Source organism: Mytilus californianus, unplaced genomic scaffold (genome assembly GCF_021869535.1).
Source record: "Mytilus californianus isolate M0D057914Y unplaced genomic scaffold, xbMytCali1.0.p SCAF_3, whole genome shotgun sequence".
Taxonomy (NCBI): Eukaryota; Metazoa; Mollusca; class Bivalvia; order Mytilida; family Mytilidae; genus Mytilus; species Mytilus californianus.
Window position 1 is genome coordinate 32555192 of NW_026262679.1, and position 217696 is coordinate 32772887.

Here is a 217696-nt window from a genome sequence, read left to right on the forward strand (position 1 = left end):
AGATGTCAATACATTCATGTATCCCTATATTACAATGTTAATGATGAGAGATATTACTTCTCGACCATGTATCTCTATATTACAATGATATTACTTCTCCGCCATGTATCTCTATATTACATTGTTCTCCACCATGTATTTCTATATTACAATGTTAATGATATGAGATATTACGTCTCCACCATGTACGTCTCCACCATATTACAATGTTAATGATAAGAGATATTACTTCTCCACCATGTATCTCTATATTACAATGTTAATGATGAGAGATATTACTTCTCCACCATGTATCTCTATATTACAATGTTAATGATGAGAGATATGACTTCTCCACCATGTATCTCTATATTACAATGTTAATGATAAGAGATAATACTTCTCCACCATGTATCTCTATATTACAATGTTAATGATATGAGATATTACTTCTCCACCATGTACCTCTATATTACAATGTTAATGATAAGAGATATTACTTCTCCACCATGTAAATCTATATTACAATGTTAATGGTAAGAAATATTACTTCTCCACCATGTATCTCTATATTACAATGTTAATGATATGAGATATTACTTCTCCACCATGTATCTCTATATTACAATGTTAATGGTAAGAGATATTACTTCTCCACCATGTATCTCTATATTACAATGTTAATGATATGAGATATTACGTCTCCACCATGTATCTCTATATTACAATGTTAATGATATGAGATATTACGTCTCCACCATATATCTCTATATTACAATGTTAATGATGGGAGATATTACTTCTCCACCATGTATCTCTATATTACAATGTTAATGGTAAGATATATTACTTCTCCACCATGTATCCCTATATTACAATGTTAATGGTAAGAGAGATTACTTCTCCGCCATGTATCCCTATATTACAATGTTAATGATATGAGATATAACTTCTCCACCATGTATCTCTATATTACAATGTTAATGATATGAGATATTACTTCTCCACCATGTATCTCTATATTACAATGTTAATGGTAAGAGATATTACTTCTCCACCATGTATCTCTATATTACAATGTTAATGATATGAGATATAACTTCTCCACCATGTATCTCTATATTACAATGTTAATGGTAAGATATATTACTTCTCCACCATGTATCTCTATATTACAATGTTAATGGTAAGGGATATGACTTCTCCACCATGTATCTCTATATTACAATGTTAATGGTAAGAGATATTAATTCTCCACCATGTATCTCTATATTACAATGTTAATGATATGAGATATAACTTCTCCACCATGTATCTCTATATTACAATGTTAATGGTAAGATATATTACTTCTCCACCATGTATCTCTATATTACAATGTTAATGGTAAGGGATATGACTTCTCCACCATGTATCTCTATATTACAATGTTAATGATGAGAGATATTACTTCTCCACCATGTATCCCTATATTACAATGTTAATGATAAGAGATATTACTTCTCCGCCATGTATCCCTATATTACAATGTTAATGATATGAGATATTACTTCTCCACCATGTATCTCTATATTACAATGTTAATGATATGAGATATTACTTCTCCACCATGTATCTCTATATTACAATGTTAATGATGAGAGATATTACTTCTCCCCATGTATCTCTATATTACAATGTTAATGGTAAGAGATATTACTTCTCCACCATGTATCTCTATATTACAATGTTAATGATAAGAGATAGTACTTCTCCACCATGTAAACATCTGATTTAAGATCTTTCTTTACTACAACAATCATGGTCTGGCATGATTACATTATCTGTTGGATTTATCGTACTTTTAATGGATGTGGTAAATGCAATTCATATATAACATTAACTATTTGTTTTATTGTCCAACAAAATTGATACTCTGCTGCTGCTCAGCTAAGGTCAAATACAATTTAATCTAAAGAAACTGAACACTGCATGGTTACCAATTACAGGGTTTAATAAAAAGACAGTGCTTAAGCTTTTTCCAACTAATTTTTCAAAGATAGTTTGTTCTTATTTTGTGCTGTAATACCACTGTTCCAGGTTAGGCGGAGGAGTGGGCGCGAGCAAGCATGTTTAACTGCACGACATTCTATATGTGCTTGTCCCAAGTCAGGAGCATGTAATTTAGTGGTTGTTTTTTGTTGCTGTATATCATATTTGTTTTTCGATTATTGTTTTGTACACAAACCAGGCCATTAGTTTTCTCGTCTGAATTGTTTTACATTTTTCATTTCGGGGCCTTTAATAGCTAGCTGTGCAGTATGGTTTTTGCTCACACGTACGGTGACCTATGGTTGCTAACTTCTACGTTATTTGATATCTGACGGAGAATTGTCTCATTGGCAATCATACCACATCTTCTTATTTCTTTATATATATATTACCAGTAAAACTTTAATAAAAGAAAACTGGACAATGGCCACCAGTAAAACTTAACTATTATATAATAAAACTAACAGGCTATGATGTAATAAGCTGCACAGGCATGAGTGGTTATCATTTTAATCATCAAAAAGTCCGATCTGGTTAGAATCAGATTGCCAAAAGTCTTTACCACAAGGACTTAGTTTAAGGGCATACGATACAGTTACAGTGGAGGTAATGACGTTGCCAACGTAAAATGTTATTTTTCGCGACGTCAAACTGCGACATATCGGGAAAAGATGCATTTTTCGACTTATTTTTATCAAGTTCAGACTGATCATATAACTTGAAAACGAGTTCATGGACCCCTCTTTCTTAAAATGACATTAGGATTGATTACGTATGAAGATTATTTGTACCAATTTTTATGAAAAAGTCACCGATAAGATTTTTTTAAATTAGATAAGTATACAGCAAAAAATTCCGTTTTTTTCCTAAAATCCTGAAACTTTGATAAAAATTAATTATTTCCAAAGAATTGTTATAAAAATTTAGAGCATATATACTTATGTAAAAGAGATTTTCCAAATATTTTTACAAAAATCCTATTGTGTTAATCTTTCAAGTGAAACAAAAAAGTTAGGTAATTGTATTATATGTCTCTGGTCTATCCAAAGGATAGAAATGTTCCAAAAAACGAAGTTTTGAGTAAATGTCTAAAATTTCGACCCATTTATCTCTTAAAGTAGCACATGAAGGTATATTTTTATTACATATTTGCATTGACTAGGTGAAAAATAGCTTGTTTTCAAATTTTCGTAAAAAAATCACCGTGGGATGAAAACTGTTACGTATGCCCTTAATGAATATAAAACACAAATCTCATTAAAATAACAAATGCCATGAATAAAAAAGAGATTAAAAAAACACACACACACTAAAAAAAAGCAGTCTATCTTGATATCTGATATCACATTTATGTCCCTCTTATTCTCATATTTAAAATGCGATGCTTTCAAACATTTTTATTTTCATCACAAACGAAGGAATTGTGAAACTGGAAGACATATAAAATTTTAAACAAGCACAACCTTTTTGACTGGTCCAGCTTATATGCAAGATCAATACAGATTGAAAGGAAAAATGATTTAACATCGATCAAGGGCACCAGTCTAAACTTTATAACTGGTGCCAAAAAGTAATATATTTTAAGAAACCAGATGATAAGAATAAAATTTCGGACGACCTTTGACTTTTAGCCTCCTCACCTACTTTCTTAACGGAAGTAAATGATTTTCATTCATAACGAAACATGTTGCTCATTGAAGTGAAAAGTTTTGATGTATTTACAGCTAGACAGAATAAGAATGGATAAAATTTACCTAACTTTCTCGTAATGATACGGTAATTGTAATTTTCTTCTTTCATTTTCAAAGTGAAAACTTTATAACTTCATTAATTTATTACAATTTCTCAAAGAACATGAATGTTTGTGAAAGTTTTGCTATGCATAGTAATGAATACACAGAAAGTTTGTTAAGCCGTCTGTGAACCTATCGACCTTTTAATCAGGCGATTAACGTACGATAACCACATCACAACAATGGGGTATTAACTTGCTATTTTTTATCTAATGATTTATAACTATTTTGTTGATAAAGTGATTATGTAAGGGTAAATAATAAAATAAAGATGATTAAAGAACTAAGTTAATTATTTTATCTTCTGAGAACATATGACATGATATAGGCCTATTTGGAATGTTTTTCTTGACAGAGTTGGTCTTGGGGAATGTGGACCATGGCTAAAAAGAATGGACTAAGAAGACAACATTTTGCCGGAATTGTGTTAGGATTATGCTTTGGAATAATTTTATCATCTTGGTGTAGACATAAGATATTACCTTGTGCGCCATTGGCAGGTAAATGTTGTCGCACAATCCATGTAAACTATCATGTCAACATTGCCGTTGATCACCTCGAATTTCACAATAACCATGCTTTACCAGAAGTTGTGGTAAAGAAATCAAATGAAGGCTTAGATTTAAACAGTTACATCAACAAAAATGACAAAAATTTCCTTCTTATTGGTGTGATTACAGCAAAAAAATATCTTGATACCAGAGCCGTTGCTGCATTTAATACTTGGACCAATTCTTGTAGCGGATCCTGCAAAGTAATCTTTTTCTCCAGTGAAGGATCAACAACTGAAAAAGAAATTCCACTGGTTAGTTTAGACGGTACTGATGATTCCTATCCACCTCAGAGAAAGTCTCTTTTGATGTTGAAATACATGCATGATAACTATATTAACAACTTTGAGTGGTTCATGCGTGCTGATGACGATGTTTTTGTTAAAGGGGACAAAATTGAAAAATTTCTACGCTCTGTAAACAGCTCGGTTCCCCATTTCATTGGTCAAGCTGGTTTAGGAAAAAAAGAAGAAATAGGGAAACTTTTTTTGAACAGACATGAAAACTTTTGCATGGGAGGTCCTGGAATTCTGTTCAGCCACACTACTTTAAGGCATGTTGGCCCACATGTACACAATTGTATTGACAACTTGCTGACGACTCATGAAGATGTTGAAGTTGGTAGATGTGTACGTAGATATACTGGTTCATCCTGCACCTGGGCATTTGAGGTTGGTATATATACATTGTAACCAAGGCCTTTAATTTCCCTTGACCTGGTGTGTTGTAAAACATGTATGTATATATATAAACAAGTCTAAATTGAAAACAATGTTCAAACCTATGATTGCGTTGGATAAAAACCGCAATTTTTATACGTGTGCATGCAAAACAAATTTCTTGGTAGAGGGGTCTAACATATTGTATCTTCATTGTATTCCCTACTTTAATATCATTCACTAAATATTATCTTATAAATGTCTGTTTAACTCAAGAGACCTTTTTAGCTGACTGGTTAATTTTCAGCATGTAATAAAGAGATGGACATGTACATGTATAATACACTACCATCAATGCTTTTAATCTTAGTTGTCAAGATGTCTGTTAAGTTGAAATTTTATTATATGATTTTTAAACGTTTGTACAAAAATTTGAATACACCTTATACATTTTGTACTTTTGAATGTATATTTTGTAAACAAGTCAATTTACACAGCGTTCAGAAAGAACGTTTTAATTGTGGCCCTTAACTAGGAATTGTATGTAAAAATAAAAATTGTCCATTTGATAAGGGGAAATAACCTTTTAATTTAATTTATCACTTAAGTCAAGAATGACTGTTACTTTAACAATTACATATATACATGAACAATGTACAAACATATGTTAGATAATTGACAGGTGCTTGTATGTATAAATGTATTTTTACATATTTTCTCATTAGGAATACCAAAAATAGATTTCCAATTCTACATGTGTCCCATACAAATTAATCACCTGTATGTGGTTACAAGTTGGACCCTCGTGTACTGTATCTAATCATGTCTATAATACATTGTAATGGGTTCATTGGACCCACTAGTACCGTATCTCTATTGTATCTACAATACATTGTAATGGGTTCCTTGTTCTGATTGATTCATGAGAAGATGCAGAATGTTAATTACATAATACATTGTAAAAATATTTTCTTTATTACTACAAACAATAAGTTGCTAATTGATCATCAAAACATCATCATTCATTAACTTCTCAAATAATGATTCAACTTCAATTAACTTTGAAATTTGCAGACAGACCCTATTTAGACAGACTTCTCAAAAGAACATATGTCTGACTAACAGAGAAATATATTGTTAGTTTTGTGGATAATATTTTTCAGACATTTGGTTAGACATGTATTTTCGTTGTAAAAATTGTGTGTGAATAAATTAAATTTTATGTCACTGAGTGAGAAAAACTTCAAGAAAACTGCTGGAGTATACCAATTATTACACTTAATTTTTTCATAGTGATGTGATGATTTTTTAGACCAAACTCAGAATATGTAAAATTTGAATTAGTCAAAACTGGGAAATATTTCCTTTTGGACCCCTCTTAATGAAGAAATAAGCATTGATATACAATGTACATGAAATGGGATTCAAAGGGAAGTCTTGCCTAAAACTAAACATGCGAGGGATTTCAACTAGTGAACTGCTAACTCATCATTTCAAAATGGTTTTAACTTCTAACTTAGAATAGCTCTTCTTACGGCATAAAAAATGCATTGGTTTAGGCTAACCCTTCCTACATTTTTTTGTACCTCAATTGTTAGTGCCTATCCTAAAGATTTTTTGTAGTTTCTGAACAAGCACTTTTAAAGTCAAACTGTTTTCCCCTGTTTAAACCAGTCACAAACTTTTTGAAAAATTAAAATTATTTTCCAACCTACCTACCCTTTTTCTTTCAACACAGGTATTATTTTATTAGACCTAAGGTATGTGAATCAGTTAATGGTATTAGTACATGTCCTCCATACATATACATGGTGGTTCAATTAATAATAATTCTATATGATTTTGAGTGTTTTCCTTGTTAAATACATGTAGGGTATTTGAAGGTGATAACATTGATCTATGACCCTAGCTGTCATATATATTGCTTAGCCTTATAGAATATGCAGAGATATTTCAAAGTGATTCACTGACAATCACAATCACAATCACCAACATTCACTGTAACAAATCGCTACAAAGAGTGATATTTAATTGAATGACCCCACAATCACCAACATTCACTGTAACAAATCGCTACAAAGAGTGATATTTAATTGAATGACCCCACAATCACTAAAAAATCACCACCAAGAGTGATATTTAATGGAAACACCCACAATCATTGTAACAAATCACCACTAAGAGAATTATTTAATTAAATGACCCAAAATCCCTGTAAAAAATCACCAAGAGCATGAATATTTAATTGAATGACCCACAATCACTGTAAAAAATCTCCACCAAGAGTGATATTTAATGGAAACGCCCACAATCACTGTAACAAATCACCACTAAGAGTAATACTTAATTGAGTGACCCACAATCAATGTAAAAAAATCACCACCAAGCTTAAGAGTGATATTTAATTGAAACACCCACAATCACTGTAAAAAATCACAGCCAAGAGTGATATTTAATTGAGTGACCCACAACCACTGGAAAAAATCACCACCAAGAGTGATATTTAATTGAGTGACCCACAATCAATGTAAAAAAATCACCACCAAGATTGATATTTAATTGAAACACCCACAATCACTGTAAAAAATCACAACCAAATGATATATGGCGTTGTGAATTTGTCTTCGACTTATGAGTTTGTCAATATCCTTTTGATATCTTTTGCCTCTCATTTAAGTTAACTGAATCACTGTCTGTCTGTTTGTACTGTACTTGCAAGAACTCTTTGTTTGGAACATCTTTTTTGAACGATTATGTGCCTCATTAGAGTGAATAAGCCCTTCAAAAGAGCTAAGGCATATTTGAACAATGGAAAACCTGTAAATCACTTTTCACATGCACATGATTCACAGTTATTGTTATTTTTTTAAAACTTTTTCTGCAAATTAAATGTCAATTTCTCATAGGATCGAAAAGCTAAATGCACTGATTTGAATTTGATCTTTTATAATTCATTTGTATTTTATAAAACATCACACTAGCATCAATAAAAAAAGTGTAATTTTATCAATTTGATACAGCTAGGTTAAAATTATTGTATAATTTGTAAATGATACGCGTATAAGCATATAAATACATTATACTGTTGCGTTACAATTAGGTCTGGTCTTGCAATGTGCAGTGAGGAGATGAAATGTCAGACATCTATTTGTCTATGTCTCTCTTTCTTTCACAGGCTTGAAAGTTCACGCTCTTAGTTTTGATTGGATTATTAAAGTTTAAAAATATGCTTCTTTTAGCATGTTGAGCATGTTTAGGGTTTAATCTATATATTTTGGGAAAGGTCCTCATTATTAGAATAAGGAGATGTGATATTTTTACGAATTACGAATATTTTATTCTCATAAACATGTTACAGAGAAATTAGTATACAATCAGCTATTTCATTTGAGTCACATACATTACAGGTTCTTTTGTCTCTATGAATTTAATGCAATCTGACCAATTCAATGGGCAAATGATGACAGCCACATATTTACATCTGAACTTATATAAAAAATACATTAGATATGAGGGTAGTACATGTACATGTATCAACAAATAACGCTCAAAACAAAACTCATTATTAAATATTCTATAACAAATTGTTTTACTTGAATTAAAAATGTCAGATGACCATTCTTGCTTAAGTTGGTCTTTAAGTCAAAGTTCTACACAGTTTTCTATCCAATCTGAGGGAAAATGAGATTGGGATCTCCATACTTTTGATAGACCACAATTATCAAAAACACTTTTAACAAATTTCAATGTGATGTGATGTCCAGTGAAACAACTATCCTAAAGAGTTCAAATGAAGTGGATGTAAACAATTAGGCCTTTTTGGGAAGATTTTGCTAAAAGTGTATTTACCTTACGACAAACCATCTAATACATTTAAAATACATACATGTCCTGTATTATGTGAAAATAACTTTGGACAATGATTTGTCCATCCCTAAGATTTGAATTGATAATGAAGTCTTGAAAATATCCCCAGGTTAAAGAAAATATTCATGAAGTATTTATTTATTTTAAACATTGTTAAAAGTGTCATTTTGTCAGGGGGCATTAAGAGGTCATTAGAAATTGAGTGGATTTATATTTGCTTGTACCATGTGTACCAATAGACAATTTCTGAAGAGCAATTAAATATAGTTTTTCATATTTCCATTACTATGAAAATCTGGACTTGAAGCTTAAAGAAGGGGTTAAATTATATTGCAAATTTAGTTTATTTGACACCTTTGTCTAGAAAAGTTCTGATTTCCAAACTTTTTCATATTTGAAAACTTAATACATTGTTAGAGTTATATTAACAGATCCCTTCTTGAGTAATTTCAGGTAAAAAGTTTATTATTTGATGTTAAAATGATTTTTTGATGGACACTGCATTAATATGGTGGGGCCTCGGTGGCCGAGTGGTCTAAGTAGTTACTACTGTAATCACTAGCCAGTCAACACTGAGGTTGTGAGTTCGAACCCCCCTCGTGCGGGTGCACTCGACTCCAATCTTAATTGACTAGGATTGTCAGTTCTCCTATGGAAGGTCAGTGGTTTTCTACGGGCACTCCGGCTTCCTCCACCAATAAAAACTGGCCGCCACGAAATAGCCCAAAAGCAGTGCTTAAAAGTGGCGTTAAAACAACAAAAATCAAATCAAATCATTAATATGGTGATGAAAGTTGAGAAACTATGGAATCAGAGTTCAAAAAGTGGATCACAAATGCAAGAAAGAATTAAAATAGTTTGAAACACATGTAAATTAATCATGTTAATTGAGATGTTAGGTAATCTTTGATGAGACAGCACTAGTACTCTAACAATACAATTGGAAATCAACTGATTATTGTTGGATGTGAATGAGAAAACAAGTATACTGAGAACTAACATCTAGGGCACACTGTTCATAAGTATGAAAACAGTGTCCAGGCAAGAACTTCTTTACAGAAGAGTGGGTCATTAAAAGACCTTTTTAAATAGATCTCTGATGTGTCCACGTTCTGTTAAGAAGCCATACACCTTATCGATATTTGTCCGCCATTACTGGACATCACAAATTTTCCCGTAAAATTTTGACGTCATAATAGAAAATATCTGACGCCACAATGGAAAAGTGATTGTTGTATGACGTCAATAGTTCAACCGGCGCAGATTTCCAAATAGCGATAAGGTGTATTATGTCAACCCTAGACCTTGAAATAGAAAAATAATAATTGAATCCTTGGCAAGTGATTTGGAATATTAAGCTGCTGAAACAGATCGCTTTTCTGGTTCTTTGTTTGTGTTTAAAGTGTGAAGACTGAGAAGAATGATATGACAAGCTTTCCTGTCATTTATGTTGCACTAAACTTTAATTTTGTTTTTACTTGTAATTATATATATAAGTATCCACAATTAATCATATGTTGATATTTACTGAAACATGTCACAGCTGCTCACACAAACCACCCCACGCCAAGGTTTGATTATTCTTTCCATTACTACATCATACATGTACACAGAGTCATTCTGGGTCATCTTGTGTTTGTTAAGTGGTTCCTGGATTCTTGAGAGTTCTCTGAGAAGGGCAGAGACTCTTTTCACAAAAAATCTTACGATTAAAATCGATTGTAATAAGTTATACTAAATTGTTCATGACTACGATTATTTTTACTCATAAGATTTTTTGTTAAAAGAGCCTGATTCCCTGCTAGGCACCCTATATGACCTAATAAACTGATATGCTGACTATCAGATAATCTAATAAAAGACAAGTAGAGACAAGTACAATGTATATTCTCTGTACAGGTATGAGAAAGAGCACAGTCCGTGCTAAGCACCCTATGACCTGATATACTGATATGCTGACTATTGGATGATCCAATAAAAGACAAGTAGAGACAGGTACAGTGTATATTCTCTGTACAGGTATGAGAAAGAGCACAGTCCCTGCTAAGCACCCTATGACCTGATATACTGATATGCTGACTATCGGATGATCCAATAAAAGACAAGAAGTGACTTGTCATGTACTATGTATATTCTCTGTAGAGGTATCTCAATGATGTGATAAACATCAAGAAAGATCATCATATAACATCCGAATGCTATAACTCTTTTGTAGATTAACATCTAAGATAGTCTGAGAATGCAGATTAACTAATCCTACACAGGCCATAAATCTTGTGTTTTAGTGGGCTTATTACTTTGCATTGTCTGGTAGGTTCATATAACCTGACAGCTGATCTACTGGAAGAAAAATTATCCAGGGTTCATTTTACTCCTATTGTGTATGCACATTTTAGCTTATCTGTTAAAATGAAAAAATATATTTGTGACAATTATTAATTGTCAATGTGTTATATAAAGCATCCTGTACACATACAAAATTCTTAATTATGTAGTCAATGTACCAAAAAAAGTAAATTTTAAATTTAAAAAGTATAAATAGATGGGAAAAAAAATTGCATTTTACTTTTAACATTTCAGTAATATTTATGCAATATATTTACAATGTAATATGAGCATACATATTCTTATTTTCTTTCGAAATGTGTTCCAAAAAACAAATACAAACAAACATACTAACTGTGATACATGTAAAACCCTGTTTTGTAAGTCAGACCATTAAGAAGTTGTACAAATTTCACCCTTCCCAGCACCCCATTTATACAAAAAAGTTGGATGAGAACAAGGAAAATTTTATTATTAAGTAATTAAAATTGTTTCTCTATTTTTTTCACTATTTTCACATTTCCCAACCGATTGTGAAAAAATTGTTCTCACTAGTGAAATATCTGTTCTCGGCAAACAATTGGCCGAAATTTAATTATGATGTCATATTTTCTTGGTTTCTTTTGAATTTTCTATTGTCACCGTGTATCATCGGTACGGCGGATATAGCTTTATATGTACTTCGAAGCGTGAAAAGTTATATACCGTACATTCATTTAACTATGCACCGTACAGAAGGATTTATGTGGTCAGCTATACACAGTACACAACGCTTCTTTTCGGAATAAAATATTGAAAAATAACATATGTATGAAAGATTTCAATGCCAGTTATTGAAACAGCTATACTTATTACGCACACACAGTGGCCTGCTATCAGAAAAAGAGTTGCAATGAATATAGAATCATATCGGATGAGACGAGCGCCAACTTCTTTGACAAGTATTTGCACATGTTTTTAGTAAGCGTTCTTGTTTTGGGAAAATAATGAGACTTCTCTAATCACTAACCTACAACCAAATCATTTCTTAAAACAACAATTATGTTTAGATTGAAGTACACATTGATATTATGTAAACAAAACAAAGATTTTCATACCGTGTCAGAAGAAAAATCGATCACGTCCGCTTGGTTAGTACCTATATCTGCTGTACCGATGATACAAGGTGATTGTGGCGTCATGAAAAAAGGCAACCATGCCTGATGACGTCACATATAAAGAACACAACTTTTTGCAAATCTTTGAAAAGGAAGGATAAAAATCATTAGAGAAACAGATTCCACCACTATAACTTGTGTATTACGATATTTCTCCACTTGCAACAGTTAAATTTTAATTATTTATTTAATTAAATATTAAAATTTAACTGTCTCGGATGGAGAAATATCGTAACACACTTGTTGCTGAGGTGGAATCTATATATCCATTTTATATAGTGGACAATTTAAATGTAAATTATACCAAAAACAGGAAAAATTTATAGTAATAATGAGGAGAATAAAAAGAGATGCAGGTTCTACTTCATTGAGACAGCAACCAAACAACACAGAAAACCATAAGACGTACAGAGGTTGCCTTCTTACTACAATGAGATTAATATATCTAGAACTGTTCAAAAGTAAACAAAGATCACAGATGAATGAGATCTGAGGAGTAAAATTGTTCATGTCAAAACTAGATATGTTTTTAATTTGCTAAAAACTGACAATTCATGCCGTTTTATCCATTCAAACATTTGGAAATTGATTTAGACTAGATTTTAAAAGTTGTGTCAGGTGTGCACATTTCAGTGGGGTATTGCAATAAGTAAAATCTATCATTTTTCTTTGGTTTGTTATGTCATAATGACATTGGATTACAGTGTAACTGAGCAACCTCTACACAATAGGCAAACTTCATATTACTGTTAAATACAACATAAATTTTATAGACATTGATCCACGTCTCACCTTTTCAATGTAAGATTAATGCACTGTAATTTGAATGTTTAATCAAGTTTTTTCAGAGGTTTACATTGCACTTTTTCCTGTTTACTTATCATAGTTACTCACCAAGTGAAAGTTTAATTTTATTTTCTAAATTACACTGACCTATCCTTAAAAGTCAGATTTGCCTCAAGAAGGAATATAGATTTACTGAAAGGTATTGTTTCAGCTGGGAATGAAAACTCTCCAAAGATACCAGGCTTATAATTCACAGTGTTCATCTAAAGTGAAAAGGAAATGAAAAACTTTCCTAAAGCCTATTGAGACATCTGTAAGTTTGTTAATTTGGTACATGCAAATTGTCTTCTGTCCCCTACTTGTCCTGAACATGCATGACATATTTGCTAATTGACGTTAAGAAAACAACAATCAATAAATCTTCTGTCCCTTCACAAACATGACATGATTTTAAGTTGAGTGAAAGCCTCTGTTCTAGGCACACCAAAAAAATAAAGTGTTTTCCGTTGAAAAAAGATGATAAGACAAAAAACATTCCAAAAAAAAAAACAAACTACAGAGTACCAAAGATTGAGCAACACAAACACCACATCTTAGATGTTCTAGACCTGTACCCTTGGTGACAAAATCTAAGATCCAATAACCATAGTTCAGAGGAATGGTGCTTTCATTTTTGTTGTCACATCTTGATTGTCTCTGGAGCTGTGGTATACATAGCTCATAAATAAAACTTCTCCATAGGTCAACATTGCATTAATTGTAAAGTATTTGATATTATTTCTTGATATTTATTGTGTTTTAGGGAAACATGCAAAAATGCATTATTGGCAAATAATTGCTGATGTCTTTAAATTTGTACAAATACAGGCTTTCTATTATTATTACATACATGAACAAACCAACATCAAAACAGTTTTTTGAAATTTTTATATGCAAAGTAAAGTCTAATAAATGTAATAAATCTAATGTTATTACAACTAGAATGGCTTTACAATAGCTTTGGTATAACCCTGAATAAGTAATGAATTAGTCTGTCAGGTAAGTCAACCTTTAAGAAAGTTATACATCACGAAAAGGGGGGGGAAGTGGAATGAGACACACATTACAATACTGATTTTCATTGCTAGTAGCAGACATACATTTACATTATGATTTGTGATGCATTGAAATCTTAGTTGATTGTGTACAATTTATGTAATCTAACTGTATTACTGTCTATTTGTACTCTCCTGCATGGATAATTGGTTTGAGGTAAATCTAAAAAAAAAATAAACTTGTTCCTGAACTGGGACAGTTTAATTTCAAGTGTTAAATTATTATATATCTGAATTGGTTACATGTATGTGTATTTGTTTGTCTATTTAACCTTTGATTGACAGTATAGTACATGTACATGTAGTTTATACAATATTTACAAAAGTGATGTTGAAAGTGGACAATTTTCTTGGATGTCGATTCAAGAAATCAAGGCAAATGCCAATGAATGATATTTTAATTGAACAACAATCATAATACTGTGATTCCTATTTCTACTAGATCAATTTACTTTTTTGGTCAAATCTGAGCCTGGTATGATTAACTGGCTTTGTGTCTTTGTGTATAGTGACCATTAAAAGAATGATTTTACACAAAATTTAAATATGATTGTCAGAGAAAATAATTGTTAGATCACTGTAGATCAGTCCATTATCAGAGAAAATAATTCTTAGATCATTGTGGATCAGTCCATTGTCAGAGAAAATAATTCTTAGATCATTGTAGATCAGGCCATTATCAGAGAAAGTAATTCTTAGATCATTGTAGATCAGGCCATTGTCAGAGAAAGTAATTCTTAGATCATTGTAGATCAGTCCATATTGTATTGGAAATATCAGCATGTTTTTTATGCCCCCACCGCTACTAAGTTTTACCCTTGTCCGTCTGTACGTACGTACGTCCCAAAATTGGTTTCCGTTCTCTAACTTAAGTTTGCCTCAACCAAATGTTTTGAAACTTTTACTCAATGCTTATTACCACAAAACACAGATCAAGTATGAATTTTGGTGGCGTCACTTTAACCGTTCTAGAGTTATGCCCCTTTATAAATGGAAAAATTGCAACATTTTTAGTTTCCGTTCTCTAACTTAAGTTTACCTCAACCAAATGTTATGAAACTTATACACAATGCTTATTACCACAAAACACAGATCAAGTTTGAATTTTGGTGGCGTCACTTTAACCGTTCTAGAGTTATGCCCCTTTATAAATCGAAAAATTGCAAAATTTTTATTTTCTTTTAAATATCAATATTTTTAAAATTGGAGTTATCTTCCTTTGTCCATGATTATAGTTGAATCAACTACAATCAGTGCTTTATACAATGAAATGTTTAATTTTGACTTCCACTGATAAAACAAAGATCAAGTTGAATTTGGGTAGTGTCACTTTAACCATTTTTGAGTTATGCCCCTTTATAAATCAAAAGATTGCAAAATTTCTAGTTTCCATTCTGTAACTTAAGTTTGCCTCAACCAAACATTATGAAACCTATACAAAATATTCATTACCACAAAACTAAGATCAAATACAAATTTTTTGTTTCCGTTTTCTAACTTTAGTTTGCCTCAACCAAACGTTATGAAACTTATACACAATGCTTATTACTACATAATACAGATTAAGTACGAAATTTGGTGGCGACACTTTTACCATTCTTGAGTTATGTCCCTTTATAAACATAAAAATTGCTGAATTTTTCGTTTCCCTTCTCTAACTTTAGTTTGTCTCAACCAAATGTAATAAAACTTATACACAACGGTTCTAGAGTTATGCGTGTTTACAAATAGAAAAATTGATGAATTTTTATACGACCGCAAAAAATTTTTTGTGGTCGTATATTGGTATGACGTTGGCGTCGTCGTCGTCGTCCGGCGTCGTCCGAAGACACATTGGTTTTCGCACTCTAACTTTAGTTTAAGTGAACGGATCTCTATGAAATTTTACCACAAGGTTCAATACCACAAAAGGAAGGTTGGGATTGATTTTGGGGGTTATGGTACCAACAGTAAAGGAATTAGGGGCCAAAAAGGGGCCAAAAATAAGCATTTTTGTAACTTCCAGACATAATTTGTGTGTAAGTGTATGGATCTCTCTGACATTGTACCACAAGGTTCCATATCACAAAAGGAATGCTGGGATTGATTTTGGGGGTAATTGCCTCAAAATTTTAGGAATTAGGGGCCAAAAAAGGGGCAAAAAACAAGCATTTTTCTAGTTTCATGACAATAACTTGTGTGTAAGTGTATGGATCTTTCTGAAATTGTACTACAAGGTTCCATATCACAAAGGGAAAGCTGGAATTGAGTTTGGGGGTAATTGCCGAAACGTTTAGGAATTGGGGGGCCAAAAAGGGGCCAAAAATAAGCATTTTTCTAGTTTCCAGACAATAACTTGTGTTCAAGTCTATGGATCTCTCTGAAATTGTACTGCAAGGTACCTTACCACAAAGGGAAGGCTGGGATTGATGATGGGGGTAATTGCCTCAATATTTTAGGAATTAGGGGCCAAAAAGGGGCAAAAAAAAAGCATTTTTCTAGTTTCAGGACAATAACTTGTGTGTAAGTGTATGGATCTTTCTGAAATTGTACTACAAGGTTCCATACCACAAAGGGAAAGCTGGGTTTGAGTTTGGGGGTAATTGCCCTAAATGTTAGGAATTTGGGGCCAAAAAGGGGCCAAAAAACACATTTTTCTAGTTTCCAGACAATAACTTGTGTTCAAGTGAATGGATCTCTCTGAAATTGTACTGCAAGGTACCATACCACAAAGGGAAGGCTGGGATTGAGTTTGGGGGTGATGAATCATAAGGGGGTTCAAAAAATTTGGGGGGGGGGGGATTTTTTTTTTCCTTTTTTTTTCTTTTAAAATTTTCCATTTTAAGTTGGTTATTTCTGATTTATATTTAAAAGCAAATAATAATGATATGGTAGGAGATACACACCAAACAGGATGTGTAAATTATTATATAATAAGTATTGTGCAATAGCAAGAAATTTTCAATTGTACAGTATTGCACAATAGCAAGAAATCTTCAATTGCACAGTATTGCGCAATAGCAAGAAATCTTAATTGCACAGTATTGCGCAATAGCAAGAAATATCCAATAGCACAATATTGCGCAATAGCAAGAAATTGTCAATTGTACAGTATTGCGCAATAGCAAGAAATATTTAATTGCACAGTATTGTGCAAAAGAAGATACTTCATATAAATTGCTTATTTCTTGACCAATTTCAATGGGGTTTTATTCTTGAATTCTTGGGGTTCTTTGATATGCTGAATCTAACCGTGTATTTAGTTTTTGGATTTTGGTCCCCGTTTTTAAATTGGTCCACATTGAGGTCCAAAGGGTCCAACATTAAACTTTGTTTGATTTCATCAAAAATTGAATTATTGGGGTTCTTTGATATGCCGAATCTAATCGTGTATTTAGATTCTTAATTTTTGGTTCCGTTTTCAAATTGGTCTACATTAAGGTCCAAAGGGTCCAAAATTAAACTAAGTTTGATTTTAACAAAAATTGAATTCTTAGGGTTCTTTGATATGCTGAATCTAAACATGTATTTAGATTTTTGATTATGGGCCCAGTTTTCAAGTTGGTCCAAATCGGGGTCCAAAATTAAACTTTGTTTGATTTCAACAAAAATTGAATATATGGGGTTCTTTGATATGCTGAATCTAACCATGTATTTAGATTTTTGATTTTTGGGCCCTGTTATCAACTTTGTCCACATTGAGGTCAAAAGGGTCCAAAATTAAACTTTGTTTGATTTCATCAAAAATTGAATTCTTGGGGTTCTTTGATATGCTGAATCTAACCATGTATTTAGATTTTGGATATTGGACCATAATAGGTGAATGTCCAATTTAAAATTTTTAAGTTCTTAGACCACATTCATTCTGTGTCAGAAACCTATGCTGTGTCAAATATTTAATCACAATCCAAATGCAAAGCTGTATCAAGCTTGAATGTTGTGTCCATACTTGCCCCAACTGTTCAGGGTTCAACCTCTGCGGTCGTATCAAGCTGCGCCCTGCGGAGCATTTTATTAGTTTCTGTTCTCGACTCAAGTTAGCCTCAAACAAATGCTATGAGACTTGCACACAAAGCTTATTACCACAAAACTCAGATCAAGTTCAAATTTGGGTAGCGTCACTTTTACCGTTCTTCAGTTATGTCCCTTTATAACTATATGGTATGCAAGCGGGGGCATCATCTGTGTCCACATGTGAACACTATCCACATTTATTTTATTATATGTGAATGTTTTTCATTATTAATATTTTTTATTTTCACAATTAGCAGTTCCAGTTTTTGCAGCACATTAGTTCTATTTTGCATTATAATAACAGGATTCAATCTCCAAAATAATGTCCTATGATTGAAAAATGGCTGGATTTATTTTCCTTCAATTAACCTTTATAAATATCAAATATTTTAAAATTGATTTATTTTTTAACTGAACCTTTTATAAAAATAGTTGACACACTTGAAATTTGTAGCATTTTTTAGGCTCTTAATGACAAAATAAAATATTCATGGAGTATCTCTTAAGCTCACAATTCTAATTTTAGTATGAGTCAGACAGGTATAATTTTTTCCTCAATTTTCTTAAAAAATTGGTCATTCAAAAACCTTATAAATTGCAAAATTTTTTAAATTGATTTATTTTTGAAATGGACCTTTTATCAAAACTACACACTTTTGTAGCATTTATTATGCTCTTAATGATAAAATAAATATATATATACATTAAGAATCTATTAAGCTCACAATGCTAATTTTTGTATTAGAATGTTTAATTTGAGTTTATTCTATTTTCTTAATAAAATTGTCATTTAATATCATGCAGGTATTAGTGGTTTTTGTTACTGTCAACATAGCATATTTCTTTTTTAAAGATTAATTCACAAACACATAAACTGTGGGAAAATATTCCCCTCAGGAATAGTTTGTACAAATCATTCAACAACATTGATGTAAAGAGAGTACTTTCATTGGTGAGCCAATTTTACCCCAGTGCAAAAAGTTTATGTACTGAAATAACAATTATCCCACAAAAAGAACCCTGTTTACAGTACTTTTTGGAAATGCTTCTCCTTTTATATCATACTGCATTTGCCTAAATATTTTTTTAAATGACATAGTTACACAGCTTTTCAAACACAACCACCTCAAATTTTTCCTGAATTTGACCATGTTGTGCTCCCTTGATTTATCACATCAGACATAGAGAGGTCAATGCCCTTCTGTCTTATCAAGCAGCTACTCTCAACCTATGTTGTAGTTCTCACATCCAACATGATTACTAGAAGAACAGCATAAAACCATAACATAATGTAGTGATTGAACATTTTTTCTAGTGGCAAATATTTCATAAAAAAAAGTTGAAAGAACCAAAACTTTTGCTACTTGACTTACATTACAAAATGTATTCTTTGATAATAGCACCATTCTGTCATGATATTTTGTACTATGATGCACTGTTAATTATTGTGTGACATATAAATAGTAACCTTATATGTCTGCTTCGTGATCTTCTTGAATGGTTGCAGCTTTAGATTTTTGTACCAGCTTCATGACTATTTGTTGTTGCATATTTTTTTAGAAAGTAATTAATTTATCATTAGATTGGGCTGAAAACTAAGTCAATTAGATGCTTTCAGATTAATATTCTTTTTGAAGTACATTTTAAACATTTGCTGTTTTTGATCTCAAGTATAATCATTTATTTTTAACAGATTTTCATTTTTTTATTAATGATTCTTATAAAAAGACGTAAGGAAAAGTCATAGAACTTATTTAACCCTTTGAAACTTGGTCGAGGAGTGCACGGAAAAAATGTTGTTTTACTATTTTACTACGTAATTCAATTTTTATACCATTCGGTTTAATTAAGATGTCTTGGTTTGATTTAGATGTCTTTGTCTGTTCTTATTGCATGTCCAATAGTCATAAAGTTATTTAATATCTTTGAAGTCTGTTATTGTGTAATTTATTAAGTATTGTTTACAGTTGAGTTGTACTTTAAGATGTCTACATTTAGTATACAAATTTTGGGCTCATTCACAAATTGTTTTATAAAGAATAGTTTGCTGTCTTGTTTAGTTTGTGTTTTGTTTGTAGCTCTTTTCGTGTTTTCTATGATGTCAAGATTTGATATACAAATATATATATATATATATATATATATAAGTAAGTTTAAATTGAAAACAATATATATAAGTCTAAATTGAAAACAACGTTCAAACCTATGATTTCATTGGATAAAAATCGCAATTTTTATACGTGTGCATGCAAAACAAATTTCTTGGTAGAGGGGTCTTAATACAGCACAAACAACATTTTCCAAAAGACCAAAAAAGTGAAAAAGTATATTTAAACATATATAAAGAAAAAAGAAAAAAAAGCACAAAAGTAACTCTCTTATAATGTTAAAACTGATTTGTAAACAAAATTTAAATACATTAAAGTATACAGATTGTTGTGGTTACAGATCATGTGTACTTTATGACGTCAAGATATAAGGCTCATTCACATAATATTTTAATGAATTGTGGTAATTAGTACATGTATCATCATGGTACGAGTATTAAAGTTCATTTCTCTTGAACCACTTGAATTCAAATGTCCAGTTCAGTGGGAACATGTATATGTTCCCAGTTGGGAACTTCATTGGTTGTTTATTTGTTTATATCTTAGTCAATACTAAGTGTTTGTTTTTGTCTGTTAAGGACTTCGTTCTTTTCAGATCTTTGCCAGTCTTTGTTGAATGTATAAACAACTTGTCTAAAGTTGTGGTGATTTAGAGCTTGACACACAACATGTATGCTTGTTTATTGGTGACAACTTATGTTGAGATATTTTTGTTACATTATGCTGTTGGGTTGCTGTTCTATAGACTTCCATTTTTATGACCCTGCTGTAGCGGAGGGGGCATTAAGTTTTACCCTTGTCCGTTTGTACGTTCGTCCGTACGTCCCAAAATTGGTTTCAGTTCTCTAACTTTACTTTGCCTCATCCAAATGTCATGAATCTTATACACAATGCTTATGACCACAAAACACAGATCATTTTAAATTTTGGTGGCATTACTTTTACAGTTCTAGAGTTATGCCCTTTAAAAATGTAAAAAAATTGGTGAATTTTTAGTTTCCGTTCTCTTACTTTAGTTTGCCTCAACCAAATGTTATGAAACTTATACAAAATGCTTATTACCACAAAACTCAGATCAAATTTGAATTTTGGTAGTGTCACTTTTACCATTCTAGAGTTATGCCCCTTTACAAATGGAAAAATTACTGAATTTTTCATTTCCCTTCTCTAACTTTAGTTTTCCTCAACCAAATGTTATGAAACTTATACACAATGCTTATTTCCACATAACACAGATCAAGTTTTAATTTTGGTGTTGTCACTTTTACCGTTCTAGAGTTATGCCCCTTTACAAATGGAAAAATTGCTTAATTTTTCGTTTCTGTTCCCTAACTTAAGTTTGCCTCAACCAAATTTAATGAAACTTATACACAATGCTTATTACCACAAAACTCAGATCAAGTACAAATTTGGGTAGCATAACTTTTACTGTTCTTGAGTTATGTCCCTTTATAATGCTATATGCAAGCAGGGGCATCATCTGTGTCCCATGGACACATTCCCCAATTATTTACTAATAAGAAGAAATTATGAGTCCTCACAATTGTCTCAGTTTGTCTAATTTTTGGTCCTTTTTGGTTTTATCAGCTCTTGAACACATGTAATTGGTTTGGATTTTACAAATATTGTGGCCTCAAGCATCACTGAAGAGACATTAATTATTAAAATGTGCATCTGGTGAAGTAAAAAAGTTACCATTAATGTTAAGTTAGATCTTTCCACTGCTTTTAGATTTTAGGGGAGATTTAGAAAATAGACAAACTCATTTGTAACTTGTTAGGCTCTGGTGATGTTGTTTGATTCAAATTCTACTTTGATTTGAATGTCAACGCTGACTGCTTAATTATTAAGCAACTTTAAAATATTCTGAAAAAGTAATATTTATAAGTCAAATTAGGCTTAGGCATAACTCATTAGAATAAGAAACAGGTATTAAAATTTGAGTCATAAGCCCCCTGTTCAGTCTCCATCAAATTTGGCATTTGTATTTCCTGTCTGTTAGCCCTGTTCTTTTGCAAAACATAGTTTTTTGACATTTTATTGTAACAGCTGAAAAACTGGTCAGTTTGGATTAGTGTACATTTTTGGCAGTTACAGATGGAATTCGCAAGCAGACATTGTTACTAAGAAATTGAAAGATTGAAATGTTTACATTCATTCAAAAAATAACAGGCTATACATTTAAAAACACCTGTTTTTAAATCTGTCTATTCTTAATTTTTTTATTTGATTTTTACTAGTATTCAGACCTATTGATAACTGAAGAAAAGGTAATAATTGTAAATTTATCAAGAAAGCTATTAACCCACATGATTAAATATTGGGTTAAATATTTGTGAAGACACTTTCATCTAGTTATTGGCAATATGGTTTATACTAAGGGATAATAATTCACATATATCTAATAATTATGTATCTTGGTACTTGAGGTCAGTTGACCTGTCATACTGACCTCATTTTATTGGCCAATTTGCAAAGTGGATAGAGTTATCTTTAGTGAACAGATTACGAAAATATATATGATAATTTTGTAGTACAATTATTTGTTAAGTAAAGAAAAATGCAACGCTGCAATGATCACATCTCAATGATAATGGGATTAAGTCAGAGAAATAAACATGATAAAGATTTGTCCTCCTTTTATATCAGAATAAATTGGACAAGGGAATCAAGTAATGTTAGAAAATACACCAATGTCAAAGTCTGGGAATTTATTCCAATTGACCTAAGACAAACTTGAATTTGGTGTAGGCATCCCTTACATAATGTAATACTCTGATGAATTTCAACCAGGCCATAGTCTGATACCTTCAGACTTATTTGATTTTTGTGTGTCTGCTTACTTGACATCAATAAAGTCAAAAACAATAAGATTTTTTTTCTTCACTATTAGCCTAAGACTGACCAGAAAGGTTTTACCAAAAAGTTATGAAATGTAGTTATTTTGAATTGTTTTTTATTACTTTAAGAAGATGTATAACTAACAATGAAGAGGGAAGATGCTCACCCATGTAGTGAGTGAAAAGTATAGTAATAATGATTTCATTCATATGTTCCCTACCTGCACCTACAACACCTGTTAAATCGCTCCATAAAGGTTGCTGTCCTGGGATGATTAATGTTTTCTCTGTCTGTACTGCTAACACAGGTCATTGGTTTTACTTAGAGGTCAACTAAGGTGGTGTCTATAATAATGCGGTCAGACGTCAAAGCATTCTGAACTGTTTGGTATTCTTGACCTTTCCCTTTCCACTCTAGACCTCTCAAAAAGTACTAATTAAGTAGAAATACTTACTCAATTATTTTACAATACGAGAACAGTGATTTAATTAAGTCTCCCAAACGAAGTTTGGGAAGACTTATTGTTTTTGCTCAGTTCTTATTATTATTATTATTCTTCCCACTTCCCTCTTCCCTCTTCCCTCTTCCCTCTTCCTCTTCTGCCACTTTTTAAAATGAACTTGTCTGCACCTGTTTTCCAAAACCGCTAGGCAGATTTACTTAAAGTTTCACAATATGTAAGACTAACATGTCTAGTGGTGCAATCAGGGTTTCGTTTGTACATTGGGGTCTTAAAAGGGATACTTTGAGGGGCCAAAAGAAGGGAGGGGTTTACTATAGAACCCTATGGGATTTTAATTTTTTATTATTATGCCCCCCCCCCATAGCGGAGGGGGCATTAAGTTTTACCCTTGTCCGTCTGTACGTACGTCCCAAAGTTGGTTTCCGTTCTCTAACTTAAGTTTGCCTCAACCAAATGTTATGAAACTTATACACAATACTGTTCTTCAGTTATGTCCCTTTATAATTTTATATGATATGCAAGTGGGGGCATCGGACACATTCCCCATTTATTTTCAAATGATTATAACTTGAAAACTGTTAGTGATAGACACAATCTTTATAATTGAAAATGTTCTGCATGATAAAGCTCATCAAATGAAATAAAGGGTGAGTCCCCAGGGGTCACCCTCCCCACCCCCTGCCATTAGGCAAAGTTCTAATACAAATGTATCTTGTAAGTGGTCAAGATCCCCAACCCTAAACCATATATATTCTGGTTAGTCATTATACAGCACATTAAATGAAGTAAAGTATTAGTCCCCAGGGGTCACCCCACCCCTTGCCATTTAAGAAAGTTCTTATATCTTGTAAGTTGTTGAGATCTCCACCCCTAAACCGTATATATTCTTGTTTGTCATGATACAGTCCTTCAAATGAAATAAAGGATTAGTCCCCAGGGGTCACCCCACCCCCTGCCATTTGAAAAAGTTCTAATATCTCGTAAATGGTTGAGATCCCAACCCCTAAACCGTATATATTCTTGTTTGTCATGATACAGTCCTTCAAATGAAATAAAGGATTAGTCCCCAGGGGTCACCCCACCCCCTGCCATTTGAAAAAGTTCTAATATCTCGTAAATGGTTGAGATCCCAACCCCTAAACCATATATATTCTGGTTAGTCATGATACAGCACATCAAATGAAATAAAGTATTAGTCCCCAGGGGTCACCCCCACCCCCTGCCATTTGAGAAAGTTATAATATCTTGTAAAAGGTCAAGATCCCCACCCCTAAACCATATATATTCTGGTTAGTCATGATACAGCACATAAAATGAAGTCAAGTATAAGTCCCCAGGGGTCATCCCACTCCCTGCCATTTGAGAAAGTTCTAATATCTTGTAAATGGTAGAGATCCTTCATATTCCCATTCGTCATGTCACAAAGATTCAACTGATATATAGGATCAGTCCCCAGGGGTCCCCCACCCCAATGATCTAATATCTTGTAAATGGTTGAGATCCCCACCCCTAAACCATATATATTCCTATTCGTCATGTCAAGAAGATTTGATCGATATATAGGGTCAGTCCCCAGGGATCACCCCCACCCAGTGCCATATGAGAATGTTCTAATATCTTGTAAATGGTTGAGATCCCCACCCCTAAACCATGTATATTCCTGTTCGTCATGTCACAAAGATTTGAAAGATATATAGGGTCAGTCCCCAGGGATCCCCCCACCCCAATATCTTGTAAATGGTCGAGATCCCCACCCCTAAACCATATATATTCCTATTCATCATGTCAAGAACATTTGAATGATATACAGGGTCAGTCCCCAGGCATCACTAATGCATATAACTTTACTGGGCCAAACCAATTTTCACTGGACTTTGTGATGTCAGGCGACCCTGGGAATGACAAATTATGGAAGCTTCGTTTGGGAGACTTTGTAACAGCATCCTGTTACAATCATTTCTTGTTAAATATAGCAATTGTTGAGATCTTATAAATACTTTGAAGTTTTTGAATGGGAGTAGCTGGAACTCCGACTGAATAAAAAGAGTGACTAGAATTTCTCAAGTGGTTGAATTGTTTAGTACTGTTGTCACCATTTGATTTTGGTATAAGGATGTACTCCAAACAGGAGTTTAAAAATATTGAGATGTGGTATTGTTGCCAATGAGACAACTATATACCATAGACAAGGCTGTACCAGAGACCAAAGGATGATGATGATAATGATGATGATGGATCACTGCTTACATACCATAATATTGTTTATTTCATTTGGCTGCTGAACATGTTGCTGCACCTGACAATTTTTTTAAGCCTAAGTGATTACATAATGTTTTGTTATGATGCGAATTTAAGTTGGAACATCTTGACATTAACATAATGAACCAAAAGGAACCACGAAATTAAAATTGTTTGATCCTGGGCACACAGCCAGTAGATTAAGATTAAATCATTTGTCTGTTATAATGGACTTTGTAATATATGTTTATTTTTCTCTGTTGATTGAAAATTTCCTGTTTAAGTTAACTTATAGCCATTGTTGCTTTCTTTTAGTTTGATGTTGTGTTCTTTTATGTGTCATCAAATATTTCCAATAGAATATCCTTTATCTAAATGAAACAATCAGGGAAGCAACCTTTTTCAGTTCACCTAGTCCAAATAACCAATTGAGATTCTCTTCATATTGCTGTTGTCATTCGTCGTCGTCCTCCGTAAATTTTTACAAAGTTCTTCTCCTCTGAAACTACTGGGCCATTGGAACTAAACCTTGCCACAATCATCCTTTAGTCATCTAGCTAATGGTTCTGCCAGTCAACCAGAATGGCATATTTGCCTTTTATTTTGAAAACTATAATATAGATGATATTGTCAGTTGTCTTTTTATAGGAGTTTTTGCCCTTGAATGACTATTTTTTTTTACCCTTGACGTGTTTTGGGCAAAATTTATAGAAGAGAAACAGCAAGAATGATCAGAAATACAAGATCAATTAAAAAAAGAGATTTTAGTCATGAATTATAGTCTAGTCTACGATTTTGGAGAGTGGCCATTGTTTTAGATGCACCTTGACCTATGTAACCGACACAGGCTCTGTAAAGTCTTTAATATATAGGTATGACTATTCACAAAATTTCATTCCTTTATCATATCTTATTGGGTTTTTAGAGTCAAAAGTTAATTTAGCTTATTTTACTGCCTATAAATGTTTTAGGAAGTCAATTATTGACTACTATATAGTGGGCAGTCAAATTAGAAAAACTGCTGTGGACTGAAGATCCTATAAGAAGTACCATTTTCCACATGGTGAATTGTCACAGGTTACCTACCATCTGTCCAAATTACCTGAACATAATGATCATTTTCCATACATGTGGTTGAACAGTCAGTAACTCATTCTCATGTTCTTTCTGTGTGATAATCTGAAGAAACTACAGATTGCTGTGCACACAGTTTTAGAAAAAGCCTGACATATGAGTTACAAAAGTCAGTTACCTACATGACGAACATCATCATTAGGATAAGTAAGATGAGATGTTTTGTCATGGTCTGGTTAAACCATAGTCAGAAGCTGTACCCTTCAGGTGAACCCTTTAGTATTAAAATTCACAGACATGTAACCTTATATAAATCTTAACAATAATAACTCATTTCCTTTAATCTACATAATTACATGTCCAGGTGTATAATGACCATATCAGACCACTCAGACCACTAGATGTCATGTGGTAATGCCATTATCCTAGATGGTTGACCCTGTAGCTCTACTATCAGGTAGCTATATTTAATGCTAGTTTAACATGTGTTGAGTTTGTCTGGGTGTTAATTGGTGCATTTACATCATAACAAATAACGCTTGCCGGAATGTAAACAGGGATTAAAAACAGAATTTGTTGTGATCTGTGTTGGTTTAGTTTCTGTGATGATAGGAAGACAGGTTCCCATGTTTCTTGATATACTTAGGATAGACAGCCATACATCTGATATTATTCTACTTAACTTCTTTTGATGTAGCCTTTGACATCTACCAAGAAAGCTTTCTGTAGCTTTCATCTTGACATAGTGTTAGGTAATTTAATTTCAAGATTAAATGACATTTAGTTTTGATTTAATTAGTTCAATATTTATTAGACAAAGGGAACATTTAACCTGAAAGACATATATGCTAAACATCTGTCACACTACTATGTGAAGAAATATGTAGAAAATACTTAAGATTCAGTCTCTCCAAATGTTATTTTCCTCAGCATTGGAAAAGAAGGGATATGGGATATTAATTCTTGACACAAAATCGCATCATTCACAGTGAGGTCTTCAACCACAGGCACTTGTCTCTGAAAAAAATTACTATCCTGTATACCTTAATATAATGATATATTAAGGTATATAGGAATTTTTTTCAGAAACAAGTGCCTGTGTCTTCAACACAGAACAAAAGGTCACCTCATTTAAAGTTGAAGATGACCTCTTGTCCTACCAATTTTGACAATTCTTTATGTCACATATGCTTTATCTTAATTCCTTGAAGAATCACATTTAATGATTACCCATAGATATTTTATTATTTAAATTAAAATTCATTGAAGAAACACATTTAATGATTACCCATAGATTTTTATGCCTCCGCCGTAGCGGTGGGGGCATTTAGTTTTACCCTTGTCCGTCTGTATGTACGTACGTCCCAAAATTGGTTTCCGTTCTCTAACTTGAGTTTGCCTCACCCAAATGTTATGAAACTTTTACACAATGCTTATTACCACAAAACACAGATCAAGTTTGAATTTTGGTGGCGTCAATTTAACCGTTCTAGAGTTATGCCCCTTTATAAATGGAAAAATTGCAAAATTTTTAGTTTCCGTTCTCTAACTTAAGTTTGCCTCAACCAAATGTTATGAAACTTATACACAATGCTTATTACCACAAAACACAGATCAATTTTGAATTTTTGGTGGCATCACTCTAACTGTTCTAGAGTTATGCCCCTTTATAAATGGAAAAATTGCAAAATTGTTAGTTTCCGTTCTGTAACTTAAGTTTTGCCTCAACCAAATGTTATGAAACTTATACACAATGCTTATTATCACAAAACACAGATCAAGTTTGAATTTTGGTGGCGTCACTTTAACCGTTCTAGAGTTATGCCCCTTTATAAATCGAAAAATTGCAAAATTTTTATTTTCTTCTAAATATCAAGTAATTTTTATTAAAATTGGAGTTATCTTCCTTTGTCCATGATTATAGTTGAATTAACTACAATCAATGCTTTATACAATGCAATGTTTAATTTTGACTTCCACTGATAAAACACAGATCAAGTTGAATTTGGGTAGTGTCACTTTAACCATTATTGAGTTATGCCCCTTTATAAATCAAAAGATTGCAAAATTTTTAGTTTCCATTCTGTAACTTAAGTTTGCCCCAACCAAACATTATGAAACACAATATTCATTACCACAAAACTCAGATCAAGTTCAAATTTAGGTAGCGTCACTTTTACCGTTCTTCAGTTATGTCCCTTTATAACTATATAATATGCAAGCGGGGGCATCATCTGTGTCCACATGTGGACACTATCCACATTTATTTATTATTTAAATAAAAATTTATTGATGAAAAACTGCCTGATCAAGATTATTCAAACTGCTGATATGACTTTTCTCGTGTCACTTGAAGAACCCCATGCATTGTTGTACACGAGTTGTCTTTCTTGGGACTCGCTAAACATTTATGAAATGATCAGCTTAGAAATTCAACACTCCATCCTTTTAAGTTATATTGCTCAATTCAGCAACCTTGTTAATCAGACATCTTGATTACTCAACTTCCAAAACAGTGCTATCCCATATTGAAAAATTATTTCTGAATTATTTCATTGTACATTTCTATTTTTGTGGAAGTAACAAGTTTCTAGAAAAAAAATGTGTTGAAACATATAGTATAACAGTGAATTTTGGGGTGTCATAGTCTTAGAAGTGCCAGACCAAAAGAGTCATACCAGTGGGTTGAATGCATTTGATTCTGGAGTTTATGGTAATTAACATATAAGAACTGAAACAGCAGTAATTGTTACTTGAAGGTTCTTGTGAAAATCTTCTTAAGAACTGTTACAGCAGTATAGTTACTTGAAGGTTCTTGTGAAAATCTTCTTAAGAACTGTTACAGCAGTATAGTTACTTGAAGGTTCTTGTGAAAATCTTCTTAAGAACTGTTACAACAGTATAGTTACTTGAAGGTTCTTGTGAAAATCTTCTGAAGAACTGTTACAACAGTATAGTTACTGGAAGGTTCTTGTGAAAATCTTCTTAAGAACTGTTACAACAGTATAGTTACTTGAAGGTTCTTCTGAAAATCTTCTGAAGAACTGTTACAACAGTATAGTTTCTGGAAGGTTCTTGTGAAAATCTTTGCAAGGACTGTTACAACAGTATAGTTACTTGAAGGTACTTGAGAAAATCTTCTGAAGAACAGTTACTGTTACAACAGTATAGTTACTTGAAGGTTCTTGTGACAATCTTCTTAAGAACTGTTACAACACCATAGTTACTGGAAGGTTCTTGTGAAAATCTTCTAAAGAACTGTTACAACAGTATAGTTACTTGAAGGTTCTTGTGAAAATCTTCTTAAAAACTGTTACAACAGTATAGTTACTTGAAGGTTCTTGTGAAAATCTTCTGAAGAACTGTTACAACAGTAAAGTTACTTGAAGGTTCTTGTGAAAATCTTCTTAAGAACTGTTACAGCAGTATAGTTACTTGAAGGTTCTTGTGAAAATCTTCTTAAGAAATGTTACAGCAGTATAGTTACTTGAAGGTTCTTGTGAAAATCTTCTTAAGAACTGTATTACTGTGTTACAGCAGTATAGTTACTGGAAGGTTCTTGTGAAAATCTTCTTAAGAACTGTTACAACAGTATAGTTACTTGAAGGATCTTGTGAAAATCTTCTGAAGAACTGTTACAACAGTATAGTTACTGGAAGGTTCTTGTGAAAATCTTCTCAAGGACTGTTACAACAGTATAGTTACTTGAAGGTTCTTGTGAAAATCTTCTGAAGAACAGTTACTGTTACAACAGTATAGTTACTGGAAGGTTCTTGTGAAAATCTTCTTAAGAACTGTTACAACAGTATAGTTACTTGAAGGTTCTTGTGAAAATCTTCTGAAGAACTGTTACAACAGTATAGTTACTTGAAGGTTCTTGTGAAAATCTTAAGAACTGTTACAACAGTATAATTACTTGAAGGTTTTTGTGAAAATCTTCTTAAGAACTGTTACAACAGAATAGTTACTGGAAGGTTCTTGTGAAAATCTTCTCAAGGACTGTTACAACAGTATAGTTACTTGAAGGTTCTTGTGAAAATCTTCTGAAGAACAGTTACTGTTACAACAGTATAATTACTTGAAGGTTCTTGTGAAAATCTTCTTAAGAACTGTTACAACACCATAGTTACTGGAAGGTTCTTGTGAAAATCTTCTTAAGAACTATTACAACAGTATAGTTACTTGAAGGTTCTTGTGAAAATCTTCTTAAAAACTGTTACAACAGTATAGTTACTTGAAGGTTCTTGTGAAAATCTTCTGAAGAACTGTTACAACAGTATAGTTACTTGAAGGTTCTTGTGAAAATCTTAAGAACTGTTACAACAGTATAATTACTTGAAGGTTTTTGTGAAAATCTTCTTAAGAACTGTTACAACAGAATAGTTACTTGAAAGGTCTTGTGAAAATCTTCTTAAGAACTGTTACAACAGTATCTCTGTGAAAATCTTCTTAAGAACTGTTAGGATAGTATAGTTACTTGAAGGTTCTTGTGAAAATCTTCTTAAGAACTGTTACAACAGTATAGTTACCATGGTTACTGAAGGGTTCTTGTAATGTATTGATTGACTGCAATGTTCTTGAAAATTGAGAGACTATGACTGCCAAGTGATCTATACATACTCCAGTGAGCCTCTAGTTTTTTATTCATACAAATGTTGTTGAATGAAATAAATTAGATATTAAATCAATGAAAATTTTTGTATTAAGTTGTTAGGAAAAAATTTTACTTATCTAAAAACATATCACAATAATTCTAAACTATATTTTTATTGGTATAATTTTTGTCTGATCTGGCTGCACATGTTCACAGTAGTATTAGATCTAGATCTTTTCATCTTAAAACATTGTCCTACTTTCTCACTTATTGGGTTAATGTGTATTCCGTCTGATTTATTTTATTAATATTTTGTGCTTGACAATTATAGGACAAATTATTTTTACTTCCATTATACTTACAGCATGTGTACAGCAGTCTGATAAATGGTTTTTAAACAACATTTTTGTCTCATATAATTTGTTAGGTATTTAGTAATGCTTTATTATTCCTTCCCTGCAAATATCTGAAGATAAGGTTAATTTATTTATTCAATATTATGTAAATATTTACTTTTACACAATTTATAGCAATTACCTGCATTCTTATAAAGAATAGACTGTAATAAAAGTGCAACTATTGTAATCTGTGTCACTCTAACCAACTTATTTCTCTGTCAGGATTTTTACCTTGCTACTGGGTCACTGTGTCTATCAACTCTGACAGCTTGGACATCTGAACAAAGACCAACTGATCTTTTTTGACCTCAGTTAACTTTGTACAAACAAAATGTTTTAGAATTTCTCACTTCTGCAATTTAAAATACAATTTGTAATTGAATGGGAAATACTGGTGTCCAGTGGAAAATCAAGAATGTAAAAAAGGGTGTGAGATTGTAAAACAGGTAGACTATGGGGCCTGGCAGTCTAAAATGCTTTAAAAACAAAAAATCCCTCCCTCTATTGTGTCTCATTTTTAATGAGGAAGATGCTCTCTATATGTTGGCAGGGTTATGAAATTTCTTCAAATGAAATAATTTGACTAGATTTTCAGCATAAATGTCATGCTGAGCTATTTAAATTGAAATTAGTTATCTTAGATTAAGAGTTCTTTTATCTTACAAGTAGTAGAAGAAGAATTTGCTTCTCATGATTTCTAGCTAAATAATTAATTTGTACTGTTATGAGTGGTAACACCTTACTAACTGCTAAATATGTATTAGGTAATGGTGTTCTACGGTCGTGCAGTAAAAGTCTATGCTATTTACAGCACAATGCCCTAGACAATGTATTCAATATGTTGGATAATAGCAGGTAGGGTGAGAATTTTCATACATGCACCCACTCATTTGGCAAATCATGCTTTTAAAAAAAAAAATTATTTAAAAAAATAATGTTCTTCACGACATTCATGACGCTACTATTCTCTAGACAAATTATATTTTTAACAAGACTTTTTAACATGAAATTCAAATTAACCAACATATCTATGTAGCAGACACTTTCAACTCTGTGGTCTTCACACTTTGATGACATGTGTTACTATGTGGTTAACAAGTAATAAAACATTGTTGTAACTTATCAGCAATTAAATAGTTAACAGTTCCATTCTTCTCATGGTTATTTATACATTTATGGGCATGTAGTGCAGAAAATGATTAATTTATGTGTCTGAAACTATATTTAGGTTTTGTCAGGACTTTGCTGTAAAGACAAGTGAACAAAATTTTTGAAATATATTTATAGACATGTTAGAACGCGAAAAAAATACCCCATGAATTGTAAAAACATTTTAAACCTTTGTTTTTCTCAATTGGCATTACAATTGTCTTAATTCACTGTCATAAATAATGTATCAAGAAAAAAACCAGTAGAGTTAATTTTACAGGATATTTTGTTTTATTGTTTTACCATCGATGAATACTATGACCCCTTCCTTAAACAACTGATTGAAAGTGATATTGAGGAAAATAGTTTACTATAATTAGGGCCCCGCCGAATGGCGGACGCCCTATAGTGATCAGTCTGTCTGTTCGTCTGTCTATCTGTCCGTCCGTCCGTAACAAATTGTGTCCCCTCTATATCTAGAGAATTGTTATGATTTCAAAGTTTATACTTGACATGTATATTAACCAACACCAGAGGGTGTGTCATAATGTATGTACAACTTCCTAGGTCAAAGGTCAAGGTCAAAAACTTTGGTTTTAGTTGACAACCCCATGTCCTATGGTAAAGATCGTGTCCGCTCTATATCTTGAGAACCGTTATGATTTCAAAGTTTATACTTGATATGTATATAAACCAACACCAGAGGGTGTGTCATAATTTATGTACAACCTCCTAGGTCAAAGGTCAAGGTCAAAAACTTTGGTTTCAGTTGACAACCCCATGTCCAATGATAAAGATACAAATTTTTTACCACACATTATTCACAGCGGGGCCCACAGAGATGGCTCCCATCTCAATGATATCTAGTTTTATCTCCTACTGAGCTGCATTATAATGCTAGTCAATACAGGTAGCTGTTACACCAGTAATGTATCAAAGTGATGTTGTAAAATACCTGTAACATACATTAGTAAATACAGCATATACTAGTAATAAACAATACACAATAAATCATCCATGTCATTTGGTCTCTGGTGGATAGTTGTCTCCTTGGCAATCATACCACATCTTCTTTATTTTATGTAACAGAAAAAAAATGATAATTATTTTGTTTATCTTTTTTAGATGCAGAGTTTGTTTTACCAGAATTATAAAGAAGAGAAAGGATCGTTTAAAACAACACTCAAAGACAAATCAGTGAGAAAGGCATTAACTCTTCACTCTATAAAGGATCCACAACAGCAGTACAGAATACAGAATTATCTTCATTCCTCTCATATACAAGATCTACACCAGAAAGAACTTTATTTACAAAGGGAGATAACTCAAATTGAACAAAATTTAGGCATTTTGAAACCAACAGATAGCATCACAAGACAAGGGATGATGCCTTCATTGACTAAATATAAACCAAAAGTAAGAGATGAAGTATTGACATGGGACTTCCTGTCTAAATCTATTATGTCTCATAGAAATTTAAATCCTAAACGTGGTATAAATAAACCTTTAAAACATGCTTTAGAAGACAATATCAATCAAGTTTTACAAATCATGAATAAAAATGCACGACAGAAAGGGAGGACAATAGATTATAAAGATTTGTGGTACGGATATCGTAGAGTTAGTCCCCTTTATGGTGCTGACTATATACTAGATCTGTTGCTTACGTACAGAAAGCATAAAGGGAGAAAAATGACAGTCCCTGTAAGAAGACATGCTTATCTTCATCAGACATTTGGGGAGGTAGAATTCATTGAGGATCCTGCCACTGCTTCCTCAAACATTGAATACAAAGCATCAAATTCGCCGTTTACATTTAGCAGTTTAGGTCAAGGTGGGAAATCATCGGAAATCATTCATTTCATTTTGCCGCTGGCTGGCAAAGTACCTGTATTTAAAAGATTTATGCAAAACTATGAGGAAGTATGTCTCAAAACCAAAGAAGCAACACAGCTTCACATTGTTGTGTTCAATAGTGAGTCCGATTCATCATCAATTAAATCACTGATCAGTATTGTTGGTCAATATCAAAAAAGGTACGGTGGTTCAGACATTGAAGTCATTTATGCAGATGGTCCATTTGCCAGGGCGAGGGCTTTGGATCTTGGAATGTCTCAGTTAAATGAGGATTCTCTACTTTTCTTTATAGATGTAGACATTCTATTTGATAGAGATGCATTGTTAAGAATACGTTATAATACAATTAAAGATATTCAAGTGTATTATCCTATAGTCTTTAGTCAGTATGATCCATCATTAATTTGTTCGAATTCAGACTCATGTGACATTAAATGGACCAATTTCACATCAGATCTTGGATATTGGAGAAGCTTCGGTTATGGCATTGTTAGTACCTACAAACGAGATCTTATATCTGTTGGTGGGTTAGACACTTCCATCAAGGGATGGGGGAAAGAAGATGTTGACCTTTATACAAAGTTTGTTGAAAGTAATTTAACGTTATATCGTAGCATAGATCCCCGGTTAGTCCATGCATTCCATCAAGTCATCTGCGATGCTAAACTGAATGATGTACAGTATCAGATGTGTATAGGATCGAAAGCATCTAGTTTTGGATCGCAATGGCAGCTTTCTAATATTGTATTTAGTATACCAGATATTTTAGACAAGAAAGATGGAAGGAGATAATATTGAGTTGTTTTATTTAGAAATTTATTATTATTTTTTTTGAAGATTTTTAGCAATTTATATATTTCATTGTCTTTTTTTCACACATACATTCATTTAATATATTTTGTTATGTAGAAAAAACATATTTGTGAAAATGTGGTGATGCATACAGGCTTATGTAATTTTGAATAAATAATTTCAGATGACTGCAATATTGTACTATCCAGCATTATCAGTATTTTATCCATCAAAATGTGTATGAAGATGTGTGAAGTCAGTATTTTTGTAAATACATTTTTTTTGTCATGGTTGATATTTTTATATCATAGCCAAATGTGTTGTATTATCGTTAATATGCACAAAGCTGCCAAATTATTTTTATTGTATTTATTTGATTGTAAAATTTTTTATAGTTGTACATGAAAGTATGTGAGGGCTTTAAAAATCATGCCTGGTGCTGACACTAAAATTTAAAGAAAATATGTACCTTTACAGTTACAATTTACCACATCTGGGCAAATTATTCATGACTTTGTAAATTGTAAGGAACTTGCTGTGGATTCTTTTATTTTTTTGTGGGTTTCCAATCTTCCTGGATTAAAGAAAAAGTGTATTTTCATGGATACTTGATTGTCTTGTTTTACATGTTTTAAGAATTTCTACATGCAAGTCTATGGAAAATTTGCATATAAGTTGTGGTTAACTTTTACGTACAATCTTGACAATCCATGAATAATGATGAACCAACAGCCTCTTGTAACATCCTCCTTATGGTACATCTGTCATGAGTAAAAATGTTTGTGTTTTGATCTTATCTGCAATCCATCTCAAGTGTTACTTTAGAAGGTAAAAATTTTAATCTTTCATCTATAAGGCAAAGGGACATTACCATTGAGATGATTGACCTGTTTTCCTTATGCTGGATGGAGTTCAGTCAATTTTTATCTAATATGAAAACTCTATCATGTCTATGTACAATATTGTTAATACACCAAGTATTTGATTTTGATCATATTTGATTCCTTTGTCATAATATTTTGGGTGTTAATCTCATTACTGTTTGATTGGCTGCATTATAGTTGTGTTTTTATTATGCCTCCGCCGTAGCGGAGGGGGCATTAAGTTTTACCCTTGTCGGTCTGTACATCTGTACGTACATACGTCCTGTAGTTGGTTTCCGTTCTCTAACTTTAATTTGCCTCAACCAAATGTTATGAAACTTATACACAATGCTTATTACCACATAACAAATCAAGTTTGAATTTTGGTGGTGTCACTTCAACGGTTCTAGAGTCATGCCCCTTTACAAATGGAAAAATTTTGCAATTTTTCATTTCCATTCTCTAACTTTAGTATGCCTCAACCAAATGTTATGAAACTTATACACAATGCTTATTACCACAAAATACAGATCAAGTTTGAATTTTGGTGGCGTCACTTTAATGGTTCTAGAGTTATGCCCCTTTACAAATGGAAAAATTGCTGAATTTTTCATTTCCGTTCTCTAACTTTAGTTTGCCTCAACCAAATGCTATGAAACTTATACACAATGTTTATTACCACAAAATACAGATCAAGATTGAATTTTGGTGGTGTCACTTTAACAGTTCTAGAGTTATTATAAATATATTTCACACCTTTGGTTTTTGTTTAGCATTGTTTGGCCCAAGGTACACCTAAATTTGTATGTATATGTCTGCAAGTGAAGTTCTGTAGGATCTATGTAGAATCTCTGTCTGTTGATGGTTTGGTAGATTTCACAGAACTGGGGTAGTTCACTATATGATATTGTGCATCATGGGAAATCAATCGTGTTAAATTTAGACTAAATTTTATTAAGTTTTCTATCTTTTGACTTGGAAGACATGTAGTATCAGTATAAATTTGAGATAATTGTTCATATTTGAAATGTACACTGCTTGGCTTTATGAAAATCAGAGATGAATAAAGATAGCTAGTACTGTTTTCAGATAAATTGAAAAATATTGAATAAGTTAAAAATGTACCTGCATGCTGGCATCAGTTTGATAGGTTGGAATACATACCACTTTAAACAGTATACATTAATTTGCAACCATATTCTCACTAAACTAAGACTGGCACAACTGGGTTTAAAACTAGTTTTATTTTACACCAAAAATGAGTTGTATAGCATCAGCCATGTCAGTGATATGTTTTGAATAAATTCCATAGTCATGTTATCCAACAAAATTTTGAATTGTATTTGAGAGATTTTCACAATGATCCAAACTAAAATTTACTTTATAATATTGTGTGTGTCTGTTGGAATACTTGTAAATTTGTAAATACGATTGTTTTCATGTGTATGTGAGTGTGTATTTTAGTCATTGTTGTACATTTGTGTAATAAATAGTATTGTATTGCATAAAGTTTTTAATTTGTAGACCAATTATGGTTGTATAAATTTGTAATATGGCCTTTACACAAAGTATATTTTTAATAGCATTTAATATGAGTATTAATTTTCCTAATTGTTACATGTACATGCTAGTGTTACTCTTCAAACTTATTTATAAAGTCGGAACTGTTGAAATCATACCGAATAAGCTTGAACTATTTGCCATTGAACATTAGGCAATCAATTTTAATCAAAGAAATCTTAGAATTAAAATAAAGTATGTAGTCTGAAAACATAGGTTGAAATTTTAGATACATTGACTGTACTTTGTTATGCAGTTTTTACTTTGTCAGTAAATATACATGTGCCTTTACTTCAGTCATATTTAAATGAAATACAGTCACATAGTTTTTATAGTCTTTTTTTTCATGAAATCTTTTAATTTCGTTGTTTGTAATCAAGAGATGTGTGATAGACTTTTTAATCAAAAGCTTCCAATTTAATCAAATGGATTTGTATGTATTGCTAGCTTGACTGACAAAAAATTGGTATCAGGTTTATAAAATGAATTTATATACATGTACCATGTATGAATTTGTATTTTACACTGCAGAATAAATTATCTGTTTCTCAATTTCTTTTTTTTTTATATAGATATTTGACTGATGTCTTCCTGGATATAACTTTACTCTAGTGATCAGATGTCTCAACTGTTTTAGTTTTTCTTCGAATTTATACTTTTAAACACCATATAAGGTATATTGGAACATGAAATTTTTTTTTTAAGAAGTTATTTTTCATCTCACAAACAGCTTTACTTTCAATTATAGCTTGGCATAGTGTAAAGATATTTGTCTATTGTTGCTGACTATGTTGGCCTAGATTTTTTTTTATTCTTTATGTTGTTAGGTTGCTGTCTCATTGACATTTCTACCATTTCGTTTTATTCGTTTCTTACACAACACTTTAATGATATAGTTAAAAAAAAAAATCTGTTTGTTAATTCTTAGTTTGGTTGATAGAAGGAGATTGCATAGATGTACACGATATAGAGACAGTTTTTGAAGTTGTGTGCAATGTTTATATTATTTTATAGATTTTATATTCAAATAACCCACCAAAGTTATTTTTTAGATGATAACCCTTTAGACCATCACTGTGATAGATGAACTGCATGAATCTTATTTAATAGTATACATGAACATACAAGTTTATAGATGTCTTTTGTCATCTTAATTTTTATGCCCCACCTACGATAGTTTGTCTGTTTGTTCGTCCGTCTGTCCCGCTTCAGGTTAAAGTTTTTGGTCAAGGTAATTTTTGATGAAGTTGAAGTCCAATCAACTTGAAACTTAGAACACGTGTTCCCTATGATATGATCTTTCTAATTTTAATGCCAAATTAGAGTTTTGACCCCAAATTCACGGTCCACTGAACATAGAAAATGATAGTGCGAGTGGGGCATCTGTGTACTATGGACACATTCTTGTTTTATCTAATGTAAAATTACACTTTCCATCATTCATCAATCTTCATGAACTTGTACATACAAAAACATGTACATGTATGATTACCAGAACCTTATAGACATTGCATTAGGAAGAGGGCACAAACCTTTTTTTTATGTTTTCCTCCTTTTTTTTGTCTTCTCATTCTCAATAAAGTAAAAATTCGAAATTGCAATATTGAAATCAATTTACTGCTATAATCGTTCAAATGCATTTCTGTTTTCTGAAAGAATTGCTTAGCATTTTTCATGCTCCCCAAAAAATTGTAAATTTCTATGACTTACAGGTCAGATTTAATTTTCACTATTCAATAAAGAGTTATGCCCCCAAAAGCAGTTCAAGTTACCTTCTGACATTTAAAAAAAAAAAATATAAAATGATGATGTTTTCAATGTTACCCCTAGTCCAAATTATATATGCAAGTACCATGTGATTATTTGATAATGCTATTATTCACGTTAAAATAAAAAAGATGTGATTGCTGTTGTCAGAAGTCTATTATTTTATAAGTGCCTTGAAGACATGGATTTCTGCTTTAAGGAATCAATACTATAACTAAAAGATCACTTTAAATATTGGATTAAACTTAGCCATTTGTTTGGAAATCTTTTGGATACAGCATAAATAATTAATTTTGGTACTGTATCAGGATATGTATCCATACATGTCAAATCTCAAGATATCAGTGGGAACCGTTTAACCCAATCTTCTGACAGGGTTGTGTCATCTTATAAAAATAAAAAAATATTGTAACAACATTGTTTCACCAATATAGAGTGCCTTAAGTAGCTGACATGTTGTTTTAGCAAAAAGCAATTAATTTGTAATTTGATCCATTTGAATGTGGATTGTAAAAAAAAAAAAAAACTACCTAAACCAATAAAAACTGGCTTGCGAAATAGCCAACAGTGCTGAAAGTGGCATTAAACACCAATCAAATTAATCAATCAATATTAAACCTTTAAATATGGAGGGACTCTCCTAATTTGGAAGTTAGAAAATTTGACACTGTGTGCATCTGATTTTAGTTTTATTTAAGTGATGTCCATAATATTTAATATTAATATTTAGTATTGCCATAATATTATTCAATATGGAACTGATGCATAAATAAATTATGCATATGTTTAACTAACAAAGATTGTTGATTAAACCATAAATTTATGCCAACGTTAAAAACGTTAATAATGTAATACAAATAGACAGGAAATACGAAAAAAAGATTTGAAAAACATTGATTAACAAAATTCTAATCTGCTAACCGAGTCCCTGTGGATTAAACCAGTGCAATGATGTTACATGTAACTTATAGTTTAGCTAGTGTGAATCTCACTAATTGTTGGCATTATAAGTAATGTGATGTCCTTGGAATAATATTTTATTTACAAAATTGTATTGTAAGTTTGACGGCAAACACATATTGCTGTATTTTTTTATACACCATATGCTATTTATTGCTTACAATCATACATATGATTCTTCATGTCAAATTGTCTTTATCACACCTCAGAATTATTCATCGTTAGTTACTATTTTTTATTAAATAATCCTTTTGCTTCAACAGTGATTAAAATTCATGGTCATCGTATATTGATTGTTTCATTACTAATAAAAATCCTGGTACATCTAGACATTAGGAGAAAATTTACCACAATTTGTTTTTATTTGAAAATTACTTTCAATATATGTGAAACAAGATCAATCAAACTTATAATTCATTTATTGTATACTTACAAAATGTCTTGTTAATTTACTGTGCATAATGTTAACAATGTTTCAGCAGTGTGAGATAAATGTTTGTGATATTCTGCTGAATAAAGGATTTATTTTAGAAATTCATGTTAGTTTTATTTTGTATATAAAAATAAGAAGATGTGGTATGATTTTAAATGACACAACTCTCAACTTGAGAAAAAATGACGTTGAAGGTTAGCAACTATAGGTCACATTTCTGCTTTCAACAATGAGCAAAACCCATACCGTATAGCAAGCTATAAAAGGCCCAAAATTGACAAATGTAAAACTATTCAAAAGAGAAAACTAAAAGCCTGATTTATGTAAAAAACAAATAACATATATGATAAAGAGCAACAAATGAAAACCACTGATTTACAGGCTCCTGACTTGGGACAAGCATATACAGAATGTGGCGGGCTTAAACATGTTAGCGTGCCAACCCTCCCCTGGCACATCATATTTCCATTGATATTATTGTTTTGCCTTGACGGAGTAAAAAAGCGAGACATAGGAATGCTGTTTCTGGTGGCAGCTGCATCAACAATGTATAAGTTTGTGATTAGGTTAGATTATGGGGAACCACTAGTGATAGGTCAATGATATTTGGTATGCAGTTGTATTAGCATTGGCACATCTCATTTCCATGGAGATTATTTGGCCCCGCCCCCTCAGTCATGGTCTATTGACTTTGAAACTTTTACTTAGTTAACATGTATAAGTTTGTGATTAGGTCAGTTTATGGGGAACCACTAGTGATAAGTCAATGATATTTGGTATGAAGTTGTACAACATTGGCACATCTCAATAACATGGCGATTGTTTGGCCCTGTACCTTCAATAACGGTTCAATGACTTTGAATATTTTGCATAACTTACATGTTAAAGTATTGCTATTTTAATTTCAACATTTGCATTTTACATTGAAAAAAAACCAAAAAGGTGAGACATATCTCTGTGTTAACAGTTTATTTGAAGTGAATTTAAAACTTCTGCCTTGTTTACATGTTAGTTTGTGATTAGGTCAGTTAGGATTACTAGTGGCCATAATCAATTAATAGCGATAGAAAATGTTTTATTTGAGATGGATGTGTTCATTGTAACTGTAAGTTCAAACTACAGACTGATAAATAATTATACTTCATTAGTCCAAATATATTGCCTTTACAATTTTTTATGCCCCCGCCGTAGCGGAGGGGGCATTAATTTTTACCCTTGTCCGTCTGTACGTCCGTCCGTCCGTACGTCCCAATGTTGGTTTCCGTTCTCTAACTTTAGATTGCCTCAACCAAATGTTACAATGCTTATTACAGATCAAGTTTGAATTTTGGTGGCGTCACTTTAATCGTTAGAGAGTTATGCCCCTTTACAAATGGAAAAAATGTGGATAGTGTCCACATTTGGACACAGATGATGCCCCCACTTGCATATCATATAGTTATAAAGGGACATTACTGAAGAACGGTAAAAGTGACGATACCCAAATTTGAACTTGATCTGAGTTTTGTGGTAATAAGCATTGTGTGTAAGTCTCATAACATTTAGTTGAGGCTAACTTAAGTAGAAAACAGAAACTAAAAATTCAGCAATTTTTATAAGACTGCATTTTTTGCGGTCGTATATTGGTATGACGTCGTCGTCGTCGTCCGAAGACACATTGGTTTTTGCACTAAAACTTTAGTTTAAGTGAATGGATCTCTATGAAATTTTACCATAAGGTTAAATACCACTAAAGGAAGGTTGGGATTGATTTTGGGGGTTATGGTACCAACAGTTAAGGAAAAAGGGGCCAAAAATAAGCATTTTCTAGTTTCCAGACAATAACTTGTGGAACGGTGTATGGATCTGTCTGAAATTATACCACAAGTTTCCATACCACAAAGGGATGGTTAGGATTTGCTTTGGGGAGTTATGGCTCAAACTGTTTAGGAATTAGGGGAAAAAAGGGGGAAAAACAAGGTTGTTCTGGTCAATGGACAAATACTTTAGTACAAAACATAATTTAAAGCAGTGTAAGGGAGATATATTAAATACATCATTTGAAATGCCTCCCTTACACTGCTTTTAAATTATGTATAAAGTAATGGTTAATGAACAATTAAGACAATTTAAAACAGTGTAAGGGAGGTAATCCAAATACAACGTTTTAATTACTTCCCTTACACTGCTTTTAAATTATGTTTAAAGACCAGTAAAAATATCTGCAAATGTTGCATCTTTTTTTTTTTACAAAAAAATCCATATGAAAGATTTGACACCATATTTTAAATTCTATTATTTCAGAAATTAAAAAGAATTATTCTTCAAATATTATTTTTTTTTTAAATTTCAAATATTGAAAAATTTCAAGAAGTAATCTTTAATTGCACAATATGGTGCATTAGATTTGTAAAATCTTTTACCACATTAATTTATTTGTTATGCCGAATCTGACCGTGTATTTAGATTTTTAATTTTGGGTCCAGTTTTCAAATTGGTCTACATTAAGGTCCAAAGGGTCCAAAATTAAACTTAGTTTGATTTTAACAAAAATTGAATATATGGGGTTCTTTGATATGCTGAATCTAAACATGTATTTAGATTTTTGATTTTGGGCCCAGTTTTCAAGTTGGTCCAAATTGGGGTCCAAAATTAAACTTTGTTTGATTTCAACAAAAATTGAATATATGGGGTTCTTTGATATGCTGAATCTAACCATGTATTTAGATTTTTTATTTGTGGGCCCCACTATCAAATTGGCTCATATTGAGGTCAAAAGGGTCCAAAATTAAACTTTGTTTCATCAAAAATTGAATTATTGGGGTTCTTTGATATGCCAAATCTAACTGTGTATTTAGATTTTTAATTTTGGGTCCCGTTTTTTAAATTGGTCTACATTAAGGTCCAAAGGGTCCAAAATTAAACTTAGTTTGATTTTAACAAAAATTGAATTTTTGGGGTTCTTTGATATGCTGAATCTAAACATGTGTTTAGATTTTTGATTATGGGACCAGTTTTCAAGTTGGTACAAGTTGGAGTCCAAAATTAAACTTTGTTTGATTTCAACAAAAATTGATATGCTGAATCTAACCATGTATTTTGATTTTTGGGCCCTGTTATCAAATTGGTCCACATTGAGGTCAAAAGGGTCCAAAATTAAACTTTGTTTGATTTCATCAAAAATTGAATTCTTTGGATTCTTTGATATGCTGAAGCTAACCATGTATTTAGATTTTGGATATTGTTCCATAATAGGTAAATAAAATTTTTTTAAGTTCTTAGACCATATTAATTCGGTGTCAGAAACCTATGCTGTGTCAAATATTTAATCACAATCCAAATTCAGAGCTGTATCAAGCTTGAAGGTTGTGTCCATACTTGCCCCAACTGTTCAGGGTTCGACCTCTGCAGTCGTATCAAGCTGCGCCCAGCGGAGCATTTTATTCAATTTGTAAACACGCATAACTCTAGAACGGTTGTGTCTAAGTTTTAAAACATTTGGTTGAGACAAACTAAAGTTAGAGAACGGAAACAAAAAATTCAGCAATTTTTATGTTTATAAAGGGACATAACTCAAGAATGGTAAAAGTGTCGCCACCAAATTTCGTACTTAATCTGTATTATGTAGTAATAAACATTGTGTATAAGTTTCATAACATTTGGTTGAGGCAAACTAAAGTTAGAAAACAAAAACAAAAAATTTGTACTTGATCTTAGTTTTGTGGTAATGAATATTGTGTATAGTTTCATAATGTTTGGTTGGGGCAAACTTAAGTTACAGAATGGAAACTAAAAATTTTGCAATCTTTCGATTTATAAAGGCGCATTACTCAATAATGGTTAAAGTGACACTACCCAAATTCAACTTGATCTGTGTTTTATCAGTGGAAGTCAAAATTAAACATTGCATTGTATAAAGCATTGATTGTAGTTGATTCAACTATAATCATGGACAAAGGAAGATAAATCTAATTTTAAAAATTACTTGATATTTAGAAGAATTTTTTTCATTTATAAAGGGGCATAACTCTAATATGGTTAAAGTGACGCCACCAAAATTCAAACTTGATCTGTGTTTTGTGGTTATAAGCATTGTGTATAAATTTCATAACATTTGGTTGAGGCAAACTTAAGTTAGAAAACGGAAACTAAAAATTTTGCAATTTTTCCATTTATAAAGGGGCATAACTCTAGAACGGTTAAAGTGACGTCACCAAAATTCAAACTTGATCTGTGTTTTGTGGTAATGAGCATGGTGTATAAGTTTCATAAAATTTGGTTGAGGCAAACTCAAGTTAGAGAACGGAAACCAATTTTGGGACGTACGTATGTACGTTCGTTCGTACGTACGTACGTACAGACGGACAAGGGTAAAACTTAATGCCCTAAATTGCTTAATTTTTCGTTTCTGTTCTCTTACTTAAGTTTGCCTCGACCAAATACCATGAAACTTATACAAAATGCTTATTACCACAAAATACAGATCAAGTTTGAATTTTGTGGGTGTCACTTTTATTGTTCTAGAGTTATGCCCCTTTACAAATAGAAAAAATTGCTGAATTTTTTGTTTCCGTTCTCTAACTTAAATTAGCCTCAACCAAATGCTATGAAACTTATACACAATGCTTATTACCACAAAATACAGATCAAGTTTGAATTTTGGTGGTGTCACTTTAACCGCTCTAGAGTTATGCCCCTGTACAATGGAAAAATTGCTGAATTTTTCGTTTCCGTTCTCTAACTTAAGTTTGCCTCAACCAAATGCTATGAAACTTTTACACAACGCTTATTACCACAAAATACAGATCAAGTCGGAATTTTGGTGATGTCGCTTTAACCGTTCTAGAGTTATGTCCCTTTACAACTGGAAAAATTGCTGAATTTTTTGTTTCCGTTCCCTTACTTAAGTTAGCCTCAACCAAATGTTATGAAACTTATACACAATGCTTATTACTACAAAATACAGATCAAGTTTGTTTTTTTGGGGTGTTACTCTTATTGTTCTAGAGTTATGCCCCTTTACAAATGGAAAAATTGCTGAATTTTTCGTTTCCGTTCTCTAACTTACGTTTGCCTCAACCAAATGTTATGAAACTTATACACAATTGTTATTATCACAAAACTCAGATCAAGTACAAATTTGGGTAGCGTCACTATTACCGTTTTTCAGTTATGTCCCTTTATAACTTTATATGATAGACAAGGACCCTATGGACAATACATACAAATGTCTTCTTTTAGAGAACCACTGAATGGAATGAAACCAAACATGGCATGAATTTTTACTTATGAGGTGCTGACCAAGTGTTGCTACTTTGAAGCCGATCCATCCCGCCAGAGGGGGACTTAGTTTAACATAGGACCCTATGGAAAATATATACAAATGTCTTCTTTTAGAGAACCACTGAATGGAATGAAATAAAACATGACATGAATGTTCCTTATGAGGTGCTGACCAAGTATTGTAACTTTGTAGGCGATCAATCATCCAAGATGGCCGCCAGAGAGGGACTTAGTTTAACATAGGACCCTATGGGAAATACATACAAATGTCTTCTTTTAGAGAACCACTGAATGGAATGAAATAAAACATGGCATGTATGTTCCTTATGAGGTGCTGACCAAGTGCTGTAACTTTGTAGGCGATCCATCATCCAAGATGGCTGCTAGTGGTGTACTTAGTTTAACATAAGACCCTATGGACAATACATACAAATGTCTTCATTTAGAGAACCACTATATGGAATGAAACCAAACATGGCATGAATGTTTCTTTAGAGGTGCTGAACAAGTGTTGTTACTTTGTAGCTGATTTGTCATCCAACATGGCTACCAGCAGGGGGAGTAAATTTAACATAGGACCCTATGGGAAATACATACAAATGTTTTCTTCTAGAGAACCACTGAATAGAATGAAACCAAACATGACATGAATGTTCCTAATGAGGTGCTGACTAAGTGTTGTTGCTTTGTAGCCGAACCATCATCCAATACGACCGCCAGCAGGGGACTTAGTTTAGCATAAGACCCTATGGGAAATACATACCCCAAGATTTTTTTATCAAATTACGGGGCAAATATTAAACCAAATTTGGCCTCAATCATTACTAGGGTATCTGTTATGATTTTAATCTATTTTTACATGATTTCCAAAATCCAAAGTAGAATCAGGTGAGCGACACAGGCTCTTGAGAGCCTCTAGTTAGATAAATAGCTGGGTACAGCTTTCAGATTATCATGTATGATTTCCAAAGATTCAAAATATCTGTAGATGACATTTTTTTCCCATCATATTTAATTTTGTTTCTTATTTTCCACAAGGACCATTTTGTCAAAATAAAAAAGATTTACAAGTAAGTTTTGGTTCGATTAACCACTGTTATTTCCCAAAAGCATAAAGTGTTCTAGATTTTCATAATTTAATTGAACATTCCATAATATGAAAATGTCTTTGATTTTACTAATGATTATTTTGGTTGTACTGCAATCGAAAAACAAATGTTGCAAATTGTCAATATTATTTACCGTTTGGCAAATATGACATTTTCCGTTTGACAATCTCATTTTTTAAGCTTACTTTCCGGATATATAATATTGTGAATGCATTTCCATTGGAATTCTTTTATTTTATTGCCATGGTAGTTTTTTTCAGATTGTCCCATACTATTTCCAATTAAAATTGTGCCCAAAAATTTCTTGCCATTTATTTGAACATTTTGGAACAATATCTTTATCAATTATGTCTCGAATTTATTTGAGTTTCAATTCTTTAGGTTTGATTTTTTTGTCGTTTCTATCTAATATGAACATTTCATCAGAAAGTTTCAATTCTATGTTTGTTTTTTCATTAATATTTCTACCAGTTTCTAAAATTTTGTATGAAATTGATTGGTATCGAACTTTTAACTTGTGAAAATTCGGATATACAGTTTCTTCTATCCGCAAGTTTTTCAAACTGTTTACAACTGTAAAATTTAATGGTTTCTTCACAATTTTGTAAAGTTGCCTTTGCAATTCAAAATATTGTATATAATCTTGTCTCTTCATTCATCTTGAAATAATTAATCTACAATCACCTTTAGCTTACTTGGTTTTAATTCATTTAAAAGTGTCTGTCATGTTGGTCACCACATTGATATTGATTTGAATTTTTTTTTGTTTCTCAAAGACTAATAAGAATGTATATAATAATTACAGAATAGTGAAACATATCACCAGGTATTTACTTGGCATTGACAACACAACAAGTGCAACTAGTGGTGCAAGAAATGCTACCTTTCTGTAGGCCTGTTGTTCAATCTTTTGTTTTCTATTGAGTGTTTTTTGACTGATTGGAATTATTGGTGCAATTCTTTCCTATCGCACAGGTATTTCCTAACAGAATGTAAGACAGGTTAGCTACTAAATCTATACACACTGAAATATTATTCCCAATACTTCTCATGTCTCGGTAAATATGCACAAATAAACAGTGAAAACTTTGGGTCATATCTTTAGAGCAGTTAATCTTATTATGTGTGTCATGATTAGTTTGGTAAATTTTCTGGCTAGTTTGGTCATTTTATTTTTAAAAAAGAGTAAAACAGAGGCAAGGATACCAAAGGGACATTCAAACTCATAAGTCGAAAATAAACTGACAACACCATGGCTTAATAAGAAAAAGACAAACAGACAATCAACATTACACAAAACAACATAGATAACCAAAGACTGAGCATCACAAACCCCACCAAAACTGTGGGTGATCTCAGGTGCTTCGGAAGGGTAAGCAGATCCTGCTCCACATGTGACAACAGTCGTGTTGCTCATGTAAGTACAAACCTGGTGATATGTCCAACTCTTGGTTTAATAGCTTCCGTGTGAGCAGCAACCCTCTTTCAAGGAAATCATGATAGGAAACACAAGCCCTGGAATATCGTATCAACTGGGAGATATATACTCTGTATGTAGGCGCTGCTGGAATGTTGCTACATAGAAATGGAAAGTTCACAATTGGGAAGCTGAAATCATCTCTTTTGTCGTAATGTTTTGTTTTCAACCGATCCTAATTGTCAATTTCTAGGTGTAAGTCAAGAAAATGAGGCAGATTTAACTATCTGTTGTATCCTTTATCTCAAGTTCGATGGGATAGATGCGTTCAACATAGTCACCAAATTTTGAATTATTTTACTGATACATTACCTGATGATTGACAACTGTTGTGATCAACAAACAAGAACACGCAAAGGATGAAGTTTCAATTGGAATGATGCTGTTGATCTCTCCTCTATCTTAATTTTATTAACTTTTACAAATTTTTGGCTTACATTATTGAACAGTCAATAAAACACAACTCAATTCACAATTATTGACCTCATGAGTACATGTATAGTGCATGTAGGCTAGATGTTTGAAAGATAAAGAAATTCTACATAAAATTATTTTTAGAAAAGACAAAAAAAAAAAATAATAGCTGCATAAAATTTAATAAATAATGTAATGCAAATGCCCTCTATTTAGTATTCAGATCATTGGCACAAAATGACACCCTCACCTTGACATTGTCCTTCTTTGGTAAGGAAAGCCCAAATAATAGTTAAGATCAAAAACAAAATAGGACTTGAACTTTGGCATTATATGGTGAAGATTCTGAGAAAATTTCATGAAACTCCAATTCGGGGTTTAAGAGGGGAAACTGGATATACATGTGTTCTGTAGTGTGCTTGTGATTTACTGAAGGAAACTGCATAAATGATTCTGATTTAAATAAATTGCTTCGCCGAACGCAGCTGGATACGACCAGCAGAGGTCTAACTGAACAGTTGGGGCTAAAATGGACACAATATTCGCGCTTGATACAGTTCTGAATTTGGATTGTAATTAAATATTTGACACATAATAGGTTTCTGACACAGAATAACTGTAGTCTAAGAACTTAGAATTGGTTATACGATTTGAATTTATATTCAATGTTTTGCTTTTGTGCAATACACTATGCTGTTGCGAATTGACCCCCCCCCCCCCTTTTTTTCGCCAAAAAAAAAAACATTTGAAGAAATTTTCTTTTTAATTTCTGAAATCAAATTGTCCCCCTCACAATTTCTTTTTAGCCCCCCCCCCCCCCCCCCCCCCCCCATCTTTTTTTCACCCCCCCCCCCCCCTTTTCCAAAGAAAAATATTCTTTCCCTCCAGATATGGTCATAATCTGAATTCAAATTTCCAATGGAGTTTGCAACCATAATTACCCATTTATATACTTCATAAAAGTCTTTAAATAGAAAATGACATACATAATCATGGCTAAAATTAATATTCCTTAATCAGCATTTTTAAATAGTAACTTCTAAAAATAAATTGACAGCTAATCACTTCAAGACAATACAACATTTCTTTATACATAATTTAAAAGCAGTGTAAGGGAGGTAATCCAAACATAACATTGTACTTTTTTTTAATTGTCCATTAACCAGGACACCCTTGTTTTTTTCTCACTTTTTTGTGCCTAATTCCTAAACGGTTTGAGCCATAACCCCCCAAAGCCAATCCTAACCATCCCTTTGTGGTATGGAAACTTGTGGTATAATTTCAGAAAGATCCATACACCGTTCCACAAGTTATTGTCTGGAAACTAGAAAATCAAAAATCAATCCCAACATTCCTTTTGTGGTTATAAACCTTGTGTTTAAATTTCATAGATTTCTATTTACATTTACTAAAGTTATTGTCCGGAAACCAAATGTCTTCGGACGACGACGACGACGACGACGACGTGATATCAATATACGACCGCAAATACTTTGTTTTATTAAGCACAGAGAAAAAAGTGTTGAAAACTGATTTCCGGACTGACGGATGGACAGACAGACAGACAGATGGACGGAGTGCAAACCTTAAGTCCCCTTTGACTTCGTCGGTAGGGGACTAAAAACAAAATAGGAGGCAAACAATATCATTATATGGTTCAGTTTAAAGGGAGGCTGCTGCCCCCAGATCCCTTAATTTATTTTCAAGTGGCTACGCCACTGAAGATTGTGAAAAAGTTTCAATAAATTGTAATAAAGGGTTAAAGAGGAGTTGCGGATAAAAAATGAGTACCCCCAAATGTGTACTTAGTGGTCAGTCATGTCAACCCAAAGTGAACACCAAAAATCAACAAGAGTCCACACGCTGAAATGTCTCACTTGTTTTACTTATGATTGAATTCATGTTGAAATCTTGTAATACGAAGGTTTTACTACATGTATCACATAACCTTAACATTATCAATGATCCATGAAAATGGAGTCACAGTCAGATGAACCAAGCGACATGTACACCTAACAATCATTCCATTCACCAAATATAGTGGTCCTCTCGTTTATAGTACCTGGGAAACAGATCAAACCACAAAATCTTAACACTGACCAATGAACCAAGAAAATGAGGTCAAGGTCATATGAACACTGCAAGACAAACATGCACACCTTACAATCATTCCATACACTAAATATAGTTGACCTATTTTTTAAAGTAACTGATAAACTGACATAACCACAAAACCTATCATTGACCGATGAACCATGAAAATGAGGTCAAGGTCATATAAAACCTGCCAGACAGACATGTACAGCTTACAGTTATTTCATATACCAAATATATTTGACCTATTGCTTATAGTATCCGAGAAATAGACCAAACCACATAAACTAAGCATTGTTCAACGAACCATGAAAATGAGATCAAGGTCAGAATAAACCTGCCAGTCAGACATGTACACCTAACAATCATTCCATACACCAAATATAGTTGACCTACTGCTTATAGTATCTGAGATATGGACTTGACCACGTAACTTTAACCTTGATTGCTGATCCATGAAATGAGGTCGAGTTCAGGTGACTCGAACCCTACCAGACAAGACATGTAGACCTTGCAAGGAACCCATATACCAAATATAGTTATCCTATTACTCGTAATAACAGAGTATTTCACTTTTCAAATAAAATGCTTCGCTGAGCGCAGCCTGATACGACCGCAGTGGTCGAACCCTGAACAGTTGGGGGCAAATTTGGACACAATATTCAAGCTTGATACTATCTGAATTCGGATTGTGATCAAATTTTTGCCATAATATAGGTCTCTGACACAAAATAAATGTGGTCAAAGATTTTACAAATCTAATGCGCAATACTGTGCAATTGAAGATTTCTTCTTGAAATTTTTCAAAAATTTGAAATTTAAAAATGTTGAAAAAAATTCCATACACCAAATGTACAAGAATTATTACTCAAAAGTATCTGATCCACAATATGTGGTCAAGACTAAGTGAAAATTGTGTGGCAATAATGAGGATCTTGCAAGGTTTGCATATAACAATGCTATAAAAACAAGCATTCTGGGAGCATACATAGTTCCCTACAGGTTACACTGAACCATGAAAATGAGGTCAAGGTCAGATGCCACCTGTGTGCCAAACATGTACATCTTACAATCATTCTATACACCAAATATAGTTATCCTATTGCATACAGTATAAAAAAACAGACCAAAACACAAAAACTAAACTATAACCACTGAACCATGAAAATGAGGTCAAGGTCAGATGACACCTGCCAGTTGGACATGTAAACCTTACAGTCCTTCCATACACTGAATATACTAGACCTATTGCTTATAGTATCTGAGATATGGTCATGACCACCAAAACTTATGCTTGTTTACTGCTCCTTGAATTGAGTTCGGGGTCAAATGAAAACTGTCTGACGGGCATGAGGACCTTGCAAGGTATGCACATTCCAAATATAGTTATCCTATTACACATAATAAGAGAGAAATTAACATTACAAAAAAATCTTAACTTTTTTTTTTCAAGTAGTCAGTGAACCATGAAAATGAGGTCAAGGACAATGGACATGTGACAGACTGAAACTTTGTAACATAGCTCATCTATATACAAAGTATGAAGCATCCAAGTCTTTTACCTTCTAAAATACAAAGATTTTAAGAAGTTACCTAACGGCGCTGCTGTAAGATCACTATCCCTATGTGGAGCTACAAACAGATAGACAGACAGATGAATGGACAGAGTGCAACCTAAAGTCCTCTTTGACAAAGTTGATTGGGGACTATTAAAGATTTTAACTATTCAATACTACACGAATGATGAAAATGAAGTCTTGGACAATGGTCATATGACAGATGGGAAGTTTGTAATATAAGACAATTTGGAAATATTAGGTCTTTTACCTCCTGAAATATTTAGTTTCAGCCAAGAGCTAATATTGTGCAGTTGCTGTCAGATTACTATCCGTAAGTTTTGCTTTCTGCATTAGGTGTTACAATAATGATGCTTTTTTTTAATTTCATAAGTTTTTAATGCATAATAATTGTGATGTCGAAATAAAATAAATTCAACTGTTAAATTTGGGCTTAATAAAAACAGAAGGAAACAGAATTTTTTTGGTTTACTGTCTTTGTATATGAAATTAACTTATAGCAATTAGATGTATTAGACTTATAAACTATTGTCACATGTTAATTTTATACCTTATGTGGACAGACAAACAGACAGGTTGACAGGGTGGTTGTTGTATAATCAGTCAAACCTGCATGTGTTGGGTTATAAAAATAGTTGCCAATTTTTCATATTGAAAACAAATAGATGATATGTGAGTAGCAATAGGCTCAAAAATTTTCAAGGTGACATTTAATTAATAAGTGTTTTGCATGTGTTTTGTGAACAGGATTTCGACTTGTTTGTGCTTAGAACCTCACAGTTTTATTTCTTCATTCTGACAGGTATAGATAACTGGTGGAGCCAGAATTTTTGAAATGGGGAAACTGCCACTTTAAGGGGTTTTGTAGTGGTGCGCGAACCAAATTTTGCCAAAAATCCCCCAGATAAGGTAGTCCATGTGGTTCCCTCTGTATCTTTTTGTAGATATGATGTAATAAAACAACACTTTTTGCCTTTTTTTTCTTTTTTTTTCAATTTATTTGCATGTGTTCAGAGTTCTTGAATGAGTTATACATATATAATTAATTTCACTAGCCCTAAGAGAAAATCAGAAACCTGTCGGATAGAAGAAAATAATGCTACTTTTTATCAGCAAAGTAAAGTAAAATTCATTAGTCAAAGGGAGTTGGGCTAATAAGACATATGGACAAACAGACAGATGAATGCATGTAATGAGCTGACGTTTGAACGGAAGTAAAAGTATGTTTGCTATGCGCACCCTCAAAAATGTGTTTGTGGAGATATAATAAGAGTAATAAAAATATTAAGATAAACATTTTAACAACTAATATATATTATATGTATGCTTGTTTTTAATCATTGTTGGGGTCACTATTAGAAGCCATTTAAAATATACTTTATGCTTTTCTAGTGTTTCACCATTAGGTTTAGCCATGGAATTATTATATTGTTTCAATGATACTTAAAAAAAATAGAAAATGTGGAATGATTACCAATGAGACATTTTTTCACAAAAGCCTAAAATGACACAGAAATTAACATCTATAGATCATTGACAGTCTTCAACAATGAGCAAAGCCCATAGTGATAGTCCGCAATAAAAGTCCCCATATGATAAATGCAAAACAATTCAAAGGAGATAATTAACCGTCTACTTAGTGTAAAGAAATGAATGAAAAACAAATAGGTAACACAGCAACAATCGACAGTCTTAAACAATGAGTAAAGCCCATACCACATAGTCTGCAATAAAGGTCCCCAAATGATAATGTTAAACAATTCAAATAAGAAAATTAACGGTCTAATTAATGAACAAAACATGAATGAAAAACAAATATGTAACACAACAACTAATGTCAACCACTGATTTACAGGCTGCTGTCTTGGGACAGGCACCGACATACACAATGTGGTTTGGTAGGACATGTTAGTAGTATCCCTTCAGTGTCCCCTTAACCTGGGACAGTGGGGTAACAGCACATTATAAGGATGAACTATAATAATAACTAATAAAAATAAATGAAAATCTGTCATTGAAAATAATTAATTGGTCTTAAAATTTTGTCTAATCATTGCATGTCATCTTATTAATATAATATTCTTTAATGGTGGTTTAGAAATTTTCACTTGGAGGGCCCACTGACTGTCTAAAAGGGGGTCCCCTCAAGTCATGCTTAGTTACAGATTCTTATATAATCAATCGAATTTTCAAGAAAGTTTGGCCCTTTGACTCCTTCAATTGTGCCCCTGTTTTCCACCAGAGTTTAATTAGGGATGTCTGGTGTTGATTAATTCATAACGCGAGAAATTTTTTCATTACGAAAACTTTCTCTCTGGAACATAGCATACCTGCCAACTGTCACTATTTCTGGGAGGGGGGTGGTAAGCCCCATGAAAGCTCCCAAATGGAAATTTTGAAAGAGCAATTTGTCTACAATTGTTAACAAAACAGTTTATTTTACAATGACTTAGTGTGAGGAAACCAAAAAACAACATTAAAATTCATTTGAAGACCCCCTTGAAGGTATTTTTAGGACTATAAGAGCCATCTTGCATGTAAAAAACCCCGTGGGCATTTTGAAAAGTTGGCAGGAATGACTTAGAGCAAGGATTTGAACAAAGACTTGCATAGAGTTACACAAATCGGACTCAAGTTTAAATGTTTGAGAAAGAAATTTATATATATATATATATATATATATATATATATATATATATATATATATATATATACGAAAGTTTATTTTAATAAGCTATAGTTAGAGGAGGGGATGGGGTGTCTGCTCAATGCTAGGCGGTGTTGACGTAGAAGTTAGAAATAAAATGTACAGGTTCCAGCCCCGCTCTGGGAAGGAAGTTACTCGGCGAATCAGATCTACTCTTACATCGCTAGGTTGATTTTCTAGGCATTTTATATATATAAATATATGTTTATTCGTACAGAAAAATGAATAAGGAAGCAATTGGCGTATGATTTATATACTTTGTGATAATTTTTTACGCATTTCGAGACACATGTGTGCCCCGTCCCTCGTTGAAAATCCATAGCAGAGAGGGAAGTATTATTGATTTTCAGGCGGCGTAACGATATAAAATTGTCACAAATGAAAGTATATAAATTATAGTTTTCTTTATTTATATTCATCCACGACTATTAATATGTAACATATATTTTGCAATTGTATGTTTGGAGAATGAAACAGAAACACACTTAAATGCATCGTGAAAACTCCTGTAGATGTGACCAAGGATATTTTATCTTACTATACAAATCCTTGATGTAACTTACGAAAATCTGACTTTTTTTCCGACGGTATGTTAGAAAGAAATATGTAAATCATATATATATATATTCGTAAAGAAAATAGAATAAAATGCGATTTGTGTATAATTCATATACTTTGTGGTAAACAATTACCTATTTCAAGAAAGAAAATGTGCCCCGGACGTGGATATTTCGTAACAAAATGGGAAAATCCTTTGGGGATTTTTTTTAGAGAACACTTGAGAATTGGCTACTTCAACTGTAAATATCAAATTTACAGACAGTTTGAGACAGAATACAATATGGGATCCCCTTTTAGAATTAAAATAGCATGGCAATCAAAAGTAAAGCTCTCATCCGTTACTTCCTCCCTTTTCTTGAAATTATAAAAAAATCACCGTAAGACCACCTGTATAGCCTCATTTTTATACAATCTGCATTAACTTGCTGTTGTATAAAGAGCAGTCTGATTAAAACCAGCTCCGTTATTGTCCACTTGCACCACTAACTAATTGTTTATATCCATGGGAAGACCCACTATCAACGTATATGTAAATGACGTTGATAGTGGGTCTTCCCATGGATAGAAACCAGTGCCTGTGAAGTGGATGGAGAGGGGGGGGCTAGTTTTAATCAGACTGCATAGAGAGAGAAAAGAAGTAAAAATGGGAATAGATCTACTCTTTTGATTGGCAACCGCTCGACTGAGCAGTTTGATTTCTATTTACAATTCTGTACAATAAACGTTTTTATAATTCACATGTGTACCAATGCATTTTTATCAATCATACATGCACGTTTGAAAGGAATTAGCTAACCTGTTTTTCTTATCAATCACTTTCAACACATAAAGCGATGAACCATCAGAAGAGTAACCAATTTTAGAATGTGCTATAGTCTCGTCTGATATTATAATTGTTAAAGTGAGATATAAATCAATTAGTAATATTTTATATAATGTGGTGGTTATATTCTGTTGGAGATGACTTATATATATATATAATATTTGTATTGAGAGTGTACATTTATTGAATATAAGATAATTCTATAATTTTCTTACTGATTTCATTGTCAAAATTGGTGATTATGGAGGTATGAATTATTTATTGCTATTTTCTTTGTAGACTACTGCTAAGGGGAGATAATAGTTGACAAGATAAGTGCTATAAAGAAAGAATAAAAGATGATTATGTGTTTATTTCATTAAGATAATGGAATAATATAATATATAATATTATAATATTTCTCGTTTTATTAAGCTTTGTATATGCATGATATAAACAAGTTTCAATATTAGATATACATTAGCACTATTTATATGTATGTATTATAAGACAGAAGTGAATTACACATGTATTATTTACAAAAGTTGTCGATTTCTTCAAAACTGTCTGTAAACCAAATCGGTGAGTACGGTTAACTTCATCTGGTCGATTGTCTTGGTCTCCATAGGTCCATGTATATGTAAGAGAATGATAATCCCTTTCTTCATGAATAAGTACGAGCGTTAGCGAGTACTTATCATGAAGTAAGGGATTATCATTCTCTTACAAACTTAGAATATTGTAATTAGTGCTCAAGGCTCAAATGATCTATTCACTGAGAATTAGTTTCGTTGTCAGTGCAATGTTTATAATTGATGCATGACTTCCTGTTTCGACATGTCATTTATGGATAAGTTTTAGTGATGTGAGGACTTTCTTATCATTTGGGAAATATTTTTAAAAAAAAAGCGTTATAGAACAGTAGAAAGAAAATGTATGAATTGTATGTTTCCTGATTGTGAGTATGAATGTAAATCATGTAATATTTTAGTGAGGAATTATCCTGTTTTATTTACAGTTTAAATCAATTAATATATTAGAGTTACAACTAAATTTTATTTCACAGCCAATAATTTGGTCCGGCTTTTCACATCAAATACTGTTTCATTATGTCAGGGAAATGCTAAAAAATAATGCCCTTAAAAGTTTTTAATATGTTTAAAATTTAATTCCTGTTTTTTATCGGAATAATTGTATTGGAAATAACTATTCTCCCCAACCACTGATCAAGTAATCAAAATTTTGGAAAGCTAAAGATTTAGGTTATTTTTTATCTGAAAGATTTTTTTTCCTTTTTTTTGCATTGCTTTGGTAATGTTTAATTTTATAGTAATTTGAAGTTATTAATATTTTCATAATAAAATTCACGGTACCAATTTTACTGCACCAATAAACTTCAACTTATTTTGAGATTTTTGTTTGTTTCACAATTCAACTTTTAGTCAGTTTCAATCACTCTGTGATAAATCCTTTCAATCTGATAAATGTGCTTCGGGGCAGTTGTAACTCATTTATAGAAACTCTTTGTTTTGAACTGTAAATAGACCCAAATAATAGGATAATCCCTTACTAAGAACATGATTTACATTCATTCTTCACAATTAAGAGGCATCCAATTCTACAATTTCATTGGTCGAGAGTACTTTGCTATATTCTAAGGTCTTTAAGGTGGCCAATTGTAGTTGAATGTTGTTGAACTTCCCTCTTTAATTCTTCCTTTGTCATCTTAAGTATCTTCTTTATTTCTGTCTAGGTATCAAATGTCTTCCTGATGGTGGTATTGCCTGTATTGTCTGGAAAAAGAAAATGTAAATATTAGTTACAATAGAAAACATCAGACAAATATTAAAAAAGTATTACAGTTAATAAAATATTTCATTTGTTTTTAATTTACCCATTCAATTATTTTATGCTTGCATGCATTTTGATTTTTTGCCAACAATAACTTTTTTTTCGACTTAAACAGTGAACAGTTTTCATCTGAGCATCCTGAAAAATAATCACTAAATAACAATTAGTTTTTATACGCCCGTCAAAAATTGACGGGACGTATTATGGTATACAAATGTCGTCTGTCCGTCTCACGGTCTGTCCGGCGTAAACATGTCGCACCGTAACTTGAGAACGACTTATCCAAATTTCATGAAACTTAACATAGTTGTTTCTTATGATGGTCAAACGATCTGTATACTTTTTGGTGAAAATAAGATTAAAACTTTTTGAGTTACGGGACTTAGTAACTAAAACAGGTGTGTGTTTTTTTTTCACATGTCGCGCCGTATCACAAAAACAATTTTTATGATTATTGCTTAAAACTTTACACACTTCTTAGTTATACTAATCTGAAGATCTATATAATTTTTGGTTTTGATTCAAAATTTTATTTTAGAGATATTGAGTGTTTGGTAAAAAAAAAAAGGGGGGGGGGGGGGTTTCGCATGTCACAAGACGACGGGCGTATCATGCGCTCATGGCGCCTCTGTTTATTATCAATTAATTCCGTAATTAGCACTTGTTATAATTCTTTATAAAAATAGATTACAATAAATTAGTGGTGTCATCCTGGTTTGCCCACTTTTAATTACATGCATATGTAAACATAGGGTGGATTGTTGTTTTAACAATTATAGTTTATTTCTGAATTATAGTAATATTTTTACCTTTTATTTTACCTGTAAAATTTTATCAAATACTATATTCTGCTATTAAATCAATGAAAATGTTCAAAAGTTTTAATATAGTTTTTATCAGGAAAATGTATTGAATTTGACAATAAATACTAACAAATAGAATAAAAATGCAACTGTTCAGTAGCCAAGCTTTACAAATGAAATAATTTTAAAAAAACCAACAGATTGTTATTTTACCATAGTGTTCTATTCATTTCCTTATGCAATGCATTTATAAACTTGATTCATATATTAGGTGACGACCATTGGATATTGTAGGGGGGGATTTTGAAAATAAATAACTCAGCCTTGATAATAAGAAAAAAATAATGGTTTGTCCTGTAGTAGTTTGAAAATAAATAAAGTTTAACTGACTTGAAATGTATTGAAAATAAATAACTTGGCAGGTCTATTAAGCCATTTTATAAATGCTATTCTAAAGTATGAGATGGCACCTGATTCTTCCAAAATTCGTCTTTTTTCATTTTTTTTAGGGAAAAACTTCCCAAATCTTTAAATAATATAATGTATAAATATTAATTTACTTGAATTAAATGTCTGAAAATGGGTTTCATTTAACTTAGGTATATTGTCTCAGGAACATTTACTTTATTCTCTTTTGCTTTCCATTTGTAATTTAGTAAAAAAAAATTAACTTGACTTTTATTTTTTTTAAGGATTTTTTATCTAAAAAAAAAATAGTAACCACATCCATAAAACTATATGTGAACTACATGTTTTTGCTTTATCCTACATATTGGTCTTTTGATGTCCCTAAAAACTAAAAGTCTTACACTGAAACTATATATTTTACCTTGAGACCAAAATATTGTCAAAAAATAATAAAAACAGAACTTGCATTTTTGATCAAGAAAGGTTCTGGGAAATGCGCAGAATGCATGATTTTGCATACATTTTTCAGCGGCCACAAAACCCTGCGCACGAAATTTGTTTAGTTTTTTTTTATATACTTTATATTACTTTTAAAACAGGCTAGTGCCATTGTTTTACATGTATGTTAAATTATTGAGAGAAAAAATATATAATTTATTTATAATTTATCTATACATTTATGAAAATGGAATTACAAAATAAAAAATACCTGAATATATATAGAAAACACTGATAAACTATATACCTAAGTTGGAACAGACTATATAATTGTGTGCTCATTAAACCTTTTGTCTTTTTTGTTTTCTTTACTAATAAATAATAGGTGTAATTAAAAGTGGGCAAACCAGGAGTAAACCTAAATTAGTATAGTTATTGTGAACAGTGATCACTCTTAATTAAAAATTATCAATTATATTGTTTTGAATTCTATTCACAATGTTAATCAGGTGATAACTTAAAATAACAGTTATTGTTTTTGGTAAAATACATTATCAACACAAGCTGATGTGCACTGCTCATAAAATCACAAACTTAAAAAATAATTTCAAAATCATTTCAGTTTGAACACCAGAATAGAATACTACAGTTCCTTAGCAACAGTAATATTGAACGATGATCCAACTACAGTACCAAAGTACCTAGTCCAACGCCAACTATTACCTGACTCATGCAACTGTACACACACAGACTATCGAGCACGAACAAAGCAGAAGTTTAAGATTATGAAAGGTGTTTCCTCAGATGCTCTCAACTCCTATATCGACGAAAGAATGTGGCGTGACCGATGGAGAAAGAATACGGAAGACGCTTTTAACAACATATGTACATGTGTCCACATATCAGAACAGTACCCAGTGTGATACAGTCAGCTGAGTTTAAAGTCCCGAGTGGCCAAGCAGTCGTTTTAAGGGCTACCGAAATTGTTAAAAGAGTCTAAATTGTTGAATATAACTACGTATTTTTATTCAAACAAAATATATCTCTCTCATAAAGAAAAAACTTTAATTTTTATTTTAAATGAAAACATTCTTTTGGTATTATACCATGTTTATTTTTGTAAATAAATTGTTATACAAGAATACTGGAACAATACTGGAATACAATACTGGAACAAAATTTTTATATCAGTATTGTCGACAATACTGGTATTCCAGTATTGTGGTCGCCAAGTTCAATTGATCCCAAACTGTTTTACGAATTTCAAAGAATTCGAACAAAATTTCGACTTCCATTGGAACCGATCATTCGGACATAGGACTGATTAGCCAGTCAAGGTCGTTAAAAACTCATATATATATATATATGTGTGCATGCATAACAAATTTTTTGATAGAGGAGTCTAAATACAGCACAAACAACATTTTCCAAAAGACTAAAAAAGTGAAAAAGTATATTTTAACAAAACGCATTTGACTAACAGGTCGAACAACAGATGTTCTTGAATCCTGCTGACTGCCATTGGCGATTGCCAAATAAACAGATCACAAGATGTTACACTATGGATCTTTTAAAATTATTGATTTAATACCAAACAGAAAACAATAAACTTGCGGAAAAGATGGTATAACGCAAACAAAAGGTGCAAAAATTAGTACACAATTAATGTCTCTTCAGTGATGTTAGGGATCGAAACGGTATTTGGAAGGCCATATAAATTAATTTACCTCAATTTAGGATAGACTCTTGAATTTTGAAGAGTCGAAATATTAGAAATAGGATGAACGGATCATATATATATATATAAATGCGTTTTGTTAAAATATACCTTTTCACTTTTTTGGTCTTTTGGAAAATGTTGTTTGTGCTGTATTTAGACCCCTCTACCAAGAAATTTGTTTTGCATGCACACGTATAAAAATTGCGGTTTTTATCCAACGCAATCATAGGTTTGAACGTCGTTTTTAATTTAGACTTGTTTATATATATTTATACTGCAATCAGCTATTTTACTATACAGATAAAGCTATACGTATAAACGTTAGCTTTCTACGTCAATGACCTCAACTAACCTATTAGCCACGCCTACTTACCGGAACTGTATTTCATCAACAATGTCACGTCACAACAATGACAACGTGTACTTGTTATGTCTTGAAATTCCTAATTTACATACCATGTTTAGAAAATATTATTAAATTAGTTTATTTCTTTCTAATTCCTAAAAATGTCAATGTCTTATCGCCTTGACTTTATGAGTTACTACGCTCATAGGGAAATACCCAACAATGGTACCCCAAGAGGGAAATTCCTAACACTTTTTTTTTAACAATAAATTTGTTACGTATTTTTATTTTTTTTTATGTTTTTTATCGATTTCAGTATAAAGACAATATACGTATAGTGTCTTGAAATATGAAATTTATTTGTATTCGGCACGAAACAGGGGGAAATGCTCGGTAAACCTCGCATTTCCCCCCGTTTCTTAGCCTCATACAAATAAATTTCATATTTCAAGACACTATACGTATATTGTCTAAATATATATATACAAGTAACAAGTATAACGTACCAATAGTGTTATGAACAGTTAAATTAACGGAACAATAAAAAGTTAGAATTATATATAAATATAACTAGAAAACTGTTAAATGATTATAAATATATCCAAAAATATATTTTTTATGTGTGTATATATGTCTCTTATGTATTTTAGAAAATGTCACAAATATATTTTGCAGGAAAAGGATAAATATTGTTAATTTATAAGATATATATTGAAAAATGAAAATTATGCAATATTTTGTAGGAAAAGTTTTACAGTTTAATTGCTGGCAATTTTACAATGGGTGTTTCCTATTACTGGGTATGATTTTTTTTGTAAAAGTTTATATAGTGACTTTTTTACTACTTTTATTAAAAAAATCATTTTAATATACATACATACACATAAACATTTGTATTATATATATACACATATTTTTTCAGTGATTTTTTATTTGTGTTTTTTTTCATTAGATTTCTTAACTGTCATATTTGTCCTATTTGATTTTAAAAGGAAAGAAGGGGGAAGGGGGTAGGGAGGCTAGGAATCTTTGAAGGTACCAGGTTTGTTTTTTTTACTATGCCAGAGGCGCCTTTTGTCTTTAAAAGACTAATCAATGATGCTATTTGGTGATTGTATATGTGTTTTATGTTTTTTTTTACTACTGTCCAATAAGAATTGCCTGGCAATATATACTCCCCTAAGCGTTAATACTTCATTGTTGTAGAACAAAATGTTAACTTCTTCTATAGCTTGTCATGGTGTAAACTATATAACAAATATCAAGATCAAATCTTCAAGCATGACGAAAAAAGGTGTCAACAAAATTTGAACTTGGTCAATAACTTGTCATGATAAAACATGGGTAATGCTACAGTCCATGGGACACACATGGTACAGTCCACCCCTTGCATATAAGGGACATAACTCAAAAACTGCAATAGTGTCACTTACCAAATTTGTAATTGATCTGAAATTTGTGGGAATAAGCATCGTGTATAGGCTTTTATAACATTTAGTTGAGACAAACTTAAGTTAGTGACCAGAAACAAATATTTCAGCAATTTTTCAATTTGTAAAGGGGCATAACTCTGGAATGGTAAGTGACACTACCCAAATTCAAACTTGATCTGTGTTTTGTGGTCATTAGCATTGTGTATAAGTTTCACAAAATTTTAAGGGGCATAACTTTAGAACGGTAAAGGTGACGCCACCAAAATTCAATCTTGATTTGTGTTTTGTGGTAAAAGCATTGTGTATAAGTTTCATTACATTTGGTGGAGGCATACTTAAGTTAGAGAACAGAAAGCAATTTTGTGTCATACGGACGGACGAACAGACGCACAAGGGAAAAACTTAATCCCGCCCTTGGCTACGACAGGGGCATAACAAGTTAATAAACTGATTTGACAGACTGACGGATGGACAGACAGACAGACAAACGGAGTGCAAACCTATAGTCCCCTTCGACTTCGTCAGAAGGGTACTTATTACCAATCCAGGGACAGCAACCCAATAACAGCTACCTGATGAACATTTTTACTCATGTCAGATTTGCTTTAAAACTGCATTTTACCCCAATGTTCTATTTTTAGCCATGGCAACCATCTTCGTAAAACAAAATGCATATTCAATTTGTAACTCACAATTGTAACTTTATACACCAATAACCATTTAAATATGTAATGTCATAATAGAAAGTCCAGACAAGGTCAAGATCATAAAATTTTTCTTAGTCCAAAGACCACAATTTCCACAAAAATCAGACCACAACAAAATTCAAACTTGATCTGTAACTTGTCATGATAAAACAATATACCAAATATCATAACAACTACTTCAAGCGAAGAAAAAAAAGTGTGGAAAACTGATTTGCTTGACTGATGGATGGACAGACAGATGGATGGAGTGATACTTAAAGTCCCCTTCAGCTTTTTGAACTTGATCTGTAACTTGTCATGATAAAACAATATACCAAATATAATACATCATATCAACTACTTCAAGCACGAAGAAGATTGCCGAACTGATAGACAGACAGACAGATAGACGGAGTGCAAACCTATAATCCCCTTCAACCTTTTCTTTAGAGGACTAATAAAACTCTAATAAAACTGAAGATTGTATAAGTAAATGAAAATTTATATAAATATATCCTGTGCTTTAAGCCTCCAGAATTAATGCATTAGATAAATTATATACAAGTAGAAGACAATAATAAATAAATACACAAATATATAATAATGGTAAGATTTTCCACAAGGTACATTTATACAATTGTATTATATATTAAGTCAGAAAAAATGTCCATTTCTTAAATTGCTATCTAAACTGGTTTATGGGATGAAAAGAAAACTTCTAGTGTTCCACTTTGAAATGACTTAGTATGTATGATTGTGAATATCAAGTCAATAAATGTATTGTCATCTGTTGTTGTAGTTGTAATCAATTGCCTAAATGAAATTGAAATAGAAATACTGCTGCAGTTGTTGTTTTTCAGCATTTTGCTCGGACCAGTTAACATTGAAGTCACCCATAATTATATGTTCTTTCCTTGTAAAGTATTTTATTTCAAGATTCTTCAAATGGGTTAACAAGGATTTAATTGGAGTCTTTGGTGGACGGTACAGGAAACAAACCAACAAATCATTAATTGGATGCTGTAGTTGAAGTAGAGATGATTCTATTGTTTTTGAATTAACATCTATAGGATATCCTTCTACGAAAGTACACTCTTTGTAGTAAATTGCTAACTCATATGAAAGTCTGATGTGACCTTGTGGAGCAATAGAGTCCTGTCTATAAGTGAAAGTTTTGTAATTTGTGAGATCATCATTGTCACTGAATAGAAATCTTGTTTCACAGAAGCAAATTAGGTCTGCAGATGTCAAACTGTTATCTGACCTAACATCTTCAATATGTTTATGTAATGAATTAGCATTCAGAAATACTATTCTGTATTTATCTGGTATTTCATTCAAAAAAGTCAGTGATGTTGCAGGTGGGTTTTTTCTCAAGCGCTCCATCTCCTTTTTTACAGCAGAAATAACGCTTATTTTATTCTCTTGGAGATGAAGAATTTGTAGTCCTTGTATTGTTGTTACTCTGCTCAATACAACATAATGAATGTGGTCTATCTTGCAGTGACTAGTTAAATCCACAACTAATGTATTTAATGTATCTCCTTGAGATCTGTGAATAGTTTTTGCTGCAGCTGGCCTTAGTGGAAACTGCATCCTTTGAATTTGAGATTCCCCTTTATAGCCAGCAGCGAATTGTCTTGTTGCAGGTTCAATAGGCGTCCAAGAGGAATGTATTTCCTTTGAATACAAGTGTTTTTTATTTTGTCGCAAAAAGTTCCCTGTGGTATCTGATAGAAATTTTACCCAGTTTATGCCTGATGCATATGGAATTTCAGTTAATTTAATTTTTTGAACAATATAAGCTGCTCCATTAATTAGCCCATCTCCACAATCAAGGTTCAATGTCATTTCATAAGTTAGACCTTCTGCTACTTCTAGAATTGTTGATAGTTGAGAAACATCTTTAGATTTATTTTGAAAAGACTCCAAAACTTTATTACTTACTTCTGCTTTGTAGTTACCAACTAGTCTATCCTTGGCTTTGACAGTTGTTCTTACAGATCTAGTTTTTTGAAATATTGTAGCGTTGTGTTCATTCACTTTGTTATTTGAAAAAAATACATGTGGAGTATCATGTGGATAGTTTTTCACTGCTTTCTTAAATACATTGACTTTTTAGTAGTTCGATATCTTTAGATGTATGATTTCCTTCCCTGCGTCTATTTAATAATAATTCTGCAAACTCTTTATTTTCTCTTTGGCGCATTATTATGTTGAGCTCTGTCATACAGACGTGGTCTTCCCATAAATTTACGGCTAAAGGCATATACCCAGATTTTGGAGGTTGGAAAATGTAAGAATCCATCACAGGTTTCAACTGAAACAGGTCACCGAAAGCGATAATGGAAATTCCACCAAACGGTTCTTTGGACTGTTTGATCTCCATCAGCCTTTGATGTGTGAAATTTAACATTTTAAATCCAACCATGGAAATGTCATCAATAAATAATAAGTATAAGTTCCACATTTCCTAATTTGGTCTGTAATGTGTTTAAAGAACTAGATTCTAATGATCTGAACTGATGACTTTGATTGCATGGAACACGCAGTGTAGAATGAATGGTGTTTCCGTGGATATGGTAAGCAGCTTTTCCAGTTTGTGCCATCAACAAAACTTTTGGAGTAGTGAAATCATCTCCTGGTCTTCTATTATAAAATTTTAAAATCATTTGATAGAGAGCCTTAGTGAAAAATGACTTTCCAACTCAGCTCCCCCACTGAGAAAATGATATACTGGTTTGTCACTCGTCTTGATTTGATGGAAAACATTATAAATAAACTGTATTTGCTGCTGATTAAGTGATCTCATATGAGCACAAAAGGCACTATTTGATAATTCATTGTAAGAGTTCATATCCTCAGTAGCTGAAACTCTTACTCCTAAGTCAGGGCCAATGTCATAGTCTGGTAAGTTGTCTATTATTTTTTTCTTTTTGTGCTGCATCTTGTTGTTCCCTGTACTGTGTATTAGGTGCAATACCATCCCACCCTTCTTCTAATTCTGGCTGGTTTGACAATAATTCTTCTGCACACTTTACTGCTGTACGGAAGGGTTCAAATTGTTGCCTTTTTATCTCAATTGTTGACTCCAATTCTTGAAATCTCTCAGTGAATGAAGAAAATTTTCCTAAAATGTCTGATTCTTCGTTTCTCCATGGGGAATAAAGCATTAAGAGTTCTCTGTGGTAGTTTTCAATGTCTTTGTCTGGGTTATATCGAACTGTCCTTATAATTTTTGGTTTACGTCGTTCCCTGTAGGTAGAAGTTGATGGCGTGGTTTCAATGTCTGAGATATCTTCATCTTCTAGCTGTTGTGTTTCAGGTAAATAACCATCTTTTGTATTTTTACACAAAGATTTTGAACGTGAAATGTAAGTAGATGTAACTCTTTCATATGAGGATGCAAATTCAGCCAAAGATAGGTTTTCCATTGATTTTGGTCTTTCAGGATATCTTGAAAGCAATCCTTTACATTCTATTTCATCATCATCATCATTCATAGACTCTAATTGATTTTGAAGTTTAAGTAGTACAACACGTTGATCTGGAGGTGATGTAATAATAAGAATAACTTGTCTTGAAGATTTTTTCAATGGAAGTTGGAGAGAAAGGTAGCTGGCTTCTTGAGCACTTATCTCAATAACATTAAGAAATTTGTTGCTGATTAAACGTACTTGTTCTCTAATTATTTTATTTCCAGAGTTTGCTTCTTTGCATGCTGCTGTTAATAATTCACTCATTCCTCTTTGAGTCTTTGTTATATATGAAGCTATGTAGATGGCACAAGCATATACATCTATGACAAACTGTAGGTCCATGTTTGCTCTCCATGCCTTCAGACATGCAGTACTGTAACTGTTTACTCTAATTTCCAGTAAAGATCTCTTTAGAAAAAATGTTGGTGATGCAATAGATGATCGAACAGCTAGAATGTATTCTGGTTCGTTCAGGGCTAACTTTTCTAAAAATTCTTGAAAGGAAATGTGTTCTCCATCATTCATTGCTACAAGTGTGTCGTGTATTTTGTTCCTATTAAGTTTATAATTTCCTTTTAATGTGACAGTGCCTTCTAATGGACGAAGAACAAGCATTCTGAGAGTATTGCATGGCAATACATAGTCCCCTACCGGGTAAAAATTCATTATACTGGAACAAAATGCTAACTTGTTCAATAACTTGTCATGGTGTAAACAAAAAGAAAATATCAAGTCAATATCTTCAAGCATGATGAAAAAAAGTGTCGGAAACCTATAACACTCTAACATTAGGTATGATTAATAGTTCTCTAAAATTAGATATGATGTAATACAATGTATATCTATTTTCAAATTACAATCAAATATAATTAATAGTTCCAAATATTTTTTCTTTCATTTGTCACAAACTAATATAGATTTGTGACTTATCTATAAAATGTCTACAACTTTTATCTACACAATGTAATGTAATGAAATATATACCTTAATAAAAATAGATTATTATCTAATTAAAGGATTTCACTTAATAAAAAAATATATATATTATATATATATATATACATGTAGCATTCAGAAAATTAGTTTATACAAAATAACCTATAAACCTGCCTCAAAATTCCTCAAACAATTTACCAAAGAATTTCTTTTAAAAAATGAATTATCTGTCTTTGTACAGATATATGGTTAAACATAGTACTCTAACATTAGTTATGGAGATTTTTTTATGGACCATAACTCTGGACTAAATCATCAGACCGGAACAAAATTCGAACTTGATCTATAACTTGTCATGATAAAACTATATACCAAATATAAAATCAATATCTTCAAGAACGAAGAAAAAAAGTGTGGAAAACTGAGTTGCCGGACTGACGAATGGACAGACGGACAGACGGACAGAGTGCAAACCTAAAGTCCCCTTCGACTTCGTCGGTAATAACTGTTTGTTGCATTTGTGGTTTTGAAAAGCCGAATCTTAAAATTTTCCCTTTTTTTTACAGGTTCGACTGTGTTTATGTTGTTGTAACTTCACTAAAGTAGTGAGACTATCATCTGCATTTTGAATAGAACAAGTAATAAATTTGTCAATGTAATTGCAAATTTCTTCATTGCTGTTGTCATTTAAATTTGGCGCATTATCACACCAGATCATCATATGAACATGTGGTGATCCTCTCTGCTGGAATTCTATTCTGGAAAACCAATAAGTAACATTTCCGACAGGATGGAGATCTGATAAAATAAAATTTGTCATAAAAGACTGAAGGTATGATCAAAGTGTCTTGCACATATAACAGGATCAGATTGTATAAGACGACTTTTTTCTGACCAGGTTAAAATTTGAAGTTCTTCATCAGAACAGTCTTAATCATCAACTAACTTTGAAAGAATTCGTAGAAGATGGATCCATTGATTTCAGCAGCAGATCGTGTTAGGAAGAATGTAGCTGGTCCTAGTGTTCGTATCAAGGCAAACAATACTTTGGAAACAGCCTGGAAATATGGGGGAGATCCTCTTAATGTTTTCAAAACTTTGTAACCCTGGTTTAAATGGATGAGGTTGTGTACATTTTGCTGTTTCGTTTCACATATTTGGCTGTCAGGAGTTGCCCATCAGTCTTAAACTTTCGCAAAGCAATGTTTGTTTGATCAATGAGGTACTTCATTTGGAGTTTTTTGTTTTGAAAAAAAAAAAATGTTTTCATCATTTCTAGCACACCTATCCATATTTCTTAATTCTGATTTGACAATTTCTCCGTAAGAAACAGGTACAGTTCTTTGGTCATTGGGAATCCGTGCTTGACCACAGAAGATACCAGGGTATGACTGTTCCTCAGCTGTCTTTTCTGTAAATATACTAATTGGTTGGTTATTTTCTGCTGGAGCAAAACTGTAAACTAAATCTCTTTCATTAGTTTCAAAGAAATCAGGTGTAGTTAAAAGCGTATCAGTAGATCCTGCAAGATTTTCATCATGTTTTTCTTCTTCCCATTCATCTTCGCTGTCAAGATTTACATTTTCTGTATTAACAGTTGTATCTTCTGTTGTATCCTCAGGAGAATCGTTGTTATGGTCGTTATAATCATCACTGTCTTGGTTTTCTTCAGTACTTGCATTGACTCTGTCCAGTTAAGGTTGTATTAAATATTTAATAAATTGTTCGCCGAGTACAGCTGGATACGACCGCAGAGGTCCAACCCTGAACAGTTGGGGCAAAAATGGACACAATATTCGTGCTTGATACAGGTCTGAATATGGATTGAAATTAAATGTTTGACACATAATAGGTTTCTGACACAGAATAACTGTAGTCAAAGAACTTAGAATTGATTATATGATTTGAATTTATATTCAATTTTTTTGCTTTTGTGCAATACACTATACTGTTGCGAATTGCCCCCCCCATCCCCTTAAAAAAAAATTTACCCCCCTTTGTTTTGCTTTTGTGCAATACACTATGCTGTTGCGAATTGACCCCCCCAAAAAAAAAAATTCAACCCCCCTTTTTTTTTAACCCCATCCCTTTTTTTTTTTACAAAAAAAAATATTTGAAGATATTTTCTTTTTAATTTCTGAAAGCTGTAATGAGAAAAAGAATTGTTCCCCCCATAATTTCTTTTTAACCCCCCCCCCCCATTTTTTTCACGTCCCCTTCCCCTTTTTCCAAAAAAAAAATCTTTCCCTCAAGATATGGTCAATATTTCAATTCAAATTTCCAATGGAGTTTGCAACCATAATTACCCATTTAAATACATCATTAAAGTCTTAAAAATAAAAATGACATACATAATCATGTCTAAAAATATAATATATCTTTAATCGGCATTTTTATCAGTAATTTCTAAACATAAATTGACAGCTAATAACCTCAAGACAATACAAAATTTCTTTATACATATTTTTAAAGCAGTGTAAGGGAGGTAATCCAAATTTAACATTGTACTTAAAAGTGATTGTCCATTAACAAGGAAACCCTTGTTTTTCCCCCTTTTTTGCCCCTAATTCTAATCGGTTTGAGCCCTTACCCCCCCCCCCCCCCCCAGGCCAATTCTAACCATCCCTTTGTGGTATGGAAACTTGTTGTACAATTTCAGAGAAATCCATTCACCGTTCCACAAGTTATTGTCTGAAAACTAGAAAAATGCTGATTTGGGTCCCTTTTTTGGCCCCTAATTTCTAAATTGTTAAGACCATAACCCCAAAAATCAATCCCAATCTTCCTTTTGTGGTTATAAACCTTGTGTTTAAATTTCATAGATTTCTATTAACTAATACTTAAGTTATTGTCCGGAAACCAAGTGTCTTCGGACGACGATGACGACGACGACGTGATACCAATACGACTTTTTGCGGTCGTATAAAAAACTTGTATAATGTACCTGTTTGTGAAAGGAACTTTGCACCTTCTCGTACCATTTCTGGCCGAATATTTGAACTGTACACACAATGTTTGTGTCTTAATCTTCTTTTAAGCTGGGCTTTTATAGTGGAAATGTTATTAGAAAGTCTTGGAAGAGACTATACTGTGTTAACAGTATCCGAGGGGACAACAACCATATTGCCTTGAATTTTCATCTGTTTACCAACAGGAGCCTTATGAATCTTCATGAATGGTAGCAATGGTGACAGAAAAGTAAATTGTAATGGATTAAGGTTTCGCATAATTCCTTGAGGAGCAAATTCCATTCCATTTGCAGCAGCAGATGGTGGCATTTTTTATTTCTTTAAATGACTTTGACAAGTTTTGCAAATCCATTCTTTTCCATCAACACTTTTAATACCTGTTACACATTTATCAATTATTCTTGCAAGTCCAGCAGAATTATCTCCTTTTTCAATTTTTGCTTTACTTGTTTCTGTGACTGCTTTTTTGTATAAAAGATGCTTACAACAGGTACAGATATATAGTGGTCCCTCAGTTACTATTTTGTGAAAGTTTGTTATTAATTCCTCTATATTGTTAACCTGTTTTGACGCTGGATTTTCTTTTACTGGTTTTCTTTCTGTAGCACTTCTGGATTTAGACGGACTTCCCTTTTGTGCTGTTTTTCTTTCTGTAGAATTTTTGGATTGAGACAGACTTCCCTTTTGTGCTGTTTTTCTTCCTGTAGGACTTCTGGATTTACACGGACTTTCCTTTTGTGCTGTTTTTCTTTCTGTAGAATTTTCTGATTGAGACGGACTTCCCTTTTCAGCCAAAATCAGTTAAACGGGACCATAGCAATTACAAAAACGGCGAGAATCAGCCTTACACTTCCACAGTTATAACATTTATTTTTTTAATGTGGTATATTGCAACTTCTTATTTTTCTATTATGAGCACCGAATAGTCTTATTATATATTTTTTTCAGCAACTTATTTGAAACACGTTATTACGTGGTGTGAATTACGTTACTTGCTCTGCTCTAACCTTTCTACAGAAATTACCAATATGACAATCCGAGATAATCATAAATCGAGATATTAAAAACTTCAATCACATATAAGTTTTGGAAAAACATCGATCTTTGTAGACATTTTTAATTTCTAATTTTTTTCCCAGGTTTTTTCCGACGTCATAATAAATGATCTTCTGATTTTTTTATAGAAATTGAAATACATATTTTTCACGTTTGAATATAGAATATATAATCGCAATTGAATGCTAAAAATATTTATCAAATCAATATATGTATATGTTTCATTCCATTTAAAAAAAAATCTGTCCATAATTTCATTGCATTAACTGAACTATTGTGCATTGGAAAAGCATCAATCAGGTAACGTAATTCACACGAATATCAAAATGTTTTTAAAATGCAATGATTGACATAAATGAAGCATATATATATGTGTAGCAATATATTATGAAGTCTGATTCTTTGTTTAATGAATACATAATGAATGGTGTGTGTCTGGAATGTGTTCTGGCATTACAGTATCATATATGAATAAACAAATAGTATTCTAATTGGATTTAATCAACAAAATTCAAGAAACAAACTTTATATCAACAATCAAAATATGAAATTTATAACGTAATAAGATAAAATTTGAAAATTTAAACCATTTAAGATATATTATCTATACTATACGACAAATGCCCAGAAATAATATTCGTGAGTCAATGGTAACGTAATTCACTCAAATTCAATCAGACAAAATAGTAACAAATTCAGCAAAAACGCCAAATATCTCCATGTATTTAGGGGTAAATTTGATAAATGGTCAATATTACACTTAATTTAACATTCATAAATGAACAGATAATCTTCAACATTCACTTTTTGTGAATTACGTTACCACAATTTCATGAATTAAGCACATCGAATGTTTGTTTTATAGTAGACTTTCGATTTTGTTTACATCCTCGGGTAATATTTTATACATTCTGACAGGTTTTCTGCCTACTGGAGCTGGATTTTGAACCTGACAAACGATGTCTGTCTCTGTAACCCACAGTTCTTCAGGTCTTGTTGGCCACTTCATGGTGTGGGATACTGGATTACTCTTCGTCATAAATGCCAATTGATATTCATTATCATTATTGTCAAAATCAAGCACCTTACAAATGTACCAAACATTGTCATATACACTTGCCACAAACGTGTCCTTTTGGTAGCTCTGCTCAAACACTAATATCTGTTGTGCTTGTAATGACTCTCCTCCTTCTACGTGTGGTTCTACTTCGTCTTCCTGTGGTTCATTTGCTTGTAATTCAATCTCGTTGGTTTCAGTCCCAGGTGCATTTCTTTTTTGTTTTCCCTCCAGAGAAACAGATCGCCAGCCGTCACAAGCCGGACGAAAGCGTCCGTCACTGAAACAAAGTAGACAAAAACATGAGGTGTTTCTTATGCTTATTACATTTCTTGAAATAGGAACAACAGCATGTAATTCCATAGTGCCTTTCACTGCAACGGAATTCCATTCTTTCATTTCGTTGTTTGCGCTCTGACATTTGGATTTAGGAACGAAAATGTAAGTTATGTTACTTGTTTCTTGAGACTTCCCCCAGTTGAAGAAATCTACTGGTGTTTGGATTACAACCTTTTGTTGTCTGACGGCCATGTCTGCAAGTCGTTTTGCCGTTCCACCTACCCCGTCGCAGGGTCCCTTTCCGTGTCCAGCTTCGAAGTAATGCCAAGAGGCTGTGATTCCATCAAACAACATACCATGTAACGTTATTAAATGAAAAATGTATTTGTTCCTGTATTGTGATGTTGGCGAATCTGTGATGTAGTACACAGTTTTAGTTCCAGGAGCTATTTGCAAAATCTTTGGTATCAAATCCTTTATGAATGCATATACCGTTGATGAATTGTGACCTTGTTCGTCGGAAACGAACACGAACGATTTATGATGAAGATTAATATCGCCGTCAACTTTATAGTATAAAACAACGGGGTGTAATGTAACGGAAGCTTTGTCGAAATAAGCGGATTGTACTTCATCTGCATGAACGCACGAATAATTTTCCGCGAAGTCCATTTGACATATGACGTTATATTTTGGTAAGTTCTCCTTTAGGGTTCGTATCTGTTCATATTGAGTTTGTACCCTGTATAAATGAGCTCGAAACTCATTTAACGATGTTCTGATCAGTGTGCCGAATTCCTGTCTATTTGCCTCACATTGCACAACATTCATTCTTTTTTTCATCATTCCCTTCTCCTCTACATCAACCCTTTTCCATTCAGAGTATTTTATTTTCTCATCTTCCAACTGAGTTATTTTCGCTAAAACTTCATCATCTGTCATCTGTCTTATTAGTTGATCTGGATTTGATGTAGTAGTAATATTTAGTGCTTTCAATGTTCTGACTTTTAATGCCATATTTTGATGGCGCTGACAAAGGCACGTTCTCCTGTTTCCAAAAGATGCTAATACATAATTTGCTGGCCGAAAACGTCTGAATACAGACACACTTAATTTTGTCAGTACATTCTCGGACAAAAATTTCTGATGTAGATTGTCTAAATAGTCATTTAACACTCTTTTTTGCTTTTTCTCTTTTCCGTCTTTTTTATTGTCTCGTTTACCCGGGAGACAAGTACTGTTATCGTCCCTTTCGAGAAAGGCTATTACTTTTGAACGAAGATCTTCTCTTGCAGCCTTCATGCGGGTTTTCTTTTTTTCCTTCTCTCTTTTTGATTTTATTTTCATCAGCTGTTTTCGGTTTACCTTTATGTCATAACTTAGCTTTCTAATGCATTTATGATCTCGTATGGCCTTTCCTGTTATAACTTGTAGAACAGGGAATTTGTTTTTTCTCGTGGCTTACTGATTCTTTAATTTCTGATATAAGGCAGTTGTGATACGTAAGTTTCTTTTGAAGCTCCGGATATTTAGTCGGAGAAAGATTAGCTTCTCTTAAATCTTTATTTGCTTTACGCATAGGGCTTGAAATTGGTTGTTCCAGATTTTTCTTATTATCTTTATTTTCTCTTGCCATTCTTCTTTGTAATCTTTTTGTAATCGTCCAGTCTTTTCAACTCTTGAATTTTCTGTGTCATTTTATTTATTTTATAATTAGCTTTGGCAACTGCTCGACTTGTTCTCTTTCTCGTCGGAATTTTGTTTTTTGATTTCAATGGAAATTCAGCTTAACTAGCAATGGAGGAGGTTGTTGTTGTTGTTATTGTTGTGTGTTAGATCTTGTTGAGCACTCCGGTACTTCGTCTTTGTCATTTTGTGGGACTCTATCTTTAGCTCTCTTTTTTGCCATGCACTGTCGTATTTTCGTCCTTCTCTGTTCTAGTTTTTTCTTTGATAGGGCTGATGTATCAACGTAATAACGTTTAACTCTTTCTCTCTCTTTCTGAAGATACGCATTTCCATCCTTTTCCTTTTTGCGATCTCTGTAGGCTTTTTGGATTTCGGCTCTGCTTTTCCCCATTTCAAGCAAATCTAAAAGGAAAAATATATATATTGTACATGTAGTTCTTTTCTGTCTATATCTTACCAATAATTACTCATGAAAAACTTATCCTAAATGTATAAAAAAAAAACATGCACATATTTTCATATCACGTATGTACTGTATTGTATATATATGTGTGTGTGTGTGTGTGTGTGTATGTATGTATGTATGTATGCATATGATATTTAACTTGAAGTGAGCAATATTCCAACTATATCATGAAGGAACAAGGTGTAATAAATTGAAAGTATCCGCCATTGTATAGGACTTGCATATGCACACTCTTTTCGTAATCATTGTGTGTAAACAAATGTGTTTTCAATGCATGGGGATAGCAAAACCGTTTTTTCTTTTATTTCTATACTCCCGATTCATAACAATAACATTATCTCATAAATAAAATCGCTGAATATCCTGACTTATTTTATGTGAATTATGTTACAAGAAGTGTGAATTACGTTTTCTTGCTAAATGAATATGAACCCTCACCTTACAGAACTTTCAGTGCTTTGATTTTTAATGCATGTAAGTTCGACATATTTTTTATCCACTATAATAGGGTTTTAATCTTTTATGTCAAAATTATGACTTGTTTGTGTCAATTTTAATATTTACCTACCACAGAAAGTTCATACACTTTTGTTTAATTGTGTGTTTTTGCATTTCCCCAAAGCACAAAATTCGTCTGCTATAGTTTCCGGTTGTGAAAAATGAATAAAGGAAAGATTTTTGCACCAAACAAAAGGTTAAAAGAAAGATTTAGTTTTGCCATGGAAACGAAGTTCACGTCACGTATTTCACATTTTATGATGGAACAAGATTTTTACCATGAATAATTGCCTTGAACAATGTCAACTATACATATTTTTTATTAGGCTTATGGTATTGTTAAAATACTGGGTTCGTTTAATGTGTTGTGAATACCTTATTATAAAATATTGGCGTAACGTAGTTCACATTCTTAAATAAATAAAAAAAAATGTTCAAATAAGTTTGTTTATATATAGACACATATCTATATTACAAATTAAATGATACACCTGTTTTAAAAAGGGTATATGGCTATTATTTCTTTCTTTTTAGACAAATGATCTCGGCAATATTAGATGGTAGACATGAATTATACATGTCCGTAACGTAATTCACATGAAATGACTGGACATTCGATTAAAAAAATTTTGTATGGAATTTCAACTTATACACATACCTTGCTATTTTTATCTGATTCTGTAACTGTAGAAAGGTAAACAGCGCGCAAGTTGTACGGTTATCGATCATATTTTGCTTCGTAAAATGTAATGTCCCTTTTTGAAAACGCGTTTGGACACAGCGTTTTGACTTTGCTTTCAAACTTCAAAATATCATAACTTTTTAGTCTGTCATCAGAATATCACATAATTTGAGGACTTTATTGTTATTTTTTTTTATTTTATAAGAATACACGCCGTTGTTAGACCATCTAGTTTTAATTTGATCTAAAGCATCAATGATATGTGCTGGACTCGTTTATGTGGTATTGGTTCCATTTAACTGATTTTGGCTGTTTTGTGCTGGTTTTCTTTCTGTAGGACTTCTAGATTTACGCGGACTTCCCTTTTGTGCTGTTTTCTTTCTGTAGAATTTTTGGATTGAGACGGACTTCCTTTTTGTGCTGTTTTTCTTTCTGTAGGACTTCTGGATTTACACAGACTTCCCTTTTGTGCTGTTTGTCTTTCTGTAGGACTTCTGGATTTACACGGACTTCCTTTTTGTGCTGTTTTTCTTTCTGTAGAATTTTGGGATTTTCGCGGACTTCCCTTTTGTGCTGTTTTTCTTTCTGTAGATTTTTTGGATTGAGACAGAATTCCCTTTTGTGCTGTTTTTCTTTCTGTAGGACTTCTGGATTTACACGGACTTCCCTTTTGTGCTGTTTTTCTTTCTGTAGGACTTCTGTATTTAAGCGAACTTCCCTTTTGTGCTGTTTTTCTTTCTGTACGACTTCTGGGTTTTCGCGAACTTCCCTTTTGTGCTGTTTTTCTTTCTGTAGGATTTCTGGTTCTACACGAACTTCCCTTTTGTGCTGTTCTTCTTTCTGTACGACTTCTGGGTTTTCGCGAACTTCCCTTTTGTGCTGTTTTTCTTTCTGTTGGACTTCTGGATTAAGACGGCCTCCCCTTTGTGCTGTTTTTCTTTAAGTTGGACTTCTGGGTTTTGGCGAAATTGTTTTTTGTATTGTCTTTCTTCCTGTGAAACTTCTGGATATTTCCGCTTCAACTGTTTTCGCTGTGCATCTCTTTTTTGTTGCAGTGATTCATATATTGGGTCTTGCCTTTTTTTTTGTAACCATAACTTTTTTTCTCTGACCTTGTTCTTGTATCCCTATTTGAGATATCCTTACTTGAAGATGCATGAGAATCATCCACAGTACTTTGTAGATTGTTCGTAGTATTTTTTTTTTAGGAATTATGTAGTTGAATGGTAGCTTTAAACACCTTCCATAAATGGTTTCCAACATTTGTTCACACTCAAATTTTGGAGTAGAGTCTCTACTGCATGATTCCTGGAAAACAAATCACATTACTGAATGGAAAATTTTTTAAGGGTGTCAGAAATTATCAGTTAAATTAGGAAACATTCCATGTCAAGCTTTTCAAGTTTCCAAATTTTAAAGGAGCTGAACTCTATGATGGTAATAGCTCGCTGCTCAACTCAAATTTTGTGTGCATGTTTTAGTTCTAAGAATTGTGTATTTTGCCCCTAATTCCTGAATGTTGAGGCAATTACCCTCCAATCTCAAACCCAGCCTTTTCTTTGTGATATGGAACCTTGCGGTGGTCGTAACTACAAAAAACTTGATTTTGGCCTCCAATTCCTAAACTGTTGGGGGGGGGGGGAATAATTTTTTGAAAGAGGGTGCTGCTGAGGTTTTGTTACCCAACCCTTTTCATAAAAGTTAGATATAAACAAGCATTCTGTGAGTATTGCATTGCAATACATAGTCCCCTACCGGTTAAAAATTCATTGTATTGGAACAAAATGCTAACTTCATCTATAACTTGTCATGGTGTAAACTATATAACAAATATCAAGTCAATATCTTCAAGCATGACAAAAAAAGGGTTGAAAACTGATTATTTAAGTGAATTTTGTAAGTCTAAGGACCATAACTCTGCACAAAATCATCAGACCAGAACAAAATTCGAACTTGGTCTGTACCTTGTCATAATAAAACTATCAACCAATTATTAAATCTATATCTTCAAGCATGACGAAAAAAATGTGGAAAACTGATTATTTGAGTGAATTTTCTAAGTCCAAGGACCATAACTATGCACAAAATCATCAGACTGGAACAAAATTCGAACTTGATCTGTAACTTGTCATGATAAAACAATACACAAAATATCAAATCAATATCTTCAAACATGAAGAAAAAAAGTGTGGAAAACTGATTTGCAGGACTGACGGATGGACAAACCGACAGACAGACAGACGGACGGAGTGCAAACCTAAAGTCCCCTTCGACTTCGTTGGTAGGGGACTAATTATAGAACATTTGTGAGTATGCTCACATACCACACACCCACACATTGTCACTGAACAAACAAAATCTCACCAGATTCCTAAGTTCAAAGACTCATAATGCAAAAGTCAACTGATAAAAATTTTCTTGTGAATATGCACATTTACATATTATGTCCTCATGAACAACAAACTTTCGTGAAATTCTGTTGTATGGTTTCACAGAAGTTGCTATTACAAATTTTTGCAGTAGTATATTTAAGCCAAAATTCTAAGTTCAAAGGGGAACAACTCCTAGAAAACAAGCAGTCTGAGAGTTTTGCATGGCAATACATAGCCCCCTACCGATTAAGAATTCATTGTATTGAAATAAAATGTGAACTAGAGTTGTCTCATTGGCACTCATACCACATCTTCCTATATCTATTGATGTACAACTTGTCATGGTGTAGACTATATAACAAATATCAAGTCAATATCTTCAAGTATGGAAAAAGAAATGTGAAAACTGATTATTTGAGTGATTTTTCTAATTAATTTTAAGGACCATAACTCTGCTAATAAATGGGGAATGTGTCCATAGGGACAAAGATGATGCCCCTGCTTGAATGTAATGTTATAAGGGACATATCTCAAGAAATGTAAAAGTGACGCTTCCCAAATTTGTACTTGATCTGAGTTTTGTGGTAATAAGCATTGTGTATACGTTTCATAACTTTTGGTTGAGGCAAACTTAAGTAAGAGAACAGAAACAAAATATCCAACATTTTTTCCATTTGTAAAGGGGCATAACTTTACAACGGTAAAAGTGACGCCACCAAAATTCAATCTTGATATTTTTAAGCCGAAATTCTAAGTTCAAAGGGGAATAACTCCTAGAAAACAGGCATTCTGAGAGTTTTGCATGGCAATACATAGCCCACTACCGATTAAGAATTCATTGTACTGAAATAAAATGTGAACTTGATTTACAACTTGTCATGTTGTAGACTATACAACAAATATCAAGTCAATATCTTCCAGCGTGTAAAAAAGAAATGTGGAAAACTGACTATTTGAGAGATTTTTCTAATTTTAAGGACCATTACTCTGCTAATAAATGGGGAATGTGTCCATAGGGACAAAGATGATGCCCCTGCTTGAATGTAATGTTATAAAGGGACATAACTCAAGAAATGTAAAAGTGACGCTTCCCAAATTTGTACTTGATCTGAGTTTTGTGGTAATAAGCATTGTGTGTACGTTTCATAACTTTGGTTGAGGCAAACTTAAGTAAGAGAACAGAAACAAAATATCCAGCATTTTTTCCATTTGTAAAGGGGCATAACTTTACAATGGTAAAAGTGACGCCACCGAATTTCAAACTTGATTCGTGTTTAGTGGTTATAAGCATTGTTTATAAGTTTCATATCATTTGGTGGAAGCAAACTAAATTTAGACAACTGAAACGAAAAAATCAGCAATTTTGTAAAGGGGCATAACTCACGTACAGACAGAAAAACAAAAAACAACCTAAAGTCCCCTTCAACAAGTAATAGGGACGGCCCAAAAAAAACTTGATCTGTATTTTGTCGTATTGAGCATTGTGTATAAATTCCATAACATTCCATAACATTTGGTTGAGACAATTTAAAGTTAGAGAATGAATACAAAAAATTCCAGGAATTTTACCATTTGTAAAGGGGGCATAACTCTAGAATGGTAAAAACAGTATAAGTGACGCCACCAAAATTCAAACTTGATCTGTATTTAGTGGTAATAAGCATTGTGTATAAGTTTCATAACATTTGGTTGAGGCAAACTTAAGTTAGAGAACGGAAACGAAAAATTCAGCAATTTTTCCATTTGTATAGGAGCATAATTCCAGAATGGTAAAAGTGACGCCACCAAAGTTCAAGCTTGATCTGTGTTTTGAGGTAATAACCATTGTGTATCAGTTTCATAACATTTGGTTGAGGCAAACTTAGGTATAAAAGGAATGAAAACTAAAAATTTTGCAATTCTTCCATTTATAAAGGGGCATAACTCTAATATGGTTTAAGTGACACCACCAAAATTCAAACTTGATCTGTGTTTTGTGGTAATTAGCATTGTGTATAAGTTTCATAACATTTGGTAGAGGAAAACTGCAATTTTTCCTTTTACAAAGGGGCATAACTCTAAAATGGTTAAAGTGACGCGACCAAAATTCATACTTGATTGTTCTTATGTTGTACTGTTACACCACTGTCCAAGGTTAGGGGAGGGATTGGATCCCATTAATATGTTTAACCCCGCCACATTATGTATGTATGTGCCAGTCCCAAGTCAGGAGCCTGTAATTCAGTGGTTGTCATTTGTTTATGTGTTTCATATTTGTTTTTCGTTCATCTTTTGTACATAAATTAGGCCGTTAGTTTTCTCATTTGAATTGTTTTACATTGTCATTTAGGACCTTTTATAGCTGACTATGCTATATGGGATTTCCTCATTGTTAAAGGCCGTACGGTGAGCTATAGTTGTTAGTTTGTCATTTGGTCTGTTGTGAGAGTTGTCTCATTGGCAATCATACCACAATTTCCTATTTATATTTTGCATAAATTTCATAACAATTGGTTGAGGCAAACTAAAGTTGGAAAAGAATATTTCAGCAATTTTTTCATTTGTAAAGGGGCATAACTCTACAATAGAAAAAGTGACACCACCAAACAGACTTGGGTTAATTGTAATTGTAATCATTAATCAGCTGTAATCGATTACAATTTTACAAGTAATCATTGTAATCACTAATCAGCAAAAAATCTGATTACATGTAATTTAATTTAATCAATTACATTTCAAAATACCTTGTAATCCTGATTACTTTCTGATTACATTCTGATTACAAAGAAAAAAATCTCAAATTGTGTGATTATTTCTAAGTTGTACAGCTGTGATATTTGAACATACAAAGACAACTTCAAACTTTTTTGACACATCGCAAGATAAGGATGATTATAATGTAATATGTTTGATTTATTAGATTTATTGGAGGTTAATGAGAACGAATTAAAACCCTGAATTTAATTTTTATTGAATAAATTAATAGAAATATGATTAATATTTATAACAAATTTATAGGATTCAAAAATCTACATTTTTGATATAATTCAGATTTGAAGTGAATTGGTGAAAGGATTAACATCCTGGGTTTTTTATCAAAAAGAAAGGAAAATATTGACTTCTGTTTTATTTTGATAAGTCTTTTTTAAGGAATAACTATTTCATTGATCATAGGTTTTTATTGTAAATAATTCATGCTAGTATTAGTTAAGGCTTAATTGATTTATTTACTTCTTTAAAAAATAAACTGTTACAATATTGAAAGTCATTGTTAGCCTAAATAAAAAGTATTATACACAGGCATTTATTTCCTAATGAAGAAAATTTTATCAAATAAAATCCTTTCTCAAAACATGCTACAGTTGTAATCTTTATTTATTAACATCAATCAAATGGGTTATTTTGAAATTCATTGTAATCAGATGTAATCATGATTACTTGCCAATGTAATCATTAATTTAATTAGCTACTTTGAGAAATGATGTAATCATTAATTTAATTTAATCGTACAATTGACAAAGTAATTGTAATTTAATCAATTACATTGAAAGTAATCGGACCCATCTCTGCCACCAAAATTCAAACTTGATTTTTGTTTTGTGGTTATAAGCATTGCATCATCAAAAACGACCTTGACCAAAAATGTAAACCTGAAGCGAGACAGATGGATGAATGACAAAACGGTCGCACAGACCAGAAAACATAATGCCCCTCTACTATCGTACGTGGGGCATTAAAAAGCCTGTTGGTTTACCTATTTTTAGGAAGACAAAATATTCTAATAGATAAGTTTTTAGTTTAATATATCTGAAAATAGTTGTGTTCACATGTTGCAGGAACAACCTCAGTAATGACAGTAAATGGTAAATACACAAAATGACTGAAGAATTGTACTATTGAAATATTTAACATAACTTTTCTGTATATCAAGTTTATATTCACTCTTTAATCAGAATGCTGTATTCTGAACATACTAAGTCATGATGTTAATACTTTTGTTATGCTCCTATCTTGTTTCAATGAGCGTAAACATTTTACAAATTAACTATACATATAGCTTTCATAACTTGTTTACAGAGTACTTATAATTTAAGCTAACTTACTAGTCCATCAATTCCTAATGTTCTACATTTGCGTGGTTCAGGTAATTCCAATTTAATATCCTGAAACATGTAAAATAAAATGCTCCGCTGGGCGCAGCTTGATACGACCGCAGAGGTAGAACCCTGAACAGTTGGGGCAAGTATGGACACAACATTCAAGCTTGATACAGCAATGAATTTGGATTGTGATTAAATATTTAACACAGCATAGGTTTCTGACACAGAATGAATGTGGTCTAAGAACTTAAAAAATTTTAATTTACCTATTCAAACCATATCATTATTATTTGCTTTTATATATTAATCAGAAATAACCAATTTAAAATGGAAAATTTAAAAGAAAAATAAAGGAAAAAAAGGAAAATAAATCCCCCCCCAATTTTTTGAACCCCTTATGATTCATCACCCCAATCAATCCCAGCCTTCCATTTGTGGTATGGTACCTTGCAGTACAGTTTCAGAGAGATCCATACACTTTGAAGGATTTCTTTTTGATTTCTGAAATCTTGAGAAAAAATTGTCCCCCCATTTTTTTTTTAACCTCCCCACCACTTTTTTTCCAAAAAAAAATTCTTTCCCTCAGTCATGGTCATAATTTCAATTCAAATTTCCATGGAGTTTGCAACCATAATAACCCATTTAAATGCATCATAAAAATCTTAAAATAGAAAATGACTTACATAATCATAGCTAAAATTAATAAACCTTAATCAGCATTTTTAAAATTATTAAAATAGTAACTTCTAAAAATGAATTGACAGCTAATCACCTCAAGACAATACAAAAGTTCTTTATACATAATTTAAAAGCAGTCTAAGGGAGGTAATTCAAAGTAGTTTTTGAATTACCTCCCTTACAATGTAATTTGTACTTAAGTAATTGTCCATTAACCAGGACACCCTTGTTTTTTCTCACTTTTTTGCCCTTATTCCTAAACGGTTTGAGTCATAACCCCCCCCCCCCCCCCAGCAAATCCTAACCATCCCTTTGTGGTATGGAAACTTGTGGTATAATTTCAGAGAGATCCATACACGGTTCTACAAGTTATTGTCTGAAAACTAGAATAAAATGCTTTGCTGAGCGCAGCCTTATACGACCGCAGTGGTCGAACCCTGAACAGTTGGGGCAAATTTGGATATCTGAATTTGGATTGTGCTCAAATTTTTGACATAATATAGGTTTCTGACACAAAATAAATGTGGTCAAAGATCTTACAAATCTAATGCGCAATACTGTGCAATTGAAGATTTCTTCTTGAAACTTTTCAAAAATTTGAAATTTTGAAAATTTTGTAGAAAAAAATACGAACCTTTTTAAAAAAAATTTAAAACCCCCCTTTCCCCCAAACATTTTGAATCCCCCTTTTAGCATTAACCATCAAACTCAATTGCAGTCTTTCTTTTGTAGTATGGAACCTTGTAGTACAATTTTAGAGAGATAGAAAATGTCATCATAGTCATGGCTAAAAATAAAAAAAATAAAATGCTCTGCAGGGCGCAGCTTGATACGACCGCAGAGGTCGAACCCTGAACAGTTGGGGCAAGTATGGACACTACATTCAAGCTTGATACAGCTTTGCATTTGGATTGTGATTAAATATTTGACACAGCATAGGTTTCTGACACAGAATGAATGTGGTCTAAGAACTTAAAAATTTTAAATTGGACATTCACCTATTATGGTCCAATATCCAAAATCTAAATACATGGTTAGATTCAGCATATCAAAGAACCCCAAGAATTCAATTTTTGATGAAATCAAACAAAGTTTAATTTTGGACCCTTTTGACCTCAATGTGGACAAAGTTGATAACGGGGCCCAAAAATCAAAAATCTAAATACGTGGTTAGATTCAGCATATCAAAGAACCCCATATATTCAATTTTTGTTGAAATCAAACAAAGTTTAATTTTGGACCCCGATTTGGACCAACTTGAAAACTGGGCCTATAATCAAAAATCTAAATACATGTTTAGATTCAGCATATCAAAGAACCCTAAGAATTCAATTTTTGTTAAAATCAAACTAAGCTTCATTTTGGACCCTTTGGACCTTAATGTAGACCAATTTGAAAACGGAACCAAAAATTAAGAATCTAAATACATGGTTAGATTCTGCATATCAAAGAACACCAATAATTCAATTTTTGATGAAATCAAACAAAGTTTAATTTTGGACCCTTTGGACCTCAATGTGGACCAATTTAAAAATGGGGCCCAAAATCCAAAAACTAAATACACGGCTAGATTCAGCATATTAAAGAACCCCAAGAATTCAAGAATAAAATCCCATTGAAATTGGTCAAGAAATAAGCAATTTATACGAAGTATCTTCTTTTGCACAATACTGTGCAATTAAATATTTCTTGCTATTGCCCAATACTGTACAATTGACAATTTCTTGCTATTGCGCAATATTGTGCTATTGGATATTTCTTGCTATTGCGCAATACTGTGCAATTGAAGATTTCTTGCTATTGCGCAATACTGTGCGATTGAAGATTTCTTGCTATTGTGCTATACTGTGCAATTGAAAATTTCTTGCTATTGCACAATACTTATTATATAATAATTTACACATCCTGTTTGGTGTGTATCTCCTACCATATCATTATTATTTGCTTTTAAATATAAATCAGAAATAACCAACTTAAAATGAAAAATTTTAAAAGAAAAAAAAAAGGAAAAAAAAAAAATCCCCCCTCCCAAATGTTTTGAACACCCTTATGATTCATCACCCCCAAACTCAATCCCAGCCTTCCCTTTGTGGTATGGTACCTTGCAGTACAATTTCAGAGAGATCCATACACTTGAACACAAGTTATTGTCTGGAAACTAGAAAAATGTGTTTTTTGGCCCCTTTTTGGCCCCAAATTCCTAAACGTTTAGGGCAATTACCCCCAAACTCAAACCTACCTTTCCCTTTGTGATATGGAACCTTGTAGTACAATTTCAGAAAGATCCATACACTCACACACAAGTTATTGTCCTGAAACTAGAAAAATGCTTGTTTTTTGCCCCTTTTTGGCCCCTAATTCCTAAAATATTGAGGCAATTACCCCCATCATCAATCCCAGCCTTCCCTTTGTGGTATGGTACCTTGCAGTACAATTTCAGAGAGATCCATACACTTGAACACAAGTTATTGTCTGGAAAATAGAAAAATGTGTTTTTTGGCCCCTGTTTGGCCCCCAATTCCTAAACGTTTTGGCAATTACCCCCAAACTCAATTCCAGCTTTCCCTTTGTGATATGGAACCTTGTAGTACAATTTCAGAAAGATCCATACACTTACACACAAGTTATTGTCATGAAAACTAGAAAAATGCTTGTTTTTTGCCCCTTTTTTGGCCCCTAATTCCTAAAATTTTGAGGCAATTACCCCCAAAATCAATCCCAGCATTCCTTTTGTGATATGGAACCTTGTGGTACAATGTCAGAGAGATCCATACACTAACACACAAGTTATGTCTGGAAGTTAAAAAAATGCTTATTTTTGGCCCCTTTTTGGCCCCTAATTCCTTTACTGTTGGTACCATAACCCCCAAAATTAATCCCAACCTTCCTTTTGTGGTATTGAACCTTGTGGTAAAATTTCATAGAGATCCATTCACTTAAACTAAAGTTAGAGTGTGAAAACCAATGTGTCTTCGGACGACGCTGGACGACGACAACGACGCCAACGTCATACCAATATACGACCACAAAAATTTTTTTGCGGTCGTATAAAAACCTTCATCAGCAACATTTTATATTGGAAATTTCCAATGGAGTTTATTATACTAAAGTTATTGGCAAATTTCCAATGGAATTTATTAATACTAAAGTTATTGGCAAATTTCCAATATACATAATTTAAAACCAGTGTAGCTGAGATATTCAAATGAGTTTGAAATACAACCCCAATAAATTTGCAACCATAAAAGCCCATTTAAATACATCATAAAAGTATTTAAAAAATTTAAATACATCATAAGGCTATTAAAATAGAAAATGACATCATAGTCATGGCTAAAAATAAACAAAAAACCTTCATCAGCAGCATTTTATATTGGCAAATCTCCAATGAAGTTTATTATACTAAAGTTTTTGGCAAATTTCCAATGGAATTTATCAACAATAAAGTTATTGGCAAATTTCCAATATACATAATTTATTCAAATGAGTTTGAATTACCAACCTTACACTGCTTTTAAGTTATGTTTTATACTTAACTAATTGTCTATTAACCTTGAAACCCTTGTTTTTCCCCCTTTTTGCCCCTTATGCCTTCAAGGTTTGAGCCATAACCCCCCAAAGCCAATTCTTACTTTCCAATGGAGTTTATTATACTTAAATTATTGGCAAATTTCCAATGGAATTTATTAACAATAAAGTTTTTGGCAAATTTCCAATATACATAATTTAAAAGCAGTGTAGGTGAGATATTCAAATGAGTTTGAATTTCCAAGCTTACACTGCTTTTAAATTATGTTTTGTACTTAAGTAATTGTCCATTAACCTGGAAACCCTTGTTTTCCCCCTTTTTGGCCCTTATTCCTTAACGGTTAGAGCCATTACCCCCCAAAACCAATTCTTACCATCCCTTTGTGGTATGGAAACTTGTGGTATAATTTCAGAGAGATCCATACACCATTCCACAAGTTATTGTCTGAAAACTAGAAAAATGCTTATTTTGGCCCTTTTTTGGCTCCACATTTCTGTTGGGACCAAAACTCTCAGCATATCATAGAACCCCCATAATTCAATTTTTAATGCAATCAAACAAAGTTTAATTTTGGACCCTTCGGATCACAATGTGGATAAATTTGGCCCAAAATCCAAAATTCGGATCACAATGTGGATAAATTTGGCCCAAAATCCAAAATTCTAAATACACGGTTAGATTCAGCATATCAAAGAACCCAATATATTCATTTTTTGTTGAAATCAAACAAAGTGTAATTTTGGACCCCAATTTGGACCAACTTGAAAACTGGGCCCATAAAATCAAACAACCCCAAGAATTCAATTTTTGTTAAAATCAAAATAAGTTTAATTTTGGACCCTTTGGACCTTAATGTAGACCAATTTGAAAAAGGGACCAAAAATTAAGAATCTAAATACACGGTTATATTCAGCATATCAAAGAACCCCAATATTTCATATTTTGATGAAATCAAACAATATCATTATTATTTGCTTTTATATATAAATCAGAAATAACCAACTTAAAATGGAAAATTTTAAAGAAAAAAAAAAAAAGAAAGGGAAAAAAAAATCCGTCCCCCCCAAATTTTTGAACCTCCTTATGATTCATCACCCCCAAACTCAATCCCAGCCTTCCCTTTGTGGTATAGTACCTTGCAGTCCCGAAGACACATTTTCGTATAAAAACCTTCATCAGCAACTTTTAATAGTAATATCAAAAAATAAAATTTCTTCATCAGCATTTAAAAGTAACTTCTAATAAAATGCTCCTGGGCGCAGCTGGATACGACCGCAGAGGTCAAACCCTGAACAGTTGGGGCAAGTATGGACACATCATTCAAGCTTGATACAGCACTGAATTTGGATTGTGATTAAATATTTGACACAGGATAGGTTTCTGACACAGAATGAATGTGGTCTAAGAACTTAAAAATTTTTAATTTACCTATTCAAACCATATCATTATTATTTGCTTTTATATATATTTTGAAAATAACCAATTTAAAATGGAAAATTTTAAAGAAAAAAAGGAAAAAAAATAATCCCCCCCCCCCAATTTTTTAAACCCCTTATGATTCATCACCCCCAAACTCAATCCCAGCCTTCCCTTTGTGGAATGGTACCTTGCAGTACAATTTCAGAGAGATCCATATACTTGAACACAAGTTATTGTCTGGAAACTAGAAAAATGCTTGTTTTTTTTACCCTTTTTGGCCCCAAATTCCTAAACGTTATGGGCAATTACCCCCAAACTCAAACACAGCTTTCCCTTTGTGATATGGAACCTTGTAGTAAAATTTCATAAAGATCCATACACTTACACACAAGTTATTGTCCTGAAACTAGAAAAATGCTGGTTTTTTGCCCACTGATTCCTTAAATTTTGAGGCAATTACCCCCAAAATCAATCCTAGCTTTTCCTTTGTGATATGGAACCTTGTAGTACAATTTCATAAAGATCCATACACTTACACACAAGTTATTGTTCTGAAACTAGAAAAATGCTTGTTTTTTGCCCCCTAATTCCTAAAATTTTGAGGCAATTACCCCAAAAATCAATCCCAGCCTTCCCTTTGTGGTTTGGTACCTTGCAGTACAATTTCAGAGAGATCCATACACTTGAACACAAGTTATTGTCTGGAAACTAGAAAAATGTGTTTTTTGGCCCCTTTTTAGCCCCTTATTCCTAAACATTTTGGGCAATTACCCCCACACTCAATTCCAGCTTTTCCTTTGTGATATGGAACCTTGTAGTATAATTTCAGTAAGATCCATACACTTACACACAAGTTATTGTCATGAAACTAGAAAAATGCTTGTTTTTTGGCCCATTTTTTTGCCCCTAATTCCTAAAATTTTGAGGCAATTACCCCCAAAATCAATCCCAGCATTCCCTTTGTGATATGGATGTCAGAGAGATCCATACACTAACACACAAGTTATGTCTGGAAGTTACAAAAATTTGTATGGGTTCCACGGAACCCAGTGTCTCGCCTACTTTTGCTGTTAATCGCAGGCTCAACAAAAATGAGATGAGGAAAAAATTTAATAAAAATATTCCTCTCGATACAATTTTTTTTATTGTAAGAAGCTTCTGTCAAAGTTTGGTAAAAATCCAGGATAGTTTATGAATCTAATAAATGTTTTAAAAACTTTAACTGCAGGGTGTATGTAATGTTAACTGGAAGAAAAACTAAGTCCATTTATAAGTAATATACCGAAAAACAGGAAATTTTTTTTTACAAAATTTCCTTCTAGATACAAGCTTTTGATCATAAACAAGTTTCTGTCCATGTTTGGTACAAATCAAGGATAGTTTAAGAAAGTTATTAAAATTTTAAAAACTTTAACCACAGAGTGAATGTAATGTTTCCTGGCAGAAAAACTAAGTCCATTTATAAGTAATATACAGAAAAACAGGATTTTTAAAAAAATTTACTTCTGGATACTATCTTATGATCATAAACAAACTTCTGTCCAAGTTTGGTAAAAATCTCGGATGGTTTGAGAAAGTTATCAAAATTTCAAAAACTTTAACCACAGAGTGAATGTAATGTTACCTGGCAGAAAAATAAGTCAATTTATAAGTAAAATAAGGAAAAACAGGAATTTTTTTTTTACAAAATTTACTTCTGAATACTATCTTAAGGTCATAAACAAGCTTCTGTCCAAGTTTGGTAGAAATCCAGGATAGTTTGAGAAAGTTATTAAAATTTCAAAAACTTTAACCACAGAGTGAATATTCGAGGACACAGCCAACGACGACGCCGACGGAATGTAGGATCGCTATGTCTCGCTTTTTCGACAAAAGTCGACAGCTCGACAAAAATGCTTATTTTTGGCCCCTAATTCCTTAACTGTTGGTACCATAACCCCCAAAATCAATCCCAATCTTCCTTTTGTGGTATTGAACCTTATGGTAAAATTTCATAGAGACTTAAGTTATTGTGTGAAAACCAATGTGTCTTCGGACGACGACGAATTTTTTGCGGTCGTATAAAAACTTTCATCAGCAACTTTTAATAGTAATATCTAAAAATAAAATTTCTTCATCAGCATTTAAAAGTAACTTCTAATAAAATGCTCCGCTGGGCGCAGCTGGATACGACCGCAGATGTCAAACCCTGAACAGTTGGGGCAAGTATGGACACATCATTCAAGCTTGATACAGCACTGAATTTGGATTGTGATTAAATATTTGACACAGCATAGGTTTCTGACACAGAATGAATGTGGTCTTAGAACTTAAAAAATTTTAATTTACCTATTCAAACCATATCATTATTATTTGCTTTTATATATACATTGTTGTATATCGAAAATAACCAATTTAAAATGGAAAGTTTTAAAGAAAAAAAAAAGGGAAAAAAAATCCCCCCCAATTTTTTGAACCCCCTTATGATTCATCACCCCCAAAATCAATCCCAGCCTTCCCTTTGTGGTATGGTACCTTGCAGTACAATTTCAGAGAGATCCATACACTTGAACACAAGTTATTGTCTGGAAACTAGAAAAATGCTTGTTTTTTTTACCCTTTTTGGCCTCAAATTGCTAAACGTTTAGAGCAATTACCCCCAAACTCAAACCCAGCTTTCCCTTTGAGATATGGAACCTTGTAGTACAATTTCATAAAGATCCATACACTTACACACAAGTTATTGTCCCGAAACTAGAAAAATGCTTGTTTTTTGCCCCTTTTTGGCCACTAATTCCTAAAATGTTGAGGCAATTACCCCCAAAATCAATCCCAGCCTTCCCTTTGTGGTATGGTACCTTGCAGTACAATTTCAGAGAGATCCATACACTTGAACACAAGTTATTGACTGGAAACTAGAAAAATGCTTATTTTTGGCCCCTTTTTGGCCCCTTATTCCTAAACGTTTTGGGCAATTACCCCCAAACTCAATTCCAGCTTTTCCTTTGTGATATGGAACCTTGTAGTACAATATCATAAAGATCCATACACTAACACACAAGTTATTGTCATGAAACTAGAAAAATGCTTGTTTTTTGCCCCTTTTTTTGCCCCTAATTCCTAAAATTTTGAGGCAGTTACCCCAAAATCAATCCCAGCTTTTCCCTTTGTGATATGGAACCTTGTGGTACAATGTCAGAGAGATCCATACACTAACACACAAGTTATGTCTGGAAGTTACAAAAATGCTTATTTTTGGCCCCTTTTTGGCCATTAATTCCTTAACTGTTGGTACCATAACACCCATAATCAATCCCAACCTTCCTTTTGTGGTCATTAACCTTATGGTAAAATTTCATAGAAATCCATACACTTAAACAAAAGTTATTGTCCGGAAACCAATGTGTCTTCGGACGTCGACGATGACGACGTGATACTAATATACGACCGCAAAATTTTTACGGTCGTATAAAAATGAGGTCAAGGACCATGGACATATGAAAAACGTAAACTTCGTAACATAAGGTATCTGCATACAAGGTATTAAGCATCCAGGTCTTCTTGCTTCTGAAATATAAAGCTTTATACAAATAGTTTACACCACCACTGCCATATTGTGATCCCTATGTCTGGCATTATGCGACTTTTATCGCAGGTGAGAAAAAAAGATGAAAAATGAAATTTCAGTGTGCACTTTTGTTTAATCAAGCCTTTTATTATGAGCATTGGCCAACTTTATTTGGTATATAGAATCATTACAAGGTATATACTATTCCGCCAGACAGGGTTCACCTCATCTTGAACTCATTTCATGGATCAGTGATCAATGTTACATTTTGGTGTTTAAACTCATATTTATATGCAGAGGGTCAACTATATTTTGCATATGGAATGATTGTAAGGTGTTCATGTCTGTGCGGCAGGGTTCATCTGACCTTAATCTAATTTTAACTTTTTATGGGTCAATGTTAAGTTTTCATTATTATGTTTGTTTCTCAAATATTAACAGCAAAAGGTCAGTTATAATTGGTAATTGGAATAATTGTAAGCTGTACACGTCCTTCTGATAGGGTTCATATGAATTCTCAATTAAGAAACCTCTAGCTTATTGTATAAGGCAATCCCAAAAACCTGGCCAAAAATATTTGTCACTGGCAATTTTATTTAAGACAACCATTGAAACCTGTGATTGCATTCAAACATATAACAAGGATTTGTCAGTAAAAGGTCGGACATCTACCAGATAATAAACTGTAAACAGAAAACCTCTATGATCAGAAGTTTTTCCAATGGTATAATAAACTAAATCTTAAAAGAATTGTAGTTCATAAAATTTTAATAAGTTAGAAAATAAAAATTTAGTACATGAATTTTAAAATCTAAATATCAAATTGTTTGTAATAAGTGAGATCAATTAAAAAACGAGCCCTCTGTTTTCTGCATATGTAAAGTCTTTCAGTTAGCGTACAGCATTCCAATCCTGTGTCATAGCCTGATCAAAAGTTTTTGTGTGAGGACATAAGGTTCACTTCATCTTAGTTAATGTCCGCTGTTTCTCAGCATGTTCAACGATTTTCTTATCCAGTTTTAGTCCTTTCCTTTTTCGTACAGCATTCATGTAGTGATGTGCTCTGTTTTCTGAGTCTGCTTTCTCTCCATAATGAAGATATTCCTCCTCTGTTGTAGGTACCCAGAATGGATCAATATCTACTACCTGTAATAGATTGATTGATTACTTGATAGCTGTTTAACAACTAGCAGAAAATAACATGTTAGTGAGATAAGATCATACCCTGGTTTGTACTCGATTCTTATATGACGTGCTCCTTTCTCTTTGTAAACAAAAGCGTGATAAAATTCTCATCAAATGTACATATAAATGGCTGTTACAATTTACCTTCCACATAAATCCACATGTATCATGACCCATGTACAAACACTATGTGTTAAAATTGAAATTAAACAAGCATTCTGAGAGTATTGCATGGCAATACATAGTCCCCTACCAGTTAAAAATTCATTGTATAGGAACAAAATGATAACTTGATCTATAACTTGTCATGGTGTAACTATATAATAATAATAATAATAATAATAATAATAATAATAAATTCTTTATTTAAAGAGGGTAAACACAGTTAGTTACAATTACTAATCTTCCCTGAGGCCCTCATATACAATACAAGTAAAAAAATAATAATAAGAGAAAAAAGCAAACATACAACAAATTAACACATAGTCAGTTCACAATCGTATAGTCATGATAGTTCAGTGTACATGTACCATTAGAACATATAAAACAGTTACAGAGTGCATGTAGTAAATAGATATTATATACAAATCAAAATCATACATTCTAAAAAAGTAATAGTTGCAATCATTTCAAGACTGAATATTGGGACTGCCTCAGGTATCGTTTTATAATTTGTTTGAAACAAAAAGTGTTTTGCACTTTACGCATTTCATATGGTAGTCCGTTCCATAAAACTGATCCAGAATAAGCAAAAGATTTTTTAAACATTACAGTTTTTGGCTTAGGAACTATCAAATTACCTTTAGTAACACCCCTTAAAGCATAAGGATTATTAACAGATATAAGTTGAAACTTTTGAAGTAGGTACTGTGGTGCTTCTTTCCACATACATTTATATAGCAGTAAATATTTGTGGTATTTGATTCTATTTTCTACTGTCATCCATCCAAGTTCTTTAAATAAGGGTGTTGATGGGGATAAAGGGTCTGCATCAAGAATTAATCTTGCTGCTCTTTTCTGAAGTTTTAATATTCTTATTATCCCTTCATTTTTACATTCTCCCCAAACAATACAGCAGTAATCGATGAGCGGCAGAATATACACATTATAATATGCTTTCCTGGCATTAATATCTAAAAATTTCTTTAGTTTAGAAAGAAGGTATATTATTGATGAAATGCTAGCACAAATTTGATCAATTTGATTTGTCCAGCTAAGTGTGCTGTCAATTTTAACACCTAATAATTTTTCACATGATGAATTTTGTAGTATTTCTGAATTTATTTGTAAATTTGGTTGAAAAGATTGAGTTGATAACTTCTGACTTATTCCAGTAACCAATCATTTTGTTTTTTTAAGTATTGATGAACATATTATTCATTTTGCACCATTCTTCAACTCTGCATAAATCTTCTTGTACATCATCATGTAAATTTTTCTATGTTTTTCCCGGATTTATGAAGAGTAGTATCATCTGCATACAAGGCTGTTTTACAATTTTTAATGCAAAGGGGAAGGTCATTTATAAATAAGACAAATAATAGAGGACCTAGTAAAGATCCTTGGGGGACACCAAATTTCACATCTTTTTTATTAGAATTAACATTGCTAATGTTTACTTGCTGTGTTCTATTACTTAGGTATGACCTGAAAAAACCTACTGCAGGCTCACTGAATCCATAAATAGCAAGCTTTAAGCAAAGAATGTCATATAACAAATATCAAGTCAATATCTTCAAGCATGACGAAAAGAAGTGTTGAAAACTGATTATTTCAGTGAATTTTCTAAGTCCAAGGACCATAACTCTGCACATAATCATCAGACTGGAACAAAATTCGAACTTGATCTGTAACTTGTCATGATAAAACTATATATCAATTATCAAATCAATACCTTCAAGCATGACGAAAAAAAGTGCGGAAAACTGATTATTTGAGTGAATTTTCTAAGTCCAAGGACCATAACTCTGGACAAAATCATCAGACCGGAACAAAATTAGAACTTGATCTGTAACTTGTCATAATAAAACAATACACCCAATATCAAATCAATATCTTCAAGCACGAAGAAAAAAAGTGTGGAAAACTGATTTCCCGGACTGACGGATGGACAGATAGACAGACAGACAGAGTGCAAACCTAAAGTCCCCTTCGACTTCGTTAGTAGGGGACTAAAAAAAAGCTACAGAACTGTTGTTCTTATTCTAATGCATAACAATATGTAAATAACACATAGCTGAGAGGGTGATAGAGCAGATTGCTACCCTGAGAAAACATTGTCAACTGAGGAGAATCCAAGGTTGACAATGTCTTTTCGAGGGGTAACAATCTGCTCTATCACCCTTTCAGCTATGTGTTATTTAATTTATTATACTGAATGTTCTGTTATTATCGTCTATAAAATTTAAAATTCAAAGTAATATACTATGTCGTCTTGTACATAACAATCATCCGTATTTATTAAAGCGCACACTTGAGCAGCTCAAGCGTCTCCCTGAAGGGTAATAGAGTATTTGCCATGGCCCTTGGGATAGAGTAATTGTCTCCCTCGTATTAACCAATCAAAATCTGGCATTTTGACATGAAGTATAATAAAAAGAATTAATGCATTAGAGCTTGGAAAAATGTACAAACTTGTGATAAAATAAAATTCAGCAAAATTCCATGAATGCTCGTGGTGCATTATCGATCAAAATATGACATCATACAAATGAAAACTCTCAAACTGAAGGTTATTCAACTTTGTTTAGGCTCCAAATTTGCCATGAGTTCATTCTGTTCACTTATAGTGGAGAAAAAAGTGACACAGCTTTTAAGTTCATTCAACATATTGAAAAACTTCAAATCATTGACAAACACAGAGAACCACTGACCTTCACCAGGAAAACTGCCATCCTAGTCAATTAAGTTCAGAGTCAAACAAAAATGCCTCCTGCAGGGTTTGAACTCACAACCTCAGTGTTAAAAGGCTAGTGATACCTCCTGCAGGGTTTGAACTCACAACCTCAGTGTTAAAAGGCTAGTGATACCATAGATAAACTACTTAGACCACCCAGCCACTGACGCCCCACCAGCTGTGGACTAGTGAACCCACTTTTATTTGATCCTACCAATGACTCAATACCAGCTGTGGACTAGTGAACCCACTTCCATCATAGATCATACATACCTCCCAGTGACTAAACATTAGCTGTGGGCTAGCTAACCCACTTGTTTTCTTTCTAATATCATCAGCAAATCCAAAACTCTCTACAACAGGTAGTGCAGCAATAATGTTAAATATTTGTGACCCTTCCCTCATTTCGTCTTCAATAACTCGTCCATTTCTTTTACCCAGAACAGCAAATAGCTTACCTGTACAATTAATAAATATTAAATAACATCATGTCGGAAGTGTTGATGTAACTGCAATACTATAAACAAGATTAATTTTACCATGAAATACATGTAGTGTTGTTTCTTGCTATGGTTTAATTTCAAAATCAGTTAAAATCTTTGACAGGCATATAAACATGATAAAAGAACCTATTTATTTCAAATTTGAAGAAAAGGATCCTACATTAATTTAACTTTCATGTTTGATTCCTGAGATTTTGTCTCTGACATCACTCAATATTCATTATTTTATTTCATAAAGGGAATTACACAGATTTGACAATCATCCTAACTAATTATAAGAAATATAAATTACTACACTAAATAGGATTGGAATTGAAAACCCAAGAAAATGCATGGGGGTAAGTTGTTAATCAACCTATACCATTATATATAAGACTGCAATTATCTTCCCATCTCATAAAAAATTTTTGCTTGTCAAGTAAAAAGAGGTTAAAATAACTACTAGTATAGACTCTACTATTTGTCAATTGAAACCTCTTCCATTCTTTTTAGAAAAAAAACCCAAAGGAACACTGTCAAACAAAGAACTTTATTAATTATTACCATAACCTACCTAAAACCTCAGCTGTAGCCTGTATATTACATTTGTACATTGCCACCACTAATCTTTGAGACTGGGTTTGGAATGCTTTACGGCAGCCGTCTTTGATACACGATATTAACTGTCCTGAGAATTGACCATAAGTCTCTGTTTTCTCTCTAGCTACAGAATCTTTTATTTTATAACAAGATGCTTCATTATCACTGTTACATTTATTTCCCAAATCTATCTTAGATGTTAACTTTTGTATATTATCTATATCACAATCATTTACAGAAGTTTTAGAACATTCAGATCTACTTTCATTTTGTATATGACTTTCTTTTTCTACAATATCTTTAGATTTTTCTGTCTCATTCATCATTTCCCATTTTTCAATAACAAAACAAACTCCTCTCATTGGTTCCTCACAAAGAGGTCCAGACAATGTTGCTATTTGAAATCCACTAACAAAACTATTGTCAAGGTCCCACAATTCACCATTTCCTTCAGACTCATTATCTAAACATGTCCACACAGTCTGTCTAATGTATTCTGGAATTCTATTTAATAACAAATTTGGTCCAACCCTCCTTGGACCAAAAGCCCATATCTGGTCAATAGCACCTCTCCAAAATTTTCCAGATTCATCAAAAATTTTGCCAAGTTTAGATTTAAAATCTTTGATTCCTTCCTGTATTGATAGATTTAAACTGACAATGTCTGATGTTTTGTTTAGATGATCTAACATTTTCAGTAGGTCCATGCTATCTTCTAATAGTTTGGTAATATCATCAGGAAGAGGCTGAGCTCTGATTACAACACAACATTTCTTATTAGTTGTGTAAGTCTGAATAAGTCCTGGCTTTATAACCTAAAAAGATCAAAAGGAGATTCCTTAATGGCTATTCATAATTGTCAACCATTCTAATGCATGCAAAAGTTGCAAAACTTACATTTTTCAACACCTCACCCTCTTTTAACCATTTTCAATAGAATACAAATATAATTATAGGAGGAAAAATCAAATTTAAGAAATGTGTGCAAGAAAATTGTCGATAATTTTACCCCCTCCACTATAGCATGCACTTAGCATGCTTTGGAAATGGTTGGTTATTATTGATGACCAATAACTAGATTCTACTTGTAAACATTTATTTCAAGCTCGGCATACTTGTATCTACTTGTGAACTGTTTTTATTTCTCCAATATGTTCATAATTTGTCTACATACTTTTTTATATTTGTAGCTCCATAACAGTTTATTTTTTGTAAAAGAACATTTTTGTAAAGAAAACATATTCTCTAGATTTCACAATTTTTACTTCAGTAACTTTCATTAAATTGTAGTTTTCCTTAACAGCTATTTTTCTTTATTTATTTATTTGGTAGTAATAAACTATTAAACATGAAAAGAAATTTCGATATAATTCTAGTGTAAAAAATTGTGACATATATGTATCTTTCCTGTTTAATATTGTAGACAAAAAACACACCTCTTCATCATCTTCAAATTCCTTCATCCTGCTAGTCTTAATAACAACATTGGTATCCTGTATAACTTCATTCACCATGTCAATCTTTGGAGGAATTATGATTGTTTCTCGGAATGGTACGATAGCTTCTGATACATTCAACTCTATCTTGGCATACCTTTAGAAAATGATATATTTTTGTATATTTTTATAATTGGACAAGGCTTTTCTTTATGTGGGAAAAAAGATATAGTTTGTGTGATTGATATCCAAAATTTGAAACATTGAAAAAACATAAAGACTTGTCCCATTTAAGTAAGCTACACATTTCCATTGATTAACTCTTCAGCTTTGACAATCACTGGTATACTGATATACTTACCGCTCTTTCAGGTCATCTACACATCTTTGTAGATGGACCTCTCCAGCTGTGACAATCACATGTTCTCCAGTTTCTTGTACCATGACTTGGACGCAAGGATCAGCCTGGTTTAATAATTTTAATCCTTGTACAAGTTTCTTCATATCAACTGTAATTATATGAACATTTATGATATGCATGTAATATTAAAAAATCTTTTTCCTGTTATTTCAACAAAATAGTTATTAGCTTCAATGATGTACCTTTCAGACTTACACCTTCGTTCTCATTGATTTTTTAAATTTGTATAAAAAGTACTTATTACATACCCTCAAGTAATGAAGACCCAGGAAAGAAAATTGAGTATGCTTCCCCTACATATATTCATCAACAGTTTTAATTGTTGTTTGTTGGGATAAAATGCTATGTTTTTTACCTTTATGGTTTGTTTAATTGATTGGGGAGACCATAACAGTATTTGACTATCTGCTTGAAACTTCTGCAAATAAACAGAGTCACAATACATCCCTTGGATCAAAACTTGATGTGTGTAAGACTTGAATCTATAACTTCATAACTTCAATTGTCAAATATCTTTTATGATAAGTGAATGATATTGTGCAATAAAACAGACTTAACTACTACTTTTTCTACAGAAAAGTGATGTACCAAGTCAGGAAAATAGCAGTAGGTCTCTAGTTTTTTGTCTCTAAAAATTGCATGGAACAATGTTATATAGGCTCTATAAGTTTTTTCATAATCTTCTTTCTTTTTCTGAATTACATAATTACCAGCATGTTTTGGCTCTAAAGCCACTCTTACAATTGGTGAAGCATCAAAGTACAAGTCTGTAAAGGCAGGGCAGGCTACAGTGCTGGATACTGTACCAGACTTTAAGATATGGTCCTCTAATCCACCTATACCTGAAATATTAATTTTAAACATATATACATTTAATTTGCAATAACCGTCATCATAATGGGTATTTCATGAAAATATTCTTTCATATTTCTAAATCTGACTCACAATCACATCTGACTTCAAAACTTCTGCATACTTTCTTCCACATAGTTTTTATGTCAGATACAAATAATTGGTTTATATTCTTACTATCAAATAGCATCCACAAAGCTTTATATTTTTCATTTTTTTTCTGTAAAAACTTAGGTTCTCAACCATCAGGGATAGGCAACAGTGGATTAAAAATAATGCACACCAGTGATTGAGAAACTTATACAGATTAAATCCTGTTTAATTAATTAAAGGTGGGATATATATCAATGAGTGTTTGTTTTTTGCTGTTTAATGCCACTTTCAGCGCCCTTTGCTATATCATTGGGTTGGTTTATACTGGTTGAGGAATCCAGAGTTCTAGGAGAGAACCACCAACCTTCCACAGAAAAATGGGCAATTCTTGTCAATTAATATTAATGTCGAACACACCTTACCAAGAGCATGGTTCAAACTCACAACCTCAAAGCTAACAGGCTAGTGATTACTGTAGATTACCAATTAGATAAATTGACCACCGAGGGCCTTTATACATCAATGAGACAAGCAACTCAACCAATAAAACAAAAGATGTCTTTATTTCTCATCTGAAACATGCATTCTATGGTCGGGTTGTTGTCTCTTTGACACATTCCCCATTTCCATTCTCAATTTTATTTGATTGTTCAATCTGAGACTCAGAATTTTTTTTGAAAAAAGTTCAAACAAGTGAAACTGCCAGCTACTGCTCACTGATGATACCCCCACCCAAATTCTTGACGGTAAATAGGAAGTTGTTGAGTGATGAATCTAAAAATGCATCACACGGTATAGCTGACTTATATAAACCCTGAAACTAAATTTCAGAAATCCTTGCGATGTAGTTCCTGAGAAAAATGTGACGAAAATTTTCAACTTGGATGTCATGTGTAAAATGATGTAAGTGTTCAGTAAACAGGAAGTTGTTGAGTGATGAATCTAAAAACGTATCACACAGTATAGCTGACTTATATAAACCCTGAAACCAAATTTCAGAAATCCTTGTTATGTAGTTCAGGAGAAAGATGTGACGAAAAAATATTCATGGGACGGACGGACAGACTGACGGATGGACTGACAGACGGACCGAAGGATGGATGGACGGACAGACAGACAGAGGTAAAACAATATACCCCACTTTTTTTAAGCGGGGGTATAATAATGTAAATTTTTAAATTCTAAATTTTTAACTTGTGTGAATAAAAACTAGAATTATACCAAGTACATTCCCTGCAGGAATACTATCCATGAGTTCTAGTTCTCTTCCCATGAAAAGGTAAACATCTCTAACTGTGGCTACTGTTATATGTCTGTCACTACTCAAATCTTTTATAGATAAGGTATCATCTATCTGGTGTCCTGAAGCTTCCTGACAAACCAAAACTACATATTATATGCCATCATCATTACAATATATGATATATGGATACATCTGTTAACTAAATTTTGGGTTGAAAACATCTCTTTGCAAAGTCTGTAACTATTTGAAAATTGAGTCGATATAAGAACCTACATACAGACCAAAATTCATCTATTATTTCGTATTTGAATGTTCCAAAATCAATCAAAGTTTTATACATGTACATATATACGTGCACTTGCATAAGGTTAATTTCTATTCGATGCAGCTCATATATAGATTCTACCATCAAATCAAGTGTGTTACAATTTCTGTCCACTAAAGACCCTTAAATTCATATACATTCAAAATTTAATTGTCATGATTGGAAAATATTGCATTGAGATCACCATAACAAAATTAAAAGAAAGCAAGAAAAGTTAACATCATAATTGAATAGTCTAATGATTAACTATATGACACATTGATCATAATGATATAATTAACTTGTCAGGGAAAGTATAAATCAACTAACAAATTAGAGGGAAAAGAAATCAGATAATACATGTTGTTGTAATTAGTGTTCTGTATTAGCTCTGTTAGCACATATTAACCACCCTAAGCCCAAATCATTACTTCTCTTCAATTTAAATTTGCTCAGTACAGAATTAGGAAATCTGTAGTTGATTTAAATCTTTATGGACTAAATTTTAATCTGATTGGTAAAGATTTTCCCTTCTTGTTTAAATGCACACAGACAAAAGAGTCATACATATGGTTGGTTTGTCATTGTAGTATGTTTGTCTGAAATAAATTCATAACTAGAAATCTTTGATTTTTTTTTTAAATATTGAAATTTATATATATTTATGGGTCTCTAATTAGAACAGTATTTTTTTTCTCAGTTCTCCTTTTTAATAGTAAAATACTGTATGACTTTGTAGCTGAATATTTTTTCCCATTCCTACCATTTCGAAGCATTTTTATTTACCTTTGGTTAAGTAGCAACCAATTATCTTATGAAATGGTAAAAATCATGTATAGCCATGAATCCTCAATACTGTTAATTCAGAATTTATTGTAAGGTTTTCATTTTTGCGAAAAATGCGACTGGGTGATAATCGCAATAATTGGAACTCGCATTCTGATATATGCAGATTGTCCTGAAATCATTATAATAAATCTCACATTTTTGTCCTTTCTTCAAAATTCGCAATAATAAATGCACACAATAATTTCTGAATTTACAGTAGTCTGTTAATACAACATACCTCTTTTAAAGCTAATTCTGGATCATGTTTAGGTCCTAGGACATACAACTTCTGACCTCTCTTTACAACACCACTCATTACTCTGGCAAAAGCTATAAATGTTTGGTCTGGTTCAGGTTCTGTGTCAGAACCAACAGGAGATTCTTTATCTTAAAAATAGAATAAAAACAAAATTTCAACCAATTTGCATATTAAATCCTCGTTTAGAGTATTAAATACATGCTAAAAGAGACCATTTTATAAGAATTTGGAAAATGGTTTTAATGAAACTTTTCAAAGCAAATATAAAGTATTATCCTGACTGATTACTTTATGACCTTCATCAGCATGAACTATCAAGTTCCAGTCATGTCTGGCAAGTATGATCATGCACTATGTAACAGATGAGTTTCATTTAATTGTAACTGCTGTTCTACAGAAAAACAAAAAATGAGTACAGTTGGAAGCACATGTGATACAAAAAATAAACTTTAATACATGTGTATTTATATTATTTTGACAGCATATTAATTTTCATGTTTTATTTAGAGAGAGAAGGGAGATAATCCATTTGTGAAAATAACAGCAGATAAAAAAGTAACAATTAGTAAATTTAAGTTCATGTTTAAATGAATTCATGTTAATTTTGGTTGCTGTTTAATAGTATTTAGGAATAAGAACAAACTGGTTAGCTGTTTCAGAATAATGTGTGACATGTCTTCCTGCTGATTGTTATCTTGGATCTAGCACTTTAAAAATACACCTTATCCCTGTTTTAATAGTCCAATCTGGAAAAAAAACGTCACTTAGACAACTTCCTGTTTGGGTCAAGTGTCGCAAAAACAAAGGTCATCAGTAACGAGCTGAGGGAGGAAAAAGTTTAGAATGTGAACATTTTGAAAATTTGATTGAATATGACCAACTTTTTTAAAACACAAATTAAAATCATAATAATGCCTTGTTTAAAGTGTTTACGATGGTTAAAAAATGTCTCTTTGAAAAGTTTTATGCAAAATACATTGTTAAAACTGGGCCCCAGACAGGTTCAACTGGATGAAAAAGTTGTGTAATTTCAGAACTTATCCAGATTGGAATAAATGGCGATAAGGTGTATTGAACTCAGCATGTCGTTCCATTACAAGGCAGAATATCTTCATTTCACATTCTCCTGTTTTTTGTCCTTACAAACATGTAATATTTACAGCTTAACATTAAACAGCCATCAGTCAATCAATCAATTCCCATTCACATGACGATGTATAATTACCAGATATATCCTCTTCTTCTATGTTCCTTGACACAGTAGGTTGTTCTATCTTTTCTACACTATCTGATGGTGTTGTCGTTCTATTATCAGATGTTGTAGCCATTCTCTCTGCATGTCTTAGTCTTGCCTGTTCTCTTCTTTTTTGAATGTCTTCATCTGTAAGAGGTCTTTCATAAAAAAAAGATTTTACTTTAGACATCTCTGATATTATAATTTCAAATTTTAATTTAAAAAGTCCATTATTTGTACTTTTGATATCAGTTTTATAATTAAAAAAAACAGAATACTTACTTTCAATGAAAAATTAATTTCTTAGAAAGTACCTTAAATTGTCTTTATATTCTGAAGTTGTTTTAACTCAATAAATCAATTTTTCAGAATTTCCCATTATCTTGTAGGGAAAATAGTATGTAAATATAAATAGTTGCTTAAAAGTGTTACCAGACATGTGTTAACTATTTATATTCAGATCCATTTTTTTTTACTTTTTATATCCATGTCTATAAAAAAATATAAAAATATTTTGTTTCCTATATAAACTTGTTTATTCATACTACAACAGAACCATTACATGTGTTAACAAATTTACAAACAAATTTTCAACTTATTTTGTTTATAGCTGAATATACAGTTGCTATACATTAAAATGAACTTTGCTCTATAAAAACCTTAATCTATTCTATTTATACATGAAATTAAAGGGTAGAATTTAAATTTTGAACCTCTGTTTATTCTGTGGCAAATCAGTTCTTTCTACCGGAAACATCTTAGATACAAATACTATCACTGGGGCCTCTTCTGTGGCTACACACTTCATAAAATCTGAAAACATAACACATAAGCTATTCCAGAACATGTACATGTTAAATGTAATGAGATAAATTCTGATGCAATTATTCCAACATTTTAGTACACACTGATGTGATAGTTGACATGAATTTTAGACCTGTCTGTTACTCTTTTATACCCTTTTTTGATAGGCATAATAATTTGACACGGTAGAAGCAAATATACTAGAGCAAGCATACAAAATTGAAAAGAACAGAGCCACATAGGTATAATATCCACTGCTATTCATATTTTGTTCATGAGTAATTTCATCATTTCTATGAATGCTTTTAAAAATATTATTGAGAATGTTTTATATACCGGTCTTACTTTGTTTAAGCAATTGAGTTTCCGAACGGGAGTTTATCAAATCTTAACCTCTGAGTAAACATCTATACTTGCTTCCTTTTAGCTGTTGAGTTTCCTGAGGAAGTTTACCAAATCTTTTCCCATGAGGACACATTAATTTTTCTATCCTGTCTTAACACATCAATACTTACCTTCTTTTAGCTGTTGAGTTTCCTGAGGAAGTTTATCAAATCTTTTCCCATGAGGACACATTAATTTTTCTATCCGGTCTTCTGTTATCTGGAGTGGAGATGGTAGTTTTTCTACAACAGCTCCTATAATTGAAGATCTTTCATTTAAAATGGCCTGAACTTGAAATTTTCTTTATGTTAGATTAAAAAACAAGAATGTGTCCATAGTACACGGATGCCCACACTCATTTTCTATGTTCAGTGGACTGTGAAAAGCTCTAATTTGGCATTAAAATTAGAAAGATCATATTATAGGTTTCAAGTTTCAAGTTGATTGGACTTCAACTTCATTAAAAACTACCTTGACCAAAAACTTTAACCTGAAGCGGGACAGACGGACGAACTGATGGATGAACGAACGGACGCACAGACCAGAAAACATAATGCCCCTACTACTATCGTAGGTGGAGCATAAAAATGAAACTTCCATGTCAGAGTTAGAGCACAACATGAGGTCTGCTTCAAGACAACACTAGTCAAAACTAGCAAATTGTCACAGAAGTTATTGTTTTAATAATAACAAGTAAGCAGTTAACCTGGACTATACAGTTCATCATATGGTTCATGAAAGAAAACTAAAATCATTAAAAATTTTAATAGCCAGCAACAGTCCTCCGCCAGTTACATAGAATCTCATGGTATTCACATCTCACTTTGAAAACAGGATTTTTCTTGAAAAATTGTTCACTGAGTTCGATTTAAACTAAATTCAACAATCAAACTACTAGTATGGCTGTTCCATATTAATATTGAATTTGGGAGCTGAAAAGAACTTCTTTTAAAATCTGACTGATAGTGGCTCTTTTTGAGAAAAAAAAGCCTTGCCTTAACAACTCTTCAAAATTAAATTCTAAACATGGTGGGAGAGAATATAAAGTGCTGTTCAATCCACCTAAAGATCTTTTTCAGGAACACCATTACCAGTGCATGTCTGTAAATTTCATTATACCATATTCTAGTTATCCTTAAGAATCTTGAACAACCCAATTCAACATTTCATAAATAGAATTAATCTGGCAACAAAATAAGTATTTTATTTAGTATATAAAATTTTATTTCTCAGCCTGTGTGTATGCAGTAAAATGAGGCCAAAATAAAAATATTGTATGTTTGCCCAAACGCGAACGACTTAATGTTCGTCGTCTTTGCGTTTGAAAGTAACTGTGAATAAGATTAAAAGAAAGCGTGTAAGAGACACAGTTAATCGATATTCGATGTTCTCGGTTTTTATCTTCTGATTTAACGAACGTAAAGAAGTAAAACATGTGAAAATGGCAGACAGTTTTTCATAGCCTGGCATCCTGACCCAATCTAATACTTTGTCTACTGTTGTGCAGTGAGCCAGGATCCCAGGCTAAGTTTTTCATGGCTTTTGATTGTCTCTACAAAGGTTTGACGGAAAAAAAAAGATTCCGGTTATTTGCATAGCCTATTTGTCAGACAAAATTATGCAATTAAGCGGAGTATACTTATATCCGAAATGCCAAATTACGGAGTCAAATAACATCGACAGTAAAGGAAATCCCTGAAGAAAGATGAACGGCCATAATCCACTTACAACATGTTGAATGTTGATTTATTCTAATAAAAGTTATAAGTCTAGTGTTATTCATGTTATTGTATTTTGTATTCTTTTAATAAAGTTTAAAAACACATTTTGTTTTAGTTTATTTGCGTACCGATGTTTCCTTTACCTGGGATACAAAATTTGAACAAATTGTTCTAAAAATAGATTTGTTTCTATGACCCGTTATTTGCTGGACACGAGTGTTGAACGTGTGAAAATATAATAATTAGAAGTGAATGCTCTTTTCCAAAAATAATAAAAATAAAAGATTGACGAATAAAATTCTTCAACCATATATAAATGCCCTGTAATGTTTAACATAAATGCAAATCACCCCAAGCCGATTAGCGAGAGTACACATTGGATGGTCTTTCAAAGTAAATTAGCAGGCGTTATTGTTTTTAAAATTCACCCCAAATGTTATTTTTGGACAATGCTTAAAATCCAATCAATAATTAACACCTTTTATGTTTTAACAACAAATACCTGTTTGACATTTTATGACCTCGAGGCTTAAAATAGAACATGGGAAACTTCACCTGTGTACACATCAAGGGTTATTTAAAGTAAAACTCCATCATCAGTTTGATCATATAAACACGAAAGAAACTGTTTTAAAACTTTATTTTAATAACACAAAAGTGAATATGAAATAATAACGAAAATAATGATGCAATCAAGAAAAATATACTTACCAAATTGCCGTTTCCGGTCAAAAATCTCGTCAGTTTGAACTAAGCATATCTAGCCGGCAATTATTTTCTATGCAATTAACTGAAAGGCCACTTGTAAGGCTATGCATATAACCGGATAATTTAACATTAGATGAATGGGAAATGGTTTTGTGCAGGAGAAAAATCATGCAATTAACCGAATTATGCTATTAAGCGGTATGCGATTAAGTGGAGTCGACTGTATACTGTTTTAATATTTTCATGCAAATTCTGATAAAAAAAAAAAAGAATTTGCCTACCTACCTACCCACACCCAGTCATCATGGGTCGGGTTTGGGCAAACTGAAATATTTTTAATTGTGGCCTGAGCCCCTGTGCTAGAGGTGGATGCTCCTTATTGTATAACAACTATAAATGCTTTCTTATAAGATAATTATCATGGTGGTATAACATCATCATAAATCATTCCAAACTTAATTTCCATGTCAAGTTCTCTTGTATGTATCTTGAAATAATGTGCCCTATGAAAGTCTATATGTTTGTAATTATCGTTTACAGAATGCCTTTTGGTGGACAGCTAATAACATTATTGGCAGAAAGACTTTGACAGTTGTGGATCATACTGTAAAGCATGATCACTACAGCTCCACCATAAAGACCTTCTAACACTGTTAACATGAACAACAACAATAAAAGCACTGTGTCTTTGATTTATTGTTTTTTACCCAGTATTTAAGGTTCATGTGGACCCTTTGGCTAAAATGGCTGCGTTTTCACATCAAAATTTACTCTGAGTACAGACAAACCTGTGCATCTGGAAAAGTTTTAAGGCATAGCATGCCCTAGATTAACAAATTTCAAATGCATTGTATGTTTTAGAAAATTTAAAACTTAACTTGATTTTGCAAAGGGTCCACATGAACCTTAATGACTGTTTTCTCATTTTTCCATCTCATGCCATTTCTTTTCCAATCTATATTATGAAACCTGCTGTTGACCTTGATTAATTTACCAACCTAAGACAGCATCTGATAGAGGGAGCCACTGTGTAGTAATTGCTTTTATCTGTACTTTAGGATCATTGTGTTTTATGTCTCGTGGTGACACCTTCAAATCAAGGGAGTTAACTATCTTCTCTATCATGTCTTTATCTCTGTAAAATGTAATGAACATTTCAACAATAGAAAACCATATATTGGGGTTTTTTCGCATCAACTTTTTTTTCGAGATTTGATTACAAAATGGGCAGGTTAAATTTTCACTGTGTTTTATTTACGCTGATTGGAAAAATACATGCGAAAAAAAAAAAATCACTGTAGTATATCATTATTAAAACGTAATTGACATAAACATGATTGACTGACAGAGAATAGGTAACTAAATATATGAGTACTACACACTAAAATAAACATTATTCAGAGAACATTCATGGAAAGTAAGTTATGTACATCGTATCATGCTAAAACATGAAAGTTTTGATCATTTTTGTGATGGTAAAACAGTTATTTATCAAGCATATTTATGCCAATATCCATGTAAATGTGATTTATTTTTCTTTTCTTTTATATTATATGCGAAATGTTTGGGTTTTGACAACAATCAATAGATTGTCCTTAATTAACATTTGAATTTCAATTTGTCACTGATTGCTGTGTTGTCAAAATATGCGACGTTTATGATAAGCCAATTTAATTATTATGAAAACAGAGAATTTAATTAAATCTGCACATTTTTGTGATCTTTCGATCAACATAAAAGACTTATTTTTCAATATAATGTTATTTTGCCTTAATGATGAAAAATGTTTACAATTCCGTGTGACCTCTATAATTAACAGTATAATTAGAGACATATAATTTATATTCCTTGTTTATATATATGTCTCTGCTTTAATATATGACACAACTTAACAGCCATAAATCATGGAATATGTAGGGTAATTTACACTGTGTTACATTTTTGCGCTTTCTTAGCTGCCATGAACAAAGCGAAAATTAAACACACATGAAAATAACATGATATACAGTATTATATCAAAATAGTGAAATACAATTTTTGCATTGATAAACATCAGACGTATGATACATTCATTAATTATATGCATTGTTTCTTGCTGTCATGCTTTCTATAACTTCATCTTTCTTGGGATATACAAATTTCTATAACTTTGTTAAATAACAGGCAAACCTGAATTAAAGTACTGACATGAAACTGTAAAAAATAAACTGCTTAGCTGAGCGCAGCTGGATACGCCCGCAGAAGTCCAACCCTAAACAGTTGGGGCAAAAATGGACACAATATTCAAGCTTAATACAGGTCTGAATTTGGATTGTAATTAAATATTTGACATATTATAGGTTTCAAGGGTTTCCCCTAGGTCAATATTTTTTTTCGCCACCTCTTTCGCCACTTTTAAAATTTATTCGCCAACTGATTTTCTTTACTACAATGAAGATAAAGTTCAATGTGCAGCATTGTTGTCTCATGTACATTTACCCCACATCTTTCTTTAATAATATAAATTTCAATAAATGAACACCAAATTAGACTAACATACTTTATTTATCATTTATCTGCTTGTATAGATACAGTAAAAATACATTCTTCGATTTTTCTTGTCTGCCCATCTTTTAAAAGCTCTATTAAAATCAAATAAATCTGAAGAAGGCCCTTCTAAAGAAATCATCATAAGATGGAACAATGAATCTGTACTTAGTCTATTTCTAAGCTTAGTTTTCATAATGTTTTGTCTGCTGAACCCCCACTCACACTCCACAGATGATACGGGAACAGTTAATAATTTTTCTGCTGCTTTGTAGACTTCTTTATGCTTAAGAGCTACTTGACATACATCATTAATACTGTTTGAACAATGTGAATAAGATGACTTCACAACATGTGAAAATGTTACAATTTGGTCTAACATTTCTTCACTTTCAAAATCATTTAAATTACAATCAGAAAAATGTTGTACAACTTGTTTTGCACTTTTCAAAAATTTATCTTTGCAATCATTGCTATATAAAATAGGATTAAATATATTACACATTGAAGATAGCACTTCAGAATCACCTTCAAAAGAAAATCTTCTATTTAAATTTTCTAACAAATTAGACACAAAAATTCTACAAGCAGATTTTGCTTCATCTCTATATTTGCCACTATCCCTTATATCATCCCTAAAATTTCTAACTGCAACCTTTTTTGATGATTTTGGTGTTCTAATAATTGTATGTACACCATCAGCTGGTCTGATTTCGTCTTCCAACAGTTGTACATGTTCTGGTATAGAATTCCGTTTAGACAAACTTGAAGGGCTCTGAATAAAATCCGATATTTTTCGTATCTTTGTAGGTGTTTCTTCAAAAAAAAGTTTCCTTTTTCGGCCCATCGTCAAAATGTAAAGTTAAAAGATAAAAAATATCTTTAAAACAGGAGTGCTAAAATGATTGTGAAGATTAAACTTTGTAACAATAATTTCTATAAAAGTTGTTAAAAGATCTTAAAACAACTCACTTATGGGACATATGAAGCCATTCGACCAAACAATTTTATAAAACCATATAATTAACACCTTTTTATTGATAAGTTTATTGCCCATAGCTATCTAATGTTTGTACTTATTGACAATCAGCTGATTATTGATTTTCTGTCAAAATCATATCGCGTGACGTGTACAAGGTAAAAAGCTGAGTGTTGACTGATTAGAGAAAAAAATCCGAGAAGTCCGAAAGAAAAAACAAGATGGACGACCTCAAACAGTTTTATAATTCTATCGCCAAAATTTTTCGCAAATGATGATTTTTTTTCGCAAAATGCGCCAGCGGAAACCCTGGGTTTCTGAATAAATGTAGTCAAAGAACTTGAAATTGGTTATATGAATTGAATTTATATTCAATTAAATATTTCTTGCTGTTGTGCAATACACTGTGCTGTTGCGCAATACTTAGTAAATCTGTTGTCAGACTATAAACAAATAGAGGTAGGTTATCTTAATAGATATAAACCAGGCGCGAAAGTTTAATGAAAACTGCTCAAAGCACTTTAAAGGTATTGTCAAAAAACTGGAAAATCCCCCTTTTTTTAATGAATAATACCCCATAACTCAGAAACATAAAATCTAAAATTTATAAAAATCAAAAGGCAGCTTACATCAATAGATATAAACAATTCACCAAAGTTTCATCAGAACTGCTGAAAGCATTTTTTAGTTATTGTCCGAAAACTGGAAAATCCCCCTTTTTTTAATGATTAAAACCCCATAACTAGGAAACGAAAAATCTAAAATTTATAAAAATCAAAACGGAGCTTACATAAATAGATATAAACAATTCACCAAGGTTTCATGAGAACTGCTGAAAGCATTTTTGAGTTATTGTCCGAAAACTGGAAAATCCCCCTTTTTTTAATGAATAAAACCCCATAATTCGAAAACTTAAAATCTAAAATTTATAAAAATCAAAACGGAGCTTACATAAATAGATATAAACAATTCACCAAGGTTTCATGAGAACTGCTGAAAGCATTTTTGAGTTATTGTCCGAAAACTGGAAAATCCCCCTTTTTTTAATGAATAAAACCCCATAATTCGAAAACTTAAAATCTAAAATTTATAAAAATCGAAAGGGAGCTTATGTCTATAGATAAAAACAATTGACCAAAGTTTCTTGCAAATTGGAGAAAGCATTTTTTAGTTATTGTCTGAAAACTGGAACCCCCCCCTTATTAAAATGAATAAAACCCCATTTCTCTGAAACGTAAAATCTAAAATTTATGAAAAACGAAAGGGAGCTTTTGTCAATAGATATATACAATTCACCAAAGTTTTATGCACATCTGGTTAAGCATTTTTGAGTTAATGTCAGACATGTTGACGACAGACTGACTGACAGACGGACGGACAGACGGTCAACGGTATACCATAATACGTCCCGTAAACGGTCGTATAAAAAAAGGTGTTAAACTTCATTTAAGAAACCTACTTTCTAACATAAACAGCTTCATACACAGACCATATATTCTCCAAAACTATCTGTACAAACATTGGTTTCTTTCCTTTGGCCTGTAAACATAAAAAAATAAATGGGGAATGTGTCCTTCGGACCAAGGATCCGGAAATTTTCCCATGTCATTTCGGTCATTTTTTTGTGTGATGTAATAATATCGTGATGCACAATAATGCATTTTTCTGAGGGTGACAAGTCTTGCACATGGACAAGTAAAGTCCTTTTTTGTGAAGTATTGGGTCAGACAAGTGTAACTGTACCTTGATCTAACAGTAACAGTGATATCTCTGAGTTAGAAACTACACGAGGAGACGTTTTGTTGTTGTGTATTGCATCACTGAGGTCGTATGCATAACCCTTTAAATTTGCATAAATTAAAAGAGGAATAAGTACGGCATGTTTCATCATTTTGAAATAAAGTTATGTAAACCAATTAATAAACTGTGTTGAGTTTCTTATTGCATGTACAAGATATCGTTTGTATTGTTCAAATTGCTGCTGTTTGGATGAGTGTAAGTGATTACCTAATACACAATAAGATAATGTGTATTCACCTGGTTTACGATATGAGGATCAAAAAGGGGAAACTATGATTCAACTTTTCTTTGAATAAATAACTCAAGTCTGGTATAGTGATAACAATTGAATTTAATAATAAAATTCATGATTTTAAATAAATAAATAATTTATCTGAACAGAAGTTTGTACACAATTACAACAATTCAATGAAAAACAATTGCATTGTAATACTCTAGGAATGACAGTCTATAAATATTCAATACACATAGCAGTCTATCAATGGTAACACAAATACACAGAGTCAATATAAGTCTATCTAACGTTCATAAGCTTAGAGAAAGCATTCTGTTTGTTGTTTTGGTACACTTGTCTTTGACGGTTAGACTGCCACTGACGGAGTGCCGGTTTTGGGTCAAAGTCTTTGACAGAAACACCAACTAATCCTATGCGCATCAGCTGATCCAAAGTGTCGGTGCTGGTCTTGCATCGGAGCTTTGTCTTTATAAGGTTTTGCCTAGAAAACCCACGCTCACACTCTACACTAGAAACTGGACTGTCTTTTACATCTTGCAAAACGGTCTGCTCAATCTGGGAGGAAATAATTTTGATGAATTCTGAGCAAGCTGTATCTTCTTGGTACATTGTCGATGTTATAGGTGCTCCATTCATCTTGGACAGCTCATTCAGGGACTGGTACTTGTCGATAGGTAAATTTTCTTTGGCAATGTAGTAAGCATTTCTAAACAGTGTTGTCATGGCATCATCTGTTTTTTCATACACCTTCTCTACCATCGTCTTAAGTTTGTTGTCTTTGGCTGCTTCATCAGACTTTAAGGATTGAACATGATCATTGGAACTTGCATGGTCTACTAAGGTGGACTTTCTGAAGTTGCAGGCCCCGGGATATACAAAATTGTTTTTCTTTTTGTGTTTCTGGCAGATGGTGCAGAACATGGCATTACGTATACTGTCAAAGGTAAGCCATGCGAACAACTGCAACCATTTGGCATTGAAAGATCTGCATTTTTGGCAGGTTTCTGGTTTTCATCTGACGACTCTCTTTTACGCTTATTCATTGTTGGAACTTATTATGAATTTATATTTAATATTCAAAGCTTTTATACCAGCAAAAATAACCTTGAAACAATTAAAGAAAAACGCCCATGAATTCTGTTGGTCTTTACAGAGAGAATGTATGGCTTCACTTGGGTAAAAATCGGAAGTATAGCCAGGAAAACAAAAGAAAGGATAACGCCCATTACATTCTGTGAGTAAGATGGTTTAAAAAAATCGGAAGTGCAAAAAAAAAAAAAAAAAATCGAGATTGTTCATTCGCTGAGTATATTTCTTAAATAGGCTGTATGGCTTCAAATCTAAATTACGTTATTTAGTTTTAATTCCTTTTTTAAACATTTTTTTTTAATTCTGCATTCCTATAAATTATAGGCTTTACCACTTTTGCAAATCTATTAATATCTTTATCTGCCATTTCCTACCGAAAAGTTAAATAAGATTATCAATTAACCCATGTTGATCCCCATTTTCCAAACTCAGTAAACATAATTCTATATTTAACAAACGTTGACCAAATCAGCTGATCGATTATAAATGGATTATATGTTTTATTTGGATAAAAATTGACAGATTCTCGAGTCAACAGTGTTATTTGTCTTCTTTAATGAATAAAATAATATCTGTTTGGGAAAATCTAGGTCAGAATGGTTAAAACGTTAAATTTGATGCACAGCAAATCGCCATATTGTTTTTATTGCTTAACAGGTGTTTACAGGTGAGATTTGTGTACATGGCCTTTATGGCTTTAATCAAGACAATAACGACACCCAAGCCGAATTCAAACTTCCTGGACATTGATTACTATCCTCAAGTGGTGATAATTACTATGTAAACAAACCTAGTGGCTTCAACCCAGACTTACCCCACGCTGTGACTCGACAGAGTCCTGTACATTGTTTTCACTTACATTATAGAATAAACAACAGACTAATGATAAATATTATTAAATCACTAACACAAATCAATAAAATTTTTATTTTGTCTCAAACAAATCTATTTTTCTTGATGACCTGAAAACAAAAATAAGTTCAAAATGGCGACCGATAAAACCCTGATCTCAATGAAATGACCGAAATTATTTCTGTAAAAAAAAAAAAAGACCAAAATCCCAATAAATCATTTCGGTCTTTTCAGTTTCCAAATCGGTCATGTCTGGCATATATGACCGTTTCCGGACCCTTGCTTCGGACACAGATGATGCCCCCGCTTGCATATAATGTTATAAAGGGACATAACTCAAGAACTGTAAATGTGATGCTACCCAAATTTGTACTTGATCTGAGTTTTGTGGTAATAAGCATTGTGTATACGTTGCATAACATTTAGTTGAGGCAAACTTAAGATAGAGGACGGAAACGAAAAATCCAGCAATTTTTCCATTTGTAAAGGGGCATAACTCTAGAACGGTAAAAGTGACGCCACCAAAATTCAAACTTGATCTGTATTTTGTGGTAATTAGCATTGTGCATAAGTTTCATAACATTTGGTTGAGGCAAACTAAAGTAAGAGAACGGAAACGAAAAATTCAGCAATTTGTCTATTTGTAGAGGAGCATTACTCTAGAATGGTAAAAGTGGCGCCACCAAAATTCAATCTTGATCTGTGTTTTGTGGTAATAAGCATTGTGCATAAGTTTCATAACATTTGGTTGAGGCAAACTACAGTTAGAGAACGGAAACCAATTTTGGGACGTACGGACGTACAGACGGACAAGGGTAAAACTTAATGTCCCTCCGCTATGGCGGGGGCATAAAAATTATTTTCTCAGTCTTAAACAAGGAAATTGGCATATTTGCTATACCTAAATGTTTTATTTAATTAATCAAGAAATTCTATATAAACTACATAATGGGATTACACTTGTGTTTATGTATGTTAACAATCCTACATGCACCTTTCCTGTGTCTAAATGTTGTACCGCTATCAATAAATGTTTCATATTGTGCAATTTGATAAAGTTTTAAATGGCCGTTATTTGTCTACTATAAATCAAAGCAACAAAGACAATTTAAATGAGTAATAAAGAGAAAATTGACATAAAGTGGTCTTTAAATACAATAGCTCTAATGAAGCTTTCGTAAGTGTATGCCATATTAATTATGTGTATCAGGAGAGAAAAAATTATGATAAATAAAAAGTAACTGTTGCCAAAACACATTATTAACAGCCCCTGGTGATAATTCATAGCCCGACTGGCTTCAGTCTTTTAAGGACCTTTTAAGTTCTTCAGAGGCAGAATGATGGATTAATTGTAGCACACTATCTATGAATATAGTGTCTGAAAGTCATCCGCTACCAGATAATTATCTGATAACATTACACCACAAGTTCGTAATCCAAGAATGACTAATATCTGGATAATGAACCTATGGTGTTTGAACTCATAACCATAACACAATTTTCCTGCTGATCACCATGTACCTGTGCACCTTTCATAATCCTTTTGGTTTTGGAATTCAAGAAGTAATCTCCCCAAAGCGTCTTTAATAAGACATCCTTATTGATACCAGTTTTCTTGGAAAATAACTTGGCAAACTGCCCACATCTGTAAAATATAACATGACATAAATATGTTATTAAAGGGGCATTAGCAACGAGATAAAAAAAAAAAAAAATGTTTTGTTTTTTTTGTTCAATCTTTAATGAAAGTGAAATAGTGAAATAATAATTCGCTTTCAGCAGGCAGTTTAGTTCAATTTTGTCAAAATAAGCTAAGAAACATCGCTGATGATTCATGTGACCTTCAATTTAACCCCTTAGCTAGAGATTGGTTACGGTGTTCAGCCATTAAAAGGAAAATAATATCAACATTGAAAGTGAAACAAAGGTGTACCATTTCGTTGACTGATTCCGTCCACAAAAAAATCATTCTTATACAGGTAAAAAGGATGATTAACTTAATTATTTAAACTTCAACATGAAATCAAACAGAAAAATCCAATTGCACATGTCACAACCTATTTATATCTATGTTTATGTTTATATCGGGTTATGTGACCGTCTGCAGTCTTCGGAGGTCATCTTGATGGTTAATTAGATAGCACCTAAACTAATATACCAACGAAATGTTGATATATATTATCGAGTCCAAGCAATGTTAGTTGTTTATTTCAGACTTATTGTAATTTGGATATACCTTTTAGTATGTTATAAATCAAATATGAGAATTTGAGTCAAATCGGTGAACCTTTTTATCTATATTCTCATATTTCTGAAATAAAGGTTTATTTCAAATTTAAAGTGTTCATTTCATATGTGGATTGAGTGTTTGGGAGGTACACTCATGGCTTCCAAAACGGTCATATATTCAGGACATTTATAAATTTACCGGACATTGTCCATCTGGGAAAAGCATGAAACGGTCATCTACTTTTAGTTTTCCTTAAGAGACAGTCATTCTAAGATTCTTTTAACATAATTAATAAAATGCTCCGCAGGGCGCAGCTTGATACGACCGCAGAGGTCGAACCCTGAACAGTTGGGGCAAGTATGGACAGAACATTCAAGCTTGATACAGCTCTGAATTTGGATTGTGATTAAATATTTGACACAGCATAGGTTTCTGACACAGAATGAATGTGGTCTAAGAACTTAAAAATTTTAAATTGGACATTCACCTATTATGGTCCAATATCCAAAATCTAAATACATGGTTAGATTCAGCTTATCAAAGAACCCCAAGAATTCAATTTTTGATGAAATCAAACAAAGTTTAATTTTGGACCCTTTTGACCTCAATGTGGACAAAGTTGATAATGGGGCCCAAAAATCAAAAATCTAAATACATGGTTAGATTCAGCATATCAAAGAACCCCATATATTCAATTTTTGTTGAAATCAAACAAAGTTTAATTTTGGACCCCAATTTGGACCAACTTGAAAACTGGGCCCATAAACAAAAATCTAAATACATGTTTAGATTCAGCATATCAAAGAACCCTAAGAATTCAATTTTTGTTAAAATCAAACTAAGTTTAATTTTGGACCCTTTGGACTTTAATGTAGACCAATTTGAAAACGGAACCAAAAATTAAGAATCTAAATACACCGTTAGATTCGGCATATCAAAGAACCCCAATAATTCAATTTTTGATGAAATCAAACAAAGTTTAATTTTGGACCCTTTTGACCTCAATGTGGACAAAGTTGATAATGGGGCCCAAAAATCAAAAATCTAAATACATGGTTAGATTCAGCATATCAAAGAACCCCATATATTCAATTTTTGTTGAAATCAAACAAAGTTTAATTTTGGACCCCGATTTGGACCAACTTGAAAACTGGGCCCATAATCAAAAATCTAAATACATGTTTAGATTCAGCATATCAAAGAACCCTAAGAATTCATTTTTTGTTAAAATCAAACTAAGTTTAATTTTGGACCCTTTGGACCTTAATGTAGACCAATTTGAAAAAGGAACCAAAAATTAAGAATCTAAATACACCGTTAGATTCGGCATATCAAAGAACCCCAATAATTCAATTTTTGATGAAATCAAACAAAGTTTAATTTTGGACCCTTTGGACCTCAATGTGGACCAATTTAAAAACGGGGCCCAAAATCCAAAAACTTAATACACGGTTAGAATCAGCATATTAAAGAACCCCAAGAATTCAAGAATAAAACCCCATTGAAATTGGTCAAGAAATAAGCAATTTATACGAAGTATCTTCTTTTGCACAATACTGTGCAATTGAATATTTCTTGCTATTGCGCAACACTGTACAATTGACAATTTCTTACTATTGCGCAATATTGTGCTATTGGATATTTCTTGCTATTGCACAATACTGTGCAATTGAAGATTTCTTGCTATTGCGCAATACTGTGCAATTGAAGATTTCTTGCTATTGTGCAATACTGTGCAATTGAAAATTTCTTGCTATTGCACAATACTTATAATATAATAATTTACACATCCTGTTTGGTGTGTATCTCCTATCATATCATTATTATTTGCTTTTAAATATAAAACAGAAATAACCAACTTAAAATGGAAAATTTTAAAACAAAAAGAAAAGGAAAAAAAAAAATCCCCCCCCCCAAATTTTTTGAACCCCCTTATGATTCATCACCCCCAAACTCAATCCCAGCCTTCCCTTTGTGGTATGGTACCTTGCAGTACAATTTCAGAGAGATCCATACACTTGAACACAAGTTATTGTCTGGAAACTAGAAAAATGCTTATTTTTGGCCCCTTTTTGGCCCCTTATTCCTAAACGTTTTTGGGCAATTACCCCCAAACTCAATTCCAGCTTTCCCTTTGTGATATGGAACCTTGTAGTACAATTTCAGAAAGATCCATACACTTACACACAAGTTATTGTCATGAAACTAGAAAAATGCTTGTTTTTTGCCCCTTTTTTGGCCCCTAATTCCTAATATTTTGAGGCAATTACCCCCAAAATCAATCCCAGCATTCCCTGTATAATATGGAACCTTGTGGTACAATGTCAGAGAGATCCATACACTAACACACAAGTTATGTCTGGAAGTTACAAAAATGCTTATTTTTTGCCCCTTTTTGGCCCCTAATTCCTTAACTGTTGGTACCATAACCCCCAAAATCAATCCCCACCTTCCTTTTGTGGTATTGAACCATATGGTAAAATTTCATAGAGATCCATTCACTTAAACTAAAGTTAGAGTGCGAAAACTAATGTGTCTTCGGACGACGCCGGACGACGACGACGACGCCAACGTCATACCAATATACGATTTTTGCGGTCGTATAAAAATGCTAATTTTTGGCCCCTAATTCCTTAACTGTTGGTACCATAACCCCCAAAATCAATCCCCACCTTCCTTTTGTGGTATTGAACCTTATGGTAAAATTTCATTGAGATCCATTCACTTAAACTAAAGTTAGAGTGCGAAAAACTAATGTGTCTTGGACGACGACGACGACGATGACGACGCCAACGTCATACCAATATACGACCACAAAAATTTTTTTTGCGGTCGCATAAAAAGATGGCCTTTATATAACCAATATTAAAAGGGAGCATACTATTTTGTCCAAGTTTCAGCACATACAAAGGAAGCTTATTTGTTCATAAGATGTTGTGTGTGTGTGAACAATAAATCATAGTATCAGTTTGAATTGAATTTCTTGAGCTCAGTTGTCTAAGGAAATAACATGTACTAGTACATTCAAAATGGCAGTAACTTCCTAGGAAATGAAGTAACAATATGTGAGAGTATAACATTCTTACGTAAATCCCCAACCATCTACAGCACTGGCGAAAATTACATTTCCTTGGTCTGGTGAGAAGAAAATGTTTCTTTCTTTCTCTGTGTCTTCAAATGTACTTGTAGTGTCATGTGACTAAAATAGTAAAACAAATTGGTCTCATTTAGCAGTTATCTTTAAACAGAATTAAGGGCAATGACTTGGCAGCTCTAATTCTGAATAATGTGTCATTTTAACAGTTTCATTAAAGTCAGTATGGTGTAGTATAGAGATCTGATCGGGCCATTTCTTTAATATTCATATTTTTTTCAAGAATAAAAGTTGTTCATACATTCAAGATTCAAAGTACATGATTTTTAGGACAAAACATATATCAATTTCTTCTATATTCACATGTAAATATACTTCATGAACAATTTGAGATCATTTTGATCTTTACAATTTTGAATGGTATCATGTATCTTCATGTCATAAGGTTTTCTGTTTGTTTGGAATGTTAACCATTTATGATCATAATGTTTTTTTATGAAAATAATCTTGAGCAGCAAATTTTTTTATAAAGATGTACTTTCCAGATGTATTGTTTGAACCATTCTATTCCTCATGACTTAAAATCTAAAATTCTCATTTTTATCATCTATAACAAAGAAGTTATTTAGACTGACCTGAAATTCGTCCATGTTATCATTACCATTAGTTTGCTGAAATGAAAAATACATGGTTATTGCTGTTAAAATGTATTTTCAAATGAAGGTATACTTAAATAATGATGGTGATGAGGATGGATTGGTGTTTAATGTCCAGTGCCAGATATTACATAAATGTTAGATTGATTGATTGTTGTTTGCTTAACGTCCAGTGGCATATAAATATTAGATGAGAACATGTTAACATGATATAAATATGAGCCCTGCTTTCTACTAGAACATGCTGAGCCAGATTTTAACAAGCTTGTTCACAAGTTATAAGTCTGCAGGAAGACATGTCATTCTTACAGGACACATTATTCCAATTATGAGCCACCAAGTCTTTGCCCTTAACCCTAAATGCTGTGTTTTTAGCAAAGCAGCAGCAAATTCCAATTTTCAAGTCTTTTGTTTGACAAAGCCAGGTGATGGAACCTCTGTACTTTAATACCATAAATCAAAACAATAAGATAAATTTCAATCATAAGCATTTATGAAAAAACTTTTATCTTTATATTATGTTAATATGCAGAAATTATTCCATGTGGAATAACTGAATTTAAAACATTTACTCCTGACTTCTTTTACTACAGTAAAAACAACTATGATAAGTCAAGTAAATATTTAATAAAGTTTTAACATATTTTACTCTAATTTGATTTTACTTACATTTGAAGTTTTCTCCATAATTTCAGATGTAAACAACTCACTGGTCACTAGGTTAACCTGTTAAAAAAATAAGATAATGTTGTTAAATAATATTTTGCTATCAATATTAAATGCATTATTCACCTATAAATAAGCTTTAGTTGCAGTATTTATCATAAGATAAATAGGGGCCTCGGTGGCCGAGTGGTTTAAGTAGTTACTACTGTAATCACTAGCCAGTCAACACTGAGGTTGTGAGTTCGAACCCCGCTCGTGCGGGTGCACTCGACTCCAATCTTAATTGACTAGGATTGTTAGTCTTCCTATCGAAGGTCGGTGGTTTTCTCCCGGCACTCCGGCTTCCTCCACCAATAAAAACTGGCCGCCACGAAATAGCCCAAAAGCGGTGCTTAAAAGTGGCATTAAAACACCAAAAATCAATAAAATGCTTCGCTGGGCAGTGTTCTCCCCAGGATTTTTGGATAGCACCAGGGTAACGCGTGTGAACAGCTTGGTGAAATGATTCATACAATCAGTTGTGTCGCGTGGCGTCGCTATATTTCTAGTTACTGCAGTTTTTATGTCTCTTGTTTAGTTTTAATACTGTGGTACTGTGTACTATGTCAGAATATTATTGGTTAAAAAGATCAATAAACAGTTTGTATACTTTTAATATTTTTTTAAAATAAATAAAACATGATTCATTACATAATATTCATCTAAATTTAAAGTAATTAAATCTTTTATAAAATCCATGATCAATAAAAATAAAATATCATTCAAACAGGAACATATATATTGTTAGATATACTGTTCCCAGATTCAAAAGAGAACAAAAATGTTCAATTTAAAAAACCTTTCTAGTTTCTAGAAAGAAAGTTGTTGTATGTGAAAGGATTCCTGTCATAAGGAGATATAAAATTAACAAGAAACAAAATTGTGTAATAATCTGAACCAGTTTCTATCTTAAATTTTAATAAAAAGAAATTTTTCATAAATTTTAAAACATTTTGCCATAGATTTCATGAACATGTAAATATTAGCCTTTCTTGTCTTTGGTGATAATCAAACATAGATACAGACTTAATACTGCACTGAAATCCAAATCTTTATTTGTCATGATCCATTTCAAAAGAATTGCTAAATCTATAAATTTATCTTGGGTCTATAGATCTATAAGTAACATATTCAATGTCAACAACAAAGTCTCCCTATTTTCCCGCCTAAATGACAGGAAGTAGATATAAATAGATTTAACATGTGCTTATGGATTAAAATTGCAAGATCACTTCTGTTATTCATTAATGATCATATGGATATATATATCCAGTTTTAAGGTACAGTCGTGCATTTTATTTATAAAATAGAATAGATTGCAGTTAATTGTAAATAATCTTGAATATTCTACATGAACTAACTGGGTCATGTGATCCTTCTCCTTTGAATTACTTGTTGACAGTTTGAAACCGGAATAGCATGCAATAACTATGTCATAATTAAAGATAAATTTGGCCATGGTTTAATCAGAGACATATAAAACTATATAATAAGTATTGAGCTAACTTTATAATGTACAAAATATGTACCGCCGTGTGTACAACTATCGGGTCAACACGGTTTGTGTACAAAGTATTTGCCGACTTGTCAGGTGGTGAGTGAAGCCTTAAAATAGTTATCTTTGATCATAAAGTTATGATCTCTAAATTAAAACACAAAAGAATCATGTAAAAAGTGTTAATTACATCGGTTAAATCCAATCAACAAAGGTTAACCTCATAAAGGTAAATCAATCACGTGGTGTAAACAATATGTGTTGAACTGGTTTGAACTGGTCAAATTTCACCTGGAATTTTATACCGCACGGAAAAGATTTGACAAATCGTTTAAAACTTTACCGATTTACGATTTTTTAACTGAAAATTTTAGCACCACAGAGAAAAATTATACATCGCGGTAAAAACGATACCACCACGGTGAAAAATTATACATCGCGGGCCCGCGGTCCTTTAAGGGCCTGGGGAGAACACTGCTGGGCGCAGCTTGATACGACCGCAGAGGTCGAACCCTGAACAGTTGGGGCAAGTATGGACACAATATTCAAGCTTGATACAGCTCTGAATTTGGATTGTGATTAAATATTTGACACAGCATAGGTTTCTGACACAGAAATAATGTGGTCTAAGAACTTGAATTTTTTTAATTTACCTATTATGGTCCAATGTCAATTTTTGATGGAATCAAACAAAGTTTAATTTTGGACCCTTTTGACCCCAATATGAACCAATTTGATAGCGGGGCCCACAAATAAAAAGTCTAAATACATGGTTAGATTCAGCATATCAAAGAACCCCATATATTCAATTTTTGTTGAAATCAAAAAAAGTTTAATTTTGGACCCCAACTTGGACCAACTTGAAAACTGGGCCCATAATCAAAAATCTTAACACATGTTTAGATTCAGCATATCAAAGAACCCCAAGAATTCAATTTTTTGTTAAAATCAAACTAAGTTTAATTTTGGACCCTTTGGACTTTAATGTAGACCAATTTAAAAAACAGGACCCAAAATTAAAAATCTAAAAACACGGTTAATTTGGCATATCAAAGAACCCCAATAATTCATTTTTCGATGAAATCAAACAAAGTTTAATTTTGGACCCTTTTGACCTCAATATGAACCAATTTGATAGCGGGGCCCACAAATAAAAAATCTAAATACATGGTTAGATTCAGCATATCAAAGAACCCCATATATTCAATTTTTGTTGAAATCAAACAAAGTTTAATTTTGGACCCCAATTTGGACCAACTTGAAAACTGGGCCAAAAATCTAAAATCTAAATACATGTTTAGATTCAGCATATCAAAGAACCCCATATATTCAATTTTTGTTGAAATCAAACAAAAAAAAAGTTTAATTTTGGACCCCAACTTGGACCAACTTGAAAACTGGGCCCATAATCAAAAATCTAAACACATGTTTAGATTCAGCATATCAAAGAACCCCAAGAATTCAATTTTTGTTAAAATCAAACTAAGTTTAATTTTGGACACTTTGGACCTTAATGTAGACCAATTTAAAAAACAGGACCCAAAATTAAAAATCTTAATACACGGTTAGATTTGGCATATCAAAGAACCCCAATAATTCAATTTTTGATGAAATCAAACGAAGTTTAATTTTGGACCCTTTTGACCTCAATATGAACCAATTTGATAGCAGGGTCCACAAATAAAAAATCTAAATACATGGTTAGATTCAGCATATCAAAGAACCCCATATATTCAATTTTTGTTGAAATCAAACAAAGTTTAATTTTGGACCCTTTGGACATTAATGTAGACCAATTTAAAAACTGGACCCAAAATTAAAAATCTAAATACACGGTTAGATTCGGCATAACAAATAAATAAATCTGGTCAAAGATTTTACAAATCGAATGCGCCATACTGTGCAATTAAAGATTACTTCTTGAAATTTTTCAATATTTGAAATTTGAAAAAAAAAAATAATAATTCTTTTTAATTTCTGAAATGTGAAATGAGAAAAAATTGACCCCCCACAATTTCTTTTTACCTCCCCCCCCCCCCTTTTTTCCCCCCAAAAAATTCTTTCCCTCAAGATATGGTCGTAATCTCAATTCAAATTTCCAATGGAGTTTGCAACCATAATTACCCATTTAAAATTACCATAGTGCGAACTTAATCTATTTTATAATAGAATTTAAAATATAGTGTCAAATCTTTCATATGGATTTTTTTGTAAAAAAAAAAGATGCAACATTTGCAGATATTTTTACTGGTCTTCCTTTATAAATATGCATTTCTTTAAACATAATTTAAAAGCAGTGTAAGGGAAGTAACCAAAACGTTGTATTTGGATTACCTCCCTTACACTGTTTTAAATTATCTTAATTGTTCATTAACCATTACTTTATACATAATTTAAAAGCAGTGTAAGGGAGGTAATTTCAATGATGTATTTGATTTATCTCCCTTACACTGCTTTAAATTATGTTTTGTACTAAAGTATTTGTCCATTAACCAGGATAACCTTGTTTTTCCCCCTTTTTTGCCCCTAATTCCTAAACGGTTTGAGCCATAACCCCCCAAAGCAAATCCTAACCATCCCTTTGTGGTATGGAAACTTGTAGTATAATTTCAGAGAGATCCATACACCGTTCCACAGTTATTGTCTGGAAACTAGAAAATGCTTATTTTTGGCCCCTTTTTGGCCCCTAATTCCCAACCTTCCTTTTGTGGTATTTAACCTTATGGTCAAATTTCAAAGAGATCCATTCACTTAAACTAAAGTTAGAGTGCGAAAACCAATGTGTCTTCGGACGACGACGACGACGCCTGACAATGACAACGACAATGACAACGCCAACGTCATACCAATATACGACCGCAAAAAATTTATAAAAATCAAATCATTGGATAAATACCATCCCTAAAGTCCCTTTGACTTTCATTAATCTTTACAGTTTTTGTGTTGTTTAATTGTTGTCTTATTGACATATATATACCACCACATCCCGTTTACTTATATCAAAAAATGTTTTAAAATTTTATTTTTTTTTCACAGTGCAATCTTTTTCGATTGATTATACAAACTTGGAGCAATATTTTCAGAATTTTCTCTAATATTATTACATTTTGTTTTGTGATATTTTTGTAAGGGGACCACAATTAAAAAAATATCCCTAATGAAAATAAACATGTGCAGCAATGTCAATTTTAATTTACATGATTTACAGTATGGATTTTGATCATTGTTGAAGGCTGTAGGGTACCTGTAGTTTTTTAGATTCTTGTCATTTGATCTTTGGTTGATAGTTGTCTCATTAGCAATCATACCCATCACCTTATTGTCAAGCCTGCGATGAAAGTAGTGAAAGCCTGACATGACAATCCTAGATTTTATCTTCATTGGTGTCCTCAACATTTATTCTTTTATTCTGAGGTTCATTCAGTCTGTGGTTAAAGTCTTTTTAGATATCAATAACTTTGTAACACCTTCATTGAATTTCAGTAAACTTGGAAACTTTTTCATGATCAAAAAACAATATCCATAGCAAAATTTGATAAATAGACTTTTTTTTGGAGTAAACCTTTACATACAATCTGGGGTTAAATTTTTTAGACATCAATAACTTTCATAAATCTACATGGAATGTTAGGAAACTTAAACAGAAGCTCCATCATGATCAAGAATTAGAATCTGGAGAAAAGGGTTTTATCTATTTTTTCTTGTATTTTACTGATAAATGGACTTAGTTTTTTGCATTTAACATAACACTTTCAGAATGAGACCAACAGTTGCAGGCCAGACACAGGGTTCTGTGTAACCCTTTAAGAATTATCTGTATAATTTGTTCCTGAAGAAAATAACCACCAGCTATGATTATATTTTTAGAATTCTTTTATTTATAAGCCTAACTTATTATTTCATTATCTCATCCTATACATATATGAAATAATGATCACTAAAAGATAAGCAAGCAAGAGTTTATCAATATTATTCATTCATTTGTCTCAATTCATTTATAGATTTCACCAAGAATAAATTTGCTGCTTCCTTTAAATTTGATTTCAACAATCTTATCAGGCTTGACCAAGTTTGAATTCATTGTGAATTTACCTGTTCCAATGTTTGTTGCAATTGATAAAATGCTTCTAGCGGATCCATCTTTAATTCAGCTATTAATCTGTCTATCTTATTCAACACAAGAATTGGTTTGATGTTCTCCAACCAAGCCTGCCTTAGTACTGCATGTGTCTACAAAACAAAACAATATCTTAATAAATATTAGCAGATACTAAACTAGTTATGATACAAACTATGAGCATCAGCCAATCAAATCCATATAAAAAAATTATTTACAATACACACCAAAAGCTACCAGACAGGTGTACAGACAAAAAAAAAATCATATATAAACAGCTCACAGAATAAACTAAAGCTTTGTGCAGTACAAACTGTTGTCAATTTTTTTTTTACATAAATCAGGCTGTAATTTTTATCGGTTGAATTGTTTTACATTTGTCATGTCAGGGCCTTTTATAGCTTGTATTGCTCATTGATGAAGTCTGTACGGTTACCAATAGTAGGCAATGATACCACATCTTCTTATTTTAATATGATGAATCCTTTACCTGTGGACACACCCCTTCTACAACATCAACTACAACAATGGCTCCATCACAGAGTCGGACAGCTGTTGAAACTTCACTGGAGAAATCTACGTGTCCAGGTGAGTCAATCAGATTAACAAGATAATCATTGTCACCTAAAAATTTAAATACATTAGGTTTCCATACACATATATCACAATTTAAATATTCAATAAAATGCTCGCTGGGGCACAGCTTGATACGACCGCAGAGGTCGAACCCTGAACAGTTGGGGCAAGTATGGACACAACATTCAAGCTTGATACAGCACTGAATTTGGATTGTAATTAAATATTTGACACAGCATAGGTTTCTGAAACAGAATGAATGTGGTCTAAGAACTTAAAAATTTTTAATCTATCTATTCAAACCATATCATTATTATTTGCTTTTATATATAAATCAGAAATAACCAATTTAAAATGGAAAATTTTAAAGAAAAAAAAATCCCCCCCCCCCCCAATTTTTTGAACCCCCTTATGATTCATTACCCCCAAACTCAATCCCAGCCTTCTTTTTGTGGTATGATCCCCTTATCGCCATCGGATGGGTCACTAATCCGTTAATTAAACATCATTATTGACCATTATAAATATTTTTTTCCGGGTAAAACCTGTCAGTCGGCATTTCAATTTCAACATTTCTAAAACGACTACAATTTGCAGTTTGTTTATCCATCGATGTTTTTGTAGTTTCGTCAATTGAACAAAATTAATTTTCCCCGGAGGGTTCGGATTTTAATTTCAAAATTTCTCGAAGGATCACTTACTGTAGCTCGGATGACATAGTTTCGTCATTTGAACGTATTTTCGTCACATTTTATATATCTTTTCATTAAAATCTTTCGACAATTTCGATTATAAAGATTAAAATTTAATTCAAAACATTCAAAAATATTTTCAAGTGTCAAACATGTGCTTTCTTTAGCATGCGCATACATATTTTTATAAATTAATAGACTCTAAAACGTAAAATACAAAATCATTTAGTATCAAATTAAACGATAGAGACAAATATATTTCTACTGAGCAACTTAATTTTAAGAAATGATAATTTCCTACCTTTTTGTTAAACACAAACCAATCCGTAGATGAATCCGGATTCATTCTAAATTTATTATCCTCTTGTCACTTCCTGTTTTCATTTCGTTTAAAAATCAAAGTAAACATGATCTACTCTTCATAAATTTAAAATAGAGTCATTTTAATCGTTCAATGTTTATAAAAATGAATTCCAAATATCGATTTCAACGTTTTTACAGGGATAGTGATAATGTAGTGAAATATTCTTAACAATTTCATTTCTGCTGTGATTCCTGGTTTTAAAAAAGAGGAACCAAACTTTTGGTGATCAGGATGTCCTCTAAAAATAACTGAAATTGTGAACTAAATTTGCCGGATCCTCGTTCTCGTCTTTTATTTAAGCATCACACCAGTCAAATCATGCCATGACTGCCTACATTTGTAGCATGCTTAAGGCCTTCAAAGATCCTGGTAATTGAAGGTCTTGGGCATATGTATAGCTAGTAATATACAACCTTGGTCCCTTACTGTTACCCAAAATAAGGCTGATTTTCATCTCAGGTTAAAGTGACTAAAGCCTTCAAAACTCCTAGCTGAAACCCCTGCTGTTTACATAAGATAATGTTTGACATGCCCTTTTTGAATTATCAATCAGCGTGCTACAGTGCCCTTTTCATGATTGGCTCCCTGCCCTTTTGAAATCCTAGCTGGGACTTATATTTTATATCTAATATAATTTTGCCTTCAAATCGTTTCAAGTAGTTTCTTTGTCAGTTTGTGTACTTTTAAAATATATCGTAAACATATATTTAAACACTGTTGCCCATTTTATTTTATATCTGTCATCATTTTATACTCACAGTGTTTATACATCAGAGATATTGCACTTGACTTCATTGTAATCCCTCGTATCTGTTCATCCTCTCTACTGTCCATGTATCTAAGCTGAAATCATCAGGAAATTTAAAAGTAAGTATATCATATTTTTAGATAATCTAAAATAGGTTGTGATTTTGGAACACTAACATATTGTTTTAAATGTCAGAAAGTCAAAATTGCCTCTTTATGACACAAATGAGACAACTTGAAACTTATCTCATGATAGATGAAATTTATTTGATCTTTTGAACTTTGAAAATATGGTTTAAAAAAATGTATACATGTGGAATGAATGAACTGAAACCTACTTTCAACATTAGTTATTGCTGATTTACGTTATAAACATTTGTAAGTTTTGTTTTTTAACATTAAGTATGAAAAAGTTTAAATTTCTTAAGATAACAGAAAATAATCTAAAATCTCCAACGAGTATAACGATATCTACAGTTGATCATGGTTTGTTCTGGTTTACCTAAGTCAAAGACATATATTTTCCAGCTTTCCATTGTGTGATAGTGATAAAATGAAGAAATTTCCACAGGAAGATGTCAACAAAGTAACTAGTCAACTCCAGATACTTATGTTCATAAACATAGAACACAAGTCTATAAATATCACCAATATATACCTTTCCAGCCATTCGTTGAGAGATAATTCCATTACTAGCCACCAAACTGTCAGCAAGTGTTGTTTTCCCTGAAAAACAAAATGTTACTTATATGTTTATGTTCATGCTGTTAATAAGCATTGTGTCAAACAATATGCAAGTTTGTGTGTTTAAATCTGTGTCCAAAGCTTCTTAAAAGTTAAAAAAGATGAATTAGATCAACAGTTTAATTACAAGACCATATAGTGAACAATCCAGTTCAGAATAAACAAACAAACAATTCTAAGTGTAATAAACTATTGACACAAACAGTGAAATTTACAAACAATCATTTATTCCTAGAACTATAATTGAGTGGAACCAGATGGAAGAACACCAAGTTGTGACTTAAAGCCCAGAGGCCTTCAGATAGGTCCTCAAAATTCAGTAACTACATGTGCTTTAATTTTTCGTTGTTTATATACCAAAGTTTTTGTGAACTATAATGTATTTTCACAGATACAGACAGATATAAAACCTTTTAAATCTGATGGTTAGAAAAGAAATTTACATAAATATAAAATAATCTTTCATATTTCTTATAACTGAGTATGTATTTCTTTTTAAAATATATTGTACAAAGAAATGATAAGGTTTTACTTATGAAATTACCCTAAAAACATTTTGGTAATCATATAAGATTTGTAAAAATAAGTGACTGTTTTGTTTCACTGTGAATACCCTTACATCATCCAGCCAATAGATTATTTTTGCACTTAAGGTTTATTTTTTTTAATTCTCAAAAATTCTATCTGATACATATCCAACATTTTCAACATTGTAGATGAATCAGATGATTTGGTAATTTGTTATAATAATAATAAATAATGCTCTATTACATATGATATAATGTACAAAGGGAATTAATCCATATAATATTAAATGATTATCTCCCCTATCACAATTCTCACCTCCCTATGCATGCACTGACTGTTCATTATTCTATGTTGTATTTTATTTATTTTATTGTCTTTATAATCATTGTAATCATTGTATGAAATTTCAAACTGCAAGGGTCAAAGATTGGTTAATAAAGAGTCTCCGTTTTCATTTATACACCTAAAATAAGGTCATTACAATAGGCGGTCTTTTGAATTGTATAGTTACACTCTTATTACTTTATCACCTAAAAATATTCCCGATTATATATTCTACAGGCCTAAGTAATATAGTAATTTCCTTTGTATCTTACCATGATCAACATGTGCTAAAATGCAAATGTTTCTTATACAGGCAGGCTTCTTCTGTAATTCCGACAGGGCTTTAGTATCTAAGGTCTTCATTTTTTTCTAAGCTGGTAAACAGAAATACCATAACATTTTAAATACATTTCATTGTATTACAATCAGTCATTATTGTATGATGATAGTCCCTCTGATAGCTGATTTAAAATGTATGTGTTGCAAGGTTGCTGGGGACAAAAACCTACAGAATGCTGATGATAACTGACATTTAACATTAACAAGTTCTCTTTCAAAGTTTCATTCATCAATAATCAAATATGAAGTCAGAATAAATTCACAAAAGAGTTTTCAAGTTATTATTTCAATTGCCATATCATCATGATTATAGAAAAACCATAAACACATTCAGAATTTTGGCTTAACCATCGAACAACAAATACTAGTACAGCTATAGTTTGTTTAGAATATAATCTGTTTAAATAATGTACACTAAATAACACAGCCAAATATCACAGAAAGGAGTATTCAAGATGTATAGTACTTTTCAAGCTGTAATGTCAAGAAATCTGAATTTCACTTTTAAGTAATTTGATATGAGTAACTCACTTTATAAGAGAGTGGAACTGGTTTGCTGTGAAGAGAGTGGCACTGGTTTGCTGTGAAGAGAGTGGCACTGGTTTGCTGTGATGTGGAGCTGAAGTGAGAAATAAATAATATGTTATTCATTATTTAAACTGATAAAAAAACAACATTAGATAATTATAAACTTGTACAAATCCAAGCTGTAAAGATGCATGCAATAAAATACCAGTCAGAAATCAGAATTGTACTGGAATTAGTAGATGAAAGTGACTGTTGTGAACACCCAGGCATCTAGATATCGCATTTGATGGTCTGGAAAAGCGAAGTTACTGCAGGGAATGCTACTTCTTTGTCCCATTCACCTGGTAGAATGAGTGATTGAGCCCTGCTGAAAGTTAAGTCTCAAAGAAGAATTATCATGTATAAATCTGATTTAATTTTTTATAGTATATGTAAGATTATCTCATCTAAAATATCACTTTTGTATAAACTTAAAGAATATTTGCATATAAATATATAACTCAAAACTATTTTATAATGCATATATTCTACCATAGACTAATTTTGTATGAGAGCCTCAATGAAAATTATACTACATTTTGTAGTTCTAATTGAATTACCCTCTTTTAATAAAGAATTTATTATTATTATTATTATTATTGTTAATTATGTAAGAGAAAAAATGAAAAATAGAATCTGTAGAAATAAAAGAATGCAAGTGGGGTCTATCAGTCCTACAGTGCAATTAAAACGAACATGTTTCCAAACTCCAACCACCGCAATAATTCTCAGTCACACCAGGAAACTCTGATATCCCTTCCTAAATTCATCGAGGAAATTGGGAGGGTACTCTCGGATTACCACGTAAATTTGCATCATTTTGTTCATTGTGATAGCGACATCTCTCCCAACACAGTGTGACACAGTGTTACACCGAGAAACTAATTGCCCTAATCCTACTTATCTATGCCGACACGCGACAATCAGGGTGTTTTGAATTTCTTATGTAATTAAACAATTGCATTTCCTGTCTATTTATAATCAGGTTCTATGTCTAATTAATTGCCTTAAAAAAACAAAAGTTTTAAAAGTAAAATGTTGTTTTTTATTCGTTCAATGTGATTAAGTTTATTTTTCTTTAAAAAAAACCTTTTCTTGATTTTGACCTCGTTTTTTCTCACCATTAAAATAATATTTTATTTACGAAAAGGGACATGTTTGTTTAAAAATAAACAGAAACTACTGCCACTGAATAAATGTGAGAATTTTAAAGAAAATAATATGTCTTGAACTTTTGTATATACAATTATAAAGAAACAAAATATTTGCCATGTATTTTGTTTAAGTCTACGGACATAACAATATACGATTGGTTGACATTACTTTATGATATATAATACATTTCAGCGACAACAGGAATACTTCAATAGCTAAATCAACCTTGGTACACAAATACCTGGTTCACACATGACATATTTGTCATAAGATATTGGGTATTAATTGAATGAATGAATGTGTATTACTTCGTGTGATCTTTTCTGATCAAATTAATAATTAAAATTTGCTCTTTCTGGCGAGCAGGGGAAAGTAATAACCTTTGTATAACACTATGGTCAACTGGTATGGCAGTATTATGCATTAATGGTGCTGCACTGACTCGTCATTGCATATTTATTTACGCACAATGCATGTAAACTTGTGTGTTGTATTTTGGACAGCAAAAGTTCATTTGAAAGTTATGATCAGATATGCAAGTTACATACGTGTATACCTCAATTCACTTCTTATAAACTTATGTGTCACATTTTGAAGAAAAAATAATGAAGTTCTATTTAAAAGGTATGATGTAATCAAGACAGGTTATTTTACACGTAATATTGTTTTGACAGTTTTTTAGATTTTTTTCCCCATTATATATAAAATTGCGATTTTAAAATTAACAAATTTGCCTCAGCTTTAAATTATTTAAAACTTTAATGTGGGAAGACAATTCCGCAATACAGACGAAGTTCATTTTCAGAACATTTTTTTTTTTTAAATTGTTCTTCAAAGTGCATAAATATTTTAGATTGCACTTGCAAATATAAAAGCAGCAGCTGTAAGTGGTCGAATGTAAAAATAAACATTCTGGGATAAGAATTATCCTGTATTCACAAAAATAAATGTGGATAGTGTCCACATGTGGACACAGATGATGCCCCCCTCCCCCTTGCATATCATATAGTTATAAAGGGACATAACTGAAGAACGGTAAAAGTGACGCTACCCAAATTTGAACTTGATCTGAGTTTTGTGGTAATAAGCATTCTGTGTAAGTCTCATAACGTTTGGTTGAGGCTAACTTAAGTAGAGAACAGAAACTAAAAATTCAGCAATTTTTCTATTTGTAAACACGCATAACTCTAGAACGGGTGTGTATAAGTTTTATAACAATTGGTTGAGACAAACTGAAGTTAGAGAACGGAAACGAAAAATTCAGCAATTTTTATGTTAATAAAGGGACATAAAATGGTGAAAGTGTAGCCACCAAATTTTGTACTTAATCTGTATTATGTAGTAATAAGCATTGTGTATAAGTTTCATAACATTTGGTTGAGGCAAACTAAACTTAGAAAATGGAAACAAAAAATTTGTACTTGATCTTAGTTTTGTGGTAATGAATATTGTGTATAGGTTTCATAATGTTTGATTGGGGCAAACTTAAATTACAGAATGGAAACTCAAAATTTTGCAATCTTTTAATTTATAAAGGGACATAACTCAATAATGATTAAAGTGACACTACCCAGAGCTCCAGATAAGAATTCACAAATTGGGGTTTTTACCCACCATTTTTTTATGTAATTGGGTGATAAAGTTTTTTAATTGCATTATCAATTCCAATTCACCCCTCAAGCAAATATCAAATTGGGTTTTTCACCACCAAGCTCCTTAATGTATTGGGTTTTTTCATCAACACAATATTGAATATTTAGGCATGTTATAATCACATTATATCAACCCCAGATGTGTTTCCATCTTAAATGTGTTTCTTTCTTTGTAGAATATGTGCTAGCTGTTTTATTTGGTTTATCCACTGACGAGCAATTGTACATTTAATTTGTGTCCCGTTTTAAACGTTCTGTCAGTTTTGGTATTTTCTCAAAACTTATGTTAACAGCAGCTGGTGTCACTAGTTGGACAGGAACTAATTGCCTTTCTAGATCCCATATGATCACCCTACAGTTTAATTATAGTTGGGGTAGGTGTGGCTAAGTGTTTAGATTTTTTTGTAATATATGTGAAATTTAGGTGCTGTAAGAAAGTTTTGCCAGTCCTTTCACCTATTTGCCAGATCTACTTTTGAATAAAAATAAAAAGTAGTTTCCAGATTTAAGATATACCCCAAAACCTTGAGGTTTATAGGGTGGTTTATAATGACGGAGACCACATTCAACTTAAATTTACAAATAATTCTGCAACATCAAGTAAATAAATGACAATGTTATACTGCACTTGCAAATAAGACAACTATCTTAAGCATCTAGAACAATTAGACCAAAACAAAGAAAGTGTCAAGCTGCATTGACGTAAAAAACGGATATGTGTATTCACTCATCAACTAAAATGAAAAAAATAATATATAAACTGTTTTCGTTTAATTCAATTTACATAAATCTGGGTTAAATTGTCCCTTATCAGAACTTTTGGTTTCCGTTGCTTTCAAACTACATATCATGTCATAATTGATTTGGCCTTTCACTTTTTCCAACTGATTTCGTTTTTGACGGAACCCCGTGTTTATAGCAATGTTCTCGTTATGGTACGCAAACACGCCCGTGCGTTCAATGGCCGCTTCCTAAAATCACTAGCTGAGTCTTGTTATCATCATAACTTTCCCTCAGCTATCAAAAAGAAGCCGAAAACATGCTTCTATTCAATATTTTTACCGGACATTTCCTTTCGTTTTAATTCATTGTATGTTATAATAAATCCCGAGCAATTCGAAAAAATATGACAGCATGTAACACGCTAATTGGATAAACGCCGAGAAGATCGAAATTTTTTCATAAACACGTGTACCTTTTGAGCAACGGAAAATTCCAACAGGGACCCATTACAGTTACTTGATGCAGGGTTCTATTTTTAGAACGAAAGGACATTTCCAATTATAAATATTATAAAAATAGATTTACGCGACGACTGTAATCAAGTTAGGGTAAATAACGCAAACGATAGCGAATAAAAGCGTTAAGAACCCATGTTTTTGGCATATAATTGGGTTTTCCTTTGAATTAATTGGGTTATTGAACCCTGCAATGGGCAATTGCATTGGGTTTTTAATCATTTTTATTGCGTGATCACGCAAATACGCAGCTTATCTGGAGCTCTGCTACCCAAATTCAACTTGATCTGTGTTTTATCAGTGGAAGGCAAAATTAAACATTGCATTGTATAAAGCATTGATTGTAGTTGATTCAACTATAATCATGGACAAAGGAAGATAACTCCAATTTTAATAAACTGCTTCGCTGAGCGCAGCTGGATACGCCCGCAGAGGTCCAACCCTGAACAGTTGGGGCAAAAATGGACACAATATTCAAGCTTGATACAGGTCTGAATTTGGATTGTAATTAAATATTTGACATATTATAGGTTTCTGAATAAATGTAGTCAAAGAACTTGAAATTGGTTATATGAATTGAATTCATATTCAATTAAAGATTTCTTGCTGTTGTGCAATACACTGTGCTGTTGCGCAATACTTAGTAAATCTGTTGTCAGACTATAAACAAATAAATTTCAATTTCTTCTCAATGTCAGATTTGAAATTTATGAAAATCAATAGGGAGATTACATCAATAGCTATAAATAATTCACCAAAGTTTCATGAGAACTGCTGGAAGCATTTTTGAGTTATTGTCCAAAAACTGGAAAAAAAACCCCTTTTTTAATGAATAAAACCCCATAACTCGGAAACGAACAATCTAAAATTTATAAAAATCGAAAGGGAGCTCATGTCAATAGATATAAACAATTCATCAAAATTTCTTGCAAGTTGGTGAAAGCATTCTTGAGAAATGTAAAATCTAAAATTTATAAAATTCTAAAGGGAGCTTACATCATCAGATATAATGTTACAATTAATAAACAATTCACCAAAGTTTCATGAGAACTGCTGAAAGCATTTTTTAGTTATTGTCCAAAAACTGGAAAATCACCCTTTTTTTATGAATAAAACCCTGTAACTAGGAAACATACAATCTAAAATTTATAAAAATCGAAAAGGAGCTCATGTTAATAGATATATAAAATTCATCAAAATTTCTTGCAAGTTGGTAAAAGCATTCTTGAGTTATTGTCAGAAAACTGGAAAATCCCCCCTTTTTTAATGAATAAAACCCCAAAACTCGGAAACGGTAAATCTGAAATTTATAAAAATGGAAAGGGAGCTCACGTCAAAAGATATAAACAATTCACCAAAGTTTCATGCATATTGGTTAAAGCTTTTTTGAGTTAACGTCCGATATGTTGACGACGGACAGACTGTCAACGGTATACCATAATATGTCCTATAAACGGGCGTATAAAAATTACTTGATATTTAGAAGAAAATAAAAATTTTGCAATTTTTCCATTTATAAAGGGGTATAACTCTAGAACGGTTAAAGTGACGCCACCAAAATTCAAACTTGATCTGTGTTTTGTTGTAATAAGCATTGTGTATAAGTTTCATAACATTTGGTTGAGGCAAACTTAAGTTAGAGAACGGAAACTAAATTTTTTTCAATTTTTCCATTTATAAAGGGGCATAACTCTAGAACGGTTAAAGTGACGCAACTAAAATTCAATCTTGATCTGTGTTTTGTGGTAATAAGCATTGTGTATAAGTTTCATAACATTTGGTTGAGGCAAACTTAAGTTAGAGAACAGAAACTAAAAATTTTTGCAATTTTTCCATTTATAAAGGGGCATAACTCTAGAACGGTTAAAGTGACGCCACCAAAATTCAAACTTGATCTATATTAATGGTAATAAGCATTGTGTATAAGTTTCATAACATTTGGTTGAGGCAAACTAAAGTTAGAGAACGGAAACCAACTTTTGGACGTACGGACGTACGTACGTACATACAGACGGACAAGGGTAAAACTTAATGCCCCCTTCGCTACAGCGGGGGCATAAAAATTAATAAGACAACATTAATTTTACATGTACTACTTCATACAATATATCTTACAACAACGTTATTAAAAGTGTAGGAATTTGTATCTGCAAAATATTTGGCTCTCCTGATCAAAATTATTAGACAAAACTTTCAAATGAAGGACATGCATGAAATCAGAGATATACATGTATATATTATGTCTCTGATAAAATCTAAGAAGCCTGAAGATAACGTACTTGATGACATTAAAGTGAGGAACTTTAGTATCAAGAAACTTTAATGGAAGGCAACAAAAACAGTTGGGATATTAACTGATTAAAGCAGTAATAAGGTCTGAAAGCTAAACGATGGAAAATAAACAAGGTAGCTTTTAGTCATTGAGAGGTGCTGATTTGGCTCGATACCCAAATGTCTTTATGGATGCTGAAATATCTTTCTCTAGTAAAAAAATGTCATTTACAGGTACTGGAATGTTGTTCACAAGTGCAAAAATGTCCTTGTGTCAATCAGTCTCATTGCTGAATTGTCTAGAAATCGGATAAATTACAGTCGTGTCCGGTAATTCCGCCCGTCCGGTAACTCCGCCCCTTTACTTCCGTGTGCGTCCCTTCCATAAATATATTGTCTAGTATGAAAAAAACATTTGCTTACGTCAAATCTAAATCAAAGGGAGACAATGCAATTTTAAAAACTATGGAAAGCCAAAATAACAATAATAAAATGTTTTTTTTCTTAAAGTTCCTGTATCTTTAATAAATATCTATGGAAAAGTTTGTCACAAGCTTTCTGTATCTTGTTTTTTTTTTTATTTAAAAGTAAAAAAAAAAAGAAAATATATTTACTCTAAAATAAAATTATAGATTACATTAAAACCACTATATACTGCACAGACTTTAAACCCATCTACCAGGATGATGAATACATGCAAATGCGTGTCTTATTAACTGCATTTCAGAATACTGAACGATGGCCATTTTAAATGACAAGACTATTATTAACCATGCTATTGACATTTTTATCTATTTCTATCATGTCTATAATCATATTTTTTACTTTTCTTTTTTTTCCCTGTTCTTTATAAAAAAAAATATTTTATTATTATTTCATCAATTTCTTCATAATATTGACTTGAAATTTTTTTTTCTCATTCATCTGGAATTCCTTTCTTAGTTTTCCATTAATAAATCATCATTTCCTTATTTTGTTGTTCGTTAATATGTTATAAACAGGCCCTCCATAGATGTTTACTACACATGGGCGGATTACCGGAAAAACACACTTTTGTTATAAACACAGGTGACCTTTTTGTTTGATTGATTTTCAAAATCATTTTTAGATATTTTTGCGGAAATGAGATATATTTATACGTAAAATTTAATTTTCAGTGAATAGATGCAAATCAAATTTGATGCAATTTTTATTTAATAGAGCAGAAATATATACGATCAAAACCTTAGGTGGGCCGAATTACCGGACTGCATCGTATATGCATAACATTAACAAAATAATTGTTCATCCATATGCACATATTATCTCATACATGGTCTGGTTATAGCTTTTGTAACATAGAAATTATGCCTCTCTATCATTCCCTGTCTGTATTTCTATAAATTAAGTGCCTGCGTATCATATGACTAACTGACTAAATCTGCATCATATATAATTTTACTTTTTGATTTTTGCCTCTGAATCATTTGATTCGAATTTGGTAAAAAATGGGAATAAATCGCTATTTCTAGTCAACATTGGTGTGATTGTATGATTATATTTTGGAAAAATACACTTACAATTGAAATCTACATTTCAATATGCTAAAAATATAAACAAAACGTGGAGAAATCGTGTTGCGAAATCCTAAATTTTATGTTTCGATGTAATTAAGAAGCACGATTGGTGATAGCGTTACTGCGTTCTTTTAAACGCATTTATGATCTACATACTGGTATAGAAAATTACACAATGCACAAATTTTTATAGCAACGCACAAGAATGTATGCGATTGACGATTGATATATATGAAACTCGATGATATATATGATCCTGCAATATATATAATTTCTGGGATGTTACCTAAAAAATCTCAAATAGATGTTAGAGTTTAAACTTTTTATGGAAATATTACTAGACAAGAAAAAAGTTCTATTGAATGGCAACTAGCGGAAAGGCAATTAAATGTTAAATCTATTGATAGTAATAGTCGATTTAGTTTACTGAGAAAAAAACATGTTTATGCCCCACCTACGATAGTTTTAGGGACATTATGTTTTCTGGTCTGTGCGTCCGTTCGTTCGTTCGTCCGTCTGTCTGTCCCGCTTCAGGTTAAGGTTTTCGGTCAAGGTAGTTTTTGATGAAGTTGAAGTCCAATCAACTTGAAATTTAGTACACATGTTCCCTGTGATATGATCTTTCTAATTTTAATGCCAAATTAGAGTTTTTACCCCAATTTTATGGTCCACTGAACATAGAAAATGATAGTGCGAGTGGGGCATCCGTGTACTATGGACACATTCTTGTTGAACTATGAATAGAATGATCCTGAACAATATTTAGTCAACCCAATTTCTAAATACCAATGGAAGAGTGAAATAACTTCCAAGATTCACAAATTTTGGACTCAGAAGATATTAAATCAAGCAAAACTTTATACCAGTTTAAAGTCCTTGTCAATGATATAATACCAGGACGTTGTCATCCTATTACTAATACAAACACTATGAATACAAGAGAAATTATCAGAATTCCTTAGTACAAAAATTAAAACAGCTACTGGAAGTTACATTCTACAAGCAGTTAGAGCCAAGTTTAAAGCTAATTCAGAACTGTCTTTATGTAAATTGTGTAACAAAACAGAAGAAACTTTATCACATTTTTATTAACATGTAAAAGTCTAGAAGATATTAGAAAACCCAACCGATTTTGGAAGATTTAATTAATTCCTGTGGTAAAGAGTTGGCTTTTTTTAAATATGAAAGATGAACAATTTGATATTTTACAACTTATTATTCATCCATTTGCTTATATTTAGCAATATTTAGAAATGAAAAGGCTTGTACAGTGTTACAGAATTTTTTTGTGAACCAGAATACTCAGAAGAGGTGTGCCTACATTGGCAGAATTTATATAACAGATTACAGATTACAGATGGGGTCTGCGGAATAGACAGTTAAAGAAAAAAAAAAGAATCGAGAATAAATGGGTGCAAAAGGATAACTTCTTTTTAGGTAATAAAATACTGATTACAGAATTGAACGATGTAGGAAAAACGAAATCATCTAATTATGATACAATTAAGAGTAAAATCATTTTTATGGGGATTTTACAGAATAAGCGTTATTTTTAAAGATTAAAAAATGCCTTGAAAATTTAAAGAATACAGAAATTCTTGACCACAGGCATCCAGACCCTCATATATATATAAATATATATGTTGATTAACTTAGGTGCACTTATCAAGACGAACAATAGAAAATAAAAACCAGTACTTCCTACTTTAGGGGCTGTCTTGTTTAAAAAAAAAACAATTTTAATGATCTGTTCCTACGTCCTACCGTTACCTTGTTACAGTGTATAGAAGTCTCAGGTCCTAGTGCAATAACATGAAAAACTGACTTGTCTAGAATGTTTCTTAAACATTGGAGATTCATGGTCCATATGACTGACATTAATGCATGGTAATATAAGATGGGAAAATGACCGAATAATTAAATTTTCAGTAAACTCCATAACGGGAAGGTGCACAACCTCGATAGGTAAATAGGTGAAGTTCTAATGATTTGGATACTATAAACATTGATTGTTAGCATCTTTCTTTCCTTAATTCATATTAGGATGACTTTATACAGGAAGCTTTTAAGAAGAATGAAAAGAAGCTAGCATTATCCTTTAACTTAACGTTCCGCTATATCGATGATGTCCTCTCCCTAATAAATACAAAGTTTGGTGACTATGTTGACTCTGGGACTATTATATCCGAGTGTCAAATCCCGTCAATATATTATGTCCCAGGTTGAACGCATCTATCCAAACGAACTTGAAATAAAGTATAAAACAGATACAGTTAAGTCTACCTCATATCTTGTCTTGCATCTAGAAATTGACAATGAGAACAACACTTTACGACAAAAGAGATGATTTCAGCTTCCCAATTGTGAACTTTCCATTTCTATGTAGCAATATTACAGCTGCGCCTGCATATGGAGTACATACTTCCCAGTTGATACAATATTCCAGGGCGTGCGTTTCAAGGTAAATTATATTTTACCTTCGCGTTCCGCTATGTGGATGGTGTACTTTCAGTGAACTTCACTGAAAATTTGGAGACTACGCTGATCGCATTTATACTATTGAAATTGAAATAAACGTGTTACTACAGATAAATAAGGTTTTCTTTATATCTCGATCGATAGTGAGGGTCCGTTGAGATCTATATTCATAAGGACAAAAATGATGACTTTAGTTTCCCATTGATGTTTCCATTTTAATGTAACAAGATCACAGCAGCACCTACATCTCCCTGGCCTACTGAATTTGATATTCCGAAGCTTGTTATTCCTTTCAGAATTTCTTTGATCGAGGGTTGCTGTTGACATAAGAATAAATTATATTCTAAATTGATATACATTTTGTTCCAATAGTCTAATAATAAAGTTGAATACGTCATTGTGATTTGAAATATCGTTATTGAAACGTAGCCGAGTCACAGATGACCACGTTTATATTCAATTTGTCGTAACTATACCGGCATCTTTCCCAGTTCATGACCATCACTGTACCGCTGGGTCTATTTCATGCATGAGCGAACACGACGGGTGACAAAAGTGGAGCATGAATTGTCATTGATATGTTCATTTTTTTGTAAATATACTGTTTACAAATTTTTGAATTATTCGAAATAAGGTTTTTCTACCCCCCAGGTATAGATTGCCTTAGCATTATTTGACACAACGTTTAGGAATTTAATGCTATTTAACTTCGTATTTGATTAGGCCTTCAAACTGTTTTGATTCGACGGTCACTGATGAAACTTATGTATAGACGAAGCTTTTGTTTGGCGTACACAATTATAAGACTGGAATCTTTGGTGAGCTAGTATTGACTACAATTTTGGACTTAATTATACTTATCAAAACTAAATTAATCACATATACGAAATAAACAGATATAGATTGTAATACAGTGAGTATACATGTCTTGAGCAAATACTCGTATTTAGGCGATATCATTCGTCGTTATGTTGTAACGTCACTGTATAGCTGAACTAGAAACATCGTTATGGCTGGAATCTAAGGTAAGAACGAAGTTGAACATTCATACTTTGCTTCTTTTTTAGTGTGATACTGCTGCCGTCTCACGCATGATAAGTCTAGACATGAGCTTACTACAATTACTCGCCTGATCCAGTCTTTCTAGATTATTTTCTCTCTCCTAAATTGCTTTCTCCAATATCTTTCGCGTCTTATCCCTCAGTTTCTCTCGGATGTCAGACAATGATATCTTCTGAAACAACAACAACAACAACAACAACAACAACAACAACAATTTTTATTTGTCTATCAAGACGCCCCGAGGAGCAGTACAATTACAGTTTAAATTAAAGTGTACAAATAATTGTGGTGATTTTTTTCATTGAGCTATTTGAAATTACAATACATGACAATAAAACTAAAACTATGTATGAGAAGGGAGACAAAATAAACACAGTATATTCCCAAAGATAATGAGTGAGTGAACACAAGCAGTACCGTTGTATTATTAAAAGAAGAGCTGGGGGCTACTCATGTTTAGTTACTGCATGTTGTTTAGTGTTTTATCCTATTAAATAATAATTCATTTGTATTGTATCAAGGAATTGTATACTTAAATATACAACAATTCTTACTATACAAATCCTTGATTGTATATATGCCCTCAACTCCTCGGGGTATAAATGTGCATTTCTTTTTATTCAATTCAATTCAAATGTTTATTGCCATATAAACTATAAACAATAAGTTTGTGACAAATACAAAATGAGTATACAATATAACTGAAACTCACACATATATACACAATCATTTAATAACAGTAATGATAGTCCAGAGTCCTATATGTTCTCAGTTCTAATGACGTTTTAATGTAGGAACCCAATATATTTACTTGTGATGGTGTTGATAGATTGAGTATAAAAATCACATTTAATAAAAAATAAATGGAGAATGTGTCCATGGGACACAGATGATGTCCTCGCCAGTTTGCGTATTCATAACGTTATAAAGGGGCATAACCCAAGAAGGGTAAAAGTAACGCCACCCAAATTCGAACTTGATCTGAGTGTGTGGTAATAAGCATTGTGTATATGTTTTATAACATTTGGTTGAGGAAAACTTAAGTTAGAGAACGGAAACGAAAAATTCAGCAATTTTTCCATTTGTAAAGGGGCATAACTCTAGAACGATAAAAGTGACGACACCCAAATTCCGACTTGATTTGTGTTTTGTGGTAATAAGCATTGTGTATTATTTTCATTACATTTGGTTGAGGCGAACTAAAGTTAGAGAACAGAAACCAATTTTGGACGTACGTACAGACGGACAATGGTAACACTTAATGCCCCCTCCGCTGCGGCGGGGCATAAGAAAACTAGATTTGATATATACTCATTCCATTCCAATCTGTCAATATTAAAGATCCATTTAGTATTTAATACTTTTGCTTGGCGCGCCATTCAGGCATGTTCTGCATAGGGGGTCGACCGGGAAGAAGAGCAATTTTTATATTTTTGAATTTATATGAACAGACATTTGGCTTGCAGTAGGCATCTATGGATCACTAAAATACTTGTTGTAACTAAGGGTTCTTTAAAACGTACAGAGACTAAGGCATCCAAGTTTGAATTCCTATGAATATCAATGGTCATTATTAATCATTTGAAATAGATAACTGTAAAATACCAGAAAACCAATTGAAATAAATAATCGTGATCGCCCTGGAGTCGTTTGTCTGAATTGATATATTATAGGGCTTGTCTAACTTGCCACGGGACTGTTATTCTCGATGATATCATATGTATAAGCCCATGCCAGTAGCTAACTGCGAACTGAGACGAAATATAACATGCATTTCTCAAATTTTTCCATTCATTTGAGAAAATATTAATTTTTAGAAACTAAAGCTCAAATTGCAACTCTCTCAGACACAGTTGACTGGCTTATAAATAGTTTTGTCTGTTCTTTTAGTCCCCCTTTTTTTTTGCCATACATCTCTTCATAAAAATACAGCCACAGCACATTTTGGAAATGTTGTACGGACCTGAAAGCAATTTAGTAAAACTATAACGATCCGAAATGTAACCAAAAGGTACTAAGGTTTACATGGACTGCCTAGACACTCACAAATTCTGCCGCGGCCCTCTGTAATCAGTATTGCACATGCTGATTTATTCGTGTTAGGGCTGATTTGCTCATATCATTTAATAATGTAATTTAATTCATTTGCGCGCCCCTTGCACATATGAGATGTTCGTGCTACCGCTCTGTATGTATCTTCGCTGTACCTACTTTTCAGTTCCGAAACAACCACTGTACATTAAATCATCATTAAAATGTGACGTAATTATATTCCATGATCATAATTGGAGGTAATCAAGGTAGATCGAGCCTATTTCACTGGGCATCTTGTTCGGAAATCTTTCAAATTTTAACATTAATTTATCATTCGAACGAGCAAAATATATTTAATACAAAGAAAAAAAAGTATTTAAACTTTGATTTATTATCAAAGTTAGAATATTTTCACAAATAGCAAAATTTTATGAAAAAAAAACTTTTTAGGGGAGATAATTCGGGGATTTTTTAATATTGAAATATACTCAATTTCGTACGGTGACCTGTTAATTCAAGTTCTGTGTCAATTGGTCTCTTTTGGAGAGTTGTCTCATTGGCAATCATACCACATTTTCTTATTGTTATATCAACAACAGAAGAAACGCACCACCTCCATCAATTTCATTGGAATTGTTTCAATTGTATGTGACTTCTTTATAAGTGCTTGAAATGAATAAAAAAAAAATCGCAATGTTACTGGAGTCAACAACATCTAATTCTGTGAAAATGAAGATTTAATGAATTTTTATTTTTGACTTCAGAAAAAAAAAACAGATTTTCAACACAAAAATGTAAAATGTTGCAAAATTTTTGTCGCGTGTATCTTTTCACCTAAAAACAATGCAAAGTGACTTTGATGGTCAAATTTTGATAGAATTTTTCTGAAATGACCAATTTTAAAATGACTTACCTTAGACTTTTGATTTTTGACTTTTTGGGTTGAAATCCTCATTTTCGCCACAAAAACGAAAATTTCTCTTAAACCCGCATTTTCTCTTGAAAAAATCAGAAAAATTTACCTGCTGTAAAATTTAAAATAAAGACGGCAGAGTGAACAAATAAGAGTTTTAGTTTTCTTGATTTCGCCGCTCTCTATTTTTTACAATTAAAATATATGGAAACATTTTTTGCAGCACGATTTGAAGATAATAGTTTTTGAATTCTAAATCTCTTCTGAAAAGAATAGATGTTTTTGTAAATTGTTGGGAAAAGATAAAAGCAGGCGGGGAAAAGGGGGAAAATCAGTAAGTACTATTTGTTTGAACGCTGTGGAACCATCTCTTCCTATTTAAAAAAGAAGTACAAAATTAAAACAAAACCTGCCCATCATCGGCCGGGAGAATTTTGTAAATTATTTTTAATAAAAGTATTACCGAAAAAGTACAATTACGGAAGCAAGACTTCTCAAAATTGCCGTTCAATCACCGAAAGACGTCGTACCCTTTACGAAAAATCTTTACTTATGACGCGACCTTATTGTTAACGTCACTGACGGCAAATATTCTTGTGTACTGTAGAAAAAAACAAGCTTAGCAGTAAACGGAAAGTTGCGGAATATTTCCTGGCACTAGAAGAGTTAATTACGGGAACAGAAAATATAACGGTAAAGGTCTATGTGTAAATTACGTCAACAGCAAAAATCACAAAGTCGCCTCTCTCCCGTCTTGCCACATTCTCATAACCTCACATTCTGAACCCACTATATACACTGCCTTATTTTTTTATGGTTATTTTCTGATTTTTTTTTTGATTGGAACAGATTGGAAGAAAAACATATTTTGATCAAGGTGAAGGAATATACAATTCTGATTCCGAGTTTTCCCATTAAATTTAATGTTTGATTTCTTTAAAAAAATGCTTGCGTGTTACGATTTTAAAACATTTCAAGATAAAAAAAAAAAACCAAAAAAACACAATAGTTAATTGGTCGTTCCCTTGTCCGAAGACTACTGAATGTTTTACAGTAGTCCGGCAGCTGAACAGGACCGAGTCACATCTGCGAGACGATAATTTTTTAATATATATGTATTATATGTATCATATGCAAGCCACTGCAACTCTCTTTCTACTGTACTGACAATTGTCTGTTTTATTGTTTATATTTAATCATTCATTAACCTTTTTACTTTATTGTAAATGTGTTTGTGCCAATAAATATTGTCTTATGTAATTTGTCTTATCATGCCAATGAAGTATAACTAACATACGTCCTTGATCATGCTTAATGTATTTATAACTCAAAAACAAAAAAATCTCGTCTCATACCTGTGTACCTGGGAATAATATATCAAGTGTGGACCGAGTAAACGTTTTTAGAATCAAGTTTTAAAATTTCGCGCCAGCCTTTCCTTATATTATATCCCTTTAATAGTACTTTGTCTATCCCGACAGGTTTGTCAACAGTTGCCATCCACCATTTTGATAAACACCTGTCAGGTGCGCTTAACGACGTTTGATTGAGGAGGAATACAACTGTGAGGAAGAGAGTCAATCGAGTGCAATTTACAGGCAAAAAGTTCTAAAAATGACGACAAAATGTAACGAATGCATTTGCGGGTAAGTCACCTGTCAAAAATGTCTCACCTGAAAATAATAAATACCGTGCAGATCCGTACACGTTAAAATTTAGAGTTTTTGACAACATCAGAAATCACCATGGTCTGTCAGGTGTATATAAAACGACTTGAATATGTGTTCTTAATTGTAATTAACACAGGAAATATACTAGATATATCTGGACAAGATGTAAATTAGTTTGAGCCAGAGGCGGATTTAGGGGGGGGGGGGGGCACCCCTTATGGAGCTACATTTATGGTCAATCCAGACATTTACTGTTCTACCCCAAACTAGACAGTTTGGGCCCCCTTTTCAAAATCCTGGATTCACATCTGTGAGCCATATATAAATATTGTTGGCTAATAACTAAGGATTTATCATATATTACTTCCCAACCAGCCCCACTATGATCCTACAGGTGTGCACACCTCATTCAGTTTAATGAGGAGGCTGAAAAACTTGACTTCATTACATGTAGATATATATATCCAGGATTTGATATAGATGGGAGGGGGGAGGCTCCTGAAAATTTAGAATTAGAGGACCTTAATTTGACACACATTTGGCTGTAAATAAATCTTTATAACATTTTTGTTACTTTAAGTTTTTTATGGGGTGTGAGAGCCGTGTGCGCCCCGATGAATCCCCACCTGAAATTAGGTATTAAACAACCCAGTTGAGTTTTGTTGATATTATTTAATAGAGTTTAGTACATCCATTTCAATAAAGACATTGATAAACAGCCAATGTATTAGGTCAAGAAATGAAATGTTGGGTTTCTGGTTGCTTAATCCCTTTTGGGATTCTGAGTGTTGAGCAAGTTTCTGATTTGGCTGCCCTATCAGAAAATCACTTTGGACTCAGAATCCCAAAAGGGATTACCGGGTACTGCCTATACTGGTTAGTAAACTAAAATTTGGCAGGATCCATTTTGGATGGTCAGACATTTTGTATTCAGTTGTTTATATATATATATATATATATGACTATCATAAAAACTTGGTAATGTTTTTATGCCCTTGGATTGCCCCAACTACGATTATGTTTTTGGTCTGACTATGTCCATCCCACATTATAATTTATATCAAGTTAAAGTCTTGGTTTATTTTTTTTTGTAGTCACATCACCCTGAAACTGCTACACATTTAAATTTATGAACTGAACTTTTTGAATATATGACAAACTAGAGTTTTGATCCAGATTTTGCAGGATTTGAACTCACAACCTCAGTGTTGACAGGCTTGTGATACATGTACTGTAGTTTGACTACTTAGACCACTTAGCCACTGTGGCTCCTAGTGACTTTATGAAGACAGCAATAAAATATACTGACTGTCATTGTAGAATGCCTTTTACAGTAGGTTAAAGAAAATAGCAAAGTGCAAACATTTTGCAAAACTTACCAATGAAAGATGTATTTCAAGTACAGGAGTACATTAAAATGCTTGTCAAATCAAGAATTCAGTGTTCTCACCAGGATTTTTGGATCATGAGCGCTCTGGTTAGTGTGGTGCCAAATTATAAATATGAATAAAATATAGTTTGCCATCCTGTTGCGACACATTTCATGTATTCTCTCTTCATATGAACAGTTCTCATAGAGTTTTTTTAGGTTCATTTATTACCTTTTATGTGAGTTTTGTTTTGTTTTCTTTTGTACTGTTTTGTAGGGTCATGCATTAACTAAATACTGTAATAGACAACAGTGAATTATTCAATGGGCATGTAGAAAATACAGGGTCCTTGCATGAAATAGTTTCATTCATTCATAATGAGATAAATGAAAATACAGATTAAAAATTCCAAGACAATTCAGATAGATTATATTGTGAAACATCAAAACCATTCCTAATGAATTCTTCTTTGGAATATTTCATATTTTACTGTCAGCAATTAGAAAAACTTTAAGTCAAGGTAAAAATAAGGGGGTTAGTTAGGCAAGGATTCATAATAACTTAATAGTACTGGTAAGTTAATCTTTGAGTATTAGTAACCTCGAGCACATGTTTGTCTTATTTAGGCGTTAAGAAATAAAGACTTACAATGTATTTAGTTTGAAACCAGTTTTTAGAATATCAGAAAGTTAAAAATGGCATATTGAATGCAGTTTCTCCTTTTTGTTTCTCAGAAAAAATTATTGTATACCATCAATCTTTCAGGGTATATATGTGCATTTTTTAAACTTTTTTTTTTATAACTTTTCTAAAAACTAATCTTCCTAGTAGTTAAGGAAAAAGTTCCATATATCATCTCCATGAAATAAACTGTAGTGTGTTATTGTGTTTCTTAACATAGTATGGTGGTTGTGTCATATGGAACTTTAGCCGTAGTCAAATTTATGCAAAATAAACCAATGATCTATGCTTGATAAACTGAATGGTGAACATTTATTTAATGATACATTATACATTTACTTTCTAACAATGTATTTGCACAAACTGGCTTTGTCTTTATGGTTGCTTTTATCTTTATAAGTCTAGTAAGTTATTTGCCCAAACACTTGAGAATTTAAGTAATTTATTGGATAATTTGCTCACTATTTATTACCCAGTTGAGTTATGAAGCATTATTCTTATTTTCACTCATCAGCTTGCCAATTATTTGGGTATAATTCACTACTTATGCATTGTTAGTTTACTGGCTATTGTTCATATATTATATTCAGAAAATTGCTGGCCCCAATTCAAGCAAGTTGTCTTTCCATAGGATTGCTGTCCAATGCTAAAGATCATGACATCTGACTAGTGGGCTAGCTCCTGTTTCATAATTTTTAAAGAAAAATATAGCTAAAATTAATTGACTTTGGCAATGCTTTTCAATAGTTGGTTCATTGTAGAAGTCAGAAAAGTCACGTTCCTATTTTTTATCCTTTAATTTTATTTAATTGTTAGAAGTGATGAACAACATGAATTATTTTATTAATAATTCTAGGTATAATCATCAGCTTGATTTTTTGAATCCGTAAGTAGTTGTGTCCCTTGTTTGTTTCAGCAAATGATCTACACTTCTCCAACGATTTACTTTGCGTTTAATGAGATGTCAACACATTTTTTTATCCAAATAAATATATGAATTGTATATTTTGAACATGCAAGAATGCATGATGATATATAAATGTATAGTATATATGCATCGTTTTCATCCAATAAGCATGTGTGGGTCATTTTTCTATTTATTCATTCTTAGTATATTATGTCAAGTCAAGATGTAGCACTCATTTACCAGTTTATTCAGCTTATTCAGTCACAGAAGGGTAAATCCCATAACTTAGCAAAAACAGTCCTCAATAAAAAAAAAAGATTATATAAATACACACAGAAGTAGGTCTTCTTGTTTCTTTAACTGTAAATAATACTGTAAAAAACTTTATTTTTTTTAAAAATTTATATTTAAGTTAAATGATCTGAGTAAACACTTTGTTTTAAAGTGTGGTCTTAATGACTTTTACACCTGATCTTGTTAAACCAATGATCCAAAACACAGATTAACATTTTATGATTTAAATATGTTCCAAATTTAAATACTTATTAACTAGTAGATTAATCTGAATAGAATTTGTTTTGGTTGTATAACTGGAGTTGTAATTAATAAACAGCTGTATGTGCATTATTTATCTGCTATTTGAAAGAACATTTTCATTATTCAAAAACCATTGCCGCATTTTTTAACATGAATTATCTCCCTTTAGTAAGAATGGGTTATTTACAATGAATGTAACAGACACATATTTTGTATTCCTTGTTTTTATAATTTGCTTTCATTTTAATAATTTCAATCATAACTCATCATAAATATTTTTTGAATTTGATTTAGTTATCAATATTTTTTCATTGTTCATCATGATCACAATAACTAGACAAAAAACCTCATCAAAATAAATGATTGAACACATTTTTAAGGTTATGATGTTATCCAGAATTAATGATTCTTTTTATGTTATTCTGAATTAATGATAATTTTTTGTTTCTTAGGAAGCATACCAGGCCCCATGTACACACAGATGTTATTGGTCGAGGAGACCCCTCCCAGAAATCAACAGAATACAATCAGACATACAAACAGCACCCAATCAATCTTAGAGAAAGCTTCAAACCAAATGCAGAGGCTATGCAGGGTGGAAATTTTGAGGATAGAACCACAAATAGGTATATATACGTAATTAGTATCTTGCAATTTACTTCTATAATGGCATTTCAAATATTAAAAATATTATTTCCCATTCCTGCAGGTTTTAACAGGTAAATTTAAAACGTATTTGAAGCATTTGATAAGTCAATATTTTTATTCACACTTAATGTATACAGACAAAAGGCCTGACAGTCATCACACTGGACATGGTAAGAAAATAAAAGAGTTAAACAATAGAATGATTTGTTGTTGTCATTTGGGTGTTTATCTAATGTAACTTTAAAGTTAGAAATATGTAAATAAATTTTAGAATTAAAAAGTTTTCATATACATGTATCTAAATGGCCAAATCAAAACTCAGGAATTTTCAGATTTTTGTTTGAGTACAGAGTAGCTAAATTTTAACAACTTTGTTACTGAACACTTTTCTCTCACATTTACAATTTTCAAATAATTATGATTTAAAAAAAATTTAATTGATATTTAAAATATCTTCCATAACAAATTAAAAAGGAAAGTTGTAATATTACTTTTTGTGGATAGTTAAGTTTAAGAAAATGGAAGATTGATTTCTAGACGAAATAAGCACAAGTTAGAATCAGCTATATGAATATATGATTTAATTTGCAGACAAGATTACATCAAACATCCCTTAGAGAAGCCATTTGTAAGGGTCCCAGATCAGTACCAAAGACCTGATGGTGCAATGGAGGGAATGACATCTTATAATAAAGATTTTACAAGTAAGTTTTGTTTAACATGAGCATATATAGAAAACTGATGTTAGCCAAAAGTTTTATCCAAAATTATTTCCAGATTCTTGTTAAATAGGTATAAGGGGAAAAGACAATTTCACCCAATTCTTATTATAACTGCCTAGAATAAGCATTAAATTAGATTTATTGTTATTCTTACACAAAATATTGTTACCCATATACGATAACCACTTCAGTAGCCACAGGGGTTTGGATGACTCCCCTGACTGTTAATGCTTCGATCCCCTCCGAGACATTCTAACTATATTGGCCTGATAACCTTACAATTTCAATCCAACTTCTGACAAATTCATTGCTTACGTTAGATGTATGCTGCAGTGTTGACCTTTTTGGTTTCTTAATATATTAATGTATTGAATAGTGGAAATATGACAAAAGGGCACAACCGTGCCCAGTTAATCAATAAATTTTATGTTTTTAATTATCAATTAAAAGAAAAGCTATAATACTTCCATGCAATTACAGTTCATTATATCACGGTTTGCAAAATAAATTATCTGTGTAATTGTTTTACCACTTAAAGTTTAAACAACACTTTATCAGTCCTTGATGATAACAACTGTTGGAAACCATCAAGATCTTGTAGTACAATATACAGTGTATTATGATTTGGTATTAGTGAAAACCTTCATTAACATTCAGCATGAAGAAAAGCAATAAAGATGTTCCTTTCCTGAGCTAGATTTTCTTGTTCACCATTTGATCCTATTCAGTACATGTGTATATATATATATCTACTTTACTTTTATTTATAAACATTCATTTTTTTAAACCAAGATCTTTGAACACAGCATATAAGTTTCAAATTCTCATCTCTTGTTATCTTATTACAGAGAAGATGGCACCACCTGCAACACAGATTCGACATGATGGACAAAAGATGCAAGGCGGTAGATTTGAAGGGGAACCAACTTATAAAGGTAAGTGTAATGGACACTTTTTAAATTGATTTCTTAAAGTGATCTGAAATATTTAATACAAATCATATTGTCTCTTTCAAAGATGGATTTATTCAAAAAATACAGATTTAAATTTTTACAAATATTTAAGAGTATGCATTATTATAAAATTTGTCAAAATAACTATTTAACTAACAAATAGTAAACTGCCAATGTCTTGAAAAAATTGTCTCCAAAAATTTTGGTGACAAAAGAAATCATATTAAAGCTAATTGGACAATTTGCATTTCATACTCAGTTTCGTAGTTATGAACTTAACATCGTATTTTATATTAATTCTGTCCAGTGAATTTTTTTCAAAACTATATACCGGGTACTAGTATCTAATTTACTTTTATGATTTCAGCTGATTATAAGAAATGGGATATGTCTGGTCGTCCAGGACCTTATGTTAGTAAGGATGCATGGGTACAACCAACCGCCAGATTTGAAGGGGAGACAACTATGAATCATGATTATCGTAAATATGCCCAGCCTCCTCGCCAATCAATGAAACCCCAAGAGGCATCAAAATTATCTGATGCACCATTTGCTGACAATACTGATTACAGGCAGTCCTATCAACCACATGCTCTAGGGCCAAAATTTGTACGGGAAAGAGAGCAGTACAAAGCACCAGGTGTACCTTTCGATGGTGTCACAACATTTAAACGAGATTACAGGGGACCAGTTGGTGAACTTACAAAAAGTTTCAAGCCAGATAATCAAGCATTCTCGTCAGGTCAACCATTAGAAGATTTAACAACTAACCGTAAAGATTATATCAAATATCCAGCATCAAAGCCATATGTTCACGTTCAGGAAGGTTACAAGAAACCAGAAGGTGATATGTTCATGCAAACTACCCATAATTCAACATACAGACAATTGCCATTGGCTAGAAATGCCATGATGAGACCAACAGATGCTGGGAAAGTCTCTAATGCACCTTTCGATGGTACAACAAATTATGCACAAAACTACAAACAGTGGCAAGTCAGGAGAGTGGAACAACCTGCTAGAGATGGTTACCATCCCAACAATGCCCCATTTGAAGGCATGTCAACTCAGAAAGCCCACTACATTCCACATGGAATGGTGCCAAATCGCTCCTTCAAACCAGATAACACAGCCTTCCAAAGTGATGCTAAGTTTGAAGATAATACCATGTACCGTCAAGATTACGTTCCCAAACCACGTCCATTATGCCCATGTTACGACTCTAGTGCTCCTAGTGTAACATGCGCTAGACATAATGTAATCCAAACTGTTACAAAATTACCTCAAGGAATGGCGGTCAGAGTAGCTTAAACTAACTTTATTGTTCAATTTCTTTATGTAAAAAATTAAAAGAAGGTTCAGTTCCAATAAAAGTTGCTTTCTGCTTATATTTGATGAGATATTTTTGGGGTACAAGTAGGGTACAAGTATGAACTATATATATGATATATGAACCTAACTTATATTTCATAGCATTGTTTTATATACTAGTAAAAAGAAGAATAAAATATTTTTGTAGATGAAATGGATTTTTGGGGGGAAAACTGATAGATTTTTGTCAATTACTAACTTTAAAAACGTACGCATATCTTGGGGATAGTATTTCTAATACTTCAATCACAATACTCTTCTTCATAACCACTGAATTTTTACTCTTAAATTAAGTTATCACCAGTTTGCAATAAATAGTGCTGCAGTGTATATTAATTGTCATACACCCTAATCATATATTCACTGTCCATTCACAGATCATAACTGTTTATCTCATCAACTGAAATAGTGTTATGATTTATCTGTACACCCATTATGTTTTTTCTGGAAAAAAGAATCATGGGGAAATTTTTGTTTTGAAATTCTTTAGAATAGGTGTTGTATATATAGAATAGAAAAATTAAGCTCTACAATGCTGAGTCTGTGATATAAATCTGATGAAACATTTTGTATTCAGTTTAAATACAAATAGAAATGAGACATCGATTTTTGTATATAATATTAATGATTCATATTAAGAATTTTGTTGTACTTTGCAATTGTTTGTTATACACATGAGATCTATTTTTATTCTTTTAAATCAGAATTCCTGCCAACCTTTCAGATTTTCATTATACATGTAAATTCAATTTGTTCCAGAGAGCTTTAAATGTTTTGTATTTGTTTTGTTTTTGTTGAAGCATTATAAACAGATATAGTTTAGTACACACGTAATGTGCCAAACTTATTGTTGTGTTTGTAGATATATATATACTGGCAATGGAATATGAAAATCTTTTGTGCTTTATTAAAAAAAAAAGAAATTTCAACCTCTTCAACATTGGCAATAATTTCCTCCTCATTTTATATATTAAGAGAATAATATTAACTTATGTTTGTTATAGAAACAAATAAAAATGAATTTAAATAACAAATGGTGAAATTTCCTTCCTAATAGTTTGGTTTTCTGTCAAACTCTTCAGTTACCAGACTATTGTGTGAATTTATGGATAGTCAAGTATTCTGTAAATTTGTTTAATGTGCTTATTTAGTGCAAAATTCTGGCTTATAGTATCATTTTGTGTCATTTATAATATTCAATCTATGTATCTGTTTTACTGCCAAACTTTATATTGTAAAAGAATTTAAATTTTTAAGGGGGCTGTTGTCCAAGATATTCTGTATGAATTGTTGAGTTTGCAAGTAAAATATCTCAAGTCATATTGAAGTGATTTTATTAGAAAGCTACACATTCTAGTGAATTTTTCTAATATGCATTCCCTAAAACAATTCATTATTGCAGATTTGACTGTAATATTTTTTAGTACACAGTTTTTTGGTTAAAACTGAAAAGAAATGACAACAGGACAATATAAGCCCTCTGATAACATAGTCAAAGAGAATACAATGAAATAATGTGGCAACAATGCCATAGCAGAAAAAAAACAAAACCATCAGTTGCCTAGCAGAGACATTTATAGAGAAGAAAATATTCCTCAATCATATAATTACTACTTAAAGGACTTTGCAGTTGGGATACAACAAGAAAAAGTCTTCTGCCATATTTTCTTACTTATGTGTTTCTCTTCCTGTGGAGGGATAATGTTATGTCTTAGTTTTAAATGTACAAGTTTTTGGCCTTATTTGTAGATATAATGATTAATATATATATTCAGGTAGTACAATTTATGTTGATTTTTTTTGTTATTTATTTTAATATTCAATGTGTCTTATTTTTATTCATTAAATCCCTACAGTTCAGTTATGAACAGTATTATACTTATTTTGGTACAATAATTTTTAATATTTCTACAATCACAGTTCAAATCTGCTGACAGTATTTAATGTACAATGACAGTATTGATAGTTTGTTATGATTAGGAAAGAAATGGAAAATATCTCAGAAATTTTGTACTGGGATAATTATTAAACCAAATAATTGATGATGATAACGAGATTTAAAGAATAGAGAACATAGTATATTCACAACATAATGTCAGAATTTTAAAATATCACCAATTTCATTGAACAGATTGAAATCGAAACTCATATAAGTATTAAGTGCTATGATGTCTTTTCATTATAATTTTTTTTTAAGAAGGAAAAAAAGAGTTTTATCAGTCATAAAACATGATGCATTTAATATCAAATCTTCACCTGCTAAGTTCTGCTGTGAGATAATTTATTTTTGTGGTTTGTTGATCTTATAAACATTCCCCATGTTCAAATTGTTGCATTTAGCAAAAAAGATGAAATCCATACTTTAAGATAGTGATATTTTAAGATTATTACAAAAACATTCCTAGATTTTAAAATGACTATTACTGCATTTTTACATACAAACTGCTTTTTCTAAGTCATTCATTATTATTTTTAGATAATATTTATATATTATTTTTGTGATAATTTTACAAGATAAAGCATTTGTATATTTTTTTTATTAACAATCTGTCTAGAATTATTTTAATTAATACCTATGTATTTTTACAACCTATTGATTTTACAATCCTTTACAAATAAAATGTCAGTATATATATCATATGTAGATATTAAAATCTTTAAAAAATGCATTGGTGTTTTTGTTCCTCTTTAAGATTAAGAATCTTTCTAGTTTTTACATAGAACATCTGTTAATGCTAGGAAACTCCCATTTCTGAATTGATTTTTTGTTGGATTAAACACCTTTTCAGCACCTGTTTGGATACATTTATGTGGATGGATTAATGGACAAAGTCAGCAGATAGGATGACATTTGTATCCAGACCTTAGTATTACCTAGTAGCTAGAGCTTTTTGTCTGGCCTGCAACGTGAGACATAGGGATTACAATCAGCAGCATCTCATTGGTCAATGTTAAGTTTCCATAGTTTGGTCCTCTTGTCATATACTGTAAGCAATAGAACGACCAATGAACCATGCAAACATGGTCATGATCTGATGAACCCTGTCAGACAGACATGTACTCATTAAAATCGTTCAGGGGTCACCACAGAATTAAAATCAAGGGTTGGAGAGAGATGTCAACAATTCAGAGGATGTTCTATATACCAAATATAGCTGATATATCGTTTATAGTATCTGAAAAAACCCTGACAACCATGAAACTTTACATTGATCAATGATAATCATTAATGAAGTCAAGGTCAAATGAATCTTGTCAGACAGGCAGACATTTACACCTTACAATCATTCTTCCTACCCAATATAGCTGGCCTAATTATGATAGTATCTGAGAAACAGACGTAATGACGAAACCCTTTCATTGACCAATTAACTATGAACATTAGGTCGATATCAGTAAATCCTGCTAGAAGAACATGTTCACCTTAAAATCAATATGCATACTAGTACCCAATATAGTTGACATATTGCCTTGGCATTGACCAATGAAATAAGAAAACCTAATAGATGGGTTATAGCTTATCAGACTGCAAACAATATTGCATTAATATCTAAATATATATAGTTGTCACAGAAACTTATAGAAAACTTTAGAACTGTAGAAAGGAAACTCCTAGAAAACTTTAGAACGGAAACTTCTAGAACAATGTAAGAAGTTTAAATTACGCATCTTTTATTATGATCATTATGGAATAGTTATGCAAGTCAAATAGAAAGTTCTAATCATTCCATCAGTCTCTATGATTGTTCCAGTGATTTCTAAACTGCACAGTTACAATATCATTTTGTAAACAAGTACAAATATGTAAACATATCATAAGGCCACACAAAACAAATTAGGCCAACTCAATAAATATTATAGTTACAATATCATAACAATATGCTGGAAACCAAACTATATGTGCCCTTCGAAAAATGTGTTCATGACTACTGTAGTGAAGTCCTCAAATTATGTGTTCAATGAAGCCTGTTGAACTATATTGAAGGTCAGAGGTTTGAATGTAGATTATACAACATTCTACCAAAATTGCACACGCTGGAAAGTATCGATTTCTTAACTGATGATGTTTCTTTATGGTCAAGGTCCTATTACAGACATCACTTAAACTTGACATATCAGTGATCCATGATAGGTCACGGTCAGATTAACCTTTCCAGACTGCTATGAACACATTATAACCATTCTATATTTGTAGTTGACGCATTGCTAATAGTATCTGAGTAATTGACTTAATGAATCACGAAAATACGGTCATGGTCAGATGAACCCTTTAGACGGACATATAGACATGCAATCATTTTTACACAAACTTTAGTTGACCTATCGCTGACAGTATCCAAGAAACGGACTCAACGTTGAGATCACTGAACCATGAGCTGATGGACATGTCTTCTTTCAATAAACAAATAGATTACGACGCTGTAACTGGATTAGAATCCCTATGTCTTGCATTATGCAGAGCATATCATTTAACTATATATAGACTTCCGCTTGACACATTGTGTGACTTGCTGGTGATATTTTACGATATCTGATTGTCTATACAAACCAAAAGGGGATTAAACAAGAAGCTCGCGTGGTGAAAAAAAGTGAAAGTCTTACCTTTAATTGCACACTATTTTTGTTTGTCCTGTTGATCTTAAATATGCAAAAACTTAAAGATCTTGTTGGGCTGGTAATTTTTGCGATTTATATTATAATGGTAGTCAGTTTTTTTCTGAAATGTTTCGGATAAATAGATCTTGTCTTACTGATCATTTTTGCAAATTAAACATTTTAAACAAGCTCCTATTCGTGAAAATAGCCAAGAACTGCAAAAAAGTTAAGAAAAACTAAACTTCAAGGGCAATTACTCAAAACGGGTTAACACATTTTTTTCTAAAATGTTCACGGTTGATAAATCTCGTCTTGATGAACATTTCTACCCAATAAGAGATATAAGCCAAAAAACCTATGTTCTATTTGTTTCTGACAGTGGCCATATTAGTTGATCAACGTGGAAGAAAATCACAAAGTTTATAGCAGACATCCTACAGATGAAGCAGATAAACTTTGGTTTCAATCCATTGTGCTGTTTCAGACGAGAAGATTTTTAAAGAAAAGTTTACCGATGACAGACGCAAAGTGAAGACAAATTTCACATGGTCATTCGGGCCAAGTGAGCCTTTTGAAGTTTTCGCAATATTGAAATAGAAATAAATTAATTTTGTTGTCAATCTCTTATTCTGTCTCAGAAATATTTGAAGTTGAATGTTTAACGTATTTTTTATTTTTGACTGTTTCATGCATCTGCATGTACAATTGTTTATTTTACAAATTTTTAATACAGACGGTTAGCATTTCCTACGACAACTGCCTCCATCTTCATACCGGGCATTTGTATGCATATAATTATAACTGTGAAACATAGTTTGTCAATAATCCAGAACAGATGATGTATTGTCTTATCAGTTGATTTATTGCCTTCATGCAATACATCAAAATTAAATAAAAAAACTATGGGTACAATGATGTCTGCTTTTTCACTTTCAGCTCTACAATAGAAAAGATGACAGACACAAATATATAGTATGGCAAGCCGTTCTCGTCAAAACTATGTTTAAACCATTTTTCGAAAAATTTATACACTGAGAATTGAAAAAAAAACCACACTGAGATTAAAAAACCTAAAAACACACACTGAGAATTAAAAATTACACACTGAGATTGCACAAAGATACGGAAGCGTATAAGCGACACACAACTTTTTTTAACATTTCTTCCTATGTTTGCGTTATAACGCAAACCTTTGCGATATAACGCAAACCTTTTGGCCTTGTATTTATGGTTCTTCTATTAACTAAAAGGTTTGCGTTATAACGCAAACATTTTGATTGCAATTATTCATTAAGTTTTGTATTATGTCCTTCTGTCATTGAATTCCGGTTGTGATTTAGTTAATAGAAGATCCATAAATACAAGGCCAAATCATTACTTATAAATATGCATAGGAATAAGGGAATACTTTAAGTGCAATTTACACAAATTAAGAATGGTTTTTGTATAAAAAAAATATATAATTTAACAAGAAATAGGCAAATTTTGATTAAGTAGATCAGGGCAAAATAATGTCATACAATTGTGAAATTATCAATTCAAATAGACAAATTGATCTTTCTGCTTTAAAATGAATTGTTCAGAAAAAATCTCAAACGAAAGCTTACTTTGCAGATATATTCATAGCTATATTAGCAGGGTTGATTTTTTATTTTATCGTAATAACTTCAATTTACTCAATTTTCTTTGTGATTATATATACATGTATTATCCTGCTCTTTATTAATCAATGATATGTTCTAAATATTCAAGCATTTTACTTTGCAATGAGTACAAAGGGAGATAAATTCTAATATATGCAGCCTCATCCATTAATAACAGCTGCTTCCTTTGAACCTTAAATAAGAAATAAGATAAAACAAATGTTTGCGTTATATCGCAAAGGTTTGCGTTTTTTCGCAAATGTTTGCGTTATAACGCAAAAGGTTTGCGTTATTTCGCAAATGTTTGCGTTATAACGCAAAATGTTTGCGTTATAACGCAAAGGTTTGCGTTATTTCGCAAATTTTTGCGTTATTTCGCAAATGTTTGCGTTATAACGCAAAGGTTTGCGTTATTTCGCAAATGTTTGCGTAATAACGCAAACATAGGAAGAAATATTTAAAAAAAAAGTTGTGTGGCGCTTATACGCTTCCGTTCAAAGACGCACTGAGATTACAAAAAATGAAAAACAAACACTGATAATTGAAAATTACAAACTGAGAATTGAAATTACACACTGAGATTTCAAAAAGACACACTGAGATGAAATAAACTGAAAAACACACACTGAGAATTTGAAATTACACACTGAGAATTTAAAATTACACACTGAGATTTGTGCGCACTTTTTATGCGCACATATTTAATTAGCATACTTAATCTGAATCTATTACAAGCTTAAAGCAACCAGGGGACAGAACTCGTTACAATGCAGTCCTTCAAATTGGCGCCAAGTGTTTAATAAAAACATTAGAAATACAACGTGTAGAAAAAACAACGTTATTAAAGACCAATAGAACAGGAAAAATACACACTTACTCTCATTACAAAATATAATCAAATGGTGAAAAACTTTATTAAATTATAAGAAAACATTGGAACAATCGGCAAAAAGACAAACAATGCAGTGACATTTTTACCCAAGTGCCTATTATAGCATATAAACGTAACAAAAATATAAAAGATTACCTTGCGAAATCAGGGTAACAGTTGAAAGACTTTTGAAAAGGACCCATGCTTAAACAGTTTTAAGCAAAAAATCCCGATACACTGTTATAGTAATAATCTGAATTATAGGTAACAAACTCATGCATATGAGTTAGCAAAAAACGATGTTAAGTCTTGAAATTTATTACGAATGTTTGTTGAAGGAACCGCATTTTATTATAATGACGAGAGTTTGGGAGACCAAGATATCAATCTGTTGAATTATTCATCTCATCAATATTCATTAGTAATGTGCAGAATAATCTCAGTGTGTATTTTTTAAATCTCAGTGTGTAATTAACAATTCTCAGTGTGTGTTTTTCAATTTATTTCATCTCAGTGTGTCTTTTTTTTAAATCTCAGTGTGTAATTTCGATTTCTCAGTGTGTTATTTCAGGTTTTAATTCTCAGTGTGTAATTTTTCGAAAAAAGGGTTTAAACATAGTTTTGACGAGAACGGCTTGCCATAATATAGTAGCAATCTGAACGGACTATTGATACTGCTCAGAAGATTGCAACTGATTACTGTTGCTTGCAATAAACGTCAGTGCGAAACCTCTTTATGGTGACGAGTTGTCATTAGTTCCTTTCAACAGACAAATCACAGAAATGAGCTGTAATGTGTTTCCTGATTTCCAAACTTTGTTTACATTGTTCTCCTGATATATCTGTTTTCTCGCAGACTTTGTGTTCTTAGAACATGCATTCTTGTAAATGTTAATTTGAGTTTCTTGATATCCATGAAATCAGACTGATAAAAGTAACAGCTGGCTGGAACTTAGTGTACCTTGTTAAATAACTCATCCTCCTGATTGTTGTATATTTACACTTTTTGTTACGGTGTCAATAGAATTTACAGATGGGTCCTCGTTAAATAGATTGAATGGAATGAGACTGAAATACTGGTTATTGTCTGTTGTTGATGTAAGAGGATAGTTCTCTCGGTGTGGTATATGTGTTGCACTTAGGGTTACCCAAGCAACCAGATCCTGAAATAAAATATTAGTACAACTGAAGCATCTTATTTCAAAAGTTTTATAAAAGAAACACAAATAGTCTGTGTCTTTTTTATTATAGTGATATGTAAATACCCTGCCACGTCCGGTCTGTGTTTTTGTTAGATGTTTTTCTGCTTTGAATCGATCTAATGAGATGAGCCCTTTTCAACTGATTTTTATAGTTTGTTCTTATGTTGTACTGTTACACCACTGTTCCCGGTTAGGGGGAGGGTTTGGCACCACCAAACTAGTTTAACCCCGCCACATTATGTGTGTGCCTATTCCAAGCCAGGAGCCTGTAATTCAGTGGTTGTCCTTTGTTACTGTATATCATAATAAAATGCTCCGCAGGGCGCAGCTTGATACGACCGCAGAGGTCGAACCCTGAACAGTTGGGGCAAGTATGGACACAACATTCAAGCTTGATACAGCTTTGCATTTGGATTGTGATTAAATATTTGACACAGCATAGGTTTCTGACACAGAATGAATGTGGTCTAAGAACTTAAAAATTTTAAATTGGACATTCACCTATTATGGTCCAATATCCAAAATCTAAATACATGGTTAGATTCAGCATATCAAAGAACCCCAAGAATTCAATTTTTGATGAAATAAAACAAAGTTTAATTTTGGACCCTTTTGACCTCAATGTGGACAAAGTTGATAACGGGGCCCAAAAATCAAAAATCTAAATACATGGTTAGATTCAGCATATCAAAGAACCCCATATATTCAATTTTTGTTGAAATCAAACAAAGTTTAATTCTGGACCCCGATTTGGACCAACTTGAAAACTGGGCCCATAATCAAAAATCTAAATACATGGTTAGATTCAGCATATCAAAGAACCCTAAGAATTCAATTTTTGTTAAAATCAAACTAAGTTTAATTTTGGACCCTTTGGACCTTAATGTAGACCAATTTGAAAACGGAACCAAAAATTAAGAATCTAAATACACGGTTCGATTCGGCATATCAAAGAACCCCAATAATTCAATTTTTGATGAAATCAAACAAAGTTTAATTTTGGACCCTTTGGACCTCAATGTGGACCAATTTAAAAAGGGGCCCAAAATCCAAAAACTAAATACACGGTTAGATTCAGCATATTAAAGAACCCCAAGAATTCAAGAATAAAACCCCATTGAAATTGGTCAAGAAATAAGCAATTTATACGAAGTATCTTCTTTTGCACAATACTGTGCAATTAAATATTTCTTGCTATTGCGCAATACTGTGCTATTGACAATTTCTTGCTATTGCGCAATATTGTGCTATTGGATATTTCTTGCTATTGTGCAATACTGTGCAATTGAGGATTTCTTGCTATTGCGCAATACTGTGTAATTGAAGATTTCTTGCTATTGTGCAATACTGTGCAATCGAAAATTTCTTGCTATTGCACAATACTTATTATATAATAATTTACACATCCTGTTTGGTGTGTATCTCCTACCATATCATTATTATTACTATATATATATAAAAATATTAATTTTCGCGAACCATTTAGGTCACGGAAATTCCATTTTTTGCCATCAGTAAGGAGAGTTGTACAAATAATGTGAATACACAGAACCCCGATCCAATTCATCTTTTGCTAAAAATATTTATCATTTTCTGTTTTATATCTCCTAACATCATTCCATTTTTCTCTAATTTCGATTAAAATATGCCAAAACCTGCAGTAAAAATAGATGTATGCCCCAAATAAACATTCCCCGATTGGTTGAACTACTATGGCGTCGATGTAAAGCAACGAAAGCCTCGATGTAAAGCAACGCAAGCCTTCGATGTAAAGCACACGCTTCCCAAGAGTAAGGAGAGTTGTACAAATAATGTGAATTCACAGACCCCCGATCCAATTGATCTTTTGCTAAAAGTGTTCATCATTGTCTGTTCTGTATCTACCAACAACATTCCATTTTTCTATAATCCCGATTTAAACATGTCGAAACCTGCAGTAAAAATAGATGTATGCCCCAAGTAAACATTCCCCGATTGGTTGAAAAGCTGTGGCCTCGATCTAAAGCAACGCAAGCACACGCAAAAATTTCCGTTGAAATGTTGAACTTCGACCCCGAGCCGATTCACATAGAGATTTTCTTGCGCTCAAATGTAATTCTAAGTGAAGTATACTGGTAAAGTAAAATTATGTTCTTTTACAGAAATATTTACACATTTTATTATTAATGTTTTGTCATGCTTCTGCAAATTTACGCTGAGCTTTAGTTAAATATAATTATATACAAATTTTGTTACGTCAAGCATTAAGAGTAAGAATATATTTCGCGCCAATACAAGAAAATAATCTGTGTCACCAAATAAGTTTATCAGCATCTTTCTGAAATTTTCCAAAAGAAAATAGCGTTAATTATAGAGAAATTTTGGTGAGTATTACTTATTAATGTTAAGGTTCTCCAGAGGTGGTTCTCTACATCATCTTGGCGGTCAATTTAATCCCATTTATCAATTATCCCCGATGGCGACGACACCCAGTCGATTTGTGTCATGAGTGAAAATCTTATCTATTTGATGAAATAACTTCTTCATTAACTGTACATGCAATATTTTTGTAGTTTTTGATAACCGTGCACATTCCCATTGCATGTCCGCAAGATAAATGGGTTATGCATTTGTAAATTGTGTAAGTACAGTAATATTGTGTGATAAAAATTTGTGACGGTCAGTGCGTGATCACGTGACATTATTATTTGTAAACAAACGGGCTCCCCATGTAACACGTGTCGGAACTATCCATACAAGGTACAATCAATCTTTTATTTCACTATTTGATGATATTTCTGTGTCTGTTTGTAGGTTTTGCAGATCAGATCATCTACAGATGTCATAGTGTAGTTTCATAGGTAAAAAAGTACCATGATTGTTCCTGTTCAGTAGTTGTGAATTTTTTTTATAGAATTAGAAGGTAATTCTACATTAGTCATTATTTGAATTAAGTCTGAAAAAAAATGACTCAACTCTCTGTGTAATTTTTCCCCAATTTTTGAAACATGCATAATTTAAAGAGCATTTGCTTCCCTTGAACCCTCCCCCCCCCCCCCCTCTCCTTACAAATTGCCCAAAACTCATACTCATAGTCCGAGATAACTCTGGTGTCCAACATCTGTTTTCGCGATTCCGGCATTTTAACTCTTTATTTTCAAATTGAACACACTCGGCCATTCAGCTTATTTGCATCATAAATGAACAAGGTGTTAGATTATGTTTTCCTATTGAATAAGGGTCATTTTCATAAATCAGCTCTCATACATGTAATGCATTGTAAATTACTTTTTCTGTTGGTCATGTCACAATCTCTTAAAGTTAAAAAAAAATGCCAGTGTTGATGTGTCGATGTGAAAACTGTCCAAATTTGAGAAAATAGCGGGTGGCAGGTCGATTAAACTTACTTTAATGAAGAGAAAAATCAACTAATTGAGGCTCGTTTTATATAGATTATGTTTTCCTATGGAATATGGGTCATTTGCATAAATCAGTTCCCATAATGTTGGTCATGTGACATTATACAGTGAAAGTTAAAATGAGGGTGGTAATGGGGGTACCTTCATGACGAATAACGGTAAAAAATCCTGCCAAATGACGTTAACGATAATTTTTGGTGCATGACGATAAAATACTTTCTTCAAGACGATAAAAAAATAGACAGATTTTGACGAATCACATTAATTTTTCCCCAAAAATAACAGTAACGATAATTATTTGAAACCTCTGACGAATTACGATAAGGATATGTTGAAGAATCACGGTAAAATGTTAACCATGTTTGACGCCTGACGGAAAAGGGCATTCATACCCAGAGTTCGCGAAAACTTATTTTGACCCATCGGTCATGGGACCGACAAAGCATGATTATTTGTCAGTCCTACAAAATTTTAGCCAGTCCTACAAAATCTCTCAATTTTATCCTGAAAAAAAATTGATAACATATTTTATCGAAAAATAACTTTATTAATATTAGTTTTATTCTTCGCACCCACAGGCAAATTAACAATGAAAGACCAGTTCAGGTCTTCTGATTGTTCTTATTTAAAGTCATCTTCACTATCCATTTCATCATCTGAATCACTTTCTCGGCTGTTACAGTATTTGTTTGCTCCATTGTAGGGTTCAATCGCCGATTGTTTGCCAGGGATGGCTCTATGGACAAATTAAGTAGGCCACGTGTAGATCGCCGCTTTGGTTTGTTTATAATAAATCCGTAAACCAGTACCGGAAATTGGCAGCGGATACATCTGATAACCGATGTAAACACTTATTGGAAACAGTTGCGGTACATCTAATAACCGATGTAAAAAAGTGCCGAAATATGCACTACAACGGCTGTTTTTACATCGGTCATTGGGACCGGCACTAGCCTTCAAAATACTGGTCCGAGCCTCATTTTGACCGACAGGACCGACCATTTTCGTGAACTCTGCATACCCTCTAAAATGCCAGTATTGATGGGCCAATGTGAAAACTGTCCAAATATGAGAAGATAACGGGTGGCAGGTTGATCAAACTTACTTAAATGAAGAGAAAAATAAATAAAATGAGGCTTGATTAATATGAATCCAGTCGCCTCCACTTCGGACAGGCAAATATCATCTATCTGATATGGGACCAGCTGAAGTCCCACTGCCCTAGCTGGTGTCGCAAAACAGTCGTTGGAGGTTAGAGTAATCTCTGACTACAAAACTCAATTCCAATGACAAAAATGCCCTAATCTTAAATTGAAAGCATTGGAAAAGTAAACTGTAAACTATAATTTTGACAATGACCACTATTTGTTTTAGTTCAATGTACATGTAATAATATGCGGGATAATACATGAACTTAATACTGCTTCAAGGTTATACAGGTTTGTCAATGTAAAAATAAAATAATTTGTTTGCTAACTTAGGGAGCTACCATTTGATTTTTAGGTGTGGGGGGGGGGTCTAGGATGAAGTTATATGGGATTGTATTTATGTATTGATGTGAGCTCCCTTTAGATTGTTTTGGGATTTTAGAATTTACATTATCCAGTTACAATGTAAGGGGTTTTATTCATTCAAAAAGGGGGATTTCCATGTTTTCGGACATTAACTCGAAAATGCTTTAAGCAGTTGTTATTTGTCATGAAACTTTGGTTAATTGTTTATATATATCTATTGATGCAAGCTCCCTTTCAATTTAATAAATTGTGGGATTTTATTCGATAAAAAGGATGGCTTTCCCAGTTTGCAGATTAAATTCAAAAGTTTGTACATGCACTTCTCTGGCATGTTTCAATAAATGTGTAAATTATAACTGACATAACTAACTTTGACAATGACCACATATTTTTAAGTTCAATGTACATGAAATATACAAGGTAATGCATGTAGACTCGATACTGCTGCAAGGTTATACAGGGTTGTCAATGAAAAAAAAAAAAATTGTTTGCCAACTTTAGTGTTTCTTTCAGAAGGTTTTGGTGTGGTATGACACCCTGTCATTTTTATACGCCCGTTTACGGGACGTACTATGGTATACCGCTGTCCGTCGTCAACATGTCGGACATTAACTCAAAACAGCTTTAACCAATTTGCAGAAAACTTTGGTGAATTGTTTATATCTATTGACATGAGCTCCCTTTCGTTTTTTATAATATTTAGATTTTACATTTCTGAGCTATGGGGTTTTATTCATTAAAAAAAGGGGGATTTTCCAGTTTTCAGACAATAAAAGCTTTCACCAACTTGCAAGAAATTGTGGTGAATTGTTTATATCTATTGACATGAGTTCCCTTTCGATTTTTATATATTTTAGATTTTACATTTCTGAGTTGCAGGGTTTTATTCATGAAAAAAGGGGGGATTTTCCAGTTTCGGACAAAAATCAAAAATGCTTTCAGCAGTTCGTATGAAACTTTGGTGAATTGTTTATATCTATATTGATGTAAGCTCCGATTAAAATTTTATAAATTTTACATTTTACATTTCTGAGTTATGGGGTTTTATTCATTAAAAAAGGGGTGATTTTCCAGTTTTCGGACAATAGCTCAAAAATGCTGTCAGCAATTCTCATGAAACTTAAGTGAATTGTTTATATCTATTGATGCAAGCTCCCTTTACAGTTTCATAAATTTCTAATATGACTGGGAATTAATTGAACTTTATTTGTTTATAGTCTGACGACAGATTTACTAAGTATTGCGCAACAGCACAGTGTATTGCACAACAGCAAGAAATCTTTAATTTCATCACGTTCTAATGAAGTAACAAGCTTATTTCGCTGAAAGTTAGAATGATTTCATCTACAATTGAGTAACAAGTACCAGAAGTGATAAAAAAATTGTCTTTATGAAAATAACATGCAACCAACTTTAAAATCAATGCTTTAACCTCCTAAAGAAAATAAATTGTTTACGTCTTTGAATTTCTTTACTTTCAAATGAAAAATTGCTGTTTCATCGACTTGGTAAATGTTGAATATTGCCGATGACGAAAGCGACTGAAAGCGAGTATCGTAAACAACAGGGCGACTAGATTTCGCTTTTGAAGGTCGGTCAAAGCGAAGTGGCGACCGGGAAAGCGACTTTGTCGCCCCAGTAGCATGGTAACGTGAGCCCTGCACAATGCTTATTACTTTAAAACATAGTCCTTTAATATTTTTTATTCTACTTTGAATATTGCCTGCTTATTTCAGCAACTATTCTTACAAAAAAATCCTCTATTTATCCTAGGTGTTGCACTCTTATCCTAGGTGTTGCACTCAGTATTGTTGATTATATTTATATGTATATGTAGTAAAGTGAATGCAACCCCCTTTTTGAAGGTAAGTAACTAACAGTTAACAAACTTTATCACTTATCAGTAGTTTAGAATGGTTTAAAAAAGATCTAATAGATGTTACATGCATTATGCCTTCCTCTCAAAAAGTTTGCATGTGTTTTAAAGTGGTTATTTAGCAATGTAATTTTTTCCCTCAGTATTAACATTAATTTAGAAGTAAGTTAAAGGATTTCAGTTAACCAAAATTATTTCAAGCCTAATTTATATAAACAAATCCCACGTCGATATATAACATGTACAACAATCAAACATCAACCCACGCCAAACTTGATGTAATTGAAAGACATCTAGAGGTCAATATACAGTCTCGAACAAAAGACAAAATGAGGAAAAATATAGCGAATTTTTGAGAATTATTATTGCATGTATATTTGCAATATTTAAAATGCATAGTTTAAAATCTTTTGAGTTTTAGGTTCCACCTACCATTTAAGAAAACTGGGATTTCATTGCAGCTAGTCTATTAGATAACATTTTATAATTTTGAATGTTTCTTCATCAGTTAACTAAAATTAGGTGGAGGTATGTTCTTATTTCTGACAGAGGGGTACTCAACCTATATCAATTTGTGCATGAAGCGATTGATAGTTGCTAGATACTGAATAATTTTACCACAAATTTGTGAAAGTTTTAACCGGTGTATATACTTAAAATATGTTAGTAAAGTTCATGTCTTTTTCAGGACTTCTGATCCAACCATGTAGTATGGCATGTTTGTGAGATATGGTTTTGGCCAGTAGGATGTTCATGATGGACCTGTAGTACAAAGTATATCACTGGATTGAGCTCATTGTCTAAGTGTATTATTCAAGTGCTTTGCTTTGAGCTCAGTTCATTGTTATGCAATTCATTCTTTGTGAAATAAAGATTTGACAGACAACTCTCATGTACAAGGAATTGTCAAAGTGGTATCCATTCTATGAACAATGTAAGTAATAGGGAGATAAAAGCATTTTATTTAGATTTGAACCAAACATTTTTTGTCCATTAGCCAAACTAAAATAAAGAAGCACAAATTCACCAAACAATGCTACTGGCGCTACTAGCAATATGATGCTAGGTTCTTTTGTTACACTTTATTATGCCCAGCCGTATCGGAGGGGGCATTAAGTTTTACCCTTGTCCGTCTGTACGTACGTACGTCCCAAAATTGGTTTCCGTTCTCTAACTTTAGTTTGCCTCAACCAAATGTTATGAAACTTATACACATTATGCTTATTACCACAAAACACAGATCAAGTTTGAATTTTGGTGGCGTCACTTTTATCGTTCTAGAGTTATGCCCCTTTACAAATGGAAAATTGCTGAATTTATCATTTCCGTTCTCTAACTTTAGTTTGCCTCAACCAAATGTTATGAAACTTATACACAATGCTTATTACCACAAAACACAGATCCAGTTTGAATTTTGGTGGCGTCACTTTTACCGGTCTAGAGTTATGCCCCTTTACAAATGGAAAAATTGCTGAATTTTTCATTTCGGTTCTCTTATTTTAGTTTGCCTCAACCAAATGTTATGAAACTTATACACAATGCTTATTACTACATAATACAGATTAAGTACGAAATTTGGTGGCAACACTTTTACCATTCTTGAGTTATGTCCCTTTATAAACATAAAAATTGCTGAATTTTTCGTTTCCGTTCTCTGACTTCCAAATGTTATAAAACTTACACACACTTTTGCAATAGCTTTTTCATATTGAATACTAAAACTTTTTAGATATTTAGACATATTAAGTAGATGTTCATAATATCCACTTGACATTTTATCATATGATTTCTGTAGTTAGTTATGAGTCTTTGAAGCATGCTCACAAAGGTTCTTTTGTTGATATCATTTTCATACTGGTCAAAACTTTTTTCTGCTTTGACCAGCTTTGGAGGAGATATTTTCAAAGAATTAATAAAAAATAACACAGAAATTCACTTTCTAGCTCATCTAGCCCCAATCATCATGTCAGGCATTGTCATTACTAAAAAACATTAAATGTCTTCTAAACTGAGAAACAATTTCCACATTTAACCGAAATCTTTTACTTATGATACTGACAATCCCCCACAAAGTAATATAAATAGAACCATACAAATAGTAAGCAAATACATGTTCTCAGATACCATATCCCATATAAAAAAAAATCACATTAAGAAAAAAATGAACCTATTATGTGTTCCTCTCCTAGCTACAAAATGTATCCAAAATCAAAGATGTGGAACATATATATTCTATCATAATCATTTGGTAATTAATGCAATTAGTATCTGTTGAACATAAAAAACTAAATATTACATAAACAACACCCCTAATGCTCATGTTGGCTGTCATTGTGCAACACAGTTAATACATAGAAAACATAAAACATAGAACTCCTTTTGTCATATAAAACACTGTCAAACATCCAATCATACTGTCCACACTGATCTGTGTCCACACTTGTTTGCTTTTAAATATAAATCAGAAATAACCAACTTAAAATGGAAAATTTTAAAAGAAAAAAAAAAGGAAAAAAAAAAATTCCCCCCCCCAATTTTTTGAACCCCCTTATGATTCATCACCCCCAAACTCAATCCCAGCCTTCCCTTTGTGGTATGGTACCTTGCAGTACAATTTCAAAGAGATCCATACACTTGAACACAAGTTATTGTCTGGAAACTAGAAAAATGTGTTTTTTGCCCCTTTTTGGCCCCTAATTCCTAAAATATTGAGGCAATTACCCCCATCATCAATCCAAGCTTTCCCTTTTTGGTATGGTACCTTGCAGTACAATTTCAGAGAGATCCATACACTTGAACACAAGTTATTGTCTGGAAACTAGAAAAATGCTTATTTTTGGCCCCTTTTTGGCCCCCAATTCCTAAATGTTTCGACAATTACCCCCAAACTCAATTCCAGCTTTCCCTTTGTGAAATGGAACCTTGTAGTACAATTTCAGAAAGATCCATACACTTACACACAAGTTATTGTCATGAAACTAGAAAAATGCTTGTTTTTTGCCCCTTTTTTGGCCCCTAATTCCTAAAATTTTGAGGCAATTACCCCCAAAATCAATCCCAGCATTCCTTTTGTGATATGGAACCTTGTGGTACAATGTCAGAGAGATCCATACGCTAACACACAAGTTATGTCTGGAAATTACAAAAATGCTTATTTTTGGCCCCTTTTTGGCCCCTAATTCCTTTACTGTTGGTACCATAACCCCCAAAATCAATCCCAACCTTCCTTTTGTGGTATTGAACCTTGTGGTAAAATTTCATAGAGATCCATTCACTTAAACTAAAGTTAGAGTGCGAAAACCAATGTGTATTCGGACGACGCCGGACGACGCCAGACGACGACGACGACGACGACGCCAACGTCATACCAATATACGACCACAAAATTTTTTTTGCGGTCGTATAAAAAGTAAAATCACAAAAATACTGAACTCCGAGGAAAATTCAATAAAATGCTCCGCAGGGCGCAGCTTGATACGACCGCAGAGGTCGAACCCTGAACAGTTGGGGCAAGTATGGACACAACATTCAAGCTTGATACAGCTTTGCATTTGGATTGTGATTAAATATTTGACACAGCATAGGTTTCTGACTAAGAATGAATGTGGTCTAAGAACTTAAAAATTTTAAATTGGACATTCACCTATTATGGTCCAATATCCAAAATCTAAATACATGGTTAGATTCAGCATATCAAAGAACCCCAAGAATTCAATTTTTGATGAAATCAAACAAAGTTTAATTTTGGACCCTTTTGACCTCAATGTGGACAAAGTTGATAACGGGGCCCAAAAATCAAAAATCTAAATACATGGTTAGATTCAGCATATCAAAGAACCCCATATATTCAATTTTTGTTGATATCAAACAAAGTTTAATTTTGGACCCCGATTTGGACCAACTTGAAAACTGGGCCCATAATCAAAAATCTAAATACATGTTTAGATTCAGCATATCAAAGAACCCTAAGAATTCAATTTTTGTTAAAATCAAACTAAGTTTAATTTTGGACCCTTTGGACCTTAATGTAGACCAATTTGAAAACGGAACCAAAAATTAAGAATCTAAATACACGGTTAGATTCGGCATATCAAAGAACCCCAATAATTCAATTTTTGATGAAATCAAACAAAGTTTAATTTTGGACCCTTTTGACCTCAATGTGGACAAAGTTGATAACGGGGCCCAAAAATCAAAAATCTAAATACATGGTTAGATTCAGCATATCAAAGAACCCCATATATTCAATTTTTGTTGAAATCAAACAAAGTTTAATTTTGGACCCTGATTTGGACCAACTTGAAAACTGGGCCCATAATCAAAAATCTAAATACATGTTTAGATTCAGCATATCAAAGAACCCTAAGAATTCAATTTTTGTTAAAATCAAACTAAGTTTAATTTTGGACCCTTTGGACCTTAATGTAGACCAATTTGAAAACGGAACCAAAAATTAAGAATCTAAATACACGGTTAGATTCGGCATATCAAAGAACCCCAATAATTCAATTTTTGATGAAATCAAACAAAGTTTAATTTTGGACCCTTTTGACCTCAATGTGGACAAAGTTGATAACGGGGCCCAAAAATCAAAAATCTAAATACATGGTTAGATTCAGCATATCAAAGAACCCCATATATTCAATTTTTGTTGAAATCAAACAAAGTTTAATTTTGGACCCCGATTTGGACCAACTTGAAAACTGGGCCCATAATCAAAAATCTAAATACATGTTTAGATTCAGCATATCAAAGAACCCTAAGAATTCAATTTTTGTTAAAATCAAACTAAGTTTAATTTTGGACCCTTTGGACCTTAATGTAGACCAATTTGAAAACGGAACCAAAAATTAAGAATCTAAATACACGGTTAGATTCGGCATATCAAAGAACCCCAATAATTCAATTTTTGATGAAATCAAACAAAGTTTAATTTTGGACCCTTTTGACCTCAATGTGGACAAAGTTGATAACGGGGCCCAAAAATCAAAAATCTAAATACATGGTTAGATTCAGCATATCAAAGAACCCCATATATTCAATTTTTGTTGAAATCAAACAAAGTTTAATTTTGGACCCCGATTTGGACCAACTTGAAAACTGGGCCCATAATCAAAAATCTAAATACATGTTTAGATTCAGCATATCAAAGAACCCTAAGAATTCAATTTTTGTTAAAATCAAACTAAGTTTAATTTTGGACCCTTTGGACCTTAATGTAGACCAATTTGAAAACGGAACCAAAAATTAAGAATCTAAATACACGGTTAGATTCGGCATATCAAAGAACCCCAATAATTCAATTTTTGATGAAATCAAACAAAGTTTAATTTTGGACCCTTTTGACCTCAATGTGGACAAAGTTGATAACGGGGCCCAAAAATCAAAAATCTAAATACATGGTTAGATTCAGCATATCAAAGAACCCCATATATTCAATTTTTGTTGAAATCAAACAAAGTTTAATTTTGGACCCCGATTTGGACCAACTTGAAAACTGGGCCCATAATCAAAAATCTAAATACATGTTTAGATTCAGCATATCAAAGAACCCTAAGAATTCAATTTTTGTTAAAATCAAACTAAGTTTAATTTTGGACCCTTTGGACCTTAATGTAGACCAATTTGAAAACGGAACCAAAATTTAAGAATCTAAATACACAGTTAGATTCGGCATATCAAAGAACCCCAATAATTCAATTTTTGATGAAATCAAACAAAGTTTAATTTTGGACCCTTTGGACCTCAATGTGGACCAATTTAAAAACGGGGCCCAAAATCCAAAAACTAAATACACGGTTAGATTCAGCATATTAAAGAACCCCATGAAATCAAGAATAAAACCCCATTGAAATTGGTCAAGAAATAAGCAATTTATAGGAAGTATCTTCTTTTGCACAATCCTGTGCTATTAAATATTTCTTGCTATTGCGCAATACTGTACAATTGACAATTTCTTGCTATTGCGCAATATTGTGCTATTGGATATTTCTTGCTATTGCGCAATACTGTGCAATTGAAGATTTCTTGCTATTGCGCAATACTGTGCAATTGAAGATTTCTTGCTATTGTGCAATACTGTGCAATTGAAAATTTCTTGCTATTGCACAATACTTATTATATAATAATTTACACATCCTGTTTGGTGTGTATCTCCTACCATATCATTATTATTTGATTTCAAATATAAATCAGAAATAACCAACTTAAAATGGAAAATTTTAAAAGAAACAAAAAAGGAAAAAAAGAAAAAAAAGGAAAACAAAATAAATCCCCCCCCCCCAAATTTTTTGAACCCCCATTATGATTCATCACCCCCAAACTCAATCCCAGCCTTCCCTTTGTGGTATGGTACCTTGCAGTACAATTTCAGAGAGATCCATACACTTGAACACAAGTTATTGTCTGGAAACTAGAAAAAAATGTGTTTTTTGGCCCCTTTTTGGCCCCAAATTCCTAAACGTTTAGGGCAATTACCCCCAAACTCAAACCCAGCTTTCCCTTTGTGATATGGAACCTTGTAGTACAATTTCAGAAAGATCCATACACTTACACACAAGTTATTGTCATGAAACTAGAAAAATGCTTGTTTTTTGCCCCTTTTTTTGCCCCTAATTCCTAAAATTTGGAGGCAATTACCCCCAAAATCAATCCCAGCATTCCTTTAGTGATATGGAACGTTGTGGTACAATGTCAGAGAGATCCATACACTAACACACAAGTTATGTCTGGAAGTTACAAAAATGCTTATTTTTGGCCCCTTTTTGGCCCCTAATTCCTTTACTGTTATTACCATAACCCCCAAAATCAATCCCAACCTTCCTTTTGTGGTATTGAACCTTGTGGTAAAATTTCATAAAGATCCATTCACTTAAACTAAAGTTAGAGTGCGAAAACCAATGTGTCTTCGGACGACGCCAGACGACGCCGGACGACGACGACGACGCCGGACGACGACGACGCCGGACGACGACGACGCCAACGTCATACCAATATACGACCACAAAAATTTTTTTGCGGTCGTATAAAAAGGAAAGTCCCCAATCAAATGGCAAAATCAAAAGTTCAAACACATCAAACGAATGGATAACAACTGTCATATTCCTGACTTGGTACAGGCATTTTCTTATGTAGAAAATGGTGGATTGAACCTGGTTTTATAGCTAGCTTAACCTCTAACTTGTATGACAGTCGCATCAAATTCCATTATATTGACAACGATGCGTGAACAAAACAAACAGACACAATAGGTAAAAATGTCAAAAATAGGGGTACAGCAGTCAACATTGTGTTATCATCTTAATCACTATAAAAACAAACAAATGTAACGAAGAAGCACAAAAAGGCGTACATCAAATTTAACATCCTCATTTTGCTTATATATTTGCATATTTGTTTTTCGTTCATTGGTTTTTTACATAAACCAGGCTGTTAGTTTGCAGATTTGAATTGTTTTTCATTTGTAATTTGATGGCCTTTTATAGCTTACTATGCGGTTTGGGTTTTGCTCATTGTTGAAGGCCGTACGGTTACCTATAGTTGTTAACTTCTATGTCATTTGGTCTCTGGTGGAGAGTTGTCTCATTGGCAATCATACCACATCTTCTTATTTTTATATATATGGAAAAAAAACACATTCATTCATCTCACCTAATTATCGATTACCGGTATCGATACTGCAGATACAAAAGGATCTGTGATCCCGCTTGCTAAAAAACCCCAATTGTTTTGCTATCGTGTACAGCAGATTTTGTCTTGAGTTTCCAATTACTATTGCTATTCAATGGATTCTGTAATCGTTTACAGCATATGCTGAACTGTATTACCCATTGCATCTGCCGTATCGACAGCCGGTAACAGGTTGTGAATCATAGTCTAACATGGTAAAAGTTATTTGTGGTCATCTTGTCAAGCTTTTAAGTTATAATTGACTGAGTAAGATTTTAAAATGTTCATTTTCATGTTTTTTACCTGCTTTCATGTTAAATCTTATGTTACCTTTTAAGATCTGCGATCAATTGAGAACACCACGTCTACGAATATGCCTTCACATTTAAAACCAACTAACACAAAATAATTGAAATACATGTTTTTTCAGACACATATTCAAAAGATAAGTTATGTCATATAATATTTTCATTTCAACTTTATACCATTAGAGGTTCAAGCATTTTACCAAACTTAGTCTTTTTAGCATGTTAACAAGTAAACAATTCTAAAGTAAATAAAAAAATAAGAAGATGTGGTATAATAATTTGCCAATGAGACACTTCTCCGCCAGAGACCAAATGACGTAGAATTTATAAACTATAATAGTTCACCGCACGTCCTTCAACAATGAGCAAAGCCTTTAACGTAAATATGTTCCTAGATTGTACGTTATGTCGAATAAGTAACGTAGAAGTAATGGCACTTGTCAAGAAATGTGGTATGATTGCAAATGAGACAACTGTCCACCAAAACCAAACGACATAGGTATATGCACACGTGTAAATGTATTGGGATTTTTTGTTTGTTTAAAGGAAGGCAACTCTTATGGAATAAATATTCCACAACAATTACAAATGCATTTTACGTGTGCCAAGTAAATAAAGTGTGAGTTAATTCACTTTTAGAGGAACATCTAATAAGTGCCTACCTGGTCAATAATGCTTTCATTGTCGTCAATGTAACTTTGAAAATTAACAATTGTTTCCTTAGCATCCCACGTGGAGTAAATAGAACTACTGCTACGCTCATCTTCGTGTCTTTTTGAAACTGCCAACATATACCGTTTCCAAGAAACAGAAGCTTCATTACCTATATTTTCGGATACAAAGTTTGTTTCCTGGCTTCTAACTTGCAATTTAATTGCTTTGGGGTCCTTATACAGGGTTAAATGTTCTCTATTATAAAATATGAAAAAGCTGTCCGATTTAGAACAACTTTTAAAAAGTACTTGGTTTTCAGTCATTTTTAAGGTTCTTGTAAACTTAATCTGTTCATATTTTTCAAATGCTTTTATTACCCAATCACTGTTTTGAATTTTTGGTCCTATATCAAAGGTTTCAAAACGGTTTGTTCGACCAAAAACGTCTATGTCCACTTTGAAATGATAGGAGTGCTGGTGAATATTTGCCACTAGATGTTCATTCAATCTGAATCCATACCGGGTTTCCTCGGGACTATATATTGTCGGAAGAGGAAATCCCGAATACGAAGTTCTGACGTCCATTATACCATTTTTATGGAAGACAAAGTCTATAACGTGGTCATAATTAAATATTGCCAGGATTGTTCGTACGACCAACACAGTATCTTCTGTACCAGAATACGTAGTGGACGAGTAATGCCTCCTCAAAACCATGCCCGTTGGCTGCTCGAAAACACAGAACGAATTAGGAAAGATCTTTAATTCCAATCTTCCTGCAAACACATGTGAACTGTCTATAAAGGTAGACGTTTCGGGACAGTCAGCTCCGGGGACTAGTTCTCTTGCTTTTGTCCCTAGGAGGAATCCAGAGTATGTCATGTCAGAATACCGCATCCAACGTTTATATCCATTATGGAAAATTGAAATTTCTTGAAGACTCACTTCGTAAGCATATGTTACATCACGAAACTTTACATTAAACATTGATGGTCCTCTACTTGTTGACATCTGTATGTCAAAATTCCAACTATCATATTCGATATGATTGTTTCGGACAAAATATTTTACTGATGTATGTAATGAGTTTGATTTGTAAATATTGTGTCTATGAACATGTATAGCCTTTTTCTTCTTTGCTCTTTTTGTGTACGGAATGTAAGATTTTTGTGTTTTTCCTGCTAGATACTCGGCGGCTAGCTGCTCTGGAGAATCATACAGTTTACTTCCATACCATATATTTTCTAATCTATAAGCAGAACTATTACTTCCTGTCATATTGACCAACAAGAATAAATCAACCGGATACAATAGATAATCCTCAACATCATGATGTGTCCAGTACCAAACTAATCTGACATCTTTTCCGGAAACAGATGGTGCCATTGGAGAAAAATATTCTGCTTTAAGACAATGGTGTTGACAATCGAAAAAACTGGCTTCGTAGCTGTTTTGTAGTAGAAATCTGATATTGTATTCAACTATTTGCAGAATTTTGTTCATTACGGAATTGTCAAGCTCTGAGAATGGTCTGAATAGAAACGGAACACTTTTTTGGTAATGTTTTGAAACTAGAGTTCTATGGAATGTAATATTTCTGAGAGGACCAATTATATACTCCTCTACTCGCGGAGGTCGAAGATCGCCTCGGAACAACACAGTTCTAGCATGCCTGGGAGGAGAGTTTAGGTTTTTCTCTCTTAACGTTAAAATCTCAGATTTATTTGGTAGATAAACTTCGGTAAGGAAAACATAGCTCTTGTCCAGAGAAAACTGTGAATCATTACCAATATTAAATGCAGGTTGGTTTAATAAGTAGTTTCTTATTGCAGTAATTTCGTCGGTATTGAGATCACGGAAAGGGGAATGTTCTCCAGATTGAAAAGGAAGAAAATCCGGAAAGCTTTGTTCATTCCTGGATTGGTGTTTGAGAATCTCATAATAAATGACAACAGTAGCCATTCCAGCAATCACAAAGAAAGAAAACAACAATAGAAACAAAGCAAAACAGCGCCATTTTCTCGTTGGGTCTTCCTTTGTTTTCTGTGGAATTTTGTCCATCCTGTAAAGGATAAAACGAAAAACACAATTTACAGGACAGTTTGACGTAACTGAGTACAATGAATGTTGTTGTCTCAATATAACACATGAAATACACACAAGAACATGATATCAAAACACTTAAGCAAGAGAACCATGACCCCACGCAACAATCTGCAAATCAGATTACTAATATCATTGTTATACTATTCAGATAAAGCACTTCTTTCTGTATTATTGAAAATTCCGTAGCTTATTTATTCTTATTTACAGTAAAGTAACGTTTGATATACCCTGTTTTATCATTGAAATTATATCATTGACTATCAATAAATAACTGTTCATCTGATATAATATACTGCTAAAGAACATTGCATCAAAGCGCGGGGACTTAACTGCACATAGGATATAACTAACCCGGACATACGTCCTCTTCTTATATATGTTATATCCTATACTTACAAATAAAATGAAAAATATCATTAAAAATGGAACGAATAAGATAACATAGTGCGAATCACTTGCGAATGAATAGAAATAAGTTCTTACCTCAATATTGTCTTCAAGATTCACCTCGTTACAAAAAGATAATAAGATGTTATGTAGTGAGACGCATTTGTAACATAATAACATTATTTCATCAAAAGAAACAATATTATCTTTTCAGTTGTGATGTGTCTAAATCAACGGCCACCTGTTTCTTTTCACGATTTATTATTTATATCTGGAAAATAAAGATAGTTTTGAAAATTAAATTACTGATTTCACAAAAAGATTGACTGTTTTTACTTTTGCTGCGGATCTATATCATGTCCTCGAAAAGGTTAATAATCTTCATGCAAAATAACATAAGTTATTTCTGTTTGCACAGTTTGTGGTTTAAAGGTTACACCCTTGATTTAGAGCTAATTTTGTTTAAAACAGAATGCAACATAAACCATCGTAAATGTCCGTATTGTTTAACGAAATCAAAATAAAAACAACAGTTGTTGTAATATATTTCAAGTAACAGGAAAGCTACGTTATATTTTTTTTTTACCAAAGTGCCATTGAAAAACAGATAAAATATTGATTTCACAAGACTATAACAGCTGTGTTTAGACATCAGTTTGGTCAAGTCAAAGATGAGCCGATCGTACCGCGTTCTTCTGAAGTATCAGAACCTATCATGTCCAGTTCTGCATGCTACTAACTGACCATTTTGTACCACTTCTGGTTTTACTATCTGTATTAAATTATAGAAATTCAGTTTATACTTAAAATCAACTTGAACTGCCAATTTTCGAAAAATTACATGATTTATAACTGACATGTCTTAATTGTTGATACATTTAGAAATTATGAAGAAACTAAGGTGCCAGCGTCCATGCTGGAAAAGTGAAATCACCTTACTATGTGGAGTTTATTCTTTTTAGGTCCCTTTTGGTAATACAGCTGCTCAATCTTCCTTGGCTTTTAAATTTTTGGTTTTCGCGTTAATTCCCGATGACGATAAATGCAGAAAAGCTCCTCGGACGCACACACATAAAGTGTTATTTCCATTGATCTTCAGTGCTTTTACTTTCCCATGACTTTTAGACATTGAATTAATAATAAACTAAAAATAACTGAAAAAGCTTTGATGACATAATTTCAACATATAGATATTCACATTAACCGCCCCATTTTCTGCAATTTAGAACACTTATTGTATTTAATTTGATGTATACATAGGTTTCCTATCACCCCTATTAATGCAAAACAGGCTCTATACTTTTCTAGCGGACATGAGTGCAAAAGAAATGCGAATGTGGTTGTATAAGACCTAACTAAAAAAAATATGATGTTTTTGAGTTTCACAAACTACTTGATTTTTGTTCACAAAAGTTAAACATAAAAAAGGTAGTATATTTTGCATACATTGATATCGTTGCTACATGCACAGCGACTTGCACAGTGACTTCTTCGAAGATTGGTATGCAAGAACGTGTGCTATTAATAATTTCAGTACATGCATGTACTTATAAGTTATATAAACAGCTATAATTGTACTTTTCTTGATTAGGAACGCTTTACAAAATTTTACTACGAAAGATACGGTATTTCGTTCCCTAATGTTAATTCCCCATTTTTGAACGGTGATATTCCTTTGGTCCCATTTTGATGTGTATATTTCAAACTCGTCTCTATGTCCTTGTCTGAAGTGACATCATTTTAGATTTCAATGAAGTATTGTATGTATAACTGGTAAATCATTATGTCAGGTATTTCATTACCACAAATTACTTAATACCTGTACTAAATTCTTTCATAGATACAAAGATTTGGTTAAAAAGTTTGGTTGTTCTTGTAGAAACCTTATTGCAAACGGAATACCGCATTTACATGACCACATCCTAATTCTTTACAGGATATTGTTTATAGAGCCAGTAAATTTAGATACGATCCATGTAAATTTATTGATCCTTTAAATAAACTTATTCTTAAAGGTAACCAATTTAACAACAGTAGTAAGATCTTTGAATATGGCTTTGACGGTATCAAAGTCATTGTATTATATGTCTGGCGGTTAACTTAATGTTTAAAGATGTATTTATAAGTTGTGTTTGGCTTTGAACTAGCTTTCAGCAACTGCGACTACTCTTACGTGGTACTTTGTGTTTTCTGTCTTATTGCTGGTTGTTTTTTTTTTGTATTGTGTGCATCATGCCGATCTGCTGAGTCATGCCCTTTTCAACATATTCTTATTGGTTGTTCTTGTGTTGAGCTGTAACACCATTATCCTTAGGTTAGGGATGGGTTGAGTTAACGCAAAGTAGTTTATCCCCGCCACATTTTTTCTGTGCTTGTCCAAAGTCAGGAGCCAGTAATTCACCGGTTGTTGCTGTCGGCCATATTTGTTTTTCGTTTATTTTTTTTTAGCAGCAAGCAGGTCAACAGTTGGTTTTCTCGTTTTGTCATACCAGGCCTTTGTATAGCTTACTTATATACGGTATGGGGTTTGCTCATTTTTGACTTATAATTGCTTACATCGAAGTTTTTGATCTCTGGTCACTAGTTGTCCCACATCTCCTTATCTTTCTATGTATAAACCGCTACGCATGTACAAAAACCTATATCCAGAACTTGTGTTAGTTCCTAATTAACCACTTGGGAATGTGTGATACTCGCATAAGAGAAACTTGATGTGAAGTTTACGCCAAAGAGACAGCAAGCCAACAAGACCATAAACAACAATACACATAGAGGTTAACTTACAATATTCAACAAAAGACAAAAGTAAAATCTATAAAGCTCTAAATCGCCCTATAAAATTTTGTGAATGAATTTGACTATCAAAGATCTTCCATTAACACCATTTCCTCAAAATAACAGAAAACCATATTAAAAATATAACCAAAGACCATCAATGCAGAGGTTTCTGACTTAGGACAGGCATATTCTTAAAGATAGAAATAGCTACCGGTAGCTATTAGCAAACATGTGTCAATTATATTACTATTGATCTTCCCATTATATACACACTTCTTTGTTAATCGTATTAATGTTACCCATCACCAACTGAACCCAGTTGTCAGATTGAAATAAATTTGAAAAATTTAGAAAATGTTTGGAACAACTTATGTAATATTTGATTATGAAGATACAATCCTAGTGTAAGAGATTTTCAAATCAAATCAAAGGTAAATAAAGTATTATAAAAAAAAGTACGAAGTTACCAAAAGGTCAAATCAGTCAAAACATCACCTTTGGAAAATAAGAAGACAACAGTCCATGACGCATTAGACAGAAAATAAAATATTGAGGAACACGAGCCCAAACAAAACCGTGAATAAACTCAGGTAGCAAGAACAAGGTCGTTTTTCATCCTTGAAATTGTTATTATTTGAACTGGGAAATATTATAATAAGAAAACTTAAATGGTGGAAAATGTCTGGGATAACACATCGAATACCCCTTTTTGTCCTTTATACAGAAAAAAAGATATGATCACATTTGAAGTATCATGACTGTTTGTCATTTGGTCGTTTTTCGTTTTTATTGTCATGACATTGTCAGTTTGTTTTCGACTTACTTTGGATTCATTAATTTTCGTGGATTGAGGAAAACTCATTTTCGTGGATGCTTATTTCGTGGTTTTGTCTATGTCTGCATAGAAACCTATAGAAGAGTAGTAATTCCCTTAATTAAATTCGTGGTTCACCTGTACCCACGAAAATTGGTATCAAACGAATAACAATGAATCCACAGTATGACTTTGAGTATCCCTTTAGTATCTTTCGCCTCTGTTGAGGATATATTATAAACTACTCAAAGGTTCGACAAAAAGCTATTTCTGACCCTCAAGAGATATAGATCTTGAATATTACAATTTGGCTTCTTTACATTTTACCATGACTTTTTCACTTTTAGTATAAAAATTGCTCTGACCATAGATGTAATACATCTATGCTCTGACACATGTAATGTAAACCCTAACGTAATATATGGGAGATAAGGTTGGCTTGCAGGTTATATAATTTCCTCTGTGACAATATAAAAATGTAGTTAATTAAAGTAAAAGGGTACATCGGAGGCATGATGTATTAAATTATGTTATGATGAAATAAATAATTCCAATTTTTAGCATTTTGTCATTTTCACATACTTTACTGATTCGGAGATATACGAGTGCATGTAAGAACGAACAAGACAATGTACTGCAGGGTCTGTAAGAATAAATATTTAAGGTGGTACCTAACACTACAGGGAGATAACTCTGTAAAAATCAACTAAACGTTTTAATCACGTTGTATTGTTAAGGAAATATTAAGCTTCTCAATGATCAAAATTAGTGTTTGTCAAACTGCTATATAACCAGTGAAATTTTTCTGATAAAGTGGTTGGTTCAAATTATTTGAAATTTTTATATTTTTGTCAAAGGGTCAAAGTAAACATTTTGTCAAAATTTTAGGAAAATTAAACGAGCCAAATTAATATTAGTCAAGGTGTTGGGTACCACCTTAAGTGCCAATCTGCCAAAGAATCAAGCAGCGGTGTAAACATGACAAACAAAAACCTGTTCAATTTTACATTAATTTTAGTATAAAATGTATAATGGTGCACGAATTTAACATTTGTTTGATTTTCCTGTTGATATAATTTTGTTGAAGTGCACTAGAAATTACCAATTAAGGGGAGCTAACTCCGTAATTTGTTATCATTCTAACCAAAAGTTATCTAGAGATTTCTCGAATTACCAGACACGCATAGTGAAAGACCTTCTGTTTCTAACTCAGGATGAGGGTCACCGGGTTTTTTCGGCCATGTTTTGTGAAACGCTGCTAAATTGCCTGATTCTTACAAAGACTGGTACTCATGTACGTATGAAAGAACTTACAGCTGATCTACTATTACAATTGTGTAATAATAGTCTCAGTTTACAGTAACAGTAAATCTTTGCTAATTTTGGCGCAGTTACTCTGGATGGGCCTATTGGATCCCATTGCAAATAGATATTAGCTGTACATGTCCAAACCCCCTAATTGAAAATATCTACGAGTAGGCTAAACAAAGATCGAAAGGTCACTAAGATGTCTGGACAGATCCTTAAATTGAACAATTTATTTTCATTATTTGCTTTCATTGCATCTATGGTATTCTAAATTGTATTTTCATCCCGTGTTTGATAAAGTGAAAGATAAGTGTTTAACATCCAATGGCTAATATTACATGTATAACCAGGCATATATCATGATATGTTAATTGAACAAAAAATTCTTTATACTAGATCAAAACACTGATTCAAATTGAGATGTGATAGTTAACATGATTTATTGATTGTTGTTGTTTAACACCACTTTCAGCAAATATGGCTGTATCATGAAGGCCAGTTTTTATTGTTGAAGGAAGCTGGAGTACCTTCAGCAGGAGAACTTGTGCTTCCTCTTCCATTAAGATCTAGGATGAACAAACCTTGCCATTAGAAGGTTTGAACTTATAGCTTCATCCTGACAGGCTTGTGATTACTGTAGATGAACTATTTAGACCAACCTAACCATACCCATTATTCTTTTTAAGTGCATCAGTCATTGCTGCTATTACTGAATGGTGCATGCAGAGAAGCAGTTTATACCAGTTTTAGTCTTTAGTTTGACTCTGCATGACCAACTGAAGTTGAGGTGTAACACTCTACCACAAAATCATCAAGGTGGTTTTTGAACTGACCAACAAAAAATATAAACAATTGTGTATATATATACTTTTTTTTTATTTATGTTCTACTAATACATAATATCCACTTTTCTCCATATTGTGAAATATATAGAATCTGTCTTACAAAGACAATGTCTTTTATTTACAGTGAGTTACAGACATTTCTAAAAAGCAATTTTGATGTATTTAATACATGATTTGTGAACTGTAGTGTGAATGTATGAATATAATCTATATCAAATACCAAGGCTTTGAATAATTTTTACTAACTAATCCATTATTTTCCCAATTCATATCAAAAATCATAAAGGAGGATTTTCAAATTACACTTTGAGAGGTTTCCTGCTCAAAAGAAGATTTCATATGAGAGCTTAGACATACCAATTCATCATGATCAATGTCAAAATTAAATAAACTGCTAACTGACATTGTTATCTGTTAGAGACATTTAAAATGATAAAATTAAATCCTTTATCAATCTGAAGCAGGAATAGAGATTTTGTAAAAAATCACATTAAACCTTTACTTTTAAAAAAGTTTCGAAACATTAAAAGTAAAGAGTTTATCAAAGCTACTATTTCAATTTATATTAGATGAATTTGTTTTAATAAAGAATATCACACAAATTTTTTTAACAAATAACAGAGGCATAAAAGAATTTTTCTATAACAGTAACATTTGTAAAATAACAAAGTAGAACACATCTGGAAAATTAGTATGTTTTAATATAATCTAATCAAATTGTGGAAATTAGGACACATTATCTCCCTTTATAATCTTGAAGGTCATAGCAAAAAAGTTAGACATACTCAAAATTGTTTTAAATATAGAAGAGTTAAGTTGTTTACAGTTAATCAAATTAAATTCGATTATGAATGTACTTAGTCTCTGATAAAAGAGAGAGAGAGAGAGAACTTCTTTTGTCCAGTAATCAGCAACCTTAAAAAACATTTATCTAAAACAGGTACGCAACCCTGTTTTCAATCATTTGCCATTTTATTTGAAAGAAAATGTTGCTGCATACAGCTATAGATTTGCCAGGTAAAAACTAAGTATCTTTCAATCTTATAGACATCTTATCCCTGTTAGTAAAGTAATAAATCTGTACATAAGTATGCTCTGAATAAAAACCAAATAATCAAACAGACCTAAATATGGCAACAGTGAATTAACAATGCATTTGTTTCTTAACTACCAATGAATGAAATATAACAGAATGACACTAAAACATACTAACAAATTATAAAATATAACTCATAACAGCTGCAGTAAATAATAAAGTGGTGCAATAACAACTCTTATAAATAACAACGGTGAATAGATTAATAAGTAAAAATCACAGACAACATGAAAGGACGGATTATATCTTTGTTTAGAAAGCACTTTTTCTTTACACTCAGTTTTTTATCTTTAGCTATTGACAGGTAATAATCAAATATTAAAAAACACTTTTTGAGATATAAATCTGCGGAAATTTTTCAAAACTTAATGGCAGCATACAGCTAAATGAAAGATCACCTTAGTCATTTTCTATTTATAGTCCTCACTAATTAAAATCAAAGTTAAGGAAGATAAAGCCCCATTATAAAATAAATTTCATTTCTCAAACCACTGAAATATTAAAATGTAAAAAAAATCGAAAGTGTTTATATAATACTAATGATGTCAAAAAGTGTTTATATAATACTAATGATGTCAAAAGAAATTAAAATGAATGAAGACTGTAATTTTCTAAAAATAGAAATCTTTTGCAAATATCTGTTTTCCCATGGCAAGCTTATCTACATGTATTACATAATTATCTACATCAGAAATTAATGTGCTTTCATAAATCATAATATATATTTTGGCACATCACTAACTAAGACTCTAAATCCATTTAGCAAATATTTTCCAAATAAATAATCTACAATTAAAGTCATGACCTTTTATAAATGATTGACCAAATCAAATTTTTTGCTTTAGTCTTTGTAAACTACTTAGTTTAGTCTTGTGTCCTGATACTTGATAGTTGGACCAATAAGAATGTCCAGACAGTGACTTTCCACAAGGCTAAACAATTCTGAATTGGTTAACTATGAAAAGTATCATACAGTAAGAAAAGGGGGCAGATACAAACTACTTGTACCATGATGCCATTTAATTTAATCATTGGATATCCTGCATCTATCATGCTTAACTTGAAATAAAGGTTAAATTGACGGAAGACCACCCTTCTATTCATTGTAAGCTATCATTTTGCACTAACTGTAATATCATGGTTTAAACCCCTCTCGTTGGTGTATCTATTACATTTTTTGTTTTAAATATTTGTTTAATCAAAAAAAAAAACATGATTTATTTATCCCCCTAAATAAATATACTTTATAACGGGAATGCCACTAATAAATCCTATATTAAAGTTCATTTATTTTCCTCACTTTGAAAGAAGTTCTAATGGAAATAAAAGTTGACTAATGTTTCTTCCAATCGTAGTGCACCAACATATATAGCACATAGTCAATCATTCAGTTAAAAAGAACTACACCTTATTTACTAGTGCCATAGTGCTATGCTACTGGTGCAAACACAAGTTAACCATTACCTCAGAAAAGCATCATCCAAATATAGACCTGATTCAACCAAAACTTACATTTTCATGTTTAAGAAATGTAAGTTTCATCTTATCGGTCCATAGACTCAATAATACAGAATATTGCAAAGTTAACAATGGCACTATAAGAATAAATAAACAATAGCAAAACGAGTATTATAAAAAAAAAGACACTTCTATACACAAGAAATCTTAAAGCCAATTTTCACTCTATAAATGATATTATAATTTGGAGATACAACCCTCAACATCTTCTTCATATTTTCACTTAAGTGCCAAAAACTCCACTTTTGTTGTAACTTATTTTAACATTAGTAGAAAACTTAACCAAGCTTTGAAATTCTTATTTTCTTAAAATTTAAAAAGATATAAAAAGAAAATACAACAAATCATGATTTTTTCTGTGATAAATAAACAACCTGAGTGAAACTATAAAAATATCTAAAGTATACAATATGGAATGTACTCTGATACAGGAAACATCTTCCCATCACAAAAATTCTTTTAGATTCACCTATCATCATAGTATCATGTTATGTAATAATGTTCAGCAGCATTTCTTTATAAAAATATAGTCTATATCACAGACATAAGAAAGATATTTGAATGTTAAGCTACAGCCATCGGTGTGCGTGCAGACATGGGTAATTTCTGTATCGTAGACATCACAGGTACATTATGCCTTTCACACACGATAACTCTGTTAGCTGGTATATGTGGATCATGACATGGACAAAGTGGCATTTGCTTTTTGGTATAATCAGTTCTGTACATTGTACCATCTTCAAATCTAGCATTGCTCTGGAATGCTTGGTTATCGGGACGGAATGACTGGGCAGGATGAACACCATGAGGAACATAGTGAGCCTTGTATGTGGGCATGCCTTCAAATGGAGCATTATTAGGTTGATATTCGTCTCTTTGGTGAGGCTGATTTCTCTGTAATGCCCATTGCTTATAATCTTGAGCATAATTAGTTGTACCATCAAATGGAGCATTTCTTGCTTTGCCAGCAGATGTTGGTCTCATTGCAAGATTTTTCGTTAATGGTAGTTGTTTGTATGTAGCGTTATGAGTTGTTTGTGTGTACATTTCACCTTCGGGTTTTTGGTATGCGTCATGTTGATGTACATATGGTCTATCCATTGGCCACTTAATGTAATCTTTACGATTTGTTGTTGTATCTTCCAATGGTTGGCCAGATGAGAAAGCAGCATTATCAGGTTTAAAGCTTCTTGTTGGTTGTCCATGTTGACCTTTGTAGTCTCGTCTAAAGGTTGTAAGGTCGTCCAGAGGTGCTGATGATGGTTTGTATCCCTCTCGTTCATGTAGGTGTTTGGCAGGGAGAGGATGTTTTTTGTATTCAGCACGATAGTCTGTCATGTCGGCAAATGGTTGGTCTGATCCGATCGTAGCTTCCATTGGTCTTAATGGTTCACGTCTGGCCTGATTATATTTACGGAAATCATGATGCATGGTACTCTCACCTTCAAATCTTTGTGTTGGAGCCTGATATGAATCTCTCAAACCATAAGGTTGTTGTCGGCTGGCATCCCATTTTTTGTAGTCAGCTTTAAAATAAAAGATGACTTTTTTAATTTTTTATGAAGATATGCTTTATTTTTATATATTAAATTTTTGCCATTATAATGAAAGTAAAGATATTGTGGGACCATTCTCAATGAAAACCAAAGTACAAGAAAGTAAACATCCCACAGTCATTCAAATCAATATCATTTAACAATGTCTGTCATATTGTTTTTTGTAAATTGAATTGTTATAGATTAGGCCACTAGTTTTCACGTTTGAATTGTTTCACAATTTTCATGTTCAAGCATTTCAAGCAGCCTATACAGTATGTGTTTTTCTCATTGTTGAAGGTCATACTGTGACCTGTAATTGCTTATCCACTTCATTTGAACTCTGGTGGATATATACATAGTCGTGTCATTGGCAACCATACCACATCTCCTGATTTTTATAATCTATCATTTATTTTAATTTATTATTTCAATAGAAATCGGTACCTCTATATGTTGGTTCCCCTTCAAATCTACCACCTGGTAGTCTCTGGCCATCATGTTTTATAGCATGAACTCGTTCTGGGTGTTTTTCTAAAAAATAAAAATATAGGATTTAGTTTTAGAAATCATTTAAAAAAATAAGTGCAAATTTTATCTAGATCTAATTAAGACTAAGAACTGTCAGCAGCTATGCAAATTAATACCCATCCCCCGTCCCCACTGAAATATAAATATACAATTATATTTGGTACTGATTTTTTATTGAAAGAAGTGGACCAGACACATTAAGTACAGAAGGAAGATTGATAATATAGTGTTGCCTGCTTAACATACAGTGGCAATTCCATGCATATTCAGGTCAATGTAGATGAACAAATAAATAGACATTATCATTAATATACAAAACAACTAAGCATCAAAAATAGGGGAGATGTGTTAACTATGAAGAAATGTACACAACCATTAGAGTTTATATATTGATAATTTCAGATAAAAATCATAATACCTAATGTGGGAAAACCTCAGTTAATATAGATAATACCTTATTTATACCCATTTTACAGGTCTATACTATGAATTGTGAATTCAGCAAAATCAAAATTTTATGTTCTCTTGGACAGATTTTATCAACCTTTATTTTAAAAATTATCTGAGTTTTAAAAAATAAACTGTTGACACAGAGATATGTCTCGCCTATCGGCATTAAATTCAGAAAAAGACAATATGATGGACAGTAACATTGCTTATTAATTCAGTCACTGGACCATGATCTAGTGGGCAGGGCCTGAAAATGGTTGACAAACTGAGATGTACAGACAGTAATGTAATTTTATAGTAAATATTGTTGTTTATTGTAAGTAGTTCCTATCAATATAACTTAAGCAGAAAAACTTAAAATTGAAAATTTCTCATTAATTCAAAGTCACTGGACCATGACCTATGGGGCAGGGCCTCAAAATAGTCATCAAACTGATAGTAATGCAACTTCATACAAAATATCATAGATCTATCACAAGTCAGTTCTTATCAAACTGACTTAAGAAGAATAACTTAACATTGAAAATTGCTACCGGTAATTAATTCAGTCACTGGACCATGTCCTAGGGGAAGGGCCTCGAAATAGTTATCAAACTGATATGTACTAATAGTAATGCGACTTCATACAAAATATCATTGATCTATCACAAGTAGATTCTATCAAACTAAGTTAAGCAGAAAACTTAACATTGAAAATTGCTAATTAATTCAGTCACTGGACCATGTCCTAGGGGCAGGGCCTCAAAATAGTCGTCAAACTGATATGTACTAATAGTAATGCGACTTCATACAAAATATCATTGATCTATCACAAGTAGATCCTATCAAACTAACTTAAGCAGAAAACTTAACATTGAAAATTGCTAATTAATTCAAAGTCACTGGACCATGTCCTAGGGGGCAGGGGCTCAAAATAGTCGTCAAGATGATATGTAGTGTAATGCAACTTTAAATGATCTATGACAATTAGTTCCTATCAAGCTAACTTAAGCAGAAAACTTATGTTATTTATATGGGTGTAGTACAGTATTAATAGGGAATTATCTGTCATGTATCTAATAAATCAGCTAATGTGGGTTGTAAATGTTATTTTTATTTAGTCTCTTGGTTTCCTTTATGCAATAAGTAATTATTACTTTCCTTTACTAAATGAAAAAGTTGTTTAAACTAAAAGTTAAAATCAAATAAAAAATAAAGAGGATAAATTGTTATGATTTCGATTATTATTTGGGACTGAGCCTTTCTGGTTCTAAAGTTTATATTTTCCTGCAGGTGGTAAATATTGTATATTCTGTTCTCTGTCTTTAAAAAAAAAATTAAAACAGTAAGATATTGTCAATACAAACTTTTAAAAATATTTTTTATCATTTTGAGTTATCTCCCTTTTTCACCAATAGCAACATCATCAATATATCAATATTTACCCAAATCTGATCAACAAAGTAACATTGTTAAGTGCAAGTTAGTCTTTTTCATTCAGCCATTTAAATTTGTAAATCAGTTCAAATTTGTTGTGTCAATATAAATCTATATATCATTTATTAAAAAAACCATGAGGTGTATAGGAAAAAGAGAAATTCAAATACTACAACAATGATCTTAAGAAAACGTTGAGTAAATCAATCCTAGTGGAATTTCTTTGTACCTTATATCATTAGTCTATGATCAGAATTCAAGAGTTTGACCTCGGACATTGATAAGTACTTGTCATATTCAACAAATGAACAAAAGTCATAGTCAATATACATTTCAATGAAAATTAATGGGGCAGATTTAATCTACAAAATTCTGTCATATTTCAATATCTATGTAGAAATATCCACTGACAACAACAGGAGAGATTTCCAAAATAATTTAAGCTGACATGTAAATATATTAAAGGAACGGCTTTATTTTGCATGATCCAAGAACAAACAGAGATACCAAAATAACAATTTAATTTAAATATATAGGAAACAAGAACAAATTGCAACTTCAACATAAGTTAACATAGTCTCTTGATGCTTTAAATCATTATCCTCTTTATTTTAATAATTTGGATAAAGAGAACTGAGCTATATAACAAAGTGACTAGATCTTATATTCAATAGAAATGGTCGAACCAAGATTTACAACATATAAATTGTAAAGGAATATAGTATTAAACAAAAATGTTAAACTGATCTTTTAAGGATATATTTAATATTGAACTGGAAGAAGTTACATTTAGTTATTATTTTAATTTTGGGAATTCACAGGAAATCACAAATCACACATCACCATCTGACATTTATATACTTGTCAAATCAACTCAACCTATAAGAAAACTTACTGAACAAAAACTGGCAGCACCTAAAGAGTTACTTCAACAATACGGTCAATCAAAGAACTTCCACAAAATCAGAATGGTATTTAGAGTTTAATATAAATGGTTACTCGAAGGAGAGGGCCATTGTTCAGGCTTGTTTTAAAACTGAATAATCAATCAAAAAGGAAATAATTTCAACCAGAGATGCAGTGTTTTAAAGTATATAAATTCAGTATATATCTCAGAAGATTTAAAATTTATTTGATTTTAGGGCCGATTTGACACCAACATCTTTTTGGTTTTAAATCAAAAACGGTTATGTTATTTAGACAAAACCCGTAATCAGTGTAATAAATTTAAGGAAAGTAAAATTTCTCAATAAGTATTCAGCTTGCACAAAAATTTGCATAAGTAAAAGCTTAAACAATATATCTAATGTATCAAGATTAAGTTTTAATAGTGACTGTTGACAAAGACGTACATGTCTTCTGAACTTAAAATAATTTCTATTCTAATCTCCCTGTTTCTTGCACGTTCTTACGATATTTTACTTGTTAACGTAAAGATTGTTGTAACGGGTTGAAGTATTTTCCCCGTCTTAAAAGCACTTAAGGAAAAAAATACTTCATGTTACTAGGATATATAACACAACAGATCTTGAAATCAATTCTTCTGACTTCGGCCCAGATTATATACATTGATGTTTTAATTTATAAGGATACCTGATTCTTGTTTTATTGATTTCACTGCTGGATTTCATGAAACATTCATATTAAAATTTTAAAATCATTTGAAACTAACCATATCAGTGAAAAACATCTTATTATTATGGCAATGTTTTGTCAAAGGAACTGATATCCTATCATAACATTAAAGCACTTTGTATATTGAAATTCAATTGCTGAATATGAAAAATTGTGGATAAAAAATGAATTTGATATGATTCTTTAAATATTTTATATCAATATATATAATACAGCCACAAGATAAATAAATGTGTTTCCAAAGTTGAACATGTTATCAATTGAAAGGATATTCCAGCAAGCCACAAACCATTTGATTGTTAGAAAGGGGGAAAAAATTTGTAAGGCTTCCGCGGAACCCAGCGTCTCGCCTACTTTTGCTGTTGTCTATGTTTTCAGTGTGATAGGGGAATGCACATAATAGATACAGTTAATGAAATGGTTTATGAATCTAATAAATGTTTTTAAAACTTTAACTGCAGACTGTATGTAATGTTAACTGGAAGAAAAATTAAGTCCATTTATAAGTAATATACGGAATAACAGGAAATAAAGTTTTACAAAATTTCCTTCTAGATACTAGCTTTTGATCATAAACAAGCTTCTGTCCAAGTTTGGTACAAATCCAGGATAGTTTAAGAAAGTTATTAAAATTTTTAAAACTTTAACCACAGAGTGTATGTAATGTTAACTGGCAGAAAAACTAAGTCCATTTATAAGTAAAATACGGATAATCAGGATTTTTTTTTAACAAAATTTACTTTTAGATACTATCTTATGATCATAAACAAGCTTCTGTCCAAGTTTGGTAGAAATCCAGGATAGTTTAAGAAAGTTATTAAAATTTCAAAAACTTTAACCACAGAGTGAATGTAATGTTAACTGGCAGAAAAACTAAGTCCATTTATAAGTACTATACAGAAAAACAGGATTTTTTTTTTACAAAATTTACTTCTGGATACTATCTTATGATCATAAACAAGCTTCTGTCCAAGTTTGGTAGAAATCCAGGATAGTTTAAGAAAGTTATTAAAATTTCAAAAACTTTAACCATAGAGTGAATATTTGTAGACGCCGCCGACGGAATGTAGGATCGCTATGTCTCGCTTTTGCGACAAAAGTCACAGGCTCCACAACAACCATTTTATTGTGAGAAAAGGGGGGAAAAGAAATGCAAAATATTGCATGATAAAAAATATAGCATGATAATAAACAAAATATTGCATGATGATAAATAAAATATTGTATGATGATAAATAAAATATTGTATGATGATAAATAAAATATTGTATGATGATAAATAAAATATTGTATGATGATAAAGTTTAAAAACAATGCATCAGAAAAGAGTTGTTATTTTAAAAGAGTCAACTTCAAATAATGAACAACCTCAGGTAGAAAAGTGAATGATTTACAAATAGCATGTAAATTTCCCCTACTGTCCCATACTTTAAATTGTTTCAATTTAACATGTATAAGGCTTCTTTTTACACGAGAAAATGTGATATCAAAACACAGATATTTTAAATAATATTCATATTCTTGGGGTAAAAAAACAAGATTATTGGAAGAGAGCCATTAAACCAACATACTGATAAAACCTGGTCTGTAAGTTAGACAATACATACACTCAGAAACCTCTTATATTTTAAACATCATTTATAATGAGGATAATTACTAATCATTCACCAATTGCCTTGTGTGTAATTACATTTTGTTTGCTTGTCTCAATAGATGCTGCAATTACTAAAGATTCTGGTCTAAGGGGAGAAAATATAATTAGAAAACTTCGCTGTATCAGTTTTATACTAAAACCATCTCATTGTCATAATATTTATATCATGCAAGACTAGGCAATTTGAAATTTCTGTAATTAATAAAAAAAAACTGGTTGATACAAAGTCAACTTAAACATTAATAAAAAGTAAATCAGGTACTACATTTGCATGAAAGCAGTTTTTTTAATATCAATTTTAACCCAAACATTGAATAAAGAAATAGTTGAGTGTTTCAATTTGGAATAAAATTTGGAGATCTCTTTTTTTTCCAGTAATGTTTTTTATTTTGTTGGACAAAATGTAAAAGCATTGAAATCCTTAAAGTGTTTTAACATTTTGATTACCGGTATCCTAAAAATGAAACATTTTAATATATTCAGTAACCTAGAAATGACAATGAACTTTGAAGTTGAAAAAAAGTAAAAACAAAACAGAAAGAAAAAAAGACAGCTTAATTCTAAAAGCATAAAAGCAAGGAAACAGTAACAGATTTTCAGTTTTTAATATTTAGAACCAACCAACCTGTATATTCCTTCTTATAAGATGTCATGTCGTCCATATTGCCTTCTGGTCTTTTATATATCTCAGCCTGTCTGACAAAGGGCTTCTCAATAGGATGTGGTACATAATCTTGTCTGAATATGAAAAGAAATATTTCATGAAATAAAAAAGGGGGAGGGTTAAGCACTCAATACATTAATTATATCCTGCCATATATTTATATGACATTCCCATATACATAATTAATTTAATCATTAGATTATTCTGTCTCTTTATGATTTTTGGACTTGGAATTTTGTATTGATGTGAGATCTTTTGTCATTTCTACCAGAGACATATCATACAAACTTTATTATTGATATGTCTCTGTTTCTACTGAATTAATCAACAACTTGACCAGGCTCTTTGTGATTCGAGAGCTAGCCATATAGTCTTGATTCCTTACTATTCATTAGGAACCAATTGTCCTGGATTTGTGGGTTTCTTGGGAATTATAAGATGAACCCTGAATTTACAAGAAGTATAAATTTTTCATAGGACTGTCATGCAAACCTTTGACAAAACTACAGAATCATTAGTATCCAAGAATATATATGTTTTCAATTCATGAAAATTGGTACACACTAAATTAAATTCATAATAGACTGAAAGCATTGCCAAAAGTTGAAAATCATTAGGATGCCCAATTTTGATAAATCTGTCGTCGTTATCCTTTTCACACATACAATGTATGTACCTCACAATTCTTTTTGTTCATGTTAATAAAAATAATGTTACTTTTTTAAAATGATTCGGCTGCCTATAAAAAAGGTCTCAATTGAGCACCAAGAAAGTGTCCACTAAAATATTAAGAATTCAGAGCAAGTAATGGCTTCACATGCAAAAACTACAGGTAATAAAAAGAAGATGTCAGAACACTATGCATCAATGAGAGAACAACCCAACAGCAGAGAAAAAACCAAAGGAATCTAGAGGTCAACATACTGCCTTCAACAATATACAGGTATCAAAACAATATATCTAGCTAGCTATAAAATCAAATTGTTCTAAGTAAAAAAAAATGTGAATAAATTAAACAGACACTATTAAAACCATGCTACCAATGCCAAATTCTCCAAATAACATACATATAAATAAAATGTTAATCAAAATCTTGAAGAATTTATAAAGACTCCCTTGAAAAAGTATTTTCTACATGATTTGAATGTTTGTTCCAATGTTGAACTTACATTCAGATGAACAATTTTATGGACACAGGAGGTCATTAAGAAGGGTCAATTAAAAACAAATAAACAAAGCCAGATAATAAAAGCAGCGTTTCTAAAGAATGTAAAGAGATAAAATCTTGTAAGGAAAAAAAAACAACAAACAAGATATTTTTAACAAATGAGTTTTTCTCATGAGCATTGTCTTTTCTGACATCAAGGTAAAGCTAATCTCTAGTAGGACGAGATTATTTTTGTCTGGAATGAATACAGATAATCAATTAAGTAGCAAAAGAAGAAGAATGTACAACAATCCAAAAAGGTTAAAATATAACAAAACAAAACAAAAATCTATATTTTACATGTACAACAAATATTCTATGACGGATTCAAGTGAAGCAAATATATCCTGAATCAAATACATATATCAGTAGGAAGCTGTACAAAAAGACATTTGAACTGTATAAAAGCATTTATATATCTGGTAAAAATATGACATTACATTAGAGTTTTAACTGTCACATCCTTTGATAAAATACTTTTAAATACATTTCACTGAATACATCAAACTTTTCTGTGTGATATGATGTGAAAATGTAATCTAAGTAGCACATAACTAAGATCTTTCCAATTTTCATTAAATTTGAACGACTTTAATATAGCCAAAAATCTTTACTGTATATAAATGTTATTGTTTAAATCAAAACTTGGATAATTGACTTCTACAAATTCTAATATTATTTAAATAGTTTACATAGTAATTTGCAGCCTATGGGTTTATACACTGATTTACCTTATTTATTTCAAAATTACAGTTAAATTTAATACTACTGTAGACCGGATCTGACTTGGATAATGAGCTGTTCTGAATAATATAAATTTGTCCAACTGAGTGATTTGATTTGATTTTTTGTGTTTTAACGCCACTTTTAAGCACCGCTTTTGGGCTATGTCGTGGTGGCCAGTTTTATTGGTGGAGGAAGCCGGAGTGCCCGGAGAAAACCACCGACCTACGATAGGAAATCAAACTGAGTGAAGAAACACTTCATACAAATACACAAAATATTAACTAGAGGAATATACATACAAAACTCTCAAAAACTAGAAACAATTTGATCATACCTCACCTTGGCAAGGACTTACTCAAATAATATAATGTATAGGTCTTTCAAAAACAAGAATAGTTAGATCATACTTACCCTTGCATATGCATTTTAAAACAGAAAACAGTTTTATTATACTTACCTTTGCCTAAGACTTTACCAATCATAGAATCCTAGCTTCTTCATACAAACCATTTTTAGGACTAATTTTCATGAAGAAAATACAGCAATGTACTATATTCTTGATTTTTTATGCCCAATGTAACAGCCATAATCTAGGTTTTTTTGAAAAAAAAACTGGCAAGATCTAGGATTTTTATATAAATACATAACCATAAGAACTGCTTAGTCTTAGACTTTCATAACAAGACGAACAAATTACAGTCACAGTCTAGGACATGAGGATCAGTTCCAATTTACATGTAGTACTTATGTTTGCTTTGTTTTTCTTTAATTTATCTTTCTATTTCTTACAAATAGAGACCTACAACATCGTACTAACCCTCGCCTAGGACTTTTACCAATCACAGGAACGGCTTTATCATAGGCAACTTTATCATAAACCATCCATTTAGCAGCCTCTTGACGCTTATTTTCCCTTTCACGAATCCTAGTTACACTTTCCTCATCAAGTTTTGTATAAAATTCCTGATCTCGAGGAGAATTTTGTGCCATTTCTTGCTGTGTATATCCAGTATTATTTTGTTTACTAACAGACACTGCTTTATCATCACCTCTTTTATCATAAATCATCCATTTTGCATCCTCTTTACGTCGACTTTCCCGGTCGTCTATTCTCCTTATATTTTGCTCATCAAGTTTTGTAAAGAACTCTGGATCATGATGCTTTATATTTGCATCCCTAGGAGTATTTCTTGGAGTCATTGCATCCTTACTGTGGCCGGGAATACCCCCGTCTTTATCCAACAGAATATAAGCCATTTCAATGTTCACTGATGTGGTTATTCCAATATAATGTCTTCTTAATTGATTTTTCACCTTTTATATCATGTGAGCTTAAATAGGCATGTTTACATTTATATAGATGGGGTATATAAATTCCTAAAACTTGTATGGACAGTTTGTCCCCCAAATTAAATACCAAACAATAAGTTGCTTTCCAGGGTATGAACTATAATTACAGAGTATGAGGGTAAATATCTATTGGCTTAAGTGGATTTTTATACATTGTTATTAAAGATAGGGACGATTTCTATGTAATATATTCATGTGACCCTTTAATACATGATTACCAATCTTTTTAGATAACAGTTACCCCAGATGAGCCTTCATATTGCTGCATTTCAATATTGAATTTTTATTGGTACCCTGTAGCTTAACACAATTTAAGTTTAATATTATGTATGCAAGCAGATAGGCTCTATAAATCACCATGGTTTTAGCCGACTGTTTATCATTTTTAATACTTGATTTGACAAATCGAGATTTTATTGTAAGAATAATACAACAAATTTACGCTATGAATACATATTATTTAATTATAAAATGAGATCGGGATATCAGTCCATTCACAGAACTAATCACTGTGAGTTAAAAAGTAATCTACAGAATAATTAGAATAAAAACTGGCAAGTTTATTTAGAAGCTTTCTCTCTTTTATTATGTTTTGTGTGAAAAAACTATTTACTTTTGACATTTCTGTCACCACTATCAGTAATTATAATCAAGAACCAAAAATAAACTTTATAATGGAATAAAAAATCTTATTGATCTTTTCCATGCAATTATTATTCTTTACCATTGAATATAAAGGTTGTATTTTTGGTTTAATGTCAGTAAAACTGGTACAGTATTACTATTTATTCTCACATACAAAGCAAAAATAAAGGCCAAATAACTGATTTTAAGATTTTTTAAAGTTGAAAAATGACATAGATGTGGCATGGTCATTAAAAGTTAAACTAAATTAGGTATGTTTTAAATTATTTAAATTTTTTCCTCAAAACATTTTCTGTTTAAAGAAATTCCACTTAAGGATATCTATATCAAACCATAATTACAATATGTGTTAGTATTTACTTTGTATGAAAGGAGGTGTAACTATTTTTATGTAAAATTCGATTTAAAAGGATGGGTGAGAAAAAGACATAATTCAGAAGAAATTATCTATTTTTGCAACTGAAAAATCTTCATTTTGACTTAAAAAAAGGGGAGGGGAATTGTTTTCACAAAAGTAAAAACATAAACAGTAGAATTGAGTATTTTCTCACCAAAAATTTTCTTTTAAGCACTGATTTATGGAATTTGTCAGAGACATAGCTGATATAAAAAGTTAACCTATGTATTAATTTTCATAAAAATCTGACAAGAATTGTACACATGAGAGTGCGAACAATGCATTTTTCAATATAATTAATATTTCCAAGGGGCATAACTCTTTTAAAAATTGTTGATCAGCAATGACTTTCAAACTTGTCCGAGACAATACTGATATAAACCTATGATATAAGTTTTATTATAATCTGGCAAGAATTGTACATGTGAGAGCGCTAACAAGACCAGACATACAGACGGACGTACACCCAGTACTTCTATGTCCCCAAAACTGCAGAAGATGTAGTCTGATAAGTTATTTCTCCCTTTTCTTCCTAAAACAGCAGATTATTGCAGGAAAGACCATTTTGAATCATATTTTAACAAGAAGATTTTCTTAGCTCTGACTGCTGCATGACTAAGCACTCTGAATGTGCTATGGTGCTGAATGAGGCTCTTCATTGGATTTACAGAATAGAAAAAAAACAAACAAAAAATATGAATAATAGAGAAAAATGGGCAAAAAGTATACTATATATGATGTCCTGAGGGAGAAAACTGTAAAAATGAATACCATAACAGTATGGAAAAAAACGTAGGAGTTTTGGCTCTGATTAGGTGGTTTATCCTTCTCCCCAAGAGCTGTTATTCCTCCAGTTTGGTAAAAATTTGAAAATATGATTAAAAAGATATCAACAAAGCACTATTATTTTGCCTTAATGTCAAATATTTATAGCTGCTGTGGCCTTGGCCTTTAACCTTGGGACCTTACAAAATTACAAAGCCTTCCATTTTCCAATTAGCATTTGTAGGCAGCTTAGCTGGAAAGAGGAATTGATAAAGAAAAGAAAGTTGTCTTATGCAAACATGACCAATTATGGTTTGCTGCCAGGTTTTTTTTTATACAACTGTGATAGGAGGTCAATGTCTTGCATGTATGGCCTAATATTGTTTTTTGTTAAGTTTTTTATACCTGGCAATATCCCCAATATCTGCCATCTGGGCATTAATGACAGCTCTGTAGGTTAAGCACTTGAGAACTGCCACCAATATCCAGTTAAAAGCATTAGAAAATAATTCTCTAACAGAGTGTAGTAAAATAAATTATCAAAAGAGATGTCACAAAACTTTTTACATTACATGTCTATTAAAATGTTTCTGATTAATTTGTGCTGGAATCAAAGAGATTCATCCAAATAACTTTTCTGTTTTATATGTAAGCTATGTGTGACATGCAATTAAATGAAAAAATCCTCATTTTGCTTAATCTAATACACAGCAATTTAAGATGCTTTCTGGCAGTTCAATATTTTCAACGGAATTTTAAGTATAATGATAGATTACAATTCTTGAGGTAAATACATAAATGAAGTTCATCCCCTAGATTAAAACAATTTGAAGGTGTTTATGAAATAAATGTTTATGTTTACTTTCAATTTCTGTCAATGCCTTTTCATAATTCTCAACCTTGAAAAGCATTAAGAAAAAATCTCAGGCAGACATAATTTGTTATGTTTAGAATTGTTCACCTTTTCCTTTTTGTATTTTAAAATCTGAACTTTCAAATATTCAGACCATGTTTATTGATAACTGAATCAGCTTTGGGTTTTTTAACAACTGGAAGCTTCAGTCGAGTGTAGACACATTTTATTTGCAAAATATCACAAAAGGATTAGACACAAGATATTGTCCCACTCAGATCGTCTTCTCCTAAGCTTCCGTTTAGTTGAAAGAACGAAATGATGTACCGGTAATTGATTATATATATAATTTCCCCTAACTTCTTACTGCTCTTTCCAATTTCTACACATATTTCATTCTGAAGTGCCCTTTAGATATATAAGAACAGTCTACTAGCTATGAATTAAAACTACTCATTTTTATTCTTATTTATGTTGTTTTTTATTTATTATTGCAAGCTTTTTCTATGTTGGTTCTAAATGAAATAAGTATTAGTATCAATGTAGTACCTTAAAGTAAGTTTGATCTTAAATATACCATTGATACAAGTGTGGACACAGATCAGTGTGGATAGTATGTTTGGATGTTTGACAGTGTTTTCTGACAAAAAGAGTTCTCCGGTTTTTCCCCATAGGGTTCTATGTTGAACTGTTGTGCACAGTGACAGCCAACCTATACCAAACACTGAAAATAACAGTGTCTTTTATTTAATATTGAGTTTTAATGTTCAAGACTGTCATGGAGGAGACACTACTTTAAATCAGTGCTGACCTTTCATAGATTTTATTTAGCTAGACATTGCTTTTAATATCAAATCTAATTATTGGCCAACGTACTATAAGTGCTTCGTGTATATAAAAAATTGAAAACAACACGTAATATGTACATTCCTGTAAATAAATTTTGTGCATGTGCAACATAACGTTGGAGGATTTCCTTTCAACATTTTAACTTTGAAATTACTTCAATGTGAATATATTAACATTTTTAATAAACAGCTGCGCCATGAGCGCATGATACGCCCGTCGCGTTTTCAAAGAATAAAGTTCAATAACTTCTCAATGTCATATCAGAAATTTATAAAAAACTAAAGGGAGGTTATCTTAATAGATATAAATCAGTCGACAAAGTTTAATGAAAACTGCTAAAAGCATTTTTGAGTTATTGTCCGAAAACTGGAAAATCCCCCTTTTTTTAATGAATAAAACCCCACATCTCGGAAACGTAAAATCTAAAATTTATAAAAATCAAAAGGGAGCTCATGTCAATAGCCATAAACAATTCACCAAAGTTTAATGAAAACTGCTAAAAGCATTTTTGAGTTATTGTCCGAAAACTGGAAAATCCCCCTTTTTTTAATGAATAAAACCCCACATCTCGGAAACGTAAAATCTAAAATTTATAAAAATCAAAAGGGAGCTCATGTCAATAGCTATAAACAATTCACCAAAGTTTCTTGCACATTGCTGAAAGAGTTTGTGAGTTATTGTCTGAAAACTGGAAAATCCCCCCTTTTTTAATGAATAAAACCCCAAAACTTGGAAACGTAAAATCTAAAATTTATAAAAATCAAAAGGGAGCTCATGTCAATAGCTATAAACAATTCACCAAAGTTTCTTGCACATTGCTGAAAGAGTTTGTGAGTTATTGTCTGAAAACTGGAAAATCCCCCCTTTTTTAATGAATAAAACCCCAAAACTTGGAAACGTAAAATCTAAAATTTATAAAAATCAAAAGGGAGCTCATGTCAATAGCTATAAACAATTCACCAAAGTTTCTTGCACATTGCTGAAAGAGTTTGTGAGTTATTGTCTGAAAACTGGAAAATCCCCCCTTTTTTAATGAATAAAACCCCAAAACTCGGAAACGTAAAATCTAAAATTTATAAATAACGAAAGGGAGCTCACGTCAATAGATATTAACAATTCACCAAAGTTTCATGCTAATTGGTTAAAGCGTTTTTGAGTTAATGTCTGACATGTTGACGACGGACGGACAGAGGTATGCCATAATACGTCCCTTAAACGAGCGTATAAAAATGATCCATTTAGGGAACACAGCAACAAAATGTAGCTGAGTGTGCTCCAACGCTGGAGAGATTTACGTAAAGAAGCGGAAGATTGGAAGGATTGCCAAATGATTCCGATAAAATAAGTTCCAAAATTTGTACCATTGATATCATTATCTTAATTAATTTTTTTCATATAAGATGTATGTATCTTTACAGGAATGTCTTGGGTGTTTCAATAAGCTTGACATATAAGAACCTGTTGGAAATTTTATCTACTTATCTAAATTTCATGTTGGCCCTGCTAGTGCATGCCTGCTACCATGTGTCCTTTGATCTCTAAAAGTTGTTTGGTCATTAAAATTTCTATTCTAGTAAGAAATAGCAAGGTTAATAATGCTGTTCATTTACTCTTTTTCCAAGTCATAGTACGAGGTAGGACCAATTTCCTCCGATTTATTTCACACAAAGGCCATTTTCCAAAAGACCTTCAATCTTTACTGAAACTGGCCATAGTAGTATGGTAATCATAGATTGGAATGTGTCCTTAAGGTTTATACAACATTTTGATAAATTTTTTCTTACATGTGACCAAATTATAAATGCATAAATATGGCTCAAAACTGCAATTTTTACAGATTTTTGAAACTTTTTAGAATTTGCATAAGAAGAATATAATTAGTTAAGCAAAACAAAGTTCTTCTGGAAATACAGAGCTAAAAGCTGTCCTTTGATTAACAATTGTTTATTATTGGTCAAAAACAACTTTTGATGCAAAATGCTACAAAAACATGTTTAATTTGCAATATTATCTTCAACAACAATATGTTGCACTAAAGACATTTTTGTTTAATAGAAATATGTAAAATTGTCGATAATTTGTGTAAGAATGTTATAAGACTCTTTTCTTATTTTAGTATGTTTAAACCACTTTCAGATTGTGAATGATTGATTGATAGTTGGTTGCTTAATCTCAAGTGGTTTAGATTGTGACCTGTGAGAGAAAAATTACAAGTGAAATTGGCCTGTCCGCTCGCTTCTATTTTCAAACAGGTTTATTTTTTCATCAACAATATTTGGATTTTCTTGTTATTGTAAACAAATGACATCACAACACAAGTACAATGTGTTTTATCAAATGTTTGAAAGTCTATGTATCCTTTTAACTCTAAATAATTTACAATTTCTAAGCCTGCATATAGCTTTACTTTTCAATGAATATTACTTTCTACAGTGGTAGACACATAAGTTCACAGGGAATTCTTAATGAGCTAAGATTAAAATGCTGACAAAATTACCTTGGTCATTCAATAGTACAACTTCTGTGTTTGTATTATCCAGTTTTTAACACAAACATTTTGTACTAAAATCTACCTTCATGTAGTCATATCTTGGAATTCAGAACAATACTGGATAGTTTACAGCAAAATTCTACAAGCAAGAAACAAACAAATTCTACAACTCCTTTTCAAAAGCTACCTTGGACAAACAATATAGTACCTTCGTGTAGTTCACCACCTTATAGAGCCTCATGGTTGTGTTAAACATAGAAGTGAGTTATTAAGACCTACCTTTGAGTAGTTCACCATCTTGTAGAGCCTCGTGGTTGGGTTAAAGATAGAAGTGATGTATTAAGAGTTCACCACCTTGTAGAGCCTCATGGTTGGGTTAAAGATAGAAGTGATGTATTAAGACCTACCTTTGAGTAGTTCTATCTTGGAAGTCGCCACCTTGCATAGCCTCATGGTTGGGTTTAAAGTTTTCCCGTGGACAGAGAGGATGCTGCCTGTAGACATTAGAATATTCAGTAGTTTTATATGATGGATCACCTTGGCCAATAATATCTTTGTGAACATGTGGAACCATATGCTTTCTGAAAGTAAGAATGGATTTAAGAATAATGTTAACCTTGAGTTCAAATTATCATGCTATGTATTACATGAAAAACATGTCATGGATTTAGTGGAGCTTAGGTACTTGCCTGTTACATGTATTTGAATTAGAATTTGTTTATTTATAGAGATATTATTATATCATATTCATAAATATAAATTGATTAATCAATTTTGTTCATTCTTCAGTCATCGGTTTGAAAATTGAAAATTTGTTTGGAAATTATCTCTTGACTATGAAGAAGAATTTATATTATAGGCGTTTTCCTTAAAGATATTCAAGTTTCAAAAATGTTGTTTAAACTTTAAGTTTTCAAAATTATCATTGCCTTTTAAAAAGTTTAAATTATCAAATAGACATGTGCTACGTTTTACAGTATGAATATATCTTTTGGAGGATAAGTGACTGGTGAGTGTAATATATTGTATTAATATGGTCTTCAGTTCAAAGGGAATTAACTCTATTTCAAATATGAATACCATAGAGGAACTAATACAAAAAAGTTGTAAAATAAATATATAATTTCATATATAGACTCCTGTTTGCAAACAAAAAACTGTGATAAAAATTTCAAAGCATATTCATAAATGAACAAGATAGTTTGTCTCTGAGGAGGGTTATTAACAATAACAAACAGAGCCTATATTATTTTATAAAATTTCCTAAAAGTTATTCATATCTGTTCATAACTTCTAATAAAGCTGGTAAAGAGGAAATCAGGACATAAGGACATCTGCAAGAAAACCTTAATATCAGTTCTTTTATTCCCTGCAATTTCATTTCATTTTGAAGTTCTCCACAAGAATAATGTGTTTCATAACACATGAATTATCAAATAAAGCTCATAAACTATATTCCATATATGATAAAAAAATAAAGAGATATTGTATGATTGCCAATGAGACAACTATCCAGCAAAGACCAAATGACAAGGAAGTAAACTGTAAACGGGCCAAAGAACAGATCTCAACTATGAACAAAACCAATACCCTATTGAAAACTACAAAAGACGCCAAGACAATAAAATGTGAAACAGTCTTATGATGTTATACTATTGTTTCAGAAAAGGGAGAAGGTTTGGTACCATTAAAACGTTTAATCCCGCTGCAAATGTGTGCACCTGTCCTAAGTCAGGAATCTGATTACAGTAGTTGTCGACTGTTTATGTAGTTCATACCTGTTTCTCATTTCTCGTTTTTATATAGATTAGACCGTTGGTTTTTCCGTTTGAATGGTTTTACACTAGTAATTTTTTGGGGCCCTTTATAGCTTGCTGTTCGGTGTGAGCCAATGCTCCGTGTTGAAGGCCGTACCTTGACCTATAATGGTTTACTTTTATAAATTGTAACTTGGATGGAGAGTTGTCTCATTGGCACTCATACCACATCTTCCTATATCTATTAAACAGCATGATGCTATTAGTAAAACAAAAAACAATCATATACAGACTATGGAACTAACTTTTATAGACTGTGGACGATTTAGTGATATTGTATAGACCCTGTCCATTGTTGAAGACTAATGTTGCTCTTTAGATGTCTTTTGGTTGTATTTGTCATTGGTTCCTGTCTCATTGTTGTATATCCCATTATATAATTTCAAATATCTCCTTTTTTCATATACAGTAAATATAAATACATATACATTGTATATATATATTATTCATATATTGATTTAAATCCTATAAAAACTAACAAGTTTTAATTAATGCTCACAAAATTGTGATAGAGAGGTCAATGGGACAATCTACATCAAATAGTGTTTCTTGGGAAGGATTTTTTATTTGAAATTTTCTTACTGCTTCCTTACCAAAAACCATCCATTGAGAAATTATCGGAGATTGTACATAACAGAGATAATATATTTATTCAAACTTAAAGGCTTTAGCTATAATTATACCAACTAAATCTTGTCAAATTATCAAGAAAGATAATATTTGTATACTTTAAATTGGAGTGTCAATTTGATGAAAAAATAGTTGAACGGACAGGTACATAGTATGTATAAAGTTCTTAATCAATTTTAACTAAGCGATCAATACATTACTGACACCTTTAACATACATACTAATTTACCTGTCCAAGTAATTTATACTGGTTCTTATCTAAAACAATGATCAAACTTTGAATACTAACTACATGTATTTGTGTTCAGGTGATCACCTAGGTATCATTAAGTGTTTACATCTTCAGATCAAGTACTCTTAAAAGTGACTAGGTGCTTCACTTTCAAACTGGAATTTTTTGTCATTTTTCAGATATTATCTAAATTCTAAAATTTAAAATCAAAATATCAAAAAGTAAAAATAAAACAAGGACTTAATAATAAATATTTTAATAAGTAAATTTATTATAAGAAGCATATTTATGTAAATAAGATCCTATGGTTTCAATGGGTAGATTACTGGTTGGTCTATATTCAGTGGCAAATATTACACAATTCTCAGGAAAAGGAGAAAATCAAGAGGGCAATTCACAAGTAATGAAGTAAAAGAGAGACATGAAATTGATATCCACAGAAGAAAAGGTGGGGGTAAAAAAAACCCTCCTTCCTTGACATGTCAATCTGCTCATATTTTTAGATAATATATTTGAAATATAATACAATAATCATTTATTTGACAACTTATACAACAGATACAGTTAAGTCAGCCTCATATCTTGACTTACATCTAGAAATTGACAATGAGGGTTGGTTGAGAACAAAAATTTCTGACAAAAGAGATGATTTTAGCTTCCCAATTGTGAATTTCCATTTTTGTGTAGCAACATTCCAGCAGCGCCTGCATACGGAGTATATATCTCCCAGTTGATACGATATTCCAGGGCCTGTATTTCCAATCATGATTTCCTTGATAGAGGGTTGCTGCTCACAAGGAAGCTATTAAACCAAAATGTTCCAAGTGGTGAAGTTATAATCATCCCTTTGTAAATTTTACTGACGCCATCACAAGTTGGTTGACCGTTATGGGTTTCACAGATGATAGGGGATATGTTCCAAATGTCGTAACTACAATCCAATCCCCTTTTCCCCAAATGTGACCAAACGAACTAGACTTATTACCAGGTTTGTACTAACATGACCAACACGACGGGTGCCACATGTGGAGCAGGATCTGCTTACCCTTCCGGAGCACCTGAGATCACCCCGAGTTTTTGGTGGGGTTCATGTTGCTTAGTCTTTAGTTTTCTATGTTGTGTTTTGTGTACTATTGTTTGTCTGTTGGTCTTTTTCTTTTTTAGCCATGGAGTGTCAGTTTATTTCGACTAATGAGTTTGAATGTCCCTTTGGTACCTTTCTCCTCTCTTTTATAATATAAGCACTCTTTTGTGTTTGACTATAGATTTTACAGTCTGCATAAACCTGGGATCCTGGTCTAGTTTTTGCTTCCAATGTATACATGTAGGTACTGACAAGCAGTGAATCATGATCCTAAGATAGTTCTACAGACTACTCTAAGATTCTCTAAGACAGGAAAATCAGTTATTGTATAAAAAATTGTAAAGGTTCCATGGAACCCTGGGTTTTGCCTGCAACTGCTGCTGTCAGTGTACAAGTGTTAGTGGACTGACAAAAACTAAGTCCATTTAAGAGTAAAATACAGTTTAATGAAGAAAAAAATACTGTATTTATGCCCCCACCGCAGCTGAGGGGGTATTAAGTGTTACCCTGGTCTGTCTGTATGGCCGTCTGTCCATATGTCCCAAAATTGGTTTCCGTTCTCTAACTTTTATAGCTTGCTTAAACCAAATGTTATACGCAATGCTTATTACCACAAAACTCAGATCAAGTTCAAATTTGGGTGGCGTCATTTTTACCGTTTTTGAATTATGTCCCTTTATAACGTTAAATGCAAAGGGAGGGGGGCATCATCTGTGTCTCATGGACATATTCTCCATTTATTTTTATCCTAAAACAGTTGCTGTCAAGTTCCATCAAATTTTACTAATTTTTGACAAAGTTATTGATGAATAATAAAAAGGAACACAGGATCACCATGTCACAGGTTCAACAAAAACAGGTTACACTTTACCTACATGCATACCCAGGAATACCTTTTGACATTGAATTTAATGATTCTGATCACAAATTTTAACTAAAAAAGTATAATGTTTTTTCTAACTAATACTAAAAACACCTCATATATCTTTTTTTTCATTTACAAATACCCTTTGATGAAAAGAAAAAATGACAACAAGAAATAATTTATATTAAAATATTAATCAAATGTTTTCTGTCATATCCTATCATTTATATTTTCTACTCAAACATTTGCAAATTGAATATATAGGAAAATATTTATCTTGTTGATCAACAGAAGTAGATTTTGATTTAAAAAGAGCATTTAAATATTTACAAAGTAGAGGATATTTAAAATTGGTGATAAAAAGATAGAAAGTGTACCAAAGAATTTTTATAGATGAAATTCTGTTTCATTATTTAGCCCTATGCCAACTTGTTGAGCCAACAATCATTTATTCATTTGTATTTTTCTTTCTTGTTACTGGGAGTCGGTACCAAAATATTGAAAATCATGGTTAGTGACAATTTACCATTGACAGTCTTTGTTCTAACGCAAAGAAACTCTACTCAAACATATTCATTTGTCATTAAGTAAAAGAACTAAAAGTTTTGTTTCTTAACATGGACTTACAATTTGACTATATATATATACATGTAATAATAATTGTGTGATTTAGTAATTCTAAGTTGTATTTAACTAGCTGTTATATAATTTACAAAAACATTTTTAACATGGTAGATAGACAACATACATTTTGTGACAATAAATTGTTTTATCCATTTAAAAATCACCTTACAGCCTACACATTGCTATACACCACAGTCATGTTCACATGAACAAATTAAAGATGACCACAGCTGTACAGACATATTTGGGCTTATAACGATTTTAGTTTATACAGATTTTTTTGTACATGTATTAAAGCCTAAAATAAACATGACTTTTAAATATGTTTTGCTGCAAGTTCCATCACATATGTAGTGCTTGTTTCATTTTTACATTTACTATATAGATTGCCAGTAATATTTTTACATATTTCATTTTTATAAATTCCTTTATGCTTTTCTTGCCGTTAAGTCCTGGTTTGTATTTTGGGACCTTGTGAACTCATTTCCCCCCCCCTTGTTACAGCATCATATGGTGATTATATATACATATGTAGGAGGTGAAATTGAGTCTGTCAACCGTAGAGTATCTATAATGAGTAAAATCTTTACAATTAAATCATCTTTGATCTGCATCAATTTTTCATGATATTCAGCAGTATTGATGTTGATGCAAATATTACCCTTCTGATTACTGAAATATCTATCACAATGATTTAGGAGTTGTTATCCCAATCTGTATAATTGAATAATTTTAATAAGTTTTCAATTTTTAATGAACACTCAATAAAGTCGACCTAATGTTTAGAAATTTCACAGCTTTCCTGTAACAAATTTATTTGAAAGGTTTACTATAACATTTAAAATATTCTTTTCTTTCATATTCCATGGATCAACAGTTTGGAAAATGTATACTTATTCCCATATAGTAGTATTGATTATATTCATTTTGAAATTGATACCGTCATATTAAATGGAAAGTTAAGTGTATAAATACAGAGTTCTCTTTGTTCATATGAAAACATATAAGTTAAAAATTTGACAGATAAAAATAAACAATTCATTGTTTTTATGCTTTCAGTTGTTCATACATATATACATATATATATATATGTAAAATTTTATTATTCAATAAATTCAAAAAAGTTTACTTATTTAAATATCAACTTTTAAAGATAAAAACTTTTTTTTATTAAAAATGCTACAGGAAGATTTTTTTCAGTTGTTCATACATATATATATATATAAACAAGTCTAAATTGAAAACAACGTTCAAACCTATGATTGCCTTGGATAAAAACCACAATTTTTATACGTGTGCATGCAAAACAAATTTCTTGTTAGAGGGGTCTAAATACAGCACAAACAACATTTTCCAAAAGACCAAAAAAGTGAAAAAGTATATTTTAACAAAACACATTTCACTAACAGGTTGAACAACAAATGTTCTTAAACCCTGCTGGCTATATATATACAACTCGTCTAACCATCAGCCCAACAATGTTAGATCTGTAAATTTGCTTTCGCAAATTTTTAGTTCTTCCATCGCCGGGATTCCAACTCATGCATTATATATATATATGTAAAATTTTATTATTCAATAAATCAAAAAAAGTTTATTTATTTAAATATCAACTTTAAAGATAAAAACTTTTTTTTGTTAAAAAGGCTACAGGAAGATTTTTTTTAAGAGTTGAAAAATTTGTACAGTACATTTCATTCCCATCTTTTTCATGAATAAGTATCAATTTGTGCATTTAAATTCATCTTATATCAAATCAAGATGTATTCAATAATAAGAAATACTCACTTATCATAAATATTTAATTCTATGCTAGACACTACCAAACTGAAGTAATAATAACTATACAAATTAACAATAGTTTTTTTTTAAATGCAAAAAAGATTCATTCATTCATTTAAACAGAGAGAAAAACAGTGGTATAAAGAAGCTTTTACATCATTCTTGGTATTATTAAAATTAAATGTATGTGAAATGTAATCTTACATGTGGTTCAACAAACTAATTAAGCATGTACACATATTGATGAAAATCGTACTTTATTAAGTAAAGGATTATACAAAAGGCCATTATAAATGAAAGATTAAAATGTCTGGTCATTAATAAAAGCAGATTATGTTTGTATAATGGAGAAGAAGAGGTATGCTGAATTCATTGATTCATGACACCCAAAGCAATTGGAAGGTATTCCAGCAATTGGAAGGTAATCCCAATTGCTGTTCTTCATCTCAGTCCCATTTAGGCTTTGAACATGCAGTAGAAGATCCCACTTTACTACAAGATAAAGATGGAATTATAGTGCCAATTTGAATGGTTCTTTGCCTTTAATTGATAATAATTTCCCCATGATACATGTAATCCAAGATGAACATGAGTTTACTTCTTAAAATATATATGTATCTTGAAATCATTGTAAGTTGAACAATTAACACTACAAGAAATTGATACAACAATATTTAGAGCCCACATTTTGAGTCAAATAACATAACAAATATAAATAACTTAGCATTTACATCAACTGTAGATTAAAAAGAATTGGGGACACAGCCCTGATATAAGGACCTGTTAGGGGCAGTTATATAGCCATACCAAATTGTTTTAGTGGAATCTTTTGATTAGTGATCTTTGTATATAAAATGAAATCCATTATTCTTTGAAAAAAGGGTACCATTTCCCCAAAATATGCACCATCTACATGTACAATGAATACCAATGACTAAGTTTTAAAATATATAATTGAGCACAAGTAGGGTTTATTCTATCTCTAGCTGGGATTAATACTTAAATTATGTATTGGTCCAGGACTATTTTAAGGGCATATTTGTATGTGTACTGTCAATGTCTTTATCAGCCCTGGTCAGATCCATCATATCACCGTAACCTTTGAGTCTTAAATCAAAGATGATTGTAGTTCTGATTATTATTATCAGTTCATGAGCCAACTACATTTTTGTGTAGAGTTATCCCCCATGCTACAGAAATTAGACGTGTTGAATATCAAAAATATAAACAGCATTTTAATTTGATTTTACTATAGAAATTCAGCAACTTCTTTGTCTTCAATACAATGTCCAATAACAAGTTTAAAAGATTACTGTAATCCGATACGTTAATTAAATCACAGGTAATACAATCAACAGGTGCCCGTTCCCTTTAAATTTGTATGTAAATTGTTTCAGCAAATCTTAATAAAATTACTTACCCACAAATACATAATGTACACAAGTTCGACATTTTTGTAATTTAAACTGCAATTTGAAAATTTCTCCTTTACTTTTCTAAATTTCAGAACATAAGATGCACGTTGCTAAGTATACATGCATTCAAATGTTTATCAAAGATGGTGGGTGACAACAGACGAGTCCACTTGGACTTTAGGGAGACCGAGTTTATCTTTCGATAAAACGTCTTATCACAAAAATAGATCATGAGATTGACTGAAAAAAATGTCATTTATTGACACTTCAATATTCAAATCATAAGGTTCCAACCAACGTCATTTCCATATATGATAAAATGTGTTTAAATTATGCGATTCTTTTAAACCTGTCCACCCTAAAATATAATAACTTTCTCTTTCAGCCAACTGTAACATTTAAAGTATTTAAAATTG

The 217696-nt window shown here is 32.1% G+C and overlaps 5 protein-coding genes across 8 annotated transcripts; 2 read left to right on the plus strand and 3 right to left on the minus strand.

The window, feature by feature from the left end:
* The first annotated feature begins 3646 nt into the window (after positions 1-3646).
* On the plus strand, positions 3647-41433 carry LOC127734376 (chondroitin sulfate synthase 1-like). Its single transcript, XM_052244211.1, has 3 exons — positions 3647-3786; positions 4159-5025; positions 34226-41433. The coding sequence occupies exons 2-3, from the start codon at positions 4174-4176 to the stop codon at positions 35747-35749; spliced, it is 2376 nt and encodes a 791-aa protein (XP_052100171.1). The 5' UTR covers positions 3647-3786; positions 4159-4173; the 3' UTR covers positions 35750-41433.
* Positions 41434-94505: 53072 nt separating this feature from the next.
* Positions 94506-141812, minus strand: LOC127734372 (elongation factor-like GTPase 1). Of its 3 annotated transcripts, none has more exons than XM_052244208.1 (24): positions 141740-141812; positions 133829-133903; positions 133231-133332; positions 132021-132088; positions 131374-131458; positions 129474-129607; positions 128959-129096; positions 123336-123392; positions 122646-122681; positions 122003-122115; positions 118208-118331; positions 114170-114249; positions 110204-110340; positions 106908-107030; positions 106302-106401; positions 105580-105746; positions 104334-104482; positions 102942-103092; positions 101486-101617; positions 100716-100863; positions 100355-100511; positions 98893-99733; positions 98110-98294; positions 94506-94901 (listed from the first exon to the last, which is right to left on the minus strand). In XM_052244208.1, the coding sequence occupies exons 3-24, from the start codon at positions 133319-133321 to the stop codon at positions 94713-94715; spliced, it is 3405 nt and encodes a 1134-aa protein (XP_052100168.1). In that variant the 5' UTR covers positions 133322-133332; positions 133829-133903; positions 141740-141812; the 3' UTR covers positions 94506-94712. The 3 variants fall into 3 exon arrangements, with proteins under 3 accessions (XP_052100168.1, XP_052100167.1, XP_052100166.1); XM_052244207.1 differs by having other exon boundaries at positions 133829-133916; XM_052244206.1 differs by having other exon boundaries at positions 102942-103088; positions 104330-104482; positions 133829-133916.
* Positions 141813-149704: 7892 nt separating this feature from the next.
* On the plus strand, positions 149705-159749 carry LOC127734392 (stabilizer of axonemal microtubules 2-like). Its single transcript, XM_052244231.1, has 5 exons — positions 149705-149869; positions 153841-154014; positions 154628-154740; positions 155607-155693; positions 156079-159749. The coding sequence occupies exons 1-5, from the start codon at positions 149838-149840 to the stop codon at positions 157020-157022; spliced, it is 1350 nt and encodes a 449-aa protein (XP_052100191.1). The 5' UTR covers positions 149705-149837; the 3' UTR covers positions 157023-159749.
* A 3996-nt stretch (positions 159750-163745) lies between these two features.
* LOC127734378 (putative amine oxidase [copper-containing]) lies at positions 163746-183562 on the minus strand. Its single transcript, XM_052244213.1, has 3 exons — positions 183401-183562; positions 180821-182873; positions 163746-165355 (listed from the first exon to the last, which is right to left on the minus strand). The coding sequence occupies exons 2-3, from the start codon at positions 182870-182872 to the stop codon at positions 165167-165169; spliced, it is 2241 nt and encodes a 746-aa protein (XP_052100173.1). The 5' UTR covers position 182873; positions 183401-183562; the 3' UTR covers positions 163746-165166.
* Positions 183563-190752: 7190 nt separating this feature from the next.
* On the minus strand, positions 190753-217429 carry LOC127734387 (stabilizer of axonemal microtubules 2-like). 2 transcript variants are annotated; one of them, XM_052244226.1, is made up of 5 exons: positions 217286-217429; positions 209239-209412; positions 199510-199622; positions 193646-193732; positions 190753-193189 (listed from the first exon to the last, which is right to left on the minus strand). In XM_052244226.1, the coding sequence occupies exons 1-5, from the start codon at positions 217315-217317 to the stop codon at positions 192228-192230; spliced, it is 1368 nt and encodes a 455-aa protein (XP_052100186.1). In that variant the 5' UTR covers positions 217318-217429; the 3' UTR covers positions 190753-192227. The 2 variants fall into 2 exon arrangements, with proteins under 2 accessions (XP_052100186.1, XP_052100185.1); XM_052244225.1 differs by lacking the exons at positions 209239-209412; positions 217286-217429 and adding an exon at positions 202299-202771.
* Between the last annotated feature and the right edge of the window lie 267 nt (positions 217430-217696).

Bases quoted from the DNA above. Each gene is read 5' to 3' on its own strand.
- LOC127734387 (XM_052244225.1), bottom strand. From the start codon at position 202,738: ATGGCTTATATTCTGTTGGATAAAGACGGGGGTATTCCCGGCCACAGT. The intron at 199,623-202,298 runs GTTAGTACGATG...TTTCATATTCAG, and splicing joins GGTAAAAGTCCTAGGCGAGG to ACAAGATTATGTACCACATC. The intron at 193,733-199,509 runs GTTGGTTGGTTC...TTTATTTTTTAG, and splicing joins TTATAAGAAGGAATATACAG to AAAAACACCCAGAACGAGTT.
- LOC127734372 (XM_052244208.1), bottom strand. From the start codon at position 133,321: ATGAAGACCTTAGATACTAAAGCCCTGTCGGAATTACAGAAGAAGCCT. The intron at 123,393-128,958 runs GTAAATTCACAA...TTTTTTTAACAG, and splicing joins TGCAACAAACATTGGAACAG to GTTAACCTAGTGACCAGTGA. The intron at 122,116-122,645 runs GTCAGTCTAAAT...TTACTATTTTAG, and splicing joins ATAACATGGACGAATTTCAG to TCACATGACACTACAAGTAC.
- LOC127734392 (XM_052244231.1), top strand. From the start codon at position 149,838: ATGACGACAAAATGTAACGAATGCATTTGCGG. The intron at 154,015-154,627 runs GTATATATACGT...TTTAATTTGCAG, and splicing joins GAGGATAGAACCACAAATAG to ACAAGATTACATCAAACATC. The intron at 155,694-156,078 runs GTAAGTGTAATG...TTATGATTTCAG, and splicing joins AGGGGAACCAACTTATAAAG to CTGATTATAAGAAATGGGAT.
- LOC127734378 (XM_052244213.1), bottom strand. From the start codon at position 182,872: ATGGACAAAATTCCACAGAAAACAAAGGAAGACCCAACGAGAAAATGG. The intron at 165,356-180,820 runs GTAGGCACTTAT...ATTTTATTTCAG, and splicing joins ATGAAAGCATTATTGACCAG to GATCTGGTTGCTTGGGTAAC.
- LOC127734376 (XM_052244211.1), top strand. From the start codon at position 4,174: ATGTGGACCATGGCTAAAAAGAATGGACTAAGAAGACAACATTTTGCC. The intron at 5,026-34,225 runs GTTGGTATATAT...TATCTTTTTTAG, and splicing joins CCTGCACCTGGGCATTTGAG to ATGCAGAGTTTGTTTTACCA.